Raw genomic sequence first — 280,279 nt, forward strand, 5'->3', positions numbered from 1 at the left:
GCCTCTCTGCTCTAGTCTAATCCTGGCCCTGTTCTAATAAAACTTTATTTACAAAAGTAGACAGCCTGTGCTCATAGTTTGCCAATTTCATTTCTTAAACGACTGCATTAAAATAGCATTTTCTTCCTACAGGTACAATAGTTGTAACTAACCTTGAGACCATTGATAATAGTAAAATAAAATAGGAAGTGGTGCATTTTGAGTATGGTCGCTTTTATTTAATGTATTTTACTGAATTTAATTTTTAGTACTAATTTAGTAAAACTAATTTATAGTAATGATTGTGTATAACAACCAGGTCACAAAGTTCCCTAAAATTTAGCAACCAGGGGCCAGTGCTGGCTGGTCCCAGCACTTGGCTGTGTTTCCCACCTGGTAAGAGAAGTCCTGGGTGGCAGGGCCAGGGTGAGAGGGAAAACGGGGACACAAAAGTGTACAGTTTGAGGTCTAGTACACCTCAGTTTAACTTGGGTTTATCAAGATTCGGTTCCTCTGTCTAAATGTTGGATCGGTCCAGGCCTCCGGCTTTCAGAAATTTGGACCGCCCCAGGCTCCGTCCCAGCCTCTCCTGGCCCCGCCCCTTCGCCTGCTCTGTTGTCATGACGACCGCGTCCTCAAGCCGTCACGCCCGCAAGCCCTCAAGCCCGGTGGTCGTCGGTCAGCGCTTCCACTGGCCAAAAGTTCGCAGCCGGCAGGTCTCGCTCACTCTCATTGGCCAGTTGATCGCGGCGGTGCCAACCTGCACACTCCCATTGGCCGAATGAATGAAAAGGGCGGGGACTGTGGGCAGCAGTTGAAGAGGACCCTTTGGACCTTAGCGCAGCCCCGAGCAGGGAGGGAGGGAGTGTCTCGGGTTATTTGGAAGGATAAAGGTGAGGCGGGTGTGGAAGGGGCGAGAAGTCGGGGCAGGTGCGAGGGGAAAGGGTGGGCAACGGAGACTCGATGTTTGGAGATTCCTAGGTTGTCCGGACCGCACGGCGATGACTACGCCGGCAGGCTCGGGCACGGGCTTTGGCTCTGTGTCCTGGTGGGGCCTGTCCCCGGCAGTGGACCTGCAGGCAGAGGGTGAGTTCCCCGCTCAGGATCACAAATCTTGCGACGCAGCCGCTGCCTTCACAGCCAGGCAGACAGAGCGCTAACGTTCTCGGGGGCTCCAAGGGCGCCCCCCGCCCAGTGGGCAGCCTAGATGCCTCTGTGGACTCCGAGTTCCGGAACGCTTAGAGGCACAGCTCCGGTTGAAACCGAGGCCAGGGGTGCAAGTCCTGCTGACGGTGGCTGCAGGGGACGCTCTCCAGGCCGCAAACTCCAGCCTGCTGTCATCTTCTCAGGTCCTCCTGTGGATCCAGATTCTCAGGCCGAGAACCCCGAGCTAAATGTCCTGCTGTTGGGTTCAGTGGATGGGCGGCACTTGCTACGGACCTTGGCCCGGGCAGCTCTCTGGCCTCGAAGGAGGTTCCACGTGAGCTGGGATTATGGGGTCTTGGAAGGAGGAGGATGAAGATGAGAGCCCAATTTCCTGAGTCCTTGAGGGAGGAGGGAGCTGGGGACCCAGACTCCCTCCTGGGGAAGGATGGGGCTGGAGTTGGGGGCTCCTGGGTTGAAGTGGGGGAAAGTGTCTAAAGATGGGGCCTCCTGAGTAGTGACGGAAAGGAGGGTTCTGAGTGCCCACGTTTCTGTGATCGAAAGAGCGGGACTGGTGCACAAGTCTCCGGGGTCCTGTGGAAGGAGAGGGCTGAGATTTTCGACTCCTGGGTCTGCTGGGAGCCAGGGACACAGATCTCAGAATTGTTCTTCCCTGCCCGTCCTTTTAGTTTTATGTGCTGGAGAATAATCTGGAAGCTGTAGCCAGACACATACTGATCTTCAGCCTAGCCCTGGAGGATCCTGAGAAGATGGGGCTGCAAGGTCAGCAGAGACCCAGGCCATCTGGCCCCCAGCTCCTTACCCCTCCCCGCAGGAGTTCTGGCATTCCAATGGTGAAATTAAGCACGTTGCACTTTGTTCCCTGTTCTATCACTTGCTCACTCACTTGGTAGCCCGTACAGCCTCAGCTCTTCCTACCTTTGAAATGGGGCTAAAAAGAAGGCTTCCGAGAATCATTCAGAGAATTCCAGGAGATAATCCACATAAAACTCTCAGATCTGTGCTTAACACAGTGTAAGCATTCAAAACCTCCTGATGAGGGAGAAGCCCAAAAGAGATCCAGGGAGTTCCTGAGAGGTCATGAGTCCCCCGGATGTGGGGACCATTTGGCTGAGCTGAGCTCTGTCTAACCCAAAGCCTCCCTCAGGCTTGAGTCTCCCCTAGTGAGAGGTATGAACCCCAGGGAATCTGCATGGAGGAGGCATCCTTGGAAGTGAGACTATAACAAGGAAAGGGGAGGAGGAGGATTTGAGTGGGAAATTGACTGTTTTCCAGTAATAAAAACTTCAGCTTGGTGCCTAGAGCTAATCATTCCCCCCTAGACTCAGGCAGGCTGTGTTCAAATTTGACTCTGCTTGCTGTGTGACCTTGGGCTAGTGTCTATCCCTTTCAGGGCTTCTGTTTCTACATTTATAAAATGAAGATCCTAAAAGTTCTTCCGCCATAGAATTCTTATAAGAGTTTAATGAAAAAAAATGCATGGCGCCTGGCTTATGATATAGACTCCACACATATTAGCGATTATTGTTACCATGATTAAGGATGGTAGGTGTCATTAATAGCCAAGGGCTTTCAGAAGACATTGCACAGATTTCTTAATGCATCTTGTAAAGGCTCTTAAACTAGAACTTATCTAACCTAACTAAAAGTATATCGTTCTCTCTTATAAGGTTCTTAAACAACTAAGTTCAGTTCAGTTCAGTTCAGTTGCTCAGTCATGTCTGACTCTCTGCAACCCCATGAATCGCAGCACGCGAGGCCTCCCTGTACATCACCATCTCCCAGAGTTCACTCAGACTCACGTCCATCGAGTCCGTGATGCCATCCAGCCATCTCATCCTCAGTCATACCCTTCTCCTCCTGCCCCCAATCCCTCCCAGCATCAGAGTCTTTTCCAATGAGTCAGCTCTTCGCATGAGGTGGCCAAAGTACTGGAGCTTCAGCTTTAGCATCATTCCTTCCAAAGAAATCCCAGGGTTGATCTCCCTCAGAATGGACTGATTGGATCTCCTTGCAGTCCAAGGGACTCTCAAGAGTCTTCTCCAGCACCACAGTTCAAAAGCATCAATTCTTCGGCGCTCAGCCTTCTTCACAGTCCAACTCTCACATCCATACGTGACCACAGAAAAAACCATAGCCTTGACTAGATGGACCTTAGTTGGCAAACTAATGTCTCTGCTTTTGAATATACTATCTAGGTTGGTCATAACTTTTCTTCCAAGGAGTAAGCGTCTTTTAATTTCATGGCTGCAGTAACCATCTGCAGTGATTTTGGAGCCCCCAAAAATAAAGTCTGACACTGTTTCTACTGTTTCCCCATCTATTTCCCATGAAGTGATGGGACCAGATGCCATGATCTTCGTTTTCTGAATGTTGAGCTTTAAGCCAACTTTTTTGCTTTCCTCTTTCACTTTCATCAAGAGGCTTTTTAGCTCCTCTTCACTTTCTGCCATAAGGGTGGTGTCATCTGCATATCTGAGGTTATTGATATTTCTGCCGGCAATCTTGACTCCAGCTTGTGTTTCTTCCAGTCCAGCGTTTCTCATGATGTACTCTGCATAGAAGTTAAATAAGCAGGGTGACAATATACAGCCTTGACGTACTCCTTTTCCTATTTGGCACCAGTCTGTTGTTCCATGTCCAGTTCTAACTGTTGCTTCCTGACCTGCTGCTACTAAGTCGCTTCAGTCGTGTCCGACTCTGTGCGACCCCATAGACGGCAGCCCACCAAGCTCCCCCATCCCTGGGATTCTCCAGGCAAGAACACTGGAGTGGGTTGCCATTTCCTTCTGCAATGCATGAAAGTGAAAAGTGAAAGTGAAGTCGCTCAGTCGTGTCTGACTCTTAGTGACCCCATGGACTGCAGCCCACCAGGCTCCTCTGTCCATGGGATTTTCCAGGCAAGAGGACTGGAGTGGGGTGCCATTGCCTTCTCAGGTCTTAGTCGTGTCCAACTGTTTGCAACGCTATGGACTGTAGCCTGCCAGTCTCCTGTGTCTGTGAGATTTCCCAAGCAAGAATAATGGAGGCGTTTGCCATTCCCTTCTCCAGGGGATCTTCCTGATCCAGGGATCGAACCCTGGTCTCCTGCATTAGCAGGCAGATTCTTTCCTCCTGAGCCACCGGGAAGCCCTAGTTCTGTCTTACAAGATTCTGCTAACACACACAAATCTTCATCTCCATCTCTATATAACCTTTCCTTTTTTTCTTTTTTAACGTTTCCTTTCGTAAGGCAAGAGAAACTTAAGCAGGACATTCAGGATTGGGGTTACCTGCGGGGCGGGGGCGTAGGAATAGGCGAGGAGACCCAGGTGAGGTGCGAGTTACTCTTCATGTTTTAGCTTTTGGGATGGGTGGGGAACTTGCCTGGGTTCGCCATGTTCATTACACGACTGTGGGAGAATACCATCTCTATAAACTGGTGTCGCCGTCACGGATCTCACGTGTGGACTCACCCCTCTTCTCCCTCCGTTATTTTCTCCCTACTCCCCGCAGAGAGGAGCGAGACCTTCCTGGAAGTGTGGGGGAACGCGTTGCTGCGCCCCCCGGTGGCCGCCTTCGTGCGCGCCCAGGCCTGCCGCCTGGCTCACCTGGTGCCGGAGCCCGACCGCCTGGCGGAGCAGCTGCCCTGGCTCAGCCTGGGCGCCCTCAAGGTGCCTCCGCGTGGCCTCCCACCGTCCCCGCCGGGGACCCGGGTGGCGGCCGGGCTGTCCAACAGGGTCTGCGTGGATGGAGCGGCCTGAAGGCTCCCCGGCTCCCACCGGGCCAAATGGCCCAGGGGGAGGCCTCTGCTCTCGCAGCCTCGGTCCCTTCAGCGGAGAGCTGCGAGAATCGTTCCCCACGCCCCGCTGGGGAAGGGAGGGTCGGGGGGAGACGCCACGGTCCCTGCAGCCCCCTCTCCCTCGTTCTCCCCCACACCGGCCTGGCCGCGCAGTTCCGCGAACGCGACGCCCTGGAGGCCGTGTTCCGTTTCTGGGCCGGAGGGGAGAAGGGGCCGGAGGCTTTCCCCATGAGCCGCCTGTGGGACTCGAGGCTGCGCCAGTACCTGGGCTCCCGGTACGATGCGCGACACGGCGTCAGCGACTGGGACCTGCACATGAAGCTTCACGACCGTGGGGTGAGGGCTGCGGGCGGGGCTGGGGTCCCGGCCCCGGGGGTGGAGGAGGCGGGGCCGGGGTCCCCTGTCCTGGGGGAGGAGGAGGAAGGGCTGGGATCCCCTGTCCTGCGGGTGGAGGAGGAAGGGCTGGGGTCCCGGTCCTGGGGGTGGAGGAGGCGGGGCTGGGGCCGGTAAGTTTCACAGAGGCCTCTTTCCTTGCTCCCGGCTCTTTCCAGGCCCGAGTCATCCATACCCGCGAGTTCAGGCGCTGGAGGGACACGGGCGTTGCCTTTGAACTCAGAGACTCCAGCGCCTATCACGTGCCCAACCGGACCCTGGCGTCCGGTCGCCTCCTGAGCCACGTGCGTGCGCCCTGGCTGCTGCTGATTCTCGCGGCTGGGGAGCCCCAGAATCCGAGTTCCCCAACATTATCCTCTCTCCCTGCTTTCCCAGCGCGGGGAGCGCGTGGCAGCGCGCGGGTATTGGGGGGACATCGCCACGGGGCCCTTCGTGGCCTTCGGCATCGAAGCGGACGACGAGACCCTCCTGAGGACCAGCAACGGGCAGCCGGTCAAGGTTTGAGGCTGGAGGTGCTGGGGCCCGAGAAGGTACGCGAGGCCCCCCACTGCCGCCCGGGCCCCGCCCCCGCCTCCAGCCGCCCCACCCGCCGCCCGGGCCCCGCCCCTTGCTACGTCCACGTGACAGCCCCACCCCCTCTACTTCCCAGGCCCGGTCTGGAAATCTAAGTGCGTCCGCCAGATACCTGCTCTGGGGGTGGGGGCGTGGGAAGGGGAGCGTTCTCTAGGCCCCTCCGTGCCACCGCGGCCCTGCGGTCCTAGCTCAGCTTCTGGCCACGCCCCTTCTACCCCCAAAGACCGCAGGCGAGATCACCGAGCACAACGTGGCGGAGCTCTTCCGAGAGATGGCCGCCTGGGGGCACCCGAGAGCCGCCGAGGGGGACCCGGAGCAGGTGCAGGGCGGCGCCGAGGGAAGCCCGGAGCCCGGTAAGCCGCGGACCCGGGCTGTTCCCTTGAGGTGGCAAGCGGGGCTGGGGCGCTCACATCTGGGGGAGAGCGGGACCCGGACCCTCGTCCCAGGCTTCAGGCTCCGGGTATTTGAAGTACAAGTATGGACCGGTACGGTGTCTAAAGCCTGGACAAATGACCTCCCCTTTCCGACATCCGGTCTGTTTTTCACTCTTCTCTTTGAATTTCTCTCCCTTTTCCAACTCTTGACACCATCCTTACTATTCTGAATTCCATTAGCAGAATTAGCAGAATTGTGATACCACGTGCAGATATTCAAGAGGCTGAGAACATTTTAACGAGGTTCTACGTTTCAGATTATACCGCTGGAGAATCCCCCGACCCAAATCTGGTCGTGCCTCTGTCTACCCATTACCTAGGTTGGCCCTCCCGGGTGAATGAATGACTTGTGTGGCCATGGGTCACCCGCTCTCTTTTCCTCTCGTGAATCTCAGTTGCCTAGTCTGTAAAATGGGTTTCTGCCTGCCAGACCAGTCTTCCCAGAATTTTCCAGGGATCTACCCAAGAGAAAGGAAGACAAAAGGCCTGAAGACGGACGAGGAGAGTCATCTCCAAGCTTCGAGTGTCTGCCTAACCCTGCTAGTCTTCCCTTCCCCGGCAGCCCCTGCCCTGGAGCCCTTCACTGTCCACTTCCTGCCCCTTGATTCTGCCCACACCCTCCACCACAAGAGCTGCTACAAGGGACAGTTCCAGCTCCTCTACGTGGCCTGTGGGTAAGAGGACCTGGGAGGCGCCCAGATCTTCCTCACCCAACCCCTCCTCCCTCAGACCCAGGAATCTAGGCCCCCAGACCCTCCTCAATCAGTGTCCAGGTCCCCAGCCTCCCTTCTTCTCTCAGAACCTCAAAGTCCGAGCCTCAGCCTTCCCCTTTTCTCTCCACAGGATGGTCCATCTTCTCAGCCCAGAGCTGGGGGCCTGCGTGGCCCCCGGAGGACGCCTGATTGTCGAATTAGCCCAGTGAGCCAGCAGAGGGCAGGGCGGGCAACTTCCAGGCCGGGGGCGGAAAGCGGGGGCCCCCTAACCCGCCGCTTCCTGGTTCCAGGTTCCTAGTGGACCTGCGGCAGGAGCAGCTGCAGGCGTTCTCCAGCCGGGTCGGGGAGCTAGCTCAAGCGGCTGGATTCGCCCCACAGTTGGGGGGCAAGCCCTCGGACACCTTCGCGCGCTTCTACAAGGCCGGGGACTCAGCTCCCGGCCACGAGGACCAGGCTGTGGAATCTGGGACTCCGCCCCCTGAAGTCCTGGCCCCGCCCCTTGAGGCAACCGGCTGGCCCTCTGAGAACCGGACCCAGCCCCTTGAACCGGGGACCCCACCCTCTGAACCCCTCAAACTGACCTCAGAGTCTCAGGCTTCACTCTTGGAGGCTTCAGTTCCGCCCACAGGGAGTCAGGCCCCCAAATCAGAGAATCAGAGTGTTCCTCCAGAGACCAAGTCCCCCATCCCCGACCTCTAAACTCCGGTCATAGAAGGAGAACGCGCCTCTAGAATACTCTCAGCAGTCTCACTCGGCACCAGCGGTGTCGCTAGTATTTCGGATTCCATTCCTGGGATTCTATATTTATTCCTAGAATTCTAGACTGTTCTCTTGAGTTCTGCCTTTCACTCCCAGACTCTGAAAACAGCCTGGAGATCTAGCCCTGGGGCTCTGCTCAGGCCCTCTGTGTGGTCCCCTCGTCTCCAGGCGTCCCATTCCTAACTGGGGGCTGGGGTGTCGCCTCTCACAGGCTGGTCTACCCTCAGGTGGGCCAAATAAAGAGAGCCAAGAAGTCTTCTCCAGGTGTCTGTGTCTTTCCTGCCCTCAGTCTGTCTCCAAGAATGGGAGAGGGAGGGGGTATGGGGGGGGTGAGCAAGAGGTGAATTTTTATGTGCTACCTGCTGAAGCATATTAAAAAGCAGAGACATTACTTTGCCAACAAAGGTCCGTCTAGTTAAGGCTATGGTTTTTCCAGTAGTCATGTATGGATGTGAGAGTTGGACTATAAAGAAAGCTGAGTGCTGAAGAATTGATGGTTTTGAACTGTGATATTGGAGAAGACTCTTGGGAGTCCCTTGGGTTGCAACCAGTCCATCCTAAAGGAAATCAGTCCTTAATATTCATTGAAAGGATTGATGTTGAAGCTGAAACTCCAATACTTTGGCCACCTGATGCGAAGAGCTGACTCATTTGAAAAGATCCTGATGCTGTGAAAAATTGCAGGCGGGAGGAGAAGGGGACAACAGAGGATGAGATGGCTGGATGGCATCACCAACTCAAGGGGCATGAGTTGAGTAAACTTCGGGAGCTGGTGATGGACTGGTGTGCTGTAGTCTATGGGGTTGCAGAGTCGGACACGACTGAGTGAATGAACTGCTGAAAGCCTGGGCACCCCACACCTGTATCCTCAAGTGAATCAGCAAACTGTACTGATTGGGTAACAGGTTTGGGGCACTGAGACTGAGCATAACATGGTGGGGAAGTTCCAGCCCTCAAGGAGACTGCAGTTTAGTGAAGGGGCGGGGCCTAGACTCCTGGGTCTGAGGGAGGAGTGCTGGGCGTCTGGACCCCTGGGTTTGAGGGAGGAGGGGTGGGGGGCCTGGATCCCCAGGTCTGAGGGAGGAGGGGTGGGGGGCCTGGACCCCTGGGTCTGAAGGAGGAGGGGTGGGGGGCCTGGACCCCTGGATTTGAGGGAGAAGGGGCTGGATTCCCAGGCCACCAAGGTGAAGGGGTGATCCAGCTGGAGCATGGCCCGCCCCACCCCTCACGCGCCCCGTTATCTCGAATCCTAGGCAGGGGGAGGAGGGGGCAACAGTATATTTAGCCTCCGTCCTCGCCCTTTATCTCAGAGTCCTCAGTGAGCTTTGAGCAGACCGGACGAGACAAGTCCCAGGGACCTTCAAGGTCACTCCGGACGCTCCCTCCCTGACCCTCCAAGAGCTCCTTGCCCCCGGGGTTCTGCCTCCCTCAGCTCCTGGCCTGAGACCCAGCATGGCGGACCGGTGAGTGAGGACTGGTAACCTGGGCTCTTGAGGCCGGAGGCGGGTGGGGGCTTATCTCCCGGGTCCCTGTGAGGAGTGAGAGTTGCGAGCCTGGACTCCACTCTTAGAAGGGAGGTAAGGACAGGAAACCCGGGTGTCCGAATGACATGAGAGTTTGGGACTCCAACCCCTAGGAGCCGAGAATGGGGAGCTGGTAGGGAGCTGGTACGCCGGAACTGTGGTCAGAAGGGCCTATGGGGTCCCTTGGGACACGGACTAGACAGGACCCAGGCCCACCAGTAACCCGCTTTCTTGGTTTCTCTCCCTCCAGGAGCGGCAGCAGTACGGTGAGAGCGGGCGTGGGCTGGCCCTGCGTGCCCGGGGAGGGGGCTGCGGGAAGGGCTCTGGGGAGAGAGACTGCAGCCCTGGAAGACGGCACGGAGACGGGTTGGGGAGGGGGTGTCCCCGTGGTAACTCAGCTCCATTCCCCCAACCGCAGGCGGGGGACACAGTCCCCGCGCCCCCTCCTGTCCGACGCCGCTCGTCAGCCAACTACCGCGCCTACGCCACGGAGCCGCACGCCAAGGTGGGTCGAGGGGCCAGCGAGGGCGCGGGGCCCGTCGGGGGGGGCCTCGCAGGGTTTAGATTCAGGTTATTAGGGCGCTGGCGGCCTGGGGAGGCGGGGCGGAGCCAGGGCCCCCAAGGGACTTTGGTTGTGGGCGGAGCCCAAGAGGAGTAAGGCCTTTATGGGACGGGCTTAGCAGAGAGCCGACGTCTGATTGGTGCGAGCTTGCCTATGGGCGGAGTCCCGCCGCCTCCGCACCTGAGAACGCTTAGAAACGGTGGGCGGAGCCTAGCTATAGGCCCCAGATTGGTGGATGGGGTGAGGGGCGTGGCTTCCCGCGGGCTGGAGTTGGAGGAGGGACTTGACTTGAGGGGGCGGGATTCTGATACTCCTCCCCCCGTCCTCCTTCGGATCTTCCTCCCTCATCCTTCCTTGCTGTCTTACCCCGGCAGAAAAAGTCTAAGATCTCCGCCTCGAGAAAACTGCAGCTGAAGGTACGGATGAGCCCGCGGAAAAGCTAGGTGTCTTCAGGGGGCGGGTCTTGGACGTTGGGGTGGGGCTTCGGGTGAGCGACTGGGCGGGGCCTGGAAAGTTTGGCGGCGGGATGGCCCTGCCAGGGAGGGCTGGGGCCCGGGAATGATGGACATCAACCTGGAGGAGGCAGGTCTCTGGAAGCCGGCCTGGGATTAGAGGGCGGGGCCCGGTGAGGGTGACTACCCCGCAGCGTCCTCATCCCAGTGCTGGGCCGCGGTTCCCGGCACCCCCTCCCTAGACCCTGATGCTGCAGATTGCGAAGCAGGAACTGGAGCGGGAGGCCGAGGAGCGGCGAGGAGAGAAGGGGCGCGCTCTGAGCACACGGTGCCAGCCCCTGGAGTTGGCCGGGCTGGGCTTCGCGGAGCTCCAGGTACTGGTTCTAACCAGGGACTCCGGCCTGGCCTAGGCTCCCAGATTCCTAGTGTCCGATCTTGCGTCCCTTGGGACTCAGGGGTATACTTACGATGCCCCCACTCTTCTGCTCAGGACCTTCGGGCCCAGTTTGTCAATTCTCACCCTTAGGAGTTCAGAAATGTGGCCCCCAGCTGCCTACAACCTCAAAACGCAGAGACTGGTTCCTCCAGCCCAACTCCAGTCCAGATTCTCAGAACCTCTGACTTTAGAACCTCTAAAGTTCCCCAGGGTCTGACTTCAAGCTACTCCTCCAGGTCCCCAACCCCTCCTCCTTCAGACCCAGGAGTCCAAACCCTGGGGTTTCTCCTCACTACACACACTGCATTCCTCCACCAGGACTTGTGCCGAGAGCTCCACGCCCGAGTGGACAAGGTGGATGAGGAGAGATACGACGTGGAGGCGAAAGTCACTAAGAACATCACTGAGGTGGGAGGCACTGGGCAGCCTGGGTCCCTTCGGGGTAGGGTGGGATGCCTCAGGCTCTGGTCTCAGCCTGGCCCCTTGCAGCTGCTTACAGCTGCAGACACCAGGAGACACGGGACAACTCTGTGAACCTGGCAGGGAGGGGCCAGAAGGATGAGCACAATAGGGGCAGGGATGAGCACAAAAGCCAGGAGGGGACAAAGCAGGAACTATGTTTGTGAACATTTGTGGCTGGAGCCTCAAGTGTTGGTAAGTCAGCTCAAGTGTGGGCCAGGGACCTGTGAGATGCATGTAACTGGACTGGGATGTGTCGGTGGCTTTCAGAGATGAGGCCAAGGCAAATTGGGTATCCAATTACAGGATGGGGAGCTTGGATTTCATCCTGAAGGTGGCAGAGGCCTGAACTAGGGAGAGCCTGGCTAGGGATAGGAGAGAATTGTAGGGTGGAGAAGTGAGGTAAGCAGGAAGAGGAGGGGGGTCTCCAGCTCCCTTTATGGCTTCACCCAGATCGCAGATCTGAACCAGAAGATCTTTGACCTTCGGGGCAAGTTTAAGCGGCCCACCCTGCGTAGAGTGCGGATCTCTGCAGATGCCATGATGCAGGCACTGCTGGGCGCCAGGGCTAAGGAGACCTTGGACCTGCGGGCCCACCTCAAGCAGGTGAAGAAGGAGGACACGGAGAAGGTGAGTGTGGCTCAGTCCAGGAAAGGGGGTGCTTGAGGGAGGAGGTAGTGGGCAGCAATCCTAGGGCCCAGCCTGAGGGTGGGTGATATTTGGAGTTGTGGGGAGAAGTATCTGGTAAGGGTCCTCCACAGGAAGTCTAAGAGGGGCACAGGAAATGCAAGAGTAAGATAGGATGTAGAAGAGAAAGACAGGGAGTGCGTTAGGGAGAATGGAAGTGGCGAATGAGCAGGAGGTACATGAGGGAGACAGGAAGTCCAAGAGGTAGACAGGAAGTACATGAGAGAGGAAGTGCAGGAGGGAGACAGGAAGTACATGAGTGAGAGGAAGTGCAGGTCGGTCACAGGAAGTGCAGGTCGGTCACAGGAAGTGCAGGAGGGAGACAGGAAGTGCAGGAGGGAGACAGGAAGTGCAAGAGGGAGACAGGAAGTGCAGGAGGGAGACAGGAAGTGCAGGAGGGAGACAGGAAGTGCAAGAGGGAGACAGGAAGTGCAGGAGGGAGACAGGAAGTGCAGGAGGGAGACAGGAAGTGCAAGAGGGAGACAGGAAGTACATGAGTGAGAGGAAGTGCAGGTCGGTCACAGGAAGTGCAGGAGGGAGACTGGAAGTACATGAGTGAGAGAGGAAGTACAGGAGGGAGACAGGAAGTGCAAGAGGGAGACAGGAAGTGCAAGAGGGAGACAGGAAGTACATGAGTGAGAGGACGGCAGGTCGGTCACAGGAAGTGCAGGAGGGAGACAGGAAGTCCAAGAGGGAGACAGGAAGTACATGAGTGAGAGAGGAAGTGCAGGAGGGAGACAGGAAGTGCAGGAGGGAGACAGGAAGTGCATGAGGGAGAGGAAGTGCATGAGGGAGAGGAAGTGCAGGAGGGAGACAGGAAGTGCAGGAGGGAGACAGGAAGTGGGGCATATTGGAAAGGATTGTCTGAGGGGACAAGAAGTATTCCAGAACCAGACCCTGCAATGGGCATCTGGAACAAGTGACCCAGCAGGCGGGAGGGCAAGTGGAGGCTACCAGGAAGACACGCTAACCTCTGACCCACCCCCGCAGGAAAACCGAGAGGTAGGAGACTGGCGCAAGAACATCGACGCGTTGAGTGGAATGGAAGGCCGCAAGAAGAAGTTTGAGGGCTGAGCTGACTGCCCACTGCCCTGACCCTGGCCTCGAGGATGACCCTGAGGAATAAAGCTTCTCTCTGAGCTGGGGGTGGCTGTCTGTCTACTCCTGGGGGCGGGGCGGGCGGTTAGGTGTGAGAGAGGCTGGAGAAATCGGGGCAGGAGTGGTACCAGAGCACAGCAGGGGCAGAGTTGGGTCTCCACGTGGGAGGACACAGAGGTGCTGAGACCAAGGAGACCAAGGCCCAGAGACAGATACCCGGAGGCACAGACAGATGGAGTCAGCGGCACAGCCAGAGAGAGGCAGGCAGAGCCCCAAAGGCACAGGGGAAACAGATGCGCAGGAAGAAGTGCACAGAAAGAGGGGATAGAAAGACAGACATACACGGTGAGACAGAGATGGGCTTACCTCGGAAGAGAGAAATAAGGACCCACAGAGAGAGACACAAAGAGGCCACACACATACACGCACGCACAAGAGCTGGGACGCTAAAGACAGACACAGCTGAAGACACAAGGGGCTTCCCTGCTGGTCCAGTGGCTGACACGCTGTGCCCTCAATGAAGAGGGCCCAGTTCAATCCCTGGTCAGGGGACTAGATCAGGGGACTCAGGACAGTCATACACATAAAAGAAAAGGAAGAAGACAGGAGCTGAGTCATGGACAAGTACAGGGAGACCTGTGGGACACAGACACCCCCAGACGGACACAGACACCCCCACACAGGCTGGAGTGCAGAGACACCCCCAGACGGACACAGACACCCACAGACACAGGCTGGAGTGCAGAGACACCCCCAGACGGACACAGACACCCACAGACACAGGCTGGAGTGCAGAGACACCCCCAGACGGACACAGACACCCACAGACACAGGCTGGAGTGCAGAGACACCCACAGACGGACACAGACGGACACAGACACCCACAGACACAGGCTGGAGTGCAGAGACACCCACAGACGGACACAGACGGACACAGACACCCACAGACACAGGCTGGAGTGCAGAGACACCCACAGACACAGGCTGGAGTGCAGAGACACCCACAGACGGACACAGACGGACACAGACACCCACAGACACAGGCTGGAGTGCAGAGACACCCAGAGAAACGCAGGCAGAAGAACCGGCAGACAGAGTGAAGAATTCAGAGACACAGAGGTGCGGAGAGAGGCGGAAGAGAGCCCCAGAATCGACCCCCGAGAAACAGGGAGACAGAGGCACTGCAAAGCCCAGAGGAACCCCTAGAGTTCAAGGTCGCGGCTCGCCTGGGAAAGGGGAGGGGGATACCAAAAAAGATCAGTGTCAGATGGAGGTGGGGGGGTGAGGTCCCGCAGAGTCTGGCATCACCCTCCCCCACCCCCTCACACACCTGCTGCCCCGCTTTAGTGCCTGTTGTCACCAGTGTGGAATCCCGGTGGCAGACAAAGGGATGGGGGTGGGGAGGGGGGACAGAGGTGGGGAGAAGCTGAGACGGACCCACACAGACCAACATAGATGGAGAGTCACGGAGACAGAGAGACAGACAAGAAACTGTGTATGTGAGGTGACTGCCCAGAGAGAGACAGACAGAAAGGGCCCCTTTCATGGAGGAGTAAAATCTCCCTTGGACCCCTTTCGTCAATGAACCTCCTCCAAGGACCGACTGTAGGGCTGAGCCCAGTGGCTTCAGAGCACGGGGTGCCGGGGCCCGGGGAGGTGGGGAGTCCGAGGGTGACCTGACCCAGCCCGGAGTTCCTGGACAATGCTTTTGGGATGAGGGAGAGGCCTTGGAACGGCCAGGAGGTGCCTGGAACCCTAAAGTGGAGCCAAAGTGGGGGGTGGGGGTGGGGGCGGGCAGGGCCACCTCAGAGCTGGGCTGAGACTTTGAGGAAAGGAATCCTCTCCCCCTTCCCCCTCCCTGGGGCGGGGCTCAACCTCTGGCTATAAACTGGGGTTCTTCAGCCTGCACAGCAAGATTTCTCCCCACCACTCTCTCACACCTCTGCTGACCCAGACTCAGGTAACAGCCCCCCGAGATCTCCAGGGGTGTCCTCGGGGGAGGGGGCAGAGGGATGGGAGACATGAGAGGTGAGGAGGAGAGGTATGGAGGCAAATCTGGGAATGTGAGGGGGCCAGGCTCCCGGGACTGGGGATGGATGGGGGAATGTATGAGGATTTGGGGGTTATAGAATCTAGGGGTGCCCGTGTTTGGGTATCCCAGAATAGAACACCTTAGGGCCTTGGAACTGTGAGTCCGAGGGAATCTCAGAAATTGAGAGTCCCTGAGCTTGGACGGCAGACAGTCTGAGTGTCAGGACTGGGGGTCCGTGTCTGTGGATTTAGGACTTAAAGTCACAGAATCTGAGGCCTCATGGCTGGAGGTAATATAATCTGTAGTGTCATATTGGGGGTAGCAGCAATCAGGCCTCTGAATTTGGGTGTACAGATTTTTGGGGTCTCATAATCTTGAGGTTTCAGAATTTAGGTCAAGACCTAAGGGATCAAGATTTTAGAGTGTCTGGGCTCACAACCTGCAGGATCCACAGTTGGGGGGAGGGGTCTCAGAATCGAGATAAAAGGACTTGCTGGTTTTCAGGATTCGTCAGTTAGGATCTGTGTGTATTGGGGTTTGGGGAGGTCTCACCTGGGCACCTTGGGGATTTCAGAGATGGGGCTGTTAGTATTCAGGGGTCAGGATGAGGCCTGGGGACAGAAGCTGCTCTTGTGTGTCATTGTCCCCTCCGTGGCAGTGGATGAAGGTGAAAGGAGGTGACAGGTGGGCAGATAACCCGCCAAAGGGGAGGGGGCCCTGGGAGTGGGAGAGGACAGAGCGGGTGATTAATTCTCCCAGAACCCCCACCCCCGCCCCGCCCTAGGATACTTCTCAGGAGATGTCCTCTGTGTCACCCGATGTGACATCCCCCCAAAATAGACCCTGGGGGCGGGGCAGCTATTGTCTTCAGGCCACTGTCCCTTCCCAAATACCTTCTCCTAATCCAGACCCAGATCAGGTTCCCACGGACTTGTCATAAGACAAAAGGGGACAGCTGTGGAGAGGGGCGGGGCTGCAGCCCGGGCTCGGCCCCACCTTACCCTCAGTGCCCGGATCACCAGATCAGTAGTTTGAGGAGGTGGGGGGCCAACCCCTCCTCCCTCAGACCCGGGGGTCCAGGTCCCCGGTCCCTCCTCCTCAGACCCAGGGGTCCAGGTCCCCGGTCCCTCCCCCTTCAGACCCGGGGTCCAGGCCCCCGGCCCCTCCTCCCCAGAGCCAAGGTCCAGGCCCCCGGCCCCTCCTCCCCAGAGCCAGGGTCCAGGCCCCCAGCCCCTCCTCCCCAGAGCCAAGGTCCAGGCCCCCGGCCCCTTCCCCCTCAGGCCCGGGGGTCCAGCCCCCCAGCCCCCCGCCCTTCTGGACCGCACCCCATTCGGCCTGTTCTCTGCTGTCCGTAGGTCACACCAGGACCCCAGGATGTCCGACGCCGAAGAGCAGGAATATGAAGAGTGAGTGACGCCGGCGGGAGGGCTGGGGGCCTGGAGCGGCGGAGGCCCCTCCCGCCTCCAAGGCTCCTAATTCCCTCCCTTCCTCTTTCCTTCCCCCGGGTCCTCAGGGAGCAGCCTGAAGGTGAGTGGGGCGCGGGCTAGCCTTGGCGGGGGTGGGGTTGGGGGTGCCTTGCAGCATCTTAGCCCACTCCGCCCGACGCCCGCGCTCCTGGTTCGCGCAGCCTGTGCGTGGGAAGCGCTCTCGGGTCCATTTGCCGCGGAGGCCCCGAGGGGCCCCCCTGTCGGTCTCGGATCGGACTCGACCCGATCCCGGTTCTCCCTGTGCCCCCATCTGGCGGCCCCCACCCGTCCCCGGGACCCCTAACGCCGCGCCCTCTGTGCCCTACCCCTTGCAGAAGAGGAGGCCGCCGAGGAGGAGGAGGAAGGTGAGGCGCCGCACTCCGCAGGTCGGAGCCGGACGCAGGGCCGGGGCCGGGGCCGGGGCGGGGGCGGGGATGCTCGGCCGGGGCGCGGGCGGCCGGGCGGGCTCAGCCTCAGCTCCTCTAACAGCCTCTCCCCTCTCTCCCCTCCCCGGCCCCCGCGCCCGCGCGCGGTCGCTCCTCTCCCCGGGCCCTCAACCCCTCGCTTCTCCTGCGCCCCCTCCCAGCCCCCGAGGAGCCGGAGCCGGCGGCAGAGCGAGGTAACCGCGGCTGCTTCGCTTCCGGAGAGCGATCCCGGGGCCTCGGGGCCCCTAACTCTGCGAGGACCCGCTCCGCGCCCCGCAACCCGCGCCCGGCCCGGCCCTTTAAGCCCGGAGCGCGCTCGCGCCCTCTGCTGGCCGCGAAGGGAACCAGCCTCGCGGAGGCTTTAACCCGTTCCCTTCCGTCTTAAAGGGACCGACACCCAAGCCTTCTTCCCCAGACTGGAGGGACACGCACAGAAGGGTTGGGTGTTTGCGGAGAGGCACCCCTCCCTCCCTCTCGTCTTCGCCTGTCCCTTACTTTTCTCCTTCATATACATTCAAAGCTTGGGGCCTGGGTTGCTGTAGGGGCTAGCGGTGGTGGTGGGGTCTGGATTCCTGCGGGGAGGGGGCCGAGGACACAACTCCCGGGTCACCGAGCGAAGAGAGGGCGTGGGGCCTCCCTGCACTGCTAGGTCCTGATGGAGGAGGGTAGGAGCTCTGGGTGTGTAGGACGAGGGGCGGGGGCGGCGGTTGTCTTTTCTTTTTTTTTTTTTGGTCTCCTTATGGTCTGGAGGTTTGGACACCTGGGTTCCCAGCGATGGGGGAGGGGGATTCCCCCACACGAGTTCTGAATGTATATATGATGCGTGTGACCCTCTCCCTCCTAAAGGCCACCCCGTGTCCCTTATCCTTTGTTACCCCCCCAACCCCTCCCCCGGAGCTGCAGGAGAAGGGAACTGGGCTTGTGGGAACCAGGGCTTGAGAAGGGGCGGGTCCCTCCTGTGGATATGTCATGCCCACCGACTCACGAACTCTTGCTAATTATCTCTTTGTATCCCCCTCACCAGAAGAGGAGCGCCCCAAACCAAGGTGAGATCTTAGGAAGGGTGCGGGTTCCCATCACACCCCCTTAAATATATTCCCCACCTCCAGAGACAGGGTGCAAGAGAGGCAGAGAAGGAGAGTGGGGAAACGGAAGCATAGGAAAGGACAGTGATTTCTGCAAACATTTCTGTGGAACTTTCCACTTTGGTGTTTGGCCAGAGGCAGACTCTGCCTGCCCCGTTGGTGAAATAGACCCAGATCCAGCGACTGTAGCACAGTTGTTTGATTGTTCTTTGCGACCCTGTGGACTGTAGCCCACCAGGCTACTCTGTCCATGGGATTCTCCAGGCAAGAACACTGGAGTGGGTTGCCATGCCCTCCTCCAGGGGATCTTCCAGATCCAGGGATCGAACTTGCATCTCCTATATCTCCTGCATTGGCAGGTGGATCCTTTATCCCTGAGCCACCCGGGGAAGCCCATGGTAGCACAGAGGAGGGGACTGTCTGTGCTCTAGGCAATCAAGGAAGGCTTCCTAGGAGAGGTGATGCCTGAGAGACAAGGAGTTTGCTAGCTGAAGGAGGTATAAGGGAAGTGAGGAAGCGAGTGGTGTGTGCAAGGTCCTGTGTTTCAGGGGAGAGATACAGACACAGGAGGATCCAAACTAGGAGACCAGTGGGGCCATGAGAGCTCGCGGAGGGGAGAGAGGCACCCTGGTGGGTGTCGTTCTGGGACCAAAGCTTGGCAATCCAGGACTTCCCTGGCAGTCCTGTGGTTTTAAGACTATGCTCCCAGCGCAGGGCGTATGGGTTTGATCTGCTTGGGGAATTAAGATCCCCTGTACTGTGTAGTGCAGCTAAAAACTGAAAAAAACAAAAAAAAACAAAAAAAAACAAAAAAAAAACCCCAAAACAAACCCAAAGCATAGAGATGCAAGGAGGCAGCAATCTGAGCATAAGAAGCAGAAATGCTTGGGGCCTCTGCGGACAGTGCGTGAATTTCACTGTGGCTATAGAGGGATGGGGCCATGGAGGCCAGGGCACCGGGGAGCCAACGGAGGGTTTTGAGCAGAGGAGGCAGAGGGTCAGATCTGAGTGAGAGCCAGGCGCACAGGAACGCGCAGGTGTGCTCAAGCATCAGGAAGCCTTGTTTGAGCAGGGAAGTTCCCAGGCGTGGGTGCGGGGTGGTGTCTCAAGGGAAGGGTATTGCAGGCAGGGCAGACGGCATGTGCAAATGTCCGGGGGCATTGGGCTGCATGGCATGGCCAGGGAACTGTGGCATGAGGTGAGGCCTAAGCTGGGGCAGAGGGCTTAGGGTAGAAAGGGACCACCCCTGAGAGAGCCCCAGGGCTTGGTGTTGTTTCGCCATGTGGGCTCTTAACTCTGAGAGCAGAGATGGAGCCCCCAGCTCCTGCAGGGGGAGGAGAGGGGCTTAAGCACTGGACGTCCAGGGAAGCTCCGAGAACCCCAGGGTTGGTGAGCTCAGTTAGGGCAGGGTTTGTGCAAAGACGGGAAATGTTCAGGAGGCATCTGTTCACTGGTGTCTGGGGTTTGAGAAAGAGTCTGTACTGGAGACAGAGGCCAATCCTCAGTAAATGACGGCAATTAAAGTCACGGGAATGAATGACTGACCTATGAATGAATCGAAGAGCAAAACTCTCACCAGGGGACAAGGAGACAGAGATGGGACAGGCAGAGAAAAGAAGCAAGTCAGGAGGAGGTACTGTCTTAGAAACCAAAGAAGAGGGCATTTCCCTGGTGGTCTGAGGGTTAAGATTCTGCCCTCCCAGTGCAGGGGGCATGGGTTCAAATCTTGGTCAGGGAACTGACCCACATGCTGCACCATGCAGCTTAAAAATAAATAAATTGATAAAGAAAATTCTAAGAACCGGGAGGACCTCAGGGCTGGAAATCAAGGGCAGCCCTCATAGCAGCACCACCCAATACGAATACAACGCAAGCCACGTATGTAACTAACTGAATTATTATTTTTTGGCTAGCTGCATTTGAAAAAGTAAATGGGTAAAACGAATCCCAATAGCATATTTTACTCAACGCGTTGTATCCGAAATCGCGTCGTTGGGACACTAAGCCATATAAACGTCCTTAGTGAAACATTTTACATTCTTTGGTTCCACCGAGTCTGTGGAACCAGGGCGTGCATCTCACTGCAGCCTGTCCGATTGGGACGGGGAGCACGGTAGGCGCTCAGGACCCACGTGAGGCTGATGCTGCCCCGCGGGAAGGTCAGGGCACTCAGCGTTTCTCTTCTGTCCACGCAGCCGGCCCGTGGTACCTCCTCTGATCCCGCCAAAGATCCCAGAAGGGGAGCGTGTGGACTTCGATGTAAGTAACAGACGCCCCATCCTGGGCGGGGCTGCTAGCCTGTAGGGCGCGAATTAGGAAGCGGCGCCCCTCCCTTCTTCTTCTTCTTTTTTTTTTTTTTGGATCTTTTTCCTTTTTTTTGCTTGCTTTTCTACTCTCCTGAATTGCGTCCTCACGGCCCCCTAGGGTCAGAGCAGGGTGTTCGCTGCCATCTGCTGGACATCGAGCGCACGGCAGCCGCCTGTCTCCGCCCCCCCCCCCCCCCCCGCCCCCGTCAATCCCGCCAACTCTTGCGGTCCAGGGGTCCCCCTCCTGACGCTTCTCAGAGGTGCTGCGGGGCTGGCGCCTTCTCGGGGTATCACCTGGGGATGACCAGGCTCCCACCCCTCGTCCCCCAGGACATCCACCGGAAGCGCATGGAAAAGGACCTGCTGGAGCTGCAGACGCTCATCGACGTCCACTTTGAGCAGCGGAAGAAAGAGGAAGAGGAGCTGGTGGCGCTGAAAGAGCGCATCGTGAGTGGAGGGCGGTGGGCTTCCCCCAGTTCGCCGCTTGCCTCCCAGCCTCTGGGTCCTGGGAGATACGGAGCACGGTCACCGTCCAGGGCAGACCCAAGGCTGAAACTTTCCCGATCGCACCCAAGTTGATGCTCGTCTCCACTCCTGACCTGACCTGGGAAGGGATAAGGGAGTGCGTGGTGGTCCCTGCACCCGCTCAGCCCTCTGCCTCCTCCAGGAGCGGCGCCGGGCGGAGAGAGCCGAGCAACAGCGCTTCAGAACCGAGAAGGAGCGAGAGCGTCAGGCCAAGCTGGCGGTGGGTGCCTCCTCTCCTCCTGGGAGCGGTTTTCCATTCTTGATTTTCTCTGTGACCCCAAGAAAGTCCGCATGCGTTGAAAGGGAGAGAAACCCCAACCCCAACTGAATTTAACGGAAAGAGAATTTTATTGGCTCATATAACTAAATTGCCTAAGGCAGGGGCTGCTTCAGGCATGGCTGAATCAAGGGACTTAAATACTATCACAAAGACCCAGGTTTTCTCTTTCCATCCTTTGGCCTATATTTGTGTGCACAATGTGTCCAGGAGGGTGCCTGGTATGTTCCTGGTCTGAGCCTTGAAAATCCTGACTCCCATCAGTCTTAGGCAGGAGTGGCCAAGGCCCAGTAGCAAGTTTGGCTTAAACTCCTTTCTCTCTGGCACAAATCCTAGGATGTTTTCAGGTTGTTTACCTGCCATTGTGGAATGAATCACTGGCGGGTTGGGAGAGGGTGAGTAGAATGCTCCCATTGCTTTAGGCCTTGGAAACATGACCTGACTTGAAATCAGGAAGGACTCACTCAATTCTTTTTTTTTTTTTGGCTGCACCTCGAGGCATGTGGGATCTTAGTTCCAGGGTTCGAACCTGTGCCTCCTGCAGAGGAAGCGCAGATTCTTAGCCACTGGACCACCAGGGAAGTCCCTCAAACCACTTTTAAAGAACAGGAATTGGGTGCTGTGGTAGACAAAGCACTAGTCTCCCGGAGGAAGGGGACCCAAGCCAAGGGATGCAGGCAGCCCCGAGAAGCTGGAAAAGGCAAGGGAGTGACTCTCCCCTCACTGCCCGAGAAGGAGGCTGTGTGCCCCGTGGCTTATCCCCCGAGACCCACTGCAGACTGACCTGCAGAAATACAAGGTGATAAACTGACATTGCTTTAAGCCACTGTGTTTGCAGATTACAGCAGTGAGAGGAAGCTCATTCAGGTGGGGAATTATGGGCAAGCCCCACACCTTGCCTGTCCCTCCAGTGGGGAAGGGCTTTGGTCGGGGCGAGCCTCTAATTCTGGAACGTACAACGCAGACTTTCCGGATGTGGTCACGCCTCAGTGAAGGCATTCTGGAGCCCCTTCCTCAGGCTCAAGGTCAAGAGCCTCTTGACTCTGCCCCCTCCCCGACTCCCATGACCAGTTACCCTCTTTGCCTCTCTGAGGACAGTTGTCCTCCTCTCGTGAGACTAAAGGAGAGTGAGTCTCAGAGAGGGCAGGTACCTACACGTAGGCCACACAGCAAGACCACCGCTGGCCATTGCAGGCTGGAGCATGCAGAGAAGAGCAAGCACATCCCCACCCCACCCCCACGGCCGACCCCGCCAGGTTAAGTTTTCCTGGGGGCGGGGGCAGCATATTAAGGCTCGGAGAAGATGAAGGACTGGCCGGCGGTCACACACCCAGGCCTGGAAGGGGCAGGAGGAAGTGTTTGCATCCTTGTCTGTTCTCATACTGACCTTGTCTCTCGTGAGCTTCCCTGGTGTGATGGCAAAGAATCTACCTACAATGCAGGAGGCCGTGGTTTGATCCTTGGGTTGGGAACATCCCCTGAAGAAGAGAATGGCAACCCATCCAGTGTTCTTGCCTGGAGAACAGAGGAGCCTGGAGGGCTACAGTTCACGGAGCTGCAGAGAGTCGACTAACACTCACTTTCTTGTGCTTGAGTCTGATCGACCCCTGATTCACTCAGTGCAGAATCGGCCTCCCTGACGCCCCTCAGGCGCCCTCCCCTCTCAGTCCAGCAGGGTGGGGGAGGCCCAGGGATGAACCCCATTCTTTCCACAGGAGGAGAAGATGCGGAAGGAAGAGGAAGAGGCCAAGAAGCGGGCCGAGGACGACGCCAAGAAGAAGAAGGTTCTGTCCAACATGGGTGCCCATTTTGGGGGTTACCTGGTCAAGGTGAGTTCAGCCTGCTGGGGCCTGAGGTCTGGGGTCCCGGGGGAGGCAGCTGGGGTCTGAGGAGGAGAGGCTGGGGGCCTGGACCCCCGGGTCTGAGGGAGGAGGGGCTGGGGAGCCACCCCCCACCTCATGGTGCCCCCTTCCCACCCTCAGGCAGAACAGAAGCGAGGGAAGCGCCAGACGGGGCGGGAGATGAAAGTGCGTATCCTGTCTGAGCGTAAAAAGCCTCTGAACATCGACCACATGGGAGAAGAGCAGCTCCGGTAGGCGGGAGGGGCCCGGGTGGCAGACAGGCAGATGGGCGGCCCCTGGCCCAAGCGTCTCCCCCTCTCTGGGCCGTTCCCCTGTGGAGTGTCACTGATGTAGGACCTATGTTTTTGGTGCCAAGACCTGTAGAATCTGGGAGATGATAGGAAACCAGACCACAGGGCTGACCAAAACTGAGACGATAATGTTGTTTTGATGGCGTCCCTTGGGAATTCCAAGTGGGCTCCATCTTCTGCCTGAATTAAAGCCAGACACGCTGGCAACAACTTCCCAGGCAAACCTTTTCTGGTGGGAGCTCCGTCTCTCCCTTCACAGCTCACTCGGGGCACAGCCTGCCTCTCAGGATAAGCCCTCAGAGGGAAGGCCAGGGAGGGTTTTCCCTGGGGGGCCTCCTCTGTGTCTGAAGCGCCCAGGCACGCCCCTTAAAGTCAGAAACACCTGCCACCCCAGAGGCGGCGAAGCGAGGGGACTTGGAACTCAATACCGGAGACTGCTTGCCCGGGGTCAGCGCCGGCTCCGCCACTTAAGCGATGTGATCTGAGGCAGTTGCTGACCTCCGCTGAGCCTTGCTTTCCTCGCTGGCAAAAGGAGGCTGTGATAACAGTCTACATCACAGAGCAGAGAAGTGTCAGCGAGCAGTAGCCCTGTGTGGAGGGCTTGCAGCTCCGCGAGGTAGATACCTTTATACTATTATCCCCTCAGGCTGGAGATAACAAACCAGAACATTAAAGCAACCAACAAACAAAAAAGGGCACAGAGGGGTTAAAGAACCTTTCCAGGGTTGCACAGCTTGCAGGCACAAGAGTGGGGATTGGAACCCAGGAAGTCTGGGGTGGTAGTCTGTGTTCTTCATCCCGTATTTACGAAGAGGCATGGTGGCTCAGACAGTAAAGCGTCTGTCTACAGTGCAGGAGACCTGGGTTTGATCCCTGGGTTGGGAAGATCCCCTGGAGAAGGAAATGGCAATCCACTCCAGTACTATTGCCTGGAAAATCCCATGGACAGAGGAGCCTGGTAGGCTACAGTCCATGGGGTCGCGAAGAGTCGGATATGACTGAGCGACCTCACTTTCGCTATGATGGTAAATGCTTCCCAAGTGGGTCTCCAGAGGCTAAAAGTCCACATCTCAGCGTCTGCTCATTTCCATGGTGTAAATGCTCCCAGGACGCTGATTTCAAACCCCTGCACTCAGAGTTGGAGATGGATATTCAGAGTTGACTCCAGCCCCCTCCCTCCCAGGAAACATCGCGGGGCCTGGACTAAATAGTGTGTCGAGAATGTTCCTTTTTTTTTCCCGCTCTCCACCTTACACCACACGTCTGCTCGTTGTTTGGGTCCGCTGATATTTTTGGAGGATGTCAAGTTACTTAAGTTTTATTTATTCAATAGAGAGAGTATGATGGTCTAGAAAAATTTAAAATAAAATACACCACAGAAGAGAGAGCATTTGAAAACCATTAGCTGGCAAAAGAAAACCATTAACTGGAAAAAGAAGACACAGAATACTAGTAAGAATAAAAAGAGTCGTAACAACTAGCTTATCAAGTGTTTACTATGTGCCAGGCACTTTATACCTGCTCTCTCATCCTCTAATGGCTCAAGGCAGTAGATTTTTTTTGTCAGTTCAGAATAAGCTTAGCCTTTGATAACTGAGATCTGACTATAGCAGCCTAAAACATAGAGGTTTGTTTCCTTACGTAGAAGAAATCTGTAGTCCACAGCGGGTGTGGCAATTCTACAAAACAATTAAAGACTCAGCCCCCTATTTTTCTGCTCCACTACTTTTACTCCAACATCCATCTTCCAAATCACCTCGTGGTCCAACGTGGCTGCTGGCGCTCCAGCCAGCACATCCAAGCAGCAGAAAGAAATTGCAAGGCAAGACCCACAAAGGCTCACCTGGAAGCTCCACTCAATGACCTACTTTCATCCCACTGGCTGTCCTACCTGCAAGGGAGATTGGGGAGAGTAGTAACAGAGCCTACTGCAAAAAGTTCCAAGGAAGAAAGGGAGAAGGGACACAGAGGGGACAACCCAGAACTTCTTCACCATTTTCTTTCTGCATTTTCCTGGAGAGGGAAACAGGATCCTCAGGGGAGTCACTTGGCCATAGTCACAAGCCAGAGAATTCCAGATCTGGTGTTTGAACCTATGCTTTCTGACTCCAGGACCGGGGCCCTTAGCCATGCTATCATTGTCCCTTAGAGAGACAGGGACATGGAGCAGCAGGCAGAGATTTAAAGACCCCCCTGCTGCGACCTGCTTTGCATATTAACAAAAGAGCCCCAAATTATTAACACAATGGCACCAGTAAAGCCAAACTCAAAGGGTTCCGTCAGCCCCTCTGGCCCTGGGGCCCGGCCTGGCTCTCTTCCCCAACAGCCCTTCTGCCCGGCCAGGGAGAAGGCCCAGGAACTGTCGGACTGGATCCACCAGCTGGAGTCAGAGAAGTTTGACCTGATGGCGAAGCTGAAGCAGCAGAAATATGAGGTGAGACCCGTGTTTGCTGGAGGCCAGGCAGGGCTGGGGCTGGGGCTGGGGGCTCGGCTGGGGTTGGGTCGGGGCAGGGGGCGCCTCTCCCTCCAGCTCTGCCAACACGTTCCTCTGGTCTCCGCAGATCAACGTCCTGTACAACCGCATCAGCCACGCCCAGAAGTTGTAAGTGTGAACGAGCCTGTGCCCCCCACCCCTCCCTCTGACTCTCTCTCTCCTGCTGCCCTTGACTCTGAGTTTCAGCCACGACCACCCTCTCCTGGGGGCTCTGTCTTCATCCCTCTTTCTGTGGAACGTTCTCATAACCTGTCCTTTTCTCTCCATCTCCGGTTCTCTTCTGGGGTCTTAATCCCCCTTTCTATGTCCCTCTTAATCACTGGTCCTCCGGGCGGGATGGGGGGGCGGTGATCTCCCCCTACACACACCTAGGGGACATCAGGGGATGTCTGGAACACACTTGGGGAGGGTGTCCTACTGGCCCCTGCTGGGTGGAGCTCAGGGCTGCTGTTCGGAGTCCCGCGACGCTCAGGATGGTCCCCACATGTCACTGGTCTGACGTCGAGAAGCGTGGCTTTTGCTGTTTGTTGCTCTGTCTCCCTGCCCCGCTTCCCTCCCTCTCTCCATCTTTCTGCCTCAGTTTCCACCTTTCTCTTCCCCCCCAGCCTCCCTGGCCCTCTCTCTGTCACTGTCCCCTTCCTCCCCCCAGCTCTGTATCCATAACCATTTATCAGTGCCCACGTGAACATCCTGAGCTGGCTCAGTGATATCACCTCGCGCCTGTCCATGGGCCAGTGACGGCTAATCGTGCCACCCCAGGCAGCGAACCCCCACAAGAGCAGGCAGTGGCGGGCCTCTTCCCCTGGCAGGGAGGGCGGGGCCCATCTCAGAGGTGGGTGGGGAGGCACTCCTTCCTGACACCCCTCCTTCTCCTGCAGCCGGAAGGGGGCCGGGAAGGGCCGCGTCGGAGGCCGCTGGAAGTGAGGAGCTGGGCACCGCGCCCCCCCGACCCCCTCGAGGCACCTGGGAGCCCTTGGCCTGTGTGTCCATCCGGGCTGTGCGTCCATCTGGGGCTTGAAATAAATGCTCCCCCTGCAGCACGTGCTGAGTCCTGTGTTATTATGAACGCCCAGCTGGCCGTGGCGAGGCCACCAGCTCACAGCGGCTGGAGAGTCCTCTCACCAATCCTAAGGACCATGTGTAAGGCTGACCCCTCACCCACAGCTGGTGGTCATGCAAAATGGTGCAACTGCTCTGGAAAGGAGCCTGGCAGGTCTTCGAAAAGTTAACCACGTGTTACCATTTGTCATTGTTTAGTTGCTCAGTTGTGTGTGAGTCTTTGCGACCCCGTGGACTGTAGCCCGCCAGGCTCCTCTGTCCATGGGATTCTCCAGGCGAGAACACTGGAGTGGGCTGCCATTTCCTTCTCCAGGGGCTCTTCCTGACCCAGGGATCAAACCCACATCTCCTGCATTGGTAGGTGCAATTCCGCCCCAAGAGAACGGAAAATCTATATTCGCACGAACACATGTACAGGAATCTCAGCAGCAGCATCGCTCAGGATACCCAGGAGGCAAAAACAACCCAAACGGCCATCCACCGGTGAACGGATGCTAGGGAACTCTGTTCAGCTGTAAAAAGGAATAAGGCTCTCACGCAGGCTTCAGTGCAGATGAGTCTGCAAATCAGAATGAAGGAAGCCGGACGCAAATGGCCACACGTTGCGCGATTCCGTTGATGTGAAATTTCTAGAAGGCAAATCCACAGAGGCAGGGAGCAGAGTGGTCTCCAGAGACGCAGGAGAAGGAAGGAGTCAGGGAGGGTAATGGTTAGAAGGCATGGTGCTTCTTCCGGGGGTGATGAGAGTGTTCTGGCATTACAACCTTGTAAACAGACTAAAAATGAAACAAACCCTCTGATCACATTACTATTAATACAAACATAAAATATAACCAACAAGGACCTGCTGTCGAGCACAGGGGCCTCTGCTCTGTGTATTGTCGTAGGGCGGTCCAGTAGTTAGGGCTCCCGGCTGGCACTGCCAGGGTCTTGGAGTCAATCCCTGGTTGGGGAACTATGATCCCGAAAGCCACATGATGCAGCCAAACAAACCAACCCCAAACTAATAACCTACAAGGGAAAAGAATCTGCTCGGCTTCCACCCGTGAGGTCGCGGACTGGTCCCGAGATGATTTCTGGAGCTCTGCGCCATCCCATCCGCTTCCCAGGAGGAAGGCAGGAGAAGATGAGAAGGAAGACACGGGCACCTCTTGGCCGAATCAAACCACTTTCCAAAGCCTTCCTGGACAGCCCCCACCCCGCCCTAAGCGCGCTCACTTACATCTTATCTCGACCCCTCATCGCAAAGATGACTAGCTCTCCTCTGGCTCTGGAGCCAGCTGGGTGCTTTGCTGCTCCAAACAAAAGCAGGCTTCTTGTGTTTGAGGAAGGACGCAGTAGTGATGGGCAGGCAGTTGGCGGTCTCCGACCCAGGCTCCGGCCACCCACATATAGGGTCCCCGTGCCTGGAACACACTCCCAGGCTCCCCTCGGATGAAAGCCCAGAGTCTTAGGGAGGCAGATCAGCTTTGTCTGTTGGGCTTGGGTGTGTCTCTGGGTGGTTTGACATTATATAAATACGACAACAAGCTCTCCCTCTCTAACCTTGGTGGTGGAGACGGAGCAGGGTCACTGTAATACTGGTAATTTAGAAACAAACCTCCCATGTGGGAAAGAGGAGAGAGAGAAGCACACTGAAGTCACTGGGGAGGAGCGGAGATCTTAGGTACAGGTCTGGAAAATCTGGAAACCTGGTTCTAGATTTTGGATAAAATCCATTGTTTTATAAGCACCGTGGTCCCTGACACTGCAAGGGGGAGGGCTTCTTTCCGGGCCTGTGTCCTCGGACAACCTTTGGGAAGATGCCATTCTTGAGATGATTGTCAATTTCAAAGCCCGTTGGCACGAGTTTAAGGACACGGCGGATACGTTCGTGTGTTGAAAGTCACAGCAGGTCAGCCGCGGGGTGCCTTTCTCAATATAATTCTCTCTCTTTTTAACAATTAATTAATCGGTATTTATTTTGGCTGTTCTGGCTCTTCACTGAGGCGTGGGTTTCTCTAGCTGCGGTTCGTGTTCTCAGTACTTGCTGTATGTGGGATCTTAGTTCCCCGACCAAGGGTCGAACCCATGTCCCTTTCACTGGGAGCATGGAGTCTTATCCACTGGACCACCAGGGAAATCCTAACAGTATAATTCTCTGTTAAATGTAAAAGGTTCCTTTGTGCAAAAAACTCTTTCAAGGTGGGTTAAAATAGAAATGAGAACTGACTTCTACTATGCTTACCCCTGTTTTCTCACAGAATAGAGGAGTCGACTTGATACTTTGTGAATGTCCTGTTGCATCCCTTTATCCAAACCATCTTTATGAGGTCAGTTTTTCTGCCTCTTGCAGGGAAAAAGGGAACATGTTATCTTTCCAAGGCTATTTTCACCAGCTGTGAGGTTAAGCATCAACATTCCAGTGCTAGCATTGAGAGAAAACAGCAGGCTTGAGAAGTGAAAAAAAAAAAAACCCTCACCGTGGAAAAGAGAAGGGCAGAAGAGAATTGTAATGAGTAAAATATAAAAATGCCTGTACAGAGCCAACGTCTGCCTATGAGACAGGCCAGGTACACCGTTGCAACAGCTCCTGGAGGCAGAGATGAAGAGATTAAGCCTAGGTCCTCGATCAGACCCCACAGTTAGGAAGTGTCAAGAGACAAGATCAAATCCAGGAATGCCTGTACCAGAGCTGGGATTCTTATCCATTGCAGTAGAATAGAATTTGGTAAACAGAGGTTCAAGCCTAAACGCAGCAGTCAACCTAAAGATTGCTAACGAAACTTACAGTGGGAGCATGTCCCATAGTAGGTTGTGTGGGTTGAGCAGATACTCTAAACTGTGTCTCCTGTAAATAAAAATCATAAAACTATAGACATATTTACATCACAGCTTACAGACACAATGAACACAAGCTTCCAAAAACAGTATACACCGGGCTACAGACACGACCACAAAGACACACATCACAGTTATGCACAGGTCGGGAAGACCCTCTGGAGAAGGCAATGGCAACCCACTCCAGTACTCTTGCCTGGAGAATCCCACGGACAGAGGAGCCTGGTGGGCTACAGTCCACGGGGTCGCAAAGAGTCGGACACGACTGAGCGACTTCACTTTTTACTTTAGAGATACACAGATAACCGAAGACACCCTAACAACATACACACCATTCAAACTGCCTGGAGAAGAAGGTGGGTGTATACGTTGAATGGGAAGTGTCGGATTGAAAGGGCTACATATCCCCAAAGCCACCCGAACTGCTATCCCTTTTGTATCCATCCCAGTGGTCTCCAGACTTCACGGGATCTGTCCTTTATCTCTTAGCACAGGCCCAAGAACTTTAGAGTGGGTAGAGCTGATCTGACATCCCTTGGAAAACAGAACTCTTGCCTCTGTACTTCAGAGCCATTCTTTGTGATTTTCGGAGAAGGCAATGGCACCCCACTCCAGTACTCTTGCTGGAAAATTGAATGGACCGAGGAGCCTGGTAGGCTGCAGTCCATGGGGTCGCTAGGAGTCGCACACGACTGAGCGACTTCACTTTCACTTTTCACTTTCATGCATTGGAGAAGGAAATGACAACCCATTCCAGTGTTCTTGCCTGGAGAATCCCAGGGACGGGGGAGCCTGGTGGGCTGCCACCTACGGGGTCGCACAGAGTCTGACACTGAAGCCGCAGCAGCTTTGTGATTTTTATAGGTCTTTTCTCTAGTCTCGGAGTGTTTGCTTCCTTCCCAATGAAGATTAAGGTGCAGAGTACTTAAGACGAGGCTCACATCGTGCTTTATGATGTTATGTATGAGTCAACTCCCCCTCCACGTCCATTAAAAAGTCCTCGCCTTGGACTACAAATCCCAGCATGGCTTGCGAGGACGAGCAGCCCAGACTACATTTCCCAGACTGCTCCACGTCCCAAGATGGTAGCGAGTAGAGGGGAGGGCCGGTGAAGGCTCTGAGGAGCTGTTATTGCGGATCCTGCCTCTTGGGTTCCCTTCTTGATGTAATCCAGGGGTTCCATCAGGGACTTGGGGTGCTTTGGACCAACCGTACCTTTAGGGTCGTGGCCCCGAGTACTACGTTTCCCAGCGTGCCCAGCGGCCGATTGCCGTGACCTGGGATTTTCTTGGTGTAAGGGTTGAGTACTCAATTTCCCATAGTATCTGGAGGTTCTCAGGACCTAGGGAATCCATTCATTTATTCATTCATTCAAAATCCTCTTCCCGATCGCGTTTTATTAGGTCTTGGCAATGGGAATAGGGATGCACAAGACGACAAAAATCTCTGTTCTCCTGGGGCTTATTTCTAGTTGAAGGGATAAGACAAACCCAAAATAAGTAAGTCACATGGTATGAGGAACGCGGTAAGGTGTATGGAAAAACTAGTTCTGTATTTTTTAGGACTCCTGGGTTATCAAGTCCGTTTCCCGCTTGGGTTCCTTGATACTGTGAACTACATTTCCCACATGCCCCAGGGCACATATCCGGCCTTTAGACTACATTTCCCAGCACCCCCAGGGGGCATCCTCTTAATCAGATTTCCTTTTGAAACCGCTGAGCCGCGAATTTCCCAGTGTGCCTCGGGGCAGATCGAGGCCGGAATGCGGCCGAGACCGATTTCCGCTTGCGGACTCCGCTTCCCAGAGCGCCCCGCGGCCTTCTCTGAGGCTGTTGCCACGACCGCTCCCGACTGCGGACTCCATTTCCCAGCGCGCCCCGGGGCGGCGTGGTGACGTCGCGCGCCGGGCGGGTGCCGGTAGATCCTTGGGCGGCGCGGGGCTGGCGGCAGTTCCCGGCGGCCCGGGGGCGGGCGGCGGCGGCGGCGGCGGCAGCGGCAGGAGCAGCAGCTGCTTGGGGCTCGGCGCTCGCTCGCTCGCTCGTTCGCTCACGGGCGGGCGGGCGGCGCGATGTCGGGCGAGGACGGCCCCGGGGCGGGCCCCGGGGCGGCGGCAGCAGCGGCCCGCGAGCGGCGGCGGGAGCAGCTGCGGCAGTGGGGGGCTCGGGCGGGCGCCGAGCCGGGCCCCGGGGAGCGGCGCGCCCGCACCGTGCGCTTCGAGCGCGCCGCCGAGTTCCTGGCGGCCTGCGCGGGCGGCGACCTGGACGAGGCGCGCCTGATGCTGCGCGCGGCCGACCCCGGCCCCGGCGCAGAGCTGGACCCCGCCGCCCCGCCGCCCGCCCGCGCCGTGCTCGACTCCACCAACGCCGACGGCATCAGCGCCCTGCACCAGGTCAGCTCCCGGGTCTGCGCCACCCGGAGCACCCTCCCTCCCCGGCCTGGAGGCACCCCGGCCGGCCCTGCTCTGCGCCGTCGTCCGCGGCGGACCCTCATTCCCCTCCGTCCCACCTGGGGCTCCCCTCTCCCGACCCTGAGCCGCTGGAGCTGACGCTGGCTTTTGCCAATCTGAGCCGCCCTTTCCTGGCCCCGAACCGTCGCTGCCGGCCTCAGCCCGGTGCATCCCCGTCTTGTCACTTCGCTGTGCTCTTTCCCGACCTTGGGGGCTCTCTGCGAGTCTCGCCCGTGCTATCGCCACCGGTGCCACCTCGACTCAGCCATCTAGAGTTGGGCCTCCCTCTTTCCTGAGTCTGTGCCCCTTACAGCCCCACCGGTGCCTCCTGTTCCCCCATAGGTACCACTGCCCCACCCTTCCACCCCCAGCAGCATAGCATCGCCGTCCTCCCTGCCTGTATTCTCCCTGCCGCCCGGCCTCTCTGCGTGGGGCCGCCTGTCATCCCGGCCCGTGCCATCTGTTGCTATCTAAGGGTGTTCTTTCCTGAGCCCCTGCCTTCGAGGCTCTGTACTCCTGAAGTGGGTGCTTCCCTTGCCTGGGTCAGCTCAGGCCGTCTCCCCTGCCCCCCTTTACCCTCATGCTCTCTGTCATTTATCTTTCTGGGGCTGTGCCACCTCTTGCCTCCCAAGGCAAGGCCTTCTCCCAGGGGTGTTTCTCCTCCAGGAACTTCCTCTCTCTCTCCTGTTGCTTTGGCCAGGCCTGCATCATCACCCCCCCCCCTTTTTTTCTGGGCTGACTCGAAGCACCCACCTCTTCCTGGCTTTGGGCTGCCTCTCTGTCCTCTGGTCACCTTGCATTCTCTGCCTGGATCCCCTCCTGTGAATCTGGGCAGCGCCTCCCTCCCGCAGAGTGTGTCCTCTCTCCCAGCCCCCATCTTGTCACCTTCTCAAGAGATCCAGAGCCAGGTTACTCCCCTCTGTCCACAGCCTGGGCCCTCGTGCCTTCCCCAGACGCGCCGACCACTGCCTTTGAGCTTCTTCTGTTTTAGAACCAGGCCCACCGTAGGCCCCACTACCAGGGTTCCTTCTGGTTCGGGGTGCTCCTGTCACCCCCCACCCCACCCCTCTTTCTTCAGTGGGGCCATCAGGCACAGTTCACAGAGGACCCCTGTCCCCGAGGCTGTCTCCCTCCTAGTCTCCTCGAATTGGTCCAGTCCCCAACCCTCTCTTCCCTGCCGGAACCCCTAGGGTTTGGTTACTTTGGGACCCAGAGAGGACCCAGGGAAGGAAACCTGGGCAGGGAGCAGGGGGCTGCGGAGGAGGCCGGGAGGGCCCACGTGCCAGCTTCCCAGGAGGAGCAGCAGCTCAGGAAGGTAGGCCAGTCCTGAGCTCTGATCTCGGCTCCTCAAGTGAGTGGCTTTGAATGCGGGTCTTTTCTCTGTGCCTTGGGCTTCTTGCCTGTGAATGGGTTGGCAGGGACACCCTGCAGGAAGTGCCTGATGTCCAGTTGGTGGTTGCAGCCCCTGGCTCAGGTGCCGTCTCTCCCCCACCTGCACCCCCAGGCCTGTGCCCTGCAGGAGCCCCAGTGTAGAGGAGGGTCCCCCTTCCTGAGGTCCCACAGGGTCTCAGAGCTCGACACGCCCGGGACAGGGGCCTCAGGTTTCCGAGTCCCCTTCCTGCACTGCCGTCCCTGCCCCGGCTCCCCGGGGCCTTTCTGAAGGCGTTCCTGGCCCTACCTTTCCTGCTGGGTTGCGCTCCCCAGCTTGTCCCTTGGCCCAGACCCTGCCCGGCAGAAGGCCACCCTGGGATCCCTCTCGGCCTCCTGCTATAGGCAAGAAGTCACTCGCCAGGGCTCTGCGGGAGGCCTGGAGGGGATCAGGGCATGCACCTGAGGTGCAGAGAAGGGGAGTCGCCCAGCCAGTGCGCGAGCAGGGGAGCGGGGCTTTGGGTCTGGGTGTTTGCTGGCCAGATTGTGCCAGTTTGCCCAAGACTGGCCTCGTTTTGGCTCAGAAAGTCCCAGGTCCCAGGAAACCCCCGGACAGGCCCGCGGGACAGTCGCTCATGTTGTCTGGGCGAGTCCGGCAGCCGTGGTTTCTGTTCCCCCTGGAGCAGGTCCCCTGGCGTCAGCTCCCTGCTCTGGCTGTGACCCCAGGAGGTCTCACATCCCAGCCCCTACCCCTCGACAAGGTGACAAGGCTGGTATAGGCTGCCTCATCCCCAGATTACCTGGTAATTAGCAACTGGGGTCTGGGATAGGAAGGACTGTGAGCCAGGATTCTTAGGTGTAAATAGGGAGGGGGTCGGAGAGTCTAGGTTCCCTGGGTCTGAGGGGGGAGGGGCGGGGGACTTAGACCCCCGGGTCTGAGAAGGAGGGCGGGGCCTGGACCCCCCCGGGTCTGAGGGGGGAGGGGTGGGGGCCCTGGACCCCCGGGTCTGAGGAGGAGGGGCGGGGCCTGGACCCCCCCGGGTCTGAGGGGGGAGGGGTGGGGGCCCTGGACCCCCGGGTCTGAGGAGGAGGGGCGGGGCCTGGACCCCCAGGTCTGAGGAGGAGGGTGGGGCCTGGATTCTTGGTCCCTGGCGCCCAGGACGGAGACATCTTTCGCACGGATGCCTGTGCCTGGCCAGGTCCTTGAAAGGGAAAGGCCTATCTCCCTCCTGCCCCCCCTCTCATCACCATGGCAACTGGTGGAAATAAACGGTGCCCAGAGTTCATCCCGTTCCCAGGGCATGTGTGGCCCCCCTTTCGCAGCCTGAGTTTCCATGACTTCATGCTCTTGGCCCTCGTAGCTTCCTCCCCTTGCTCCAGGCGGCCGGCTGTGGAGAGGTGAGGGAGTCGGAGGCTAATCTCCCCTGAGGACCCAGGAGGCCAGGTCCACTCCCGTCCCTCAGCCCTGCTCAGGCCCAGTGCCCACCGCGTGTTCGCACGCGTCCCGGGCGAAACCCTTTCTCTGGCTCCAGCCTGCTGCGCTAGCGCGGGCAGGGGCTTTGGTCTCCTGGGGCTGAGATCTCTTCCTCCATCAGAGGGGATCCTGACAGCCCTCAGAGTGGGGAAGGTGCCCGTGGACGCCCATGATGGGGGGCCCTGTGCCTCTCCTTGGGCCCAGGCCTGGGCACACCCTCTCTCAGCCGCCTCTCCCAGTGTCGGGGTCCTGCCCAGGGCCCTCACCACCGCCCCGCCCCCCTCCCAGGTTCGCAGGGGCCTGGCAATCCCGCATGGCCTTGGGCCCCAGGGTCCGGCTGTCTCCCTACCAGGGACACGGCAGGGCGGTGGTCAGCTCTCCTGGAGAGTCTGCTGGGTCTGAGGAGGAGGGCCTGGGTCTCTTCCCTTGGGTTCAGCTCTGGGGGCCCATCCTCCATGGTGACTGGGGTGCGTCTCCTGAACAAGCATAGTTCGGGATCCCTACAGCTCCTCTCCTCTCTGGCCAGCTTCTCCTCTCACGGTCCCCAGTGAGCCCCAGAGGCCTGCCTGGCGTGGCCACCGGGAAGCCAGGCTGTGCAGGGCTGGGGGTGCCCTGCGGACATGGTGCCTTCCAGGGACCTTGGGGTCTTCCTCTGGAGCCTTGCTCGGTCGGCCCTGGGTCCCCCTCGAGGCCCTGCCTTGCAAGGCACGTGGAGGGGTCCGGGGTGGTGAGGGTGACCCCCCGCCGTGCCCCCCAGGCCTGCATTGACGAGAACCTTGAGGTGGTGCGCTTCCTGGTGGAGCAGGGTGCCACAGTGAACCAGGCGGACAACGAGGGCTGGACGCCCCTCCACGTGGCCGCCTCCTGCGGTTACCTGGACATCGCCAGGTGAGGTGGGGAGGGTGGGCGGCCCGCTGGGCATGCGGCCCGGACGCCTTCGTCCTGACTGCAGCCCGCCCCCACCTCCCTAGGTACCTCCTGAGCCATGGGGCCAACATCGCTGCGGTCAACAGCGACGGGGACCTGCCTCTGGACCTGGCCGAGTCCGACGCCATGGAGGCGCTGCTGAAGGCGGAGATCGCCCGCCGAGGTGGGCCTGGGGCTGGGTGTGGGGCTCCTGCCATCGGGGCCTCCGTTGCCAAGGACCCGGACCCCAGGGTCTCAGTGTGGCCTGGACCGTTTAACCCGAGAAGTCATTGAGGCAGGGCTTGGCTCGCTCTTGGGGTGACTGAGGAAACTGAGTTTGGCGCTTGTCCCGGGTGATGGTGGGTCTTCTCAGGAGTTGTGCTGGGGGGCAGGGGGCAGTGGAGGAATGCCGAGTCTTCTGGGGGTCTGGTTTGCTGTACTCGGGATCACTGCGCCCCAGGGTCCTTAACGGGGCCCAGGACCCCGTAAACTGTGCCTGGCCACGCTCAGTTTTCTAGGGGGAGCCTGTGTGACTGCTGGCAGGCCCCCAGCTTCCCGCGCTCCCTGTCACAGTTGCTGATGAACAGACCGTGGGGAGGGCTCGCCCGGCTGCCCTGCGGTGGAGGGCCGGGGGCCGCGGTGGGAGACAGGGAGCAGCCTCGCCCCGTCACCAGCGTGGCTTCTGGGTGGCCGTCTGCTCCTCCAAGCGGGTCTGGTGACCGCACTGCATCTGTGAGGAGGTGTGAGCGCGGGGCCGGGGGGTCTGGAGGGCCACGGGGGAGGTGCAGGGAGGCTGCTGAAGAACGGCTGGGTGTCCGAGGCGATCCCCAGCTTGGCTGGGGTTGGGAGGGACGAGGCTCCACCCTGGGCAGGTGGTGTGCTGGTGGCTGCAGGAATCCCTCGAGGCGCCGCTGGTGGGCGAGCCGAGGTCCAGAGCCCTGGCTTGCTTCAGATGTAGGGAGTGAAGTGAAGTAGAGACAGAACCGGGCTTTTCCTGCCTTCGCGTCTCCACGTTTTCATCTGGACAACTTCGCACGCTGAGCCAGGTTTCACTGGCAGTCCGAGGAGGGCAGCCTCCACTGAGGCTCACCAGGGTTTTCGGCAGCTTCGTGTAGGTACAGTTGTCTGCGTGCGCGCTTCCTTCACTCTTTAGACACGTGTGGGCTCGTGTTTCCTGTTTTGTCTTTTTAGCGTAGTCACACTAATGTGTGTGTGAGCACACACATTATGTGTCTATGAGCACATTGAGTTTGGATGATTCTGATCAGCCCCAAAGAAACCCTGGGCTGTGACCCCCAACCTCCCCTTCCCCCTCAGCCCTGGGGGCCACCCATGGGCTTCGTGTGGGGGGTTTGCCTGTCCTGGACATTTTCCGTAAGTGGAATCCTGAAGTGTGGACTCCGAGTTTCCAGCTTCTTGGCGTGATCGCTTGTGTGCCTCCCTCTCCGCAGGGATGGGCCTGCCCAGGTTCCCTCCCCCGGCCCCGCCGCCGGCACCCCTCCCCTGTTTACACGGCCCCTCAGCCTGGACCTGACCGCTCGTCAGTTCTGCAGGTTTGGCAGGAACTTGCCAGCAAGTTCTGCGGGGAGACGAATTCCGTCCGCCCTCTCACTGGTGATGTTAACCTTGAGCCTCATTCAGAGGACGCCCAGGTGACTCTGCCATCAAGGCATCTTCTTCCCTTTGTTGTTAAAAAGCAGCCTGCAGGGCAATGCTTGGAGGCCACTGGGGCTGGGTGATCTCTCAGGCCTCTCAATTCCTGCCGGAATTGCCCAGAGCTCTCATCACCTTCTCACGAGGGCCGAAGGTCGCGGGGGTTGGCTTGTAGGACCGACCAGGCCCAAAGGCCTGTGATGCTACTGGGAAGACCGTCCACTCTCTGCTGCGGGTGGGGCACAGCTGCCTCTGAAACCCGGAGGCTTCAGTGACGTGGCTCCACTGGTGCCTGTCCTGACGTGAGGCCTCAGTGCACTGTGCTGGGCAGAATCTGTGCTTTACCACAGCTTTAAGAGGAAGGCAATTCGTGGGCCTCTGTAACTGAAGTCTAGGAGTTATGTGGACTTGAGGCGTGGCTTGGTCCAGGGCGCAGGCACGTTCGGAAGCCTCCCTCCCATCTCTCTGCTGAGCTCTGTGCTGGCTCCCCTCCTAGGCTGGTTCTCTCGGTGAGGCACTTAGCGTGGCTCCCAGCAGTGCAGGCTGGCCCCTGGTGGAACTAGAGCTAGACTTCTCAGCAGCCCCAGCCCCAGCCCTCTGCCCTTAGGGCCACCCTGGTCACAGCCTGCCCTGAGCCAGTCGTGTGGCAAGGAGGACGGTCAGCTGCCCATGGAGCCGGGCTGTGGGCCCCTCACGTTGGAGCCACGTCCGGTGAGAGCAGGGCTGAGGACAGCCAGGGAGGGGCCTGGACGCTGGTAGCTCCAAGCGACAGCTCCTCCCCAGACACGGCTCACAGCCTGGGCCTCGGGCCGGCCGGAGCCCAGGACCCCCTGGCCATTTTGCTCAGAAGGGCCACGGTCAGACCCACAGGGACTTGGAACTGGGCTGGAAGGAATCCCAAAATCAGGACAGGGATGCGGGCTGGTTACTCTCAGAGCTGGGCAGCTTTGACAGGCAGTTCCAGTCCTGGCAAGGCCCAGCCACGGCGCTCTTTTCTCTGGCTGGCAGGCACGTGGGTGATTCTAGCCTCTGTGTGAACAGCTAGACGGATGGCATGGATTGTAGCTGGAGATCCTCACTCCCGGTGCTCCAGCAGTTCCACACCCTCCCCCCTTGCGCTTCACAGTGTCGAGAGGCTGTCAGTTCAGTTACTCAGGCCTGTCCAAATCTTTGCGACCCCAGGGACTGCAGCACGCCAGGCTTCTCTGTCCATAACCAACTCCAGAGCTTGCTCAAACTCATGTCCGTCGACTCGGTGATGCCATCCAAGCACCTCATACTCTGTTGCTCCCTTCTCTTCCTGCCTTCAATCTTTCCCAGCGCCAGGGTCTTTTCAAATGAGTCAGCTCTTTTTTTTCTGTTCAGGTGGTCAGAGTACTGGAGCTTCAGCATCAGTCCATCCAATGAACATGCAGGACTGATCTCCTTTAGGATTGACTGGTTGGATCTCCTTGCAGTCCAAGGGACTCTCAAGAGTATTCTCCAACACCACAGCTCAAAAGCATCAATTCTTCGGTGCTCAGCTTTCTTTATGGTCCAACTCTCACATTCATACATGACTACTGGAAAAACCATAGCTTTGACTAGGCGGACCTTTGTTGGCAAAGTAATGTTTCTGCTTTTAATATGCTGTCTAGGTTGGTCACAGCTTTTCTTCTAAGAAGCAAGCGTCTTTCAATTTCATGGCTGCAGTCACCATCTGCAGTGATTTTGGAGCCCAGAAAAATAAAGTCAGCCACTGTTTCCCCATCTGTTTGCCACGAAGCAGTGGGACCGGATGCCATGATCTTAGTTTCTGAATGTTGAGCTTTAAGCCACCTTTTTCAGTCCTCTTTCACTTTCATCAAGAGGGTTTTAAGTTCTTTTTCACTTTCTGTGGTAAGGCTGGTGTCATCTGCATGTCTGAAGCTGTTGATATTTCTCCCGGCAATCTTGATTCCAGCTTGTGCTTCAACCAGCCCAGCATTTTGCATGATGTACTCTGCATATAAGTTAAATAATAATAAGAAGAAGTGAAATCGCTCAGTTGTGTTCGACTCTTTGCGACCCCATGGACTATAGCCTACCAGGCTCCTCCATGCATGGAATTTTCCAAGCAATAGTACTGTACTGGGTTGCCATTTCCTTCTCCAAGTTAAATAAGCAGGGTGACAATATACAGCCTTGACGTACTCTGTTTCCTATTTGGAACCAGTCTGTTCCATGTCCAGTTCTAACTGTTGCTTCCTGACCTGCACACAGATTTCTCAGGAGGCAGGTCAGGTGGTCTGGTATTCCCATCTCTTTCAGAATTTTCCATAGTTTGTTGTGATCCACATAGTCAAAGGCTTTGCATAGTCAATAAAGCAGAAGTAGATGTTTTGGGGGAGCTCTCTTGCTATTTTGATGATCCAGCGGATGTTGGCCATTTGATCTCTGGTTCCTCTGCCTTTTCTAACTCCAGCTTGAACATCAGGAAGTTCACGGTTCATGTATTGCTGAAGCCTGGCTTAGAGAATTTTGAGCATGACTTTACTAGCGTGTGAGATGAGTGCAATTTTGCGGTAGTTTGAGCATTCTTTGGCATTGTCTTTCTTTGGGACTGGAATGAAAACTGACCTTTTCTAGTCCTGTGGCCACTGCTGAGTTTTCCAAATTTGCTGGCATATTGAGTGTAGCACTTTCACAGCATCATCTTTCAGGATTTGAAATAGCTCAACTGGAATTCCATCACCTCCACTAGCTTTGTTCGTAGTGATGCTTCCTAAGGCCCACTTGACTTCACATTCCAGGATGTCTGGCTCTAGATGAGTGATCACACCATTGTGATTATCTGGGTCGTGAAGCTCTTTTTTGTACAGTTCCTCTGTGTGTTCTTGCCACCTGTTCTTAATATCTTCTGCTTCTGTTAGGTCCATACCATTTCTGTCCTTTATTGAGCCCACCTTTGCATGAAATGTTCCCTTGGTATCTCTAATTTTCTTTATTATTATTATTATTATTAATTTTTTTAATTTTATTTTTTTTACTTTATAATACTGTATTGGTTTTGCCATACATTGACATGAATCCACCACAGGTGTACATGAGTTCCCAACCCTGAACCCCCCTCCCACCACCCTCTAATTTTCTTGAAGAGATCTCTAGTCTTTCCCACTCTGTTGTTCTCTTCTCTTTGCATTGATCACTGAGGAAGGCTTTCTTATCTCTCCTTGCTATTCTTTGAAACTCTGCATTCAGATGGATGTATTCTGAGGGAGCTCCTCATTCAGCTGAGAGGGTGAAGGTGGGCCAACACCAAATCCAGAAGGGATCAATCAGTAACCTGTAGATTAGTGATCTGTGATAGGGAAAACTGCCAGGGGGATATGCAGAAGAGTGGGTGTGGTCATTAGCCATTAAAACTTTATTTACAAACATAGGCTCTGTCCAGAAGAGGCAAATCCGCAGTGTCAGGAAGCGGATTAGTGGGTGTCAGGCCCTGGGGAGGGACTGCTTGATGGGGTAAGAGGTTTCCGTCTGGGGTAATGAGAAGGTTCAGGTACAGATAGATAGGGTTGATGGCGGCACATGGTGAATGTCCTAAAAGCCGCTGAATCGCAGGTTTGGTGACGTAGATAAATCTGTGTGAACTGAACAGCTTGCTGCATGCACAGGTGCTGGCTTGCCCCCCTCCATCAGGAGTTCAGTTTATAAACACGGGCGAATCTCCGCAAAAAGCAAAACTTCAGAAGGATGCATTAGAACAGGCAGGACACTAACTGGCTGCAGAGAAAGGTCTGCAAACCCTGCCTTCCCCTGCCCGCCAAGCGCCTGTGTCTATAATAGGACTGAATGTAGGTGATTCCCTTTAAGGAGGTGGGGCGGGAGGGGGCGGGTCTCTGAGTCCCGGGCACTTTCCTGGCCTTCGGGTGAGCCTTCACCAGCCAGACCTTCCTGGAATAGTACCCCTGCGACTCCCTCAGCCAGGGCACCCTGAGGCGATCCCAGCGGAGTTGAGTCCCAGTGCCCAGTTGCCAGACCCTGAGAGGGTTTGCAACCTTGTAGTAAGGGTGTGCCAAGGTTCCTGCTCCTGAAAGCAAATTCATGAAAGCGGTTAGCTCCTGGGGCCCCCTGGTACTGCTGTGAGCTGAGCACCGAGCAGGTGCTTCTCTGCCTGCACTGTGCAGTGGGAAGCCAAAGACAGCCACACGCATAATCAAGGATTTCCAAGAAGGCACTTTTAAAAACAGAAACAGGTGAGGTTCATTTTAGGAGCATGGTTTACTTAATCCGAACGTCCAGGGCATTGTCATTTCTGCGTGCGATCAGTGTAAGGGACTATTCGTGAGCTGCTGCATGTTCTTTCTACACTTGGAAATCCAGCATGTTGGCCGTCTGCAGGCTGGCTCAGCAGCTGCTCTGTGGCTGCACGGCTGCCGACCACATGCAGGACAGCTCCGCCCTCGGCCACACGTAGGCAAGTGAGCAGTTCCGCAGTGGGAAAAACAGCAGACAGGAACAAAGCTCCCAGGAGGAGCACACGGCCCCTAGAGGAGATGCCCATTTCTGACTGCCATCTCAACCGCTCTTAATGGGCAAACCACAGATTCTCAGTGACGGTTGGAAGGGACTGTTCTCAATCCAGAATTGACTTCTGTTTCATGTAAAGCTTCCCCTTACCCTCGCATCGCTGAGTTCAGAGCACTTTTCCTGAAACCGAGGAGAGAGGAAGCATGCTGGCCCCTCCCCAGACGGTGCAGGGGGTGGCTGGTGAGAAGGTGTCGTCGCCCCAGTGGCCTGGGCATCCTCAGTGGCTTCTGCTTGCTTTGTCCTCTCGTGAGTGATCCACGTGACAAAACACAGGAAGATGCCGGGCTAAGGATCGTATCAGTAGTGAAAGGGGAGGTGAGACCCAAGAGTGCCCCCAGCCCCAGCAGGGACCCTCAGTGGAACCCACGACTGCCCGTTGGGGAAGTGGCAGTGCTGGTCCCAGCTCCCCGGAGCCCCCGAGGAGCTCACACAGGCCAGGTGCCGCCCTGGGTCTCGCGGGGGGCACCCCACCTCTTACCGCTTCTGGTCCTCCCAGGTGTGGACGTGGAGGCAGCCAAACGGGCGGAGGAGGAATTGCTGCTTCACGACACAAGGTGCTGGCTGAATGGGGGCGCCATGCCCGAGGCGCGGCACCCCCGCACGGGCGCCTCTGCCCTGCACGTGGCTGCCGCCAAGGGTTACATCGAAGTGATGAGGTGAGCCGGGCCTCCTCCCCTGCCCTCGCACCCAGCGCCCCGTCCCTCGCCTCCATCGGATGCCTTCCTGAGGGTTTTGTCTGTTCCCACCCCTTTCTCACTATGCACTAAGGACATGCAGCCTTAGCTGCACCCACGTCTTGGCGTGCAGGCTTCTCACTGCCCTTCAGTTTAAGACAATTTCCAGCGTGTAATCTTTGACCCAGAGATCATTTAGAAGCATGTCGTTAATTTATAAATACACGGGGTTTCCTAGTCATGGTTTCATTAGAGCCATGCTTCCTCTCATTGCACTTCGCCAATAATATTTTCTTTTTTAACAAATTGAAGATTTGCAGCAGCCCTGCATTGTCAGATGACGGTGAATGTTTTTTAGCAAAATAAAGTGTTTTTTAAGATACATACATTGGGTTTTATTTCAGACAGAATGCTGTTGCACACGTAATAGACTAAAGTTTTACATGCACTGGCAAACCGGAACCTGGTGACCTGCTGTATTGCAGTAAAGCCAGCTGGTTGTCTGGAGCCGAACCCCCCATATTCCCGAGTCCGCCTGTGCTCATTTCCCAGCTTAATCTCGCTGTGGTCCGAGAGCAGGTTCTCTGTGAGTCCTGATTCCTGAGATCCGTCGAGGTTTGCTTTATACCCTAGTCAGTGTCAGCCAGGAAAGAAGTGTGCTGTCAAGGACAGCGCTGTATATAGGTTATTAGGTCAGCTTTGCACTCATGCTGTTTGAATCTTCTGTATCGCTAGTGATTCTTCCTTTTCCCATCTGCCGCTGCTGTCAGTTGCTGTGAAAGAATGTGGTGGAATGTGGTGGAATGTCTCACCACGCCTGCGGGGCTTTCCTGTCTCTCCCTGTCTTTGTGTCAGATTTTGTGCTGCAGGTTTCAAGGCCGTCATTCGGTGCACATAGTTTAAATTGTTGCCGTGCGCGCTCCCTCCCTCTCATCCCCACCTCGGTCTTGTCCCATTTCTGACCGCCTCACCCTTTCCTGTCAGAGTAGCTGGTTCTGCTGCTTGTCAGGCTCCCCTGCCCTCTCTTTATTTTCTCTTTATATTGAGTATGACAATGGAGTTCGGCGAATCCCTCCATCTCTGCTCACTTCTGTGTTAATGAATTTTTAGGAAGGTTTTCCGGGGGAGCTCTCTGGTGGACTAGTGTTTAGGGTTCTGGGCTTTCACTGCTGTGGCCTGAGTTCAGTCTCTGCTCAGGGAACTGAGGTTCTGCAGGCTGCACAGAATGGCTGGAGAAGAAGGGAATGTTTTCCAGTAAGGAACTTAAGATGACCCCTGATAGCTTGGGGCTCGGCTGGCTCCTCTAATTTGGAGGTAGGGTGCCCCATCCTCTGTAGTTCCAGGCCCAGGTCCTATACTCTCTGGGCACCTGTTCATCCCAGGGCTGATCCCTGTGGCAAGGAGGATGGGACGCTGTGAATGGTCAGGCCTGGTAGCGTGGCCAGCCCCGGAGGCTGTGCCCTCTTCTGCCCGAGACTTCCCCTCCTGAGTCTCAGCTGGCTGCTTCAGCTCCTGCCATTGCATCTGCATCCCACGCAGCCAGCAGGAAGGAGGAGGAGGGCCAAAGGAGTGAATGTCCGTTTCTTTTAAGAGAACAATCCAGAAGTGATATACACACTTAGCGCTGACATCCCCATTTGCCAGACCCTACTCAGCTGGCCATTCCTAGCTGTGAGAGACAGATTCCAGATCCAGTGGTCCATGGTGGTGGTGATCTCCTGGGAAAGGACCCTCTAAGCCAGGGTTCCGTCTTGGCACTGGCGTTTGGTCCCGATTGGTCCTTGCTGGGGGGCGGTCCTCTGCGTTGTGGGAGGTTTGGGGCATCCTCAGTCTACCCACTGGTGCCCCCGGCACCGCCCCTACGTTGTGACGGCCAGAAACGTCTCCAGACGCCCCCTGGCGGCAGCGTCGTCATGGCTGAGAACCGCTGCCCCGAGCCAGTGGGCTCCTGGAACCCTGCTGCCCCCACGCCGCCTTTCTCTACCCTTGGGCACTGGGGAACCCCCTCCTCCACCTCCGCCGGGGGTATCCCAGCACAGGGGAGGTGTCAGGAGTCGAGCCCTGAAGGTTCAGGGAGCAGGGACCCGGAGGCCCCGTGATAGGCTGGGGAGGGGTCAGAGCCGGTGGCGGGAGGGTCACCTTGGGGAGGGGCGCCTCAAGGCCCAGGCCTGTTTTCGGCCCTGTCACAGCTGGTTCTGACCATGGCCCCTGGCCCCGAGCCCCTGTCTCGGCCCTTGAACCCAGCCCTCCCCGGCCCCCAGGCTGCTCCTCCAGGCTGGCTACGACCCGGAGCTGCGTGACGGCGACGGCTGGACGCCCCTGCATGCCGCGGCCCACTGGGGTGTGGAGGATGCCTGCCGCCTGCTGGCGGAGCACGGCGGGGGCATGGACTCGCTGACCCACGCGGTGAGGGCCTGGCCTGGCTCCCCGGGGCCGCAGGGCAGGAGGGCCCCCGCCTCTGCCTCCTCCTCACCTGCCTTAATCCCCGCCCACCCAGGGGCAGCGTCCCTGTGACCTGGCGGACGAGGAGGTGCTGAGCCTGCTGGAGGAACTGGCCCAGAAGCAGGAGGACGTGAGTCTCCATCCGCAGTCGGGACCCGGGGCCCCCGCGAACCTGGAAAGCCGCCCTTCCCCGGCCAGTGCCGGGGCCCAGCGGGAAGCTGTGATAAGCAGCACCTCGGGGTGCCGATGGGGCTGGTCATCCCTGGAATGTCCCCGTACCAGCGCTGGGCCAGGCCTTGTCGCTGGAAAAACTCAGAAGGAAGGGGCGGACGGCTTAGATTTGGGATCTGAGTCCCAGCTCTGCCCTTGATTTGCTGTGTGAGCTCAGACCAGTCCAGTAGCCTCTCCATTTTCTCAGGAAAATGGGCAGAATACTAAACAGCGCGTGCACTTCATGAGTTACACGTGCTGTTACATGGAACATGGTCTTGAAATGAGCGAAGTCTATGTTACTGACCAAAAGCATTCAGAACCCCGCCTGTCTCATAGCGCTCTGAGGTAGCAGGAATCATCTGAGGTCTCCCGGGTCAGATCCCTGTTTAAAGCTTGGCCGTGGCGACATTGAGGGAGAAGGTGGTGTTTCCGGCTTGGTGGGCTGGAGGTGCGGGGGCACGCACGTATTGAGGGAGCTGCGCTGTGCAGAGGCTGGGGGAGGAACCAGATGGTACCTGGAGTTGGGGGGTGGTTGGGCGGGGACAGGGGCAGACCCCAAAGGGCCTTGAGAGCCAGGCAGGAGCAGGTGAGGGGGCCAGGGGCCCCCGTGGGGTTAGTGGGTGAGGCAGGGTCTCTGGGCGCTGAGGGCACAGAGGAAGCCTGAGGGCGTCTGGGGGACCTGCCGCACTTGAGGTTTGCTGAGAGGAGAGGCGGAGCCACGGGGCCGGCTCAGGTGTGAAGACTTGGGCAGAAAGCCCGCCCAGAGCGAGCTGTGGGGGAGGCAGCTGTGTCCGGGTGTGCCGGGGGTCCCGGGAGGCGGAGGCTCCAGGAGTACTCACTGGAGACCCAGGGCGCGGTGCAGACGAGTCCACAAAGCACCCGGTCCACCCCCCAGCACAGCTCTGTGTGGGACCCAGGAGGGTCTGCCCCTCTTGCCCCCTCCCAGCAGCCCCTTCGCCCTTGCAGCTTCGGAACCAAAAGGAAGCTGCCCAGAGCCGGGGCCCGGAGTCGCAGGGGCCCTCCAGCAGCAAACATCGAAGGTAGGGGGTGGCGCCCTGCGGGAAGTGGGCTGGAGGCCCCCCAGGGCTTGGGCCCCAGCACCCACCCTCCCCTTTCCACCAGGAGCTCCGTGTGCCGTCTGAGCAGCCGCGAGAAGATCTCCCTCCAAGACCTGTCCAAGGAGCGCCGGCCCGGGGGTGCAGGGGGCACCCCCATCCGGGACGAGGACGAGGGAGAAGAAGCCCCCTCAGGTGAGGGGCCGGGGGCCTGGACCCCCCGGTCTGAGGGATGAGGAGGGGTTGATGCTTCTTCTGAGGTCTCCGTCTTCCCACCTCACAGAGCCACCCCCTGCCGAATGCAGAGCCCTCAACGGGGTCTCCTCCCCGCCGCCCTGTAGCCCTGGGAGCCCCGTGGTGAGTGGGGGCCTGGGGGTGGGGCGGGGTTGCCCCGAGCCTACCGTCAGGGCCGAGGGGTGCAGGCTGCGCACCCAGAACCCTCTGGGGCTCCTGCGGCCTTTCCCTGGCTGTTCCCGTCCCCGGCGGTAGTTTGCTGTGGTCCTTCTGGGGGCAGCATGTGAAATTCTTGAGAAGGGCCCTGTCCTAGTAACGGAGACCTTTCTCTTCTCCAGACCCCCGAGGAGGCCCCCTTCTCCAGGCGCTTTGGCCTCCAGAAGACAGGCAGCTCCGGGGCTCTGGGACCCGCGGACTGGCGCGGAGCCGAGGGCGCTCCGGGGGCCGGGCTGCAGCGCTCCGCGTCCTCCTCGCGGCTGGAGGGTGCATCCACTCAGGTGAGCACTGTGGGGAGGCCCGGGGAGCAGATCCTGCCCAGCGGGGAGAGTAGCTGCCTGTCTCCTCTCTCCGCAGGGCCGGGAGCCCCGTCTTGCCAGAGTCCCCCCCACCCCCTCCCAGAAGGTGCCGGAGCCCTCTTCCCCGTGAGTACAGCGGGACAGCCCCTCTGAGGTGGGGGGGAGGTCGGGGTTCCTGTCTTGTACCCGGGGTTCTCTGGGGTCTGCTCCCTGCCTCCCACCACTCCTGGCCTGTTTCCCTTTTGGTGCTGCAAGTAAAAGCGCCCAAGGGTGCGGTGTTCCGGCTTCCCGGGGGCCCCTGCCCCCTCTCCCGCCCTCCTCTCTGACTCAGGCCCTGCGCTGCGACCTCCTCCTTCACACCCACAGGGCTTCCTTCCTCCCGCTCAGGTCTGTTTAAATGTCAGCTTCTCTGGGAGGCCCACCACCTGCCCTGCGCTCACCCCCGCAGCGTGCGGGCACACCTCCAGGCTCCGGTCCTGCCTCGTTTTTCCCCAGACTACCTTATCCTCTTGACGTTGTGTGACCCTGTCTTCTTGTGGTTATCGTTCATGTTGCATCGTTTCTGCCCAGAGTTGACTTATGGGGCAGAGATTATTCGTTTCCTTAGCTTGCTTTGTGTGGGTGCCCACCACGTAAGGCGAGCTTGAGTAATACTTGCCGATTGAATGAATTCACACAGGTCTGAGATCTCCAGGCCTCCTCCTCCCTTGGGTAACTCCACTCCTCACCCCAGGACCCCCGAGCCCGAGTCCCCGGTGAAGCCCCATGTCCCCGTAGCCTCCGCAGCGCCCCCAGCGGACTCCCGGGACCGCCGGAGGTGAGGCGAGACCCCTGCGATACCCAGGAGTCCGGAGCTGGTGGGGGTGGACCTGGGGAAGCTTGTCTCAGGGTCCTCTGGCTGAACTCGACTCCCCCTGGGGGTGTCGGCCATGGGACAGGACAGGGTCCAGAGGAGCCCTCTCTGAAGTCGGGCCCCTCACTCAGGACCTACCAGATGCCAGTGCGGGACGAGGAGTCTGAGTCTCAGCGGAAAGCGCGCTCTCGCCTCATGCGCCAGTCCCGGAGGTCCACGCAGGTGTGGGAGGGGCCGGACCCCGGGTCTGAGGGAGGAGGGGCCGGGGGCCTGGACTCCCTCCTGAAGGGGCTGGCCCCCGCATCCCGACTGCCCGCTCCCCGTGCAGGGTGTGACCCTGACGGACCTGAAGGAAGCAGAGAAGGCCGCTGGAAAGGCCCCGGATGCAGAGAAGTCGAGCGTGCAGAGCCTGGTGAGAGGGGTCAGGTGACCGGTCAGTGGGTGGGACGAGACACCCTCATCCTCTGACCCCGGCCCCTCCCTACAGGACACTTCCCGGAGACCCCGAGTCCCTGGGGTCGAGAGCACTGACGGCCCTGCCCAGAGAGGTGAGGCTGGTCTCTGGGAGGTCGTCCTCCTGGCCCGTGTTTGGTTTTCCTGGGGGTCGGGCCCAGGGACCCCTCGCCCTGCATTGGGCTGATTCCTGCCCCTCCCCCAGCAGAGGCGCCCGACGGGCAAGGGCAGGGGCCGCAGGCGGCCAGGGAGCCCCGCAGAGTCGGCAAGGAGTGGAGGGGCCCTGCCGAGGTGAGGGGTGGTGCCCAGCGGGCCGCGGGTGGGCCTGGGGGCGGGCCCAGCTCTCCTCCCCGCTGAACCCCACCTCCGCCCGCAGGGGGAGGAGGCGGAGCCAGCGCAAGCCGACCGCAGCCCAGAATCCAGGTACGGGGCGGGCAGGCCGGGTCTGGGCTGTCATGGGGCCGTGGGCACCCCATGACGGCCTCCCCGCCCCCACCCCAGCACTCCCGAGGGCGACCCCTCATCCCGCAGGCAGCGGGATCTCAACGCAGACCCAGAGCCGGAACCGGACGAGCCGGACGAAGGCTTCAGGAAGGTTCGCGACCCCACCGTTAACGGAGTCCCCATCACTCGGCTTTGTATCCCTGCCCCGCCGTCCCCTGCCCTGGGGCCCTGCTTGACCCACCCGGGCACTCTGCGCCCTTCCGGCCTCAGCCGGGCCGCAGCCACCCACCCCCACCCCCGCAAGTCTGCCGCGTCTCCGCCGGGGAGCCTGACGCCCTGTCCCTCCTGGGCCCGCAGCTGTACGCCGAGCTGCGCAGTGAGAACGAGCGCCTTCGCGAGGCCCTGACGGAGACCACCCTGCAGCTGGCGCAGCTCAAGGTGGACCTGGAGCGCGCCACTCAGGTGAAGAGCCGGGGCCCTGGAGGCCAGGGGGTTGGCGAGGGTGCGGGTGCCGGCTCCGGGTCTCCGGGAGGGAGGACCAGCCGGAGCGCCCAGGGCTGAGGGGCCCAGAATGGCTGGTGGGATCCTTGGGGGGAGGAGTCTGGGCCACTGAAGGGGTTGGGGGCGGGGCCAATACCTCAGGGGCGGGGCCAGGGCCCGGAAGGGCGGGGCGGGGCCTGAGCAGTGCCGGGCGGTTTGAGCCTGCCGCGAGTCCCGGCTGCCTTTACCCTCCTCTGCTGGTCTCTCCTTTTGCCCGTGGCCGTGCGGCTGCTTGTGTAACTCCCGCTCTTTTTTTGTCCTCCCCAGAAGCAGGAGCGCTTTGCAGAGAGGCCTGCCCTTCTGGAGCTGGAGAGATTCGTGAGTACGGCTGGCCAGGGTGGGACTAGAGATGTCCCGGCCTTACAAGCCCTTAGGATCTGGAGGAAGAGGTCCGCATTGACCTCTGCCCTTTCCTTGCCCCTCTCCACCATACTTGACCCCCAGTTCCCCACCCCGCCCTCACCTTCCCCTGTTTATTCCAGGAGCGCAGGGCCCTGGAGCGAAAGGCAGCCGAACTGGAGGAGGAGCTGAAGGTGAATGCTAGCGGGGAGCTGAGGGCAGAGAGCCTTGGTCGGCCGTGGGTTCAGCCTGCCCAGGGCCACCTGGCTGACCCGTCTTCCCACCTCACAGGCCCTGTCCGACCTTCGGGCTGACAACCAGCGGCTCAAGGATGAGAACGCAGCCCTGATTCGTGTCATCAGCAAACTCTCCAAGTGACTCCGGAGGAGCCCCTCCCCTGCACCCATATTTATACAGCTGCTTCTGCCACACGCACCCCTTCCCCTGCGTGAGCACTAGTGACAGGGCTCCCGGGGGAGTCTCTGAGAAGCCATAACCTCCCCTCGGGACCTCCAGGCTGGGAGGGGAATACAGAGAGCCCAGGAGCCAAGGGGGGCCCATCAGAGGCCAGGATGGAGGCGGGAGGCCGAGCCAGGTAGGGGGACGTCGCTGAGCAGGGACTGGGGCTGGAGGTGGGACCAGGAAGGGACCGAGGACCAAGAAGCACCGAGACCAGGAACCAGGACCAGAGTGGCCGCCCAGAGGTCCCCCTCTCACGTGTGATGTCACCCTCACCACCCCTCCCGCTCCGTAACAGGGATCCGAGAATGTGCCAAGAGCCCCGCCGGCGTCGGCCAGGCGGGCCTGTATATAGGGTCCGCGTGCAATAGGGAGGGATGTCTTCTATTTTTTGCAGCCCCCTCCTCGCCCACCGTCCGGGGCAGGGGGAGAAGGTATTTTCGAGACAAAGCACAGGCACCACAAATAAAAGTCGTGAAGTTGCCACTCAGTGACTATGTCCTTGGCTGGAGGTGGGGCTCCGCTTCCTGCTGATGTGCTGCCCAGACCACAGGACCGAGCGGGTGCGGTGCTGAAGGGTGGGAAAGGGCTTCAAGAAAAGCGCTCAGTTGGAGCAAAGGCTCCCAACCAGGGCTGACGTCGTCAAAAGTTGGCTTGGCACGAAGCAGGCGGGGTCAGTCAGGCAAGGGATAGGGGCTGGGATTATTGGGCTGGGGAGCTTGGCTCTTGCCATCAGTTTTTGAAACAAATTTGCATCAGTTACCAGCATTTAAAGTTTGGGGATTAGGAATCTAATAGTACAAGCTGTTCCGTTCAGCGTGGCAACAGTCGGCTGGAGCCCAATAGGAGCCATCCTCTAAGGTTGGGCATTCATTCATTCATTCACTTGATCATTTGGGGTCCTGTTCTACTTGCCAGGCCCTGACCTGCCTATCGATGATGTAGTGAATGAGACAGGTAAAGATCCGATCCATTTCAGAGGAGAGTCAGGAGGCATCTAGTAACGAGTGTGTTGCACTTGGTGGTGCTGAGGGGGGAAGCAGGGGTTAGGGAGGCTGGTGTGCACGTGGGTGTGTGGAGACGGGCAGGTCCAGGATGCATGGGGGATGAGGAAGTGAGAGGTGAGGTTGGAGAGGCAGGGACCAAACCACTCAGGACTAAGACGGTGACTGGGAGCCAGAAGAGGATTTTGAGCGTGGGGCGCACTGGGACACTGGATGTTCGGTTCCTCTGGAGTGAACTCAAGGACAACCCGGAGGCTGGGTGGTCAGAAGTCTGAGTTGGGGCCCCAGGGAGGGAGAGGAGGATTCAGAGGAAGAAACCAAGGAGAGTCGGGACACCTCCTGGATTCCTTTACTGTGAGGCTGTAGCTGGTGTTGAGGGGCAGGTTGGTGGCCCCTGATACCTGGGTGGAGAGAGGACAGCCGTTGACACCGCCTGCTAAGAGGAGGCTGTTTATAGACTGGGCCACACATCACAATGCACAGGGCTCCTGAACACAAGCACGTCCCCTGAATTGTCTCTAAAGCCAGCTCTCGGCCAATCCGAGAGCACTCGCTCAGGAGACTCCAGCAAGGACGGGCCTCTACCCGGACCGGGTAAGACCACGGCTGGAATAGCTCAGCGATCCCTAGAGGGATCTAATTCCACTGGCGAGCGCAGTCTGCAGAGTCTGATCTCCCGCGGGGCTGCCTCAAAACTTTGAGCAGAGGGGAGGGAAAGGATCAAAAGACTTCCGTTTCCACCTCGTTTTCCATTCTCTTCTTTTGCTTCTTCATCACTGCTTCCAGTTCTGACACATTCTCTTTGTCCTGGAGGACGGGGTGGAAATCAGGACCGTAGCATCAGGGTCCTCAGCGCCCTCCCCGGCCCGGACCTGGGGACGAGGGTTCCGGCTCACCTCCAGCAGCGAGCGCTGCACCGTGATCTGGCTATACACGCGCGCCCCCTCCTCGGGGCTAAGCGCCCGAAACTTCTCTTTCGGCAGCGAGAATAGCTGGGCGCCGCTCAGTTTTCCCAGCGCCGCGATGGTCCTGAGCAGGAGCATTGAAGACATGGTCAGGCCTGCCGGCCAATCGCAGCTCGAATGTCAGCCCCACCAACCACGTCACGCCCGCCCCTAGGCCTTTGTCCAATCAGCTGCCGAAGGTTCCTAAATCCCTCTCTACCAACCATAGCGCCTCGTGGGGGAGGTTTCCGTGGTGACTCCAATCGGAGCCTAGGAAAACAGGCCAATCACAGCCTGACATCCGTAGTTGCGGCCCTCCTCCTGGACCAATCCCAGCCCCCCGTGGTCTGCCACTCCCACTGGGCCATTAGGAGCGCTTCGCCACTAGCGCTCGTGTAACCCGAGCCTCCTAGCCGGCAAACGCCACACTCACCCTGAACTGAAGCCCTTGGCCTGTAGCCAGACGCAGACCTCCGAGGCGCTGGAGCGCGGGTTGAGCTGCGACTCCGGGGCGCGAGGCCCAGGGGCTGCGCGGCTGGGGCCCGTGAGGCCCTGGGCCAGGCGTGCCTGCAGCTCCTCGTTGATACTGAGCATGACCATCGGGGAGAATTTCTCTACAGGCGGGAAACCAGGAGGGAGGGACGACTCAGGGCGAAGGGCCTAGAGGGTCAGGGACCTCCAGCGTTCCCGTGATGGGTCGTCGGGAACCTCCTTTTCTGAATCTCCTTCCCTCTGTCTGGAAAGCGAGGACAAGGACCGTTCCCTCGAAGGGGTGCCCCCACCACTCACCCTTCTTGCCCGAGTCCAAGTTATTGAGGTTCTCGCAGCTGTCCCTGGGAGACCGAACTGAAGCTGGAGCTGGAGCCTGGGTCTGTGCTAGTCCTGGAGGCAGGGCTGGCGCTGGTCGCGGAGGGGTAGCCGGATCCGGAGCCTGGGTCTGCGCTAGTCCTGGAGCCAGGGCTGGCGCTGGTGGCGGAGGGGGTGGGGGCGGAGGGGCCGGGGCCGAGGCTGATGTGGGAGGAGCGGGAGGTGCCGGGCCTGGGGCCGGTGCTGGTGGTGGAGGGGGAACGACCGTGCTATTCTCCTAGACAGGGGAACAAGAGGGAAGCACCTGGATCAGAGAGAGGAATGAATCACAGTCCCTTCTCCTGGAGGTAAATATCTGAATCCCCATTCACTTCCTCTTCCAGAGATTTTGACACCTTAACCCCCACGCCCTTTGTTCTCAGGGTCTGACCCCCTAGTCCCTCTTCCCTCAGGACCCAGGAGTCTGTCCCGGCTCACCAGACTGCGGCCCCCCCGCGGCCCCGGGTGGGGTGTCAGGATATTATAGGGTACGTATCCCTCCTGCCCCCTCTGGTCCTGAACCTTCCACCACTTGCGCTGGTCATCTAGGACCTGGAAGAGGTACAGTGGAGGGTTCAGAGGCTGTGTCTGTAGCGAGGGTTGGGTGGACTCCACCCTCTCGCCTCCACCGCTACTCCTCTAACCTCCAGTATGTCCCACTCCTTGACGGACAGCTCGCTGCTGTTGCGCGCCTGGAAGTCATAATTACATAGGACCCACTTTCCCGCCGGCTCCGGCCCCTGGGGCTCAGCTTCTGGTTCCTCGTCTGGGTGACTGAGGAGAAGGGGAAGAGTTGAGGGGTAAAGAGGCAGCCAGCGTCACTCTGCTGGGCCTTAGGGGTTGGTGTGAGCTGGAGTTAAAGCCAAGCAGGGGGTCAAGGCTGAGGGGAAGGGGCAGGTTAATACTGTTAACAGAGGTTTGACATTGGAATGCCAGTTTGAATATACTGTGCTCCTTTCATGCTGGGCGCCATGCAGTAAGCACACGATACGAGTACTAGCATCAGCTCCGTTTTCTAGACGGGAACATTCGGGCTCAGAGAAATAAAATCACTTTCCCCAGATCATACAGCTAGAGACAGCTGCTATTTATTAAGCATCTCCTATGTACTGGGCTCATGCATAAATGATAACTCCTAAGCATAATAACATGAGTCAACATGTACATAGCACTTACTGTATGCCAGAAACTATTCAAAGTCTGTTACATACACTAGCTGACTTGATACTGAGACAGCCCTTGGATGAACAATGAGTTTGAACCTCTTAGTAGTTCCTTCCTCCTCCCAGAGACCCAATTATTATCTCCATTTTACAGGAGAGAAACCGTGATGTAAAGGTCATAGAGAAAGAAAGAGGTATAATTACACTGGGGACTCGGGCAGGCTGGCCCGAGCTCATGTCCTGAGGAATTCCATTCTATTCGGTCGACCAAACACCGCGTTCAGGTTTTTCCATACTTTTGGGCGAACGCAGTACTTGCACTCACCTGGGTGTGAACCTGAATGCTCCCATGACCCTAAGCTCTTTAACTGCTAGCCTGTACAACATCACAGACTTCTCACTCTTTCAGGGAGGGATTATAGTTATTTCCAGGTCCCCCCACAAAGAACTTAAAGTGCAAAAAAAAAAACAAACCAAACAAAAGGTGAGTTAAAAGCTGGGGGTGTCAAGATTCAGAAGCGTAGGGAGAAGGGGATCCGCTGGACCAGGCAGCTGGCGGGAAGGTGAGCAGACCTTTAGCTCTGACCCCCCAGTTAAAGGCACCTCAGCCCCATGAAGCCTACCTGTGCAAGGGAGAAGGGGATCTTCAGGGCCGAGGCGCCCCCTGTGTGAGGCTGGCAGCTCCCAGCACGCCGTCTCTGCTGAGACTCTTGCCCCAGCCCTACCCAGACCCGCCTCTGCTCCTCCACACCTGCTGCTCCCCTCTTCACATCTCACATGGCTTCCCTCACACCTGCCCCCGACTTGCTCAGGGAATCCTGGCTCCTCTCGGCTCTTCTTCCCTGGGGACCCCAAGAGCCTGCACCCCCACTGCTTGTTGGAACTGTGGACCTGCACCCCCAGTCCTTTTCCTCCTCTGGAGACCTAGGAGCCCAGATCTCAAGCTTTAATTTCCTAAACTATTTAACGTTTAAAAGGTCTGACAGCCAGCAGGAACCAAGACCATTGCTTGAGAGCCTTGGGAAAGCGAGGGTCCAGCCTCCCAGTCTTTCTCTCTCTCAGGAGCTCGGAAGTAGTACCACTTTCCAACTTGCCCAGAAACTTGCCCCTTGGCCCCTGAAGTCGCAAGTCTGCTTCCCTGGCTCTCCAAGGTTCCAAGCACCAGACTGAGCTCTTCTTCAAAACCCAAATGTTCAACTTCCCAGCCCGTTCTCTCCAACACCTAGAACTCTGTCCTCATGTCCTTTCCAGGCCCTTGGAAACCAAGCCACCTTCTTCCAGATCTTTGGGGATTCAGGGGTCTCTCTCAGATTTACCCACTCCCAGCACCCTCCTCCCTTGGACCCAGAAAATTGGGGCCCTCTCCCTCCCTCCCTGATTCTCCCCCCTCTCCCTGCCCCGCTCCCTGCCTCATCACCACCTCACCCACCTTTGAAGAACCGGGAAGACAAAAAGAAAAAAGGGGGAGTGGAGTCAGCACTGGGAGCCCGCAGGACGCACCCTACCTGGACCCCACTGACCCGACTCACCCACTGACACTCACCCATTGACAGCGACCTGGGGAGCGCTTTGCTGCAGGACACGAGAGCAGTAAGTCAGGTGGGACCCTGCTTGCATCCCCGGAATTGCCGGTCATGCCCCCACCCCCGTGTCACCTGGGGGAGCTTAAGCTTTAGCCTCACCTGCTGGCGCCGTCGCTCATGCCGTAGCTGTTTCTCTACTGGGTCCTCCCAGGCACGGCCCTGTGGGTCCATGGCTGGGGGCTCCCAGCCGCTGTAGAACTCAGGTCTGTATGGGGGCCCCTCCTCTGGGGGTAGGTCCACCCTGCAACCAAGGGAGGGCCGAGGGCTCAGGGATCCTGAAGGTTTGACTTCAGACTGTCAGTCACTTCATGAAGTTTTTCCCCTTCCCTTTAGCCTTGTTCTAACCCAACAAATGTAACCTTACCCACCCCCCCCCATTTTTTTTAACCAAGACCTGCCCCTTACTCTAAGCTGCATCCATGATGTCAACTATATTTGTAAATATCCTGATTACACTCTCTTGAATTTCACCTCTGATTCCAAACTGGGTCTTCTACCCCTTTCCCCTAAGTCCAGCATCTAACTTTGCACCTGCTCCCATGAAGATGCCAGCTGTGCCCCCTTTCCAAATCCACAGACCAAACGTTTCCCAAGCCTACCTCCTCGCTATAGCCCTGCCCCATTCCTGGAAGTCCTGCCTATTATTCCCGTTCGAGCTCTGGTTCAGTCTTTTTTTTTTTTAAATCATGCTACAGAAAACCTAACTACCTAACTTTAAGATTTATTTTTGCAACTTTTTTAAACAGAGAAAACAATACGCTCCTTGGGGAAAGGTGGGGGATTGAGAATACAGGTCCTGGGTGCAAATTATGACCCCAGACCTGGAGTTGATAGGCCTGCCTAGGAGAGAAACCACTGGGCACTGCCACACCGCCAAAGGGGACAGCTGCTGTCTGAGGCTCAGCAGGCTATTTCACACGACACTGAAGTTTCCTCCAATCGGATCGCGGCATTTGTCCTAGTCCCACCAATACTTCAGTTTCTTTGAAGACACCCTCTAGCTAAGCCCCACAACTACCCTTCTCTGCCAAACCCATCTTTCCAACAGCCACGCCTCTTTTTCCCAGAGCCGCCCCTAAAGCACCCCGCCTAGCCTGTCCCTCCAATCACCACACTGTCTACCTCCCAGCCCCGCCCCTAAATCACCACACCTCCTGCCTCCTAGCCCTTTCCCTCCAATCACCACGCCTCTTCTTCCCAGCCCCGCCCCTAAATTACCATGCCTCCTGCCTCCTAGCCTGACCACACTGTCTACCTCCCAGCCTAGCCCCGCCTAGCCCCGCCCCTTACATGCCATGCCTCCTGCGCCCCAGCCCTGCCCCTTACCCGGGGTGGGTCCAAGAGTCCCCCAGCGAGGTCCAGAGCGTATTTTCACGTTGAGTGACATTGTCCCGCAGCAGCTTCACAGCCTCGGAAGTCAGATGCGGCCGCCTCACGCTGCTGGCCAACTGCGGGCCGCCCAAGGTGTCTACAATCTGGCAGGGGCGCAGGAGTGGGCAGGCCGTCAGACCGGCCTGAGGTGGACTCCTGTGCTGCAGGGCTGAGGCCGGGGGTGTCTCACCATCTGCAGAGGTCCGAACAGGAAGTGCAGCAGCTCCTGGGAGCTGGGGTTGGCGATGTTGCCGCGCAGCCGGGCCTGAGAGCCGAGGAGGTGCTGGTGTTAGTGCGTGGACAGGTGCGACTCGCTATTCCTCTCGCCCCCTGAGGCCCCAAGGTGGGTGCGTGCTCACCAGCAAGCTGAAGGCGTACTTGATTTTCTGAAGTATGTCAGTGTACTCGGCCCCTGAGGGTGGCTTGGCCCGCAGCGCCAGGAGGCTCTCTGCGGGTAGGAAGGCAGGCGCAGTGACGGGGGACGTGCAGACAGCATCAGGCAGGGTCAAAGAGAGAGACAGAGACCCAGTGAGGTCGCGAGGGGGAGTCAGACTGGCAGCTGGTGCAGGGGGAGACCAGGGGAGAGGGAGGATATTTGGGAGTGGCCCCGGAGGGCCAGGGAGGGGCTGTTCAGAACTGCCGCTGGATGGCGCCCCCTCACCCCCGGCCTCCTGGTGCCGGGTCCTGCGGCTGCGCTCTCGGTGCTCCAGCACACGGGTCGCCTCGGCCGACTTCTGCAGCCTGGATACGAAGCTCTCCACGTCGTCGAACACGTGGTTCAGGATGTCCTGGGGGCCAGGGCAGGGGGATGCATGGGACCCCTGAATCCTAGACCCTCATCCCGCCCCGCCCCACGTCCACAGTCCCACAGACCGAGAGCACTGGGGCACACTTAGGCCAGGCCACACCCTCCGATGCTTGACCTTGCCCCATCCTGTCACCAGTGGCCACATCCCCAGAAGTCTGACCGAGGTCCCAGGACCAAGCCCTACCCCCTGACAGAAGATTCACACCTATGGTCAGTCCTGCCCCAGGCCCTCGCCCCGCTTCGCTCACCACGTCCCGCTCCGCCTGCAGACTGGCCAGGTCCGGACCGCGGGGTCCCAGGTCCGGGAAGGCCGAGTCAGAGCTGGGGCAGACCTCCTCCTGGCTCGGCCTCCACGTCTCCTCCGCCTCTGGGATGGGCTCCGCCTGGGGTCGCCCGCGGCCCGCGGCCGGCTGTACGGTGTGGATCGCTGCGCGGAACATCGGGCAATGCGGCAGGGGCGTGGCCTCGGCGACGGGCGAGGGGTGCTGTTGCGGCTGCATTCGCGTGGCCCTGCAGAGGGACAAGGGCAGGCAGGCTGGAAACACCGAGGGGTCCAGAGAGCAGAGAATTTCGGGGCTTCAATCTTTCGAATTGCGGTGCTGGAGAAGACTCTTGAGAGTCCCTTGGACAGTAAGGAGATTAAACCAGTCCATCATAAAGGCAATCAATCCAGAATATTCTTTGGAAAGACTGATACTGAAGCTGAAGCTCCAGTCCTTTGGTCACCTGATAAGAGCCGACTCATTAGAAGAGATGTTGGGAAAGATTGAAGGCAGGAGAAGGGGACGACAGAGGATGAGATGGTTGGATGGCCTCATTGACTCAAGGGACGTGAGTTTGAGCAAACTCCGGGAGATAGTGAAGGACGGGGAAGCCTGGCATGCTGCAGTCCATGGGGTCACAAAGAGTTGGACACGACTGAGCAGCTGAACAACAGTCCGAAACACGGTAGGCCAAAGGGGTCAAACCTAGATTCACAGCGGGAGGGGGAAATCTGATATATGGATTGGGGGGATGGGGAGCGTGCCTCTCTGGGGGGAAACTGAGGCAGAGGGAGGAAAATCCGAGGGGAGGGTAGTGCACTTGTCTGGGAGGTATAGGGGACTTGGAGAGGGTTTGACTCTAAAACTGGCTCTGCTCTAGGCTAGTAGTATCAACCGATTTCTCAGATGGAGAGACTGAGGCTCAAAGAAGGGAGCCGGCCCTCCAGAGACCTCCCCGTCATCTCTTCTCCCCTGCTTTACCTGAGTGCCGCCGCCCTGCGCTCCCCGCAGCCCGAGCGGTAGTTGTGCAGAGCTCTCTGGATTTCCTCTTGGATGGACTCCACCTGCCAAGCGCGCCGTCAGGCCACGACCCCGTCCCACCCCACCCCACCCCACCCACTGCCCGCTCAGCGCCGTGCTCCGGGTCGATCCCTTGGCTCGGCCCTAGATCACGGGTAGTCAGCGCCCAAGCCCTGGGCTCACGCCCCTGCCCTAAAACTGTCCCTGCCATCGGCCACGGCCCGCCCCCACGGAGGCCCCGTCTGGGTGGTACCTCGCGCCTCGACCACACCCACACTAGTTCCGGCTGCTCCCCAGACCCCTCTCTCCGCCTTTGTGTCCGCGCTCTTAGCCTCGGTCTCCGTTCTACCCGCACCTTCCTTCAGTTCAACCTGTCCTCAACCCCCACCTCCATTACAGAATTTCTTTCCAGGCCACGCCCCCTCCTGGGCCCCGACCCCGCCTTTGCCCCAGGCCACGCCCCAAGAGTAGAGGGCCCGCCCCATTGGCGGGAGGGCTTCGGCCCCCGCCCCCGGAATCCTCCGGGTGCCCGCCGCGCCCCTGGCTTTGGCCCCCGGTCCGGCTTGCTCACCCCGACACTCCGGCCCTGGAAGAAATGCACGTCGGGCTGCGCGCGCTCCGGCTCCTGGCACACGAGCAGCAGCAGAGGGTGTTTCTGGCCCGGGGGCCTCACCGTGTCGCACCGCACGATGGCGCTCACAGGGTAGGACTCCAGCTCCTCCTGCAGGGGTGGGGCAGCGGGTAAACTGAGGCCCGGAGCCACAGAGACTCCAGAGTGACAGGACAGCGGTGCCGGCAGAAGTAGGCGCTGCTCAGGGCAAACCCCTTCTCCCCCCGGGGGTAGGGGTCACAGATGAGCTAGTGAGGCTCAAAGAGGGGGCGACGCCCCCGGACGTCCCTAGGGCAGCCGTTCCTTCCACCCGTGCGCCCCGGGGCACCTTGGAGGCCGGGTCCAGCAGCGTGACGTGGCTGGGAGACACTCTCAGCAGCATGTCCTGAGCCCAGATGCGGCCTTGGCTGTCCATGAGGGCCAGCTTCTGCGAGGCGTCCTCCACCGTGTGTATGGCGTCCTCACCCAGGCTGAAGGTCACCAGGTGCTGGCAGGGGCCACGAAGGAAGCAGTGGGTCCCAGGATGAAGCCGGGTGGGCTGAGGATCCCCCTGGGATCGGCCTTCCGCCGCACGACTAACCACACCTCCTCTGGGAGGCCTTCTCTGAGCACCTGCTCCACCTCCCGCAGTGCCCTTGCTGTGCCTCCCATCTGAATTACTAACACTCGGGTCTAGCTCTCCCGCAAGACCGCTTGAAGGCAGGGAATGGTCTGGGTTATATCCCATTCCTTCTAAGCACCTCTACCCCCATTAGAGCACGTTTTGCTGGTACTTCTGGACCTTGTCTGACTCCCTACTTATCCAGGATGGCACCTGACTTGTCCCCATGGTCCAAGTGTCCAGCACAAGAGCTGGTCCCGAGGAGAAGCTGGCAGATGAAAGTGGAATTGAGTTCTTCCACTGAAACTCCAGTACTTTGGCCACCTCATGCGAAGAGCTGACTCATTGGAAAAGACTCTGATGCTGGGAGGGATTGGGGGCAGGAGGAGAAGGGGACGAGAGAGGATGAGATGGCTGGATGGCATCACTGACTCGATGGACGTGAGTCTGAGTGAACGCCGGGAGTTGGTGATGGACAGGGAGGCCTGGTGTGTTGCGATTCATGGGGTTGCAAAGAGTCGGACACGACTGAGCAACTGAACTGACCTGAACTGAACTGTAGACCCACGTTTGAGGCAAGGTAGAAGAAGTCTACTTTGCAGAGGAGCAAACTGAGTTCCCCAAGTTAATGCTGCTTGGAGGTCAGCTGCTTTCAACACCCCCATCTCCTCAGGCCTGCCTTTCCTCCCACAAGGCTACCCGCGGCAACACAGACCCCAGACTCACATTGACTGCATTGGTGGAAAAGTCGGACATAACCTCAGTGGAGTAGCGCTTTCTCTGTTCTGTAGGGGTGAAGGGGAACGGCTGCAGGAGACCCAGCCCCCAGCCCCTCCCCCAGACCCGGGAGACCCAGCCCCCAGCCCCTCCCCCAGACCCGGGAGACCCAGCCCCTAGCCCCTCCCCCAGACCCAGGAGACCCAATCCCTAGCCCCTCCCCCAGACCCAGGAGACCCATTCCCCAGCCCCTCCCCCTAGATCCAGGCGGCCACCCCCAGCCCCTCCCCCATCAGACCCAGGGGTTTGGGTCCTCAGTTACCTCGTCCCTCAGACCTAGTTTCTCCTGGCCTAGGGTTTCTTGGCCCCTAAACTCACCATAGATAGACTTGGCACTCTGTTTGAGAGAAGCTTCTGGGCTGTGAAGGAAAAGAGGGGTGAGAGGGGCTGGGGGAACGCTCAGCAGATCGTGGGGGTTCTGATTGCCAGGCAGAGAGCCTGCGAGAGCAGTGGGGAGCCAGGGAGGATTTTGAGCAGCAAGGCCGAGCCAGCGCTGGACTTTAATAGACAAGCACAGCAGTGGTACTGGGTGGTGGGCGGGTGTGTGGTCTCTACTGTCACCCAGACCTGGGTTTGAATCCCCTATCAGCTCCTGCTTTACCGTAAGACCCTGGTTGGGGTGGGGGAGGTGGGGAGACAACCTCTCCTGCCTCAGTTTCTCAGGGGTCAGCTCCCCACAGCCTCCATCCAGTAGGGCTGCTGGGTGAGTTCAATGAGATGATGCAGTTGGAGTGTTTTGCAGACTCTCCTACAGTCGGACAGCACAGCACACACGCACTGTGTCAGTAAAGATCATGTTCTTGTCATTACTGTGATGATGCAAAAGCTGAATAAATGGACTGTTTTTTTTTTTTTTTTAAGCTGTCCTATATCACATGGCTTGCAGGATCTCAGTTCCCGGACCAGGGATTGAACCCAGGGCTCGGCAGTGAAAGCACCAAATCCTAACCACAGGCTGTGGCCACTGATGCAAAGAGCCAAGTCATTAGAAAAGATGCTGGGAAAGATTGAGGGCAGGAGGAGAAGGGGGCGACAGAGGATGAGATGGTTGGAGGGCATCACTGACTCAGTGGACATGAGTTGGAGCAAACTCCAGGAGTTGGTGATGGGACAGGGAGGCCTGGCATGCTGCAGTCCATGGGGTCATAAAAGAGTCGGACATGTCTTAGTGACTGAACAACAGGTATTGGGAGTAGCTGGGAAGTTATCTTCTTCCCCTCCTACCCCCACGGGCCCTTTCCAGCCGAAACCTGTCCTCAACCTCCTCTTCAAGGTCACTTTCTGCTAGAAGAATTCTTGAATCCCCATTTCCCTAGATATAATAGAAAGCTCAGAGCTTGATGGGAGTCAGGGATGAGAGCTGAAGGATGAGAAACCCTTTCAGTCAAACCTCTGCTCCTCATCCTGCTCTGGTCAGTCAAATCTCCCCACAATTTGATTACCTCTGGGCTGGAGAAATCATTCCCTTACATCTCCCAGACACCTGTTTCCCTGCTTCTGTTTCTCCCTGGTCACTCCAGGAGACTTGACCCTTCATTATAAACAGCCCAGGGCTTCCCAGGTTATCACTTGGTAAAGAACCAGCCTGCCAATGCAGGAGACACAGGAAACTCATGTTTGATCTTCTGGATTGGGAAGATCCCCTGGAGGAAGAAATGGCAACCCACCACAGTATTCTTGCCTGGAGAATCCCATGGACGGAGGAGCCTGGCGGGCTACAGTTCATGGGGTCACAAACAGCTGGACATGACTGAGCATGCACGAACTAGGCACTAGGTCAATATTTAATAAGATAATAATTGGGAATTCCCTGGCAGTCCAGTGGTTAGCACTCAGTGCTTTTACTGCTGGAGCAAGGGTTCAGTCCCTGGTCGGGGAACTAAGATCTCACAAGCCACGCAATGTGGCCGAATAAGTTAAAAAAAAATCAGGTTAACAAGAGCAGCCATAGTGGTTCCTATGAGCTGAGCACCCGCTGTTGGTTAGACAGCCAAGTCTTGCACGCGTGTTATCCTGTCAAGCTCTCGAAATCACCCGTTTCGCAGAGGAGGGACTGAGGCTTGAAGAGGTGATGTCTTTTGTTGGGGCCACACCATTGCTGAAGGCTGGCAACCGGCTTTGAACCCAGGTCTGTCTGACTGGCAGCGGGAGGGAGGCAGCTCAGAGGCTTCTGAGTGTCCAGCCCTGGGCTGCTGTAAATGCCACCTGTGGGTGTGGAGGGGGCTGGGGGCCTGGCGGACAGGGGTACTTACCCAGGGGTGGTGCTCATGGTGCTGAAAAAGGGGGCTCCTGACACCCGGAGCCCTGGAAGCTGGCAAAGGGATGAGGGCTGACGTGACCACAGGACCTTGGAATCCCGGCCTCAGCCCCTCCTCCCTCAGACCCAGATTCCAAGCCCCCAGGCCCTTGCCCCTCAGACCAGGAATCTGGGCCTACAGGCCCTCCTCCCTTAGACCAGGAGTCCAGACCCCCGCCCCTCCTCCCTCAGACCGGGGGGATCCAGGCCCCCGCCCCTCCTCCCTCACACCCGGGGGTCCAGGCCCCCGCCCCTCCTCCCTCACACCCGGGGGTCCAGGCCCCCGCCCCTCCTCCCTAGGACCGAGATCTCCCCCAGGCCCCCTCACCTGCCGGTCTGCCTCTGACAGGCCGAGGCGCTGAGCTCTGCTCTCCCTCCGGCCTGTCCTTCCTGTCCCTCCCAGGCCCTCCCCCCTCCGCATACCTGAGCACTCCCTCGGCACAGCCTCCTGGAGCGGCCCTGGGCGGGGCCGGGACTCCGGGGCGGCGGCGGGGAGCCGGCACTCTATCTCCATCACAACAGGAGAACAGCCCCAGCAATGTGGCGTCAGAACCCCCCCTCCGACTTCTGGTATCTCTGTGAAGCTAATCGCCACTTTGTTCATGGTCAATGCGCAGAGTGGGCTTTGAACCTGGGGCCCGCCTTTCTAATCCCAGGGCTGAGGTCCATCCGTGCTCCGTGCTCACCTCCTTCTGGGGTTTCTGTCTCCACCGGTGCCCTCAGCCCCCTTCCCTCTTCATCTGAAAACTTCCCTCGATAATTCCAATGACGATGATAGCTAAGATTCAGTGCCCAACACGACTCCAAGAGTATCACAAAATTAACAGACTCCTCTGGCATGAAATCTTTTCCCTCTATGCCACGGTCCCCACGGACTGAGTTGTACACCCACTTCTTCCCCAAACCCAGTGAGGTTCAGTGCTGGGGTGGCTCCATTTCACAGATGAGAAAACTGAGGCTCACAAAGTCTCGGAGACTTGCTCATAGTTATGCATGCAGCAAGTGTCTTCCTAGCGTCTTGCTCCCTGCTCTGGTCTCCATGAACAGATCCTGTAGACGCCTGAGTCAGCTCAAGTCACTCCCCTCTCAAAAGACTTGGGTGGCTCCCTGTTTCCCTGGATAGAAGAGAAGGCTTTCTAGTACACCGTCCTTTGCGCTTTGAGCACCCAGGTGCCATTCTGCCTCAGGGCCTTTGCACGTGCTATGCTGTTTTCCTGGAATGCTTTTCTTGTATCCTCAGGGCTTACTCTCCCACCTTCTTCAGGTCTTTGGTTGAATGAGGTCACATCAAAGAGCCCTGGCTGGCCAGCTCTGACCCCGCCCCTCCTTCAGAGTCTCTTCTTCCTAGACCAACACTTGATTTTTCTCCAGATCATTTATCACCCTCTAACACACTGTATTGTTGTTTTTCAGTTGCTAAGTCATGTCCGACTCTTTGCGACCGCATGGACTGCAGCACGCCAGCCTTTCCTGTCCTTCACTATCTCCTGGAGTTTGCTCAAACTCATGTCCATTGTGTCAGTAATGTTATCTGACCATCTCATCCTCTGCTGCCTCCTTCTCCTCCTTCCTGCAGTCTTTCCCAGCATCAGAGTCTTTTCCAAGAAGTCAGTTCTTTGCAGCAGGTGGCAAAATATTGGGGTTTCAGTTTCAGCATCAGTCCTTCCAATGAATATTCAGGACTGATTTCCTTTAGGATGGAGTAGTCTGATCTCCTTGCAGTCCAGTGGACTCTCAAGAATCTTCTCCAACACACAGTTCAAAAGCTTCAATTCTTTGGCATTCAGCTTTCTTTATGGTCCAACTCTCACATCCACACATGACTACTGGAAAAACCATAGCTTTTGTTGGCAAAGTGATGTCTCTGCTTTTTAATACTCTGTCTAAGTCGGTCATAGCTTTTCTTCCAAGGAGCAAGCATCTTTTAATTTCATAATGAAAAGATGAAATTAAACACACTGTATTACTTGTTCATTTTGTCTATTTTACGTCTCCCCCGTTAACATGTAAACTTCACGAGGACAAAGCCTATTGCATGTTCAGTCCCCTAGTCTACCCGCTGCTTATAGAATAGGGTTTTGTGTGTAGTAAGTGCTGGAGGGACATTTGCTGAATTAATGCACTTTTGCCTTTGGTACACTTCTGTGCATTATTGCTCCAGTGAATGCATGCTGACCCCACAAACTATACTAAGTGAGGCTGGAAACCAGAGACGGCACATCCTTGTCCTGGATTGATGGGGAGGAAATAACAGACAGAAAGAGAGATAATGCATATGGTATTATGGTAAAGAGCCCAGTTGGGTGTGGATTCCAGTCCTGCTCTTGCCACTTACTCATTTTGCTAATACTTACTGTGTGCTTATATCTTCTGCTGAGTATGCAGTGTGGGTTTGTATAAACCTCACAACATCTTATGAAATGGGTTTGATCATCCCCATTTTACACACGAAGAAACTGAGGGATATTCAAGTCATTTGTCTGTGATCCCACAGCTAATAAGTGCTGGAGATGGCTGAACTCAGACCACACAGTTTATTTACCTTTTATGCATTCCTTTCTTTCTGGCTGGGCTGGGTCTTTGCTGCTGGGCGGGTTTTTCTCTAGTTGTGGCGACTGAGGGCTTCTCTCAAGTTGCAGTGCCTGGACTTATGTTGCCGAGCCCCTGCTCCAGGGCTCACTGTGCTTAGCTGCCCCAGGGCGTGCGGGATCTTCCTGAAGCAGGGATCGAACCCGTGTCCCATGCGTTGGCTGGCGGGTTCTTAACTACCAGACCAGCAGTGAAGTCCAGACATACAGTTTAGACCCGGCATCCTTTGCTGTTACTCTGTGTCACAGCTCATGGTCTGGCCCCGTTTTAGCTGTGTGGCCCTGGGCGAATTACCTAACCTCTCTGCGCCTCAGCACCGCCCCCACCCCTACCAACTGTAAAATGGGGATCACAGCTGTGGGAGGATGTAGGGGAGTTATGGAGAGCTCTGAGTACTGTACCCAGGGTAAGAGAAAAGGCGAGGAAGTGTTTGCAACCACACAGGTGAGGTCTTTCTTCCGCAGGTCCTACAACAGCGACGCTGAGAGTGACTTGGGAGCCCAGGAGAGGCGGTTCAGAGGGTCAAGTCAGGCTTCCTGGAGGAACGAGGGGCGGGGCGGGCGGAGCCAAACCTGAAGGGCAAGTTTGGCAGCCCCAGGTGGTCTAGAGGGTGAGGGCGGGGTGTCCCCGGCCGGGAGCCGCGGAGGGGAGGGCTGACTCTCCTGCCCGCGAGCCGGCCGCTGATGGGCGCAGACGAGCCGGCCGAGTGCGACCCCTCGCCCCGCCGCCCCGCACGCCGGGTGCCGCCGCGCGAGGGGCCCTGCGCTCTTCAGTGCCCCCCTTCTGTCACTTTGCGTCCCTGCACGTCCATGCCACAAATGTTTTCTGAGCTTGGCCAGCTTTGGGGGGTGGAGTGGCGGCAGGCTGGGACTGGTGCCAGTCCCAGCTGGGGAAGACAAGTGTCGGAGTGGGGAGGCCACAGCCGCAGGTCTCAGTGGCTCTGGGCCAGGACCGACGCAGACCTGGCCGAGCCCAGCCCCTTTCTTCACGTGCAGCTGGAGGACAGTGTGGCTGTGTAGGCATTCGGCGGGGGCTGCAGTTCTGGGTTGGGGAGGACCGCCTAAGGGTCCGGACTCCCGGATCCGAGGGAGGAAGGGCTGGGGGTCCAGACCCCAGAGTCTGAGGGAAGAGGGGTGGGGTCCTGGACCCCCGGGTCCGAAGGAGGAGGGGCTGCGGCCCTGCACCCCCGGGTCTGAGGGAGAACGCGCTGGGGGTCCGGATTCCCGGGTTCGAGGGGCAAGGCGGGAGCTGCGCAGGCGCCCCCAGGCCACCCGCCCCCCCAACCGCAGCTCCTCGGTGCTTGGGAGCAGCAGGTGAGACAGAAACCCGAGCTTCCGCCCCCGTTCAGGGCCCGGGGCCTCTTTCCTTCTTCCCCGGCCACAAAGAAGGCGCCTCCCTCTCTCCAGACCGGGACACGTGGTTCCCAAATACCACTGGACGCTCACACCCCGTCACCGTCTGTCTGACTCCGTAAGTCCTGGGAGAGCGGGTGGGGGCCCTCACCTGGGGAATCCCAGGACCAAATCAACAGCGCAGAGCCTTTTATTGAGTGAGCTTTCGGGCTCTGTGGCTCTGAACTTGTCTCTGTCCCCGAACGGGGGTCGCTTGGTCGCGGGGAACTGGACTGTTGATTGTCTCCGTTGGGTGATCCCGGAAACCAGACAGAATGCGCGCCGCAGCTTGTTAAGCCAGCATCGTCTGTCTGTGTGTCATCTCAGAAACCACCCCTCTCTCTTCCATCACCCTCCTCTTCCAAGGCACACCCCCACTTCTGTCTACCCGACTGGAGGGTTTGCTGGTGAATTCCTAGGACTAGAAGGGAGGCAGAATTCACAGGAAGTGGGGTCCGGCAGATTGCTGGGGCAGGGCTTATGAATAAGATAGGAGCTGGGTATCAGGGAGATATATTTAACGTACATATTTATTAATTTACTCATTCAGTAAATGGCCCCTGCAACCCAATTTGTGCCTCACTCTTTGCCCTTAGGAAGACAGGCTGATTGGGGAAATAGACCCTGCTGGCACTCACAGTAGGGATTCACAGTGACATACGCTCTAACTGAGGCATCAACAGGGCACTGAGTGTCCCTGGAGGAGACCTTTTATTTGAACCTGTAGTGGGCATGTGAGGAGGTCAAAGAAGACTTCCCCGGTTAAGTGATAACTGGATGGGGTTCTGAAGGATGAATAGGAGTTCGCCGAGGACGATGTTGGCAAGGATTGCTATTCCAGGCTTGGGAAGCAGCATGTGCCAAGTCCCCAAGTCATGCAGGAGCGGGTACTCGAGCACCAGTCTGGTCCAAGCACATTCTAAGTGGGGACCAAAAAAACCCCTCCCTGCCTTTGTGTTCTTGTCACTCTAGTGGGTGTGGTGGGCAGACAGAAGATAAACAGGTAGGGACACACGTGTGAATAAGCCTTTCAGATTGTGGGAGTCTCCGTGCAGGAAGTGAAACAAAGGTGAAGAGACGGAGTGACCCGGGGTGGGCAGGTGTGGCGACTCCTGGTGAGCTGGTCCCGGGTGGCTTCTCTGAGGAGGCGGTGCCTGGACTTGAATTTCAGGACCCAGGAATGCAGAGAGGGTTTTGGGCAGAGGGAACGCCTAGGGGAGGCTGGGCAGGTGGGGGCGTGGCTGGCCGGAGGAGATGAGCCTGGAGACAGTGTGGAGGGCGGTCCTGATGTTGGTGTTGACCATGACCGTGGCAAAGGACAGCACGGCCAGACTCCAGCTCGGATGGATTTGCCCCAAGCCTGAGTTTCAAGACGCTCCCTCTCTGGTTGGGGAGGTGACATGAACATGGGCGGCCCCAAAGGTGCCATAGACGGAGGCCACTTGGGGAGGGTGGCAGCTCAGAGGAGTTCTTCCCGGGGCCTAAGAGCTAAGAGGTTAGGGAAGGTTTTCCCTGAAGCCCCTGTGAGACCAGCTAGCCCATGAGCAGGGGGCGGGGAGTGCCACCCAGAGGGCGAGTCTGAGAACTGCCCTCACTGGAGGAGGGAGGCTGCTGGTAAGCTGTTTATTCTCTGGGAGGGATCCAGGGCGACTGGTCTCCCAAAGCTGGAGGAACTTGGCTCTCAGGCTGCGGGGCTGGGGCGGGGGTCAGGGTGGTGATGGGAAAGGACTCCAGACAGACTAGAGTTGGGATCTTGGGTTGGAGCAAGTGACTCCAGATTGTTCTCATTTCTTCCTGGCTACGAAGAGCATAAGCCCTGGTTGCTGCAGTAATGGCTGCTGGGAAGATGAGGTGTGAAAAGGCTTAGAACAGGTTCAGTGCTCAGCCAATGGATGGGTGAGATAGACAAAGGAATGAATCAATAACTACATGGCCGGATCCACATACGTGACAAGGACTGGTTCTGCAGATCGAGAGCTCTGCGCCTGCTCGCAAGGAACGGGCAGACTCAGTCCTAAGCTTCTGATTCGGGACACTTATCCATTCATTTGACAAATGGTTCTGAAGCATCTGCTCTAACCAGGCGCTGTGCCAGGGGCCAGGGAACTCAACAGCCCCAAACCTGCCCTCGTGGAGTTTATATTCTGGAGGAAAATAAAGAAGTGAATGTGCAGAATGTCAGATGGTGGTCATAAAGCAGGGAAGAGGGTCCAGTGGGTGTCTTAGGGGTTTTATTGGTTGGGGAAGTCCTCACCGAGACTGTGCTGTTTCAGTGAAGACCTAAAGGGAGTCGAAATGAAAGTGTTAGTTGCTCAGTCGTGTCCTAGCCTTTGCCAGCCCACGGACTGTAGCCCACCAGGTTCTTCTGTCCGTGGGATTTCCAGGCAAGAGTACTGGAGTGAATTGCCATTTCCTCCCCCAGGGGATCTTCCCGACCAGGGACTGAACCTGCGTTCCCTGTGTCTCATGCATCGCAGGCGGATACTCTACCTGCGGAACCATCAGGGAAGGGAGTGAAGTGTGAGGATATCTGGGGGAGGATCTCCAGGCAGGCGCAAGGGCCAGTGCAAAGGTCCTGAAGCGGATGCTCACGCAGCAAAGCCAGTGTTTCTGGGGCAGAGGTGTAGGGCATGAAGTCAGAAAGTGATGGGGGTGCACTGTGGGTTCTCAGGATCACTGTGGGAGTCTGAAACTGACAGGCGCTATAGTGCGGTTTTGATCAAGTTTGTTTTTTTTTTTTAATTGACCTGAAATTAGCCATCTTAAAGTGAACAACTGAATAGCATTTCATACATTGACAGGGTTATGCAACCATCATATCCATCTATTCCTAAACACTTCTATCCTCCTCAAATAAAGTCCATACCCTTATTTTTATTTAGAAATTTTTTTTTTGGCTCCACTGCGCAGCATATGGGATGTTGGTTCCCCAACCAGGGATTGAACCCATGTCCTCTGCATTGCAAGGTGATTCTTAACCACTGGGCCAGTAGGGAAGCCCTTGCCATTTTCTGAGATCCCAGGGAAGCCCTCCATCCGAGCTGAGCTGTTTGTATGGTGCCTGTCTTGCTCCCGGCAAACTCACTAAGTCTCTCCTTTCTTGCCTTCCTTCCTTCTCATCACCATTAACTCACGTCCATGCTCCACTCCTCCTCCCTGGTTCCCTCGCTTCCTCCAGATTATGGAGCCACGAATGTGCTGTGCTGAGCACCTGTACTAAACCAATGAAACAGGACCGATTGTCCCAGTCACTATGGCCATGTAACAAATCGCTCCAAGACCTGGTGGCTTCAGACAAGGGCCACGTTCAGTCTGTGGGTGAATCTGCCTTCTGCACAGGGCTTGGTGGCGGTGGCATACGGGGAAGGAAAGTGAAGTTGCTCAATCATGTCCGATTCTTTGTGGCCCCACGGACTGCAGCCTGCCAGGGTGCCTCCATCTCCATGGGATTCTCCATGGAGCCTCCATTCTCCAAAACAGCCTCCACCATGGGATTCTCCAGGCAAGAATACTGGAGTGGGTTGGCATTTTCTTCTCCAGGGGATCTTCCCCACCCTGGGCTCGAACCTGGGTCTCTCGGATTGCAGACAGGCTCCCGTCTGAGCCACCTCTGCTCTATTTGCTGAGGGTGGGGGTGGATTTGGAAGCTGGGGCGGCATCAGGACTGGAAAGACGAGCCTGGAATCATCAGGGCTCCTCCACCATCTAACCTTTTCTCTATGTGGTCTATCCAGCATGGTAGCTTCAGGGTCGCTAAACCTGTTTCTTACATGTCAGGTAAGGGCTCCAAAAATGTGCGGATAGGAAGAGAGGAGAGAGGGAGAGAGAAGAGAGGGAGGGAGGAAGAGAGAATGAGACCGGGAATGAACTGGGAGTGACAAGCCTTCTGATGGGGGAAGCGTCCTCTCAGTACCTGGGACAGCACCCAGCGTTTGCAGGGATTTATTAGCAACATCAACAGTGATAAACGGGTGCATAGCCTACCTGGCAGCAGATATCCTGAACTCCTTGGCGCATCTGGGGATCAAATAGGAGCTCCTCAGAGGAAAGAACTTGCATGCGCTGTTCTCTTAATAATAACAACGCTACGACCAGCAGTGCTCTGGTGTTTCCTGTGTCCTTGTCATGAACTACTTTCTGTCATCCTTCCAAACCCTGTGGCAGGCCAGCAAAATGTAGCTCAGCGCTTGTTCTTATAAATAAAGTTTTATTGGAACGCAGCCCGGCTCGTTTGTTTTCATATCGTCTGTGGCTGCTTCCCTGCCATAATGGCAGAGTCGTTGCAACGGGGACTGCATGGCCCCAAAAGCTGAAATTATTTTCTCTCTGGTCCTTTGCAGAAGATGTTTGTCAACTCCTGCTCTAGAGGTGGATGATATTAGGAGACCAGTTTATAGAAGAGAAGAAACAGGGCTCACAGAGGGCGTGTTTATTTGAGGTTGAGAGAGCCAGCATCAGTACTTTTTTATTAAAAATTTTCCCCCTTATTTTTAATTGTGGTAAGCTGCGCACACCATGAAATTTGCCATTTTAACCACTTTTGAATGTACAATTCTATGGCATTAATGGTGTTCACATTGTGTGTGCCCATCAACAAACACCATCCATCTCCAAAATTTTCTTCATCTTGGAAAACGGACAAGAACTCTAGAACAAGAAAATGCAGATGAACAAAACGAAAAAGAAAAATCATCCTGCCTGGCAGAGATGCCAAAGAGAAGAGTAGTTTTTTTTTAAACTAAAAAAATATGCACTTTGATATTTAAGCTTAAGAAAGAGAATCTGATCTCCCTGCTTCCCCCACCCATTGACATTTAAGGAAGAAACTCTGGATGTTGGTAACCATTTGGACTTCCTAAAGCTGTAAACGGAGTCTATGCAGGGACACGTACAGATGAATTAACTTGTACTGATAGATGTACAGGCTGATGTTATCTCTGCCAGTGTCTTGCTATCACAGAGAGACAGGGCAATGAGGAACATTTCCCCATGTGTTTCTTTCCCAATGACCTATTATTCTCTGAGCCTAAATTCTTCCAAGGGGAGGAGCTGGGTCAAAGATCGGTGCGGATGGTTTTGCCACATATTACTGAGTGACCTTTTAGGAAGGCTGTACCAACTGACACTCCCACCAACAGGTAGGTGTACCTGTTTCACCACACCCCTGCCAACACTGGGCATTATCATTGCTTTGATCCTGCAATCTGATAAAATAGTATCTTGTCATTATCCTGATGAGTTTCTTTGATTCCCAGGAGGGCTGAGTAGTTTTATGTGTTTGTTAATTTTCTTTCTTTGCAAATTGGCCCTTATATCCTTTGCTATGCTCCCCCCTCTTTCTGTTAGAGGTCAGACTTTTTTTTTCTTATTGATTCATTAGAACTCTTTACATATGAAGGATACTAACTCTGTCATTTTGGTGGGTAAGAAGAGACAGAAGTTGACAGAGGGGAAGTACACATCTCAAGGTACACATCTAAGAAGAGGTGGAGCAGAAATCTGAAACAAGATCTTTCTAGATCCATGCCTTGGAGTGTGTACAGCCTCTGTGGAACCTTCCCCTCTCCCACATCTTGCACACTCCATGATTCAGGAACTCTGAGTTCCCACAATCTCAGGAAGGGGAGAAACCTTTTGCCAGACCCAGCTACCCTTGCAATGCCCCTAAACATTTGCACAGACTAGACACTCGGCAAACAGTGCTGTGCTGTGTGCTCCACAGCTGCTCAGTCGTGTCTGACTCTCTGCGACCCCATGGACTGTTGCCCACCAGGCTCCTCTGTCCATGGAATTCTCCAGGCAAGAAGACTAGAGTGGGCTGCCATTTCTTTCTCCAGGGGGTCCTCTCCACCCAGGGATCGAACTCATGTCTCTTGTGTCTCCTGTATTGGCAGGTGGATTCTTTACCACTGTGCCACCAGGGAAGCCCACACTTAATAAACAAAAGCTGGCATTATTGCCTTTTTTTTGTTTTGTTTTTTAATCTTCTCTTCAGCCACATCTCTTGCCAGCTGCCTACCCCTTCAAGTCAAACCTCCTACCATCCCAAGGAACTTGCCTCACAGCGTCTCATGACTCCAGTCAGTCCGCTTGAAGAACTCCTATTCATCCTTCAAAACCCTATTTAGGTTTTGCCTCCTCTAGGAAGTCTTCCCTGACTCCTAGACTGATTTGCCAATCACAGATCCTGGATGCTGGCCTTAGTGTTTTCTTTGGATGCCCTGTTGTGTTCCCTGTGTCCAGTAGGGTTTTCATGACTCACTGTTGGTGCTGCTGCCCCAGAACTGCAAGTCACGTCAGCCCTCTGTGTCATAATGGAGCCAAGAGCTGATGCTTCAGAGTTTCTAGATCTTTCTCCACTCTGGACATCCCCATCTCAGAGACCAACCTGGAGCTTGCTGTCCAGGTGCTTTCATCCTGTTCCCAAGAGTTCCTGCTGCTGTTGTTGGGGGTAGGGCCCCCCGACCTACAAGACTGCTGACCTCCGGCTCCTCCATCCTGAGTGCCCTATTGACCCCCGAGCCTCTCGTCTCCAGCCTTGTACATTTTTGCCACGTCCTACCCCCACTCACCAATTTTAGCTAAATAGGCATGTTTTGTCTTGTTAACAAAAAAAGGAAAAAAAAAAAGTTCTTGGGACATTTGGAAACAATTTATTAATCAGCTATTTGTCATTTTGAAAGTGTTCTAAAGTGTGTCTGTGGATTATTGACAAACTCAATCTAATCATAAATCAGAGTTACTTGGGTGATATACTTTTTGAAACTAAATTATGAAAATCTTTTCTGTGTGTGTTTTTTTTTTTTTACTTTTTAATCAGTTTTATTGCAGTATAATTTACATGAAATGCGTGCGTGCTAAATCGCTTCAGTTGTGTCCAACTCTTTGCAACCCAATGAACTGTAACCCACCAGGCTCCTCTGTCCATGGGATTCTCCAGGCAAGAATACTGGAGTGGGTTGCTATTTCCTCCTCCAGGGGGTCTTCCTGACCCAGGGATTGATCCAGTGCCTCTTACATCTCCTGCACTGGTAGGCGAGTTTTTTTTTTTTTTTTTTTTTTTAAATCACTAGCGCCGCTTGGGAAGTGTCTTACATGCAACAAAATTCAGTGAACATACTGATGAGACTTGACGAATGTATGTTGTCATGTTATAAATTCCTGCGTAATCAAGATACTCTTTCCAAAACTCCCCAAAGGTTCCCTTTGCAGTAATCGCTTCCCCCACCCCCTTAACCCTTGGTAACCACTGGTCTTCATTCTCTCCCCTAGACTGTCATGTAAATGGAATCATACATATTGTACAAATACCGATAGATCATTCCTTTTCATTAAGAAAGAGTCCGTTGTTTGAGGAGAAGGGAATGGCAAATCACTTCATGCCTGGAGAATCCCAAGGACGGAGGAGCCTGGTAGGCTACAGTCCACAGAGTGCAAAGAGTCGGGAAAGACCGAGCGACTTCACTTTCACTTTCTTTCCATTGTCTGAATTTGCTATAAATAACTTATTCCTTTAGCTGTTGATGGACATATCTATTACAAAATTGGATTGCTTCCCACTTTTGATTATTTTAAGTGGGATGAGTTGAACTGCCTCTCCCTTCTACCCCCACACATTTATAGATGTTGAAATCCTAATGTGCAGTAGACCTCAGAATATGATCTTATTCCGAAATAGGGTTGTTGCAGATGTATGGAATTAGGGTGACCTCAGTTTGAATTAGGGTGGGCCTCTCCTCAGACTCAGAAGTTCACGCCTCCAGCCCCTCCTGCTTCAGACCCGAAGTCCGCACCCCCGGCCCCTCTTCCCTCAGACCCGAAGTTTACGCCCGCATGACCTCCTTGCTCAGTACTCCAGGAATCTGGGAACCTCCCAGGCTTGCAGGTCTTGGATTCTGAGCATTGAATTTATTAAATTGTCCCAGAAAATCGACAAATAACTCGTGTATTTATGCCACTTATTTATTTGTTTTCATTGAGGTATACTTGATTTTCAGTACTACATTAGTTTCAGGTGTACAACAGTGATTCAAATTTTTAATGGATTACATTCGGTTTAAAGTTTTTATGGAATACTGGCTGTTGTCCCTGGGCTGTACAATATCGTCTCGCAGCTGTTTTGTTTTATACATTAGCGAGGTCGTAGGCACACATATTTTTAGATGAGGAAACAGGCTGATCCACTTGAAAGACAAACAGAGGACCCAGACCCGGAAGCGACAGCTGCCTCGCTGGGATCCTGGGGTCCCTAACATACGGCGCTGAACTTTTAAGCGGAGCGAGTGTGACGTCATCGGAACAGCGCCTAGGCCCCGCCCCCGAGGCCCCGGCCCCGAAAACTACCATTCCCAGCAGCAGCAGCGCTCGCAGTCCGTCCCCATAGGTCTCACCCCGGAGGCCCCGCCCCCGCCCCGCCCCTTCCGGAGGCGCGGGTTCCGGCGGCGTGTGCCCTTCCGCACGTGGGTCCCGGGCGGCGCGCTCTCGGTGTAGACCCCGAGACTCGCGCGTGCGGGCGGCTCCAGTGACTCCCGCTCCGGCCAGGCATGAGCCGCTACGTTCTGCCGCTGTCCGTGCTGGGCACGGCCGTGGGCGGCGCCGTGCTGCTCAAGTGAGTTCGCGCGGGTCTCAGGCGCGGTAACGGCTGGCCGGTGGGCTTGGACGGGGAGGGAGGGCCGGGTGGAGATCGTCGGCTCCTCGCCCACCCAGGAGTCCTCCAGTCCACTCATCCAGCAGTGCTCCCAGAGAATGCGGCGGCAAGCCTGGGCCCCGAGCGGGCAGGTCACGGCCCAAGGTCGGCCAGAGAGAGGGGCGGATCCGGGCCCTGGTAAACGTTTTGGTCTAGTTATTTCCGGACTTTCAGTGCATTAATTCATTCATTCAGCAGATACCTACTGGGCACCTCCCATATGTCACGTCCTGGCCCAGATGCAAGGAACGTGTGTGCCATCTAAGCTCTCCTTGTCCGGAATCAGAGAAACAAGTTAGAGTGGTCCAACTCAGTCAATGAAAAGATCGTTATTGCGTGGGATATACACGTAGGACAGTTCTTTCCCGTGGTTCCTGGGCTAATTCACTAAATAAAAACAAGACAGGGGGCTAAGGGGTGCAAACTGTTAGTTATAAAAGAAACCACAAGGAGATATTGTACAACCAGGGGAATATAGCAACTCTTTTACAGTAGATATGAATGGAATATAACCTTTAAAAGTTGTAAGGCATTATGTTGTACACCTGTACAGTATATAATATTGTATACCAACTATTCTTCAATATAAAAATCCCCCCCCCACTCCAAACCAAAATACAGCAACCAAATATTCTATAGCAGCACCATTCAGTAGAACTTTCTGTGAAGATGGAAATCTTTTACATTTGCCTTTTACATTTATTGTAAGCCATACAGTGTGACTGTTGAGCACCTAAAAATATAACCATGTTATGCTTGTAGTAACAGTATTATACTGTGCACTTAAAAATTTGTTGAGACGGTAGACCTCATGTTAAGTGTTCAGGATTAGCAATACATATTTTATTGCAGTTACACAAGAGTTGGGAGTTAGGCCAGAAAGTGATTGCAATATTGAAGTATCTTTTTTTTCCCCTCTCACAAGGGGTTGAAGGATAGACTGATTGACTGTTAATCTCTTTGCATAAATATGTTTAGGCTTGTTCATCTGCTCTGTGATGAGGGTTCATTTTGAAGTTGTTCCTCCTGATCCAATAAAGTCTTTTTTGTGTAGCCGGCTGCTATCTTGTTTTTTATAAACTCCTGCTTTGTAAATATTAACCGCCTTTTTTTTGGAAGCTCTAGGAAATGGAAATAACTTTTCCTTATCATAGAAATCATCGGGAAATTCCCTGGTGGTCCAGGGGTTAGGACTTGGCACTTTCACTGCCGGGGCCTGACTGGTCAGTCCTTGGTTGGGGAAGTAAGAACCCTCAAAGCAGAAGGCATGGCCAAAAAACAAATTCATTGGCTGCTGTTTTTATTTTTAGTCATGCTGATGTCTGTTAGTTCTGAAAAAGCTTAAAAATAATAATAATAAAAAATATCAGCATGGGAAGAATAAAAGCTGAATGCCCTGGTTGGGGACCGGGAATATGAATATTTATTTTTAATTAAAAATGACCCTCTTGTCTGGAGAGGACACTGTTTCTCTGGCCAGCTTCCTGTTGGGGACATTTAGTTGTTTCCAGTATTTAGCCTCTGGAATATGGACACAGTAGCGGAATAAGGCCCTCCTGCCCTCTCCCGCACATGCTAATGGCCAGAACCCATGACTGTGTTTCCTTACTGGTCAAAGGGGACTCTGCAGATGTCATTAAGAACCTCCGTAATGGGAGATGATCACCAGGTGGCCCCAGCGTCATCACAACGGTACTCACAAGAGGGAGGTGGAAGAATCAGAGCCAGACACTTGGTGCTGCTGTTGCTGCCTTTGAAGGCAGAGGAAGGGGCCACGAGCCCAGGGATGCAGGTGGCCCTTAGAATCTGGAAAAGCCTCGGGAACAATTCTCAATTCTCCCTTGCGCCTCCAGAAGGAACACAGCTCTGCTGACACCTCAGTTTTATCCTGTGAGAGCCGTCTGGGACTCTGACCTGCAGACTCTATTGTGTGGTTTTAACCCACTGAGCTCCTGGTGAAATGTTACAACAGCCGTAGGGATCGGACACAGGGGTCTTTATCAGCTAACGATGGTTATGACGAGGAGGCTTCCCCACACCAGGCGGTGCTGAGTAACTACAGGGCTCCCTCGGGTTGTGTGATACTGTTCCCATCTTTCCGCTGGGGGAACACAAGCTCAGAGCGGTCACTTGTCTGAGATCGTAACCGCTGGGGGCACCTGCAGTGAGAGTGGACAGACAGATGGAACTGACCTCCCGTTTCCTACTCCAGGGACTTTGTCACCGGCGGGGCTTGTCCCAGCAAGGCCACCATTCCCGGGAAGACTGTCATTGTGACTGGTGCCAACACGGGCATTGGGAAGCAGACCGCCTTGGAGCTGGCCAAAAGAGGTGGCGTCCCGTTGGGCACCTGCTTCTCGGCGCGGGGCTCAGGCCCGAGACCTGGTGGCGGACGGTGGGATTCCCCTGGGGGGGTTAAGGTCTGGTGTTAAGACCTGGTGGTGGACGGTGGGATTCCCCTGGGGGGGGTTAAGGTCTGGTGTTAAGACCTGGTGGTGGACGGTGGGATTCCCCTGGAGGGGTTAAGGTCTGGTGTTAAGACCTGGTGGTGGACGGTGGGATTCCCCTGGGGGGGTTAAGGTCTGGTGTTAAGACCTGGTGGTGGACGGTGGGATTCCCCTGGGGGGGTTAAGATCTGGTGTTAAGACCTGGTGGTGGACTGTGGGATTCACCTGGGGGTGTTAAGGCTTCTGATTCTTCCAGTTTTGAAAGTGGCAGAAACAAATGCAGGCTGGCATAAGCCCCAAAGCCTGGTGTCCTGGAAGGGGGCAGATGGGTCCAGGGGCTCAGAGGAGCCCATGGACAGTCAGCAGTTTCTGGTTGGCTTTTTCTCTGCATCGGCCTCGCCCTCTCCTATGCTGTTTGGACTCAGTCCTGGTGACTGGGTTAGGGCCTGGGTCAGAGTTGGGGAGTAAGACTTGACTTCAGGCTCTTCCAAGCTTACTGACCAGGTCTTTAATAGGAAGAATGGCCCCTTCGATTTGGGTCTGTTTGATGTTTTTCTCATTGTAAGAGCGGGCTTATGGAGAAGTGCCCTCCTCAGCACACAGATCTCTCTTTTTAAAAAAATTAATTTATTTTTGGCCCCACTGTGTGACATGCAGGATCTTAGTTCCCTGACCAGGGATCGAACCATGCCCCCTGCACAGGAAGCTCGGGTTCCTAACCACCAGACCACCAGGGAAGTCCCCATAGAGCTCTCTTTTGAATTTAGAATCAGTGGGGTTTCTGGGGGGACAGGCGTCCCGGTTTTTGTTTGAAGACCTGGAAGACCGGAGTTGGGAGGGAGAGGCCAGGGCAGTTGTGAGGGCTGGGGGAGGCCGGCCGGGACCTCTCCTTGGGGGGCTCCAGACACGGTGGCCAGTGAATGCGTCCCTGCTGGATCAGCCAGGCCTGAGCTGCATGTTCGCCCCGAAGTCAGAGTGATGGGGGCCGTGATGGGTGGTCCTCTGCCCCTGCGCCTCATCACATGGGATTTCCCCCACGTAGGGGCAGGTGTTCCTTTCCGGACCTGGAGAGACTGGAACTTGGGCCAACACACCCACCACCGTTCAAGGGCGGGCTGGCCCTGCGAGGATGGACGGAGCCCGGACTTGATGAGCTCTGTCCAGGACTGTGTGACGGGGCCGCCAGTGTGTAGGAGGCAGCTGGTCCACCCCAGGGGAGCCCCAAAGACCCACACAGCATCGTGGTTGCCCATCCTTTTCTCAGACCGTTTCTCCTCACTTCTCTAATTTGAAAAAAAAAAAAAAAAAAAGTTTTTTTTTTTTTAATGGGTGTATTAAGATTTAATTCACACATTTAAAAATACACACTTCTGTGATTTTTAGTATATTCACAGAAACGTGCAACCATGCCTGCTCTCCATTGTAGAACATGTTTCATCACACCCGAAATAAAACCTGGGTCCTCTAAGCCATCGCCCTCTTAATTTCCCATCCTCTGCAGAGCTAGGAAGCCACTGGTCTTCCTTCTGTGGATTTGCCTCTTCGGGGCATTTCAGATTAATGGAATCATACACCGTCCTTTTACATCTGCTTTCTTTGACTGAGTGAGCATCGTGTTTGTGAGGCTCATCCGTGGGGTAGATGTTTTGGGATTTCCTTCCTTTTCATGGCTGGGTAATATTCCACTGATGCATGGACCACGTTTCCCTGAATAATTTCTTAGAAACTATTGGAGTTTAGTTGATTTACAGTGTTGCATTAGTTTCAGTTGGGCAGCAGAGCGATTCTGTTTTAAACACACATGTATCTTTTTCAAAGCCTTTCCCATCCAGCTCATCACAGAATGCTGATCAGAGTCCCCTGTGTTCTCCAGCAGGTCCTTGTTGGTTATCTGTTTTATATGCAGTAGAGAGTGTATGTTAGTCCCAAACCCCCACTTTATCCCTCCCCCTCCACGTTCATTCTTCCCTCGATGGACATTTGGGGCGTTTCTACCTCAACAGTGCCTCTGTGTACGTTAGAGTACATAGTTTTGTACGGACTTATCTCTTCATTTATCTTGGGTACATACACTTAGGAGTGGATCTTTTTTATGTTTATTAAAAAAGCTTTTTTCTCGTCTGGCTCTTTCAGGAGGCAACATCATTCTGGCCTGTCGAGACATGGAGAAGTGCGAAGCGGCGGCCAAGGAGATTCGAGGGGAGACCCTTAATCACCGCGTCAACGCCCGGCACCTGGACTTGGCCTCGCTGAAGTCCATCCGAGAGTTCGCGGCGCAGGTCACTGAAGGCAAGAGAGAGTCCGCTGGCTTTGTGAGGGAGGGCTTGCGCGGCCGGGCCGTGGCCGGGGACCGCACCAGGCAGGCCCTGGAGCCGAGTGTTGCTCACTGCCCGGTTCTGTTCAGTCTTTGGGTGAAGATTTTACACCGTTTTCCTTTCTGACATTGTCACGTTTGCATATTTTCACTTTTGCGTGTGGGAAAGAAAAAAGAATAACATCTCACCACGTGTGGCTTTTATCTGGAATTCAGACTGTGCTTTGTTCTTTTGGCCACACTCTGTGGCTTTCAGGATGTTAGCTCCCGGACCAGGGACTGAACCTGCCCCCTGGGCAGTGAAAGCCCAGGGTCCACTGGATCGCCAGGGAGTTCCTGGAATTCAGATTTTAGTTTTCCTAAAGGTTTTTTTTTAGAAACTGAAGTATGATTGTTTACAGCGTTGTGTTAGTTCCTGCTGTAGAAAAATGTGAGTCCGCTATATGTATGCATGTATCTCCATAAAGGGTCTTTCCTGGTGGCTCAGTGGTAGAGAACCTGCCTGCCAATGCAGGAGATGTGGGTTCGATCCCTGGGTCGGGAGGATCTGCTGGAGAAGGAAATGGCAACCCAGTCCAGTTTTCTTGCCTCGAGAATCCCATGGACAGAGGAGCCTGGTGGGCTACAGTCCATGGGGTTGCAAAGAGTCAGACACCACTGAGCGACTCAACAGCAACAAAGTCATCTCCGTAAGGTTTTGTTGACACACAGCTGGGCCCATCGACTTCCACATTGTCTGTGGCCGTTTTAGTCCTGCGAGGGCAGGATTCGGTGGAGACAGACCAAATCGCCTGCAGAACTGAAAGTATTTGCTGCCTGGTCCTTTACAGAAGGAGGTGATCGAGTCCCACTCTCCAGGAAAACCAAGCCCTTCTGTCTGAGCTGGGCTCCTGGGAGAAGCAGAGGCCGGGAACGGGTTTGATGTGTAGGGGGGCAGAGGAAGAGTTAACCAGGAGGAGAAGGGCAGAAACACCGACTCACCCACTGTTTGCTCAGGCTCTCTGGTGCTGAGATGACTCTGGGGACACAGACGTGAGTCAAATTCAGGCTCTGTCTCTGGAGCACCTGGGGCCGTGTCAGCCGTGAGGACAAGTGACTCACAGGGGCGGCGCAGAGCACCAGGAGCGCCCACCTTCTCCGCTGGGCGTCTCCTGCAGAGCCAGGCATGAGGCTGGTGTTCCTTTGCACTTCCATCTCCCTGATGGCTGACTCGCTCTTCCTGCTGCTCGCCACACGGTCTCGGAACCGCTTACATATTTATTTACTTTTCAGACAGGAGTAACATTTGCAAGCTTAAACGTTCAGAAAGTGCAAATGGGGCTATAGGGAAGCATCTTCCTGGCGCACCCGCCCCTGGCTCCCTGGCTGCTGTCCTCAGACGGGCTCACTGCTTCCCGCTGCGCGTCCTCTGGGGGGCCGTTTATGCGTGCATAAAGCAAACGAGGGGCTACACCTCCCCTCGGGATTTTTGTACAAACTGCAGCCTGATATACAGCCGCTACTGCCCCTCGCTGCTTGTCCCCAGCTCTCTCCTGGAGGCCAGGGCGGGCAGGGCTTTTTCTTTTATTGTTGTGGCTGTCTTCTGTGTGTGTGTTTCTCTCCCTGCCACTGCCACCGTGGAATCTGCAGGGTCTAAGTTCCCCACCAGGGGTTGCGTCCATGTGCCTTGCTGTGGAAGCGTGGGGTCCTGACCACTGGACTGCCGGGGAATTCATGTGTGTGTTTTAAAATTTTTATTGAAATGTAATTGACTTACAACGTTCTGTTAGTTTCAGGTTTATAGTGTGTTTTAAAATTTTTATTGAAATGTAATTGACTTACAACGTTCTGTTGGTTTCAGGTTTATAGCAAACTTGAACTCTGATCTAGTTATATACACACGTGAATGTTCACAAAAATACATTTATTTAAGACTCTTTTCTATTATAGATTACTACAAGGTATTGAGTATGGTTCTCTGTGCTATACAGTAGGTCCTTGTTGGTCATCTATTTTATATAGAGTAACAGGCATATGTTAGCCCCAGATTCCTAATTAATCCCTCCCTCTGCACCTTGGTAACCATAAGTTTTCTATGTCTGTGAGTCTATTTCTGTTTTGTAAATAAAGTCATTAGTATCCTTTTTTTTTTAGATTCCATATATAAGTGAGAGGATGAGATGGTTGGATGACATCATTGACTCAATGGACATGAATCTGAGCAAACTCTGGGAGATAGTGAAGGACAGGGGAGCCTGGCGTGCTGCAGTCCATGTGGTCGCAAAGGCTCGGACACAAACTTAGTGCCTGAACAGTAACAACGTATAAGTGATATCATGTAATTCGGCCTTTCTCTGGCTCACTTTGCCTAGTGTGGCCATCTCTAGGCCCGTCCCTGTTGCTGCTAATGGCGTCATCCATTCTTTTTTATGGCTGAATAATATTCCACTGCACCGTGTCTATTTATCCATTCCCCTGTTGATGGACACTTGGGTTGCAGAAAGTACTTTTTGAGTGGATTGTAATGAAGCCGTCCTACCTGGCAGGTAATGTTACCCATTTTACAGAGGGGAAGACTCAGCCCCGTTTGTCCTTACCCCCGTTTTCCAGAGGAGGAGCATGTTCACATCCTGATCAACAACGCGGCCGTGATGCGGTGCCCCCACTGGACCACCGAGGACGGCTTTGAGATGCAGCTTGGCGTTAACTACCTGGGTGAGGCTGCGGGCTGAGTGGCATCTGCCTGGGATGTGGGTGGGGGCCCCCCAGGACCAGACGCAGGCTCCGGGAGGGGTCTTCCTCCGCTCTTCAAGGCGGCCGTGTGTGGGGTCACCTGGCAGCTCGGGGAGCCCCCTGTTCGTGGCTGGGCCTTCAGTCCCGGACCTTTCCTCAGCCTCTTGGCCTCTTGTCCCTCTGTCTGTCTGTCCCCCAGTGTCTGTCTGTCCTTCACTTGCTGGGTCAGTCTATCTGTTGTCACGCTGAGTCCGGCGGTAAGGCTGAGGGACGCTGGGTAGGCATCAGTCACACAGGATTAGGGGCCACCCTGATGACCTCGTTTAAAGTTTACCACCTTCCTGTAGACCCTCTCTCTAAATAAGGTCACACTCCGAGGTACTGGAGGGTAGGACTTTTTTTTTTTTCCAGGGGTGTTTGGGGTGTGACATGGCTTTCCTGGTGGCTCAGGTGGTAAAGTATCTGCCTGCAGTGCAGGAGACCCGGGTTTGATCCCTGGGTGGGGAAGATCCCTTGGAGAAGGGAATGAGCAACTTAAGCACGCCCAGTTCACCTGTAACACACATGTGCCTGTCTTCGTCCGCTGCTGGCTGGGACTCAGTCATGTGACCTGATGGAGCTTCAGGGGAGACTGGGAAATGTAGTCGTTTACTGGGCAGTCTCATGGGTAACCCAAAATTCTATCACTAGAAAAGAAACGGAGAAAGGATTTTGAGAGACAGCCCTCAGAGAGGGCTATCACAGGACTTGGTGATAATTAGTTGTGGGGACTGTTTTGTGTATTGCAGGATTTTTTTTTTTTTTTTTTTTTGGGTGCACCACAGGGCTCGTAGGATCTCAGTTTGCTGGGCAGGGATTGCACCCAGGCTGCAGCAGTGAAATCCCAGCATCCTAACCACGAGGCCCCCAGGCAACTCCTGCACTGTGGGGTTTTTAGCTGCATCCCTGGCCCCACCCACTAGGTGGCAGTAGCACTCCCATTCGGTCCTCAGCTCTGATGATGAAGATTGCCTCCAGACTTTGCCAAATGCCCTCCTGGAGGGCAGAGGGGGACCCTGCTGAGAAACACAGGTTACGGAAGGAGGCCATAAGGTGATGTTCTCAGTAGGGTCCTGTGCCCGGGACAAGAATTGAGGGAAAGTTGACTTTCTGTTTTCCTTCTTCCAGGCCACTTCCTTTTGACGAACTTGCTGCTGGACAAGCTGAAAGCCTCCGCCCCCTCGCGCATCATCAACGTCTCGTCCTTGGCCCACGTTGCTGGGCACATAGACTTCGAGGACTTGAACTGGGAGGAGAGGAAGTATGACACGAAGGCGGCCTACTGCCAGAGCAAGCTGGCCATCGTCCTCTCCACCAAGGAGCTGAGCCGGCGGCTTCAAGGTGCGTGTGGCCGAGCCTCGCTGGGCTCCCCGCTCCGGTGGCTCTGAGCCTGAAACGGTCCTGCTGTGACCCTGGGTGGATGGGAGGTCGAGCGGTGGCTCCAGGACAGAGCAGGCCAACCCATGACACACTTACCACCCGCTCCCCGCCGGTGCCCGATGCAGACAGATAGCCGATGTCCGCCCTCTCCTCTGCTCCTCCCAGCAGGCACCCCAGCCTTTGCTGTTCTAGGCCAGCGGAGCTTTGGCAGTGTCTGGAGATGTTTCTGGCTGTCTGTCTGGGGAAGAGGGGCAGTTTGGGAGATGTTCCAGGCATCTCGTGGGCAGAGGCCGGGGGTGGTGCTCCACATCCTGCAATGCACAGGATAAAGAATGATCCCAGCTCAGCGTCCGTAGTGCCAAAGCTGAAGAGCCTGCCCTTGCCCTTGCTTCTTAAAGAGGGTCTGATGACCGGCAGTGTGGGCTCACCCGAGCGCTTGTCATAACTGCAGCATCTCAGACCCCTCCCTGACCCACTGCTTCAGACGCTAGCGGTCTGAAGGCTTCTCCGGCCCTCCAGGTGATGTTTGCACACTCAGATTCAGAAGCTTTGCTCTGGGCAGCTGTGAGACAGCTGCCGTGCAAGACAAAAGCATGGATGTGAAGGTTTCAGAGCAGGAGGGTGACGGAGACTTGGGGGAGCCCCAGAGCCCAGGGCGGGCAGCACCAGCCTTCTGGGTAAGGGGTGGACCTGCTGTCTGCTTGCCTGACTCTTCCCTTCGGTCCCAGGCACGGGCGTGACTGTCAACGCCTTGCATCCCGGCGTGGCCAGGACAGAGCTGGGCAGACACTCGGGCATGCGCAGCTCCGCCTTCTCCAGCTTCACGCTTGGTGAGCCCCTCCTGGCCTGGGGTCCCTTAGCTGAGTCCCTGTCCTCCCAGCCTGGGGCCCAGGGCCCTTCCTCAGTGTACTAGGGTTCTCCAGGGACACGGAACCAAGAGGATATCCGGGGGTATTTAGAGAGATTGACTAGGAGGCTTTGGCTCATGCGTCTGTGGGGGCCTGATCTGTGTCGGAGGCCTAGGAATGCTGGCCCTGTAGTTCAGCCCAAACCCAAGGGCCTGAGGACCAGGGGAACCGCTGGTGTACGTCCCAGGCTGACTCGAAAAGCCAAGAGGGGTGGACGTCCGGGCTCAGCGTCTCACTCCCAGTTAACTTCCCAGTGCCCGCCCACCTTGGGAGGGTGGATTTCACAGACTTTACACGCACCCTCACAGACACCCCGGAAACAGTATTCTCCCTGCTCTCTGGGCATCTCGAGCTCAGTAAGTCCACACATACATTTTCACTCTCTTTTACCTCTTGGCCGCCTTGCACGTGGGATCTTAGTTCCCCAACCAGGAATCGAACCCGTGCTGCCTGCATTGGCAGCTCCGAGTCTTAACCACTGGACCATCAGGGAAGACCCCCACACATGAAATTCACACCACACTCAGAGTCTATCTCAGGGGCTTTTTCTGCTTTACCCGGCATCTTCTTTTTCCCCTGAGTCTTCCCTGACTTCCCTGAAAGTCACTTTCATGTGTCTGCCCAGCCTGCCAGCCTCAGAACACCCTGGGAAACAGGCCAGAGCCTTGTGTGGTTCAGCTTTTCAGTTGTGTCTGACTCTTTGGGACCCCATGGACTGCAGCACGCCAGGCCTCCCTGTCCATCACCATCTCCCAGAGCTTGCTCAAACTCGTCCGCTGAGTTGGTGGTGCCATCTGACCATCTCATCCTCTGTTGTCCTCTTCTCCTCCTGCCTTCAATCTTTCCCAGCATCAGGGTCTTTTCTAATGAGTTGGCTCTTCGCGTCAGGTGGTCAGAGTACTGGGGCTTCAGCTTCAGCATCAGTTCTTCCAATGACCAGTGAGAAAAGTGTTTCAGAGGAGGAGGTCATGGGGCTGACTGCTTAGAGTCCAGCCATGCTTGGGATAGCTGCAGTTTCATCCCAAAGTGCCTGGGCCACCCAGGAAAGGGACTTCTTTCCAAATCCCTATTTCCTTATCTGCCCAGTAAGGCTCATAGCAGTACCTGTCTCACAGTGGGGAGGACTAGATGAGGCCGCCCTTGAAAGGACCAGCACAGTGCCTGGCCCAGATTTAGGCTGAATAAATAGTGAGAGCTTTATAACTAGTGTTTGTTATCCTGGTAGACATTTTAGTTGGTGGCGGCTAGGTATCAAGAATCTTAAGCTGAGGCTGGCGCTGGAGATAATACACAAAAGTTAGTTTAAGGAAAGATCGGGGTGGTGGGGGTACTTCCTTGGTGGTCTAGTAGTTAAGACTGGGCCTCCACTGCGGGGGCCACAGGTTCAATCCCTGGTCGGGGAACTAAGATCCCATATGCCATGCATGGTGCAGCCAAAAACAAAGCAAAAAGAAAGATCGGGTGGGGTGAGGACTTGGACCTTCCATTTTCCTGGGAAAAGCCAGGGGGGCTTCCTGGAGGAGGCAGCTTTCAGGCTGGTTCCTGCATCTGGAGTTGATTTGTCTGGGCAATGCCAGGGAAGGGAGCTCCTGTGTAAGGAACCAGAGTGGCAAAGGCCTGGAGGTGAGCTCTGTGGGACTCCAGGGACCCTTCTGGCTTTGGTGGGCCCTGAGCAACCTGGGGTGAGGTGTACCTTCCTCTCTGAATGTCTGGACTGAACTCTCTGTGGACTGACTGCAGGGCCCATCTTCTGGCTGCTGGTCAAGAGCCCCCAGCTGGCGGCCCAGCCCAGCGTCTACCTGGCCGTGGCGGAGGAGTTGGAGGGCGTTTCTGGAAAGTACTTTGATGTACTCAAAGAGAAGCCTCCGGCCCCAGAAGCTGAGGATGAGGAAGTAGCCAAGAGGCTTTGGGCTGAAAGTGTCCGCCTGGTGGGCTTGGAGATGTCCCATGGATCCCATGGGAAGAGGGGACAGCCGCTCCCCAAATAACCGCTGGGAACAGGCGTGGAGGCCACCGGGCAGGCAGAGCCGCCAGGGTGGAGCAGCTCACCAAGCCTAGCTGTCATGCCCGCAGCATCCACCAGGTGGCAGTATTGACAAGGGCCCGGCTAGCCAGCGCTGTAGTTTTCTCAGTAGTCATGTTTGGATGTGAGAGTTGGACCATAAAGAAGGCTGAGCACTGAGTCTTTTGAACTGTGATGCTGGAGAAGACTCTTGAGAGTCAACCAGTCCATCCTAAAGGAAATCAACCCTGAATATTCAGTGGAAGGACTGATGCTGAAGCTGAAGCTCCAACACTTTGGCCACCTGATGAGAAGAACTGACTCATTTGAAAAGACCCTGATGCCAGGAAAGATCAAAGGCAGGAGGAGAAGGGGACAACAGGAGGAGATGGTTGGATGGCATCACCGACTCGATGGACATGAGTTTGTGCAGACTCTTGGAGACGGTGAAGGACAGGAAGGCTGGCGTGCTGCAGTCCCTGGGGTTGCAGGGTCAGACCCGACCGAGCGACTGAACAAGTTGCCCGAGGGGCGCTAACTGCCACGCCTGCGGCTCCCTCTGGGTGGTGGCGTTGCCTCTTCTCTGGACACGGGGATTGGCTCCAGCTGAGCCTCTGGCCCAGGGCTGGCTGGCGCAGTGTGCCCTGCTGCCAGCAGGTGGGCTGGGCCAGCGGACGCCTCCTTTGGGGATCCACACCAGGAGTTTGGGGCGGTGTCACCTGCCTCTGGTGTGGCCCATGCCTGAGACAGGATGCCCGTGGGCAGGTTTGTCCGACGCAGTTGAGTGGGCTCGTGGTCCGCCGCGTGACTGTGCACCTCTGGCCTCCTCGCTCAGCCTTGGCTTCCCCAGCTGTTCACCGGGCCGCTCATCACGTGGGCCCGACTTTCCCCTGGCTCGGAGAACGGCAGCTGCACCTTCCCTGCCAGTGGATCTTTACTGACGACCTGCCATGTGCCAGACCCCAGCGAGGTGCTGGAGACGCCCACAGGAACAGACCCTGTTGTCTCCGTGTCGTGCTGGTGGCATCACGGGGGGCGGGGGGCGGGGAGGAACCACTGAGGAGCCCGGAGGCCCGGGACCACGACCGCACAGACCCTCCAACTTGCTCTTTAATAGGAAAAAACCCCCAAAACTGTAACTGAGTCATCGGTTTCACTTTCTTCCTTTACATGTGTGTGTGGCGGGGGGAGTGCTAAGGAGCTGGCCCGAAAGAACTTGGATTTATTACATTTAGAAAATGGGCTCTTGACGTAACTATCAACAGGGCAGTGAACGGCTCAGAAGTTCAGACTTTTGGGGACTAAAGGGGCCCATTCCTCCTTTCACGTGGTGACCGTCCTTGAGGTCTGGGCGCCTTGCGAGTTAGAAGCGGGGCTGATGCTCCGCTTGGGCACAGCATGGAGGGGACCCCACAGAGCTCAATTATCGAGGTAAAAAGTCTCTTAACGTTAAAATGTCTAATACTTGGGAGAACTGTGCAGGCCACATTGTACAATGCACAGAAGGGCAGAGAAGGACCCCGTCCTGAATGCCATCAGTGCCGAGGGGGTGGGTGGGGAGGGGCCGCTGAAGACGCCCCAGTGCTCCATGGACACGGCGAGTGTTGCTCCTGTTCCCACGTCGGGCGGACAATGGCCAGAGGACTGGTGCCGGGTGACCAGGCCCCACCTCCCCGTCTGTGCCCGCTGTCTTCTCTGTGGGCCGCACCTGGACACTCCTTCTTTTTTTAAAGACAATGGGATTAAAAAGAAAAAAATTGGTTGTTTCGGCCTCTTTCACTTGGGAGTGAGGGCTCTCTACCATGGTTGCTCTGTGGCAGGTGGGATCTTAGCTCCCTGACCTGGGATCAAACCCACAGCCCCTGCTGTGGAAGCACGGACTGTTAAGCATTGGGCCACCAGGAAAGTCCCTTCTCTCGTTTTTTAAGGGCCTCTTGATATCGCTTGGCCCATCCAGACAATCCAGGATCGTCTTCCTCCTCTGACACTGGCTGTTAGGAACTTGAGCCCATCATCCCCCTTTGCCCTGTAAAGTAGAAGGTTCTGTGGATTAGAACACCTTGGGGGGCACCCACTTTTCCACCAACACTGTTCTTTTCAAAATCCTTAAGCAAAAATCCTTTCTGCTTAAATTAAGAAGAATCAGCTTCACCAGGGTTGTTGGCAAGCAAATCAACTGAAAATAACAGATTTTTAAAATCACAAACTCTCCGCTATCTGCTTTCAAAAAAAAAGAACTTGGGGTGTGTTAGCAAGAAGAGGGGTTGGAATTCAGAGTCTGATTCTACAGCCCACTCTCTTTCTGGGGGAGAGTTATAGGTCTAAATGTCCATGAGAACCTCTGACCACATGAGGATTTGTCTGTTACGTACAAGCAAGCGGCCCACAGCTGATGCTAACCACAAACCTTCACAACCAACGTCCGCTTCCTTTCTGAAACCGAGAAACCCCAAAGACCACAAGCATTGAGTCGCACATCAGCTTCACCTTTGACTGCTTCTCTGAAGGCTTTGAGGTGGTTCACAAACCCAGCTATAACCTTCAGACGGACGGAAGACGATCAAACCGATCTCCAACAAGAGGGCGCAAAACAAAACCCAAACCCACCGAAGCAGCCCAGAGAGGAGATGGTGGCAAAGTTGTGCATGGACCCAGGGCGCATCGTGGAAGGGGTGCTCGGGTGGGCTCTTCACCACGAGAGACCAGGCCGGGGTCACATCCTTCATGCTGCCCTTTGGGCTTGGGGATTCTGTCAAGTTGGTTTGGGCTGCTGATCACAGGACATGAAGGCGTTAAGCTGACCTGACGTGTGCACACGTCCATGTGTAAAATAGATGGCTACTGGGAAGCTGCTGTGTAGACAGAGCTCAGCTCAGGGCTCTGTGATGACCCAGAGGGTGGGATGGGGGTGGAGGGAGGTTCAGGAGGGAGGGGATATATGTATACACATGGCTTCCCTGGGGGCTCAGCTGGTAAAGAATCTGCCTGCAGTGCAGGAGACCTGGGCTTGATCCCTGGTTTGGGAAGATCCCCTGGAGAAGGGAAAGGCTACCCACTCCAGTATTGTGCCCTGGAGAATTCCGTTGCAGAGAGTCGGACATGACTGAGCGACTTTCATTTCACATGGCTGATTTGTGTTGTACAGCAGAAACTAACAAAACGTTGTAAAGCAATTATATTCCAATTAAAAATAAAACCAAACAGAGTTTAAGCTGAGCTGACCTTCACCCCAGGCAAAGGCAAGAGGAATTCCATTTCACAGAAGTACAAGCCCAGGGGTGTGGCAGGCTTTGGGTTCAGTAACATCCTGAGGATTCCTCCTGCAAGACGGGGTCCAACAGCTACTGACGTCATCACAAGGCAGGACTCTGTGGCAGGTTGAATGGATGTGCTTCCCCTAAAAGATATGTCCAGTCCTCCCCCCAATACCTGTGACTGGAGCCAATTTGAAAAAAGAGTTTAAGATTTTTTTGATGTGAAGCATTTTTAAAGTCAATAAGGAGTTCATGATCTGAGCCACAGTCAGCTCCTGGTCTTGTTTTTGCTGACGGTATAGAGCTTCTCCATCTTTGGCTGCAAAGAATATAATAAATCTCATTTCTGTGTTGACCATCTGGTGATGTCCATGTGTAGAGTCTTCCTTGTGTGGTTGGAAGAGGGTGTTTGCTATGACCAGTGCGTTCTCTTGGCAAAACTATTAGCCTTTGCCCTGCTTCATTCTGTACTCTAAGGCCAAATTTGCCGTTACTCCAGGTATGTCTTGACTTCCTGCTTTTGCATTCCAGTCTCCTATGATGAGAAGGACATCTCTTGGGTGTTAGTTCTATGTTGTAGCCATGTGTTCTGGGAAACAAACTCACTCAGAAGGCCAGTGCAAGTGGAGTGCAGTTCATTATGCTGGCAGGCCCAAGGCAGAGTCTCCTCTTAGCCAGGGACCCCGACCAGTTTTTGTGAAAACCTTATATACCCTAAGTGTACGTGCTCAAATCCACCTCCCCAAATTCCTTGAAACTAGTCGGGACAAGGTAAAAGATACGATCAAAGTTAACCCATGATTCATGTGTCACAAGACTTGATAAACAGTGGATATTTATCAATAGGCGTTTGGTCATATCCCGATAAACATAATGGAATTTACCCCTTTGTTCTGCTACAGAGATAACTAGCATATTCTTTTAGGCAACGGAGAGTCCAAGTACAAGTCCTGAGGCTCTTTCATCCGGTGGTCTGGTTTCCCACTGATCTGCCGCTTCTATAGACGCGGGGCACAAAGTTCAGAGTCCGCTGGGAGGGTGATCGTGCATGCAGCCCAATGTTCGCAGCCTGGCCTAGGATGGAGTCCAGCTCTGCCTGTTTCCTCCTTCATTCCCCCCTCCTGATGCTCTTAACTCATATTATGAGCATCACGCATAGGGGTATTTTGCACCCTGGCTCTCCGACCGCCAATTTGGGAGAATGACATCCACCTTCGGGTTACAGAGTTCATAATCCCTTGTAAAATTCAGGGTCTGCAAAGCAGAACTATCAAGGCAACTATGACAGTGGTGAATATAGTTACTTTCCACCCATCGCCCTTCACCCAAGATGGGACCGAAGTCCAGAAAGGAATGTTTTCATCTGACAGTGCTTTCACCTGGCTTTTCACGTCACCTAAAGCAGCTGATACATCGCCAGTGAGTCAGGAATGCATACACAACGTTCAGCCTTCGTTACAGCACAGGTCCCTCCTTGAGCAGCGGCGAGTGTGTCCAAAGCCATTCTGGTTTGAATTCCCGCTTTTCTCACTTGGAGTTGCTCTTCATTGAAGACTTGGACAGCTTTTGTTCTATCCAGGAGGGCCCGTTTTGTGAAATCATCGTGAATTTACTCACGGTATCTGTTGTCCCTATGGAGGGCACGAATAAGGCAGCAGTATACTCATACCATTGAAACACGGATCTTGTCCACCTAGCATGTAAACAGGTAGCTTTACCGGGGCTTGTAGGTTAGGCTTTTGTTCCACTGGCATTTATATCAAATGTAACCCCATGACCCAAGACTGTTGACTGTAGGTCTGGCTGACACCCAGAGAGCAGGGAGAGGTTATGATTGTGTCCCAGAAGAGAGCAGAGTGGTTTAAAATCTCCTTGGCGGAGTGGTGACAGCCACCAGGGAAGTCCATCCATCACAGACAGAGGCAGAGCCCCACACACCCAACAGTTGGAGGTGTTGTGGAAGTTGGCGTAGAAATGTGCACGTTGATGAGACCAAGCAGCAGGAGTTGATTGTGTGGCTTCATCCTCAAGGGGCTCGTCCGGGATCTTCTAAAGGATGGTCTTAGTCTCTCGAGGGTCAGCGGGGTCCCTCTGTGCAGCCCACTCAGCGTTTTCTGGGTCTGCTTGGCATGCTCTCTTCACGCTCGTAGGATGGATCCAAGGGACAATACCTGCAACTTTAACTGCGGTAGGGGTAGTTAGAATAACATAAGGGTCCTTTCACCAAGGGGCTAGCAAATCATGTTTCCAAACTTTGACCCGTACTTAATCACCAAGCGTAAACTCATGAATCTGTTCCCCAAGGGGGAACGGCACCCTTTCTTGTACAAACTTAGTTACCCGATTTATTACCTTACCCAGTTCCATCTGCTGTGAAATCCTATTCCCCCTTACCAGAGGCAAATTTGTTGACACCTGTTATATTATGGGAGGGGGCCTCCCACACACAATTTCCCACACACAGAGCCATGGGACTGTGGGGTCATCCTGAGTCTGAGCAGAGCCATCAAGTGCGCCCAGGAGCAGTCAGTCTCTGTGATCCACTTGGAGAGTCTCTTTAATGTCCGGTTGGTTCATTCCACCGTCTCAGAACTCTGTGCCTATATGCAGTGTGCAGTTTCCATTTAAAGTTTTGCTTAATTGCTGTACTAAATCCAGTGGTCATGTATGGATGTGAGAGTTGGCCTGTGAAGAAGGCTGAGCGCTGAAGAATTGATGCTTTTGAACTGTGGTGTTGGAGAAGACTCTTGAGAGTCCCTTGGACTGTAAGGAGATCCAACCAGTCCATCCTAAAGGAGATCAGTCCTGGGTGTTCTTTGGAAGGAATGATGCTGAAGCTGAAACTCCAATACTTTGGCCACCTCATGCGAAGAGTTGACTCATTGGAAAAGACTCTGATGCTGGGAGGGATTGGGAGCAGGAGGAGAAGGGGATGACAGAGGATGAGATGGCTGGATGGCATCACCAACTCGATGGATGTGATGAGTGAACTCCAGGAGTTGGTGATGGACAGGGAGGCCTGGCGAGCTGCAATTCATGGGGTCCCAGAGTCGGACACGACTGAGCGACTGAATTGAACTGAACTAAACTGAATATACATGTAATAATAGATGCACAATCACATACATACACCTTTATATATTTATGTGCAATTAATTATGTGTATATATATTTACATGTAATTATATATAATTTTATATACAATTATATATATGTATTTCCCCAGTGGCTCAGCAGTAAAGAACCCACTTGCTAATGCAGGAAGTGTGGGTTCGATCCCAGGGTTGGGGAGATCCTCTGGAGGAGGGCATGGCAACCCACTCCAGTATTCTTACCTGGAGAATCCCACAGACAGAGGAGCCTGGTGGGCTACAGTCCATGGGGTCGCAGAGAGTCGGACACGACTGAGCAGGCGCGCTGCTGCTGCTGCTGCTGCTAAGTCGCTTCAGTCGTGTCCGACTCTGTGCGACCCCATAGACAGCAGCCCACCAGGCTCCCCCGTCCCTGAGATTCTCCAGGCAAGAACACTGGAGGGGGTTGCCATTTCCTTCTCCAATGCATGAAAGTGAAAAGTGAAATTGAAGTCGCTCAGTCGTGTCTGACCCTCAGCGACCCCATGGACTGCAGCCCACCAGGCTCCTCCATCCATGGGATTTTCCAGGCAAGAGTACTGAAGTGGGCTGCCATTGCCTTCTCCGGAGCAGGCGCACACATACATACAATTACATATATTTATATGCAAGTATGTATAACTGTATATTGATTGTCCCTTGAACAACATGGGTTTGAATGGCGTGGGTCCACTTACATAAGGATTCTTTTTTTTTTTTTTTTAAAGTTGGGGACATTTTTATCTATAGGCAATTAGTGTATCAAGTGGCTAATTAATGTATCAAGTGACTGCCAGGTGCCAAATCCCATGTGAAACTCCATAGTCCTACTCAATGTCACTTATGTCTTTGTGGGAAAGAATCGATGATCAAAACTGTAGGAATGGAATGAAGATCAATGCTTCCTTTTTCTCTTTTTTTTTCAAGAATGAAGTCTCAGCCTCATTGTCTGTTTCTTTGCTTTTTCTTTGAGTTTCTTTCAGTTTGAATATGATATACCTAAAGTTTAGGACTTGTTTTGGGGGTGTTTTGGGCATTTATTTTTTATTGAGGTATAATTGACATATCACATTATATTACATTCAGGTGTTTTTCTCTAAAACTTTTTTTTTTCTTTATTTCTTTCTCTGACTTGGCCGCATCTTTTCACACTCACCGTTACTGCAGAGAGTCCATATCTACAGAAGAATCGGTCTTCCAGGCCTCTTCCCGGGCCGACCCACACTGCTCTCCATCAAATTCTCAGGTCTGATTAAGGTCGGCAACACCATCCCTCATAGTTCCGTGTATCAGAGTCAGTCTTTTCTAGTTGCGTGTGACCTCCTTTTTCTGGGGGAGGAGTAAAATTTCTCCTTAGATGTGTGTGTGTAGTTGTGTCCGACTCTCTGTGACCCCGTGGGCTGTAGCCCCACCAGGCTCCTCTGTCCATGGGATTCTCCAGGCGGGAGTACTGGAGGGGGTCGCCATGCCCTCCTCCAGGGGATCTTCCCCACGCAGGGATCGAACCCGCGTCTCCTGTGTCTCCTGCGTTGCAGGCGGGTTCTCTCCCCCCTGATCCATCGGGGACGCCCTGCGGCAGAAAAGCAGGTCATTGTGGAGGGCCAGGCTCCCACGTCTTCATGGCTGGAAGACCACGGCAGGGAACCCGCAGGTGACTCACGCCCAGCCCGGCGTCGTGGGGAGGGTGGAGGGGCACCGTCTCCGTCTTGCACAAGCAGCGCTTCCCCGTCTGCCGGGAAGGCGATGCGGTCACTCCGCGGCAGGAGGTCTCCGGCCGGCTCGGTCCGCGGTGCAGCCGTGCTGGGCGGGCTGCGCGCCGCGGGCGGTGCGGGCCGGGCATCGCCATGTCCCCGGGCGGCCCTCTTCTGCTCGGGCTTGGTGAGCGGGCCGTCCTGTGGGAGGCTGGGGAGGGAAGAAGGCGCCGAGGAGGGCTTCGTAAGCGGGTTCCTGTGCTGGGACTCCCCTCTGTGAGGCCCCGGGACGGGGAACTGCAGAGGAGTCGCCTGCGGGCCGCGTTTCCCGGGTTCTCGGTGTGGATGTCACACCCCGAGCTCGAGGCGTTTGGGTGTTATCGGCCGACCTCTCTCATCAAGTGTTTCTTTGTTTCAGTGTTTTGCTGGGACCAAGGGATTTGGGCACAGACTGGTGAGTGGTGCCTCCCTTTTCCTCTCAGAGAACTCCGAGTTGGGCTGCGTGGACGTGGGGGTGAACTTGTAGCCTTGTCAGAACCTCAGCCTCTCACCTGCACCATCCCCGCCTCCACACGCTTCGCTTTAATTTATTTTTATTTATTATTTATTTTTTGGCTGCACTGGGTCTTCGTAGCTGGGCGTGGCCTTTCTCTAGCTGCAGTGAGCGGGGGCTCCTCTCTAGCTGGGATGCTCGGCGTCTCTCCGCGGCGGCTTCCCTGGTTCCCGGAGCACAGCCTCTTGGCTGCCAGGCTTCAGCGGACGCGGTCCTGGGCTCTAGAAGCGGACTCTATTTGTGGCGCACGGGCTTAGTTGCCCCTTGGCATGCGGGATCTTGCCGGACCAGGGGTGGAACCGACGCCTACTGCATTGGCGGGCGGATTCCTTACCACTGAGCCACCAGTTGTTAAGTCGCTCGGTCGTGTCCGACTCTTTGTGACCCCGTGGACTGCAGCACACCAGGCTTCTCTGTCCTTCACTGGAACTTATTCAAACTCATGTCCATTGAGTCGCTGATGCCATCGAACCATCTCATCCTCTGTCTTCCCCTTCTCCTCCTGCCTTCAATCTTTCCCAGCATCAGGGTTTTTCAAATGAGCCAGTGCTTTGCATCAGGTGGCCAAAGTACTGGAGCATTAGCTTCAGCATCAGTCGTTCCACTGAATGTTCAGGGTTGATTTCCTTTAGGATGGACTGGTTAGATCTCCTTGCTGTCCAAGGGACTCGTAAAAGTCTTCTCCAACACCACAGGTCAAAAGAACCAATTCTTTGATGCTCAGCTTTCTTTATGGTCCTTTCTTTATTCATCACTACTGAGCCACAGGGAAGACCTTAATTAATTTTTTGTACTTTAATTCTTCAACATTTTGCCAGTCTTCGGTGGAAAACCTCTTGCCCTCTCTAGAAAGCTTCCCGATCTCCAGCTATTCCCCATCAGCACAGATGAGTCAAGGAGGAAATGCTCAGGTTTTCATTCAATGCAGAAAGAGAACACAGCTGCGGTCGACGTTCAGCGCGTAGACTCAGGGGAGCGGGGACATCTGCGCAGCCCCAGGTCCCCCTCTGGGTCCGGGAGTGTCACTTGCTGGGGGTACTGTGTGTCCTCTCCATCACCTGCCTCCAGGTGGCTCAGTGCTAAACAAACTGTCTGCAATGCAGGAGATGTGGGTTCGATCCCTGGGTCGGGAAGATCCCCCTGGAGAAGGAAAAGGCTACGCACTTCAGTGTTTTTGCCTGAGAACTCCGTGGACAGAGGAGCCTGGTGGGCTGCAGTCCACGGGGTCGCAAAAAGTCGGACATGACTTAGTAACTAAAGAACAGCAACAGTGATTGCTTCCGGCTCTCTCAGCTATGGGAGCTCTGCTCACAAGCAAGGCACTCTCGATCAGGAGACACACCTGAGGTAGAATGAAGACATCACGATTTGCTGGTTCTGTGACCTTCTGCAAGCAATTTCCTCATTTGAGCCCCAGGTTCCTTCTTGCTGTGATGAAATTACCGGAGTTCTCTGGAGGTCCAGTGGTTAGGCGCCATTGCCATGGCCAGGCTTCAATCTCTGATTGAGGAACTGAGATCCTACAAGTGGTGCAGCACAGCAAAAAAAAAAAAAAAATAATAACAGAGTGTTGCATCAGCTAAGATACGATCCTGTCAAGCTCAGACAACAAACTTTTGCTCAAAGTAGGCATTGTTGTTTAATGTTAACAGTTGCTAGGTAACATGTGTTGAGGTTTTCCCATCTGCCAAGTGCTATTCTCAACATTTGCACATATGATCTCATTTTAATCTTATGAATCTATCAAGAGGTAAGTTCGTTTTTTCATACTTCAGATATACTGAGCCCTGGCTGTGACCTCAACATAGTACTAAGTGTTTGGCATAGGTTTTTAGTAAGTCAATTGAAATATAATTGAAGTACAATATTATAGCAATTTCAGTTGTGCCTGGTGGCTCAGCTGGTGAAGAAGTAGCCTGCAATGCAGGAGACCTGGGTTCGATCCTGGGTTGGGAAGATGGGAAGATCCCCTGGAGAAGGGACCGGCCACCCACTCTAGCACTCTGGCCTAGAGAATTCCATGGACTGTATAGAAGAGCTGGACACAACTGAGTGACTTTCCCTTTCACACTGTATAATGATTGGACATTTATATGCCTTATGAAATGATTGCCAGGATGCGTCTGGTAGCCATCTAACTCGTGTAAAGCTATTACGTTATTATTGAGCACATTCCCTGTGCTGTGTATTTCATCTCTGTATCTTTTTTTTTATTCTGTAACTCCAGGTTAGTCCTTCTTAATCCCCTTCAGTCATTTTGGCAGCCGCCGGGGTATTCTCCGGTTCTGTAGGTCTGCTCTTGTTTCGTTTCATTCTTTAGATTCCACACGTGACAGCCGGTGGCATTTGTCTTTCTCTGACTTATTTCACTTAGCCAAAGGCCCTCTAGATCCACCCATGGTGTCACAAATGTGAAACATTTTATTTTATCTTTATGATTACCTTTGGAAATGTTAGCTCATTAACCTTGGCAGTGTCGGGTCTCTGCTGCTGTGTGAGGCTTTCTCTTGTCCGTGGAGCACGGGCTCTCCAGTACTGGCAGCTCGTAGGCTCAGCTGCTGTGGTGTGTGGGTTCCGCTGTTCCAAGGCACGTGGGGTCTTCCTGGAGCGTGGATGGAATCCATGTCTCCCTCATTGGCAGGTGGATTCTCAACCACTGAGCCACCAGGGAAGCCCAGGTGTTGTTGCTGTTCAGTCGCTCAGTCACGTCTGACTCTTTGCGACCCCAGTGACTACAGCACACCAGGCCTCCCTCTCCTTCACTATCTCCCGGAGCTTGCTCAAACTCATGTCCAGTGAGTTGGTGAAGCCGATCCATCTGTCTCATCCTCTGTCATCCCCTTCTCCTCCTGCCTTCAATCTTTTCCAGCATCAGGGTCTTTTCCAATGAGTCAGCTCTTTGCATCAGGTGGCCAAGGTATTGGAGTTTCAGCTTCAGCATCGGTCCTTCCAGTGAATATTTTCAGGACTGATCTCCTTTAGGATGGACTGCTTGGATCTCCTTGCAGTCCAAGGACTCTCCAGAGTCTTCTCCAACACCACAGTTCAAAAGCATCAATTCTTTGACGCTCAGCTTTCTTTATAGTCCAGCTCTCACACCCATACATGACCACTGCAGAATACAGTACCTAGTTTTGTGTGTAATTTATCTCAATATGCACAAGAGTAACAGCTTCTGTGCACTGGCTGATGCGTCTAGATTCTGTTATTGCATAGGTTCGCCAGTTTCCAAAACATCCACTAACTTGCTTGTATATGGAAGGAGCACAGTACTTATACAGTAAATGCAATACCTGTGTCCTGAAAGGGTGACTTGGTCCAGCCGGAGACCAACCACAGATCTGTACTGTCCTCCAACTCCTAGACCTACCTGAAGTCTACCAAAACCCTCCTGACGAAAGATCCCTTCCCGTCGTGGCTGGGACCTCCGCCATCGGGGTCCTCCCTCTCCTCTTCCTCCTCCTCTTTTTTCTCTGCCTGTGCTGCTGTGGAGGCCAACACGGTATATCCTAGAAGGGGAAGGGTTCCTGGAAGGGGAAGGGGTCACTGGGTGGGGGGAGTGTGGGGAGGGGCTTGGTGGGTCCCCTGCCAGGAGGGGCTCTCAGCACCGCCTCTCCGTAGGTTCCAGTGATAATGAGACCAAGAGCCAGCTGGATTTTAACAGGTAGGAAAATCTGGACTCTTCCCAGTAGAAAACGCTGTTTCTGTCCCATTCCTCAGACCCACCTTAATGCGTCTATCTCCTTTCCCTCAGCTCCAACCCTGGCATGGACTTCTCAGAAGAAAATCCGGGTAAGAGGAGTGAGAAGGCAGGGGAGCCGGGCTGGGGGAAGGATGCCTTCAGATAGAGGCATCCTGGAAGACGCCTAGAGGCTGGGGCAGGCCTTACCGCGTGTGATGTCACTGCCCTTCCCCGCTTCCAGTCATCCATCTGAAAGCAGCTGGTGTCATTCGTGGGGGCTCTGAAGAGCTCTGTGCCGCTGTCCTTCCTGTCTCAGTGCAGAGAAGAAGTCAGTGAGCGCGAAGTGGTAGATAAGAAGTGATTTACTAGAAAAGGACGCTTGCGAGGCTTACAAGCGGGCAGAGAAGGTGGTACCACCCCCGAGAATTTCCTGGGCTGCAGTTTTATAATCACAGGAAAAGTGGGGAGGGGGAGAAGACCTTCTTTGACTTTCTTGAGTAGACATCACAGTTCCATCATCAGCTCCTCCTCCAGGTTGAGCAGGTTCCCCCAGCCCCTCCCCCAGGTGTCAAGCAAGGTCGGCGGATGACTGTTCTTTTTTAATGTGTGTGGAGAGCATGTCCCATGGGTCATTAACTCTGGAGCTCCCTGGGCAGGCTGTGGGGCTCACGCCACTGCTGGTTCATTGCTGGGGGCAGCTCTCCTGCTTCTGGTGCGTGGTTCTGTTGCCACGCAAGCCTGCTTTCTGGAGCCATCTGCTCACAGGGGTCTCCCATACTGTTTCTACCTACAGTCCCCTGGGGGACTGACTATTGAATCACCTACTTGCTCCGCTCACTCTGCCCTGTCACGGCTCTGAAATACAGATGGCAGGACTGGGTGACCAGAAGGCCCTTCCTGGAAGCCTGTCCTCTCCCCTTTCCTTGCAGACGGTGTCTCGGTGCACCTCCCGCTAGAGGAGGACAGGCAGACGGACATGCAGGTGCGTCTCCCCGGCCCCTCCCCCGGCCCCTCCCCTGGGGCTCGCCCCTCACTTTGCGTCTCCCAGGTCCACCCCGAGGAATGCCCGTGGGGCTCTTCTGAGTCCTCCGCTGAGCCGCACCAGGATTCCTTCACGGAGAGTGAGGTTTCACTCCCGTCTTGCAGCCCTGAGGACTCCTCAGTATAGCCCCGCATGGACCCGCCTTCACCTCGTCCAGAGAGCGGAGCTGGAGCTGGCTGTGTGCACTCCACGGCGCAAGGGCCCCTTAAGGAGTGTGTGAGTCATCACCTTGTGTGTGAGTGTGTGTGTGTGTACACGTGCACCTGCCTAGTGCGTCTGACTCTTTGCGACCCCATGGACTGTAGCCCACCAGGCTCCTCTGTCCACGGGATTCTCCAGGCAAGGATACTGGAATGGGTAGCTATTCCCTTCTGCATTTCCTTCTCCAGGGGATCTTCCCGACCCAGGGATCGAACCCAAGTCTCTTGCTTTGCAGGCGGATTCTTTTACCACTGCGAGACGTGGGAAGCCCCAGTCCTCATTTTGGAGCTCCCCGAAGACTCAAGAATACAGAAGCCTTGTCAGTTGTCAAGAAATTCTGGGATACGAGAGATGGGACATTTCCTGCCGTATCAGTGAACAAAGGGTATCACAGTCACGAGCAATGACGGCCACCACGGCTGCTGAGCTGGTGAGCCCTGAGGGCACTCGGAAGGAAAGGACACGGCCGTCTAGCAGCCATCAGACTGCTGCCACACTGAGGGTGAGCCCAGAGCGGACTCGGTATGTGAAAACAGCAGGATCCTGGTGCCAGACAGCTGAGGCGCGCATCGAAGCAATGATTTCAGTTAGCCCAGATGCGTCCATCTTCCCATACGTAGAAAAGCGCTAAATTCCTTAACTTGGGATAGCTGGTTTTCTTTAATTGGCAGTAGCGTTCGAGGTTCAGATTATCTGCCTTTTGTTGCGAAGCTTCTTTATTACCTGCCTCCTCCCCTCTCCTCCTCTGAGCAGTTCTCTCGGGGTTACTTGGGATGCTGCTTCCCGGGCTTGAGTCCTAGGAATATCTGACGAATAAAACAAAACTCTCAACGTTTAGGTTGAGTGTGTATTTTCGGCAGACATGCATCACACAACTCAGCAGATTCCTGGTTCTCACTAGAATGGGGCTAAAGACACCTACCTCTCAGACTCCAGTGAGGGTCAAATGAGGGCGTGCTCGAGCAGCGGGAAGCAGCTGTGCGCTGTTGTTCAGTCGCTCAGTCGGCTCCGACTCCGCGACCCCTGGACTGCAGCACAGCAGGACTCCACTATCTTCCAGAGTTTGCGCAAACCCATGTCCATTGAGTTGGTGATGCCATCCAACCACCTCTGTGGCCCCCTTCTCCTCCTGCCATCAATCTTTCCCAGCATCAGGGTCTTTAAATCAGTCAGTTCTTTGCATCAGGTGGACAAAGTATCGGAGCTTCAGCTTCAGCATCAGTCCTTCCAATGAATATTCAGAGTTGATTTCCTTTAGGACTGACTGGTCTGATCTTGCTGTCCAAGGGATGCTGCTAAACTTCTAATGCACAGGAAAGTCCTCTTCTTTCCCCTCTCTTCCCCACTCCAGCAAGAACCACCTGGTCCAAAGGAACCTATTTACAAAACAGAAATGCTCACATGGAAACAAATGTATGGTTACCAAAGGGGACAGCAGGTGGAGGGGGGAGATGAGCTGGGAGTTTGGGATTAATATATACTTACTACCATCTATAAGACAGGTAAACAGGGACCTCCCTGGCGGTCCAGCAGTTAGGGCTCCACACTTCCACTGCAGGTGGCGCAGGCTGGATCAGGGAACGAAGATCTCGCATGTTGCACAGTGCAGCCAGGAAAAAGGGAGGGATTACAATAAAAAATTGGTAAATGAGAAGGAGCTGCTGTACAGCACAGGGGACTCGACTCAATGTCCTGTATTAACAACAACCTAAAGGGAAAAGAGGCTGGAGAAGAATATCTGTGTGAATATAAGAATGTGTATAGTTATGCATAGCTGAATTGCTGTGCGTACGCCTGAAACTAACAACATTGCAAATGAACTATGCAAAAAGAGAGATGAAAGTGTTAGTCACTCAGACGAGTCTGAAACTTTTCAATCCCAAGGACTGTAGCCCGCCAGGCCCCTCTGTCCATGGGATTCTCCAGGGAAGAATACTGGAATCAGGGTGGTTGGGGGGGGGGGGGATTCTCAGGAAAAGGAGCTCAACTGCAAAAAAAAAAAAAAAAGACTACTGGAGCGGGTTGCCATTCCCTTCTCCAGGAGATCTTCCTGATCCAGGGATCAAACCCTGGTCTCCTTCACTGCAGGCAGATTCTTTACCACTGAGCCACCAGGATCCTTCAGCTACACACACATATGTACTTTATATGTCTAATTATATATGTTTATAATTATAACAGAGTGGAGAGTCACCTCCCAAGGCTGGTGCGTCCTGCCCCCGCCCCTGCAGCCTGCAGTCAGGGTTCTGCTCAGCTCATTCCAGCCATGCCCATCTGTTTCTGCTCACACTTTCTGGTTCAATGCCAGGCTCTTTCCCTCTTTGGAGCTCTAGGGCTGAATGTCTGACCCACATCATTGCTCCAAAGAAAAGTTCACCGAAACAGTTTCATTACAGAGATCTTTCAGGTAATACTCCATATGAGCAGCTTGTTCAAAACGCTTCTCCAAGTTTCCATGCATTTTACCCCGCAGAGAATCTAAAATGGTAGTGACGCCCCGGCCTCCCTTGCTGAAGCCCCTGATAACTCCTGGTGTGCTCTCTGTCTCTATGAACCGCCTGCTCTGGGTGTTTCTTATAACTGGAATCGTGCTATGTATGTGTGGTCTTCTGTGTCTGCTTATGTTACTTCCCTGGGGGCTTGGACGATAAAGAATCTGCCTGCGACGTAAGAGATCCGGGTTTAACCTCTGGAGCAGGAAATGACAACCCACCCCAGTATTGCTGCCTGGAGAATCCCACGAACAGAGGAGCCTGGTGGGCTACAGTCTGTGGGGTCACAGAGAGTCGGGCATGAGTGAGCATATCTATCTCTCTATCTAGGTGATTCCTTGCTATAGTTTTGATTTGCATTTTGATAAGATTTCAGGATGTGGAGGCTTTTCTTGTGATTTTTAAAAGAACAGTGTGAGTAAAACTGACCTCTGGAGCTTGGCCTCTTGACCCTCTGCCCTGTTTTGAATTCTTTTTCCAGGACCTGCCCTCAACATCTGTTGAGGAAAGATGTTTTTTTCCTTACAGGCCCGCAGGCCTGGTGAGGACGCGCCCATCAGCACAGGTTTTCCCGTTGCTGTTACAGAAGCGAAAGGCAGTAGCATTTCTTCACGCTCCACTGGTGGGTTTTGTTTTTGGTAATTGATGTCCTTTTCATTATAGGGGATTGGAATACAAAAGTAGGAAGTCAAGAAACACCTGGAGTAACAGGTAAATTTGGCCTTGGAGCACAGAATGAAGCAGGGCAAAGACTAACAGAGTTTTGCCAAGAGAACGCACTGGTCACAGCAAACACCCTCTCCCAACAACACAAGAGAAGACTCTACACATGGACATCACCAGACGGTCAACACCAAAATGAGATGTATTATATTCTTTGCAGCCAAAGATGGAGAAGCTCTATACAGTCAGCAGAAACAAGACCGGGAGCTGACTGTGGCTCAGATCATGAACTCCTTATTGCCAACTTCAGGCTCAAATTGAAGAAAGTGGGGAAAACCACTAGACCATTCAGGTATGACCTAAATCAAATCCCTTATGATTATACAGTGGAAGTGAGAAATAGATTTAAGGGCCTAGATCTGATAGACAGAGTGCCTGATGAACTATGGGCAGAGGTTCATGACATTGTACAGGAGACAGGGATCAAGACCATCCCTGTGGAAAAGAAATGCAAAAAAGCAAAATGGCTGTCTGGGGAAGCCTTACAAATAACTGTGAAAAGAAGAGAGGCAAAAAGCAAAGGAGAAAAGGAAAGATATAAGCATCTGAATGCAGAGTTCCAAAGAATAGCAAGGAGAGAGAAGAAAGCCTTCCTCAGTGATCAGTGCAAAGAAATAGAGGAAAATAATAGAATGGGAAAGACTAGAGTTCTCTTCAAGAAAATTAGAGATACCAAAGGAATATTTCATGCAAAGATGGGCAGAATAAAAGACAGACACGGTATGGACCTAACAGAAGCAGAAGATATTAAGAACAGGTGGCAAGAATACACAGAAGACCTGTACAAAAAAGATCTTCACAACCCAGATAATCACAATGGTGTCATCATTCACCTAAAGCCAGACATCGTGGAATGTGAAGTCAAGTGGGCCTTAGGAAGCATCGCTACAAAGAAAGCTAGTGGAGGTGATGAAATCCCCAGCTGAGCTTTCAAGTCCTGAAAGATGATGCTGTGAAAGTGCTGCACTCAATATGCCAGTAAATTTGGAAAACTCAGCAATGGCCAAAGGACTGGAAAAAGTCAGTTTTCATTCTAATCCCAAAGAAAGGCAATGCCAAAGAATACCCAAACTACTGCACAACTGTGCTCATCTCACATGCTAGTAAATTAATGCTCAAAATTCTCCAAGCCAGGCTTCAGCAATATGTGAACCGTGAACTTGCAAATGTTCAAGTTGGTTTTAGAAAAGGCGCAGGAACCAGAGATCAAATTGCCAACATCCGCTGGATCATTGAAAAAGCAAGAGAGTTCCAGAAAAACATCTATTTCTGCTTTATTGACTATGCCAAAGCCTTTGACTATGTGGATCACAATAAACTGTGGAAAATTCTGAAACAGGTGGGAATACCAGACCACCTGACCTGCCTCTTGAGAAATCTGTATTCAGGTCAGGAAGCAACAGTTAGAACTGGACATGGAACAACGGACTGGTTCCAAATAGGAAAAGGAATACGTCAAGGCTGTATATTGTCACCCTGCTTATTTAACTTATATGCAGAGTACATCATGAGAAACGCTGGGCTGGAGGAAGCACAAGCTGGAATCAAGATTGCTAGGAGAAATATCAATAACCTCAGATATGCAGATGACACCATCTTTATGGCAGAAAGCGAAGAAGTAAAGAGCCTCTTGATGAAAGTGAAAGAGGAGAGTGAAAAAGTTGGCTTAAAGCTCAACATTCAGAAAACTAAGATCATGGCATCTGGTCCCATCATTTCATGGCAAATAGATGGGGAAAACAGTGGAAACAGTGGCTGACTTTATTTTCCTGGGCTCCAAAATCACTGCAGATGGTGACTGCAGCCATGAAATTAAAAGACGCTTACTCCTTGGAAGGAAAGTTATGGCCAACCTAGACAGCACATTAAAAAGCAGAGACATTACTTTGCCAACAAAGATCTGTTTAGTCAAGGCTATGGTTTTTCCAATAGTCACGTATGGATGTGAGAGTTGGACTATAAAGAAAGCTGAGTGCTGAAGAATTGATGCTTTTGAGCTGTGGTGTTGGAGAAGACTCTTGAGAGTCCCTTGGACTGCAAGGAGATCCAAGCAGTCCATCCTAAAGGAGACCAGTCCTGGGTATTCATTGGAAGGACTGATGGTGAAGCTGAAACTCCAAATACTTTGGCCACCTGATGCAAAGAGCTGACTCATTTGGAAAGACCCTGATGCTGGGAAAGAATGAAGGCAGGAGGAGAAGGGGACGACAGAGGATGAGATGGTTGGATGGCATTACTGCCTCAATGGACATGAGTTTGGGTGAACTCCGGGAGTTGGTGATGGACAGGGAGGCCTGATGTGCTGCAGTCCATGGGGTCGCAAAGAGTCGGACTCGACTCTGCAACTGAACTGAACTGAATAAGTGGAATCTCTACATTCATTCAAATGAGCTGATTTGTAAACAGAAACAGACCCACAGGCTTAGAAAACCAACTTATGATTATAAAAATAAAAGACAGGAGAAGGAAGACAGTAAAAGGTTGAGTTTAACAGATACACCCTACTTATCAGATGGATAATCCAGAAGGACCTACTGTTAGCACAGGGACGCCTACTGAACACACTGAAAGAACCTATATGGGAAAAGACCCCAAGGAAGAATAGATACACGTCTGTGCGTTACTGAATCAAGTTCCTGTTCACCTGAAACAAACCCAAGTTCAGATAGCAAATCTACTTCAACCGAAAAGTTACCAAAAAAAAAAAAAAAAAAAAAAAGCATTGGCTTGCGGGGCTATGCTGCCCCCTTGTGGCCACCTTTGGTGACAACAACCGTAAAACCTGGGCTGATGGACATTTAACATTACCCGGGCCTGAGGGGATGGATGTAAGGAAACCACGTGTCCTCAGCAGATGTCCTCCTGTAAGTCTGGGGAAAAGAAAGGAAAACAGGGCAGAAGGTCAAGAGGCCACTCTCCAGAGGTCAGTTTTACTCACACTTTTTTTTTTTTTTTTAAATCACACGGAAATCTTTCACCACGGAATAATTTTAGAGAAATGCGAATCAAAACTAGAATAGTTACCACCTGATCAGGCAAGCCCACCCCTTGCCTTACATCCGGATAAAATCAGAATTTAAAATGATACTTACTCCCTTATTTCACGGCAGCACAATTCACAAATTCCAAGACACAGCATCAACCCAACGTCCATCAATAGAGAGATGAAGAGTAACTGCTCCATTTAGATGCTGGAATACACTCAGCCATCAAAGACGGCAACAAAAAGGCCATTAACAGCAGCACGATGGACCGAGAGATTTATCCTACTGAGAGAAGTCAGAGAGAGAAAGAGAAATATTATAGCACTTACAGGTGGAACCTATAAATCGGTTCAAATGGACAAATTCATAAACAGAAAGAGACTCACAGACTAATAAAGCCCACCGATGATTATTTCAACAAAGGGAGGGGAAGGGAGACATTTAGAGGTTGGATTTACACATACACACTCTGCTGTGCTCAGCTGGGTCGACTCTTCGCGGCCTGTGACTGTAGCCCGCCAGGCTCCTCTGTCTATAGGATTCTCCAGGCAAGAATACTGGAGTGGGTTTCCATTTCCTTCTCCAGTGCATGAAAGTGAAAAGTGAAAGTGAAGTCGCTCAGTTGTGCCCGACTCTTAGCGACCCCATGGACTGCAGCCCACCAGGCTCCTCCGTCCATGGCATTTTCCAGGCAAGAGCACTGGAGTGGGGTGCCATTGCGTATACACACGTCTGCTGCTGCTGCTGCGAAGTCGCTTCAGTCGTGTCCGGCTCTGTGTGACCCCACAGACGGCAGCCCACCAGGCTCCCCTGTCCCTGGGATTCTCCAGGCAAGAACACTGGAGTGGGTTGCCATTTCCTTCTCCAATGCATGAAAGTGAAGTCGCTCAGTCGCATCTGACTCTTAGCGACCCCATGGACTGCAGCCCACCAGGCTCCTTTGTCCATGGGATTTTCCAGGCAAGAGTACTGGAGTGGGGTGCCATTAATATACACACTACTAGATATCAAAGAGACAATCCCGAAAACCCTGCTGAATAGCACAGGGCAGTCTACTGAACACACTGATGGAGCCGGCATGGGAAAGACCCCTAAAAGAACAGAACAGATACACCTCTACATAGAACTGGATCAAGTTCTTGTCAACCTAAAACAGAGCAGCAGGCATCGACTCTAATCCAAAGGAAAAGAAAAACGCAATTCCCCAAAAGCGCGGAGCATGACCTCGCCGGCCCTCTCCCCGAGCGTGCGGCGGCCGGGGTCTGGGCCCCCTCCCTCTACGTGAGCCTCGGGGTCGGGCTCGATGAGCGCCGATCTGCGGGGACGGTGTCCGGGCCCCTCCGCTGCACGCGGCGGCGCGGGGCACGCGGGCCGGGCGGCGGGGCCGGGGCGTGGGGGCTCGGGGGGTGGCCGGCGTCCCGGGAGCGCCCCCGCGTGTGGCGGTGGGGCCCGCGCTTGCTGTCCTGCCGGCCCGGCCGTGTCGCTCTCTCGGGGCCCGGCCCCGCGGCCCTCGCTGCCCGCCGTCCCCCCGCCCTGCACGGGTGCCCGCCCGCGCTCCTCCGCTGTCCGGGGCCTTGGGTGTCGTCCCTGGCCTCCCTGCAGCTGGCGTCCCCTGGCGGAGGGCCCTCGGGGAGGAGGCGGGGAGCTGGGCCCGGCGGGTGGCGCGAGGGCGGTGGGGGCGCGGGGACGCGGCGGGAGAGCGGTGGGCGCCGCGGGAGCGCCCCCACCCGGTGCTGAGACCGTGGGCGCTGAGAGCCCGGGGCGGGCCGGCGGCCGACTGCGTCCGGGCGGTTTCCAGTTGCCCCGGGCCCCACCGCCTCCGCCGTCGGTGCCCCTCTCCGTCGGTCCGTGCGTCTGCCGATCCCCGGGCCGCGCCCCGGTGCGTCTCGCTTCCCCGCCCGCCCGGCCCCGCTGCGTTGCGCGTAGCTGCCCTCTGTCCGCCGACGGCGTTGCTGGGCGAGGGGAGTCCCGGTGGCCTCGCCCGAGCGCGGGTCGGGTCCCTCGGCGGGTGGACGCCAGGGCGCGTCTGCCGTCCCCGGACCCGCGCCGGGCCCACGAGCGGGGTCGCCCCCTCGCTCCTCCACGCCGCCGCGGCGCGCTGCGCCCCTCGGGAACCCACGTGGGCGGTCGGTCGTCCTCGCCGCGGGCGGGGCGGGTGGGTCGGGCCCCCGGTGGTCGTCCTCCCCCTTCCTCACTTCGTGGGTTTCCGCTGTGGAGCATCGACCCACGCCCGGCACGCCCGGCTCCTCGTGCTCGCTTCTCTGGAGAAGGGCATGGCAACCCACTCCAGTATTCTTTCCTGGAGAAGCCCGCGGACAGAGGAGCCTGGCGGGCTACAGTCCATGGGTCACTAACACTTTCATCACTTTCACGTGGAGCCGGAAGAAATGCTGCCGCCTTGTGGCCACTTTGGGCCGCTTGTGCCCGGCAGGGCACTTACTACCTGGCAGGCCTCGGTCAGTCAGTGCAGCCAGTCAGTCGTGTCCGACTCCTTGCGACCCCATGGACCGCAGCACGCCAGGCCTCCCTGTCCATCACCAACTCCCGGGGTTTACTCAGACTCCTGTCTATTGAGTCAGTGATGCCATCCAGCCATCTCATCCTCTGTCATCCCCTTCTCCTCCTGCCCCCAATCCCTCCCAGCATCACAGGGTCTTTTCACATGAGTCAGTTCTTCACATCAGGTGGCCAAGGTATTGGAGTTTCAGCTTCAGCATCAGTCCTTCCAGTGAATATTCAGGACTGATTTCCTTTAGGATGGACTGGTTGGATCTCCTTGCAGTCCAAGGGACTCTCAAGAGCCTTCTCCAGCACCACAGTTCAAAAGAATCCATTCTTTGATGCTCAGGTTTCTTTATAGTCCAACTCTCACATCCATATGTGACTACTGGAAAAACCATAGCTTTGACTAGATGGACCTTTGTTGGCAAAGCCTGCAGGGATGTAAGGAAAAAACACCTGTCCTCAAATAATGCCCTCAGTTAGGTCCTGGAAAAAGAATTTTAAACAGCAGACAGTCCAGAGGCCAATCTCCAGAGGTCTGTTTCATTCACACTGGTTTTTTTTTTTTTTTTAAAATCTCATGAACAGTCTCTACACCATGAAATCTTAGAGAAACCCAAATCAAAACTGCAAAGAGGCATCACCTCACACGGGTTAAATGGCCTTTGTCAGAAAGTGTACAAACAATAAATGCTGGAGAGGGTGTGGAGAAAGGGGAACCCTCCTACACTGATGCTGTCAATGTCGATTGTTAACAGGCAGGATGGAGGTCAGGGAGGAGGTTCTTTAAACAATAAAAAGTGATTGAAGTCACCACACTTCTCCCATACAGAAAGAAGAAACTCCAAATCAATTAAAGAGCGAAATGGAAGAATGATGACTCTTCAACCCTTGATGAAAATATAGACATCCTATGGTTTGACATGTATTGCAGCAATTTCCTTTTGGGTGACTTCCTATTTGAGGAAAGAAAAATAAAACAAAAGTCAACAGAAGGGACCTACTGCCCTTAAAAGCCTTATGGACTGTAGGGAAAACCTCACTGGAAGAAAAAGGTAACCCTCAGAATGGGAAATAAATGTTTGCAAATGAAGATGCCCACAAGGAATTCATCTCCAAAACAGGCAAACAGCTCATGAGCTCATTATCAAAAATACAAGGAACCCAATAGAAAAATGGGTCAAAGTTCTATATGGATATTTCTCTAAAGAAGGCATATATATGGACATAAAGCACATGAAAAAGAAAAAAAAAACCCTCAGCATCACTAATTATTGGGGCTTCCCTTGTGGCTCAGCTGGTAAAGAATCCGCCTGCAATGCAGGAGACCTGGATTTGATCCCTGGGTGGGGAAGATCCCCTGGAGAAGGGAAAGGCTACCCACTCCAGTGTTCTGGCCTGGAGAATTCCGTGGACTGTATAGTCTGTGGGGTCGCAAAGAGTCGGACATGGCTTCACTAATTATTAGAGAAATGCAAATATGGAGTATTACCTGACAGATCTCTGTAATGAAATTGTTTCAGTGAACTTTTCTTTGGAGTGGTGGTGTGGGTCAGAAATATTTACACAGGAAAAGCAGCACACTCAGCCCTGAAGCCCTGATGAGGGAAAGAGCCTGGCATTGCACCCAGAAAATATGAGCAGAAAAAGATGGATACGGCTGGAATGAGCTGAGCAGAACGCTGACTGCAGACTGCAGGGGCGGGGTCAGGACACGCCAGCCTTGGGAGGCGACTCTTCACTTTCAGTTATAACCATCCAGTTCCAGTTCAGTCGCTCAGTCTGTCCAACTCTTTGCGGCCCCATGAATCGCAGCATGCCAGGCCTCCCTGTCCATCGCCAACTCCTGGAGTTTACCCAAACTCATGTCCATCGAGTCGGTGATCCCATCCAGCCATCTCTTCCTCTGTCATCCCCTTCTCCTCCTGCCCCCAATCCCTCCCAGCATCAGGGGCTTTTCCAATGAGTCAACTCTTCACATGAGGTGGCCAGAGTACTGGAGTTTTAGCTTTAGCATCATTCCTTCCAAAGAACACCCAGGACTGATCTCCTTTAGGATGGACTTGTTGGATCTCCTTGCAGTCCAAGGGACTCTCAAGAGTCTTCTCCAACACCACAGCTCAAAAGCATCAATTCTTCAGCACTCAGCTGTCTTCACAGTCTAACTTTCACATCCATACATGACCACAGGAAAAACCATAGCCTTGACTAGATGGACCTTGGCTGGCAAAGTAATGTCTCTGCTTTTCAATATGCTATCAAAGTTGGTCATAACTTTCCTTCCAAGGAGTAAGTGTCTTTTAGTTCATGGTTGCAATCACTGTCTGCAGTGATTTTGGAGCCCCGAAAAATAAAGTCTGACACTGTTTCCACTGTTTCCCCACATATTTGCCATGAAGTAATGGGACCAGATACCATGATCTTAGTTTTCTGAATGTTGAGCTTTAAGCCAACTTTTTCACTCTCCTCTTTCACTTTCATCAAGAGGCTCTTTAGTTCCTCTTCACTTTCTGCCGTAAGGGTGTGTCATCTGCATATCTGAGGTTATTGATATTTCTCCTAGCAATCTTAATTCCAGCTTGTGCTTCCTCCAGCCCAGCGTTTCTCATGATGTACTCTGCATAGAAGTCAAATAAGCAGGGTGACAATATACAGGTATCTCTTCACTGTATTCCTTTTCCTATTTGGAACCAGTCTGTTGTTCCATGTCCAGTTCTATCTGTTGCTTTGTGACCTGCATATAGGTTTCTCAAGAGGCAGGTCAGGTGGTCTGGTATTCCCATCTCTTTCATAAATTTTCCGCAGTTTATTGTGATCCACACAGTCAAAGGCTTTGGCATAGTCAATAAAGCAGAAATAGATGTTTTTCTGGAACTCTCTTGCTTTTTCAATGATCCAGTGGATGTTGGCAATTTGATCTCTGGCTCCTCTGCCTTTTCTAAAACCAACTTGAACATTTGCAAGTTCACGGTTCACATATTGTTGAAGCCTGGCTTGAAGAATTTTGAGCATTACTTTACTAGCATGTGAGATGAGCACAATTGTGCGGTAGTTTGAGCATTCTCTGGCATTGCCTTTCTTTGGGATTGGAAAGAAAACTGACCTTTTCCAGTCCTGTGGCCACTGCTGAGTTTTCCAAATTTACTGGCATATTGAGTGCAGCACTTTCACAGCATCATCTTTCAGGATTTGAAACAGCTCAACTGGAATTCCATCACCTCCACTAGCTTTGTTCCTAGTGATGCTTTCTAAGGCCCACTTGACTTCACATTCCAGGATGTCTGGCTCTAGGTGAGTGATCACACCATTGTGATTATCTGGGTCATGAAGCTCTTTTTTGTACAGGTCTTCTGTGTATTCTTGCCACCTGTTCTTAATATCTTCTGCTTCTGCTAGGTCCATGCCATTTCTGTCCCTTATCGAGTCCATCTTTGCATGAAATATTCCCTTGGTATCTCTAATTTTCTTGAAGAGATCTCTAGTCTTTCCCATTCTGTTGTTTTCTTCTATTTCTTTGCACTGATCGGTGAGGAAGGCTTTCTTCTCTCTCCTTGCTATTCTTTGGAACTCTGTATTCAGATGCTTATATCTTTCCTTTTCTCCTTTGCTTTTTACTTCTCTTCTTCTGATAGCTATTTGTCAGGCCTCCCCAGACAGCCATTTTGCTTTTTTGCATTTCTTTTTCTTCGGGATGGTCTTGATCCCTGTCTCCTGTACAATGTCACGAACCTCATTCCATAGTTCATCAGGCACTCTGTCTATCAGATCTAGTACTTTAAGTATATTTCTCACTTCCACTGTATAATCATAAGGGATTTGATTTAGGTCATACCTGAATGGTCTAGTGGTTTTCCCCATTTCTTCTGTTTAAGTCTGAATTTGGCAATAAGGAGTTCATGATCTGAGCCACAGTCAGCTCCTGGTCTTGTTTTTGCTGACTGTATAGAGCTTCTCCATCTTTGGCTGCAAATAATATAATCAATCTGATTTTGGTACCATAGATGTATGTAATTAAACATGTAAATAATATATGTGTGTGTAGCTGAAGGATCCTGGTGGCTCAGTGGTAAAGAATCTGCCTGCAGTGAAGGAGACCAGGGTTTGATTCCTGGATTAGGAAGATCTCCTGGAGAAGGGAATGGCAACCTGCTCCAGTAGTCTTTTTTTTTTTTTTTCAGTTGAGCTCCTTTTCCTGACACCCCCCCCCCCACCCCAACCACCCTGACTCCAATATTCTTCCCTGGAGAATCCCATGGACAGAGGGGCCTGGCGGGCTACAGTCCTTGGGATTGAAAAGTTTCAGATTTGACTGAGTGACAAACGCTTTCACTCTCTCTTTTTGCATAGTTCATTTGCAATGTTGTTAGTTTCAGGCGTATGCACAGCAATTCAGCTATGCATATCTATACCCATTCTTATATTCACACAGATATTCTTCTCCAGCCTCTTTTCCCTTTAGGTTGTTGTTAATACAGGACATTGAGTCAAGTCCCCTGTGCTGTACCGCAGCTCCTTCTCGTTTACCAATTTTTTATTGTAATCCCTCCCTTTTTCCTGGCTGCACTGTGTGACATGTGAGATCTTCGTTCCCTGATCCAGCCTGCGCCACCTGCAGTGGAAGCCTGGAGCCCTAACTGCTGGACCGCCAGGGAGGTCCCTGTTTACCTGTCTTATCGATGGTAGTAAGTATATGTTAATCCCAAACTCCCAGCTCATCCGCCACCCCCACCTGCTGTCCCCTTGGTAACCATATGTTTGTTTTCCATGTGAGCATTTCTGTTTTGTAAATAGGTTCCTTTGGACCAGGTGGTTCTCTGAAGTAGGGAGGAGAGAGCTGTCTTGTGTATTACCCACTAGGTGTCACTGGCACGATGCCCCATCCGATTGTGGGACAACCAGAAAATGTCTTCAGATGTTTCCAGATACCCCTGGGGAGTGGACAGAATCACCCCAGTCAAGAACTGTTGGGTTACATCATTCAGGGACTAAGAGGGCAAGACAGAGTTGGGTGCACAGATATCTCTTTAAAGTGCTGGAGAAGACTCTTGAGAGTCCCTTGGACAGCTAGATCAAACCAGTCAATCCTCAAGGAAATCAACCCTGAATATTCATTGGAAGGACCAATGCTGAAGCTGAAACTCCAAGAGTTTGGCTACCTGATGCGAAGAGCTGACTCATTGGATAAGACCCTGATGCTGGGAAAGATTGAAGGCAAAATGTGAAGGGGACGACAGAGGATGAGATGGTTGGATGGCATCACTGACTCAATGCACATGAATCTGAGCAAACTCTGGGAGTTAGTGAAGGACAGGAAGGCCTGGCGTGCTGCAGTCCATGGGGTCACAAAGAGTCTGACGGGACTGAAGCAACTTAGCATGCACGTAAAATCAGCACAGGAGTTAAGATAGCCCAATTAGATGAATGAAAAAGAAGCACTTTTCTCTCCCTCACTGGACAACACACACACACACACACACACACACACACACACACACAAGAAAGCAAGCGGCCCAAACTGGCTGTGGTAGCCACCTCCTGACCCTCCACCAAAGAGATTGTGTTAGCTTCCTCCAGCCACTGTAACAAATACCATCACCTTGATGACTTGTTCAATTGCTAAGTTGTGTTCAACTCTTTGTGACCCTATGGACTGGAGCAAGCCAGGCTTCCCTGTCCTTCACTATCTCCCATAGTCTGTCCATTGAGTTGGTGATACCATCCAACCGTCTCATCCTCTGTCGTCCCCTTCTCCCGCCTTCAGTCTTTCTCAGCATCAGGGTCTTTTCCAATGAGTCAGTTCTTCGCATCAGGTGGCCAAACTCTTGGGAGTTTCAGCTTCAGCACTGGTCCTTCCAATGAATATTCAGAGTTGATTTCCTTTAGGATTGATTGGTTTGATTGACTTGGTGACCTAGAACAACATAAATGTATTTGATCACAGTTCCAGAGGCCGGACGTCCAAACTCAAGGTGTCAGAGCCAGGGGCGGGGGTGGATGGGGACACACCCTCAGAGGCTCATGCCTTTTGCAGCTTCTGGGGCTCCAGCCACTCCTGGGTTGGGGCTGCATCATCCCTGCCTCTGCCCGCCCTCCCCTCATCTCCTCTTCGTCTGCCCTCTGTCTTCTCTTCTGAGGACGCTTGGAGCTAGGCTCCGCCTGGGTAGTCTAGGACAGTCTCATCTCAACACCCATACTTACATCTGCAAAAACCATTTTCCGGGGACTCCCCTGGTGTCCAGTGGTTACGACTTCACCTTCCAATGCAGGGGGTGGGGATTCGATCCCTGGTCAGGGAGCTAAAACCCCACATGCCTTGGGGCCAAAAAACCAGAACACAAAAAACAGAAGCAATATTGCAACAAATTCAAAAAAGACTTTAAAAATGCTCCACATTAAAAAAAAATCTTAAAAAAAACCCCTTTTTCCAAATTAGCTCCATTCACAGGTACTGGGGGGAGGCCCAGACATATCATTTGGGGGAAGCACCTTCGTTCAGCCTACCACAGTGACCTGATTTGGGGTGACATCAGTAATTGCTGGACCCGAGTCTTGCAGGTGGAATCCTCGGGATGTTACTGAACCCAAAGCCCGCCACACCCCTGGGCTTGTACTTCTGTGAAATGGAATTCCTTCTGGCTTTTGCCTGGGGTGAAGGTCAGCTCAGCTTAAACCCTTTTTAAAAAGCTGGAATATAATTGCTTTACAATGTGGTGTTAGCTTCTGCTGTACAACAACGCGGATCATATATACATATATCCCCTCCCTCCTGAACCTCCCTCCACCCTCATCCCACCCTCTGGGTCATCACAGAGCCCTAAGCTGAGCTCCCTGTCTACACAGCAGCTTCCCACTAGCCATCTATTTTACACACGGTTGTGTGCACACGTCAGGTCAGCTCAACCCCTTCATGTCCCGTGATCGGCAGCCCAAACCATCCTGACACGGTTCTCAAGCCCCAAAGGGCAGCATGAAGGATGTGACCCCGGCCTGGTCTCTCGTGGTGAAGAGCCCACCCGAGCACCCCTTCCACGATGCGCCCTGGGTCCATGCACAACTTTGCCACCATCTCCTCTCTGGGCTGCTTCGGCGGGTTTGGGTTTTGTTTTGCGCCCTCTTGTTGGAGATCGGTTTGATCGTCTTCCGTCCGTCTGAAGGTTGTAGCTGGGTTTGTGAACCACCTCAAAGCCTTCAGAGTAGCAGTCAAAGGTGAAGCTGATGTGTGACTCCACGCTTGTGGTCTTTGGGGTTTCTCAGTTTCAGAAAGGAAGCGGATGTTGGTTGTGAAGGTTTGTGGTTAGCATCAGCTGTGGGCTGCAGGTTGCTTGCATGTATGTAACAGACAAATCTCCGTGCAGTCAGAGGTTCTCATGGACATTAGGATCTATAACCCTCCCCCAGAAAGAGAGTGGGCCGTGGAATCAGACTCTGAATTCCAACCCCTCTTCTTGCTAACACACCCCAAGTTTTTTTTTTTTTTAAAGCAGATAGTGGGGAGTTTGTGATTTTAAAAATCTGTTATTTTCAGTTGATTTGCTTGCCAACAACCCTGGTGAAGCTGATTCCTCTTAAGCAGAAAGGATCTTTGCTTAAGGATTTTGTAAAGACCAGTGTGGTTGGCAGAAAAGTGGGTGCCCCTGAAGGTGTTCACATCCTAATCCACAGAACCTTCTACTTTACAGGGCAAAGGAGGAGCGAGGTGGATGATGGGTTCAAGTCCCTAACAGCCCGTGTCAAAGGAGGAAGATGATCTTGGATTGTCTGAATGGGCCAAGCAATATCAAGAGTCCTGGAGAAGACTACTGAGAGTCCCTTAGACTGCAAGGAGGCCAGACCAGTCAATCGTCAAGGAAATCAACTCTGAGTATTCATCGGAAGGACTGATGCTGAAGCTGAAGCTCCAATACTTTGGCCACCTGATGGGAACAACCAACTCATTGGAAAAAACCCTGATGCTGGGAAAGATTGAGGGCAGGAGAAGAAGGGGGCAACAGAGGATGAGATGGTTGGCATCACCGACTCCATGGACATGAGTCTCAGCAAGCTCTGGGAGATAGGGAAGGACAGGGAAGCCTGGAGTGCTGCAGTCCATGGGGTCGCAAAGAGTCAGACACTGCTGAGCGACTGAACAACAACTTCTGTGCTGGCAGGCAGATTCTTTCCCACTGAGCCAGCAGGGAAGCCCTACCGATGTACTTTCCTCTTTCTTTTTAAAAAGTTAATTTATTTGGCTATATCAGGTCTTGGTTGCAGCCTGTGGGGTCAAGTTTCCTGACCAGGGATGGAACCCGGGGGTCCCCTGCATTGGGAGCTCAGAGTCTTAGCCACTGGACCACCAGGGAAGTCCCCAGTGTACTTTCTGACTCTATGGATTTCACTGACCCATTGGGGTTTTGATTTGTGAGCCCCCTTTATGAATGTAAGGGGCTACTGGTAGTAGCAGAACACAGATGATGCCTCACGAGGCAGACGCGCTGGGACCCTGGGCTGGCAGCAGGAGATAAGCCAGGCTGCCTGGAGCTTGAGTGCAAGTCACACTATGGCTCCGGCTTGATGAGTGCCAACTAGGGAAAGCCAGGCTGACGGGGGAGGAGGAGAGGGCCCTTCACCCCCACCATCGCACCCTGTGTCCGGCTCCAGCCCCCACCCAAGGCTTCCCTCCTGGGCTGCAGAGCTCAGGACAGGCGAGGAACCATGTCCCCAGTCCTGTCTGCCCTCCTCTGTCTTGGTGAGTCATTCTGGAAAATGCTGAGGGACAGGCACTGGGCTAGGAGACAAAGAATGTTACTTTTTTTTTTTTAAATTGAACCAGGGCAAGAGGTAACTTTCAGGGCAAGAGGTGACCTACAGGCATCACCTCACTTATTTGCTGGGTGGGCAAACTGGGACCCAGGGAGATGCTGCTTGTGTGAATTATTCTAGTTTATTCGTGGCTGGGTTGATAAATGAATACGGGTCTCAGAGTGTTGGGCTGCAACCTTTTCCCACTACACCATAGTGTTTTGTTTTTAATTAACTAATTAATTAAAGTCTACTTGATTTACAATGTGTTAGTTTCAGGTGCTCAGCAAAGTGAATCACACACATATATATCATGTATGTATGTATGTATATATATTCTTTTTCAGGTTCTTTTCCCTTATAGGTTATTACAAAATATTGAATAGTGCTCTCTGTACTCTACAGTAGGTCCTTGTTGCCTTATAACTTTAAATTTTATTTGAGGTGGATTTGATATCAGTGCTAGATTATAGATTTAGCTTGCCAATATCCCTTTAGGGTCTGGTGCCAACAATTTTGCCGTTTGTGACGATGTGATTGGACCTTGAGGGTATTATGCTAAGCAATATGAGCCAGGTAAACAAATATTGCAGGATCCTACTTATACGTGGAGTCTCAAAAAGTCAAACCCACAAAAGCAGAGAGTAGCTTGGTGATTGCCCGGGTTGGGGACAAGCGGTTGAGGTTGGAGGTGTGGGTAATGGAGAAGTAGATGATATGGGTCAAAAGGTACAAAATTCCACTTATAAGATGAAATCAGTTCTGGGGGTTTAAGTCATAACATGGTGACAACAGTTAACCGTTCTATAGAACGTACCTGAAATTTAGATTTCTCACCAGAAAAATACCCCCAAAGATATTTAATTATGTGAGGTGACGGATGTGTTAACTAGCTTGATTGCGGTAATTATTTTACAGGTCATCACGCCATACACCTGGGATATGTAAGAGTTTTATTTGTCAGTCAATCTCAATAACACTGGAGTAAGAGTCTCCTGTAATAGGACTGGGGGGGAGGCTCAGATGCGTTTTTTAAGTCTCCTTCTTATCAAGCTCTATTCTGGGCACGTCTGCGCATGATTTCCTTGTTTCTTCAAAGGAATTTTATCACGGAAAGGACAGGGGCTAAGCAGGAAGGGAGAGCAGTTGTGTTATCGGAGATAAGAGTGCATACTGTGAAGACAAACTGCCCCTCAGTCACTCATGCCTTTATCCACCCTTGAAAGAACTCACAGAGCTCTTACACACGCATTATTCTGTGCTTTTATTTCAGTCTTTGCTGCTGCGCGCGGGCTTTCTCTAGCTGTGGTGAGGGGGGCTCCTCTCCGGTTGTGGCGCCCAGGCTTCTCATTGCGGTGGCTTCTCTTGCTGCGGAGCACAGGCTCCGGGGCCCGCAGGCTTCAGTAGTCGCAGCACTGGGGCTCAGCAGTTGCGGTTCCCAGGCTGCAGAGCAGCGGCTCAGTAGTTGTGGCACACGGGCTCAGTGCTCCCGGGCACGTGGGATCTTCCTGCATCAGGGATCGAACCCGTGTCTGCTGCACTGGCAGGTGGATTCTTTACCGCCGAGCCACCAGGGAGGCCCTACTCTGTGTTTCTAAATAGACACTCATTTAATCCCCATCGCAACCTGATGAAGCAGGGCCTCCTGTTATTCCCATCTCACAGGTGAGAACACAGGCCCAGAGGGATTAAGTAACTTGTTTAACTCATGCAGCGACAGGCTCAAATACAAACTAAGCAATGTTAGCACCAGAGCCACCTGATTTACTGCAAAAATGTGCTGCTAGTGTTTAAATCTACCTCCTGCCAGTTGCAGGACTATGGACCTCATGGGATATACCGTGCAAAAAAAAAAATTATTTGTTGTTTATCTGAAATTCAAATTTAACTGGGAGCCCTGTGTTTATTTTTTAATTTTATTAACTGGCCATGCCACAGGGCTTGTGGGATCTTAGTTCCCTGGGCAGGGATCGAACCTGGGCCCCTGCATTGGAAGGGCAGAGTCCTGGTCACTGGACCACCAGAGACGTCCCAGGTTGGCTGCTTTCATGTCAATCATGTGCTTGTGTATCTTTGAAAAAAAAAAGACAGACACACACAATGATGACAAAAGAAAGGGAATACTTGAAACTAACACAAGGTTGTTAATCAACTATCAGTTCAGTTCGGTTCAGTTGTTCAGGCAGTCCGACTCTTTAGGACCCTGTGGACTGCAGCACGCCAGGCCTCCCTGTCCATCACCAACTCCCGGAGTTTACCCAAACTCATGTCCATCGAGTCGGTGATGCAATCCAACCATTTCATCCCCTGTCGTCCCCTTCTCCTCCTGCCTTCAGTCTTTCCCAGCATCAGGGTCTTTTCAAATGAGTCAGCTCTTCACATCAGGTGGCCAAAATATTGGAGCTTCAGCTTCAGAATCAGTTCTTCCAATGAATATTCACGGCTGATTTCCTTTAGGATAGACTGTTTGGATCTCCTTGCTGTCCAAGGGACTCTCAACTATATCCTCAATTAAAAAAAGCAAATGCACGCAAGTTTGTCAGCTCAGTGTGCAGCACGCAGGAGATGTGGGTTCACACGACGTCCTGGTGACTGGTCGCTTGCTCTTTCCCCAGGGCTGTGTCTGGGCCAGGTGATATGCGCTCCGGAAGGTGAGTCCAGATCCGTCTTCTGGGTTCAGCCAGTGAGAGGGCAGGAGAGAGGGGACGGCCCGGGACGGGATGGCTCTGTCGGAAGCTGAGCTTCTTTAGGATTTGCTTCGCTTCCAGGTCCTCTGTCCGAGCCCTCCCTCCAGGCCCTGCCCAGCTCCCTCGTGCCCCTGGGGAGGCCAGTGACCATTCGCTGCCAGGGGCCTCCGGGTGCAGACCTGTACCGCCTGGAGAAGCTGAAATCCGGGAGGTATTTTGACCAGGCGGAGATCTTCATCTCGGAGATGAAAAGAGACCAAGCCGGCCGCTACCGCTGCTCCTATCAGATAGGGATGCGCTGGTCCCCTCCCAGCAGCCAGCTGGAGCTGGTTGCTACTGGTAACCGGGGGTGGGCGGGGCTGGACGTGGAGTCTCAGGGCTGCGAGGTCCTCTGTCTGGGCGACAAGAGGGTGAGAGTGGGGGGGTGATGAAGACCCTAAACCCAAAGTCCTGGGGCGAGGGAGGGGGGTGGGGATGTTGGGATTAGGGTGGGGCAAGCAAGACGTTGGCCTTGAGTGCCAAATTTAGGGAAGGTGCCCCAAACTCAGTAACCCACATAAATAATATGTTAATGCAATATTAAAAAAACCCAGCCCAAATCAATGCAAAAAATCTAGGATGTTCACAATAGCACAATTTTAAATAAAGACAGATTCCTAGATTGCCATTCCAAGTCACAGCCAAGCCTGACACGAGAGGAAAAAATGTGTCCCCCTCTAGCCACGTTTATGCCTTAAAAAATATTTATTTTGTGGCCACACCCTTGGGGCATGTGGGATCTTAGTTTTCCATCCAGGGGTCAAACCATCTGGCCCCTTCAATGGAAAGGTGGAGTTTTAACCACCTCTCTCTCTCTCTTTTATCCCCCCCACCCCAGTTTTAATATTTTTTAATTGAAGTATACTTGATTTACAATGCTGTTAATTTCTGCTGTACAGCAAAGTGCTCCAGTTATATATATATTTTTTGAAAAATATTTTTCCAATATGGTTTATCATAGGGTATTGAATATAGTTCTCTGTGCTGTACAGTAGTAGAACCTTGTTGTTTATCCATCCTATATGTAAAGGCTTATATCTGCTAGCCCCCACCTCCCGCTCCGTGCCTCTCCCAACCCTCTTTCCCTTGGCAACCGCCAGCCTGTGCTCTGTGTCCACGAGTCTGTTTCTATTTCATAGACAGGCTCCTTTGTGTCATATTTTAGGTCCCACACGTAATTGATATCTTGTGCTATTTGTCTTCTCTGACTTACTTCACTTAGTGTGATCGTCTCTAGTTGCACATGGCATGTTGTTGCAAATGGCGTTATTCCACTCTTTTTTGGGGCTACGTAGTGTTCCATCGTATATATGGGCCGCGTCTTCTTTATCCATTCCTCTGTCGCTGCATATTTAGGCTGTCTCCATGTCTTAGCTCTTGTCAATATTGCTGCTGTGAACACAAGGGTGCGTGTATCTTTTTGAGCTAGAGTTTCGTCTGGGTATGTGGGAGAGGGATTGCTGGATCATATGGTGGGTAATTCTATTTCTAGTTTTCTGAGGAACCTCCATACTGTTTTCCACAGTGGCCACCGTCTTTAATACTAAAGTTCTCTCCTTTCCCAGACACTTTCCCCAAGCCCTCGCTCTCAGCCCAGCCCAGCACGGCGGTGCCCGCAGGAGTGACCGTGACTCTACGCTGTCAGAGCCAATATGGTTTTGACCAATTTGCTCTCTACAAGGAGGGGGACACCAGGCCCTTCAAGACACCAGAGAGGTGGTACCGGGCAGACTTCCCCATCGTCACGGTGACTGCCGCCCACAGCGGAATCTACCGATGCTATAGCTTTTCCAGCGTGCATCCATACCTGTGGTCAGCCCCCAGCGACCCCCTGGAGCTTGTGGTCACAGGTCAGGGGTACAGACAAAACCTTTTTTCCAGCCTTGGCAGTCCCTGATGGAAGTTTCCAGGGGAGGGAGCATGGGGAGTCAGAGGCTTTGGAGGGTGTTTGAGTGTCTGGGTGCTTCTGTACAAGGTCCCTTCCTTCATCATCAAAGCCAGTTTCATAGCATTTTCTAATCTTTCTCTTTCTCTCTGACTCTTCCACCTTCCTGCTTCGCTCTTAGGCTTTTAAGGACCTTTGTAATTGGACCCACTCAGATAATCCAGGATGGTCTTCCCAGCCCAGGATTTTCTATTTTTTAAAAAATGTGTATTGGAGTATAGTTGATTTACAGGGCTTCTCAGCTAGTGTGGTGCTAGTGGTAAAGAACCTGCCTGCTAATGCAGGAGATGTAAGAGACTCACGTTCGATCCCTGGGTTGGGAAGATCCCCTGGAGGATCCCACACCAGTATTTGTGCTTGGAGAATCCCCATGGGCACATAAGCCTGGTGGGCTGCAGTCCACCAGGCTGCAAAGAGTTGGACACGACTGGAGTGACTTAGCACACACGCGTGTGGTTGATTCACAATATGGTGTTAACTTTAGGTGTACAGCAAAGCGAATGAGTTACATGTGTATATACATATACATGCATATATTCACTTTTACATTAATTAATCAGTTTTAAAAATTTTAATTTATGTATTTTTTCTTTTTTTTGGCTGCACCTTGCGGCATGCAGGATCTTGGTTCCCTGACCAGGGACTGAGCTTGCACCCTTGCAGTGGAAGCCTGGAGAAAGTGAAAGCCAGGAAAAGGAAAATTTAATTCTGTTTTAATTTGAATGCTATGAATAGTGCCTGGGTATTATTGCCTGGGAATAATGCCTGGGTGATTGGTCTGGGTAAACAAGCAGATAGCAAGGGTCATGGGAGAGGAAAGGGGCTGTTTTCTCCCTTGGCAGTCCCCATTTGTCCCCACATAGGATGCCTGTCTTTCTCTGGACATAGTCCATGGTTTTTGCCTCCTCATCTGGTTCCCAGGAGACAAAAGCCACTTTTGTTCCCAGGATCTGTAAGATGGCAGGTCACAGGGATCCAGAAGAAGGGACAGGACTGCAGTTTGGAAAGTAGGGAAGGCAGCTGCAGGGATCGTCATTCATTAGCTCCAGAATGTGCTAGGTGCGCCTTTCAAACGCTGTTTAAGACTCACCACAGTCCAGTGGTGGAAGCGTCTGTACTTTTAGTTTCCAGGTGAGGAAACGGGTTTGCTCAGGAACCACACATAACAGTGCACAGATCCCTCTCTCTTTTGTTTTTTCTGATTTCTCAGGGGCCTCTGTGACCCCCACCTGGCTGCCCACGGAGCCACCTTCCACTGCAACAGGTAGGTTTCGGAGCATTCACCCTGTGTCTGTGGTATACAGGCACAGGGACCCCGTTATCCTTTCCCTCTTAGTCTAGATTTCTCGATTTACTTGAATACTGGAGGGGGTTGCCATTTCCCCCTCCAGGGGATCTTTTTACATAATTACAGCACAACAGAAAAACCAGAAATCTGACATTGGCACAATATATACGTATAGTTCTATGTCGATTCATCACAAAGATTCACATACCTACCACTGCATTCAAAATACTGTTCCAAGGGAAGAAAACAAAAAGCGCTATTCCATCCTCACAAAGATATTCTCAAGGTCGCACCTTTGTAGACACCTCTCCCCTCCCATGATCCCTGCTACTGCTGCTGCTGCTAAGTCGCTTCAGTCGTGTCCGACTCTGTGCGACCCCATAGGTGGCAGCTCACCAGGCTTCCCCATCCTTGGGATTCTCCAGGCAAGAACACTGGAGTGGGTTGCCATTTCCTTCTCCATGCGTGAAAGTAAAAAGTGAAAGTGAAGTCGCTCAGTCGTGTCTGACCCTCAGCGACCCCATGGACTGCAGCCTACCAGGCTCCTCTGTCCATGGATTTTCCAGGCAAGAGTACTGGAGTGGGGTGCCATCACCTGATCCCTAACCCCTGGCTAATTTGTTCTTCCTAGATTTAATTTTATCATTTTGATAATGTTACATATAAATGGAATCATACAACATGGGACTTTTTTAAGATTGTCTCCACCCCCTCCCCCCTTATCATAATACTCGACGGACATGAGTTTGAGCAAGCTCCAGGAGTTGGTGATGGACAGGGAAGTCTGGTGTGCTGTAGTCTATGGCGTTGCAGAGAGTCGGACATAACTGAGCGACTGAACTGAACTGATCATAATACCCCTGAGATTTTTCCAAGTTGTTGCATGAATCAATAGTGCTACCTTTTTTCAAAGAAAATTAAAAAAAATTATTTGTCCTTGGCTGTGCTGGGTCTTTACTGCTGAATGCGCTTTTTTTCTGGATGTGGAGAGCGGTGGCTACCCTCTAGTCGCGACACACGGGCTTCTCATTGCGGTGGCTTCTCGTTTCGGAGCATGGGCTGTAGAGCACGTGGGCTTCAGTAGTTGCAGCTCCTAGGCTCTAGAGCACAGACAGGCTCAGTAGTTGTAGCACAGGGGCTTAACTGCTCCACAGTATGAGGGATCTTTCTGGACCTGGGATTGAACCCAGGTCTCCTGCATTGCAGGCAGATTCTTTACCGCAGAGCCAACAGGGAAGCCCTCACCCTCAGTATATACAGTCAAGAAAATTTAAAAAAGTGTATTCACACAGAAGCTTGTATGTGAATGTTCATATAGTAGCAGAATTCACAACAGCCCCAACGTGGAAGTAACCCAATGTCCATCAGCGGATGAATGGAGCTGTTTCTCAGGAAGCCACTCAGAAGTAGAAGACGGGTTTATCTTGGGCTTTCTGAGTTTGTCTTTCCTCCGTGTCTGTGCAGTGTGTGGTAGATGAAGGAGTTCCAGGAAGATTGGAGAGCTCAGAAGGGGCGAGGGGAGTAGGGACTCACGGAACAGACCTGGCATTACCCACTTTCTTATAATCGTCTTGCTTAGAATTCACAGAAGCCTCCAGGAAACTGAATCACTCGATTGCAAAGGAAGCCTCCACAACTGGTGAGTAACCAGGCACTCAGAGCTCGCCCTTCCGTCATCTGAGGCTGGCAGCTTTCAGGCTGCTTCTCAAAACCACCTGACTCTTCCCAGGAAAGTCCTCGACTTGAGGGCGAGGGTCGGGTGGAGATGGGCCCTGAGCTCGGGGGCAGAGGAGCATTCTGGGAAACGTGGCTGCTTCCCAGATGGCGGCACCGAGGCTGCCGTGGGGACACCATTACTCATCCCTACACTGTGCTCTTCTTTTCTAAATTTACTTTTCATTGAGGGACAACTGCTTTACAATGACGTGTTGGTTTCTGCTGTACAACAACGTGAACCAGCTATACACGTGCCCTCCCTCTTGAGCCTCCCTCCCGTCCCTAGCACTGTGGTGTTCTTTTTTCTTTTGGACTTTCTCTCAGTGTGTTGCCACAAGAACTCTTCTACATGGGTAGTAAGTTCTGAATTTTTTTTTCCTTTAATTTGTTGGCTGTGCTGCATGGGATCAAACAGGGATCAGACTCACGCCCTCTGCACTGGAAGTGCAGGGTCTGAACCACTGGACCCTCAGGGAAATCCCGTTGGTGTGCTCTTCCAACTTGGCTCTGATCGATGTGTGTAGCCTTGTTCCCACTGCTTCCAGGCACGGTCCTGTGCTTCAGCCCCGCATAGATCGTAGTTCTCTGGACACAGTACATCCTCCAGTCCAGTGCAGTTAGGTGTCCCTCCCACTGTTGTGCTCTTTGCCCTCGGCTTCTCTAGGGAGAGTCTCCTTTTCCTTCAAGACAGAAAACCTTGGCAGATTCCCTGAGGATTCCTTAGCTATCTTCATGGGGTCCACACACTTTAGGTTCCTGATTCCAGCAGGTTCTTTCCAAGACTCTGAGGAGATTCTTCTCCATCCTATGTTCAAAACCCTTCTTGGTCCCCAGTCACTCTCAGGAGGAGTAGGAAAACTGACCCATAGCTGTTAAGTCATTTGCCAGATGGTAAAGAGTCTACTTGTAATGCAGGACACCTGGGTTTGATTCCTGGGTCGGGATGATCCCCTGGAGAAGGCAATGGCAACCCACTCCAGTATTCTTGCCTGGAGAATTCCATGGACAGAGGAGCCTGATGAGCTACAGTCCATGGGGTCGCAAAGAGTCAGACATGGCTAAGTGACTAACATTGTCATTCTATCCACATCTAATAAGTGATGAGTCTGAGGTTCCAATCCAAACACTCTGACTCTGCAGTTCATGTTGTTGACTCACTCAGTCATGTCTGACTCTTTGCAACCCCGTGGACTGTAGCTTACTAGGCTCCACTGTCCATGGGATTTCTCAGCCAAGAATACTGGTATGGGTTGGCATTTCCCCCTCCAGGGGATCTTTCCAACCCAGGAATTGAACTCATGTCTCCTGCATTGGCAGGCTTTTTTTTTTTAATTTTTTTTTACCACCTAGCCATCAGAGAAGCCCTTTGTAGTTCACACTGTTCTTATAAACCTGGAATTCTGCCTCTCAGTGCAGCTGTTCAGGATTGGGGTAGAAACAGGGGTAGAAGAGATGGTTCCACCTCTTCACACTTATTGTTTTTGATTCCCAGAAGCTTCTAGGAATATCACTGTCCTTCCAAAGGAGTCAGACCCTCCAACTGGTGAGTAAGTGTCCTTCTCTGGACCAACTTCCTGCCCCCTCTAGCCCATGTCTTTACCCCAAACTGGGTGCTTTCCCTGCAAAGAAGCTGCAGCTCTCTGGTCTTGGGTTCTGGTGTGTCAGCTAAGAAGGGGAGGAGTAGTGTTAGCATATGGAGCTCAGAATTGGGCAAAGACCAGTGTGAAGGTGGAGATTATCTAAAAGGTCAGAAGAAGGGAAATTTCATCTCTGCACCACCCCTTATGATAGTCTTCTCTTCCACAATCAGCCAAACCACCAGGTAGTGTCTGTGTGTGGGGAGAAGTTGTATCAGAGGCCTGTGAGGGGGTGAGTGGAAGACATGCTACTCAAAGAATGGGGCTTATCTAGTCCTGATGCTTGATGAAGACAAGAGGAATCCTTGAGGAAGGAGGTTGGCATCCTAGCTTGTTATTCTTCAGTTGTGTCTGACTCTTTGCAGCCCCATGGACTGCAGCATGCCAGGCTTCACTGTCCTTCACCATCTCCTGGAGTTTGCTCAGACTCATGTCCATGGAGTTGGTGATGCCATCCAACCATCTCATCCTCTGTCGTCCCCTTCTCCTCCTGTCCTCAATCTTTCCCAGCATCAGGGTCTTTTCTAATGAGTCAGTTCTTTGCATCTGGTGGCCAAAATATTGGAGTTTCAGTTTCAGCATCAGTCCTCCCAAAGAATATTCACAGTTGATATCCTTTAGGGTTGACTGGTTTGATCTCCTTGCAGTCCAAGGACTCTCAAGAGTCTTCTCCAACACCACAGTTCAAAAGCATCAGTTCTTCAGCACTCAGCTTTCTCTATGGTCCAACTCTCACATCCATACATGACTACTGGAAAAACCATAGATTTGACTAGACAGACCTTTGTTTGCAAAGTAATGTCTCTGTTTGTTAATATGCTGTCTAGGTTTGTCATAGCTTTTCTAGCTAGTAGAGAGTAATAGGTTTTCAGATGAAGGATTTGGCTGTGACAAACCCAGTATGTGGCTTGGCGTGGGTTCTGGAGAGGAGCTTTGTTTGTTTGTTTGTTTACTATTTATTTATGATTTTTATGTTTGACTGGGCTGGGTCTTAGTTGCAGCTTGAGGCATCTTTGATGTGGCATGTGGTTTTCTCTCGAGTAGTGGTGCTTGGGCTCAGTAGTCAAGCCTCACAGGCTTGTGGCATGTGGGACCTTAGTCTCCTGACCAGGGATCCAGCCTGTGTCCCCCTGCATTGGAAGGCAGATTTTAAACCACTGGACCACCAGGGGAGCCCCAAGATTATTATCATTATTTTTTTGGATATGGACCACTTTTAAAGTCTTCATTGTATTGCTTCTGTTTTATGTTTTGGTTTTTTGGCTTTGAGGGATCTTAGCTCCCCAACCAGGGATTGAACCTGCATCCCTGGCATTGGAAGGTCAAGTCTTAACCCCTGGACCACCAGGGAAGTCCCCTTGGAGCTGGGCTTTTATCATCTGCTCCTGTCTCTTCTTGTTTCTCTAGGTCTTGCCCTCCAGCACTACACCAAGGGCAATCTGGCCCGGATATGCCTTGGGGCTGTGATTCTAATTTTCCTGGTGGGGCTTCTGGCAGAAGACTGGCACAGCCGAAGGAAACCTCCGATGATGCACCGGATCAGAGCTGTACACAGGCCACTCCCACCCCTCCCGCAGACCCAGAAACCAAAGGGTCGTCAGGATAGGGGTCGACCAGATGGTCACAACCGAGGCTTCCGTCACTAGAATCTCAAGCTTGGTTGCCTCTTGGTCATGCGAGTGGGGAGGGGACCTAGCGTGAGTGGACTATGAGAGCCACAGTCTACTCCCTGTTGTCTTGCTCACTGCCTTTTTTTTTTTTTTGGGGTGGACTGCGAGGCATGTGGGGATTTTAGTTTTGTAACCAGGGATTGAACTCACGCCCCCTGCATTGGAAAGAAGAGTCTTAACCACTAGACCACCAGGGAAGTCCCTCCAGATGGACTAATTTTGTTTTCATTCTATTTATTTTTAATTGGAGGATAATTGCTTTACAGTGTTGTGTTGGTCTGTGCCATACAGCAACCTGAATCAGCCATAGGTATACACATGTTCCCTCCCTCTCGAACCTCCCTCCCACCTCCCACCCCTCTAGTTGTCACAGAGCACCAGTTTGAGCTCCCTGTGTCATACAGCAAATTCCCACTGGCTATCGGTTTTACACGTGGTAGGGTATGTGTTTCAGGGCTGCTCTCTCAGTTCGTCCCACCCTCTTTTCCCCACTGAGGATTGACTTCTGACAATCACAGCTGACCCAATCCATCCTCTGCCCAAAACTCTCCCATGTGTCCCCGTTGCCCACCTGCCTTGTGCTTTTTTTAAAAAATTCTATTGACATATAGTTAATTTACAATGTTGTGTTAGTTTCTGGTATGCAGGAAAGTGAATCAGTTCCTTAATTTTTTTTTTTTTTTGGTTTGGTTATCCCCAAATGTAACCCTCATGCTAACACTGTCTTAAGCTACAGTCTGAGAAAACATCTTTTTGTTTCTTGGGTTGTACCTGACTCTTTCAGGCTTTTGGGTCTTCTATTCTTTCCCCTTTGAATATAATAATAATTATAAGCAGTATGTTAATGACTTGCCTTTATATTAGAAAAAAAGTCCAAAGTCCTAAGCTTATCCTAAAGGTTTGGATAGGTAAATCCATAGAAACAGAAGATGGGCTGGTGGTTGACAGGGGTTGAGGCAAGGAAGAAATAGGGAGTAATTACTTGTTGATAAGTCGCTAAGTCGTGTCTGACTCTTTTTGACCCCATGGACTGCAGCACACCAGGCTTCCCTGTCCTTCCCTGTCTCCCGGAGTTTGCTCAGATTCATGTCCTTTGAGTTGATGATGCCATCCAACCATCTCATCCTCTGGCACCCCCCTTCTCCTTGTGCCTTTGATCTTTCCTAGCATCAGGGTAATTACTTAATCTGTGATTTTTTTTCTTTTCTTATTTTGCAATGATGAAAACCTTTTGCAGCTAGGTAGAGGTGGTGGTTTCATAACAAAGCGTACTAAATGGCACTGAGTTGTTCACCTTAAAGTGGTAAATTTTATTTTACATGAATTTCACCTTAATAAAAAGGAAAAAAAAAAACCAAACCAACCCAACTTTACTCCCTGACATCCATCCCTGTCTGTGTGGGGTCACTTGTCCTAGGGAGGTAAGTGACATAAGTCAGAAATACTTCCCTTTTCCTGTTGCCAGACTGTGGCACCTAGCTGGGTGCCCTCCTGCTAAACAGAAGCCTCTCTGTTGCTGACACAGTCTTCAGATGAAGTCCAGGCTGGCTCTCCCATGAATATGATTCTGGTACACATCTGGGGTTCCAGTTCCTACCAGAGTGAACCTCAGACCCTGACTTTGTTAGGGAACTTCCCCCAGGAGCTGTGATGAAGATTGGCACGATCTGGCCTCTCCCCCAACACTGCCAGCCTGGCGACTCTGAGCTCAGAGCCCGCCCCTAGTGTGCCCTCTGTGCCACTTGGGCTAGAGGAACTATCTAGAAGGAAGTAAGGTTTGGAAGAAAATAGTGCTTAATAAGAAAGTAATTCTTATAGAAAATAACATTAAAAGGAATATATAGATGCATATATCACTGAGTCCCTTTGCTGTACAGCAGAAATTAACACACCAATGTAAATCAACTAGACGTCAATGAAAAGCAAAGCAAAAAATAAAGGTTCTAATAAAAAAGTAATTCTTGTACTGTTGCTTTAAGGAATTTGGGGTTTCTGTATGTCACAAGGGAATTCTGGGGGCTGTAAGAAGAGCTATGCATACCATGAAGTTCTGTTTTCTGTGGAATCATTAAATTAACATGGAATCATTAAAAGTTAATCAGAGCAATGGCGGCATCATGCACGTACTTCATGTATGTGTGTGTTAGCCGCTCAGTCGTGTCTGACTCTTTGCGACCCCATGGACTGTAGCCCACCAGGCTCCGCTGTCCATGCAAGAAAACTAGAGTGGGCTGCCATTTCCTCCTCCAGGGGATCTTCCTGACCCAGGGACTGAACTCTGGTTTCCTGCCTTGCAGGCAGATCCTTTACCTTCTGAGCCACCAGGGAAGGCCACTGAAGCACCTAAGAGGCCTGCAAAATATTGCGGGGTTAGTAGGAGAAATACTCCAATGAGGAAGACTTGTCAGGTATCTAGCCACACAGATAAGAAATACCAGATCTGGGCAATGACTTCGCAGACAAATCAATGTGATCACCAACATTTCTTTCCCATTCCCTTACCCCTGGGCTAAGTTCTCCCTGAATAAAGTAGCTTTTCTCTAAGTTCAGTTGGAATCCATTCATAAATAAGGCTTCACTCATGAATGCTTTCACCTTTATTTTTCTTGATATACTCAAGACACAGACATTTCATCCACCCCAGGGTTAAGTGATGAGTGTATGTTTTATGTAAACCAGAGGCTCAACCACGGCTAAACTAACATCTGGCTAAGCAACTAACAACATTGAGAAGGATCTTGGGGAGTTCACCATCACCTTGATGATCTAGGAATTTACTGGGGAATGAATGGCTCCAGGGGGATTCAGAAAATGAAGTCATGAGAAGAAGGTCTGTTATCTTTTGGGTCTCGATGATCACTCTCAATAGTCAGCTGTGGGTTGCTTTCCTTCATTTCTCTCAGCAGCTTCTGGATTCGAGCATCAGATTCATCTATCTTCAACCTAGGAGGTAGAATGTGGGAGAGAGAACATTTTCTTATTGCTTTGAGGAACTTCACTCCAAATGCCCAGGTGCCTGGCAAAGCTCATGATTTAGGGATTTACAGAGCAAGGGCCATCTCCATTGGTTATTCTATGCTGCAAAGTAGAGTTCCAGATTGATTTGGTCAGGAAAAAAGATGCTACTGGGTTAGCATTGGTGGTGGTGGTGGTGTAGTCACTAAGTCATGTCTGACTTTACAGTCATGGACTGTAGCCCACCAGTCTCTTCTGTCCATGGGATTTCCCAGGTGAGAATACTGGAGTGGGTTGCCATTTCCTTCTCCAGGGCATCTTCCTGAGCCAGGATCAAACCCAGGTCTCCTGCATTGGCAGGTGGATTCTTTACCCCTGAGCCACCAGGGAAGCCCTGGGTTAACATTGTGATGATATAAAGACACTGCATAGCTTTGGGTGCTTGAATGATCTTGGGTGATTATCACATCATGCTTGGCGCTAGAGATGGAGTCGATGAATACCTCTGTGATGTCCGTCTAAAACCTACCTATTCCATAACATTGATAACTTCTACCTAGTGAATCCAGGATCAGGCAGACACACTTGAATTAAGTCAGTGGGATTAGCTTTTTATGCTCCTTGGCTACGAGCTTCTAGATAACTGCCACCCCGTATGTGACCTGTGATAAGACCAGTCTCATTTCTTCGATTTGCCTTTTAGTAACCATATTCACTCATGTGTATGTGGAAATGGGGACTGGGGAAGCAGAGGGAATAATTAAATTAAAATTATAATTTAATTATAAAACCAGGAGACCAAGGATATTGGCTGCTGTGTTTCTGATTGGCATTATAGTCCCGATTTTGCTGGCATATTAATCAAAATCTGTTTTGTTGTTTGAGTTTCACAATATATCCATGCAACAAGCCTTCAGTTATAAGATGAAAAAGTTTTGGGGGTCTTATGTACAGCTTGGTGACTATAGTTAATAATACTGTATTGTATATCTGATATCTGCTAAGAGAGTAGATCTTATGTGTTCACACCACACACACAAATGTAACTATATGAGGCAATGGATGTGTTAATTACATTGATTGTGATGCTCATTCCACAATATATACATACATCAAAATATCACATTGCATACCTTAAATATATACAATTTTGTTAATTATATCTCAGTAAAGCTGACAGACCACCCCTGTCCCCAAACTCCATGTATCCCATTAACCTTAAGCTAGCTTGAGCAGAAACCTTGTCAGCAATCAATATAATTTTTGCCAAAATATAGGCAAACTAGCTTCAAAATATTTAAAACATGACCCTTCAAGGTCAGACATAGTTGTGTCTGTTCATGATTGTCAGAGGTTGGTCATAGTCTTTGGTAGAAAAACAAAAAAATAGTCCCACAGATGATCTGTGTGTGGTTGAAAGTGTTGAAGGAATCAGAAATGGGGTGCAAAGGACAGATCAGAAGATACAAATGTGTTGGACAGCAACATCTCCCTTGGACAGCAAGGAGATCAAATAGTCAATACTGAAAATATCAACACTGAGTATTCATTGTAAAGACTGATGCTGAAGCCAAAGCTGCAATACTTTGGCCACCTGATACGAAGAGTCAACTCACTGGAAAAGACCCTGATGGTGGGAAAGACCGAAGGCAAAAGAAGAAGGGGGTAGCAGAGGATGAGGTGGTTAGAGAGCATCACTAACTCCATGGATATGAATTTGAGCAAACTCTGGAGATCACGGAGGACAGAGGAGCCTGGTGTGCTGCAGTCCATGGGGTTGCAGAGTCGGACCTGACTTAGTGGATGAACAACAACAAAAGCCGTTAATTGTCTAGGTTGCATTTGAGGATTTAAAAAAGTTCCCACACTCTTGGGAAGAGTTTTATGGTTCTCTGTTGCTGCAGCAGCAAATCAGCAATAGAGCAAGAACAATAGGACAGTGAGCAAGTAGAAGACAAGCAGTTGCTGATAGCTTCTATGATCACAGATTACTTCGATTAGACAGCAAACTCACTCCAAAGAACATGCTTCTAAGTCTGGCATTGACCCACTGGACCTCTGTAACTAATACAGTCCACAAACAAACTTTCCCAAAACACCATATAAGAGCTGTGATTCCATTTCCCTAATGAGACAATCGCTGGCCGCCACAACTCCCCCCTCAGGTAGACAAACCCTAAGTCCAGCCTCTTGGTTTCCAGGTTGAGTTTTTGTCTCCTTCGACTCATCTTCTCTGTCAAAACAACGGAAGGAACCTATGGGAAAATTATCTCATAACCAGACATCAATAAATGAAAGCTGAATGTGAGCATTAAATGCCTACAAGTTCCTGTAGTTTGTGTTCCCCCATAACCTAGGATCATGGAGCAAACACTCAGGGGAGTAGGAGGATCATACCTGAGTGTCTGGAGGGGACAACTTTGAAGTTTCAAGGCATCACACAGCATGTTTACTCCACTGGACCCCAAGGAATTTTGGCCCAGGTCCAGCGTGATCAGGTTCTGATTGCTTCTAAGGGCAGATGAGAGTTCTGCACAACAGAAGGGAGTGATGGCACATCCCCACAACCTGTAGGTGAAACACACACATTCACTGATTTACTCAACCAATGCTTGTTGATACCACCCCATATGCCAGGCACACACTTGGGTGGTAGTGGTCTTTGTGGTCAGGGTTGATTTGGGGTCTTCTGTGGTTCACTATGAATTTGGGGATTAAATTTTGCGTGTGGGTATGAAAAATGGCATCCTGGTCGAATTTTTAATTTTTATTTATTCTTTATTTTTATTTTATTTTTTTTTAATTTTTATTTATTCTTTAAAGACTTGCCTACTTTTGGCTGCACTGGGTTTTCGCTGATGCGTGTGGGCCTTCTCCAGTTGCGGCATGTGGGGGCTACTCTCTAGTTATGACGTTCAGGCTTCTCACTGCAGTGGTTTCTCTTGTTGGGAAGCATGGGCTCAGGGTGTGCAAACGTCAGCACTTGCAGCTCACAGGCTCCAGAGCACAGGCTTTAGAGTTGTCCTATGCCATGTGGGATCTTTCCAGATCAGGGATCGAACCCGTGTCCCCTGTATTGGCAGGTGGATTCTTTACCACTCAGCCACCAGGAAAGCCCCATCCTGGTGGAATTTTTAAAATGCTCAATGAAAATTGCGGGGGAGGTCTGCTATATTGATAGTACCTTTTAGATATAGACTAAAGTTCACAAAACCGTAACTCACCATAGACATCTTAGTTTACACAGTGGTTTTTTCAAAGCCTCACACAGAAACTTCAATCCAATAATTCCTATGTGATTCAGCCCCAGATCCAAGTGTGTGAGGCTTGAATTTTGCTGGAGGAGTGTCGAGAGATGAATGCAGCCATCGCTGGTTATGTTGCAACACCATAGCCTAGAAATCAGATCACATGAAGAAAAAAATTTCTTTTTCCTCACCAGTGAGACACACCAAAACCATGACCATCTATCTCAAGCCATGGCTTTTTAGATGAGTTTGAAGACGCTGGAGACGGTAACTAGAAACTGCCCTACTTGAATGCAGTATGCATGTATACATACGACACACACACACACACAGACACACACACACACAGACACACACACACACAGACACACACACACACAGACACACACAGCCAGCACAGACTTACACCAGGGTTTGCAGTTGACATTCAGGGTAAGTCAGGCCCTCACACAGCAGTTTCACCCCACGATCTCCAAGAGCATTCTTGGCCAAACACAGGTGGGTCAGCCTCTGGTTGACAATCAAAGCAGAAGACAGATCTTTGCAATAGGCTTCTGTAAGGTGACAGTTCTCCAACCTGCAAAAGCACCACACAGATAGCCAGATGGTGAAAGCATTTCCAGGACCCAACTTTCTTGGCTGTCTTCAATGACTAGAGTCCTCGGTCACACCCCTTTTTGTTAATCCTCTGCCCTCTGTCAGTGGTGTGCTAGTGATCGTGGTCATAAAGGGACAGGAATGAGAGAAGGGTGAGTCACATGAGCCATTTGTCTGGGGCCAAAAGTGGGAGCAAGGCATCTATATCAGTGGGGCGCTCCATCCTGCTCACCCAGCAATTCCAGGTGTCACCTCTTCTCTTCTCTGTGTGACCCTACATCTACCACAAAGACGCTCAATGGAAAGAGAGGAGAGACTTACGACAACCTCTGTAGGAAGCACGTCGGATATCTCAGGGTCATGTATAGCAACTTGGCTCCCTCATCCAGGAGCTCATTTGCTGTGAGGTTCAAGCATGTGAGGGACTGGTTGGTTCTGAGGCAGCAGGAGAGATCAGCCCACTGCTGAGCGGAGGCAGAACAAGACACCAACCTGCAGGAGAAATGGCAACAAGGCATTCATGAGGACCAGACACTGGACACACAGTTGTCTGCAGTTTCGTCTCACTCTGTTATGTTAGTGCTTCCCAGGTGGCTCTAGTGGTAAAGAACCCACCTGCCAGTGCAGGAGACTAAGAGACGTGGGTTTGATGCCTGGGTTGGGGAGATCCCCTGGAGGTGGGCATGGCAACCCACTCCAGTATTCTCACCTGGAGAATCCCATGGACAGAAGAGCCTGGTGGGATACAGTCCATGGGGTCATAAAGAGTTGGACCCAGCTGAAATGACTTAGCATGCCATTATGTTAACCCTGGACTAAATTATCTGGAGCAGAGGTTGTCCAAGTGTGATTCCTGGACCAGTTGCATCAGCACCACCTGGTAACTGTGTAGAAATGCAAATCGTCTAGAGACTCTAGATGTAGAGGCCAGCGATCTATGTTTTAAGGTATCCTGCAGTCACTTGGAAGATGTCTTTTAACAAATTCCTGGACCATATACCCAGAATTTGATTCTGAAGAATCCAGGTGAGACCCAAGAATTTGGATCTTTTTATCAAGTTCCCCGGTGATGGTGCTGCTGCTGGTGGTCTGGAGATGATGCACCAAGAACTACTTATTTAGAAACCCAGCCAGCCGAGCATATTGTGCAACTATATTCTATCTGCAGATGCGTATTCTATTCCTGGAGGTATACATTCTTCATCATGAGCAAATAAAACTTTATTGGAACATAATATATAGTATCGTGATAAAGAATATGCATTTCCAGGAGTAGAATACAGGTAACATGTTTTTCTTTCTTTTGGGGGGGGGGTGGGCCACGCTGCCTGGCATGTGGGATCTTTGTTCCCTGACTAGGGATCGAACCCACACCCCATGCAAGGGAAGCATGGAGTCTTAGCCACTGGACCTCCAGGGGAGTCCCCTCCAGCTCATTTTCTATTCTGGGGCATGTGCCGTAAGTGGTGGTGGTTGTTGCTTAGTTGTTAAGTCATTCTGACTCTGCTACTGCTAAGTCACTTCAATCATGTCCGACTCTGTGTGACCCCATAGACGGCAGCCCACCAGACTTCCCCATCCCTGGGATTCTCCAGGCAAGAACACTGGAGTGGGTTGCCATTGCCTTCTCCAATGCATGAAAGTGAAAAGTGAAAGTGAAGTCGCTCAGTCGTGTCTGACTCTTAGCAACCCCATGGACTGTAGCCCACCAGGCTCCTCCATCCATGGGATTTTCCAGGCAAGAGTACTGGCGTGGGGTATCCAGTCAGAATAAGGGATTCCTGCCCCCTCTGATTTGCACAGCATTGCCATCTAGGTTTGTGCTAGCTCTGTTCACAGGCTGAGGGTTTTCAGCAGTGGTGAGGCTGATATACCTGAGATATTTCAGATTACATTTGGGGTTCCTCAAGACCTCACACAATGGGGGAAGCATGTCATTCTGGTCATTTCCTTGAAGGGTCAGATGTGTTAAAGTCTTGTGACCACCAAAAGCCATGCAGAAGTTCCGATAAGTGTCAGCTGGGGAAATATTTTTGAGGCTGGGAAAAGAAACAGGTGTTAGCTGGAGTTTGTATACCTATACTGCACACACATAGAATAAAGAGCTGCCATGGGCTTAAATGTTAGAGTTGATTTTTTTTCACATTTTTGCCTTTATTGACATACCATTGACAGATAAAACTGTATATTTAAAGCGTATGACTCCATGTTTTGATATACAAGTGCCTTGTGAAGTCACCCCTACTATCAAGCCACCACTGCACACAGATCCCCTTCCTTCTTTTCTTCTGCGGTGAGGACACTTATGATGAACTGTCTTGGCAAATTTCAAGTATTCAGAGCAGTAATGTTAGCAGTCATCACACTGCTGTCCATCAGGTCACCAGAGCTTACCATCTTGCATACCTGACACTTTGTGCTGTTTAATGAACAGCTCATTACAATTAGAAGCTCAAGTTTCATTTTTTTTAAAGCAGGAAATAACTTTAATTATCCAGTTCTTCTCATAGAAGAAAAAGATCTGAGCTGTTAGCAGCTGTCATGTCATAGATGGATAGATGGATAGACAGACAGATAGACGATAGACAGATCTTATGAAAGCAGAAGCTCCAAGTCATAAGCAGTCATTTTAGACAAAAGCTGTTCTCCTATGGCTTCTTGAGAAAGATAAGGCAGCATCTCTTTTCCTTGAAGTGTTACCAATGGATGCATTTCAACAATGTTATGTTCTTGATGACAAAATTATAATGGAGGAATCACAGTTCAGGTATTCAAAATTGGAGTCAGGTGGCTACTGAGAATCTGGTCTCAAACACCTCTCTGCATCACTGAGAACTTGCACTTTCTTAAAAAGCCCAAGGACACCACCCTCCAACCCCACTCTTATAGTCCCTCCAATCTCCCCTTGTAACTATGCAACCATTTCAAACCCCAAGCAATCCTTGCTCAAGGAGCACTCTTACTTCTTGCCAGCTCCAATTATAATTCTTGATAAACAACTCAGGTAACTGACTGTAACACTGCATTTTCTGCTTTATAAACCTCCTCAATTTTGTAGTCAGGGGGAACACAGTTCAAGCATTTCCTGAATCTGTGTCTCTTGGGCTGTGGTCCTAAATGACCCCAAATCAGCACGTTTTAATCTCAATCAAGTCTCCATTTCTGAAATGTTGGTTAACAGCCTGCTGAATACTTTGACTCCAAGGAATGCTCTTGGGCTTAGAATCAGGACTGCAGAGCCAATGAAACCCAAAGTGGGAAGAGCTCTTATTTCTCTGTGTTGAGAAAAAAATACCGAAAGAGGACTAGCTACACAAACGAACCTCAGGTCCAGGAAAACTCTAACTAAAATGCTGTCTTAGGGGGACGAAAATGTAAGAAGCTTGGAGATGCCCTGGAAGTTTTAATCCAGGGACTAGCTGCTACTTACACCACTTTCTGGAGACTAGAGGCAGCAGAGGCTATTTTTTCGCAAAGAATTCTCACTGAAGAGGTACTGAGGAAGCTCTGACTGATGTCCAGAAAGAGCAGATTCCTGTTTGATTCAAACACAGAACAAAGATCCATCCAGAGAGGGAGCATGTGTTGCTCATTCTGGGACCTACGGGAAAGAGACGAAGGAGGGACTTAACAAATACTGCTGGAGAGAAAAGTGACATTTGTCCATCTCCATGTGTTTCGGGTTGCTCTGTGCATTATCGTTGTTTAGTTGCTCGGCTGTCTTTTACTCTTTGTGATCCTCTGGACTGTAGCCTGCCCGGCTCCTCTGTCCACGGGATCTCCCAGGCAAGAATATTGGAGGGGGTTGGCATCCCCTTCTCCAGGGGATCTTCCTGACCCAGGGATCGAACCTGCATCTCCTGAACTGGCAGGTGGATTCTTTACTACTGAGCCACCTGGGAGGCCCTAATAAGAAATTATAACTCTAAAAGCTGGGTGATTTAATTATTTAGCACAAGTATCAGACAACCCAATACCTAAGACATATTACTGGAGAAAGAATTGAACTTCTCACATGTCAACCTAACAGAGCCTTAAAATAAAGCAAAATTCTAACCATATCATTGATCAAAGATTGAAAGCAATATACATCACTGATAAACACTTAAGAGTAGGTGTACACATCAATGGAAGTTATTTGGATATTTGATGGTAAATCCATGTATGTAATATTCAAGCTAATTTATAACCATATTTGCTGACCTAAGATGATGTCCATAAAATTTTGAGAAAATACAATCTTTAAGTGGTTGCATATTCATGTACAAAGATTTCTCAAAGAATGGTTATTTTGTTCTGGTGATTGCTTTTGAGTGGAAGGATTTTAGCAGAGGAAAGAGGAGACCTGGGTTCAATCCCTGGGTCAGGAAGATCCTGTGGAGTAGGAAATGGCAACCCACTTCAGTATTCTTGCCTGGGAAATCCCATGGACAGAGGAGCCTGGCGGGCTATAGTCCATGGGATTGCAAAAGAGTCAGACACAACTCAATGACTAAACAAAGATTTAGATAAATTAGTATGCAAGCCTGTCAAAATATTTGAGTGAAAGAAGGGGAAAAATTAGAATATGAATATAGATGGATCCATAAGGTAGAGAAATGCTGATGTTATCATGGTCCTAACACTTCCTGGAAGTAAATCAAGCTTATGACTTCACCAAGTGGTGAAGGAAAATGAGAGAACGTTAAGGGAATATGTAAAACAGACACCTCCACCAGGGGGCTAATGAGGGCATTTTATTCTAGTTCAACAAATATACATGAAGATTTTAGACACAGACTTCAGATAACAACCTAGGAGGGAGGAAGAGGTGGGTTGATAAGATGAATATCAGTATGTCGACAGGTATTACACATCACCGTGAGGTAGAGATTTTAGATTGTGACCACAGGACTTTATAAGCCAACAGACTTGAGCTCTAATCCCAGCCACACACTCTTTTCTGAAGCCAGTATCTTCATCTTAACATGGAAGGTGACCTGTTTCTAGTAGGTGCCAAGTTAGACGTATTTGGAAACTGCACATGATCTCAGTTGATGTTATTTGTGCCGAAATTGAAAATAACAAAGATTCATAACTGGCCATCTCATTATCTGTAAGGTGAAGTTCCTGGGAGAGAGTCTCCGTCATCGTGGGTGAGGTGTAGGGTTCAGAAACTCGGCAGATTCAACTCCTGACTCCATCTTTAACGCTTTTCTAGAAGTCATGCCGCAAATGGGACCACCATGTCATACGTCTCCCCAGATCTACACAGCCAACCTGCAGACTGAAACAGGTGGAGACATTTGCAAAAAATGGTTTGGCTAAAGGAAAATGGAGGTGGGTCTCCAAAGAAGGTCTGGTTCCAAAGCTCCCACTTCTAATACCATCATACCTCCTGCCTTGAATGTTAGGCTGGCAGGACACAGGCCACAAAAGGCCACTTACTGACCTTAAGCAAGAGGGAAAAAGACACACTGACTTTTTGTTAATGAACCATGGAATAAGGCAAAAGATAGGAGAACTAGCCAGGTAAAAAAATGAGTTCTCACCTTTCAACCTGAGTGCCTGATTCCAGTGCGCTATCACTATCCAGGAATATCCCCTCTTCTACCTGCAGTGAAAGTTTCTGCAAGTTTCCACAGTGCTTGAGGCAGAATGATGAGTGCACGACATCCGTTTTATTTTTCAAACGCAGGGACATTTCCTTAACGTGGGCCATGGCATCCTTCACGAGCTGCTCCTCCTGAGACTCGTACAGACAGCTCAGAACCTCCTTCGTGTCCATCACGGAAAAGGATTTCTTCCCATGGGGCATCAGCGTGTATTTCAGGAGCTCCCGCTTGATCTCTGTTGATACCAGACAGCCGAAAGTCGCCTCCAGCTCCATGGCCCTTCTTTCGTTGCAGAGGCCAAACAGGAAGTACCCGACGTGGGTCAGGCTGGGGTTCTTCAGCCTTTCTGCCTTGGACAGCAGTTTCCCCACATCCTTGACGTGCCACCAGCAGCCGCCCAGCCCTTCCTCCTCCTGCTCTTTCGGCTCCAAGACATAGAACATGGCGGCCAGAAAGTGCTGGACGCTGAGATGGATGAAAGAGTAGCAGGCCTCGCCGTCTTCGCTCTTCTGGAGAATATTCCCGTTCAGGAAAGGAGAGAGGGCAGACGGGTGCACCCCAAGTCGCCTGAGGTCTTCCCCATCGAACACGGAGCTCCGCGTCCACACGCCCTCAGCAGCCAAGAGGCACAGGGGCTTGAGCGGAGCCTGGAGGCCCCGCCTGGGGCCGCCGCCGCGCGGTGGGGGGAAGCGGCTGCAGAGGAAGCGCAGGAACAGGGCCGTGGTGGTCCGGCAGGTGGCGGCGGGGTCCTCCCCCCTCTCCATCTGCTGTCTCAGACAGGTGCAGACCAGCCAGCACACGGAGGGCGCCGAGCCCAGCTGGAACAGAGCCGCGTTGCTCTTCATCAAGTCGAAAGCTCGCAGGGCCTGACTCTCCTCCTCGAAGTGTTTCAGGAAATACGCCTTCCGGTCTTCCTCCAAGAACCCCTCGATCTCTATGAAGAGCGGCTGTTCTGTTAAGAGCCGCAGCTCCTGCAGGGCGCCTGGTCGGGTGGTGATGAGTAAGGTGGCCTTGGGCAGCATCTTTCTCTTCAGTAAACTTCCCAGGAGGACGGGCACCGGCTTCTGCTTCTTCCAGTCGCCACATAGGTCGTGGATGAGCGCCCCCGAGGGGACCTTCAGCTCATCAAAACCGTCGAGGATGAACAGGACTTTCTGTGCCCGGGCCAGGATCGCGGGTATGTCGTCCTGCACATGTGGCCAGTTGGCAGATATCAGCTCTGCAAAGGTGCACGTCCCCATGTGGTTGAGCTCCTTGCAGCTGAGGTAGAAGGCGGAGTTGGAGGTCTCTGCCAGGTTGTCCTGTGTCCAGTCCAGCATCAGTTTCTTTGCCAGGGTGGTTTTCCCAACGCCGGCAGGACCGTGCAGCACCACAGTGTATGGAAATGGCCCAGCCAGCATTTTAGGATTACAGAATGGGATCAGGGTCTCATATCTTTGGGTGACGATACGAACATCTTCACTGATTTTGGGCCAGAAGTTCTTCCAGCGTTGACAGAACTTCTTCTTCAATATATTTCTGTATTTATCTTGTTTACCTTCAGTGATAAGAGTCAGGGGATAGACAGAATATAGTTTGTTATTCATTAGGGAGATGATGCTTTGTTTTAAGCAGGAAAGGGAAAAAGAAGAAATGAGGTTTATAAAGAACCACCCGACACAAAACTCACTCCAGGTAGAGAGGACAGACCTGGCTTTTCTCCTTCCAAATCTTCTGTTTCTTGTAGGTTTGTGACATCTTCTTCCTGTACTTGGGCCAGCTCTGCAAAAATACAAATTAAAGTGAGCTTGACGCAAGACTGGTGTACTTCTTCTTCTTTTTTAAAACCAGAAATAGGGTGTGAAAGTAGACTCCAAGGAGTCCAGAATCTAAGTTTTTTGTCCATGGTGTGTGCTGGGATGTGTAAAGTTGGGTTTATAGTGATGAAGATAGCAACTGAGTCCTCTAAACCAAGTTGCATGCAGGCAGCGGCGGCGGCCAGTGCATTAAGTGCGGCCGAGAGCTACCCCACATCCGAGATCAGGGGCAGAGGCCTAGAGTGCCAGGCTGCGACGGTGCAGGAACAGCCGAGAGGAGCTACCCCACGTCCGAGGTCAGGGATGGCGGCCGGGAGGAGCCACCCCGCCTCCGAGGCCAGGGGCAGCAGCCAGGAGGAGCAACCCCATGCCTGAGGCCAGGGTGGCGACCAGGAGGAGCAACCCCTCGTCCAAGGCCAGGGGCTGTGGCATGGAGGAGCAACCCCACGTCCAAGGAGTGGTGGCTGTGCGGGCGCAGGAGGGCCTAGAGGAGCCATCCCATGTTGAAGGTCAGGAAGGGCGGCGGGAGGAGATACCCCTTGTCCAAGGTAAGGAGCAGTGGCTGTGCTTTGCTGGAGCAGCTGTGAAGAGATACCCCACACCCAAGGTAAGAGAAATCCAAGTAAGATGGTAGATGTTGCAAGAGGGCATCAGAGGGCAGACACACTGAAACCATACTCACAGAAAACTAGTCAATCTAATCACACTAGGACCACAGCCTTGTCTAAACTAAACCATGCCTGTGGGGCAACCCAAGACAGGCAGGTCATGGTGGAGAGGTCTGACAGAATGTGGTCCACTGGAGAAGGGAATGGCAAACCACTTCAGTATTCTTGCCTTGAGAACCCCATGAACAGTAGGAAAAGGCAAAATGATAGGATACTGAAAGAGGCACTCCCCAGGTCATTAGGTGCCCAATATACTACTGGAGGTCAGCAGAGAAATAACTCCAGAAAGAATGAAGGGATGGAGCCAAAGCAAAAAACAATACCCAGCTGTGGATGTGACTGGTGATAGAAGCAAGATCCGATGCTGTAAAGAGCAGTATTGCATAGGAACCTGGAATGTCAGGTCCATGAATCAAGGCAAATTGGAAGTGGTCAAACAGGAGATGGCAAGAGTGAACATCAACATTCTAGGAATCAGCAAACTAAAATGGACTGGAATGGGTGAATTTAACTCAGATGACCATTGTATCTACTACTGCAGGCAGGAATCCCTTAGAAGAAATGGAGTAGCCATCATGGTCAACAAAAGAGTCTGAAATGCAGTACTTGGATGCAATCTCAAAAACGACAGAATGATCTCTGTTCGTTTCCAAGGCAAACCATTTCATATTACAGTAATCCAAGTCTATGCCCCAACCAGTAACGCTGAAGAAGGTGAAGTTGAATGGGTCTATGAAGACCTACAAGACCTTTTAGAACTAACGCCAAAAAAAGATGTCCTTTTCATTATAGGGGACTGGAATGCAAAAGTAGGAAGTCAAGAAACACTCAGAGTAACAGGCAAATTTGGCCTTGGAATGCAGAATGAAGCACGGCAAAGACTAATAGAGTTTTGCCAAGAAAATGCACTTGTCATAGCAAACACCCTCTTCCAACAACACAAGAGAAGACTCTACACATGGACATCACCAGATGGTCAACACCAAAATCAGATTGATTATATTCTCTGCAGCAAAAGATGGAGAAGCTCTATGCAGTCAACAAAAACAAGACCAGGAGCTGACTGTGGCTCAGATCATGAACTCGTTATTGCCAAATTCAGACTTAAATTGAAGAAAGTGGGGAAAACCACTAGACCATTCAGGTATGACCTAAATCAAATCCCTTATGATTATACAGTGGAAGTGAGAAATAGATTTAAGGGCCTAGATCTGATAGATAGAGTGCCTGATGAACTATGGAATGAGGTTCGTGACATTGTACAGGAGACAGGGGTCAAGACCATCCCCATGGAAAAGAAATGCAAAAAAGCAAAATGGCTGTCTGGGGAGGCCTTACAAATAGCTGTGAAGAGAAGAGAGGTGAAAAGCAAAGGAGAAAAGGAAAGATATAAGCATCTGAATGCAGAGTTCCAAAGAATAGCAAGAAGAGATAAGAAAGCCTTCTTCAGCGATCAATGCAAAGAAATAGAGGAAAACAACAGAATGGAAAAGACTAGAGATCTCTTCAAGAAAATTAGAGATACGAAGGGAACATTTCATGCAAAGATGGGCTTGATAAAGGACAGAAATGGTCTGGACCTAACAGAAGCAGAAGATATTAAGAAGAGATGACAAGAATACACAGAAGAACTGTACAAAAAAGATCTTCACAACCCAGATAATCACAATGGTGTGATCACTCATCTAGAGCCAGACATCCTGGAACGTGAAGTCAAGTGGGCCTTAGGAAGCATCACTATGAACAAAGCTAGTGGAGGTGATGGAATTCCAGTAGAGCGATTTCAAATCCTGAAAGATGATGCTGTGAAAGTGCTACACTCAATATGCCAGCAAGTTTGGAAAACTCAGCAGTGGCCACAGGACTGGAAAAGGTCAGTTTTCATTCCAATCCCAAAGAAAGGCAATGCCAAAGAATGCTCAAACTACCGCACAATTGCACTCATCTCACATGTTAGTAAAGTAATGCTCAAAATTCTCCAAGCCAGGCTTCAGCAATATGTGAACCGTGAACTTCCTGATGTTCAAGCTGGTTTTAGAAAAGGCAAAGGAACCAGGGATCAAATTGCCAACATCCACTGGATCATAGAAAAAGCAAGAGAGTTCCAGAAAAACATCCATATCTGCTTTATTGACTATGCCAAAGCCTTTGACTGTGTGGATCACAATAAACTGTGGAAAATTCTCCAAGAGACAGGAATACCAGACCACCTAACCTGCCTCTTGAGAAATCTGTATGCAGGCCAGGAAGCAACAGTTAGAACTGGACATGGAACAACAGACTGGTTCCAGATAGGAAAAGGAGTACATCAAGGCTGTATATTGTCACCCTGCTTATTTAATTTCTATGCAGAGTACATCATGAGAAACGCTGGACTGGAAGAAACACAAGCTGGAATCAAGATTGCCGGGAGAAATATCAATAACCTCAGATATGCAGATGACACCACCCTTATGGCAGAAAGTGAAGAGGAACTAAAAAGCCTCTTGATGAAAGTGAAAGAGGAGAGTGAAAAAGTTGGCTTAAAGCTCAACATTCAGAAAACGAAGATCATGGCATCCAGTCCCATCACTCCATGGGAAATAGATTGGGAAACAGTGGAAACAGTGTCAGAGTTTATTGTTTTGGGCTCCAAAATCACTGCAGATGGTGATTGCAGCCATGAAATTAAGATGCTTACTCCTTGGAAGAAAAGTTATGACCAACCTAGATAGCATATTCAAAAGCAGAGACATTACTTTGCCGACTAAGGTCCGTCTAGTCAAGGCTATGGTTTTTCCAGTAGTCATGTATGGATGTGAGAGTTGGACTGTGAAGAAGGCTGAGCACCGAATAATTGATGCTTTTGAACTGTGATGTGGAGAAGACTCTTGAGAGTCCCTTGGACTGCAAGGAGATCCAACCAGTCCATTCTGAAGGAGAATAGCCCTGGGATTTCTTTGGAAGGAATGATGCTAAAGCTGAAGCTCCAGTACTTTGGCCACCTCATGTGAAGAGTTGACTCATTGGAAAAGATTCTGATGCTGGGAGGGATTGGGGGCAGGAGGAGAAGGGGACAATAGAGGATGAGATGGCTGGATGGCATCATGGACTCGATGGAAGCGAGTCTGAGTGAACTCCGGGAGTTGGTGATGGACAGGGAGGCCTGGAGTGCTGCGATTCATGGGGTCGCAAAGAGTCGGACAGGACTGAGTGACTGAACTGAACTGAACTGAACTCTGGGGAACCATAACAGGAAATGCTGCCTCTATCACAACTCAATGTGGTTGATTGAAATTATTTGTCTCTCTTTTCCAAGGGACTGGAAGAAGTGCCCAGAAAACAGGTAATGGATCTTCCCCATAATAGTCTCAAGTCATTATAGGAGCTCAAGTATTAAAGTACAGGCAACTCGTAAGTAAGCACCCAAGATAAATGGGCATGTGTCTATACAAAGACTTGCACCCTCTATACAAAGAGTGCGCATGGTAACGTTATCCAAGACAATCAATAAATAGATATGACTCAAACTTCCCTTCCCTGATGAATGAGCAACCCAAACATTTTATATCCACTCAATAGAATATTACTCAGCAACAAAAAGGAATGGATCAGTGACACAGGTAACAACATGGATGAACATCAAAAGCGTTTTTTTCTGAAAGTTGCTCAGTTGTATCCAACTCTTTGTGACTCCATGGACTATACAGTCCATAGAATTCTCCAGGCCAGAATCCTGGAGTGGGTTGCCATGCCCTCATCCAGGGGATCTTCCCAACCTAGAGACTGAACCTAGGTCTCCCACATTGCAGGGAGATTCTTTACCAGCTGAGCTGCAAGGGAAGCCTAAGAATACTGGAGTGGGTAGCCTATCCCTTCTTCAGCAGATCTTTCCAACCTAGGAATTGAACTGGGGTCTCCTGCATTGCAGGTGGATTCTTTACCAACTGAGCCATCAGGGAAGCCCCCAAACCTCAAAAATGTTATTGTAAGTAAAAAAAAAGACACAAAAGACCACACATATTCAGAAATGGAGAATCTAGAGAGACAAAAAAATTAATGGCTGCTTGGACTTGGGGGATAGAGACCAGGTAACAGTTACATATGGACAAGAAAGATCTTTCTGGAGGTGATGGGCAGATTGTAAAATTGAATAGCGGTGATTTTTGTACAACTCAGTAAATTGACTATAAGTTATTAACAGGTACACTTAAAGCGAATGAAATTTATGATACATAAATTATACTTCAACAGAGCTGCTGAAGCAGACTTGAGAGTGAGGCTAACGTTAAACTGACCTGCACATCGGTTGAGGCAAATCAGCCACCTACAATAGGTCTCAATTTTCTAATCTGTGAGTTGGCACTATCAAAGTTGTCTGAACAATTGGCAAAATCTAAGAAAATTCTATACCACGTACTCCTGATTTTCCATGAACTGAATTCTGGCTTTCCCAAACGTTTATTTCCCTCTTTATTCTTACATAATAGGAATAAGACAGGGAGGAAGGCATTCTCCATAAGACAACTGGGGATGATGAATCAGTTCAGTCCAGTCACTCAGTCATGTCTGACTCTTTGCGACCCCATGGACTGCAGCATACCAGGCTTCCCTGTCCATCACCAACTCCCAGAACCTATTAAAACTCCTGTCCATCAAGTCGGTGATGCCATCCAGCCATCTCATTCTGTCGTCCTCTTCTCCTGCCTTCAATCTGCCTTCAGCATCAGGGTCTTTTCAAATGAGTCAGCTCTTCGCATCAGGTGGCCAAAGGATGGAAGTTTCAGCTTTAGCATCATTCCTTCCAAAGAAATCCCAGGGCTGATCTCCTTCAGAATGGTCTGGTTGGATCTCCTTGCAGTCCAAGGGACTCTCAAGAGTCTTCTCCAACACCACAGTTCAAAAGCATCAATTCTTTGGTGCTCAGCTTTCTTTATAGTCCAACTCTCACATCCATACGTGACTACTGGAAAAACCATATCTTTGACTAGATGGACTTTTGTTGGCAAAGTAATGTCTCTGCTTTTTAATATGCTGTCTAGGTTGACAATGAACATGTCTAGGGGACTATGAATAGTGGTAAAATAAAGTTAGAGAGAGATGAGGTTCCCCCGAAGAGTGGGAGAGGACAGTCAGGAAGGGTCCTCTTCATTTAGTTTCCTCCAACATTGGACGTCCTAAGATCAACCTGGCTCTTTGTCTTCCTCTTCTCCTAAATGCTGCTGTGTTTGTTCCGGGTTTTCACATTTTGTTATCCCTGAAGAAAAGGGAGGGTGTTATGGTCTTGCCACTATGCCAGTATTGAAGCTTCTGTTTATAAGAGAGTGGGATTTCAAGAAGTCTCAAGTTCAACAATTGGTCTCAATGTCTAAGCCCAGATTACATGAAAAGAGTGTTATTGAGGTTCTGGAGATAAAATTAAAGTGTCAGACCATGATCTCAGTGCCATTTCTGACAACTGAATTCCTGTGCAGTTAAGAAATGGGCACATACAGACAATGGCTCTTTCCGAGGGGCATCAAAAAGCCTTCAAGACAAACTCCCTAGTTTCTGACAAGGTATGTAAAGTTACATAGTCCTAGGATGCAACCTTGGAACAGGGAGAAGTCATACAGGAGAAGAAATACTTCAAGTGCAACATGGATAATGAAGAGGTGAGGGAGTTCCCTGGTGGTCCAGTGGTTGGGATTCTGAGCTTTAGTGCGGAGGACCTGAGTTCAATCCCTGGTCAGGAAGCTAGGACCTCAAAGGCAAAACAAAAGAAGAGGTGAGTGTGTGGAACTTCTGAAAAGGTATCCAGGAGGCAACAGGATATGAGTATCTGAAGTTAAGGGAAATGCTGAAGATGTCACCTGGAGAGTCCTTGGCATACAAATAGCCAGTAAGACTCCAGGTGAGCCTTCCAGGATAAGTATACAGAGTGAAAAATGGCCAACCTACCATTCATTTTGAAGATTAAACAGGAGAGCAGGGGCTCTGGGGAAAAATGTTTGTATACAGGTGATGTCATGTTGCCAAGAGTTAAGTATTTTTTTTTTTTTAATGTGGACCACATTATGAAGTCTTTAATGAATTTATTACAATATTGCTTCTGTGTTATGTTTTGGTTTTTTGGCCATTAAGGTATGTGGGGATCGAACCTGCATCTCCTGCCTTAAGGTGACGTCTTAACCACTGAACCATCAGGGAAGTCCCTAACAGAAAGAATTTTAGACAGCGAACTCTCTGACGCTAGTTTAGTTACAACATTAAATTAAATATCAACTTTGAGGCTGGTACTATTCCTTAAAGCATTGCCAAATGTCACCTCTAATAGATCATTAGCTTACGTTTGAATTTAGATCCTGACAGTAGGACATTTAACATATTTGTGTATCAATAGAAGCAGTTAGATTTTTGGTAGGGGGATTATGTATGAATGGCTGTCTTCACTTTTCAAACCAGCCCCCTAGTCTACAATTGCCTTGAACCCGAGTTATTTTTAAAGATACTGGGGATGTCAAGAGAAGATAATGTTGAAAATCACAAATTCAAAAATCCTTTTTGGCCAAGATTAGCAAACTTTTGAAAAAATCCCCTCTGCAAAGGAGCAGATAGTGAAGATTTTCTGTTTTATGCACAATATAGTTTGTTGCAATTACTCATCTCTGCCCTTGTGGGGCAGAAGCAGTCATAGGTAATATAATATATAAGCAAATGACTATGTACAAATAAGTTTATTTATATTTTTTATTTATTTTTGTTTTTTTTGTTTTTTTTTATTTATATTAATATGCAGTTAAATTTGAATTTCACATGATTTTCATAGGCCATAAAATATTTCTTTTTTAAAAAATTATTTACTGGCTGTATTGGATCTTGAGGTTTCCCTGATAGCTCAGTTGGTAAAGAATCCACTTGCAATGCAGGAGGACCCAGGTTCGATTCCTGGGTCAGAAAGATCCCCTGGAGAAGGGATCAGCTACCCACTCCAGTATTCTGGCCTGGAGAATTCCATGGACTGTATAGTCCAAGGGGTCGCAAAGAGCTGGACATGACTGAGTGACTTTCAGTTGGGTCTTAGTTGTGACATGTGGGATCCAATTCCCAGCCCAGGGATTGAACCCTAGCCCCCTACATTGAGAGCATGGAGTCTTAGCTACTCGAAAACCAAGGAAGTCCCTGTAAAGTATTCTTTTGATCTTCCCAGCCATTTAAAAATGCACATACCATTCTTAGCTTGTGAAGAAGTGAAGTTGCTCAGTCATGTCCGACTTTGCGACCCCATGGACTATAGTCTACAAGGCTCCTCTGTCCACAGAACTTTCCAGGCATGAGTACTGGAGTGGGTTGCCATTTCCTTCTCCAGGGGATCTTCCCGACCCAGGGATCGAAGGATCTACAGAAGCACACGGTGGGCTGGATTTGCTTTGGAAGCCATGGTTTGCCAACCCTGGCTTTAGGGCCATCTAAAATTCAGCCTATTCAGATTCCAAGAGGAAGCTCACTCTCTCTCTCTCATGTTTGTGCGTATTTACTGATTTCTGGCATAAACACTGCCTCATTGTAGCTTTTGATGTCTTACTGTTGCCCACCTGGATGACAGCAGAGGCGAGGTCTTTTGTTTCTTTGCGTTCCTACTGCTCAATATGCCGTGTTTTCTAATTAAAACAGTCCTGAATTCTAAAATCTCACTTTTAGATAAAGTGAGATTGTGAATGAGGTGACTTACCAAACGACGGAGGCTTATTTTCCTGAACTGACTTCAAAGCTGTTTCTGAAAAAAAAAAAAAAAAAAAAAAAAGGAAGAAATGAGCACGTTTCAGAGCCCAGACCTTTGTAGTTGTACAGCCCTCTGAGTTTCTTCAAGTGATTTAAAAATTTGCACCCTCCAGATGGTTTTAGGGCCTAAAACCAACACCGGTCCATTGAAGAGGTAACAGTAGGCTAAAAACTGAAGCTGGGACTTCCCTGGTGGTTCAGTGGTTAAGAGTCCATGTTTCTAGTGCACGGGGTGAGGGCTTGATTCCTGGTGGGGGAACTAAGATCCTACATGCTATGTTGTGTGGCCAAAAAATAAAGATAAAATAAAATTCACAAAAAGCTAAAAACTGAATTTAAATTGGCAACTAAATAAAATGCACTTTCTCCCCCACAAATTCATCAAAAGAGCATTTGAATGCTGAGCAACTTCCACAAAGCAACTTCTGAATGCTGACGGAGGACACCAGATACCCAGAAAGGCAGCCTATTCTCTTTGAAAGGAGGTAGGACAAAATAGAAAAGACAAAAAGAGACAAAAGGGTTAGGGATGGAGACTCGTTCTGGGGAGGGAGTCGTGAAGGAGGAGAAGTTTACAAACAGCAGGAAACCCTCTCATCAGCGGCTCTGTGGGGAGTTTTGGAGTCTCAGAGGGAAACATAACCAGAAGAAGAAGAAAAAAACCCCACAGAATCCGTGCCTAACTGCAACTCCCAGTGGAGAAGTAGTCCAGACACTCCTGTCTGCCACCAGCGAGCAGGGGCTGGACAGGGAGGCGTGGGCTGCATGCTTAGGGTAAGGACCAGGCCTGAATGCCCTGAGGACAATCTGAGGGAGCTGATGCTTTTGAACTGTAGTATTGGAGAAGACTCTTGAGAGTCTCTTGGACTGCAAAGAGATCCAACCAGTCCATCCTAAAGGAAATCAGTCCTGGGTGTTCATTGGAAGGACTGATGTTGAAGGTGAACTCCAGTACTTTGGCCACCTGATATGAAAAGCTGACTCATTGGAAAAGACCCTGATGCTGGGAAAGAATGAAGGCAGGAGGAGAAGGGGACAACAGAGGATGAGATGGCTGGATGGCATCACTTACTCAATGGACATGAGTTTGAGTCAACTCTGGAAGTTGGCGATGGACAGGGAGGCCTGGCATGCTGCAGTCCATGGGGTTGCAAAGAGTCAGACATGACTGAGCGACTGAAGTGAACTGAACTGACTGAACCTCTACTCTAGATTTTTAATCTTTGCTCTTTGGTATTTGCTGTCAATTTTGTACCTTTAAGAATCTTCAATATCCATTTTCACTTAGGGCTGTGATTACTAGCTTGACTGCTCTCTCCTCTTTTGACTCTCTCTTTTCTCTCTCAGGTCACATCTATCTCCTCTCTCCCCCTTCTCTTCTCTACTTAACTCTGTGAATCTCTCTGGGTGCTCTGGGCTGCAGAGAGCACATAGGGAGTTGATTACTGGCTAGACTGCTCTCTCCCCTTTTGACTCCCCCTCTTCTTCTCCTGGTCACCTCTATCTCCCTGCTCCCTCTTCTTTTCTCCATGTAACTCTGTGAACCTCTCTGGGTCTCCCTCACTGTGGAGAATTTTTTCACCATTAGTTCAGATCAGTTCAGTCGCTCAGTCATGTCTGACTCTTTGCGACCCGATGAATCACAGCATGTGTCCATCATCAGCTCCTGGAGTTCACTCAGACTCATGTCCATTGAGTCAGTGATGCCATCCAGCCATCTCATCCTCTGTCGTCCCCTTCTCCTCCTGCCCCCAATCCCTCCCAGGATCAGAGTCTTTTCTAATGAGGCAACTCTTCTCATGAAGTGGCCAAAGTTTTGGAGTTTCAGCTTTAGCATCATTCCTTCCAAAGAAATCCCAGGGCTGATCGCCTTCAGAATGGACTGGTTGGATCTCCTTGCAGTCCAAGGGACTCTCAAGAGTCTTCTCCAGCACCACAGTTCAAAAGCATCAATTCTTCAGTGCTCAGCTGTCTTCACAGTCCAACTTTCACATCGATACATGACCAGTGGAAAAACCATAGCCTTGACTAGATGGACCTTTGTTGGCAAAGTAATGTCTCTGCTTTTCAACACGCTATCTAGGTTGGTCATAACTTTTCTTCCAAGGAGTAAGCGTCTTTTAATTTCATGGCTGCAGTCACCATCTGCAGTGATTTTGGAGCCCCCCAAAATAAAGTCTGACACTGTTTCCACTGTTTCCCCATCTATTTCCTATGAAGCGACGGGACCAGATGCCATGATCTTCGTTTTCTGAATGTTGAGCTTTAAGCCAACTTTTTCACTCTCCACTTTCACCATTAACCTAGATGTTTTATCATCTGTGCTGTATGGATGGAGAAGTCTAGAGGTTACTGTAAGAATAAGACTGAAAGCCAGAGGCTTAAATCCGAAATCTGAGAAAACCACAGAACTCCTGATTCCAGGGAGCATTAATAGACAAGAGCTCATCCAAAAGCCTCCATACCTACACTGAAACCAAGCTCCGCCCAAGAGCCAACAAGTTCCAGAGCAAGACATACCATACTAATTCTCCAGCAATGCAGGAACACAGCCCTGAGCATTAAAATACAGGCTGCCCAAAGCCATGCCAAGCCCATAGACACCCCAAAACTCACTACTGGACACTTCATTGCACTCCAGAGAGAAGAGATCCAGCTCCAACTAACAGAACACAGATGCAAGCTCCCCTAACCAGGAAACCTTGACAAGCCACTAGTTCAACCCCACCAACAGGGAGCAAGTTCCATAATAAAGAGGAACCACAAACTTCCAGCCTAAAGAGAGGCCATCCCAAACACAGCAATCTAAACAAAATGAAAAGGCAGAAAAATATTCAGCAGGTAAAGTAACATGATAAATGCCCACCAAACCAAACAAAAGAGGAGGAGATAGGGAGTCTACCTGAAAAAGAATTCAGAATAAAGATAGTAAAAATGATCCAAAAGCTTGAAAACAAAATGGAGTTACAGATAAATAGATTAGAGACAAGGACTGAGAAGATGCAAGAAATGTTTAACAAGGACCTAGAAGAAATAAAAAAGAGCCAATCAATAATGAACAATGCAAGAACTGAGATAAAAACACTCTGGAGGGAACCAACAGTAGAATGACTGAGGCAGAAGATAGGCTAAGTGAGGTGGAAGAGAGAATTGTGGAAATAAGTGAAGCAGAGAGGAAAATAGAAAAAAGAATTAAAAGGAATGAGGACAACCTCAGAGACCTTCTGGACAATGTTAAATGCCCCAACATTTGAATCATAGGAGTCCCAGAAGAAGAAGACAAAAAGAAAGGCCATGAGAAAATACCCGAGGAGATAATAGTTGAAAAGTTTCATAAAACGGGGAAGGAAATAGCCACCAAAGTCCAAGAAACCCAGAGAGTCCTAAATAGGATAAACCCAAGGTGAAACACCACAAGACACATATTAATCAAATTAACAAAGATCACACACTAAGAGCAAATATTAAAAGCAGCAAGGGAAAAGCAACAAATAGCACACAAGGGGATCCCCATAAGGATAACTGCTTATCTTTCAATAGAAAGTCTTCAGGCCAGGAGGGAATGGCAGGACATACTTAAAGTGATGAAAGAAAAACCTACAACCCAGATTACTGTACCCAGCAAGGATCTCATTCAAATATGAAGGAGAAATCAAAAGCTTTACATACAAGCAAAAGCTGAGAGAATTCAGCACCACCAAACCAGCTCTTCAACAAATGCTAAAGGATCTTCTCTAGACAGGAAACACAGAAAAGGTGTATAAACTTGAACCCAAAAGAACAAAGTAAATGACAATGGGATCATAATTATCAATAATTACCTTACATGTAAATGGGGGTTGAATGCCCCAACCAAAAGACAAAGACTGGCTGAATGGATACAAAAACAAGGCCGCTATATATGCTGTCTGCAAGAAACCCATCTCAAACCAAGGGACACATAAAGACTTAAAGTGAAGGGCTGGAAAAAGATACTTCATGCAAATGGAGACCAAAAGAAAGCAGGAATAGCAATACTCATATCAGATAAAATGGACTTTGCAATAAAGGCCATGAAAACAGACAAAGAAGGACACTACATATTGATCAAAGGATCAATCCAAGAAGAAGATATAAAAATTATAAATATATATGCACCCAACATAGAGGCACCACAGTATGTAAGGCAAATGTTGATAAGTGTGAAAGGGGAAATTAAAAGTAACACAACAAAAGTGGGAGCCTTTAATACCCCACTCACAACTATGGGTAGATCTACCAAACAGAAAATTAGCAAGGAAATGCAAACTTTAAATGATACAATGGACCAGTTAGATCTAATTGATATCTATAAGACATTTCACCCTAAAACAATGAATTTCACCTTTTTCTCAAGTGCACATGGAACACTCTCCAGGATAGATCACATCCTGGGCCATAAATCTAGCCTTGGTAAATTTAAAAAAATTGAAATCATTTTAAGCATCTCTTCTGATCACAGTGTGGTAAGATTAGATTTCAACTACAGGGAAAAAAAACTATTAAAAATGCAAACATATGGAGGCTAAACAACACACTGATGAATAACCAACAAATCACAGAAGAAATAAAAAATGAAATCAAAATATGCATAGAAATAAATGAAAATGAAAACACAACAACCCCAAACCTATGGGTTTCAGTAAAAGCAGTGCTAAGGGGACGGTTCATAGCAATACAAGCTTACCTCAAGAAACAAAAGAAAAATCAAATAAATTACCTAACTTTACACCCACAGCAACTAGAAAAAGAAGAAATGAAGAGCCCTAGCGTTAGTAGAAGGAAATAAATCATAAAAATTAGGGCAGAAATAAATGAAAAAGAAACAAAGGAGACTATAGCAAAACCCAGCAAAACTAAAAGCTGATTCTTTGAGTAAATAAAATAGACAAACCATTAGCCAGACTCATCAAGAAAAAAGGGAGAAGAATCAAATCAACAAAGTTAGAAATGGAAATGGAAAAATCACAACAGACAACAAAGAAATACAAAGGATCATAAGAGACTACTATTAGCAACTATATGACAATAAAATGGGACAACTTGGAAGAAATGGACCAATTCTTAGAAAAGCATAACCTTCCAAAACTGAACCAGGAAGAAATAGAAAATCTTAACAGACCCATCACAAGTGCAGAAATTGAAACTGTAATAAAAAATCTTCCAACAAACAAAATCCCAGGACCAGATGGCTTCACAGCTGAATTCAACCAAAAATTTAGAGAAGAGCTAACACCTATCCTACTAAAACTTCCAGAAAATTGCAGAGGAATAAACTGCCAAACTCATTCTATGAGGCCATCATCACCCTAATACCAAAACCAGACAAAGATGCCACCAAAAAGGAAAACTACAGGCCATTATCACTGATGAACATAGATGTAAAAATCCTCAACAAAATCCTAGCAAACAGAATCCAACAACATATTAAATAGATCATACATCATGACCAAGTGGGCCTTATCCCAGGGATGCAAAGATTCTTCAATATTTGCAAATCAATCAATGTGATACACCACATTAACAAATTGAAAGATAAAACTGTTTGACTATCTCAATAGATGCAGAGAAAGCCTTTGACAAAATTCAACATCCATTTATGACAAAAACCCTCCAGAAAGCAGGCACAGAAGGAGCATACTTCAACATAATAAAAGCCATATATGATAAACCGACAGCAAATATTATCCTCAGTGGTGAAAATTGAAAACATTTCCCCTAAAGTCAAGAAGAAGACAAGGGTGCCCACTCTCACCACCTCTATTCAACATAGTTTTGGAAATTTTAGCCACAGCAATCAGAGAAGATAAAGAAATAAAAGGAATCCAGATTGGAAAAGAAGTAAAACTCACTGTTTGCAGATGACATGATCCTCTACACAGAAAATCCTAAAGACACTAGCAGAAAATTACTATAGCTAATCAATGAATATAGTGAAGTTGCAGGATATAAAATTAACACACAGAAATCCTTTGTATTCCTTAACACTAACAATGAGAAAACAGAAGAAAAATTAAGGAAACAATTCCATTCACCTTTGAGATGAAAAGAATAAAATACTTAGGAATAAATCTACCTAAAAAACTAAAGACCTATATATAGAAAAGTATAAAACATCGATGAAAGAAATCAATGACACAAATAGATGGAGAAATATATTATGTTCATGGATTGGAAGAATCAATATAGTAAAAATAAGTATACTACCCAAAGCAATCTATAGATTCAATGCAATGCCTATCAAGCTACCAATGGTAGTTTTCAGAGAGCTAGAACAAATAATTTCACAATTTGTATGGAAATACAAAAAACCTCAAATAGCCAAAGCAATCTTGAGAAAGAAGAATGGAACTGGAGGAATCAACCTGCCTGACTTCAGACTATACTACAAAGTTACAGTCATCAAGACAGTATGGTCCTGGCACAAAGACAGAAATATAGATCAATGGAAAAAAATTGAAAGCCCAGAGATAAATCCACGCACCTATGGACACATTATCTTTGACAAAGGAGGCAAGGATATACAATGGAGAAAAGACAATCTCTTTAATAAGTGGTGCTGGGAAAACTGGTCAACCGCCTGTAAAAGAATGAAACTAGAACACTTTCCAACACCACACACAAAAATAAACTCAAAATGGATTAAAGGTCAGTCTAAATGTAAGAACAGAAACTATAAAACTCCTAGAGGAAAACATAGGCAAAACACTCTCTGACATAAATCACAGTGGGATCCTCCGACCCACCTCCCAGAGTAATGGAAATAAAAGCAAAAATAAACAAATGGGACCTAATTAAACTTAAAAGCTTTTATACAACAGAGGAAACTATAAGCATGGTGAAAAGACAGCTTTCAGGATGGGAGAAAATAACAGCAAATGAAGCAACTGACAAAGAATTAATCTCAAAAATATACAAGCAGCTCCTGCAGCTCAATTCCAATAAATTACCCAATCAAAAAATGGGCCAAAGATGTAAACAGACATTTCTCCAAAGAAGACATACAAATGGCTAACAAACACATGAAAAGATGCTCAACACCACTCATTATCAGAGAAATGCAAATCAAAACCACAATGAGGTGCCATCTCGTGCTGGTCAGAAAGGCTGCTATCAAAAAGTCTACAAACAATAAATGCTGGAGAGGGTGTGGACAGAGGGAACCGACCCTCTTAAATAGTTGGTGGGAATGCAAACTAGTTCAGCCACTATGGAGAACAGTGTGGAGATTCCTTAAAAAACTGCAACTAGAACTGCCATATGACCCAGCAATCCCACTGCTGGGCATACACACCGAGGAAACCAGAATTGAAAGAGACACATGTACCCCAGTGTTCATCGCAGCACTGTTTACAATAGCCAGGACATGGAAGCAACCTAGATGTCCATCAGCAGATGAATGGATAAGAAAGCTCTGGTACATATACACAATGGAATATTACTCAACTATTGAAAAGAACACCTGTGAATCAATTCTAATGAGGTGGATGAAACTGGAGCCTATTATACAGAGTGAAGTAAGTCAGAAAGTAAAGCACCAATACAGTATATTAACACATATATATGGAGTTTAGAAAGATAGTACTGATGACCCTACATGCGAGACAGCAAAAGAGACACAGATATAAAGAACAGACTTTTGGACTCTGTGGGAGAAGGCCAGGGTGGGATGATTTGAGAGAATAGCATTGAAATGTGTATATTACCATATGTGAAACAGATCACCAGTCCAAGTTCGAAGCATGAAACAGAGCACTCCAAGCTGGTGCACTGGGACAGGCCTGAGGGGAGGGGTGTTCAGGATGGGGGACACCTGTACACCCATGGCTGATTCATGTCAAAGTATGACAAAAACCACCACAATATTGTAAGGTAATTACCTTCCAATTAAAATAAATTAATTTTAAAAATGACAGGATAAGAAGAAGAGATTTGTTAAATGCTCTTGCTGAGGGTGGGGCAGAGAGAGAGAATGTTTATAGTCATATTATATGGGGGAGGGAAACATAGTGGGACTTGAACACAAAATAGAGGGTTTATAACCCTGAGCTTCACATTTTTCTCCTATATTTTTTACATAGAGGCAACTGTTTTATGAGTAATTGGAGTAGGAAATGGCAACTCAGTCCATGGAAAATCCCATGGACAGAGGAGCCTGGTAGACTACAGTCCATAGGGTCACAAAGAGTTGGACACAACCGAGAGACTGAGCCTGCATGCACATAGTATTTTTACTTTTTCTTTGAATTCTTTGAATTTCACTTCTCATGTTTTTATTTTACTTTTAAATATACATAATACTGTATGCATTTTTAAATATACATAATATTATGAATGTTTTATGGAGAGGGAAATGGCAACCCACCTCAGTATACTTTCCTGGAGAATCCCAGGGACAGAGGAGCCTGGTGGGCTGCCATCTATGGGGTTACACAGAGTAGGACATGACTGAAGCGACTTAGCAGCAGCAGCATGAATGTTGTAAACAGAGGGTTGATAAGATCTTGGAGGACGTGTGAAAGAGTGAAAAAATGAATCTACTCCAGGAACAGTCTTGAACAGGAGAAGAGCTGTTTAGTGAAGTGGCCAGGGTAGGTATACAACACTTGGAGTAAAAATAGCTAGAATACAAGAACCTCGGAAGACACCACCAGACTTGACCAAGGTCTAGCACTTGTGTTCAGGTCAGCTGGCCTCTCCATGGAGCAATATCATTTCTGTGTTTCTAAAACCACAGAGACTATTCCTCCTCCCTCCCAGGATGCAGTGTGGGCTTGTTTCTGCTTACCCCGGAGTTCATCCTTTGCTCTCTCAGACAGGTCCATTTGATTCATCGCATCAGAGACCTGGATGCGTAATGGGGGAAGGAGAGGGTGGAATGAATTGAGACAGCAGCATGGACATATATACACCACTACATATGTAAAGTGGATAGCCAGTGGGAGTTTGCTATGTGATGCAGGCAGCTCAACGTGGTGCTGTGATGACCTAGAGGGGTGGGATGGAGTCGGGGGTGGGAGGGAGGTTCAAGAGGAAGGGACATATGTATACCTATGGCTGATTTATGTTGATGTATGGAAGAAACCATCACAGTAGGTCAAGTTATTATCCTCTAATTAAAAATAAATAAATAAAAAAAAAAAAGACCTGGATGCTCACCATCTCTACCCAGAAGCTGGGGCAGCGGTCAGTGAGGAGGTCGGCCGGCTGCTTCCTGCTGGCCTCCTCCACCTCCGTCTGCAGGAGGTGCTGTAACTCCTCTTTCAGGGAATGGTCCCTCAGAAGAGATTTGAATTTGCTCAGCTCATCCTGGCCGAGCTCCTCTACTAGAGGCTGCAGATGGAAACCCAGCTTGGCAGAAGGCGCCATCTTGACCAACAAGCAAGAGCTCAACTTTTGGCATTAACCACGTTTTAAGGGGAGGAAGGGAAAGGCACAGGGGATTGGTACTCCCCTCGCAAATGCTGGTTGCTTCTGCGTCAGGAAATAGGCTGTTTATTCTCCCTGCCTAACCTGCTGTGTTAAGAACAAACTCCCCAGTAGAGGTAAAACCCAACTCTTTCTTGGCTTTAGAGCTTAGGACCCCTCTGAGAACAGGAGATGGCTAAGCTAGGAAGGAAGTCCACAGTGCTGGATCTCCTGTATGCAGCGGCTCATCTGGTATTTTTCAGTAAATTGATGTACAAATAAATTAATGACAACTATTGACTTTAGCCCTTAGTAGTAACTTGATGTGTAGTTATCTTAGGATGTTTATGGAGCTTGACTACTAAATGAGGATCTTGAGTTGAGACTTTCTTAACAGATATTCACTCTGCATTGAGTGGAATGCCTTTTCAATTTGCTGTTCTTAAAGAGTCACTTCCTGAACCCAACAGTCCTGGATTTGAAATCCTTTTAACAGTTGAGGGTTTGAGCCAAGGGTTCTGAGATTGAATTTCTAATTGCTAATCAACTACACCATCACCCGCCTTATTAAATGGCTAGGGGCATTCACCTATGCCAATAAAAGTTTCCTTTGGATGTCAGGAATTATTTTATTTTAAATAAAAAATTTTATTGAGGTATAATTGATTTATGTTGTATTAATTTCTGCTGTACAGCAGAGTGATTCAGTTCTACATATATACATTTTTGTATTCTTTTCCATTATATTTGTCATAGGATATTGAACATAGTTCTCTGTGCTATGCAGTAGGACTCTGTTGTTTATGCATCCTGTATATAGCAGCTTAAGGTGAGGTGAAGTCACTCAGTCGTGTCCGACTCTTTGTGACCCGGTGGACTGTAACCTACTAGGGCTTCTCCGTCCATGGGATTCTCCGGGCAAGAATACTGGAGTGGATTGCCATTTCCTTCTCCAGGGGATCTTCCCAACCCAGGGATCGAACCCAGGTCTCCTGCATTGGAGGCAGACGCTTTAACCTCTGAGCCACCAGGGAAGCCATATAGTAGCTTACGTCTGCTAGTCCCAAATTCCCAATACATCTATCCCCCGACCCTCCCCCCAGGAACAATTTTAGAACTTAAGCGACAGCTGTAAAGATGGGTAAGAACTCTGCCTACTTGGGGTTTACACACATGGAGTGTAGGGGGGAGCAGTAGACATTTCACAGATGAATTCAAACAGAAGCAGTGACAAAGCTTGAAGGCAAGAGGACACAGAGCAACAGAGTAAGGGTCATGTAACCATGGAATTTTCTCAGAGGAAGTATCATTTCAACTGAGGACCTGATGAGTAGGAGCTGCCGGTTAGGGAAACTGGTGGGGGTTAGAAATTCTAAGCAGTGTGAACGGCTAGTATCATTTCAGGGCTGAAATTAATACGGCAGGTCTGAGGCAAAGAGTTTAGGTGTGTATTGGCTGGAGCAGACAGACAAAGGCTGTGACTCCTAGGATCAGACATCCTGTCCTGAAGGGGTTCCAGGTTAGTGAGGATTTACAATTTGATTCCAAGTGCAGTGGCAAGCTGCTGCAAAATTTCCAGTGGGGAGACCTCACAGACTGCTGTGTTTTTAGCAGCACTTTCTCTTACTTCTTGGGGAGCGAGGGGAGTCACACCAAGGAGCTGGTTAAAATTTTTCATGATGCTTGAAGCTGGTAAGGAAGACTTTGAGAGAGGTTACTGAATCAGGGGTTTTGAAGTGAGGGAGAGAGAGAGAACTTAACTCCAACTACAATAAAGACAAGTGGGAATTGAGAGCCAAAAAACAGGATTTACAGGGTGGGGAGGGGTTCTGTAGGAACCCAGTTACTAAGAGGAAACGACAAGGCTAGGAGTATTCTTGCTGAGGGCAGGTCGGGATGATCAGACGTCACTGAGGGTGATGATATTGAAGGTGGGGATTTTTGCTCAACGAACTGAGCAGTGGTGTACTGGGCTTAGTTGCTCAGTCATGTATGACTCTTCGCGACCCAATGGTTTGTAGCCTGCCAGGCTCTCTTGCTCAGACTAGACTGAAACAGGCCAGAGAGAGCGCCCAAGGATGAAGTCTAGTGAAAAGCGACTCAGAGAATCCCGACTCGAGTTGGGTCAAGGAGAGTCTTTGTTGCTTCCTGCTGAGAATTCTGAACTCATCCAGGTGAGGGTGGGGTCAGGGAACACCTGGATAGTACCAGGCACTGCAATCAACCCTGTAGACTTGGATCATTAATCCTATGATATTCCCGAGTACTATATCCTCCCTATTCCAGATATTGATACTGGGTTAGCAGAGATGTTAGATAGATCATCCACGTTTACATGGTCATAAAGTGTCAGAACTGGGCTCTGAACCAGGTATACCCAATAGCTCTAGGGTCCATGTTTTAATTAATTACTCTGCCATGATGGTTCTTTGTTCTTAGATGTAGTTGTAAAGGGGCTTCCCAGGTGGCCCTAGTGGTAAAGAACCCAACTGCCAATGCAGGGGATGTGGGTTCCATCCTTGGGTTGGGAAGATCCTCTGGAGGAGGACATGGCAACACACTCTAGTATTCTTGCCTGGGGAATCCATGGACAGAGGAGCCTGGCTACAGTCCATTGGGTCGCAGAGAGTCAGACATGACTGAATCGACTTAGCACTCACACCTAGTTGTAGAGAACTAATTGAATCCAGGTTATATCTTTTGAGAGAAATCAATAGTTTTTGACTGGATATGGAAAGAGGGAAAAGAAGAATTTGTAAGAACATAAACACCTGGGTTATGGGCCCTCATTTGAGCTGGGTTTCTTCCACCTCTAACTGCTTGGGATTCCCATACAGCCTTCCCACTAAGGAAAGGGTTAGGTTTAAGGTTTGAGCCAAGAACAGTCACCTCTGCTGTGCTCCTGAGGTGCATGGAAAGTTAATCCAATTTACATTATGTTCCTGTGACTTGAGGAGGCTGAGCTTCAGCAAGAGAAAAAACCTGTTTAAAGTTATGGAAGCAGCCCCAGGAAGGGGCTCCCCTCCAGGAGTGCTCCATCTTTGCACAACCAGGAGTTTGACCTGAAACTTCAAGTCCTTCAACAGTTTGACGTCCAAATAGTCAAAGAAAAGGAGGAGGAATTTTTATTGTAGAGACTTAGCAGTTGAATGAAGATAGACAGAAATGAAGTCAAGAAGCAGGATTGTTACTCACCTCTCCTACGCCTAACCCCTGCTCCATGACCTACTCTCTGCCTCTGAGTGCTTAAGCCACAGGAAATCTCCAGTAAAAGGCTTCCTCTTTCTGCCCAAGCTCTATGATTGGCCACTGGGGGCCAATCCCATTGCCAGGAGCTTCCTGCAGCCACACAATGACTGACAGGTGGAGACCATTGCCTCAATTTGAGCATCAAGTTCTCCCAGACCAGCGGTTCCCAACCTTGACTGCCTTAAAACTCACCTCCCTGGGGGATCGTTTCAAAGTATTAATGCCCAGAGATTCTGATTTCTAGGTTAGATTAGAGATGCCCAGAGGTTCTTTAAAGGTGCCTGTTGTTGAGTTGCTCAGTTGTGTCCGACTCTTTGTGACCCCATGGAGTGCAGCATGCCAAGCCTCCCTGTCCCTCACCATCTCCCAGAGCTTGCTCAAACTCATGTCCATTGAGTCCGTGATGCCATCCAACCATCTCATCCTCTGATGCTTTCTTTTCCTTCTGCCCTCAATCTGTCCCAGCATCAGGGACTTTTCCAAAGAGTCATCTATTCACATCAAATGACCAAAATACTGTAGCTTCAGCTTCAGCATCAGTCCTTACAGTGAATGTTCAGGACCAATTTCCCTTAAGATTGACTGCTTTGATCTCCTTGTTGTCCAAGGGACTTTCAGGAGTCTTCTCCAGCACCACAGTTTGAAGTCATCAATTCTTTGGCATTCTGCCTTCTTTATGGTCCAGCTTTCACAACTGTACATGACTGCTGGGAATATCATAGCCTTTACTATGTGAACCTTTGTCAACAAGGTCTCTGCTTTTCAACACACTGCCTAGGTTTGTCATCACTTTCCTGCCAAGAAGCAATTGTTTTCTGATTTCATGGCTGCAGTCACCGTCCACAGTGATTTGGGAGCCCAAGAAGAGGAAATCTGTCACTACTCCTGCCTTTCCCCCTTCTATTTGCCATGTAGTAACAGGGTCAGATGCCATGATCTTGGTTTTTTTAATATTTAGTCTTAAGCCAGAGCTTTCACTCTCCTCCTTCACCCTTATCAAGAAGCTCTTTAGTTCCTCTTTGCCTTCTGCCATTAGAGTAGTATCATCCGCATATCTGAGGTTGTTGATGTTTCTCTGGCCCATCTTGATTCCAGCTTGTAACTAATCCAGCCCGGCACTTCTCATGATGTGCTCAGTGCACAGGTTAAAGCACAGGGTGACACAGACCACCCTGTCATACTCCCTTCCCGATCTTGAACCAGCCAGTTGTTTCATACAGGGTTCTGACTGATGCTTCTTGACCTGCATGCAGGTTTCTCAGGAGACAAGGCCCCCTAGATGACTGTAATTGCAGTCAAGCTTGAGAACCACTGCTTAGAACCTTCAGCTGTTGATCAGCTGCCTCCTCCCATTGAACCAGATACATTAAAATCCATACACATTTCACGTTCAATGTAAGTAACACAAGAAGTGCATCCAGAAACAGGTTCATCAGTTTTACACTATTTCATAAAATATTAATATTTACAATATTAATTTCTGTAGATTTATATTAAGACTTCAAAATTTGGGGTTTTGAAGTCTTCATCTTTTAGAACCAATATATTTATATCTCTGTCTCTCTCTCTCCCCATCTCCGCCTATCTGCTCAAAATTGAAGTCTTACAGTGAAAACAATATACTATACAATAAATTGAATACAATAAAATAGCTTAACATACTAAATATAGTAAACATGTAATATTGACCATGCTTGTAATTTAAAATTTTCTAATAGGCATAACAAACAAGTAAAAAAACTAAATAAAATTGATTTTTATAATATATTGACCCCAATATATCCAAAGTATTATTTCAACTTGTAGTCAACATAAAAACAACTGAGATATTTTCCCTTCAACATTTGGTACTGAGGCTTCAAAATCTGGTATTTCACACTGGGAGGACATTTAAGCTTACATTAGCCACAGTCCTTGCTTTCAATAGCCACATGTGTCTACTGGCCACCATATGGGTTAGGTCTGGACTAGAGAACAGGAAGGGGACCTCTGGCTTTAATCGTTTTATTATTATTATTTTTGGGTGTGCTGGGTCCTCATTGCTGTGCCTGGGCTTTTTTTGGGTGTGCTGGGTCCTCGTTGCTGTGCCAGGGCTTTTTCTGGGTGTCCTGTGTCCTCGTTGCTGTGCCTGGCTTTCTCTAGTTGGAGTGAGCAGGGACTGCTCTCTGTTGCAGTGTGTGGGCTTTGCATTGCAATGGCTTCTCTAGTTGCAGCTCATGGGCTCTAGAATGTGGGCTCAGTAGTTGTGGCACATGGGCTTAGTTGCTCTGTGGCATGTGGGATCTTCCCGGACCAGGGATTGAACCCATGTCCCCTGCATTGGCAGGTGGATTCCTAACCACTGGATCAATAGTGAAGTTTGGGACCTCTGGCCTTAAAAGAAAGGAGGGCCAAGGGATTCAAAGGTTTGGATATCCTCTGTTTGAGCCTCAGTTTTGTGAAGTGGGCTCTCCATTTACCTTAAATCCAGAAAAGGAGAAATTGTACTTTATGTAGACCCTGAAACACTGTAGTCAGAGGCCCTTCCACACAGGTCAGGTAAGCCATATTAGTTAATAATGTGATGCATAATAAACCTTTTAATGGCTAAATATTTCAGCTCTTTTAGATACTGTGAACTAGCCGTCTTGCAAAAATATATTTTTTATGTAAGATTTTATAGACATGAAAAAATGAGGCAATGAATATTTTAAACCAGATTTATTTTTATAGAAAGGTTACATCCTCCTGATTCTGTATCCTGCTGTTTCTCCTTAGAAGTGTATTCCTAACATTTCCACCTCTGTCTCTATTCATATCTGTATCCATAGATGTGTGCACTCAGTAGCTTCAGTTGTGTCCGACTCTTTGTGACCCATGGACTGTAGCCCACCAGGCTCTTCTGTCCGTGGAATTCTCCGGGAAAGTATACTGGAGTGGGTTTCCATTTCCTCTTCCAGGGGATCTTCCAGACCCAGGGGTCGAACCTCTGTCTTTTGTGTCTCCTGCATTGACAGGAGGATTCTTTTACCACTGGCACCACCTGGGAATGCCCTCAGACATCTATAGATATCTAAATAAAATGTATGGACGTGAGTTATATGTAGAATCATGTGAATGACAAAATGGAAAACTACTCAATCATTTAAATTATGCACATGAACATAAAAAATGCATTCTGAACAATAGATTATCATGATATATTACATGTATAATATACTATACACAATATAAATGTATAAACATGCATATTCAAATATATGCATATATAATTCTATGTTAGTATATATGTGTATAACATATTAGATATTATATAAATACATAAATCTATGCATGATTTAAATAACTGAAGAGTTTTCCATATGGTCATGTACATAATTGTCTTTATTATTCCCAAGATCTACCTTTATGTGATTTTTGTGTTTGTGTACATGTTCGTGTGTGCATACATGTGCTTCTAATTGTGTGTGAGTGCAAACAGAAACCTCAATTAACTGGAGTTGGGAGAGACCAGAAGGGGGCGCTCCCACACCCTGAGAGGATAGCTCAGCATGACAGGAAGAAGGAAGACCCCTCTTCTCCGTAGCAGCTGAACCAATGAAAAGCCATGGCCTGTTTAGTACAGACCTCCAGCTTCCTGCTGCTGCTAAGTCACTTCAGTCGTGTCCGACTCTGTGTGACCCCGTAGACCGCAGCCCACCAGGCTCCTCCGTCTCTGGGATTCTCCAGTCAAGAACACTGGAGTGGGTTGCCATTTCCTTCTTCAATGCGTGAAAAGTGAAAGGGAAGTCGCTCAGTCGTGTGTGACTCTTAGCGACCCCATGGACTGCAGCCCACCAGGCTCCCCTGTCCATGGGATTTTCCAGGCAGGAGTACTGGAGTGGGTTGCCATTTCCTTCTCTGTCCAGCTTCCTAGTCCCCTCTATAAAAGTGGTCTTCTCCTGCCCTTTGGGAACATGGGTCTCTGTGGTCATAGACCCTAAACTGTAATTCTCTAATTCTGAATAAACACATTTTTGCCATTGAAATAACTGGCAGTCTATTTGTTCAGGTTAACATGTATGGTTTTCCTTTTTTTTTTTTTTCCTGTTTTTTTTTTTTTAATTTATTTTTAATTGGAGGGTAATTGCTTATTTAAAGGTCACTGAACCGAGAATTTCCTGAGGAAACAGTTCCATGTGCTGTAATGACCTCTTGAAGTCAAGTTTCTAAAATGGATTTGTTGAGTCAAAAGTGACCCACATCTTCAGTTCTGAGACACATTGCAAACTGCTCTCCAGAAATTCTGCATCAGTTGACGCTTCCCCCAACTTCTTCCTCTGACTCAACCACAGGAACCAGTCAGGTGGTGCAGCTTCTGTTTGCTACCTTCTGGGAAGCTCTGGAATCTACTCCCTCCTTTCTGCGTGGGCTCAGATCTGACCTCTGACATGGATTCCCTCCATCTTTAAAGACGCTTCTCTCAGCCCCTCCCCTCCTGTCCAGTCTCCATGGTGACCTCTAGGGAGCGCTTTCTCACATGCAGTTCTGATCTTGTCACTTCTCTATTCAAACCGCACCTCGATTCCCAATCCCCCTTTCTGTAAAATCCAGACTGAATGTGATTTTCAAGATTTGTTTGAATCTGGTTTCAGCTAATTCTTTTCTCTTTTCACATTTCTACCCACTTGGTGCTCAACCCAAGCAGAGTTTTGTGGTTCCTAACATGTGGGGCAATGTTGCAATAACGTTTTATCTAAAGTTACAATAACTTTTTATCAAAGGGATGATGGGTTTTTAAATTTTCATTTTAAAAATAGAAGTTGTATATATAATATATAAGGTGTACATAATGATGGGGGTTCCTTTGGCAGCTCAGTGGTAGAGAATCCACCTGCCAATGCAGGTGACTCGGGTTCCATCCCTTTACGTAGTTTTTGTGTTTGTGTACATGTTCGTGTGTTCATACATATGCTTCTAATTGTGGCTCAGGAAGATAATCTGGAGGAGGAAATGGCAACCCACTCCAGTATTCTTGCCTGGGAAATCCCATGGACAGAGAGGCCAGGTAGGCTACAATCCATGGGGTCACAAAAGAGTCAAACATGACTTAGGGACTAAACAAGAACAACCACCACCACGTGATGATGACTGAATTCAGGGATTATATCTTCTGTCTGCATTTTATGCCCACAGGTCCTTTGTTATGGTCCCTGTGACTGATTTCTGTTCATCCTAATTCCCATGACCCCATTAAAAAAAATCACTTCTCCTGTTTCTGTAAATAAAGATTTACTGGAACACAGTCATGCCATTCATTTACATATCAACAGTCCACTAACTGCATTACAGCACTAGCTGCATTACATCATGGGTTTGGAGCCTTGGCTGCATATGGGAATAACCTGGGAGACTTCAGGAATTTTACTGCTGGGGTCCCATTCCAAGAGATTTTTCCAGAGGGTGGGAGAGTGGGGAATCTGGTTCCCAGGATTTAAAATAATTCTTTAATTGATTTGAATATGTAACCAAATTTGAAAATCACAGTACCAGAGTCACATCTCTTTAAGTGGGTGCCTCTTAATTATCTGCATTAGAAATGAGTGGGAATTTTTATAAATGATAAGTTTCCTGAGTACTGTCCTTGGTTGGCTGAACAAGCCATAGAACCAACTTTAAATCCTCCTCCCTCCATGCCCTCTTCCCATCCCAATAACTCTTATTGAAACTGAAGTTTTGGAACATTTGCAGTAAACCAGCAGCTGGCAGATGTTTTCGTCAAGGGCCAAAGAGCAAATATGTTAGGTTTTGAGAGCCATCTGGTCTCTGCTGCTATTCCTTAATGCTACAGGAATTACAGTGAGGGGATAGCCACAGGCAATACGTAAATCAACGTTCATGGCTGTGTTCCAATAAACCTTTATTTATGGAGGTTGAAGTCGGAATTTCAAATAGTTTTTACATGTCATAAAATATTACTTTTTTCATCCTATTTGGGGTCCTTTGGGCTTCATGGATATGGTTACATCTAGTTAGGCTTCCCCTGTGGCTCAGCTGGTAAAGAATCTGCCTGCAATGTGGGAGATCTGGTTTGATCCCTGGGCTGGGAAGATCCCCTGGAGAAGGGAAAGGCTACCCACTCCAGTCCTCTGGCCTGGAGAATTCCATGGACTAGTCCATGGGGTCGCAAAGAATCGGACACAACTGAGTGATTTTAACTTCACTTCAGTGCCTTGATTTTGGTGATGATATCATGTCATCTACATTTATCCAAACTCAGCAAATAGTACCCACTAAATATGTGCAGTTCAGTTCTCTTCAGTCTCTCAGTCCTGTCCGACTCTGCGACCCCATGAATTGCAGCACGCAAGGCCTCCCTGTTCATCACCATCTCCTGGAGTTCACTCAGACTGATGTCCATCGAGTCCATGATGCCATCCACCCATCTCATCCTCGGTCGTCCCCTTCTCCTCCTGCCCCCGATACCTCCCAGCATCAGAATCTTTTCCAATGAGTCAACTCTTCGCATCAGGTGGCCAAAGTACTAGAGTTTCAACTTTAGCATCATTCCTTCCAAAGAAATCCCAGGGCTGATCTCCTTCAGAATGGACTGGTTGGAGCTCCTTGCAGTCCAAGGGACTCTCAAGAGTCTTGTCCAACACCACAGCTCAAAAGCATCAATACTTCGGCCCTCTGCCTTCTTCACAGTCCAACTCTCACATCCATACATGACCACAGGAAAAACCATAGCCTTGACTAGACAAACCTTAGTCGGCAAAGTAATGTCTCTGCTTTTGAATATGTTATCTAGGTTGGTCATAACTTTTCTTCCAAGGAGTAAGCGTCTTTTAATTTCATGCCTAAGTCACCATCTGCAGTGATTTTGGAGCCCCCAAAATAAAGTCTGACACTGTTTCCACTGTTTCCCCATCTATTTGCCATGAAGTGATGGGACCGGATGCCATGATCTTCGTTTTCTGAATGTTGAGCTTTAAGCCAACTTTTTGCTCTCTTCTTTCACTTTCATCAAGAGGCTTTTTAGCTCCTCTTCACTTTCTGCCATAAGGGTGGTGTCATCTGCATATCTGAGGTTATTGATATTTCTCCTGGCAATCTTGATTCCAGCTTGTGTTTCTTCCAGTCCAGCGTTTCTCATGATGTACTCTGCGTATAAGTTAAATAAGCAGGGTGACAATATACAGCCTTGATGCACTCCTTTTCCTATTTGGAACCAGTCTGTTGTTCCATGTCCAGTTCTAACTGTTGCTTCCTGACCTGCATACAGATTTCTCAAGAGGCAGGTTAGGTGGTCTGGTATTCCCATCTCTCTCAGAATGTTCCACAGTTTATTGTGATCCACACAGTCAAAGGCTTTGGCATAGTCAATAAAGCAGAAAGAGATGTTTTTTCTGGAACTCTCTTGCTTTTTCCATGATCCAGCGGATGTTGGCAATTTGATCTCTGGTTCCTCTGCCTTTTCTAAAACCAGCTTGAACATCAGGGAGTTCACGGTTCACATACTGCTGAAGCCTGGCTTGGAGAATTTTGAGCATTACTTTACTAGGGTGTGAGATGAGTGCAATTGTAGAGTAGTTTGAGGATTCTTTGGCATTGCCTTTCTTTGGAATTGGAATGAAAACTGACCTTTTCCAGTCCTGTGGCCACTGCTGAGTTTTCCAAATTTGCTGGCATATTGAGTGCAGCACTTTGACAGCATCATCTTTCAGGATTTGAAACAGCTCAACTGGAATTCCATCACCTCCACTAGCTTTGTTCATAGTGATGCTTTCCAAGGCCCACCTGACTTCACTTTCCAAGATGTCTGGCTGTAGATTAATGATCACAATATCATCTGGGTCGTGAAGATCTTTTTTGTACAGTTCGTCTGTATATTCTTGCCACCTGTTCTTAATATCTTCTGCTTCTGTTAGGTCCATACAATTTCTGTCCTTTATCGAGCCCATCTTTGCATGAAATGTTCCCTTGGTATCTCTAATTTTCTTGAAGAGATCTCTAGTCTTTCCCATTCTGTTGGTTTCCTCTATTTCCTTGCATCGATCACTGAAGAAGGCTTTCTTATCTCTTCTTGCTATTCTTTGGAACTCTGCATTCTATGCTTATATCTTTCCTTTTCTCCTTGGCTTTTCCCTCTCTCTTCTTTTCAGAGCTATTTGTAAGGCCTCCCCAGACAGCCATTTTGCTTTTTTGCATTTCTTTTCCATGGGGATGGCCTTGATCCCCGCCTCCTGTACAATGTCACGAACCTCATTCCATAGTTCATCAGGCACGCTATCTATCAGATCTAGGCCCTTAAATCTATTTCTCACTTCCACTGTATAATCATAACCTATGATTTAGGTCATACCTGAATGGTCTAGCGGTTTTCCCTACTTTCTTCAATTTGATTCTGAATTTGGCAATAAGGAGTTCATGATCTGAGCCACAGTCAGCTCCTGGTCTTGTTTTTGTTGACTGTATAGAGCTTCTCCATCTTTTGCTGCAGAGAATATAATCAAGCTGATTTCGGTGTTGACCATCTGGTGATGTCCATGTGTAGAGTCTTCTCTTGTGTTGTTGGAAGAGGGTGTTTGCTATGACCAGTGCATTTTCTTGGCAAAACTCTATTAGTCTTTGCCCTGCTTCATTCTGCATTCCTAGGCCACATTTGCCTGTTACTCCAGGTGTTTCTTGACTTCCTACTTTTGCATTCCAGTCCCCTATAATGAAAAGGACATCTTTTTTGGGTGTTAGTTCTAAAAGGTCTTGTAGGTCTTCATAGAGCTGTTAAACTTCAGCTTCTTCAGCGTTGCTGGTTGGGGCATAGACTTGGATAACTGTGACATTTAATGGTTTGCCTTGGAGATGAACAGAGATCATTCTGTCGTTTTTGAGATTGCATCCAAGTACTGCATTTTGGACTCTTTTGTTGACCATGATGGCTACTCCATTTCTTCTGAGGGATTCCTGCCCGCAGCAGTAGATATAATGGTCATTTGAGTTAAATTCACCCATTTCAGTCCATTTTAGTTTGCTGATTCCTATAATGTCGACATTCACCCTTGCCATCTCTTGTTTGACCACTTCCAATTTGCCTTGATTCATGGACCTGAGATTCCAGGTTCCTATGCAATACTGCTCTTTACAGCATCGAATCTTGCTTCTATTACCAGTCACATCCACAGCTGGTTATTGGTTTTGCTTTGGCTCCATCCCTTCATTCTTTCTGGAGTTATTTCTCCACTGATCTCCAGTAGCATATTGGGCACCTACTGACCTGGGGAGTTCCTCTTTTGGTATCCTATCATTTTGCCCTTTCATACTGTTCATGGGGTTCTCAAGGCAAGAATACTGAAGTGGCTTGCCATTCCCTTCTCCAGTTGACCACACTCTGTCAGAGCTCTCCACCATGACCTGCCCGTCTTGGGTTGCCCTGCAGGCATGGCTTGGTTTCATTGATCTAGACAAGGCTGTGGTCCTAGTGTGATTAGATTGACTAGTTTTCTGTGAGTATGGTTTCAGTGCGTCTGCCCTCTGATACCCTCTTGCAACATCTACCATCTTACTTGTGTTTCTCTTACCTTGGGCGTGGGGTGTCTCTCCATGGCTGCTCCAGCAAAGCACAGCCGCTGCTCCTTACCTTGGACGAGGGGTATCTCCTTATCGCTGCTGTTCCTGACCTTCAAAGTGGGATAGCTCCTCTAGGCCCTCCTGCGCCTGCCCAGCCACCCTCGCAGCCACCCTGTGCTTAGTGAGCCAGCTCTCGCCGTCAGGCTCCTCTGTCCATGGGATTCTCCAGGCAAGAATACTGGATACTGGAGTGGGTTGCCTTGCCCTCCTCCAGGGGATCTTTCCAACCCAGGGGTCAAACCCAGGTCTTCAGCATTGCAGGTGGATTCTTTACCTTCTGAGCAACCAGGGAAAAGCAAAAAAAAAGTATTGAAAAGTGTAAAAATGTAACATGTATGGTACAAAACTGGTAACTTGCCAGAGTTGACCTGTGGGTTCTAATTTATTGACCCCTGCCCTAGACAACAAACTCTTCAACAAGAGGGATGGTTTTAGGCTCTTTCCTGTGCCCCTACAAATAGTCAATTTGCAAAATAAAACACCAATCATAGAGATACAATGAGAGTGAGGGTATTTATATCTGAGGACTTATCTGAACTGGAAACCCGGTTTCAAAGTTATTTTCGTGGACCTTCAGTTAATTGGCACCCAGTAGCCTCTAAGTGGAGACTGTTAGAGAAAAGGTAAAAAAAACTATCAGAATTTCCTATCACTCACTCAAGACTCTGGATAGATTCCTTAAAAGCCAATGTTCAGTCCTTTCTCATTCCTTTATATAGATTTAAAATTTCATCTGGTATTTTTTTTTCTTTGCTTAAAAAACTTCCTTTAGTATTTCTTACAGTAGGTTATGAACATTCTCAGCTTTTGTTTTCAGAAAGCTGTAACATAAAACCTGGTACCCAAGAGGATTTAAGTACACTTAATTAATTAATCCCCTTCATGGATCACAGCCTTGTCATGGCAAAAGAAAATCAACCCTGAAGATTCACTGGCAGGACTGATGCTGAAGCTGAAGTTCCAATACTTTGGCCACCTGATGGGAGGAGCCGACTCAATGGAAAAGACTGTGATGCTGGGAATGATTGAGGGCAGGAGGAGAAGGGGACGACAGAGGATGAGATGGTTGGACGGCATCACCGACTCAATGGACATGAATCTGAGAAAACTTCGGGAGACAGTGAAGGACAGGGGAGTCTGGCGTGCTGCAGTCCATGGGGTTGCCAAGAGTCAGACATGATAGAAACTAAACAACATTTAATTAATGAATAATGAAAACTTACAAAATATCACCCTGTCACTCTTCTGATGGCTTCAGCGGGTCTCAGGGACTCCTGGGCAGTTAGAGACTCTGGAACTGACTGGCGCATGTTGCTGAGTCTCTAGATTTCTGGGTGTGTGTGTGGGGGCAGCAGGACTTCCGAGGAATGCGGGCTCCCTCAACCAGGCTGTCAGGCTTGGAGCCTCAGTTCTAGAGGAGGGAGCTACCAGCGGTAGCTGTGAGTTCTGCCGCCCAGATGAAGTGCTGGCCCTGGTGCCTGGCTTATCTGAAGGCTAGCGTCACATACTCGCTGCTCTGGGTCTGTCTGGGCACCCTGGAGGGGGCCCCAGCTGTCCCCTGGTGGGGGACATGGCAGGTCACCTGGGAATAGGTGACCTCCTGAGGGTCTGCAGCTTCAGAAACCTGAGGAAGGAAGGGAGAATATGAGACAGGGGTGCCACACGGGGGTCCAAGGGACAGTCTAGAGGAGGAAGCCCTTACCTGTCCATTTGCCCGGCCAGCTGCCTCTGGCTGTCTCTCTTTCCTTGCAGCATCTAGAGGGAAAGGGGAGGTTGTTGTGGACTGTGTATCTGTGTCCCCACTCCCCTTCCCCCCAGATTCATCTGCTGCAGTGGGGACCTGCACGTGATGCTGTTTGGAGAAGGTGCCCCTGGGAGAAACTGAGGTTTTGATGGGGTCCTGAAGGTGGGATTCTCATGTTCAGCCAGAGCTCTAGCTCACTCTCTCTGCCAGGAGAGGTGACCATCTGCAAGAGAACCCTCACCGGGAGCTGAATCCTAGCACCTACATCTCAGACCTCCCAGCCTCCAGAATTGTCAGAAATGAATGCTGGATGTTTGAAGCACCCGGTCTATGGTGTTCTGTTACAGCAGCTCGAACAGACAAAGAGAGGGTCATTTCTTAAAAAACTGAAATACTGTTGAATATACAATATAAGTTACAGGTTTACAGTATAATGATTTACAGTTTCAAAAGGTTAAACTCCATTTATAGTTATTATAAAATATTGCTACATTCCCCATTTTGTTGTTGGGGCATTTGGGATCTTTTTTTTTTTCCCCCTAGTTGTGGCATGTGGGATCTAGTTCCTTGACCAGGGATCAAACCTGTGCCCCCTGCATTGGGAATGTGGCGTCTTAGCCACTGGTCCACCAGGGAAGTCCCATCCTTGTAGATTATTTTATACCTACTAGTTTGTACCTCTTAATCCCCTACCCCTTAACTGCCCCTCCCCTCCCCGTTAGTCACTGCTAGTTTTCTCTCTGTATCTGTAATTTTAACAGACAACATTATAGCCTCAATATTTCTCTTTGTCACTAGAGGTGTTTCCTAAACAATATTTTAAATGGCTACGTTAGTTGTAGCATCGTGTATGGTTTATATCCTCTGTTTTATGACACTGTTTTGGTATATGGGTTATTGTTTTATGTTTTATATATTGTTTTATGACATTGTTTTGTAATATTGTAAATAATGCCTTGGTGACTAGGTTTGTGAATCCGTGTATCCTTCCACTAGCAGCTTAAGCGAGTGTTTACATCTCATCTTTCCCGATTGAATTTTCTCATTTTTTCATCTTTGATAATGAAAAATGACACTGCAAAAACAACAACAACAATCTCGTGAACAAAACAAAGAGAGGGTCATGTCTTCGGGAGGGTGGCTGTAGATTCCCCCCAGCCCTGGCTTCTGGAAGGCAGTTACCACAATCACAGCGTGAACCAGCAAAACAGCCCTCCCCTCATTGCTTCTGGACCCCTCAGCCCCTCATCCTCCCCCAGCAAATGCCCCGCCGCGTTTCCCCAGTGGGATTTGCGTCCCAGGGATCTCTACACAGGCTTCCCCTCCTGCTCTCAAGGACCTACTGCTTTTGGCTTTGCGCAGACAGTAGAGGATAAGGAAGATGAGGAAGACTAGGAGCAGGAGACCCACGGCCACCGGGACACCGATCCAGATACCTAGGAGTCTGCCTCGGGAGGCTAAGTCACCAGACGGGGCTGCAAAAGAGAACACAGTGCCAGAGCAGGCGCCCCGTGTAAAGAACCTTCACATGCAGCGCGGCTGCTGAGTATTTCCTCAAACCCCGCCACAATCCCCAAGCTCAGAATTGCTGACCCTGATTCTTAGAAAAGAGGAATGAGCTTTGACCGCCTCGTTTGCTTGCTCCATGAAGTCATAGATAACAAAGCTCTTGGAGGGACGTCTTTGGAGGCCCAGTGGTGAAGACTTTGCCTTCAATGCACGGGGTGCTGGTCCCATCCCTGATGGAGGAGCTAGGATCCCACATGCCTCGTGGCCACCCCCCAAAAAAAACATAAAACAGAAGCAGCATTGTAACAAATCCAATAAAGATTTAAAAGAGAAGCCACTGGGAAATGGAAATTTGTATTCTTATAGAGACCAGCACGGGACGACACACGGATCAGACCTCTGCCCACCTGTGTTTCCCTGTGGCCCTCGAACTCAGAACAGACTTACATTTTTAAACTGTAATCCAAAAAAAAAAAAAAAATAAAGAAAGAATAAAATCTGTGACAATGCAAACGAACTGAAGTTCAAGCTTCAGCGCCTGTATCTATCGTTTCCTCAGAGCTCGACCTCGGCTCACTTGCTTCTGCCTCTCGTCTGTGGCTGCTTTTGTGCACAGGGTCAGAGCTGAGCAGTTGAGAAAGAGACCAGCTATCTGCCCACTGAGTAACTGGCCTATTACAGGAAATATTTACTGACCGCTGGCGAAGAGGAAGCACAGCTCAGAAAAGAGCCAGCGGTGGTGAGTCAAGAATATGGCGTTAGCCAAGCTCAGGGGAGGGCTCATTCCAAGAACTGACTTGAGCCATCATATGGAAATGTATAGGAAAAGTATGCATTTCACTACAAAAAAGCAACCACAGACAACAAAAAGAATTCTTTCTGTGTTGGCGAGATTCCAATACAGAAAAAAAAAATTTAAAAAAACAAATAGGCTGTGAGGTGGATAGAGCACACGTTTCACACCCCCATCCCACCCGCCCCGCCCCGTTTTCCAATCAAGGTTCTATCCATCTCATAGGTGATAGGGCCCACATGGGGTCTCATTGATAAAGTAGCTCATTATGTCAACCTCACAAACAAAGAATAAAATTTCACAGTGATCCGTGAGACTGACCAAATTGCATATACGGCACCCTGTTATCTCACTGGCTCCCATCTTCTCAAGGCTGTGAGACCACCAGATTCCAGACCTCTGGCTACGTGACCATCCCTTCAGAGAATTTTTCATTGGTGGGGTATAAGAAGGACTCCTTCAGAAAGGGAGGAGGCTGGTTCTCCTTAAGAGCCAGTCACCCCTCTTTTCCCTCTAATAAATTTCCTTTTTTTGCCTGACTGCCAGCTTACCCTCTTTTTCTCTGCACTCGCCTTAATTCTGGTGCTGAAACCTGGGAGGGAAGACCCACCGCATCTGGGTGGGCTCCTCTCCCAAGCCCACCTCTGGTGGTCCCCTCTCTTTGCCAAGAAACTGAGACGAGCTCCGGGACGGGAATCTCCACTTGCCTTGCTGGACTGACATCCACACACTGGCCCACTTTTCATCCATCGGTTACAGTGTTGAGTGAAACCCCATTCCCTCGGATCCTCTCTCTCTCTCTCTCTCTCCCCATGGCCCTCGAGCCCACAGCCCTCGAGCCCTCGGCCTTGTGCCCCGTCTGACTTTGAAATAGGGGGCGCCCATTTCATAGCAGACTATTACTACTCTCTGAGAAAGTCCTGAGAACGGGGGCACCTTTTCTCTTGGACTTTTCTTTCTCCTCGCTTTCTCTTGCCCTTGTCTACCCTCTAGGAGGGCATGGTCAACTCTGGAGCAAGGAGTCCAAGAGCAAACTCCTCCTCTTGAGGACCCCTCCAGCTTTGGAAGCTCCTTATAGGCATCTGTCTGTGAATGCCCCCCCCCCCCACCCCCAATACACACTCGCATGCGCGTGCGCACACACACGGTACAGACTCTGAGACATGTCTTGGGACAGGAAGCAAGTTCATGCTGCTGCTGCTAAGTGGCTTCAGTCATGTCTGACTCAGTGGCTGCTTTTGTGCACAGGGTCAGAGCTGAGCAGTTGAGAAAGAGACCAGCTATCTGCCCACTAAGTAACTGGCCTATTACAGGAAATATTTACTGACCGCTGGCGAAGAGGAAGCACAGCTCAGAAAAGAGCCAGCGTCAGCAGCTCCCCCGTCCCTGGGATTTTGCAGGCAAGAACACTGGAGTGGGTTGCCATTTCCTTCTCCAGTGCATGAAAGTGAAAAGTGAAAGTGAAGTCACTCAGTCATGTCCGACTCTTAGCGACCCCATGGACTGCAGCCCACCAGGCTCCTCCATCCATGGGATTTTCCAAGCAAGAGTACTGGAGTGGGGTGCCATTGCCTTCACCTAAGCTCATACTAAATTCTTCTCAAGACGTAAGAAAGAAGTGGCAGTGGTCACAACCACAGAAGGCCTTTACCCAACAGGCCTTAATCCTGTACAGAGTTTGCGTCCACATCCCTGAAGGAAATGAGGCTCAGAGGAGGGGAGAGATTGACAGGGAACTTGTTGTAGGAACAGCTCTCATAATCTGTGTGTTCTCAGTGCAGTTTAGGGATGAAGTCCCCAGATAACAAGGTTATCTGATCATCTAGATTATTCTGAGCTAATATTGAGAGCTAACCCTTCTGGGAGCAGAGCTCTGTGGAAGGTGAAAGTGAAAGTGAAGTCCCTCCATAGTGTCCGACTCTTAGCGACCCCATGGACTGTAGCCCACCAGGCTCCTCCGTCCATGGGATGTTTGAGGCAAGAGTACTGGACTGGGTTGCCATTTCTTTCTCCAGGGGATCTCCTCCACCCAGGGAATTAAACCAGGTGTCCCACATTGTAGGCAGATGCTTTACTGGCTGAGCAGGGGACTTCCTTGTCCCCTGGGAAGTCCAGAATATTGTCAATTATGGATCACTGATAAATTTTAGAATACCGTCAATTATGGATCACTGATAAATGGTATCTGTGGATGCTATTGGCTTTATCTGCAATGGGTAGACTGTCTAATTGTCTTCTTTCCTTTAGGGAGAGCAGCGCTACCTGCTATATCTGTGTTCTCCATGCCCCAAGACATCAGCAGCCTTCTTAAAAAGCTGGCCCTGTCTGTAGTAAGCCCTGTTCCACTCCAGGTCAGAGGGAAGGGAATATAGAATCTCTTTTCAGTTTTCCACATAAACTCAGTCACTCACCAGTTGAACATATGGGCTGTGTGCTGCTGGGAGACTCAGTAGTTCCTGAAAACAGTGGTGAAGCGGGAGAGGTCTTCCTTATTTCTGCCCGGCCGGGGTCTCGCCTCCCAGAGTCCCAGGGACCCACATGGCCCATCCCCGCCCATCCCTCAGAGATGCGTGTCTAAGCCGATGGCGCACACACACCCCGCCTCTTGCAGTCCCCTTCCCCAGCCAGTGCTTTAACCGCACAGAGTCAGCCCCCAGGGCAGGAGTCAGGTGGGTGGACTGGGCTTCTTCCTCACCTTCGACCTGAAGCTGCAGTGGGTCACTGGGCTGAGACCACAGGTAGGGGTTCTCGCGGAAGGCACCGTAGCATCTGTAAGTCCCTGCCTGTGTGGAGGAGACTGGATTCAAGAGGAAGATGGTCTGGCGCCCTCTGTCCTGCGGCATGGAGCTTTGATTCTGGGTGATGTGATCTTCACCTTCTTTGGTGAGGATAAATACATCATAGTTGATTTTGGAGAAACACTGCAACTTCACATTCTCCCCTGGAGCCACCACTGTGCCAGCCAGGCTGGAGAGGGAGGGCTTCTCATAAGCTCCTGAGAAAGAAGGAAGTTCAGCAATGAAGGAAGGGTCACGTAGGCACTGTCCCTTTTTGTCCCCTGGGAGCAGATGTGGCTCTGGTCTCTCTCCCCTCCTTGCCCCCCTCCCCCTTGAGGAAGTCTCTCGGCATCATCCCTGAGACCTCACCAAGGACAAGGCTTTGTGCTCCTGCTTCCTGTCCCCAAAGCCTGGTCCTTCCCTCGGCAGAGGGGTCAGTCCCGGCTCCGCTGCCTCTGTGGCCCCCTCACCGGTCATCACCAGCTGCAGGGGGTCACTGAACTGGGACCAGCGGCCTCCTCTCTGATAGGAGCAGTGGTACAGCCCCGTCTTGTCCGTTGTTATCTCTGCAACACTCAGAGTGTTGGTCTTCCTGGGCATGATCTGTTCCTCTTTGTCCGTGGGCTCAGGACTTCCCACTTTTGCGATCTTGTACCCCTCAGCTTGTCCAGGTCCTTGACACAGGAGGGTCACATGACCCTTCCATGGAACTGTGGATCCAGGCAGAGCTGTGATACGAGGGGGGCGGAGATTTCCTAGAACACAGGGAACAGGTAATAGACACACAAGCATTTCTGTTTCTCCCTCCACCCATCTATTTCTCCCCCTCTTACAGCCCCCGCTCTAAAGTCTGAGTCCTCTCTTTCCAGCAGCCCAGAGACCTGATACCTGGCTTAGACCCTGCTGAGTCCTCAGGAGTATCACACACAACACTCACCCGTCTGTGCCCAAGTGCTCTGGCTCAGATACAACCCTGGAAAAAAACACCCAGTGAGAAGAGCTCAGCCTTAAAGAACCACCAGCCCTGCCCTCCTTAGCCATCTATTTTCACCCAACCCTCTCTCCCCGACTGACCAAGACAGAGCAGCAAGGGAGGAACCACAGACATGCTCCCGCATTCAGGCTGCCCAGCAGGCTCAGCCCCGCTCCTCTGTTGAAGGACACACTGCTCTGTTGAGTGACCCACACTTACAGGAAGCTGTGCAGTTGCTTTCAGTTCTCAGCCCTGTAGTGAAGGCAGTTCACACCCTCTTCCTCCTGGGTTGGGAGTGGGGCATATTGACATAGCTGACACCACAAACACATTGATCTGAATTCTCTGTGGGCTTACTGGGTCATGGCTGGGTGGAGAGAACCATGGTGTCGGGGTTGAAACTCCAGGGGCCCGTGGCTCAGCAGGGCTTTCCTCAGGACTGAGGTGAGGACCGAAGGTTCCAACTCAGAGCAAGAGGTTGTTGTTCAGTTACCCAGTGGTGTCCGACTCTGTGAGACCCCATGGGCTGAGCACGCCAGGCTTCCTGTCCATCACTGTCTCCTAGAGTTTGCTCCCACTCGTGTCCATAGAGGTTAGACAGGCCTTTCCCTCCTCTGACACTGTGGAGGCCACACATATCCACGTCTAGCTATCATCAGCTGTCATTTTATTGTCTACTTGTTTATCAACTATCATCCATCAATCATGAATTTATTATCTATCCATCATTCACTATCATCTACCTAGCTACCATTTATTCATCTAATTTTATCATCTATCTATGGCCTTCCGTGGTGGCTCAGTGGTTAAGTATTACCTGCAATGTAGAGGATGTGGGTTCTATCCGTGGGCCGGGAAGATCTGCAGCAGGAAATGGCAACCCACTCCAGTGTTCTTGCCTGGAGAATCCCATGGACAGAGGAGCCTGGTGGGCTACAGTCTGTGGACTCGAAAAGAGTCAGACACGGCTTAGCGACTAAACAACAGCAACAGCAATCACTTATTTGTATCTACATCTAGATGTCATTCATGTATTAATAATCTCTTTGCTATCTATCTACCATGTATTCATTCTCTACTGTCTATCAAGCAATCATCTATTATTTTTATTTTAAATATCCAGTTATTTCTGTGTTTATCTGGCCGCACCAGGTCTTAGCTGTGGTCCACGGGGTCTTCAGTTGCAGCAGGTGAACTCTCAGCTGCCGCAGGTGGGATCGAGTTCCCTGACCAGAGATGAAGCCCAGGCCCCCTGAACTGGGAGCACGGAGTCTCAGCTACTGGACCACAAAGGAATGCCCCATTTTTATTTGTAAGACAGCGGTAAGTAGACTATTTTACTTATTTAATTTTGACCATGCCCTGTGGCATGTGGGATCTTACCCTCGGCGAGGGATTGAACCCATGCCCCCTGCATTGGAAGCACGGAGTCTTAGCCACTGGACCACCAGGGAAGTCCCTATCTATCCTTTATATATATCATTTTTCACTTACTTATCTATCTATCTGTCAATGTCTAATGTCCTCTATCTTTGTATCATTTCTCTCCTTCCCCCCACCTCTTTCCCTCCATCCAGGGCACCGAAAGGGAATCCTGAGGACACCTCCATCACTGCTTTCTAGGAGAACCATCTCCAGACGCTTTGTTTAGCTTGTCTTTGCTCTCCAGTTACTTGGACTCAGCTGTTTGGAGGAAAGATTCTAAGAGAGGATCATTGAATTCTAAAACCCACTGTCTGCTTTTGCATGGCCTCAGGATTTTTAAATGACTGAAAAAAAAACACAAAGAAAATTAGCATTTTGTAACCCATAAAAATGATTTAAAATCCACACTTTTGCTTTTCCAAACCAAGTTTCAAAGGACTGTGGCCTCGCTCACATGGTCACACATCATCGCTCCTGCTTTTGCGCTGTATCTGTGCTCAGCCAGGTCTGATCTTTGACCCGTGGACTGCACCCCACCAGGCTCCTCTCTGTCCACAGGAATTCCCGGGCAAGAATACTGGAGTGGGCTGGCAGTTCTTTCTCCAGGGAGTCTTCTTGACCTAGGGAGTGAATCTGGGTCTTTTCCGTCTCCTGCACGGGCAGGGGGGTTCTTCAGGCCTAGTGCTCCCTGGGAAGCCCTATGAGAGCAGAACCGACTGCCTGCAAAGACAGCAAATGGCTCACCATATACTTAACCGCTTTACAGAACTCAGCTGTCATTTAGAACATGACAGGGACACCTAGCTGACTCTGAGAAGGCATTCAGAGAAAACACCCAAGGAAAGTTACGCCTGTGCTGACATAGAGAAAAAGTAAGGAGCAGGCAGAAGGAGGGGACTTGGGTGAGGGAGCAGCAGCCAGCGGCAGAGAGCTCTGAGTTGAGTCTTGGGGCGGAGGTGAGACTGAAGGGCACATGACCACTTAGTGTCTCTGTTTTTCTGTGCGGTTTCCATGCAGGTTTAAGTCCAAGGGTATTTATTATTTACTTAAACAGCTTGGAGCTAAGAAGTCCCCAAACTATTTCATCAGCTCAACTGTAACAGGGAGTGGTTAGCCTTTCTGTGATTCTGTTGTTTTAGTCTCATGATTTGAAAGCTGTTTCTTCTCAGAAACAAAAAGACAAAACCCCAAACCCAAAGAGGAACAATTGCTAACATCAGAAGCATCTGTGTAACTTAAATCCCCAAACCAACCAACCAGTATGAGTGTTCATGCTTTTATACTTGCTTTCTATAATTTTTAAATTCCGCAAAGAGTCAGACACACCTGAGCGACTTTCACTTTCACAAGGGCTATATTGAAGAAAAAAAGAAAAAAATTAAGCATTTCTACCCTAGACCCATTTCCCACCCTGTAAGAACAACCACACTAAGGAATTTATACATTACACATAAGCAAAATTTATTAAGCATCATCTCTGTTTGAATCATGTCCTCTTCTAAATTGAAAAGAGTGTTAAAACATTTATTCCCAGGTACTTCCCAGGCAGTCCAGTGGTTAAGACTTTGCCTCTCAATGCGAGGGGTGTGAGTTCAACCCCTGGTCTGGGACCTACAATCCAACATGCCTCGTGGCCCAAAAAACCAAAACTTAAAACAGAAGCAAAATTGTAACAAATTCAATAAAGACTTACATATTAGAGCAAAACAAAAACCCGTCCTTATTTCCGAGTCTCTTCTGTGAGACAGTGCATAAAAACAAGGATTTCTGGCTCAAAGATCAGACTCAGTGATCTCCAGGAGGCAGGGTGAGGAATAGCCCCTAATTACAGTGTTGCAACGCTACCCAGAACCTCCATGTCAAAAAGGACACTGTAGATGTAGTAAAATTAAGGGTCTTGGGTGGGGGCTTATTGCAGGTTGTCATGGGGGGGGGGCAATGTAGTCACGTGTTCTTTTTTTAAGCACGATTTTATTTTTATTTATTTATTCATTTGGTTGCTGCTCAGAGGCTTAGCTGCTCTGCAGCCTGTGGGATCTTAGTTCCCTGACTGAGCATCAAACACACATCCCCTGCATTGCTGGGTGGATTCTTAGCCACTGGACCACCGGCAGGTCCCCACAAGTGTTTGTTAAGAGGGAAGCAGGAGGGTGAGGGTGTGTGAGGCAAGAAGGGAGGAAGGAAGCAGAGGTTAGAGAGGAGAAGAGGCGCTCCGCTTCTGGGTCTGGAGGACGGAGATACAGGACAGGGAACACAGGCAGAGTCTAGAAGCTCGAAAAGGCACCAGCACCCACGGGAAAGTAGCACGTGGTGCAGGCTTGGGGGCAGGGTTTAGACCCTGCTCTCTGGACTGAAAGAGAATCCACACTGGGCTGCTCTCGTCCACGCTGCCTCTGGTGCGCTGTTTCAGGTTTGACAGGAAGCGAGTACCCTGCTGTGTCGGGTGGGTGACCCAGCCAGGGCCCTGTCTCCTCCGCCCCCACAGGTGAGCACAGTGCTTTGATGCCAGCGGAGGGTCATCGGCGCTTGTCAGTCCACTGGGGCGGGGGCTCATCTGACTTCACTGAGGGACCCCCTCCCCGGCTGTACCAGGCTTCAGCCAGCAGGACGACCATGGCCAGGAGAAGCACGGCAGCCAGGCTCAGGCGGACTTGAGTCTCCAGAGAAGGGTGCCAAGCGGCAGGTGCTGGGAGGGAAGAGGTAGAAGGGCCGATTGTTGACTAGTCACTCAGCTGTGTCCTTGGGAGCCCATGGACTGTGGTCCACCGGGCTCCTCCGTCCCTGGGATTTCCCAGGCAAGGGTATTGAGTGAGTTGCCATGCCCTTCTCCAGGGCATCTTTCTGACCCGTGGATTGAACCTGGGTCTCCTGCTTGGCAGGTAGATTCTTTACCACTGAGCCACCAAGGAAGCTGTCCTCGCCCCTAAAGGACCCTAAAACTGAAGCTGATTTCTGCAGACCTCTGGACCTAGTGGGAAGCCCCCCGAGCCCACCCCCTCGGGGAAGCAGTTAAGCACCTTTCTTTCCTCCTGTCATTATAGGCGCTGTGCTGATACCGGCGGGGGCTTCTGGGGTCCAGAAAGACAGGACTGGGGCGCTGGAGGCTGCCAGTCCCCACCCTGAGCCCGGCCTGCTCCTCGCTCGGTATCCCCTGTGATTCGACCGTTCCGGCAGCAGACACGCTGGCCTCTGTTACCCGCGGGCTCCTGAGCGTGTCTCTACCTCTGGGTCTTGGCCCAGGGCTGGTTCCTCTGCCTGTCCTGCGCTCTCTACAACGATCACCCCTCTGATTTCATCCCAGTGTTTGTTAAAAATACACCCATGAGGGATTTGCTTGTTGAGCCATCTTCTAAAACAATAGCCCCTTCGGTCAGTCTTATCCTGTTACACTGTGTGACCTTGTTTTTCCCAGCCAGTCCTTGTGTGACACATTTTTATTCTGACGAAAACGAAACAGATATAACACATGTATTAATATAGTCTATATAAATATTTTTCTGCAAAGCATATATGATATTTAACAATAGTTACATATATATATATATAAAATACATATATATCCATGGAGTTCCCTGTGGCTCAAACAGTAAAGAATCTGGCTGCAATGTAGGAGACCAGGGTTCAGTCCCTGGGTCAGGAAGATCGTCTGGAGAAGGGAATGGCAACCCCCTCCAGTGTTCTTGCCTGGGAAATCCCATGGACGGAGGAGCCTGGTGGGCTACAGTCCATGGGGTGGCAGAGCTGGACACGACTGAGAGACTAACAGACAGGTACATCCATGTGATATATAACAGATACATCTGCATCCATGCAGTTAACACTCCAGGCCAGAGATAAGGGAGCACAGAAGCTCTTTTCAGTTTTCCACCTAAACTCAGTCACTCACCAGTTGAACATCTATGCTGTGTGCTGCTTCCTGAGAACAGCGGTGAAGTGGGAGAGGTCTTCCCTATTTCTACCTAGTCGGGGTCTCACCTCCCAGAGTCCCAGGGACCCACATGGCCTGTCCCCCGCCTGTCCCTCAGAGATGCGTGTCTAAGCCGATGGCGCTCACACACCCCGCCTCTGCTGTCCCCTTCCCCAGCCAGTGCTTTAACAGCACACAGTCAGCCCGCAGGGCGGGGGTCAGGCGGGTGGACTGGGCTTCTTCCTCACCTTCGACCTGAAGCTGCAGTGGGTCACTGGGCTGAGACCACAGGTAGGGGTTGTCGCGGAAGGCACCGTAGCATCTGTAGGTCCCCGCCTGTGTGGAGGAGACTGGACTCAAGAGGAAGATGGTCTGGCGCCCTCTGTCCTGGGGGGCAGAGCTTTGGTTCTGGGTGATGTGATCTCCATCTTTGGTGAGGATAAATACATCATAGTTGATTTTGGAGAAACACTGCAACTTCACATTCTCCCCTAGAGCCGCCACTGTGCCAGCCAGGCTGGAGAGGGAGGGCTTGGCAAAAGCTCCTGAGAAAGAAGGAAATTCAGCGATGAAGGGAAGGGTCACGTAGGCACTGTCCCTTTTTGTCCCCTGGGAGCAGACATGGCTCTGGTGTCTCTCCCCTCCTTGCCCCCGTCCCCCTTGAGGAAGACTCTCGGCATCATCCCTGAGACCTCCCCAAGGACAAGGCTTGGTCCTCCTGCTTCCTGTCCCCAAAGCCTGGTCCTTCCCTTGGCAGAGGGGTCAGTCCCGGCTCCGCTGCCTCTGTGTCCCCCTCACCGGTCATCACCAGCTGCAGGGGGTCACTGAACTGGGACCAGCGGCCTCCTCTCTGATAGGAGCAGTGGTACAGCCCCGTCTTGTCCGTTGTTATCTCTGCAATACTCAGAGTGTTGGTCTTCCTGGGCATGATCTGTTCCTCTTTGTCCGTGGGCTCAGGACTTCCCACTTTTGCGATCTTGTACCCCTCAGCTTGTCCAGGTCCTTGACACAGGAGGGTCACATGACCCTTCCATGGAACTGTGGATCCAGGCAGAGCTGTGATATGAGGGGGGCGGAGATTTCCTAGAACACAGGGAACAGGTAATAGACACACAAGTGTTTCTGTTTCTCCCTTCACCCGTCTATTTCTCCCCCTCTTTCAGCCCCCGCTCTAAAATCTGAGTCCCCTCTTTCCAGCGGCCAAGAGACCTGATACCTGGCTTAAACCCTACTGGTCCTCAGGAGTATCACACAGAACACTCACCCTTCTGTGCCCAAGTGCTCTGGCTCAGACACAACCCTGGAAAGAAACACCCGGTGAGAAGAGCCCAGCCTTAAAGAACCACCAGCCCTGCCCTCCTTAGCCATCCATTTGTACCCAACCCTCTCTCCCTGACTGACCAAGACAGAGCAACGAGGGAGGAACCATGGACATTCTCCCGCATTCAGGCTTCCCACCGGCCTCAGCCCCGCTCCTCTGATGAAGGACACTGTTCCGCCGAGTGACCCACACTTACAGGAAGCTGTGCAGTTGCTTTTTGTTCTCAGCCCTGTAGTGAAGGCAGTTCACATCCTCTTCTTCCTGGGTTGGGTGTGGGGCATATAGACGTGCTGACACCATGAAGATTGTGATCTGAATTCTCCTCTGTGGGCTTACTGGGTCATGGCTGGGTGGAGAGAACCATGGTGTTGGGGTTGAAACTTCAGGGGCCCGTGGCTCAGGAGGGCTTTCCTCAGAACTGAGGTGACGACCAAAGGTTCCAACTCAGAGCAAGAGGTTGTTGTTCAGTCACTCAGTCGTGTCCGACTCTGTGAGACCCCATGGGCTGAGCACGCCAGGCTTCCCTGTCCATCACTGTCTCCCAGAGTTTGCTCCCACTCGTGTCCATAGAGGTTAGACAGGCCTTTCCCTCTTCTGACACTGTGGAGGCCACACATATCCACATCTAGCTATCATCAGCTGTCATTTTATTGTCTACTTGTTTATCAACTATCATCCATCAATCATGCCTTTATTATCTATCCATCATTCACTATCATCTACCTAGCTACCATTTATTCATCTAATTTTATCATCTATCTATGGCCTTCCGTGGTGGCTTGTGATGAAGCATTGCCTGCAATGCAGAGGACGTGGTTTCTATCCGTGGGCCGGGAAGATCTCCTGCAGCAGGAAATGGCAACCCACTCCTATGTTCTTGCCTGGAGAATCCCATGGACAGAGGAGCCTGGTGGGCTACAGTCTGTGGACTCGAAAACAGACATGGCTTAGCGACTAAACAACAGCAACAGCAACCACTTATTTGTATCTACATCTAGATGTCATTTATGTATTAATAATCTCTTTGCTATTTATCTGCCATCTATTCATTCTCTACTGTTTATCAAGCAATTATCTATTATTTGTATTTTAAATATCCAGTTATGTGTGTCTCTCTGGCTGCACCAGGTCTTAGCTGTGGCTCACGGGGTCTTCAGCTGCAGCAGGTGAACTCTTAGCTGCCACAGGTGGGATCTAGTTCCCTGACCAGAGATGAAGCCCAGGCCCCCTGAACTGGGAGCACAGAGTCTCAGCTACTGGACCACAAAGGGATGCCCCATGTTTATTTGTAGGACAGCCTGGAAATAGACTATTTTATTTATTTAATTTTGGCCATGCCCTGTGGCATGTGGGATCTTAGTCCCCTGGCCAGAGATTCACCCATGCCCCCTGCATTGGAAGCATGGAGTCTTGGCCACTGGACCACCAGGGAAGTCCCTATCTATCCTTTATATATATCATTTTTCGCCTACCTATCTACTGTCTGTCAATGTCTAATGTCCTCTATCTTTGTATCATTTCTCTCCCTCCTCCCACCTCTTTCTCTCCATCCAGGGCATTGAAAGGGAATCCTGAGGACACCCCCATCACTGCTTTCTAGGAGAACCATCTCCGGATGCTTTGTTTAGCTTGTCTTTGCTCTCAAGTTACTTGGACTCAGCTGTTTGGAGGAAAGATTGTAAGAGAGGATTGAAAAGTGAGAGTGAAGTCGCTCAGTCGTGTCCGACTCTTTGAGACCCCACGGACTGCAGCCCACCAGGCTCCTCTGTCTGTGGGGTTCTCCAGGCAAGAATATTGGAGTGGGCTGCCATTTCCTTCTCCAGGGGATCTTCTCAACCCAGGGATCAAACCCAGGTCTCCCGCATTGCAGGCAGACGCTTTACCTTCTGAGCCACCAGGGAAGCATTCTAAAACCCATTGTCTGTTTTTGCATGGCCTCAGGATTTTTAAATGACTGAAAAAAACACAAAGAAAATTAGCATTTTGTAACCCATGAAATGAGTTAAAATTCACACTTTTGCTTTTTCAAACCAAGTTTCAAAGGACTGTGGCCTCGCTCACATGGTCATACATCATCGCTCATATGGTCATACACCATCGCTCCTGCTTTTGTCCTGTATCTGTGCTCATATACATGTATGACCCTTTGACCCGTGGACTGCACTCCACCAGGCTCCTCTCTGTCCACGGGAATTCCTGGGCAAGAATACTGGAGTGGGTGGGCAGTTCTTTCTCCAGGGAGTCATCTTGACCTAGAGAGGGAATCTGGGTCTTTTGATTGAATCTGGTCTCCTGCACGGGCAGGGGGGTTCTTCAGCCCTAGTGCTCCCTGGGAAGCCCTGTGAGAGCAGAACCGAGTGCCTGCAAAGACAGCAAATGGCTCACCATGTACTTACCGCTTTATAGAACTCAGCTGTCATTTAGAACATGACAGGGACACCTAGCCAACTCTGAGAAGGCATTCAGAGAAAACACCCAAGGAAAGTTAGGTCTGTGCCAACACAGAGAAAAAGTAAGGAGCAGGCAGAAGGAGGGGACTTGGATGAGGGAACAGCAGCCAGTGGCAGCCAGCCGAGTCGAGTCTTGGGGTGGAGGTGAGACTGAAGGGCACGTGACCACTTAGTGTCTCTGTTTTTCTGTGCAGTTTTCATGCAGTTTTAAGTCCAAGGGTATTTATTATTTACTTAAACAGCTTGGAGCTAAGAAGTCCCCAAACTATTTCATCAGCTCAACTGTAACAGGGGGTGAGTTAGCCTTTCTGTGATTCTGTTGTTTTAGTCTCATGCTTTGAAAGCTGTTTCTTCTCAGAAACAAAAAAACCAAACCCCAAACCCAAAGAGGAACAATTGCTAACATCACAAGCATCTGTGTAACTTAAATCCCCAAACCAACCAACCAGTATGAATGTTCATGCTTTTATACTTGCTTTCTATGATTTTTAAATTCCGCAAAGAGTCGGACACACCTTAGCGACTTTCACTTTCACAAGGGCTATATTGAAGAAAAAAATCAGCATTTCTACCCTAGACCCATTTCCCACCCTGCAAAAACAACCACTCTAAGGAATTTACACATTACACATAAGCAAAGTTTATTAAGCATCATCTCAGTTTGAATCATGTCCTGTTCTAAATTGAAAATAGTTTTAAAACATTCATTCCCAGGTACTTCCCTGGCAGTCCAGTGGTTAAGACTTTGTCTCCCAATGCAGAGGCTGTGGGTTCAATCCCTGGTCAGGGACCTACAATCCAACATGCCTTGTGGCCCAAAAATCAAAACATAAAACAGAAGCAAAATTGTAACAAATTCAATAAAGACTTAAATATTAAAGCAAAACAAAAAACCTGCTTTTTAAAGTTCTCCTGTGAGACAGTGCATACTACTGCTAAGTCACTTCAGTCATGTCCGACTCTGTGCGACCCCATAGATGGCAGCCCACCGGGCTCCCCCGTCCCTGGGATTCTCCAGGCAAGAACACTGGAGTGGGTTGCCACATCCTTCTCCAATGCATGAAAGTGAAAAGTTAAAGTGAAGTCGCTCAGTCGTGTCCAACCCTCAGCGATCCCATGGACTACAGCCTACCAGGCTCCTCCATCCATGGGCTTTTCCAGGCAGGAGTATTGGAGTGGGGTGCCATTGCCTTCTCCTGAGACAGCACATAAAAGCAAGGATTTCTGCCTCTCCAGGAGGCAGGGTGAGGCATAGCTCCCTAATTATAGTTTTGCGAAGCTACCCAGAACCTCCATGTCAAAAGGGACACTGCAGATGTGGTGAAATTAAGGATCTTGGGTGGGGCGCTTATCGGAGGTTTTCATGGGGGGCCCAACGTACTCACATGTTCTTTTTTTTTAATATAATTTTATTTTTATTTATTTATTCATTTGGTTGCTGCTCAGAGGCTTAGCTGCTCTGCAGCCTGTGGGATCTTAGTTCCCTGACCAGGCACCAAACACACATCCCCTGCATTGCTGGGTGGATTCTTAGCCACTGGACCACCGGCAGGTCCCCACAAGTGTTCGTTAAGAGGGAAGCAGGAGGGTGGGGGTATGTGAGGCAAGAAGGGAGGAAGGAAGCAGAGGTCAGAGAGGAGAAGAGGCGCTCCGCTTCTGGGTCTGGAGGACGGAGATACAGGACAGGGATCACAGGCAGAGTCTAGAAGCTCGAAAAGGCACCAGCACCCACGGGAAAGTAGCACGTGGTGCAGGCTTGGGGGCAGGGTTTAGACCCTGCTCTCTGGACTGAAAGAGAATCCACACTGGGCTGCTCTCGTCCACGCTGCCTCTGGTGCGCTGTTTCAGGTTTGACAGGAAGCGAGTACCCTGCTGTGTCGGGTGGGTGACCCAGCCAGAGCCCTTTCTCCTCCGCCCCACAGGTGAGCACAGTGCTTTGATGCCAGCGGAGGGTCATCGGCGCTTGTCAGTCCACTGGGGCGGGGGCTCATCTGACTTCACTGAGGGACCCCCTCCCCGGCTGTACCAGGCTTCAGCCAGCAGGACGACCATGGCCAGGAGAAGCACGGCAGCCAGGCTCAGGCGGACTTGAGTCTCCAGAGAAGGGTGCCAAGCGGCAGGTGCTGGGAGGGAAGAGGTAGAAGGGCCGATTGTTGACTAGTCACTCAGCTGTGTCCTTGGGAGCCCATGGACTGTGGTCCACCGGGCTCCTCCATCCCTGGGATTTCCCAGGCAAGGGTATTGAGTGAGTTGCCATGCCCTTCTCCAGGGCATCTTTCTGACCCATGGATTGAACCTGGGTCTCCTACTTGGCAGGCAGATTCTTTACCACTGAGCCACCAAGGAAGCTGTCCTCGCCCCTAAAGGACCCTAAAACTGAAGCTGATTTCTGCAGACCTCTGGACCTGGTGGGAAGCCCGCCCAGCCCACCCCCTCGGGGTAAGCAGTGAAGCACCTTTCTCTCCCTCCTGTCATTACAGGCGCTGTGCTGATACCGGCGGGGGCTTCTGGGGTCCAGAAAGACAGGACTGGGGCGCTGGAGGCTGCCAGTCCCCACCCTGAGCCCGGCCTGCTCCTCGCTCGGTATCCCCTGTGATTCGACCGTTCTGGCAGCAGACACGCTGGCCTCTGTTACCCGCGGGCTCGTGAGCGCGTCTCTACCTCTGGGTCTTGGCCCAGGGCTGGTTCCTCTGCCTGTCCTGCGCTCTCTACAACGATCACCCCTCTGATTTCATCCCAGTGTTTGTTAAAAATACACCCATGAGGGATTTGCTTGTTGAGCCATCTTCTAAAACACTAGCCCCTTCGGTCAGTCTTATCCTGTTACACTGTGTGACCTTGTTTTCCCCAACCAGTCATTATGTGACACATTCTTATTCTGACAAAAACGAAATAGATATAACACATGTATTAATATAGTCTATATAAATATTTTCTGCAAAGCATACATGATATTTAACAATAGTTACATATATATATATAAAATACATATATATCCATGGAGTTCCCTGTGGCTCAAACAGTAGAGAATCTGGCTGCGATGCAGGAGACCAGGGTTCAGTCCTTGGGTCAGGAAGATCCTCTGGAGAAGGGAATGGCAACCCCTTCCCATGTTCTTGCCTGGAAAATCGCATGGACGGAGGAGCCTGGTGGCTACAGTCCATGGGGTGGCAGAGTTGGACACGACTGAGAGACTAACAGACAGGTACATCCATGTGATATATAACAGATACATCTGCATCCATGCGGTTACACTCCAGGCCAGAGAGAAGGGAGCACAGAAGCTCTTTTCAGTTTTCCACCTAAACTCAGTCACTCACCAGTTGAGCGTCTGTGCTGTGTGCTGCTGGGAGAGTCAGTAGTTCCTGAAACCAGAGGTGAAGTGGGAGAGGTCTTCCCTATTTCCGCCAAGTCGGGGTCTCACCTCCCAGAGTCCCAGGGACCCACATGGCCTGTCCTCCGCCCGTCCCTCAGAGATGCGTGTCTAGGCCGATGGCACTCACACACCCCGCCTCTGCTGTCCCCTTCCCCAGCCAGTGCTTTAACCGCACAGAGTCAGCCCCCAGGGCGGGGGTCAGGCGGGTGGACTGGGCTTCTTCCTCACCTTCGACCTGAAGCTGCAGTGGGTCACTGGGCTGGGACCACAGGTAGGGGTTCTCGCGGAAGGCACCGTAGCATCTGTAGGTCCCCGCCTGTGTGGAGGAGACTGGACTCAAGAGGAAGATGGTCTGGCGTCCCCTGTCCTGGGGGGCAGAGCTTTGATTCTGGGTGATGTGATCTTCACCTTCTTTGGTGAGGATAAATACATCATAGTTGATTTTGGAGAAACACTGCAACTTCACATTCTCCCCTGGAGCCACCACTGTGCCAGCCAGGCTGGAGAGGGAGGGCTTCTCATAAGCTCCTGAGAAAGAAGGAAGTTCAGCAATGAAGGAAGGGTCACGTAGGCACTGTCCCTTTTTGTCCCCTGGGAGCAGATGTGGCTCTGGTCTCTCTCCCCTCCTTGCCCCCCTCCCCCTTGAGGAAGTCTCTCGGCATCATCCCTGAGACCTCACCAAGGACAAGGCTTTGTGCTCCTGCTTCCTGTCCCCAAAGCCTGGTCCTTCCCTCAGCAGAGGGGTCAGTCCTGGCTTCGCTGCCTCTGTGTCCGCATTACCTGTCATCACCAGCTGCAGGGGGTCACTGAACTGGGACCAGCGGCCTCCTCTCTGATAGGAGCAGTGGTACAGCCCTGTCTGGTCCGTTGTCATCTCTGCGATACTCAAAGTATTGGTCTTCCTGGGTGTGATCTGTTCCTCTTTGTCCATGGGCTCAGGACTTCCCACTTTTGATATCTTGTACCCCTCAGCTTGTCCAGGTCCTTGACACAGGAGGGTCACATGACTCTTAGGTGGAACTGTGGATCCAGGCAGAGCTGTGATACGAGGCGGGCGGAGATTTCCTAGAACACAGGGAACAGGTAATAGACACACAAGCGTTTCTCCCTCCATACTTCTATTTCTCCCCCTCTTTCAGCCCCCGCTCTAAAGTCTGAGTCCCCTCTTTCCAGCGGCCAAGAGACCTGATACCTGGCTTAAACCCTTCTGTGTCCTCAGGAGTATTACACAGAACACTCACCCTTCTGTGCCCAAGTGCTCTGGCTCAGACACAACCCTGAAAAGAAACACCCAGTGAGAAGAGCCCAGCCTTAAAGAACCACCAGCCCTGCCCTGCTTATCCATCCATTTGTACCCAACCCTCTCTCCCCGACTGACCAAGACAGAGCAGCGAGGGAAATACCATGGACATGATCCCACGTTCAGGCTGAGCGGTGGTCTCGCTAATGCTGAATGGACTTGTTGTAAGAGACAAGCCCTCCAGGAAGGGAGGCTGTGGCCCCGCTCTTGAGTACAAAGGCAGTCAGCATCCTCTTTCCCCCTACTTCCTCTGGGTGAGGTATTCGCCCTTAAGAAGACATTCACCATCTGTGCTTCAGCCTGAGGGATCTTTCTTGTGTCACGTGGCGTGTGGGATCCGAGTTCCTGAACCCACAACCCCTTCGTTGCAAGGCGGGTTCTTAACTGCCACACCCCCAGGCAAGTCCAATCACCCTTGCGTCAGATTATCACTGGTCTAATCTGATTCCTCTCTTTCTTCCCCAACCCCCCGTGTCAGCATTTTAATCTTCACACAATGCAAGGGGTAAGAGACTCTCAGTGTAAAAACAGGAGGGAAAAAACTCCGCTGTGGGGATTGCTCTGAAATCTCGTGTGTATTACGGGCCTTGGCCTCTTAACGCTGCATTCCAGTTGTTTATATGCAAATCTGGGGGCGTATTGAATATTTCCCAAAGCTACAATCGCATGGTATATGGAAACTGTCCAAAACAGACCTTGCCGGAGCGATCGTTGCCGAGTCCATAGGAAAGCAGCTCTTCTGCCCTTTCCTCTTTGCCCATTCTGGTTTTCCCTAACCCTAGAAGGACCTATGAGTGATGACAGAAATGAGACCACTAGCCAACTTAACCTAACTGCTGACTTACGCTCTACTGAATGCCCACCGTGTCTTGCCAACCCTGTATATTCTTTCCCTAGATTAAAAGTGTTAGGTAAAAGACCATGACACCAAAAGAGTGTCTAACAGGCTTTTTAATGGCGAAACGCTCCCGGGCGGGGTTCCCCGACCCGAACGAGCCAGGTCGAGGAAGTCCGTGCCTGGACCATGTTGGGGGTGGTTTTTATACGTTCCTTGCGAGGGATGGTCAGGCTAGATGGACAGGGGTTCAGTTAGGTCGCCAGGCTGAGGCGTCGTGGGCTGACGGGTCCTTCTACGTGGCTGGGGTGGGGTGGCTTTAGCTGGTGAAGTATGCTGTCATTGGTCCTTGGGATCTGAGAGGCTCCTTCCATTAGGGACTTCCCCTGCCGGCGGGAGGGAGAGGAGGGGCGGCCCATCATGGCCCCCGGGGTCTGGCCTTACAAAACGAAGAATGAAGAATTAAGTCCTTAAAGAGCGACTAGCTCTCTACTCCCTTTGGGATCCCTCAGGCTGATCACACGGGCAAGATAACTTCTGAAGAAAGATTGCATGGGAGTCCCTGGTGGTGTAGTGGTTGGGACCTCACCATCCAATGCAGGGGCTGTGGGTTTGACCTCTGAAGGGGGTAGCTAAGATCTCATTTGCCTTACAAAGCAATTTTCCCTTTCTACCAACACTTGCCTCTTCAGTACTTTTTTTTTTTAAACATATTGCTTGATGTGGACCATTTAAAATGGTCTTTATGAATTTGTTACAGTATTGATTGTATGTTTTGGTGGTTGTTTGTTTTTGGCCATGAGGCATGTGGGATCTCAGCTCCCTAACCAGGGATTGAAGCTGCACCCTCTGTGTTGGAAGAAGTCTTAACCACTGGACCACTGGGGAAATCCCTCCAGTACTGGTTTTAGAGTGGCGAGCAGTTGAATCCGAGCTTGAGAACAATTATTCCACCATCTCCACCCACTTCTGCAATATTCCCAACATTATGTCAGCATTGATTATCTACTGGTGTCAATTTTGAATCTAAATGAGATACCCACACACTAGGTGGCTCAGTGGTAAAGATTCTGCCTGCCAATGCAGGAGACACAGGAGACGTAGGATCGACCCCTGGGCTGGGAACAGCTCCTGGAGGAGCAAATGGCAACTCACTCCAGTATTCTTGGCTGGAGAAGCCCAGGGACAGAGGAGCCTGGCTGGCTGTATAGTCCATGAAGTGGCAAAGAGTCAGACGGGACTGAGCGACTGAACACACACATGCACATAAGGTTAAGTCACGACTTTGTTCTTAAACTTTCATTCTGGCTGAACCTTAATGAACAGTTATGGCATCTATTCTGGATATACACGTACCATTGATTTAAAGTATTCCCTATTATATTGTCATAATGCTATCTTTGCCAAAAATCTAAGATAACTTAAGACACCCTGGGCTTCCCAGGTAGCTCAAACAGTAAGGAGTCTGTCTGCAATGCAGGAGATCTGGGTTCAACCCCTGGATCAGGAAGATCCCCTGGAGGTGGGAATGACAATCCACTCCAGGATTCTTGCCTGCAGAAGCCCATGGACAGAGGAGCCTGGCGGGCTACAGTCCATGGGGTCACACAGAGTCAGACCAGAATTAGCACGCATGAACAGACCCACGTAGTCACACTGTAGATCTAAAAACTTTTCCAGTTTTCCAGCTACAATTCCCTCAGGACTGAAGGACTACCATGGCATGGAATACAGGCTTTATTACAGGGATTGGACTTGATGGGACTGTGACTACGGAGGAAGAAATCTGTGGAAGGCCACTGTGGTATCATCTGTGGGCCTCCTGATGTTATGAAAAGTCAGGCAGACTGGGTGTTGAGAGGAGAACCTGGGCGTGTGTGGCAGGAGATGGCGGGGTAGATCGGGGCAGAACTGGAGTGCTCGAGAAAACCAGTGGCAACCTGTCCATCTCTGGCTCCTGTCTCAATGAAGCCTAGGGCCCTTTATCACAGGTCTTCAAAAAGGCGGTGCAGGTGCTGGCCTCGTTGGAGGAGCTGGGGGATTTGGAGGCACTGGGCTTGGCTGTGGGCTCGCACCAGTGGGTCGGCCGGCAAGTCCCATATAAGGTGTGTGGGCTGAACACAGGCCCCCTGAGCGTGATCACATTCAGCATCTGCGTGTCAGCAGGCCCGCAGCTTCACTTCCACCTTTGGTGCCTTGCGTCAGTTCCTGTTGTGGTCACTCCTAACCCAGAGCTGGAGGGGGAAGAAAATTCTAGGAAACGTAGTACAAATTTAGCTAAACTGACAGAGGGGAAAGCCACAGCCACTGCTTCTCATCAACCTGGCTTCCAAAACACTTCCTTTAACGATATTCCGGGCTTCCCCGATGCCTCAGTGTGTAAAGAATCCGCCTGCCGTGTGGGAGACATGGAGACGCAGGTTCAATCCCTGGGCCGGGAAGATCTCCTGGAGGAGGAAAATAGCAACCCACTCCATTACTCTCACAGGAAACATCCCAAGGACAGAGGAGCCTGGTGGGCTTCAGTCCATGGAGGGCGCAAAGGAATTGGACACAACTGAACATCTAAGCACAAAAGCACACAGCCACACTTGCCTTTTGGATACAGACATGGGAAACCAGGGTTTCACTTGACGTGATAATGCCAGTGATCTTCATACGACTGGAAGCATGCCAGTCGTCTCCCGGTAGAGGGTACGACGGCTTTTATCCATCGTGGGGTGAGGCTCAGTCCTTTCCTAGTCAAGTCATGCTCTCAGTTTGGTAACTGGTCAGGCATCAGAATCGCTGACGTTTGCGGCTTTGGCCAGTGTCTCCCTTCTCCTCACCTCCCCAGCCCCTGGGAACCACTCTTCCACTCTCTCGTCTCCACAAGTTCAGCTTCTTAAGATTCCACATATAGTGATGCCTTTCACCATGTGACTTTCTCTGTCAGGCTTAATTTCACTTAGCCAAATGCCCTCCAGGTTCATCTACCTGGTCACCAATGGCAGCATTTGGAGACCCAAATTAGAATAAATTTATGTTTCAACTTTTTATTTTGTATTGAGGGTTACAGCCGACGAACACTGTTGTGAGCATGTCAGGTGGACCGTGAAGGGGCTCAGCCCTACCTTTACGTGTATCCGTCCTCCCCCGAGCCCCCCTCCCGGCCAGGCTGCCGCAGAACAGGGAGCAGAGTCCCCTGTGCTCTACAGCAGGTCCTTGTTGGTCTCTGTTTTAAATACGGCAGTCTGTATATGTTGATCCCAAACTCCCTAACTATCCTTCCCCCAATCCCTCCTCCTGGCCTCCATAATTTCATTCTCCAAGCCTGTGAGTTAGAAGCAGGCAATTTAGATGGTGGGTTTCACTTCTCCTTCTCAGGCTAACAGTCCTGCCTTGTCTGTGACCTTCACCCTGTTTACAGAGACCCACAGCCTGGCTTAAGTCAGCTGTAACAGCACTGGACAGGTTGTTGACGTATTTTGCAATTGTGGCTTCTTATCAACTTAACCAGTGCTATGTTCTGGCCACGGAGTTCCTCTTTTGAATATCCGACCACCTTTGCGGGCTTGGTCTACCCTCCCCAAACTCACTTATTCCAACAGAAGGCTGTTTAATTGCACCCCTCTCCCCTGCCACCCATGAGTTATCTGAACTTCGGGATGTTAGCTGACATTTCAGTCTTAATTTCTTCACTCGTAAATGAGAATGTTAAGAGCACATGTAGGGTTATGGGATGATTGAATAAAATCATGTAAAGACTGGCTCACAACACGTATGATTCCAGGGATACATATGGGATTGTATTTTTTCCAGCTGTTCTTCTGAATTCCGAAATATATGTGTGCATGTGTGAGTAACCGGAAAAAACCCTGATGCTGGGAAAGATTGAAGGCGGGAGGAGAAGGGGATGACAGAGGACCAGATGGCTGGATGGCATCACTGACTCAGTGGACATGAGTTTGAGCAAGCTCCAGGAGATGGTGAAGGACAGGGAGGCCTGGCGTGCTGCAGCCCATGGGGTTGCAAAGAGTCGGACATGACTGAGCAACTGAACAACAACAGCAACAAATGTGTGAGTAAACAACTATACACTTGGTGATTTAGTTGGTTAGTTAGCTATTGGGCTTAGCTAATAGTTCAAGGCACTGACTGGCAAGCCTTATTGTCTTGATTTGAATCCTGGATCAGCCAATTATAATCCTACAGCTAATTGAGCGTTACTGAAAAAAAATTTTTTTTTGGCTGTAATGGGTGGCATGTGGGATCTTTGTTCCCTGACCAGGGATCAAACCAGTGTCCCCTGCATCATTGGAAGCCCAGAGCTTTAACCACTGAACCACCAGGGAACTCCTCTGAACATTACTGTTTAGCATTCAAAAGATTGAAATAATCATAGTACCTACTTCATAAATTTTATGAGATTTAAAGGGTGTAATATGTGCAATGTTGTTACAATGGTTCTAAGCAATAGTTTGTTCCACAATTTTATTGTTATTAACAAAATAATAGTTTTATTATTAATAAAAATTAACATTATTATTAATTCTCATTTAAAAACCAATCATTGATACTTCCCTTTAATTATACAGGCTGTTAAACCATCCTTTAAAATGCTGAATGGCACTGCAGGCCATGGCTAACATAATCTGTTTTGGTAGCTATTAGTTTTCTCGGGCATTTGTTTAATTTGCACAACTGCCATCTCTCTCAGGAGTATATGAATGTGTCCCCATTCTTTATGAGATGGGCTTCCAACAAACACCATTTTTGGTTTAATTTGTACCCACTGTTTATTGGTGAAGTTAATCATCAATACACTGACTGGATTTGTATTTCAATATTTATGGATCATAAGTGTGAGTGTTGAAAAGAGGATGAGAGACGCAACTTTTTACAGAGTGAAAGAGAAATACATTCTCAGGGTTTGTATTGTACGTGTGTGCATAGAAGTATTGAATTGCCAGATACTGTTTATAAATAGTAGGTTGATGCATGGCAAGATAGGATTTCAATTCCAATTTGCTTACGCTTATTGATTGATAAGACTAAACAAAATACTATGTAGTTTATTTTGTGGGGAAACAGAAAAGCTGACAACAGTAATCAAGGTTTTTCTCCTATGTTTTGAGTGAAAATATCCAGAAAGTCTCTGGCCAAAGATCTTCCAATTTCAGCAAATCAGGGAAAAATAGAAAACACTTCACACACACACACACACACACACAGTGTGTGTGAGGTGATGGATGTGCTAGCTTGATGGTGGTGATTATCTCACAGCGTAAACATATATCAAAATATCACATAGTACATCTTAAATATATAAAAAGTCTATTTGTTAATTATATGTTTTCAAAAGCTGGTAAAAAACAAACAAACAAACCTGACTCTTGAAAAAAAAATCAACAACAACAAAAAACCCCCCAGAAACTTGCGTGTGTGCTCCGTCGCTAGGTCAAGTCTGACTTTCTGCAGCCCCATGGACTGCATCAGGCTCCTCCATCCGTGGGATTTCCCGCAAGAATACTGGAGGGGGTTGCCATTTCCTTCTCCAGGGGATCTTCCTGACCCAGGGATTGAACCCGGGTCTCCTGCGGCTCCTCCATTGGCAGGGGGATTCTTTACCACTGAGCCATCTGAAGAAGCCACAAATAAACTATATAGGACTAAAAATAACTGTGTACATGTGCAGTTGGGGCAAATTCTGGACAAAAGATACAAAGAGACTCAAAAGCCCAACTGCCAGTTTTGAAGAGCCTGGAGCTAAAGCAGAGTCCTGTGTCGTATCCCCTACACTCAACATCTCCTTCAGTTCTCCTTCAGCTCAGTTCATTTGCTCAGTCGTGTCTGACTCTCTTCAACCCCATGAATCACAGCACACCAGGCCTCCCTGTTCATCACCAACTCCCGGAGTTCACTCAGACTCACATCCATCAAGTCGGTGATACCATCCAGCCATCTCATCCTCTGTCATCCCCTTCTCTTCCTGCCCCCAATCCTTCCCAGCATCAGGGTCTTTTCCAATGAGTCAACTCTTCGCATGAGGTGGCCAAAGTATTGGAGTTTCAGCTTCAGCATCAGTCCTTCCAATGAACACCCAAGACTGATCTTCAGAATGGACTGGTTGGATCTCCTTGCAGTCCAAGGGACTCTCAAGAGTCTTCTCCAACACCACAGCTCAAAAGCATCAATTCTTCAGCGCTCAGCTTTCTTCACAGCTCAACTCTCACATCACACATGACTATTGGAAAAACCATAGCCTTGACTAGATGGACTTTTGTTGGCAAAGTAATGTCTCTGCTTTTCAATATACTATCTAGGTTGGTCATAGCTTTCCTTCCAAGGAGTAAGCGTCTTTTAATTTCATGCAATCATCATCTGCAGTGATCCTGGAGCCCCTCAAAGTAAAGTCTGACACTGTTTCCACTGTTTCCCCATCTATCTCCCATGAAGTGATGGGACCAGATGCCATGATCTTCGTTTTCTGAATGTTGAGCTTTAAGCCAACTTTTTCACTCTCCTCTTTCACTTTCATCAAGAGGCTTTTTAGTTCCGGCAAACCACGCAAGCCACCCCTCCAGTCCGACCCCCGGACATGCCTATCCTCTCCCCACATAAGGAACCAGCACACCCTCCCCTCCTCAGGAATAGGCAAGCTGTCCAGGGAAACTGTTTCTTGTTCTCACTTCCCCCTGCTGCAGCAGGTAGCCCAGTCAAGCCATGCTTGAATTTCCTGTCTGGCCTCTGATCAGTTTCAGTTAATTGGGGAAAGTCAAGGACTTTGATGGATGTAAGAATCACCTGAGGAGCTTTTGATTAGAATCACCAAGGGTAGGACCTGGGTGATTGCAATGTGAGTTGCATTTTCAAGACTGAGAACCAGCCACTGTTAGTAGGAGGGCCATTTCACCCTGGGCAGGAAGTCCAGCCCTCACCCCGGGGCCTAGGGGCCAATCCTAGAGCATGGGCTGGCGGGGGACTTTTCTTATTGGAGATTTCATTTGTGTGAAATACCCACAGGCTGCAACTGAGTCCTAGCTGGAACGAGGTGAGTACTGACTCTCCAGCCTGTTTCTCTGTCTTGTTTTTTAAGTCAGTGGCAATTATTGGTGGAGTCTGTAGCACTGAACATTGCAAGCTTTAATGGCTGGCCTGAGGCTTTTATTATTTTTTTGGCCAAGCAGCAGCCTGTGGGATCTTGGAACCCATGCCCCCTGCAGTGGAAGCACCGAGTCCTAACCAGTGCCAGGGAAGTCCCTTAGAAGGATTTTTGCAGTCCTCAAGCTGAACTCTGTCTTTATTAAGTGGAGAAAAGACTTGGACGGGGGTAGCTGCCAATGACTTCCTATGGAATTTCCCCCCTTCTGATTGTCTTGCTTTAATTAGCACATTTCAGGTGTGGTGATGTTTTTCAATTATTGTGCTCTTCTGATTTAGCATTTTAACATGAACATTTTAATTTTTTAAAAGTTTTTTTTTGATGTGGACTATTTTTAAGTCTTTATTGAGTTTGTTACAATATTGCTTCTACTACTTTTTTATGTTTTGGTTTTTTTTGGCCGTGAGGCATGTGGGATTTTAGCTCCCCAACTAGGAATCGAATCTGCAACTCCTGCATCGGAAGGCAAGGTCCCAGTCACTGGCCCACCAGGGAAGTCCCTGCATGAGTGTTTTTATGTTAAATATCTTCTAACGATCATGAGCCCGTATCATACATTGTGTTTTGAAATATTCTGCATAATAAATCTTCTGATTGGGTGTACCTCCGCCCCACCCCACCATGTACTTACTAAACCGTGTTTTTCATCTTGTGACTCATCCCTGAGTGTTGCCCATTTAATGCACGAGGAGGTAAGGATTTTTGTTTACTTCCTTCTTGTTTCACTGAAGCTTCCCTGATAGCTCGGTTGGTAAAGAATCTACCTGCAATGCAGGAGACCCTGGTTTGATTTCTGAGTCAGGAAGATCTGCTGGAGAAGGGAAAGGCTACCCACTCCAATATCCTTGGGCTTCCCTGGTGGCTCAGCTGGTAAAGAATCCTCTGCAATGTGGGAGACCTGGATTTGATCCCTGGGTTGGGATGATCCCCTGGAGAAGGGAAAGGCTACCCACTCCAGTATTGTGGCCTGGAGAATTCCATGGACTGTATAGTCTATGGGGTCACATGACTGAGTGACTTTCACTTCAATGAGAATATGTCAGTGATTGAGAGCACAGATTTTTGAGTTAAACTCCTGGATATAATCTTGGCTTCAACTTGAGCAACTGTGAGAACCTGAGTCTTTGTTTCCCTATGCCCATGATCCTATAACTAACATTTATCATAATCAGCTGGAAGGTTTGTTAAAAACACAGTTTCCTGAACCTGTCTCCAGGGATACTGATTTTATAGCCTGGGATAGGGCTTGAGAGGAGAAGGGCATGGCAACCCACTCCAGTATTCTTGCCTGGAGAATTCCATGGACAGAGGAGCCTGCTAGGCTATGTTCCATGGGGTTGCAAAGAGTCAGACACGACTGAGCGACTAAAACAACCACCACCATGATTCTGGGAAGAGGGTCTCTATCACTAGTGATGTCTGCAAAGAACATGGGTGGAGGACAGTAGGGGAAACCAGCAGGATGTGGCGCTCAGAGTCTTCCCTGGGTCCCAGCATCTCTGCTGGCCCCACAAACAATGCTTTACCAAACATTTGCTTTTCCATCTTCATCTGTATTTCCTTCCTTCCCTTTGAGTCCCAAGCTATTACCTTCAGCAGCCTCTTTTTGTTTAAGCTGAAGATAATTTTTAAGAGGAGGGTTTCAGCCATTTTGGTGAGTTAATTCAGTTTTCCTGGGTTCTCGTTCTTGTATGTGTTATCAAAATGTTTTTTAAAATTCTTTTGTTAATCCATCTCATGTCAATTTAATTCTTAGACCAGTCAGAAGAACCCAGGAGGGGGGAAGCCCATTTCTTCCTCCCTAAAGCTGGTCCTTTACAGTATGAATGTTCCAGTTGGGTATAATCGCTTTCACCTCAATGCTCTCCCCTTGCACATCAATACAGGTGAAGAGGAGATACAGAAACACGATGGAGAAATTCTCCGTCTGGAAGGATATACTGTGGTCAGGAGATGATGGTGGCTTCCACTACAACACCACCCAGAGAAGCCCCAAGCTGATAACATACCTGAACCCGCAGGCACCCACACAGTCCACCCCACTCACGATGGTGCTGCACGGTCCTGCCGGCGTTGGGAAAACGACGCTGGCCAAGGAGCTGATGCTGGACTGGACGCAGGACGACCTGGCAGAGACCTCCACCTCCGCCTTCTACCTCAGCTGCAAGGGGCTCAACCACAGGGGGACGTGCACCTTTGCAGAGCTGATATCTGCCAACTGGCCACATGTGCAGGACGACATACCCGCAATCCTGGCCCGGGCACAGAAAGTCCTGTTCATCCTTGACGGTTTTGATGAGCTGAAGGTCCCCTCGGGGGCGCTCATCCACGACCTATGTGGTGACTGGAAGAAGCAGAAGCCGGTGCCCGTCCTCCTGGGAAGTTTACTGAAGAGAAAGATGCTACCCAAGGCCACTTTACTCATCACCACCCGACCAGGCGCCCTGCAGGAGCTGCGGCTCTTAACAGAACAGCCGCTCTTCATAGAGATCGAGGGGTTCTTGGAGGAGGACCGGAAGGCGTATTTCCTGAAACACTTCGAGGAGGAGAGTCAGGCCCTGCGAGCTTTCGACTTGATGAAGAGCAACGCGGCTCTGTTCCAGCTGGGCTCGGCGCCCTCCGTGTGCTGGCTGGTCTGCACCTGTCTGAGACAGCAGATGGAGAGGGGGGAGGACCCCGCCGCCACCTGCCGGACCACCACGGCCCTGTTCCTGCGCTTCCTCTGCAGCCGCTTCCCCCCGCCGCGCGGCGGCGGCCCCAGGCGGGGCCTCCAGGCTCCGCTCAAGCCCCTGTGCCTCTTGGCTGCTGAGGGCGTGTGGACGCGGAGCTCCGTGTTCGATGGGGAAGACCTCAGGCGACTTGGGGTGCACCCGTCTGCCCTCTCTCCTTTCCTGGACGGGAATATTCTCCAGAAGAGCGAAGACGGCGAGGCCTGCTACTCTTTCATCCATCTCAGCGTCCAGCACTTTCTGGCCGCCATGTTCTATGTCTTGGAGCCGGAAGAGCAGGAGGAGGAAGGGCTGGGCGGCTGCTGGTGGCACGTCGAGGATGTGGGGAAACTGCTGTCCAAGGCAGAAAGGCTGAAGAACCCCAGCCTGACCCACGTCGGGTACTTCCTGTTTGGCCTCTGCAACGAAAGAAGGGCCATGGAGCTGGAGGCGACTTTCGGCTGTCTGGTATCAACAGAGATCAAGCGGGAGCTCCTGAAATACACGCTGATGCCCCATGGGAAGAAATCCTTTTCCGTGATGGACACGAAGGAGGTTCTGAGCTGTCTGTACGAGTCTCAGGAGGAGCAGCTCGTGAAGGATGCCATGGCCCACCTCAAGGAGATGTCCATTCACTTGACGAATACATCTGAAATAATGCAGTCTTCCTTCTGTCTTAAACATTGTGCCAACTTACAGAAGATCTCACTGCAGGTAGGAAAGAAGATATTCCTGGAGAATGATCCCGCATTGAAATCAGATCCTCAGAATGAGATGTAAGAACTCAGTTTTTTTTTTTTTTTAACTTTGCTAGTTCTCCCATCTTCAGCGTCACACTGTTTTAGGAAGAGGACAGAGTCTCCTATGACTCCTTCTGGTTTAGGGTCTGAGTTCTCACTGAAATTTCTTCCTGCCGCGTCACCATTAAAGCTGAGAAACATGATATTCAGATGAGGAATGGGGGCTTTGGAACCTTATTTTTAGTGTCATTGTTGACATGTGGGCTCAGCACGCTCTAGACATCTCATATAATTCCCTCCCACCCCACCCCCGCCAGTTCTTTCCAAAAATTTTGTTTTCATATATAGTCACTGTGCCATCCATTACATCCCAGGACTTTGTTATGTTACAACTGGATGTTTGTACCTTTTGAAGAGCACACCAGTTTTTCCCCCACCCCTGCCCTTTTGTTGATGGTCCTCTTTCATAGACGTTCCTGTCTGTGCATTTCTCCTAGATCACAGCACGACCATCGTTCTCTCCAACTCTGGGCGGATCTCTGCTCTGTGCTCAGTTCAAATGAGAACCTGAACTTTCTGGATGTGAAGGAAAGCTTCCTGAGTCACTCCTCGGTGAGGATTCTTTGTGAGCAGATAACCCACGTCACCTGTCATCTCCAGAAAGTCGTGTAAGTGGCAGCTGATCCTGCAATTCAGTTCAGTTCAGTCGTGTCTGACTCTTTGCAACCCCATGGACTGCAGCACGCCAGGCCTCCCTGTCCATCACCAACTCCCAGAGTTTACTCAAACTCATGTCCACTGAGTCAGTGATGCCATCCAACCATCTCAGCCTCTGTCGTCCCTTCTCCTCCCACCTTCAGTCTTTCCCAGCACCAGGATCTTTTCCAATGAGTCGGCTCTTTGCATCAGGTGGCCAAAGTATGGAAGTTTCAGCTTCATCATCAGTCCTTCCAATGAATATTCAGGACTGATTTCCTTTAGGATGGACTGCAATGGGGATTTAAAATGTGAGAGCAGTATTGGAATGTCAAATCAGGCTCCATCCAGCCAGGTGGTCAGAATATGAAGAACTGGAATGGTTATTTAAAAAAAAGACTTACTTAGTTATGGCTATGATGGGTCTTTGTTGCTGCACAGGCTTTCTCTAGTTGTGCAGATCGGGGGCTTCTCATTGTGGTAGCTTCTCTTGTTGCAGAGCATGGGCTTTAGAGTGCAGGCTCAGTAGTTGCGGTATGTGGGCTTAGTTGTCCCATGGCATGTGGAGTGTTCCTGGACCAGGGATCAAACCTGTGTCCCCTGCATTGGCAGGTGGATTCTTAACCACTGGACCACTGGAGAAGTCCTCCACGCAGCCCTTAATGGCCCATACGTTCAAGGAGTCTGTAACTTATTTGCTGACTTATAGTCCATAACTTACTGTAGCTTGAATGAAAACTCTGTTTGGAAATGCAAATGACTACATGGGGATATGGTAGGAAGTGATTTATTTTTTACCAGAAAAAGTCAGGCATTGAGGAGGAGGAAAAGTTGTGTGTGGACTGAATGCTGAAAGAAATAAAGGACATAATACTGCCTGAGAGGAAGAAAATTTTCTCTACACTTCTGGCTGGTTGGAAAATGAGATTGATATGAGACAGGTTAGGAAAAGAAAATCAAACATTTAATAGCATCTATACATGGGAATGACCTAGAAAAACTGAGCAACTACCCCAGTGACTGAAATCTTCATGTTAACTACAACCTTCCATTAAAGAGAATAAAGGATGATGAGGGTTGTGGTTTGGGACTTCAAGGGGAGGAAGGCAATTCACTTGGAGATGGAAATCAAATGTTTGGTAGACAAAGAATCAGCTCTGATCTCTTGCATTGGCAGGTGGATTCTTTACTACTGAGCCACTAAGGGAAGCCTGGTTAAAGGAACAGAACTACCTAAATTCTTCAGGAAGTTAGGGGAAGGATTGAAATGTCTTCCCGAGTGTTTTCAGTCCTTGTTTATTCTCAACTTGAAATAATCTTCACATCAAAGAGACATTTTGGGGTGACAAATTTTGTTCGCCTACGGTAAAAAAAAAGGTAGAGAGAGTTTCTCAGAAGATCAGCAGAAGCAAAGAAAAGAGCATCAAACCCTTTACCATCCAATTCCATCTTCCTTCTCATCATCATATACTGCTTCCACTAGTGGTCTGTCCTTCTCTTCTTTCCAGATATCATTCCATTGATTAATTATATAAGTCAGTTCAGTTCAGTCACTCAGCTGTGTCTGACTCTCTGTGACCCCGTGGACTGCAGCACTCCAGGCCTCCCTGTCCATCACCAACTCCTGGAGCTTGCTCAAACTCATGTCCATTGAGTCAGTGATGCCATCCAACCATCTTATCCTCTGTCATCCCCTTCTCTTTCTGTCTTTAATCTTTCCCAGCATCAGGGTCTTTTCCAAGGAGTCAGTGCTTCACATCAGGTGGCCAAAGTACAGGAGTTTCAGCTTTAGCATCAGTCCTTCCAATAAATATTCAGGGTTGATTTCCTTTAGGATTGACTGGTTTGATCTCCTTGCAGTCCAAGGGACTCAAGAGTTGTCTCCAATACCACAGTTCAAAAGCATCAATTCTTCAACATTCAGCTTTCTTTATAGTCCAACTCTCACATCCATACCTGACTATTGGAAAAACCATAGCTTTGACTAGATGGACCTTTGGTTGGCAATGTCATGTCTCTGCTTTTTAATATGCTGTCTAGGTTGGTCATGTTGGTCATGGTTTTCTTCCAAGAAGCAAGTGTCTTTTAATTTCATGGCTGCCTTCACCATCTGCAGTGATTTTGAAGCCCAAGAAAATCAAGTCTGTCACTGTTTTCATTGTTTCCCCATATATTTGCCATAAAGTGATGGGACCAGATGCCATGATTTTCATTTTCTGAATGTTGAGTTTTAAGCCAACTCTTTCACTCTCCTCTTTCACTTTCATCAAGAGGTTCTTTAGTTCTTTGCTTTCTGCCATAAGGGTGGTGTCATCTGCATATCTGAGGTGATTGATATTTCTACTGGCAATCTTTATTGCAGCTTGTTCTTCATCCAGCCTGGCATTTTGTGTGATGTACTCTGCATATAATTTAAATAAGCAGGGTGACCATATACAGCCTTGATGTACTCCTTTCCCAGTTTGGAACCAGTTTGTTGTTTCATGTCCAGTTTTAACTGTTGCTTCTTGACCTGCATACAGATTTCTCAGGAGGCAGGTCAGGTGGTCTGGTATTCCCATCTCTTTCAGAGTTTTCTAGTTTGTTGTGATCTACACAGTCAAAGGCTTTGGCATAATCAGTAAGGCAGAAGTAGATTTTTTTTTTTCTGGTATTCTCTTTGCTTTTTTGACGATCCAATGGATGTTGGTAATTTGATCTCTGATTCCTCTGCCTTTTCTAAATCCAGCTTGAACATCTGGAAGTTCATGGTTCATGTACTGTTGAAGCCTGGCTTGGAGAATTTTGAGCATTATTTTGCTAGCATGTGAGATGAGTGCAATTATGCAGTAGTTTGAACATTCTTGGCATTGCCTTTCTTTGGGTTTGGAATGAAAACTGACCTTTTCCAGTCCTGTGGCCACTGCTGAGTTTTCCAAATTTGCTGGCATATTGAGTGCAGCACTTTCACAGCATAATCTTTCAGGATTTGAAATAGCTCAACTGTAATTCCATCACCTCCACTAGCTTTGTTCATAGTGATGCTCCCTAAGGCCTACTTGACTTCGCATTCTAGGATGTCTGACTGTAGATGAATGATCACACCATCATGGTTATCTGGGTCATAAAGATCTTTTTTTGTACAGTTCTTCTGTGTATTATTGCCACATCTTCTTAATATCTTCTGCTTCTCTTAGGTCCATACCATTTCTGTCCTTTACTGAGCCCATCTTTGCATGAAATGTCTCCCTGTTCCCATCTTGACTTGTGACTTCTCCCGTACTCTGTGTTCTCAGCACCATCCATCTACAACACGCAAAACAGAACCCCTTCTTTTTATATTCCCTATTCCTGGGTCAGGAAGATTCCATTAGGGGAGGGAATGGCTACCTACTCCAGTATTCTTGCCTGGAGAACCCCATAGACAAAGGAGTCTGGCAAGGTAGAGTCCATGGGATTGCAGGAGTCAGACACAACTGAGTGACTAATACTTTCACTTTCAGGATTAAAAATGTCTCTCCTGCCAGTGCTTACCGGGACTTCTGTCTGGCTTTCATTGGCAAGAAGACTCTGACACACCTGGCTCTGGAAGGCAGTGTCCATGGTGATAAGATGCTGCTGCTGCTGTTGTGTGAGATCCTGAAGCATCCGAGATGTAATCTTCAGTATCTGCGGTAGGTCTCATGTTATTGCTCAGCATAAGGATACTGTGAGTTCCAAACAAAACAGCAGATTGCCATGCTGATTGGGCACCATGCTAAACAGGGGAGCATATTCCCAGATATTAATAGAATATTGATGGTATGTCAGCCAATAATCTTCCCCCAGCCAGCTAGTCTTCTGGACTGAATAGTGAGCCCTGAATGCAAAGAAACACTCAGAATTTCATTAAATTAGAAAAAAATCTATTACTCTGTTCAGTTCAGTTCAGTTGCTCAGTTGTGTCCAACTCTTTGTGACTCCAGGGACTGTAGCACGCCAGGCTTCCTTGTCCATCACCAACTCTAGGAGCTTATTCAAACTCATGTCCATTGAGTTGGTGATGCCATCCAACCGTCTAATCCTCTGTTGTCCCCTTCTCCTCCTGCCCTCAATAAATGATGTTTCTAAGTGGATTACCAGATCTTCAAAATGACAAATGGCCGGTGCACAGTCTCCTAGTTTTTTTCATTGACTTGAGACACTTTACATTTGCCTTGTATTCAAATTATTTAAGTTAACTTATAGTGTCCTTTTAATAGGTTAAACTTTGAGGGAGGAAAGGTACTGGTTTTTAAGAACTCAAGGTTTACTTATGACATATATTCTAGTAGGCAGACTATGGATTGATTATAGTCTTTATTTGATTGACCTAAAAGGTATCCTCTCTCCCCAAAGTAGAGATGAAGGAAAAAAAGAATATTAAAAAGTTCAACTAACTTGTGAAATTGAACAAACTCTGGGAGATAGTGAAGGACAGGGAAACCTGGTGTGCTGCAGTTCCTGGAGTCTCAAAGAGTCAGACATGACTTAGCAACTGAGCAATAACAACAATAACTTGTAGATATTGTGAGTGTAGTAAGGGGCAGAGCCATGATTCAAACAAGCTTGTCCTAAAGTCCTGTATTCTGATCTGTATCTGCAAGAGCAGCTGAGCGTCAGACCCCATGTGATGGATTAATGGATTGCCCTGGTGTTCTCTAAAATAGCTGTATCACGTTCATTTTGATCCACAGAAGTTTCCAATTATTCTGGCAACACACACTTCAAACTTTGGACCCAGCTGCCTAAGTATCCAATTGTTGCTCCTTGTTTTAGTTAGCATATTTCCTAATAACTTCTGAAGTTGAAGTTTGAGTATCGGGCATCAACTTATTTCCCATTAGAATCACGTTTAAATTTAAGTGGAAGGTGGGGATATATGGATATGTATCATTGATTCATTTTGTCATACAATAGACTAATATAACATCATAAAGGCAACTATACTCCAATAAAGATTGATTAAAAAATATAAGTGGGATTAGGACAGACTTAGTTCATGAAAAATGATGATATAAAATGTGGGGTTTGAGAAAATAGCAGACCACGTTGGTGAAACTTCACAGAGAAGTGTATCATGGAGTTTCCCTCTTAGTGACGAGGCTGGGTGCTGACCCAACGGGCATGGAGATACTTGAGGAAACAAAGGAGCTGCATTTTCTAATAGTTCAGGCCAGGGTTTGACACGTGTTGGAGTAGAACGAGATGAGAGTCAGAGATAGTCTTCAGGGAAGGATAAAAGCTGACAGGGTCTCTGCCCTCCCAGAAGAATGACTTGCCCCCGTTTATCCCACAGATTGGGGTCTTGTTCTGACACCACTTGGCAGTGGGCTGACTTCTCCTCGGCACTCAAAGTCAACCAGTCCCTGAAATGCCTAGATCTCACAGCCAGTGAGTTCCTGGATGCGGGTGTCAAATTGCTGTGTTTGACTCTGAGACACCCGAAGTGTGTCCTGCAGAAATTGTCGTAAGTCCCTCTTTTCCTGGGGAGCATCTTCATCTTAGGTCTGGAGTCACATAGAGAAGAGCAGTGGTAAGACCAGACTTACAGGGCAAATCTTATGGGACTTCTTACTGGGGGAGAGTCCTGATTCCCTTTTTTGGTTCCAGGTGGGTGATGCATGCTTAAAAAAAAAGTGTGTGTGTGCGTGCTCAGTTGTGTCTGATTCTTTGCAACCAATGGACTGTAGCCCACCAGACTCCTCTGTCCATGGGGGTTTCCTGGCAAAAATACTGGGGTGGGTTGCCATGCCCTCCTCCAGGGGATCTTCCCAGGGATCAAACCCACATCTCCTGCCTTGGCAGGTGGATTCTTTACCACTGAGCCACCAGGGAAGCCCACATTTAAAAAATATCATTAATTAACTAGGCTGTGCTGGGTCTTAGTTGCTTACAGCATGTGGAATCTTAGTTTCCTGACCAGGGATCGAACCCAGGCCCCTTGCATTGGGAGTGCAGAGTCTTAACCACTGGACCACCAGGGAAGTTTGCCTGCCTTTCTCTCACTCCTGGTCCTTCAGGCTTTGATCACTGGCATAGGATTGAGTAGATGGGGACTCTCAAGAAGGGCTGTCAGCTGAGCATCTTGAACTTTGGAAATGTCTTACCACGTATGTGGTGCTTTTCACAGGTTGGAGAACTGTCAGCTTACAGAAGCCTGTTGTAAGGAGCTGTCTTCTGCTTTGATTGTCAACCAGAGGTTGACCCACCTGTGCTTGGCCAAGAACGACCTTGGGGATGGCGGGGTGAAGACTCTGTGTGAGGGCTTGAGTTACCCCGAATGTCAGCTACAGACCTTGGTGTAAGTCCCTGCTGGCTTCTGTGTGTGTTTGTCTGTCTGTGTTGTATGTATACACCTGGATTCAAGTAGGATAGACCCTGGAGCACTTGATAATTCCTCTTGAATGATCAAGAGCAAGATCCTGGTGGAAATTAGGAAAAGAACAGGTAGAAACAGATGCTAATGCCTGCATGTCTTTAAAGAATAAGGTTGACCTGCCAGCTTCCTTCTCTTCTGAGAATTCAAGATAAGCAGTTAATTCTCAGGTCTGATGTTCTGTGTATATTCTGAAAATTCACATGAAATCTGCCAGTAATTAGGAGTGGATTGAGTTACACAGTAGGGTTTAAGACTTGAAGGCAGAATCAGGAATTCAGTTTATAGTGGCAGAGAGAGAAAAGGAAAAGGTCATTTCTGCCTCAGTAGTGTTCGTTCAGTTCAGTTCAGTTGCTCAGTTGTGTCCGACTCTTTGCGACCCCATGAATCGCAGAAGGCCAGGCCTCCCTGTCCATCACCAACTCCCAGAGTTCACTCAGACTCACGTCCATTGAGTCAGTGATGCCATCCAGCCATCTCATCCTCTGTTATCCCCTTTTCCTCCTGCCCCCAATCCCTCCCAGCATCAGAGTCTTTTCCAGTGAGTCAACTCTTCGCATGAGGTGGCCAAAGTACTGGAGTTTCAACTTTAGCATCATTCCTTCCAAAGAACACCCAGGGCTGATCTCCTTTAGTATGGACTGGTTGGATCTCCTTGCAGTCCAAGGGACTCTCAAGAGTCTTCTCCAACACCACAGTTCAAAAGCATCAATTCTTCGGTGTTCAGCTTTCTTCACAGTCCAACTCTCATATCCATACATGACTACTGTAAAAACCATAGCCTGGACTAGACGGACCTTTGTTGGCAAAGTAATGTCTCTGCTTTTCAATATGCTATCTAGGTTGGTCATAACTTTTCTTCCAAGGAGTAAGCATCTTTTTAAAATAATTTTTTGAATTATTTTTTACTTTACCATACTGTATTGGTTTAATTTCATGGCTGCAATCACCATCTGCAGTGATTTTGGAGCCCCCCAAAATAAAGCCTGACACTGTTTCCACTGTTTCCCCATCTATTTTCCATGAAGTGATGGGACCAGATAACATGATCTTCATTTTCTGAATGTTGAGTTTTAAGCCAACTTTGTCACTCTCCTCTTTCACTTTCATCAAGAGGCTTTTTAGTTCCTCTTCACTTTCTGTCATAAGGGTGGTGTCATCTGCATATTGAAGGTTATTGATTAGTGTTCATTAGAAGAGTGTTCATTGGAAGAATATAAAACTTCCTGTGTGATGTCACACAGATTGCCCCTTTTTTTGAATATTTACGCATTCATCATTTTCATTTTTTTGAATTTTTAAAAATGTAGTATCATTTTCATTGTGATTACTAATTTCATTGTAAGAATGCTTAACATGAGATCTAGCCTCCTAGATTTTTACTTTTAAACTTTATTCTATATTGGAATATAGCCAACTAACAGTGTTGTGATAGTTTTTTTTCAAAACGTTTTATTTCATATTGGGGGTTATAGCCAATTAACAATGCTGTGATAGTTTCAGGTGGACAGTGAAGGGACTCAGCCATACATGCACAAGTACCCACTCTCCCAAACTCCTCTCCCATCCAGGCTGCCGCATGACAGTGAGCAGAGTTCCCTGTGCCGTACAGTAGGCCCTTGCTGGTTGTCTGTCTTAAATATTGCAGCACGTACATTAGACTTTCCTGTTCCAAAGGCAGAGTTGATTTAGGCGTCTAATCAACAAAAAGTGTCTGATACTTGGTACCTACTGTGCATCAGGTATTCTACTAAATTTTACAAGAATTAAAAAAAAAATCCTTACAAGCACATGCCATAGTTACCTTTATTTCAGTTGTGCTAATTAGCTAATTAGAAAACCAAAGTTTAGTCACTGAGTTTGCCCATGGTCACGTCTTTGTAGTAGGTGTGAAGCCCCCTGTGTACATTGGGTTATCAACGATCATTATCTTAAAAACATAAAGGCATTGTTTGACCAAACCTTCATTTTGTAGGCTGTCAAAACTTCAAATTTTAGATTTTGCTTCAGCTCCTCTCCCCAAGCTCCCCAGGTTCAAGTGTGAGTTTTTTAGGGTCTCACACAGTACAGAGCATGGCATCTTTTGGTCCAGTTACCACCCGCCTGCTCATTGTCTTGTCAGTTCAGACTCTGTTGCTATTATGCCATGCCTGGGGCATAAGGTATTCAGGGGAGACCTGTCTAATTGTATCATGGGAGCATCCTTCTCTGTGGTCAGGAGGATCTGTAGGCATCTAAGCTTGTTGGAGAGTCTACAGTGTTTTAATGAGAAACACAGCCTCTCAAAGTCAGGAACATGAAGGTTTTGGTGTACCGAGTTATGCTGGGACAAATACAGGGCTTGAAATAAAACACGAGACAGGGAGCATGGAATCCCAAGGACCTGATTGTGCAGGACAGAAAGGAGGCTTTACATTCTGTCTCAGATCTGTCTGAATCCAGACCCCTTCACCTGCATGACATGCTGTCATGGAAGGAAAACCTGGATCTCAGGTATGTCTTTTTCTCCAAAATGAAAGGGGGCAGGTGATGGCCAGCTGAACACTCTACCACCTAGGCAGGGTGGAAACACTCATCATTCCATGTGCACGTGTTTTTTTTTTTTCAAATGTATTAATTTAATTTGGCTGCCTCATGGAGCACAGGCTCAGCAGTTGCAGTGCGGGCTGGGGGGGCTAGTTGTTCCACAACATGTGGAATCTTAGTTCCCCTGACCAGGGATCGAGCCTGCGTCCCCTGCATTGCAAGACAGATTCTTAACCACTGGGCCATCGGGGAAGTCCTTCCATTTGCATGTCTTTATGTACAAGTCTCCCTGAAAGCGTACGACTAGAGATAGAAAGTAAGTATTAATAGCTGGACCTAACCGCCACATCACAGGGTATATGTCACAGAGGGATAATCAAATTTCTTCCTACAACTGTCTTGGCAGGCTGAGTCATTGCAACATAAACAGACATGGCTGCAAGTACATCTCAAAGCTTCTCCAAGGAGACTGCAGCCTCACCAGCCTGGACCTGGGTTTCAACCCCATAGCCACCGGACTGTGTTTTCTCTATGAAGCTTTGAAGAAACCAAATTGTAACCTGAAATGTCTAGGGTAAGTTGTTTTCTTCATTTTAAAGATGTTTGAAAATATTTTTGGTTTTTCTTTTTTGCCAGCGTTGAACAACTAAAATTTTGTCTTTTTATGGCAATATAGCTCATTTTCTTTCTTTTTTTAAAAATTATTGTAGTATAGTTGATTTACAGTGTTTTGCTAATGTCTACTATACAGCAAAGTGAATCAGTTACACATATATCCCCTCTTTTTTAGTTACCTTTTCCCATATAGGTTATTACAGAGTATTGAGTCGAGTTCCCTGTGCTATACAGTAGGCCCTTATTATCTATTTTATATACAGTAGTGTGTCTGTATCAATGCCAAGCTCCCAATTTAAACCTCTGCAGCCTGTTCCCCCTCTGGTAACCATAATTTATTTTCTATATCTGTGGCTCAACTTCTGTTTTGCATAGGCCCTTTTGTACTATTTCTTTGGATTCCACATATAAGCAGTATCATATGAGACGTCTTTCTCTGGCTTGCCTCAGTCAGTGCGTCATAGAGATTATGCCATTGTCTCTGAACTAGTCTGTGTGTTTTGATTCTTGATTTCCTGATATTGGGTCTCAATCCATCACCCTGAGATGTCTTTCAGCTTGCAAGCCAGGCCACAGCATGTGTCTTTCAAGACACAAAAGTTCCTTGGGTCACTGTGGATAAAAATCTGAAGGTTTTTTTGTGTTGGCTTTTTTTTTTTTCACTTGGGTTTTTTTCATAACAGCTTTCAGAAAAACCAAATAAACTTTTTTGGCCAACCCAACATAGCCTACAAGAGTCTGTGTGCTCAGTTGCTAAGTTGTGCCTGAATCTTTGCGACCTCATGGACTATAGCCCACCAGGCTCAGACTCTGTCCATGGGACTTCCTAGGCAAGAATGCTGGAGTGGGTTGCCATTGCCTTCTCCAACAAGAGTCTATGGGATCCTATAATTAGTTATGAGCCACTCTTTCTTTTTTTTAATTGTTTATTGAATACTTTAAAACTTTTATCTTTAATTGGAGGATAATTGCTTTACAATATCATGTTTGTTTCTGCTATATATGAACATGATTGGCTTTAGGTATATGTATGTTCCCTCTCTCTTGAACCTCCCTCCCACCTGCCAGCCTATCCCACCCCTCTAGCTTATCACAGGGCACTGGATTTGAGCTCCCTGTGTTATATCATATATTCTCACCAGCTGTCTAATTTTACATAAGTAACGTGTGTTTCAATGCTACACTCTCCATTCGTCCCACCGTCTCCTTCCTCCACTGTGTCCACCGGTCTGTTCTTTGTCTGCGTCTCCATTGCTGCCCTGGAAACAGGTTCATGAGTACCACCTTTCTAGATTCCGTACATATCGATGTGTTAATATACGATATTTGTCTTTCTCTTTCTGACTGACTTCACTCTATGTAATAGTGGGCCACTCTGTCTGCTGCCCTGCGAGCCTGGCATCTCAGCTACTGGCTTCCACCCCCTCAGTTATCATCATGGTTCACTGTGTATTCTACTTCTTTTTTCTCGTATCATCTTTCCAACGTGGAATTCATGGGCTACCAATCTACCTAACCCGCCTCTGTTTTATTAATCCTATTTATTTTATTCTAATACCGTTATCCCGTCTTCAAGGCAGCATGACCTGATGTGGCTAAAATAAGCTCCATAAAGAAAATAACTTTCACGTCTTCCCTACTAAGTCCCCCGGGAGTAGGGGTGCGCCTGGCCACCGGCAGGTTCTCCGTTAAGAACATGCTGGCACAAGGGCTTCCTCTACTTCCTCCACAGGCTCTGGGGCTGCCCCATCACCCCGTTCAGTTGCCAGCATCTCGCCTCCGCTCTAGTCAGCAGCCGGAGCCTGGAAACACTGGACTTGGGCCAGGACGCCTGGGGACAGAGTGGCATCGTGGTGCTCCTTAAGGCTTTAAAACAGAACCACGGCTCCTTAAAGATGCTCAGGTTGAAGATGGACAAATCTACCGTGGAAATCCAGAGGCTGTTGAAGGATGTGAAGGAGAACAATCCCAGACTGACCATCGAATGCAATGATGCCAGAACAACCAGATCCTCATGTTGTGACTTCTTTTGCTGAACGCACTGAGATATTTCTCTTTCGTGTCCCCAAAGGGGGTGATCCGATATCTCTAAGACATCTCGCTCTTGAAGGCCAGAATGTCAAATGTCAATCACTGGATCAGACTGTACAACTGAACACTGGTTTTTCACTGTCTGGTTTCTGGGAATATCCACACAAGTCACATACCCACTTGATGTTAAAATATTCTCTCTTACAAGGATAAAAAAAGGCAAAGCACTTTGTTTGATGCTGTATTTATTCACGCATCCAACAGCTTACTTAGAGTAAACTTCCTTTCTGGCATACTTAGTCTAGGGAAAAATATTACAAAGTTCATAGGTGATCATGTGAGTTCCTTCTGTTTTTCTTCCCTATGTATGTGTCCGCTCTTTGTGACCCCAGGGACCTTAGCCCACCAGGCTCCTTTGTCCATGGGATGTCCCAGGCAAGAATTCTGGAGTGGATTGCCATTTCCTCCTCCGGGAACTCTTCCCCACCCAGGGATCAAACCTGCGTCTCCTGGATTGGCAGGTGGATTCTTTACCACTGAGCCACCAGGAAAGCCCTCACAGTAACTTAAATGAGACTTTTGGATACCAGTGTTTAGTGGGACATGGCTAGGTAAGGATCTCAAGGGAATAGATGATGGAAGAATTGAGTATGGGTCAGGAGTGCTCAGGTTATTTGAGGCAAGGCTGAGTGAGTCAAAATTCAGCCTTCTGCTTGAGTGCAAAGCTCACGGGTAGGATTTACATTTTAAAAAAATGATACAAACATAATCAAGGGAGGTTATGTTGGACAGTGTCTGGGTCACACCCTCTGCTGGGTATTTTAAATACATTCTGATGGACACTGTGCAGCAGTTTATCCCCCTCCCTGCTGTCTTATTATTTTTATCTATTTATAAATAAGTAAACAGTAAGAAGACTCAATGACTGTATACAGCATGGCCTCTGAGAAGCAGGCTGAGTTTTGAAAACAAAGTTCATACAAATTGGAAAGCCTGTGGCTTGTCTTATAGCTCACTTTGTGCAGAAAATTTTTAAAAAGTCTTATGGAGTTTAGGTCACTGAAGATCAGTGGTTCTCACTAGGGGACCCAGGGACACCATCAGGTGCCGGGGTCCAGCCCCAGTGGGTCCAGGGTGATTTGAAGGTGGGGATGGAGTCAGCGTCCTTGGAAAAATACATATTTAATTACAGATATATATAGAGATTAGAAATGGATAGTGTAGTAGGAAAATTAGTGGAGAAAAAGATGCTGAATAACTTGGTTTACGTGGAATAGCATCCATGCTCCAGATGGGAATTCAGCCAGAAAAATGGGGAGCAAGAAAGAAGCGACATGGGGGAATCAGTCTTTCCGGAAACTGATCCCATTTTCTTTATTTTTAGGTTTGCTTATATACCTTTTGTTACACATAGGGATGAATACAGAGTCACGTGGGGGTCAGCAGTCCTGACCTTCATCAAAATCAGGTGCTTCACATAAAAAAAGGTCTTAGGGATTTTACATCATCTGGCTATGAGACCTGCTGACATTTTATGATTCTTTCCTTCTGATAACCAAAAAACTTATTTCTTCCAAGGGTGTTTTTTCTTAAGCCAGGCACCACCCTCCAAATAGAGTTGCATTCCTATAGGGTGAGGGTGTAGTGAGTTACAATCAAGAAAGGAATTTATTTAACCCAAGGTTACCATGATTAATCTTAAAGGTTAATACTTATTTCTCCTATATGTTAGTTATATTCATTATAAGGACAGGGAATATGGAGATTTAGTAGCAAACATCAGCCCAACAAATGAAAATCCTTTCACCAATGTTCCCCTTAAGATCTATTTAGTCTTAAAATAGTGATAGTTACATTTTTACATAGCAAGGACACAGTGATTTATAACAAAGTACAGTGATCTATTACAAAAGAGAAAATTCATTAACTCAAAAAGTCTAGTATTGCTAACCTTAAAAACTACTATATTTCCTTTTCTATATTCCAAATACATTGATTAATATATTCCCAGGTGCCTAAGGATATGGAGGCCTGGCGGCAATCATTGACTCAACAATGAGAAAAGCCCTATGCTAATTGAGACTTTCAAAATACTCCAAACTCTCTGTGCTGTTTATGATTAAGAGGTAGTAAACAATCATGTGCCTAGTGGCAGGAGTATGGATAATCCTGTCGCACAAGCTAGTTTGCCAGCAGAGAGGTTTGACCTGAGATACCCTTGCCCCACCCAGGGGAGGGAATTAGCAGCAATTATTGGCACAACAGATGAAAAACCCTTCACCAATATAATTCCTAACCAACCCACTATACTAATAATTTCCAACTCCCCAAAAGAATTTGCCTTTAGTAAGTCTAAAACATCTTGTGCCTCTCAGGTTGGGAGGCTGTAAACAATCACATGTGGCCTGACGAACCTATACGGGTGGGCTAGATAACCTTCAGAGGAGTCTGTAAGCTGAAACACTCTTGTCACGCCCAGGAATTTTTATTGACTTGGAGATGCAAGTTAACTCCTCTGAGAGAAATGGTTATGGGGGTGAGCCCCTCATAAAGTCAGAGGTGTAGGTGAGAGCATAAAACAGACTCTAGTTTTGGGGTTAGATGTTCGGGAACAGGGGGTTTCCTGAGGCTTGATCACGCGTTTGCGTATGCCAAGCCTCCTTCCTCATGACCTTTGCCATGGGCGGAGTTCCTCACGCTGGCCCCCGGCAATCAGGGACACTTGCCACCTAGGGACACTGGGTAATGTTTGTAGGTATTTTTATTTTTATTTTTATTTTTGTTACAACGAGGGGGCGCTCCTGACATTCAGTGGGTAGACATCTCACCATGCATGGAACAGCCCCACCACAACAAAAAAACTACCCCCTCCCCCGAGAATTTCAATAGTGCTGAGGTTGAGAGAGCCTACAGTCTAGCCATTCATTGCTATAGAATAAGACAGTGGTCCTCAACTAAGCCTGATTTTGCAGCGCCACCCCCACCCCCCACCAATCTGGCAAAGTCTGGAGACTTAAAAAATCGTGGGGCAATACACATCACATCAACGTTACCGTTTTCATCTTAAAGTACACAGTTGAGTGGCATTCAGGGTGTTCACACCATTGTGACCATCACCACCATCTAGTTCCAGAATGTCTCAGTTCAGTTCAGTTGCTCAGTTGTGTCTGACTCTTTGCAACCCCATGGACTGCAACACACCAGGCCTTCCTGTCCGTCACCAACTCCTGGAGTTTACTCAAACTCACGTCCATTGAGTCGGTGATGCCTTCTAACCATCTCATCCTCTGTCATCTCCTTCTTCCGCCTTCAATCTTTCCCAACCTCAGGGTCTTTTCAAATAAGTCAGTTCTTTGCATCAGGTGGCGAAAGGATTGGAGTTTCAGCTTCAGCATCAATCCTTCCAATGAACACTCAGGACTGATTTCCTTTAGGATGGACTGGTTGGATCTCCTTGCAGTCCAAGGGACTCTCAAGAGTCTTCTCCAACACCACAGTTCAAAAGCATCAAATCTTCAGCACTCAGCTTCCTTTATAGTCCGACTCTGACATCCATACATGACCACTGGAAAAACCATAGCCTTGACGTCTACATCTCCCCAAAAGGAAACCCCATGCCCATTCGTCTACTTTGTCTCTACAGATTTGACTACTCCGGATTTTGGGGGGAGGTCACAACTGGCTCTGCTATGAGTTTTTCGTGGGCACAGACCAAGGGTGCTGTGAAACCTCCTACAGCGCACACCACAGCCCCACAACAGTCGTCACCCAGAGGTTGAAAGCCCCACAGCAGATGGAGAGCGAGCATTGTCTTCAGGATGTCACACCTCCCACGGGTCCCTGGTTGGGTAGAGATCTAGGTGGGGGCGTGACTCTTCCTTTGGCAGGTGTTAAAAACCTCAGCCTTGTGGTATTAGGTGGGCTTCCCCCTCTCCATCTGGTTCTTCTCCTGGACCCTCCCTCTCAGCGTCAGTCCCATTAGCTCAGCTCTGCTGGGACCAGAGGACCGGAATGCTTCCAGAATCATGTCTCCTCCTCTCACCCTCCTGCTGAGCCTTGGCGAGTCCCAGAGAGAAGGTGGGGGCCCCTTGATGCCTCGAAGTGGAGGCAAACTCTTGACTTTGGGGTTCACCTCACCAGGGCTCTGTGTATGAGCCAGGAGATCCAGGTTTGGGAAGGTGAATCCCTCCCCCAAAGTTATAATTACTTAACTCTCGTTTTGCACAAGGTGATGGCAAAAGGCAGATCTGGGGTTCAAAAGTTGCTTCTGGGGCCTTCTCTGGTGGTGTTAAGCATGTTAAGAAACTGCCCTCCAATGCAGGGGATGTGGGTTTGACCCTTGGTTGGGGGCTGAGATCCCCATGCCACAGGGCAACTAAGCCTGCACACCCTAGAGCCCGTGCTCCACACCTGGAGATGCCTGTGAGCCACAACAAAGAGCCGCTGTGCCAGAGTGAAGACCAAGTGCAACCAAAATAAAAAATAAAGACCCCTGGGCTCACCGTACAGTTGGGTTTCCCCTGGCTCACTCTGTCCCAGTCGTGCAGGGTGTCCTGCCACTCCTCTGCCTTGAGCCCTGCACCTGTGGTGGTTTCTGCCTGGGGGGGTGAGGGTCCGGGAGGCATTTCAGCGTTTCAAAATGGCAGTCCTTCTCAGCGCAGTCAACATGTTCTCACCTAGCTGACCACCGGATCTCATGGAGGTCCCTCCCCCATCACAGCACCTTCTTCCATCACCTCTATTTATATCCTTCCAAGCCAGGGGTTCTTAATTGGGTAGTTCCTCAGTTTGTCCTCAGGGGGACATTTGGCAATGTCCATGGAGACTTCTCCCATGTGGCATGGTGATAAAGAACCTGCCTGCCAATGCAGGAGACGCAGGAGATACAGGTTCGATACCCGGGTCGGGAAGATCCCCTGGGGAGAAGGAAATGGCAACTAACTACAGTATTCTTGCCTGGAAAATCCCATGGAAGGAGCCTGGTGCACTACAGTCGATGGGGTCACAAAGAGTCGTCCACGACTGAGCACAGAAGCACGCTCGACTCAGCTCATGGAGGTTTTCTGGTTGTAATAGGTTAGGTGGGTGGTGGTCCGGGCAGACAGTGGATAGAGGCCGGGGTGCTGCTCAACATCAAGCTCAGGACCGTCCCTGCTAGGGCTGAATTGTGCCCCCTCGAATGCACATATTGAGGCCCTAACTCCCTCCCCCTTCCCCATCCCCACTGCCCACCACCAATGTGACTATAATCAGAAGAGAAACAGATTTGGGCATCTGATTGTAGAGAGATTGAAACCGTGGCGTTAAATGAAGTCAACCCAGACTTGTGTCCAGAGAAACACTAAGTCCACCAGAGAATCTCAAAACTCTGGCCATGGAGAGCCCCCCAAACCCAGTGGTGTAGGGAGAGTCAGAGTGAGTAGGAGGAGGGGTCAGAGAAAGCCAGTGAGGTGACTTTTTCAAGGAGGAAGTGGTCATATATAATTAACAGAAGAGCAAAAGGGGTGAGGGTTAGGGTTGAGAGGTGTCCACTGAGAGTTCCAGGAAATTTATTAGGTTACAAAAACAGCTTCAGAGGAAGTGAGGGGTGAGAACCAGTTTCTAGTGGTTGAGAACTGAGCCTGAAGGGGTAGAGTATAGCCTTGCCCAGGTGGGTGATGTCTCAGGGCGATTAGTCACCCCATCTATAGACCAGGAATAGTGGAAGGGGGTGGACCTTCTCCGAAAGATATATCCATGCTCTGAAGATTTTGTTCCTGTTCCTGACTCAGGGTGAGAGAACTCTGGTACTGGTGGTGATGTAATAACTGTGGAGCGCTGATAAATTCCTAGAATGACGACTTCCCTGGTGGTCCAGTGGTTAAGGCATCGCCTTCTAAAGCTGGGGGTGTAGGTTTGGTCCTGGGTCAGGGAGCTAACATCCCACGTGCCTTGGGGCCAAAAAATCCAAAACATAAGACAGAAGCATTATGGTAACAAATTCAATAAAGACTAAAAAATGGTCCACATTAAAAAAAAATCTGTAGAATGATGTGTTACTGAGAAGGAGTTATCAACCCCTCCTTTTGGCCAACGGAAGGTGAAAACAGAAAGGACATAGTTTGCCTCAGGAACACAGATGTTCATGGAGCTCAAATTCCGTCCTTTCTCCCTGCCTCTTGATTCTGCAGTGCACCTGTCGTATGAAATGGGATGAAGAAAGCAGACAGGAAAGGTGGACTGGAGATCCTGTCTTATCATTGTAATTGGGAAAATGGAAGAAACTGGGGGTAAACAAGGAAGGAAGATGCTGAGCTGAGGGAGGAGAATGAGATGCCCTCTCAGTCTTCAAAGCTCACCTTTCCTGATCTCCATGAGACCAGCACCAACCAGCAGAAACGGATCTCCAAGCACATGGGCGCCTTGAGAAGTGAAGATGGTTAGACTGGTCCTGGGCTGGAGTGATGAATGTGCCTCCTTAAAAATATAGATTTCACTGGGATTGTTCAGTCGCTCCGTCGTGTGTGAATCTTGCACCCCATGGACTGTAGCATGCCAGGCTCCTCTGTCCTCCACTATCTCCTGGAGTTTGCTCAAATTCATGTCCACTGAGTCAGTGATGCCATCCAACCGTCTCATTCTCTGCTGCCCCCTTATCCTTTTGCCTTCAATCTTTCCCAACATCAGGGTTTTTTCCAATGAGTCGGCTTTTGGCATCAGGTTGCCAAAGTATTGGAGCTTCAGCTTCAGCCTCAGTCCTTCCAATGAATAGTTGGGATTAATTTCCTTTAGGATTGATTGGTTTGATCCTAAAGTCCTTGCTGTTCAAGGGATTCTCAAGGGTCTTCTCCAAAACCACAATTAGAAAGTGTCAGTTCTTCAGTGCTCAGCCTTCTTTATGGTCCAACATAAAGATATCTATTATATATATAGTAAAAATGAGAAAGAAGGGAATCTTCCTATTTTTTTTACAATGAGGATGGACCTTGACAGCATTGTGCTAAGTGAAATAAGTCAGAGAAAGACAAGTACTGTGTGATATCACTTAAAGGTGGAATCTAAAAACAAAACCAAGCTTGTAGAAACAGAGAGCAGAATGGTGGTTACTAAAGACCAGTGGGTGGAGGAAATGGAGAGATGAGATTTTAGGGAACAAACTAGTAGATGAATAAGTCCTGGAGCCCTAATGATCAGTGTGGTAATGATACCCTACAGCATCACAAGATAATCATCAAGCTTGCTAACAAACCAGATCTTCATTATTCTAAGCACAAAAAAGAAATGTTGATAATGTGATGTGAGAGAGGCATTGGCTAACACTATAATGGCAATCGTTTCACAATAGATTAATGTATCAGATCAACAGACTGCACGCCTTAAACCTACAGAGGGTTCTATGTCAAAAATATTTCAATCAAAAATTTAAAAACACTTTTCAGTTTGGGATGAAAAAGGTTCTCTGAAGTCTGTGGATGTTGCCCCAAATGTATCCTTTTCATATCACACCTGTCATGGTTCATCTACAATTGCAGTGGGTGGGACTTTGCTACTGGGTTGTTGCCTCTTTAGCTCTTAATCCTATTGACAAGTATGCCTTTTCTGTACTGGTGGTTAAATATTTTGAATGATATCTGCAGAGACAGTAAAGAAGAAAGAGGGATAAATAGCCAGGATGTGGAAGCAACCTAGATGTCTGTTGACAGATAAATGGATAAAGAAGTTGTGGTACATATATACAAAGGAATACTACTCAGCCATAAAAAGGAATGAATTTGAGTCAGTTCTAGTGAGATGGAGAGCCTGTTTTACAGAGAAATAAGGCAGAAAAAGACAAATTTCATATAGTAAAGCATATATATGGAATCTAGAAAAAATGGTACTGATGAACCTACTTGCAGGGCAGGAATAGATATGCAGACACAGACGACGGACATGTGAACACAGCAGAGGAAGGAGAGGGTGGGACAAATTGAGAGAGCAGCACTGAAACGTGACTACCATGTGTATAAGAGATCCCCAGTCATAATTTGCTGTATGATGCAAGGAGCTCAATGCGGTGCTCTGTGACTACCTAGAGAAGTGGGAGGTGGGAGTGAGCTTCCAAAAGGAGGGGACTTATGTATACCTATGGCTGATTCATGTTGATGTATGGCAGAAACTATCACAACATTGTAAAGCAATTATCTTCCAGTTAAAATTAAATAAATTTATAAAAAGAAGTAAGGAGAAAGACAAAAGCAAGAAGGAAATATTCCCGTGGCTGTGATGTTAAAGCTGTTTTCGGGAAAAATGGGGGTGGTTGAAAATTTGGCTTGCAGGAAGGAAGCACAAGAGTCCTTTGAACCTGGAAGAGACAACAGGCTTGGTCTGCAGGAGAAACGTGCTGTCTTCATCTTCCTCTTGCCCAACTGCACGAAGTCCCTTAGTTCTCTGCAGCAACTCTTTTCCTCCATGGGTTCCACTTGGAGCTCCCACAGCCCAGAGTTGGGGCCACTTTCAGCTCCACCTGTGGCCGCTGGGTCTCTTGGTCATGTCTCCAGGGCTCTCTGTGCTCGGAGCCTTCTCCCGCACCTCCGACGTGAAACCCAGTGGGCTCTCTTTCCAGACTTCCTTCTGTGAAGCCAGTCTTCAAGCAGGAGCCCCATGAGGGCCACCAGGACCAGGACAGCCAGGCCAAGCCGGATGAGATTCTGGACCGTGTGATTCCAGAGGAAATGGTCTGGGTCAGAAGAACAGAGCGATTGCTCACGGGGAGCTACTAAGGCTACCTCACCCCATCTCTTTCCCCTTTCCTAAGGGCCCACAGACCCCGCTGTCGGCTTACCTTTCTGAGATTGGGTCCCTGTGGTTAACTCGTAGGAATCCCAGTAGTCTGCAGAGAGTAAGGAAAGTGAAGAAGTGAGGAAAAGAGATGACGTGAGGGACTTCCCTGGTGGTCCAGTGACTCAGACTCCATGCCCCCAGTGCAGGGGGCCTAGGATTGATCCCTGGTAGAGGAACCAGATCCCGCTTGCCCCAACCAAGAGCTCCCTGATGCTGGGGAAGGTTGAAGGCAGAAAGAGAAGGGGACACCAGAGGATGAGATGGCTGGATGGCTTCACCGACTCCATGGACGCGAATCTGAGCAAACTCCGGGAGATGGTGAAGGACAGGGGAGCCTGGCATGTTGCAGTCCATGGGGTTGCAGTCAGGTTGGACCTGACTGAGGGACTGAACAACGACGACTTTGACTCTAGGTTATGGGCACCATACAAGCAAGGGTCTTCGTCTGGTTGGCTGACAGAACTGCAGTTCATGGCTTGCTTTGTGCTCTCAAGGGATATTGTGAAAGAACGCCAGCTTTTTAGTGTGCTTGGGAGGCTTTGAGTCCTTCCCCCGAGTTTAGAAGTATCTGTTACTCACCAGAAGAAGTGTGCTCGGTGGGCGCGAAGGTGGTGTCCCCGGCATCTCCTGGCAGTGGAGACAAGGAGAAGATCAAGGGTTCTGGTCTTCCCACCTATTCGCTCCCCCATCCCCGCTCCTCCATCTGCCATCTCTCTGGCGATGGTCCTCATGCTCTCACTAACTCCTGGACCTCTGGGAATTGATGTGGATGAGAACACTGGTGCAAAGCACCCTCTCTGCATCTCCCCACCTGCCTTTTGGCTGCCATCCTCATTGCTGTTTGGTGGTCACTTAGAGATCCGGAAAGGACATGGGGCAAAACTGAGGGGGAGGTCCTCACCTTTGACCAGGAGCTTCACAGGCTTGCTGGGGAAAGACCATGCGTGGTTGTTGTAGGAGCCAAAGCACCTGTATGTCCCTCTGTGTGCTGGGGTCACAGGGCCCAGGTGGAACTCTGCCCACAGGTTCCCGTATCTGAGCTGGGGGCGGCTGGATTGTCCCCCCTTGAGCAGGAAGAACGTGCTTGTAGCTGTCGCCAGCTGGCAACGGAAGGTCACGTTCTCTCCTGAGGTCACCTCAGACCTGGGTTCAACTGAGAGCGTGGGTGTGTCATACAGTCCTGTGAGAGAAGGTGGCTAGTAGGTTAAGAGCATTTTTTTTTCTTTTGGCCACATGCTACATGGGATCAGAGTTCTCCCACCAGGGATTGAACCCAAAACCTTTCCACTTGAAGGGTGGAGTCTTCACCAATGGATCACCAGGCAATTCCCGGTACAGAGCATCTGCTTGCTGCATCTCCAAGCGTCCCTCTAGTCCTTAGGGCCAGGATATCACTGCTCGGAATCTTGCTCTCTTCTTCTATTTCCTAGATTTGTCTTGGTTATGGACACACCCTCCCTGAATTCTCCCTTCAAGACTGAGACAGTCCCTCCACCAGCTGCCAAGAGAGTTAAGAGGAATCTCTGGGAATTTCCCTACATCACTGGTCCTCAGCATTTGGCCCTTGGGACCAGCAATGCCAGCATCCTGGGGATGCTTGTTAGAAATGGAAATTTCCAGGCTCTACCCTCTAACTATTGCATCAGAAACTTGGGGGAGGGGAAGCCACCTGCGTTTTAAAATCTTTTTGGTGGGACTTCCCTGGTGGTCCAGTGGTTGAGACTCCGCCTTCCAGTGCAGGGAGGGGTGCAGGTTCCATCCCTGGCTGGGGAGCTAAATCCCACATGCCTCGTGCCAAAAATCCAAAACATAAAACCCAAAGCAGTATTTTAACACATTCAGAGAAGACTTTAAAAATGGTCCACATCAAAACAAACAAACAAACAAAACTTTAAAACCTCATTGCTACTTTTAGTTGTAGTAAAATATACATAAATTTACCACCTTAACTATTTTTAATTGTATAGTCCCATGATATTAAGTACATCCACATGGTTGTACGATTGTCATCCCTGTTAATCCCCAGAACGCTTTTCATCTTGTAAAACTGAAACTCTATACGTTAAACAGTAACTTTTCATTTCCCCTTCCCCCAGACCCTGGCAACCACCATTCTACTTTATGCCTTTGAATGTGACTATTTTAAGTCCCCCATATAAGTGGAATGTACACTTATTGATCCTTTGACGGTGGGCTTATTTCATTCAGTATAACATCCTCAAGTTACCGAGTGTCAGGGTTTCCTTCCTTTTTAAGGCTGAATAGTATTCAGTTGTATGAATAGACCACATTTTCTTCATCCAGTCATTCACTGGTAGGCAAAGTTGTTTCTACCTTTTGTCTGTTGTGAATACTGCTTCCATGCATGTGGGTTCACTAAAGTCATCTGTGCTGCTGCAAGTACACAGGTGACTCTGATATTAACTTAAACTTGAGACCCACATCCCTCAATGGAAGGGACCCACCTGACCCAAGATTACCTGGCCACCTCAACCCCTTGCTTTTTCCATACTTCCATTTCACCCTCACGTGCTGTGTAACTGATTTGAATTTCCTGACTTTGACTCATAGTATGTCTTCTGCTAGAACCCAAGAACCACAAAAGCAAGACTCTTTGTCTGGAATCTCCCTAGGAGTGGTTCTCATCCCATCCCTGCCTGATAGGAGTACAGAGCTTCTAGCCTCATTTCAAGCCTACGCTGAAAGGCCAGCCCGGTCCAGAGTTCCACATTTGCTCAGTTGAAGTCTCTGTCCTTAAATTTTTTATTAAAAAAAATTTTTTTGGCCACACTGCATGGCATGCGAGATCTTAGTCCCCTGGCCAGGGATTGAACTCTCATCGCATGCATTGGTAACATGGAGTCTTAACCCCTGGACTGACCACCAGGGAAGTCCCTGAGGTCTCCCTTGGAGCTGCACTGCTGTCCGACTGCCCTTTCTGTGAGTAGTGAGGGCCTGTGCCCCTCACTTATCACAGGTGCTGTTTTTAAGGACACTCCACGGTGATTCCTTCTGGGCACAAACATCCATCTTAGAGTCTCTTTTCCAAAGAAGCTAAGACCAATCTGCTTCTAGGGCATAGAGACAATTCTCTAAAGATAACCCCATAGGCATTAACCAACCCCTTGCATTGCCCCCAAGACAAACTAATATCTGAGCAAGGCTTGGGAGAGATGGAGGGAGACAAGCAAGTGAGGACTTTCTGGAGGACTCAGGTTGACAAGATGACCTATAGCTGAACCACGGGATAGTTACCTGTTACCACCAGCTCCAGAGGGTCGCTGAGCTCGGACCAGAGCTCCCCACTTCGGTAGGAGCACCTGTATTGCCCTGCGGTGTGAGAGGTCATGGCCGGGATGGGGAACTTCACCCAGTTCATCACTGGGCGCGACTTCGGTCTCTCCAAGGCAGAAAGTCCCCCCTCAAAGTGCAGCTGGTACTCCATGGCCCCACCAGCTCCCCGACACCCGATGGTAGCCGGTCTTCCCTTTGGGATCATGAAACTGGGTCTGACCCAGATGGCAGGTTTCGAGAGCATCTCTGGAAAGGAATCAGAGGCGGGAGTTCCCAAGAAAGCCCCCCTTCCAGCCTACTGTCCACCCAACTGCTGGCCGTGAGCCTTCCTAGCCAGGCAGAGTCCCTGGCCGTTCCTCCAGCTGTCTCAAGCAGACATGGTGGCTGAACCTGACTCGGGGGCTTTGAAGGAAGGACTTACGCTTCTGGGTGCTGCTCCTCTGGCTCAGACCCAGCCCTGGAAGACAGGGATGATGAGATATGTTGCCCCATCCATGCTAGACCCCTCAATTCCAGCTCTCTCCCACACAAGAACTCACCAAGGACGAGAAGGACAGCAAGTGTGGAAGGCATCACTCAGATTCTGCCTGGTGAATGTAGACAGCTGGGTGGAGATGGAGCCCCGCGGGCCAGGAGGATGTGCAGGATGTGGTGAGTGAAGCCCGGGAGCTGTCGCCCAGGGGCTTTCACACCAACTTGTTTACTGATGATTCGAAGGCCTTCCTCCACCTCTGGCCATTGGCAGCAAGGAAAAGACGCAGTTCCCATGATGCATCTGAGTGTATCTGTGGTTTCTAACCAGAGCTTCTGACCATGTTCTGGTTCCCGGCAGAAACTCATTTCTAGGTCAACTGGTAAATTTTGAAATGGGGACGTTATGTCCAGGGAAGGCATAGGGCAGTGTACAGAGCAAAACCCTTAAAGTCATTTATACAGCATGCTTGGGGCTGGTGCATGGGGATGACCCACAGAGATGTTATGGGGAGGGAGGTGGGAGAGGGGTTCATGTTTTGGGAACACATGTAAGAATTAAAGATTTTAAAATTAAAAAAAAATTCCTAGATAAAAAAAATAATAAAAACCTGTGTTTGACTTTGGCGCCTCTGTGTCCAGCATTCATGTGCTGGGATGTTAATTGGTTTCATCAGATTGATAGAGGGACTTCTCTGGCAGCTCAGTGGTTGGGACATCACCTTTTGACATGGAGGGTGTGGATTCCATCCCTGGTCAGGGAGCTAAGATCCAAGCCACATGCCACATGGCCAAAAAATTGAAATATGGAACAGAAACAATATTGTAACAAGTTCAATAAAGACTAAAAAAAAGAAGAGTAGAATGATAAAACTGTCTTCTTCAGATTTATTACAATGTTTTAATAAAATACTATTTTTAAGCAAAATATATTTCTTACATAATGACTTTCCTTTAGTTCAGTTCAGTAGCTCAGTCGTGTCTGACTCTTTGCGACCCCATGAATCGCAGCACGCCAGGCCTCCCTGTCCATCACCAACTCCCGGAGTTCACTCAAACTCACGTCCATCGAGTCCATGATGCCATCCAGCCATCTCATCCTCTGTTGTCCCCTTCTCCTCCTGCCCCCAATCCCTCCCAGCATCACAGTCTTTTCCAATGAGTCAACTCTTCGCATGAGGTGGCCAAAGTACTGGAGTATCAGCTTTAGCATCATTCCTTCCAAAGAAATCCTAGGGTTCATCTCCTTCAGAATGGACTGGTTGGATCTCCTTGCAGTCCAAGGGACTCTCAAGAGTCTTCTCCAACACCACAGTTCAAAAGCATCAATTCTTCAGCCCTCAACCTTCTTCACAGTCCAACTCTCACATCCATACATGGCCACAGGAAAAACCATAGCCTTGACTAGGCGGACCTTAGTTGGCAAAGTAATGTCTCTGCTTTTGAATATGTTATCTAGGTTGGTAATAACTTTTCTTCCAAGGAGTAAAGTGAAAGTGAAGTGAAGTCTCTCAGTCGTGTCTGACTCTTTGTGACCCGTGGACTGTAGCCCACCAAGCTCCCCCATCCATGGGATTCTCCAGGCAAGAATGCTGGAGTGGGTTGCCATTTCCTTCTCCAGGGGATCTTCCCGACCCAGGGATTGGACCCAGGTCTCCCACATTGCAGGCAGACGCTTTAACCTCTGCACCACCAGGGAAGCCCAAGGAGTAAGCGTCTTTTAATTTCATGGCTGCAGTCACCATCTGCAGTGATTTTGGAGCCCCCCAAAATAAAGTCTGACACTGTTTCCACTGGTCTGCTATAAAGCAGAATATTAAAATATTAAGTACATTAATATATTTTAAATGCAAAGTGTGCCCATTGTTCTTTTTTAAAGGGTAAAAATAATTTTTAAATAAATAAGTTATTTAATTGGAGTATAGTGGATTTGCAATATTCTATTCGTTTCAGGTATATAGCAGTGATTATAGTCCATAATAATTTATTACAAGATAATGACCATAATTCCCTGTGCTATATAGTCTCTTCTTCTTGCGTATCTATTTTACCCATGTTAGTTTGTATCCCTTACTCCCATATCCCTAATTTGTGCCTACCCACTTTCCTCTCCCGTTTGGAAACCACAAGTTTATTCTCTGTTATCTGTGAGCCCACTTCTGTTTTGCTTATACATTCATTTATATAATTTTTAGTGTACATGTAAGTGATGTCATACAGTGTTTATCTTTCTCTGTCTGACTGATCTTACTAAGCATAATGCCCTTGAGGTCCATCTGTGCTGCTGCACAAGGCAGAATTTCATTCCTTTTTATGGTTGAGTAGAGATGTGCAAGCTGGTTTTAGAAAAGGCAGAGGAACCAGAGATCAAATTGCCAACATCTGCTGGATCATTGAAAAAGCAAGAGAGTTCCAGAAAATCATCGATTTCTGCTTTATTGACTATGTCAAAGCCTTTAACTGTGTGGATCACAATAAACTATGTGCCAGGAGCCAGCGACAGGAACTCCGCCCATGGCAAAGGTCATGAGGAAGGAGGCTTGGCATACGCAAAGGAGTGATCATGCCTCGGGAAACCCCCTGTTCCGGAGCATCTACCCCAAAACCAGAGTCTGTTTTATGCTCTCACCTACACCTCTGACTTTACGGGGGGCTCTCCCCCATAACCATTTCTCTCAGAGAAGGAGTAAATGTGCAGCTCCAAGGCAATAACAATTCCTGTGCGTGACAAGAGTGTTTCAGCTTAGGGACTCCTCTGAAGGTTATCTAGCCCACCTGTATAGGTTCGTCCGGCCACATGTGATTCTTTACAGCCTCCCAATCTGAGAGGCAGGAGATGTTTTAGACTTATTGAAGGCAAATTCTCTTGGTGAGTTGGAAATTATTAGTATAGTGGGTTCGTTAGGAATTATATTGGTGAAGGGCTTTTCATTTATTGTGTCAATAATTGCTGCTAATTCCCTCCCCTGGGTGGGACAAGGATGTCTCAGGTCAAACCTCTCTGCTAACAGACTAGCTTGTGTGACAGGATTATCCAGACTCCTGCCACATGATTGTTTACTACCTCTCAACCATAAACAGCACAGAGAGTTTTGGAGTATTTTGAGAGTCTTAATTAGCATAGGGCTTTTTCTTTTTGTTGAGTCAATGATTGCCGCCAGGCCTCCACATCCTTAGGCACTTGGGAATATATTAATCAATGTATTTGGAATATAGAAAAGGAAATATAGTAGTTTTTAAGGTTAGCAATACTAGACTTTTTGAGTTAATGAATTTTCTCTTTTGTAATAGATCATTGTGCTTTGTTATAAATCACTGTGTCCTTGTTATGTAAAAATGTAACTTTATCACTATTTTAAGACTAAATAGATCTTAAGGGAAACATTGGTGAAAGGATTTTTATTTGTTGGGCTGATGTTTGCTGTTAAATCTCCATGTTCCCTGCCCTTATAATGAATATAACTAACATATAGGAGAAATAAGTATTAACCTTTAAGCATATAGGAGAAATAAATATTAACCTTTAAGATTAATCATGTTAACCTTGGGTTAAATAAATTCCTTTCTTGATTGTAACTCACTACACCCTCACCCTATAGGAATGCAACTCTATTTGGAGGGTGGTGCCTGGTTTAAGAAAAAACACCCTTGGAAGAAATAAGTTTTTTGGTTACCAGAAAGAAAGGATCATAAAATCCCTAAGACCTTTTTATGTGAAGCACCTGATTTTGATAAAGGTCAGGACTGCTGACCCCCACGTGACTCTATTCATCCCTATGTGTAACAAAAGGTATATAAGCAAACCCCAAAATAAAGAAATTGGATCAGTTTTCAGAAAGACTGATTCCCCCATGTCGCTTCTTTCTTGCTCCTCGTTTTTCTGGCTGAATTCTCATCTGGAGCATGGATGCTATTCCACGTAAACCAAGTTATTCAGCCTCTTTTTCTCCACTAATCCTCCTACTACACTATCCGTTTCTAATCTCTATATATATCTGTAATTAAATATGTATTTTTCCAAAGATGCCGACTCCGTCCCCTCACCTTTGAATCACCCTGGATCCACTGGGGCTGGACCCTGGCAACTGTGGAAAATTCTGAAAGAGATGGGAATATTAGACCACCTGACTGGCCTCTTGAGACACCTATATGCAGGTCAGGAAACAACAGTTAGAACTGGACATGGAACAACAGACTGGTTCCAAATAGGAAAAGGAATACGTCAAGGCTGTATATTGTCACCCTGCTTATTTAACTTATATTCAGAGTACATAATGAGAAACACTGGGTTGGAAGAAGCACAAGATGGAATCAGGATTGCCGGGAGAAATATCAATAATCTCAGATATGCACATGACACCACCCTTATGGCAGAAAGTGAAGAAGAACTAAACAGCCTCTTGATGAAAGTGAAAGAAGAGAGTGAAAAAGTTGTCTTAAAGCTCAATATTCAGAAAACTAAAATCATGGCATCTGGTCCCATCACTTCATGGGAAATAGATGGGGAAACAGTGGTAACAGTGTCAGACTTTATTTTTTTGGGCTCCAAAATCACTGCAGATTATAGCCATGAAATTAAGAGATGCTTACTCCTTGGAAGGAAAGTTATGACCAACCTAGATAGTATATTCAAAAGCAGACATTATTTTGCTGACTAAGGTCCATCTAGTCAAGGCTATGGTTTTTCCTGTGGTCATGTATGGAGGTGAGAGTTGGACTGTGGAGAAAGCTGAGTGCCAAAGAACTGATGCTTTTGAACTGTGGTGTTGGAGAAGACTCTTGAGAGTCCCTTGGACTGCATGGAGATCCAACCAGTCCATGCTAAAAGAGATCAGTCCTGGGTGTTCTTTGGAAGGAATGATGCTAAAGCTGAAACTCCAGTACTTTGGCCACCTCATGCAAAGAGTTGACTCATTGTCAAAGACTGTGATGCTGGGAGGGATTGGGGGCAGGAGGAGAAGGGGACGACTGAGGATGAGATGGCTGGATTGCATCACCGACTTGATGGACATTAGTTTGAGTGAACTCCGGGAGATGGTGATGGACAGGGAGGCCTGGCGTGCTGCAATTCATGGGATCACAAAGAGTCGGACACGACGGAGTGACTGAACTGAACTGAAAATAAATAAATTAAAAACAAAACAAAACAAAAGGACAACACCACAATTCAAAAGCATCAATTTTTTGGTGCTCAGCTCTCTTTATAGCCAGACTCTCACATCTATACATGACTACTGGAAAAACCATAGCTTTGACTAGAGTTGGACAGTATATATATTCATACTTGTGAGAGGAATACATACATGGAAACATACACATACACAGATATCATATATAAAATATTTATCTTAAGATATATATATATCTTAAGCCATATTTCCCTTTATTCTTTGGTATAAATATCAAAATTTACCAAGAAAAGCATCCTTAACTTGATTTTCAGGAACCCATGCTGGCCTTAACCCCAGGTGAAGAGTACTCTCTAGCACACAACCAGCTTCAGACATATACTCTAATCAGGGATAAATTACCTTAAAAAAAATGCAACGGAGGGGACTTCCCTGATGGTCCAATGGTTAAGAGTGCCTTCCAATGCTGCTGGGCCCCACACACCACAACTACTGAGCTGGAGCTTTGGAGCCTGTGAGCCACAAGAAAAGATTCCATGTGCGGCAACTAAGAACCGGCATAGCCAAAAAATAAAAATAATTTTTTAAAAAAAATGCAAGAGAGGAAAGACCCCAACTGGTCATTCTCTGTCTGTATCTCTGAGGTCAGTGCATGGCTCAGTGATAAAGAATCCACCTGCCAAGCAGGAGATGCATATTCGATCTCTAAGTTGGGAAGATCCCCTGGAGAAGGAAATGGCAACCCACTCCAGTATTTTTGCCTGCAGAATCCCCATGGACAGAGGAGTCTGGCTGGCTACAGTCCATGGGGTTGCAAAAGAGTCAGACATGGCTGAGTAGGTAAACAGCAACAATGTTGAGCATGGTGAGAGTAATGAACGATATTGTATTCTATATTTAAAAGTTGCTGAGAGGAACTTCCCTGATGGTCCAGTGGCTAAGACTCTGAGCTCCCAATGCAGGGGGCCCAGGTGTGATCCCTGGCCAGACAACTAGACCCCACATGCTGTGACTAGGAGTTCACAGGCCACAACTAGAAAGATTCCCCACACCACAACAAAAATTAAAGGTCCCACGTGCCACAACTAAGACCTGGCGCAGCTCTTCAATAAATAAATAAATCTTTTTAGAGTTGCTGAGAGAGTAAATCTTAATGTTCTCACCACACAAGGAAATAATATTTTAAAAGACAGAAAAAAGGAAATGGTAATTATGCAAGCTGGTGGATGTATTAGCTAATGCCACAATGAACATCACTGTGCAACAAGGAGGTGTATCAAGTCAACCTGTTGTGCACCTTAAACTCACATGATGTTATGTTATGCCAATGACATCTCAATAAAGTTGAAAACAAAGGGTGATGCAATGAAAATGAGATAGCCAGTAGAAAGTTTGATGTGAAATATTTGACTTCTTATACTTGAAGAACTAATGATAGCCACGTAGGTGTCTGTAGCCAAATTTGTCTGTCCATCCATCTATCTGTTTATCTGTCTGTCTACCCACCTACCTATCTATCTATCTAATCTATGCTCTCTATCAATCCATCATCTATTCATAGATTACAGGTTTAGATATAAATATAAGAGGCTCATTCTTTAGACATGAATGAAAAAAACATTCCTCTACATGCCACCATTGAGATAATTCCCAACATGAGAGTACACTGCCTGCCTGATCAAGACCAAACGGATATATTTTGTCCATGAATTCCGTGGAGGTTATGTGGATCCATAGCCATCAAGGCCACATGGCTTTGGACTGATGGATCAATGAAGGAAAATCTCTGTCTGTATGGCACCCATCTAATAATTTTCTGTCCCCAGCCCTTCCCCTGGGATGTGGAATCTTGTCTGAAGGAGGATTTGAGCCCCGTTCAACACTGGTGGAAGAAAATGTCCACTTCTCATCTGAAACATAAACAGGAAGGTTGATCTCCTCTTAGACTCTATCTCAGGGCCCCCCAGAATGAAATTCTTTGGGAAGGAACCATTCCTCTGGGGCAATACATGTAGAAATTCTCTGACGAGGACCTCTGAGTTCATACTTCCTGTGGGTCTCACTGTCTCGTGAGACTCTGTCATCTGTCGATGTTCACTGTCAAGAGGCTAAGTGGGCTCAGGCTGGCAGTGCAGAACCATGGCCTCCAGGGACGTTACCCTCTTCTGCCTCGGTGAGTCCCCAAAAGCAGGTGGATTAGAGGGGAAGATGAGGGGAATCCAAAATAGTCAAGGTCTCTCTTAACTGCTGACTCAGAAAGTAAACAATCTGCCTTCAGTGCAGGAGACGTGGGTTCAATCCTTGGGTTGGGGAGATCCCCTGGAGAAGGGAATGGCAACCCACTCCAGTATTCTTGCCTGGAGAATTGCATAGACAGGGGAGCCTGGTGGGCTACTGTCCATAGGGTGGCAAAGAGTCGGATGCTACTGAGCGACTAACATTTTCACTTTCTCTTAACATAAGAACTCAGTGATTTCAGTGACTGCCAATAAGACTCTGCTCTCCTGAGTGGAGAGATGGTCTTTGCCCAGATATGTGTCTGCCCAAGCCCATGCTGGCTTGTAAGGCTCAGTGGTCCAGTTGTCAAGTTGGCCTTGCAGGGTTTGTTCAGCCAATGCCATGCTGTCTGGCAGGCCACAATGGTTCCAGAGCTCCTGCAGATGAGAGCCTTAGGGGCTGGAATCTAGAAGATAAAACTAAAAGATGAGCCTTGTTTGCTGTTGAAGAGAACAAATGGCACCTGTATGTCTTTTTGTTATTGTTGTTGTTCAGTCACTCAGTCGTGTCTGACTCTTTGCAACCCCATGGACTGCAGCATGCCAGGCTTCACTGTCCTTCATTATTTCCCAGAGCTTGCTCAAACTCACGTCCATTGAGTCAGTGATGTCATCCAACCATCTCATCCTCTGTTTCCCCCTTCTCCTCTTGCCCTCAATCTTTCCCAACATCAGGGTGTCTTTCAGTAAGAGTCTTTCTGTTGAGTAATTTATAATAAAGGTTGGAAATTGGTGGGTGGAGTTTTCATGAATGTCTTTCTTCCAGTGCTCTGTCTTGGCCAGAAGATTCAGGCACAGGATGGTAAGTGTTTCTCTAAGTCTCCTCCAATCCCCTTGCATCCTCACGGCAACTCTAGGATAGAAAATTCTGGGATAGAAGCTCAAAGGGATTCCAATTTACTTCCTGTTCTGTTGATTGCTGTTTCTGCTGTGTTCCTTTTGCACAACTTCTACCTCACTTTGGAATCTTTGGATCCCTCAAATTCACGCTCAGACCAGGATTTAGTCTTTGCCTCCGGTAGGCTGACTGTCCATCCAAGATATGTGTTTTACTGAATGTTCACAACAGCAGGGATGAGGAAGTCAGGAACCACCTTCCATTGCCCAATATTCTTCCTACATCAAATGTTCTCACAATCTTAACTCTCCGCAGTCCATCTACTTTTTTTCACTTAAAGGGACACTGCCTTAGAGAACTTTATGTAAGTGGCTTCAATTCTCAGAACCAATTTCTTTGTCTATAAAGGTGACTTAGATGGTAAAGAATCTGCCTGCAATACAGGAGACCTGGGTTGGACCCTTGGGAAGATCCCCTGGAGAAGGGAATGGCTACACCACTCCAGTATTCTTGACTGGACAATCCCATGGATAGAGGAGACTGGTGGGCTACAGTCCATGGGGTTGCAAAGAATCCAATGTGACTGAGAGGCTAACACTTTCACTTTCAAAAGAGAAATAAAGATAACAGTGAAAGCAGATTGGATCTTGGGAGGATGGGATCACTGTGATACAATTTTGGGGATTAACTGAGATAAGGCATGTGAATCATGTACATGGTAAGTGTATTACCTGTGACAGGGTTCTCAGGTGGTTCAGCAGTAGAGATACCTCTGATGATGATGGTGGTGATCATGAGGAAAAAAGTTTCTCAACTCTGTGTAGGACCCAGTCTCCACTTTCCTTGATTCATTCAGTTCAGTTCAGTTCAGTCACTCAGTTGTGTCCGATTCTTGTGCCCTATGAATGGCAGCATGCCAGGCCTCCCTGTCCATCACCAACTCCCGGAGTCCACCCAAACCCACGTCCACTGAGTTGGTGATGCCATCCAGCCATCTCATCCTCTGTCATCCCCTTCTCCTCCTGCCCTCAATCTTTCCCAGCATCAGGGTCTTTTCAAATGAGTCAGCTCTTCGCATGAGGTGGCCAAAGTATTGGAGTTTCAGCTTCAACATCAGTCCTACCAATGAACACCCAGGACTGATCTCTTTTAGGATGGACTGGTTGGATCTCCTTACAGTCCAAGCGACTCCCAAGAGTCTTCTCCAACACCACAGTTCAAAAGCATCAATTTTTCAGTGCTCAGGTTTCTTTATAGTCCAATACTCACATCTATACATGACCACGGGAAAAACCATAGCCTTGACTAGACAGACGTTGGTTGGCAAAGTAATGTCTCTGCTTTTCAATATGCTATCCAGGTTGGTCATAACCTTCCTTCCAAGGAGTAAGCGTCTTTTAATTTCAGGTTGCAGTCACCATCAGAAGTGATTTTGGCTCTCAAAAAAATAGAGTCAGCCACTGTTTCCACTGTTTGCTCATCTATTTGCCATGAAGTGATGGGACCAAATGCCATGATCTTCATTTTCTGAATGTTGAGCTTTAAGCCAACTTTTTCACTGTCCTCTTTCAGTTTCATCAAGAGGCTTTTTAGTTCTTCTTCACTTTCTGCCATAAGGGTGGTGTCATCTGTATATCTGACATTATTGATATTTCTCCCGGCAATCCTGATTCCAGCTTGTGCTTCTTCCAGCCCAGCGTTTCTCATGATGTACTCTGCATATAAGTTAAATAAGCAGGGTGACAATATACAGCCTTGATGTACTCCTTTTCCTTTTTGGAACCAGTCTGTTGTTCATGTCCAGTTCTAACTGTTGCTTCCTGACCTGCATATAGGTTTCTCAGGAGGCAGGTCTGGTGGTCTGGTATTCCTGTCTCTTTCAGAATTTTCCGCAGTTGATTGTGATCCACACAGTCAAAGGCTTTGGCATAGTCAATAAAGCAGAAATAGATGTTTTTCTGGAACTCTCTTGCTTTTTCGATGATCCAGCAGATGTTGGCAATTTGATCCCTTGACTCATTACTTTCTTCTTTTTTTTAAATTTTATTTTTACTTTATTTTACTTTACAATACTGTGTTGGTTTTGCCATATATTTATTTGTTTGGCTTCTCTAACTGGTTTAGGAGACAGCTCTCCCCGTATAGTGAGGAAGAGCAGAGAATCTGGGCTGAGATTGTCTTAGTTTCCAAACCAGGCTGGAGCACTCTTCAGTTTGTGGTCTTGAGCAACTGGCATGGTTATTCCAAGCTTCAGCACCCTCGCATTAGGGTGGAGAGCAGAATTGCGTATGGATAAGGGTTACCATGGGAACAAAACACCAAGCAAGCCGCCTGGCAGACTAGGGAGCACTCTCCAGCGCTTTTAGTTGCTCGGTCGTGTCTGACTATTTGTGACCCCATGGACTGTGTAGCCCACCAGGCTCCTCTGCCCATGGGATTTCTCAGGCAAGAATACTGGAGTGGGTTGCCATTTCCTTCTCCAGGGGATCTTCCTGACCCAGGGACTGAACCCGGGCCTCCCATATTGCAGGCAGATTCTTTACTCTCTGAGCCATCAGGGAAGAGGGTAGAGTTAATGTGTATGGGGTCTGCTTTGACGGCAATGAAAATGTAATAGACAGAGATGAAGATTGCACAAGATTATGAATGTACTAAATTCCACTGAATTGTATACTTTCAACATGGTTAAGTTTATGTTATATAAATTTCACCTTGATAAATAAATATATATATATGTAAAGGATGGAATTTTGTTCCTCAAAAAATCTTTCAGTTCCTCAATAATCTAAATGCCCAATCCAGCAATTCCACTTCTATACATGTAACAAGAGAAACTGAAAGAAGAGATTCTAACAAGATATTTGCACCTCTATGTTCATAGCAACTTTATTCACAATAGCCAGAAGGTGGAAAAAACTCACATGTCCACTGGCATGAAAGTATAAGCAAAATGTAGTCTATACGTACAGTGGAATATTATTCAGCCATAAAAAGGAAACGTATTCTGATACATGCTACAACGTGGATGAATCTTGATGATATTGCACTAAGTAAAAAAAAACACCAGACACAGAAAGGCAAATACTATGTTATTCCACTGATACAAGGTATCTAGAAAAGGAAAATTCACTGAGATGGAAAGTCAATTAGAAATGACAAGGGCCTAAGAAAAGAGAGAGTGAAGAGTTATTGCTTAGTGGCTATAGGGGTTTTGTTTGGAATCCTGAGAAAGTCCTGGAAATAGATGCACAATATGGTGAGTATAGGGCCTTCCCCCATGGCCCAGTGGTTAAGACTTCACGTTCCAGTGCAGGGGATACAAGTGGGATCCCTGGTCTGGGAGTTAAGATCTCACATGCCTTGTGACCAAAAAACCAAAACATAAAACAGAAGCAATGTTGTAAAAAATTCAGTAAAGACTTTAAAAATACTCCACATCTATCTATCTATCCATATCTATACCTATACCTATATTTATATCTATCTATAGATAGATATACACACACATATAGTGAGTGTAATTAAGGCCACTTAGCTGTGCACTTAGAAATGGTTTAAATGATAACTTTAATCTTTATATAACACATTTCATTTTTGCCACAATTAGAAATTACCCCAAAAAAATTTTAAGGAAAGAGCTATAAGTCTATCACACCCTTCATTTAATTCTTCCCCCCACAGAAAAAGAAAGAAGTATGGTTTCTCCATGGCAGGCCACCTGACTCTGGGCCCTGTTTTCTTTTAGGGAACTTTCCCATCCCTATCATATCTGCTACACCCAGTTCTGTGATTCCCTGGAATGGGTCGGTGAAGATCTTGTGCCGGGGAACCCTTGAATCTTACCTGTACCAACTGGAGATCCTGGAAAACCTCACCTACAAACAAGTGGAGAAGCAGCTGGGATTTCAGGAGGTGGCGGAGTTCGTCATTAACCCCGTGGATACAAACACCGCAGGGTGCTATCAGTGCCGATACAGGAGAGAACATCACTGGTCAGCGCCTAGTGAAGCCCTGGAGCTGGTGGTGACAGGTGCGGCTGTGGGCAGGTCTCTGACCCGCCAGTCTCTTTCCTTTCTTAGTTTTTCAGAAATGTTTTGTTTAGAACAGTCTCAAATTTCCAGGGAAATTAAGGTGGTGCAACAGACCGTGCCTGTATACCTTGCACTCAGTTTCCCCATTCTTAACATGGTTGATCAAAGGATTATTAATAGGTCTTTTGTTACCCAAACGTATTGACTGCAGACGTATCAACACATTTTTAGAGAGTGATACAATTAACATCACTGGTGCAAAGTTGTTAGAGGTTAGAATTTATCGAGGATTCACTCCACAACTTAGGATTGACATTATCATTCACATTTTGCTCCATTAGGTTTTTGTTCTAACCTTGTGTATATTGTAAATGCAAGTTTATTACTGTAAAATTTCCAAAAATGATGCATCGAGAAATTTTGAGTGAAGAATTTATCGGTGCATTTTACACAGTTACTTTCTCTGTCTGAGCAACACATATACTAGTATCTCAGAAGATGATAGTTCTTCAGTATAAAGTTCTGATTCAGACAAGGTGAATATTAGATCAGCAAAAAGACCAAAAATAAAAAAAATAAAAAAATAAAACACCAAACCTTAGTGATTGATTCTGACACAGAAAGTGAAAATGAGACTCACAGTGCTGGAGAAATTTACAGGTGTGTCAGGTGTAACTATTGAACGTAATAACCTGCAAAGTCTTATGAAATAACAGAATTAATTTCTGACCTGCCAAAATAAAAATCACTGGGTTCCTTTGTCCGTAGGTTTTCCCAACCAAGAATACTGGAGTGGGTTGCCATTTCCTCCTCCAGGGGATCTTCCCAACCCAGGGATTGAACCCTGGTCTCCTTCATTGGCAGGTGGATTCCTTACTATCAGAGATACCAGAGAAGGCTTCTGGGATTCCCTAAGCAGTGAACAATTAAAATATCTTTCTTTTAATAAGAAATCCCTTTCAACCACACCCGATTTTATGTAAATAAGGTGCCTTTCGGAAAGCACCTAAGGATATGAGCTGGTTGCCAGGGGAACCAACCAAGTAATTTGTGGGTTAGAATACTCAGCCCTGCCCCACCCCTACCTGACCTCTGGGGTAGGCAGAGAGGTGGGAGGTTGAATCCATCACCAATGGCCAATGATGAAATAATCAGTGTCGCCTAGGAAATGAAGTCCTGTACTCTTCCAGTTCTCCCCTCTGGCTGTTCCTGACACATGCGTTCATAAGCCAGTAATCAGTAAGCAAGCTGGCTCCCTGAGTTCCGTCTGCCACTCTAACAAATGAATTGAACACAGGAACTGCAACCCAACAACTTCCGATTTATTGCTGCTCAGTCAGAAGCACAGGTGACCACCTGGACTTCTGATGGGCTCTGAAGTGGGAGGGACTTGTAGGACTGAGCTGTTAACCCAGAGCCCCAAACCGCAGGATCTGACGTTGCTGCCAGGTAGAGAGTGTCAGAATTGAGGTGGCTTGTGGGATGCCCAGCTAATGTCTCAGAATCGCTCAGTGGTCTAAGGAGGAAACCCACAGGTTGGAACTGGGAACAGAACCATGTGGCCCTTCTGGCTTTAGAGACTAGATCGCTGTCTCTGGAAGACAGCTGCTCATCTGCTTGTTCACCTAGCTCCATCTACAAGAATTTGGGACAGAGGACGGGTCCTGCAGGGGGCTCCCCAGGTGGCTCAGTGGTAAAGAATCCGCCTGCAATGCAGGAGACCCAGGAGATGTCGGTTCAATCCCTGGGTCGGGGAAAACCCCTGGAGGAAGGCATGGCAATCCACTCTCGTGTTGTTGCCTGGATAGTCCCATGGACAGAGGAGCCTGGGGGGCTGCAGTCCTTAGGGTCACAAAGAGCTGGACATGACCGAGAACACGCACATGGGTCCTGCAGTGGTGAAGTGGAATGCTACCACCTCCTGTTCCTTTGCATCAGGAAAACATGAGCTTCTGCCCTTCTCTTAGCAGGGACCCAAAATGAGTGGCGGGGAAACAGGGAAAGACAGAAACCTTGCCAACAACTCACTCTTCTCTTTCAGGCTTGTACGACAAACCCTTTCTCTCCACCAATGGGGGCCACGTGGCAATGCCAGGGGAGAATATTTCCTTCCAGTGCAGTTCAGCACACATGTCGTTCGACAGATTTTCACTGAGCAGGCCAGGAGGGCCCACCCTGTCACGGCACCGAGATGCGAGACTCCAGGTGGACTTCACTCTGGGTCCTGTGAACCTCAGCTTCTCAGGAGTCTACACGTGCTACAGCTGGCACAGCGGCCGCCCCTACGTATGGTCAGCCCCCAGCGATGCCCTGGAGCTGGTGGTCACAGGTAAGGGCACCCCCCCCCAACCCCGCCGCTGCCAGAGACTTCCGTCCTCCTCCTTGGGGCTCTAGTGGGCTGTCCAGGGCCTTGGCATCAGGCAGGAGAACAGAGAGGCACCAAGAAAGAATGGGGCAGGAGAGATCTGTGGCTCAGAGGACCACGGAGAGAAAGGCCTTCTCACCCACGTGACATGTGACTTTCACAGCATGTCCCCGAGCTCTCCAGTGTCCTTAAAGACACATGACCTGTTAAGAAAGGAGAGGTCTGCGTTCAGAATCATCTTTAGGGGTGTCGTTGAGTCAGCAGATACCAGACATAACCTTTGATGAACTCACTTTCTTTCATCACATGCTTAGTCGTAATGGGGAATCCTGACATTAACCTCTAATATAGGAGCCACTCAGAGAGGTTGACTGGTAACTTACCACTCAAGAAGACTCTAAAAAACTCTATCAAGAGCTTCATTTAGGGAAACTCACTGGTGCTCCAGGGATTAAGACTCGGGGCTTCGGGACCTCCCTGGTAGTCTGGTGGCTAAGACTCTGAGATCCCAATGCAGGGGACCTGGGTTTGATTCCTGATCAGGGAACTAGATCCCACATGCTGCAACTGAAGATCTCACATGCTACAACTACAGACCCAGTACAGCCAAATAAATAAGCAAATATTTAAGAAAAAGGGGGGACACTCCCTTGCTGGCTCAGTGGTAAAGAATCTGCCTGACAATGTAGGAGACATGGGTTTCATCCCTGATGTGGGAAGATCCCACATGCCTCAAAGCAACAAACAGCCTGTGCCAGGATTACTGAGCCTGTACTCCACAATGAGAGAAGCCACCGTAATGAGAAGCCTGAGAACCATAGCTAGAGAGTAGCCCCCACTCACCCCAATGAGAAAAAGCCTAAGCAGCAAGGAAGACCCAACACAGCCAAAAATCAATCAATCAATAAAATTGCATATGTATATAAAGACTCAAGGCTTTCGTTACTGTGGACCTGGGTTTCATCCCAGGTTGGGGAATTAAGATCCCATAAGCCACAATAAGGTGTAACAAAAAAATTCAAAAAGAGCTTCATTTTTATACTGTTTGCATGCATCACTCTGCCCAGAGGGAGCAAACATGAGTTACAGCAGAGGAAAGCAACTGCTAGTGACTGAGTGGGATGACCACTTGTGTCTCTCACGTTTGTCTTGTCCAGTCATTCTACAAGCTAAGTGAATGTAGCAGTCATGGCCTTATAAGCTCCTGTGGCCAAATGGTCTTTTCAATTCATGATACAGGGTCAACTGGGCACCTGTGGAGGAGGGCTGAATTTATTAGTATTTTCCTTTAATGTAGACAGTCACTCTATCTTGTTTTATTTTATTTTATTTTTCCTGGAGAAATGCTAAATGCTTTATTTTTCTTTTTTTAAAAATATAAATTTGTTTATTTAAATTGGAGGCTAATTACTTTACAATATTGTATTGGTTTTGCCACACATCAACATGAACCCACCACGGGTGTACACTTCTTTTAGAAATCACCTCCTATCCCAATGTCAGGATGATCTTTTCTAACATTCTCTTCCCAGACTTGAAACATTTTGCACTTTGCAATTAGAAATTCATGTTGAATTCCAGGAATTCCCTGGTAGCTCAGTTGGTAAAGAATCCACCTGCATATGTTGGTGTATGGCAAAACCAATACAATATTGTAAAGTAATTAGCCTCCAATTTAAATAAATAAATTTATATTAAAAAAAGAAAAAGAATCCACCTGCAATGCAGGAGACTCCAGTTCGATTCCTGGGTCAAGAAGATTCCCTGGAGAAGGGATAGGCTACCCGCTCCAGTATTCTTGGGCTTCCCTGGTGGCTCAAATGGTAAAGAATCCACTTGCCCAAATCCACTTGGAACTGATTTCTATGTTTTAACAGAAGAGAGTTACTAGGATTTCTGGGCATTGTAATTTCACAATATTCTATTACATTCTTGAGCCCGTGAGGTCCATAAAACAAATGGATAAATTTTTTAAAGGTACAATGAATAGAAATAACTAATGAAAGGTCACACACCAATGAACCAAGGTCACTTAGCTTCCCTAAGTTTTTTGTGTTTTGATAACACCACATGGCATTCAGAGATCCTAGCTCCCTGACCAGGATTGAACCCATGTCTGCCACAGTGGAAGTGCTCAGTCATAATTTCTGGACTGCTGGGAAAGTCCCAAATTTTCCCTAGGTTTGTCTAAACTTTTTTTCCTACTTGCTTCCCAGATACCAATCATTGTATGAGATTGGAACATACACTGTTCCGTGGGGTGAGATGATGTAGAGGAGAGAGTTTGGGGCTCTGGATCTATGAAGGTGTTTCGAGGATATGGTTAGATATTCAGTGAAACTGCCGTGTGGGGAGGGGATGACCAGCAAACAGAACAGCCTCATAACTACCCCCTCCCCCGTTTACAAGATGCCTCTGGGGACCGCAGCTTTGGACTCAGGTTTAAGGTGAAGTATAGAGACTCACACACAGTGGTAACCAGCTTAGCAGTGCCGTGTGGTGCCTGCATGCTTAGTCGTGTCTGACTCTTGTCGGACAACCCCATGAACTATAGCCCACAAGGCTCCTCTGTTCATGGGGTTTTCCAGGCAAGAATACTAGAGTGGGTCACCATTTCCTTCTCCAGGGATCTTCCTGACCCACGGATCAAACCCGTATCTCCTGTGTCTCCTGCACTGCAGGTGGATTCTTTACCCACTGAGCCATTGGGAAGCCCGAGATGAAATATGGTGCTCACAAATGCACACATTGCCTGAGGAGGGGGTCCCAGCGAACCCACAAACTAGGGAAATGGGCTCCCTTCCCAGGGCTCTTGGTTGGGAGGGAATGAAACGTGACCAGTGATCATTCATTTTCTTCTAATGACATCTCTAGATACTGCTAGGCAAGATCACACAACAGAGAACTGGGTTCGGATGGGCGTGGCAGGGCTGGTCCTCCTAGCCCTTTTGGCCATCCTGGCTGAAAATCGGCTGGGCCCTCAGCTTCCACACCAGGAAGACCAGCAAGATCTGCCTGACCTGAGCTGGAGTTGGCAGAAAAGTCAGACAGAATGGACTTTTGGACTAACTCCTAAGGACCACCAGGGAGACTCCTGGAGCTGATGCTTCTTAGAAGAGCCAGCATCTGTGGAGTCCTATGCAGCTGCTTGGAGAGCACAAGGGAGATGAAGATGCTTGGATCCCCTTTCAAACCAATCAAATGGTACTTTCTTGTATGCATCTGATATATTAGCATTCCACCTTTCTAGACATAGTTGAGAACATTCTCAGTATTATCTTGGCTGAACTCATTTCCTGTGATAAAAAATAATGAAAAGCATTCTCAGTTCTCCTTGCTGTTTTTCAACCTCCCTCTATAGACTTTTGACTTTCCCAAGTGGCTCAGTGGGTAAAGAATCCACCTGCCAATTCAGGAGACGCAGGTTCCACCCCTGGGCCAGGAAGATCTCCTGGAGGAAGGCATGGAAACCCACTCCAGGATTTTTGCCTGGGAAGTCCCAAGGACAGAGGAAACTGGAGAGCTGCAGTCTGCGGGGTCGCAAAAACTCAGACATGACTTGGCACACACACACACACACACACACACTGTAACCGTATGAGTTTGAATTTAATCAATTCTAATTCAGTCAATCATATGATAACCAATTATATCACATGAGCAAACAAAGGCTCAGAAATCATATAATTTGAATAATGATAAAATGTGTGGATACAGAGTTTCTGCTTGGGAAGATGAAAAAGTCCTGGAGATAGATGGTCATGTTGGTTGCATGATGATATGAATGTCCAGAATGCCACTGAAATGTACACTTAAAAATGGTTAAAATGAAACTCTATGCTCAATAAATAGCAACTCTCCATTGGAGGTATAGAGTTTCAGTTTTAGAAGATGAGAAAGTTCTATAAATTTGCTTCACAACAATGGAAATGTGCTTCACACAACTGAACTGTACACCTAAAAATGGTTAAGACATTATGTTTCATGTATGTGGGGGGGGCAGTTACCATAATAATGAAAAAACTTTTAAAAAATGGTTAAAATGGTACATTTTGGGTCATGTATGTCTTACCACAATTTTTTAAAAGTTCTTTGTGGTCTATAGAAACTGAAAGTAGGCTAGTGGTTTCCCAATGCTGGGAGAGAGACAGGGTATTGTACAGTGAGTGATAATGGGTAATAGGGTTTTTTTTTGGGGGGGGTTGGGGGTTTAAAAAGTTCTGAAATTAGATTGTGGTGATAGTCGAGTGACTGTGGAGATAAAATAAAAAACATAGAATTATACACTTTAGATGGTAAATTGTAGAGTATGTCAATTATATCTCAATATAGTTGGGATTTTTCAAGGATTGAGAAGGATTAGAGGGGTCCTAAGTTGGCAGAGGGATAGGACCGGGAGACCACTTTCTCCTCCAAAAATTCATTGAGAGAACATTTGCACATTGAGCAAATTCCACAAAACAACTTCTGAACACTGGCAGAGGATATAAGGCACGCAGAAAGGCAGCCCATTGTCTTCGAAAGGAGGTAGGACTAAATATAAAAGACAAAGAGAGAGACAAAAGGGTTAGGGACAGAGACCCATCCTGGGAAGGGAGTCTTAAAAGAGGAGAAGTTTCGAAACACCAGGAAGCCCTCTCACTGGCAGGTCTGTGGGGAGTTTTGGAATCTCAGAGGGCAACATAACCAGTAGGAAAAAATAAATAAATAAACAAATAAAACCCACAGATTATGTGCCTAATGGCAACTCCCAGCAGAGAAGTAGCCTAGACACTGGAGTTTGCCACCAGCAATCGGGGCCTGGACAGGGAGGCGCAGGCTGCATTGCTTAGGGTAAGGACCGGGCCTCAGTGCCCAGAGGGCAATCTGAGGGAGCTAATGTGAGATAGCAACCCAAACTGTGGGATAGCCAGAGGGAGAGAAAGAGAGAGAGAGAAATATCCTGTGAAAAGCCCTAACCTAGGGCACTGTCGGCCTGCTCTCAGAACAAAGGACTGAGCGAATACCAGAGGAGAGCTAGCCGGCTGTGGGCAGGCCCATCCCCTGCTGGAGGCAGGGAGGCAGGTGAGGGGCAGCCAGAGCTGGAAAGGGGCAATCTCAGCCCCAGAGATGGCATCCTCTACCAAACTGTGAGCAAGCTCCCAGTTGCTAACCGAAACCTGGGATTCTGGATGGTTGACATCTGCCGGCAGGGTCGCAGCCAGAGATCAGCTCCCCAGAGGAGACACACGCACACCTGAGAAGGCGCGCCCACTGTGCACCTGGAAAACTGAGTGGCTGGGACGGGGGAGGCGATAAAACGCTCCCCCTACCTGAGGAGACTGCACTCTTCGAGCACCTGGTCGCCTGAGCTGCTCGGTCCTGGGAAGAGCACAAAACGCAGGCCCAATGAAGTCTGCACCTTTGTGGAGTACCCAAGAACCTGAACCTGAGCAGCTTAGACCTGGAAGTGCACGCAACCCAAGATCCACCTCAGAAAGTTCCCCTGCAGAGCAACCTGGAGACTGAGCAGTGTAGACTGGGAAAGCATACATGCCGTGAGCGGGGTAAACCCAGTGTGGCCCAGACACTGCGAGCACTCCCCACACATGCCAGTGATATTTGTTTGCAGTGTTCCTCCCTCCCCACAGCACACCTGAACAAGTGAGCCTAAATAAGTGACCTCCTTCGCCCCTTTGTGTCAGGGCAGAAATTAGACACTGAAGAGACCTGAAAACAGAAGCCAAGATAAACAGAGGGAACCGCTTTGGAAGTGACAGGTGCAACAGATTAAAACCCTGTAGTTAGCACCAAATACATTGGAAGGGGCCTGTAGATCTTGAGAAGTATAAGATGGAACAAGGAACTATCTGAAACTGAACTGATTCCACACTGCCCACAGCAGCTCCAGAGAAATTCTTAGATATATTTTTACTATTATCATTTTTTAAATTAAAAAATTTTTTATTTTTCAGTCCTCAATTAATCCTTTAATTTTCATTTTTATAACCTACTATTATCTTGCAACCCCCCCCCATTTTTAAAGCAAACTTTATATTTTTTTTGGTAATTTTGTGATTTTGTTTTGTTTTTTAATACTGTATTTTTGAGAGTCTAACCTCTACTCTAGATTTTTAATCTTTGCTTTTTGGTATTTGTTATCAATTTTGTACCTTTAAGAATCCAATCTTCAGTACCCATTTTAACTTAGGAGTGTGATTACTGGCTTGATTGCTCTCTTCCCCTTTTGACTTTCATTTTTCTCCCCCAGGTCACCTCTTCTCTACCCCTTCTCTACCCAACTCTGTGAATCTCTTTCTGTGTTCCAGGCTGTGGAGAACACTTAGAGAACTGATTACTGGCTACATCTGTCTCTCTCCTTTTGATTCCCCCTTTTCTCCTCTTGGTCACCTCTATCTCCTTCCTCCCTCTTTTCTTCTCTGTGTAACTCCATGAACCTCTCTGAGGGTTCCACACTGTGAAGAGCACATAAGGAATTGATTACTGGCTAGACTGCTCTCCCCTCTTTTGATTCCCCCTCTTCTCCTCCTGGTCACCTCTATCTCCCTCCTCCCTCTTCTCTTCTCCATGTAACTCTGTGAACCTCTCTGGGTGTCCCTTACTGTGGAGAATCTTTTCACCATTAACCTAAATGTTTTCTCATCAGTGCTGTATGGATGAAGAAGTCTTGAGGCTACTGTAAGAATAAGGCTGAAAACCAGAGGCAGAAGGCTTAAGTCCCAAACCTGAGAACACCAGAGAACTCCTGACTCCAGGGAACACTAACCAATAAGAGCTCATCCCAAAGCCTCCATACCTACACTGAAACCAAGCACCACCCAAGAGACAACAAGTTCCAGAGAAAGATATACCATGCAAATTCTCCACCAATGCAGAAACGTAGCCCTGAGTTTCAATATACAGGCTGCCCAAAGTTACATCAAACCCATAGACATCTCAAAACTCACTACTGAACACTTCATTGAACTCCAGAGAGAAGAAATCCAGTTCCACCCACCAGAACACCGACGCAAGCTTCCCTAACCAGGAAACCTTGACAAGCCACTCGTCCAACCCCACCAACAGGGAGCAAGTTCCACAATAAAGAGGAACCACAAACTGCCAGAATACAGCAAGGTCACCCCAAATACAGCAATCTAAATAAGATGAAAAGGCAGAGAAATACTCAGCAGGTAAAGGAACATGATAAATGCCCACCAAACCAAACAAAAGAGGAGGAGATAGGGAGTCTACCTGAAAAAGAATTCTGAATAATGATAGTAAAAATGATCCAAACTCTTGAAAACAAAATAGAGTCACAGATAAATAGCCTGGAGACAAGGACTGAAAAGATGCAAGAAATGTTTAACAAGGACCTAGAAGAAATAAAAAAGAGTCAATATATAATGAATAATGCAATAAATGAGATCAAAAACACTCTGGAGGGAACCAACAGTAGAATAAAGGAGGCAGAAGATAGGATAAGTGAGGTGGAAGATAGAAATAAATGAAGCAGAGAGGAAAAAGGAAAAAAGAATGAAAAGAAATGAAGACAACCTCAGAGACCTCCTGGACAATGTTAAATGCCCCAACATTTGAATCATAGGAGTCCCAGAAGAAGAAGACAAAAAGAAAGGCCATGAGAAAATGCTTGAGGAGATAATAGTTGAAAACTTCCCTAAAATGGAGAAGGAAATAGTCACCCAAGTCCAAGAAACCCAGAGAGTCCCAAACAGGATAAACCCAAGGCAAAACACCCCAAGACACATATTAATAAAATTAACAGAGATCAAACACAAAGAACAAATATTAAAAGCAGCCAGGGAAAAACAACAAATAACACACAAGGGCATTCCCATAAGGATAACAGCTGATCTTTCGATAGAAACTCTTCAGGCCAGAAGGGAATGGCAGGACGTACTTAAAGTGATGAAAGAGAAAAAAATACAACCCAGACGACTGTACCCGCAAGGAGCTCATTCAAATATGAAGGAGAAATCAAAAGCTTTACAGACAAGCAAAGGCTGAGAGAATTCAGCACCACCAAACCAGCTCTTCAACAAATGCTAAAGGATCTTCTCTAGACAGGAAACACAGAAAGGGTGTATAAACTTGAACCCAAAACAACAAAGTAAATGGCAACAGGATCACACTCATCAATAATTACCTTAAATGTAAATGGGTTGTATGCCCCAACCAAAAGACAAAGACTGGCTGAATGGATAAAAAAACAAGGCCCCTATATATGTTGTCTACAAGAGACCCACCTCAAAACAAGGGACACATACAGACTGAAAGTGAAGGGCTGTGAAAAGATATTTCATGCAAATGGAGACCAAAAGAAAGCAGGAGTAGCAATACTCATATCAGATAAAATAGACTTTAAAATAAAGGCTGTGAAAAGAGACAAAGAAGAACACTACATAATGATCAAAGGATCAGTCCAAGAAGAAGATATAACAATTATAAATATATATGCACCCAATATAGGAGCAACACAATATGTAAGACAAATGCTAACAAGTATGCAAGGGGAAATTCACGATAACTCAATAATAGTGGGAGACTTTAATACCTCACTCACACCTATGGATAGAGCAACTAAACAGAAAATTAACAAGGAAACACAAACTTTAAATGATACAATGGACCAGTTAGACCTAATTGATATCTATAGGACATTTCACCCCCCAAAAATGAATTTCACCTTTTTCTCAAGTGCACATGGAAGCTTCTCCAGGATAGATCACATCCTGGGCCATAAATCTAGCCTTGGTAAATTCAAAAAAATTTGAAATCATCCCAAACATCTTTTCTGACTACAATGCTGTGGTCAGATTACATGTCAAGATTAGATTAGATGTCAATTACAGGAAAAAAAAACTATTAAAAATTCCAGCATATGGAGGCTATACAACATGCTTCTGAGTAACCAACAAATCACAGAAGAAATCTAAATATGCATAGAAATGAATGAAAACACAATAACCCAAAACCTATGGGACACTGTAAAAGCAAAGCAAGGTTCATAGCAATACATGCTTACCCCAAGAAACAAGAAAAAAGTCAAATAAATAACCTAACTCTCCACCTAAAGCAACTAGAAAAGGAAGAAATGATGAACCCCAGGGTTAGTAGAAGGAAAGAAATCTTAAAAATTAGGGCAGAAATAAATGCAAAAGAAACAAAATGATACATGCCTCCCAATGTTCATAGCTGCACTACTTACAACAACCAGGACATAGAAGCAACCCCAGTGCCCATCAACTGATGATTGGATTAAGAAGATGGGCTATATACATATACAATGGAATACTTCAGGTCAATTCCAGTATTTTTTTTTGTTAATTAATATTAAATATTTTAATGAGTAAAGTAAGTTACTTTGTTTATTTAAAAAAAATTTATTTTTACTTTATTTTGCTTTACAATACTGTAATGGTTTTGCCATACATTGACAATCCTATGCACACAGGAGCCTAGGCAGCTATAGTCCATGAGTCGCAAAAATGACTGAATTGACTTAGCATGCATGTATTCAGCCTAATATGGTTAGTGGCACCATACTGGCTCTCTCAGTGTATACTTCATCTTTTTATTTTGCCAACTAGCATTATTATTTTTTTTCACAGAAAGCATTTTATTTTAAATATAGCAGTGTGCACATGTCAATCCCAAACTCCCCTCTATCTGTCCACCCACTCCTCCCCTCTGGTAACTCTAAGTTTGTTTCTCTAAGTCTACAAGTCTGTTTCAGTCTTGTAAATAAGTCTACCCTTGTAAAATATTACTGAATAGAAGGGTTTACTTTTATTCATTTTGTTTTATTTTAAACTGAATAATTTGAAGAATCAACTGGCAAGTTTTTTATGCTTTATTGGAATTTTAGAAAAAGTAGGGTGATCATGATAAGCTACCTAGTATGAGCAATTGATTATAGCATCTCCCCAAGCAGTGACATAGTTACAATAGAGTCCTGGAATAGCTAGGAGATTATTAAGAAGTGGTGGGATTTTTTAAGATGATACTATAATTCTTGGACTCCACTCCTCACCTCAGAGCTGCTGGGCTGCTTTGGAGGAGAAGGAGTGTCCACGAGGAACCCCTTTAACAAGAGATCTAGGTCCTTGATTTCTAACACTCTGTGTGCTCAGAGGATGGGGCCAAGTCAGGGCTCAGCATGGTCTTGGTTTATGTTGAATTCCTCATAGATAATGGGCTCGGTGAAGGGGTGCATGGGCCTCAGGGAAGTGGGAGTGGACTGTCTCTTGGAGAGGGTCCCGAGGTCCAAGTGAGCATATATCACGTCTTCTACTGCAGAGTCCTGAGAGGAGAGAGGTGAGAATGATGGACTGAGACATGATCTTCGAAGGCTGGGCCACTGGGCATTGGAGGGGCTCAGACTATGGCAAAGGTTTGGGGTGGAGGACTCACCTCGCCATTCACTGTTCTGTCTTCCATGGGCTCTCCTTCCATGATGGCAACATCTGAGAATGGAAGAGAGTCAAGGCTCTTCAGGGTGGAGGCAGTTATTCCAGACCTCCGTAACATTGATAGTTACATCAAAGTTAGAAAAAGGCAGGGGTGTGCCCCAGGTTGCTGAGCCTGTCTACTCCACTAAATGAAAACAAAACAAAACAAAGCAAAACATTCCATATGCAAGCCCAGCCATTCACCGACTGTCTCAGGAACCTGTGCAAACCCACAGACCCATTTTACATCTTCTGTTGTGGACCACGCTCTTCTATATATCAGCAGAGTCCCAAGATCATGCAGGGGAGAAAAATGGATGGTTGTAGTTGAAGGGAAGAACAGGGCTTGAAATGTCCCTGGTGGCCCAGGGATTAGGAGTCAACCTTCCAGTTCAGGGAGCGTGGGTTCTATCCCTGGTGGGAGAATTGAGATCCCAAATGCCTTCACGCAACTATCCTCAATGATGCAACTGCTGAGCCTGCGAGCTCTGGAGCCTTGAACTGCACCCCAGCTCCACAATGAGGATCCCCCATGCTGCAGCCAAGACCTGATGCAGCCAAGAATAAATCAACACATATTTTCATAAAAAGAACAGGGTTCCATGGGTCTCTGAAGATGTCCCATCAGGGATTACAACAATGGAAAGTTTTTAACCTACAAGAAGTGAAAACGCCATTCTTTGCTATAAGCCCACTTCCCCCTGTGTCAGATTACGCTGAGCTCACCGCCTTCAGACTTACGATTTTGGGTAGAACACCAGTGACAGACAAGAGCAGAGAGGATGATGCTGATAGAGGTAAAAGCTATGGAGAGCCCAAGGACAATGTGCCACATGCTGGAGTGTTCTTGAGGAAGGGGTGCTTCTGCCAACAAGCAAACGGTAGAAGGTTTGGTTATTCATTGCACAGGCTGTGCCCCTACACACTGGATTTATTGTATACTTGAGTCAAAATGTCAGCATCTCTCAACCTGATCAGTTATGGTCTCCACTTCCCAGGAGGTACCAAAGCATCCAGGAGAGATGCTAGCAGTGGATGAAGTAAATGGGCCATGCAAAACTAGCAGACATCTGAACCAAGGTCCCCCGGGAACTGATGCAGTTTTTCTCTGCTGCCCCGTATGACAAGGCATGGTGATTTTGGTTGAATGTGACCCTTTAATCCACAATACATTTCCCCTCCATCCACATAGACCTGGAATGGAATCCTCAAGAAGATATGACACTTCTATTTCTGCCCTGTGGAATGCTTAGTTCACAAAACACTAACAGAGGAATAACACATATTGAAGGTGCTTCCTAAAATTCTCCGCCTGCCCCACCATCCTTCCCCAAAGATCCTGGGGGAGCGAGGGTGAGCATCTCCCTTAAGCATGGGGTTAGGTCACTCTGACCCGCTTTGTTCAATTTAGAAATTCCCAGTCACAGAGCATGAGAAGCTCAATGCCCAGTCTGGTTCTAGGCAGACCACAGTCTCAAATGCTGACATGACAGGGATGTTGAGGAGCCCAGGGTCACAGAGCTGGGAGGTGGTAGAACCAACACTCACACAGCAGGCCTCTGTTTTGTCAGAAGTTTGCTGAGACAGGAGACCGTCTGACTTACCTTCTGTGGTGTGTGGATCCATGGTTGACGGGCAAGTACTTGTAGTGGATCCTAGGGGAGAAAAGCCAGAAGGGGTGAACAGTAACCTTCCTCATACCCACTGAATGAGGACTATTCTTTCTGGAAGGTTGACCTCCTGCTTGTCCTTGACTCTGTCATCCCTCAGAGCATTGATGGGGGAGGGGAGAGCTTCTGGTCCCTCCCCATGAATGCACTGAGTAGACCCTCCATCCTGGAGACATGATGGTGGAAGGAGGCGGGAAGGATATGCCTGGTGGTGAAAGACAGCTGTAAGCTAGAGACATCCTCTCTGCTCTGGGAATGTCTGTGCTCCTTAATTGGAAAATCACCTGTATGTCAGAGGTGCTACTGGGAAAGCATTAAGAGCAAGGGGCTGATGCATCTCGGATCCTCCCGAATGAGCCCAGCCTCTCCTCCTCCTGGGTCTACCCTGACCCTTTTCTGTATTTGTCTGGATAGACAGGACTCTGCTGTGGAGCATCCATACAGGAGGTGGAAGAGGGCTGAGATGCCATCTACCATCTCTCTTCCTCTCTGGTTCTCATTGCCTCCATTTCTCCAGAAGCCCTAGGTTTCCTCTGACGCCAGCATGGAGTCCTTGATATAGAGCTTATGATACAGTAAGATATTATGCAAAAACCCAAATGGACTTTTGGCCCAGTGCAATCTCATTTTCTATATTGTAAAGCATGGGACTCTTCATGGGTTCTCCAGGCAAGAATACTGGAATGGGTTGCCATTTCCTCCTCCAGGGGACCACCTTTTGTCAGCACCCTTCACTATGACCCGTCAGGCTTGGGTGGCCCTGCACGACTGGCTCGTAGCTTCCCTGAGCCCCTTCACCACTACAAGGCTGTGATCCATGAGGAGGAGATAGTGAAGGACAGAGGAGTCTGTCGTGCCACAGTCCACAGGGTGGCAAAGAGTTGGATACAGCATAGTGACTGAACAGGAACAACAAGGCATGGGCCAGGGAGAGGTTCCTCACCTGTGACAGACAGGAACAGGGGGTCGCTGGAGTCTGACCACGAGTAGGGAGAGCGAGTGAAGGAGCCGTAGCACCTGTAAACCCTGCTGTGGGCTGGGGTCCCAGGACCCAGAGGGAACTCTGCCTGGAGTGCTCCGCGGGGGACCCGCCTGGCAGCGAGCAGGTGCCCAAGGTCCCCCCCCCTCCCTGAGCAGATGGAACTGGTCAAAGGTGCTCTCGGAGCTGCAGACCAAGGTCACATTCTCTCCTGACCTCACCACGGGCCCCCCCTGGGCTGAGAGAGAGGGTTTCTTGGACCGACCTGGAAAGAGGAGACCTTGATCTCAGAGCACAAAGTAACTCTAGTCCTAAGTACAGGACTAAAGCCGGAAGTGTGCAACAAGAGAGGCACTGCAGTGAGAAGGCCGCCCACCGCCAGGAGAGAAAGCCCCACAGCAAGGGATACCCGGCACAGGGAAAACTTCAGAAATAACTTTAAATATGAGGTGCCATTTAAAATCTTCTTGAACAAATTAACAATTTTTAAAATGGATTGTCATTTAATATCCTTTTTTAAAGAAAGAATATATGTATATGAATAACTGAATCACTCTGTTATCCAACAGGAATTAACAACATCTGAATTCAACTAGACTTCAACAAACGTAATAAGATAAAATAAATTTTAAAAATCAACCGGAAGTGCCATTCTCTTGAAATAAACAGACTACTAACTAAGTAAACAGACTACTAACTACTGCTGGGACCATCAGAAAACGTGGCATTGAGCCAGAAGCAGAGATTATGGAGTGCAAATTGCCAGAATCTCACAGGATCTTTGACCATCTCTTTCTTGAGGGAGTGTTCAGCGCTGCCCTGCCCACCCCCAGGGGCTGGAAGGGACTCTTTTGCAGTGATGGTTAGAGGGACCACTCCCCTCCTCTTTGTGCAGAAGGACGCATTTACTGAGAGACTGAGCAACGTCAGGGTGTCGACCTCCATCTCGATCACCCAGGGGCGGGACTGCAGGGCGTCTGGTACCACAGTGTGCTGCTGACAGAGGAAGGGAGCTCTGAAAGTGGGAAACCAACCCCTTAACCACCCATCATTGGCTGCCTGAACAGGGAACTGCCCGTGTCCCTGCTCTGGTACATTTTTCTCCGTTGGTCGTTCTTTCACGTTCTCGCTGCTTCGCTCTGTCACCGGCTGTGTCTTCCCCTTAGCACACGGCAGGGACTCTGTTCTCTTTTCCCTTCTGCTTTCACAACTCCTCTCTCTGCTTTGTTCCCTCTCCCGAGTTCGTGAGTGTCTCTGCACGCCTGTCATTCTCTCCCGGTACAGATGCTGGACTGGACACCAGGCCTTCTGTGACACAGAGAGCAGAAGGGACTGGCTGGCCACACTCACCTGTGATGATGATGTCCACAGGGTCGCTGGGGGCTGACCACTCATAGGGGGAGCGTCTGAGAGAGCCATAGCATCTGTAGGTGCCCGCACTCGCCAGAGTCATGGGGCCAATGAAGAAGTCAGCTGCGGCATACTCGCCAGTGAGCATCTGTCCAGGTCTCTGAGATAGCTCTGTGCTGTTTTCTTGGTGCAGGGTAAAGTTGTCAAACCACACCAGTGAGTGACAGCGGAGGGTCACATTCTGTCCCACCTGCACGAGGGGCCCTGGGTGGGCTGAGATGGTGGGTTTTGTGGACACACCTAGGAGCAAAGAGGTTGTGAGCTTCAGTGAGTCACCTCAGTGCTTCCCCTGACGTCTGAAGGTGCAAATCTCCTCCCCATTTACCAGCAGAGTCAATCACCCTTCCCGTGTGTCCTGTTGGGTTCTCTTTAGCCTGTTCTCGGGCTCTGGCTCATGCTTTTCTTTCTGGCTCATGCTTCTCTTTCTGGCTCATCCTTCTCTTCCTCCAGACCTCAGCCCCCTCTGTTTATTCTAAGCTCTTCAGCTGCTGGGTCTGTTCTCAGCCTCATGCATGCACACTCCGTCCCTTCAGTTGAGTCCGACTCTGTGCAGCTCCATGGACTGTAGCCAGCCCGGCTCCTCCGCCCACGGGATTCTCCAGTTGAGAATACTGGAGCTGGTTGCCATGCTCTCAGCTTCATCCCATCCCGAATATGCGTGGTGGGGGCTGGGGTGGGCCTGAGGATGCATACCCTGGCTCTCTTCACACTCATCTAGAATGTGGGTGGTGACTGCAGGACGCTGGGATGGAGATGGAGAAAAAAGGGAACATTTCCCCACCTGTGACTGCATCTCATGCCTCTGGAGGCATTCCTGGGACTCCTCCCTGGGGCTCCAGCTCCTTCATATGGGATTACAGCTCCCTACTGGGTGGCAGGTGCTTGATCAGGGTCTTTCCCCATGCTCCCTGCTGGCAGGCAGTGGCAGCATCCTGTCTAACTAATGCCTAGGGAGGCTCCTCCTTCCTGCACTGGGTCACCCCATCCCTCTATTCAACACCCTGAGTTTAAACTCTCAGAGTGGGTTCTCTGTCCCTGGTCCGGTCCTGGCTGGGGATCCTGAGGAAGTCTTGGGCTGCACGGGCACGTGTACCTAGTGTAGCATTGCCTGCAGGCATGGGTGTCTCGGGCTGGGCTGGACCCCTCTTACCTGTGACAACAATCTGCAGGGGGTCACTGAGTGTGGACCAGTTGGCTACAGAACACATGTAGGACCCGGCATGTTCTTTGGTCACTGGGCCAAGGGTGAAGTTGTTGAAATAATATCCCTGGAGCTCAGGCAAACGCCGTTTCCCATCTGTTTTGAACAGTCTGAACCTGTTAAGTGGAGAACGGGAGTGACACCGAAGAGTCACATTCTGTTCTAAGGGAACCATGGGGCTTGGCCAGGCGGACAAAGACAGCTTCTCATATTTACCTAGGAGAGAAGAGGCACAGGCTTTGAGAAGAAAATAGGAACGGTCAGCTCTCCCCACTGCCCTCGTGGGTGGGCTTCCTCTTTAATTCTATGAACTCTCCTCCCCTAAAGTGTATCACCCTAATGCTCAAGGACACCTGGACCTGGGGACAGACAGAGACTCAGTTAACCCAGGATGGGCATCATGGAAATTCTCAGAACGTGAGTAACTCTTGGGTTGACAAAATGTTGAATAACTTTCCCTCAAAACACAAAAAACCTGGGGATCACTGGGCAGTGGTTATGGATTCCAGTGGTTAGGAACTGGCACTTTCTCTGCCAAGGGTCCAAGTTGAAACCCTGATCAGGGAACTGAGATCCCGCAAGTTGCACAATGAAGGCAAAATAAAACACCACAGAAAAACTGATGCATGGACAAGAAGCGAAAGGATTTCCCCGTTGCATTTGTTGTAGCTCAAAACGGTAAAGAATCTCCCTGCAAGGCAGGAGAGCAGGGTTCAGTCCCTAAGTAGGCAAGATCCCCTGGACAAGGAAATGGCAACCCCCTCCATATTCCTGGTGAGCTACAGTCCATGGGGTCGAAAGGAGTCGGACATGAGCAACTAACACTAACACAACTAAGCAGTGAAAAAGCCACTTGCCTGCAAAGAAGGAAGTAAACCTTGACCCTGGCTCCTTTGTTAGCTAAACTACATCAAATGTGTGAGAAGGTCCAGGTGGCCCTGCCTGATGGCCAGACCCTTCCCTGGGGTCAGGTCCAGCGGGCTTCCTGCAGTTCCTGTTGTTAAAGGCTGGTTGGACATGCCATGAGCCACCTTGTAGGGGAGGGTCTGTGGGCTGCAGCCTCTTGCTCCCCTCTCATGATAGAAATGGCACTCAGTGTGCTCAGCTCCCAGCTCCCAGACTTCACACTGTTCCTTCAGGTCCAGAGTCCAGAGCTGGGCTAACCTCTGGAGAGAGTGAAGATGAGTATCAAGGCCAATAGGAGGACCTGGGATCCACAGGACACACGGCTCTCACTGTACTCACAGGGGTCTCACCCCAACCCCAAGTGTCATCTGCATCAGCCACAACTGCTTTGCTCAACAGAGAAATAAGGGATGGGGAGGACTCACCCACAGCTGCCCAGATCCTCAGACTCACACACAATCCTAGAAGGAAAAGCATGTCAGAGATGGCTTGTCCTGATGGACCCCATGCTCCTTGCACCCTCATCCAGGGAACCTGGTCAGTGGTGTGAAGACCTCCTAATTTCCACCATAAATTCTATGACCATGTCTTCTGGACTCACCGAGACCCAGGAGGCTGAGGAGACTGGGGCACATTGCTCTGCTTCTGTGAGACAGAAGGCAGAACTGAGCAAAGCTGACTGAGTCACAGGATGCGGAAGGCGGGCGGTGCTGTTGGTACAGTCAGTCTGGCTCATGTCACATGGGAAGATGGCCAGCCTCTTCTCACGCCAGGGATGAAAGTCTGACCTGAGCCATAGCACTGGGCACGCCTCATGACTCGATCGTCACTTTTTGTTTCTCTAAACGCTATCAACGTAAGAGTATTCAAACAGATCTTGCTGCCTTTAGGAAGTAGTAACTGTGCTTCAGTGTATAGCATGCAGGAAGCTTTTCCCAAGCTCACGATAAATCTCATTAACCTTAACGCTTCACAGAAGAGAAATCACATGTTCCCACCTGGTATGTCAGGCTCAGTGCAGATTGCCAATTAAAGACTTTTATTAATAGAGACTTTTATTCTGCATTCTTATGAGAGGACCAGACATGCATATTACGGCTCTTTGAAAATATGAAAAAATTCTATATAGTAATATATGTGATTAAGGAACTAACTGTGTTAGTTTCAGGTGTACAGCAGTGTGATTCAGTTATACAGATACATGCATCTCTTGCTTTTCAAATTCTTTTCCCACTTAGGTAGTTACAGAATATTAAGTAGAATTCTCTGTTTTATCCAGTAGGTCCTTCTTGGTCATTCATTTTTAATATAACTGTGTGTATACGTCAATCCCAAACTTATAATATAACCTCACCCTGACACTATCACACCTGGTAACTGTAAGTTCATTCTCTGTGAGTTTGTTTTGTAAATAAGTTCATTTTCTCAGATGTCACCAATAAGCGATATCATGTGATATTTGTCTTTCTCTGACTCTTCTTCATCTGAAATTATTTTGTGACTGTGAGTGGAGACTTTGCACACACAACACTCTCTCTGTCTCTCTCTGTTCCTCCCTTTCCAATCCAAGGACCACACATGTACACAAAGATAACATGTGTAAAGGTGACTGTGGTGTTTTTTGGGAGGGGGATTTGTTCTGCCTAAACAGGTGGACAACCTTGCTTCCTAGACACTCAGATGAACGCAAAATATGTGGAGTAGAGACTTCCAAGCTCCAGAATGCTTGAATGAAGGGCGTGTCCACAAATAATCAACTCCAAACTGGGACAAAATGGCCTAGCTCTTTCAGAAGGCCAAGGGCAGACATACACCCAGTTCAGCTGTTGTTCATAGACAGGAAAGAACCTCAGTAAGGGCCGTAATTCCACACCATTTTGCTGCAGGTGTGGATTGTTAACATTAGTGATGCTCCGGAAATAATAAATCTGGTCTCCTCTTGATTATTATGTATGTAATGGAGTAACAGTACAGTCACTCTTCTTAAAATGTCCTTTTATTTACTTACTATCATGTTTCAGAATTGATCTGTATTCTTTGTCATTTCAGTTTGTGCATTTCTACTGCCATGTAGTGTTGCATTGCAGATATTAAAACCAAAAATTTTTAAAAATTAAGAAAAATTATTGAAGTATAGTTCATTTCTGCCATACAACAAATTGATTCAGCTCAACATATATATTCTTTTCCATTATGATTTATGGCAAGATACTGAATAGAATTCCCTGTGCCATACTGTAGGACCTCATTCCTTACCCATCCTATGTATAAATAGTTGCATCTGCTCATCCCAAGCTCCCAGTCCTTCCTTCCTTGGCAACTACAAGCCTGTTCTCTATGTCTGTGAGTCTGTTCCTGTTTCATTGATATGTTCCTTTTAGATCCACATATGGGTGATATCACATGAAAATTGTCTTTCTCTTTCTGTCTGCTTCCATTAATATGTTAAACTCCAGGTCCATCCATGCTGCTGCAAATGGCATGATTTCATTTTTTAAACGTCTGGGTGATATTCCATTCTCGGTGTGTATAAACATATACATCTTCTTTATCCATTCATCTCTCGATGGACAATTAGGCTGTTCCCATGTCTTGGCTATTGTAAGTTTTGCTGCTATGAACATAGGGGTGCATGAATCTTTTCAAGGTATAGTTTTTTTCCAGATATATGCTCAGGACTGGAATTGTTGGATCATATGGAAACTCTGTTATTACTCTTTTGGAGGAACTGCCATACTGTTTTCCACAGTGGCTGCACTGGTTTCCATTCCCCCAACAGTGTAAGAGGGTTTCCCTCTTCTCCACACCCTCTCCAGAATCTATTATTCATCTACTGTCTAATGATGGCCATTCTGATCGGTATGAGGTGGTACCTCCTTGCAGTGTCAATTTACCTTTCTCTACTAATTAGGAATGCTGAGCAGATTCATATGCCTGCTGGCCATCTGCGTATCTTCTTTTAAACCACAGATATCAATTGTGAGGGTAACGTTATGGATTTCATCTAAAATCAACAAGACCTCTGCTAATGTCTCATGAATGTGCTCTGAGTCCAACCTCACTTTGCTTTTCAAGGGACAGAGTGATGAGGTCTTCAGGAAAGGAATAGTGACTTTATTTGGAAAGCCAGCAGACCAACGAGATGGCGAACTTGTGCCCCACAGAATCATCTTACCTGAGTTAGATGGGCTTTTTGGGGAGTGAGAGGGATGGTCCAACAGTGTTTACTGAACATAAAATAACCCTAGCCCTTGGGGAAGAAAATTCCAAGAAGAAGGGAGAACAATATTGATTAAATACCCACATGTGAACTCACACTTTCACACTTACACACACACACACACACACACTAAAAGGAGAGGAAGTGTGGCTGGTTGTTGCAGTATTTTAATTAAGAAATTAATGGCTGTGTTGGCTCTTTGTCTCTGTGCACAGCCTTTCTCTAGTTGTGGGAAGGGGGCTGCTCTTTGCTGTGGTGCAGGGTCTCTCATTGCCGTGGCTTCTCTTGTTGTGGAGCACCCGCTCTAGGCACATGGGCTTGTGGCTGACGGGTTTAACTGCACTGAGGCACGTGGAATCTTCCCGGTCTCGGGATCAGGCCTGTGTCCCCCACATGGGCAGGCAGATTCCCAACCACTGGACCACCCTTTTTTCCCCCTTAATTTATTTATCTTTAATTAAAGGACAATTGCAGTACTGAGATGGCTTCCACCATACATCAGCATGGATCAGCCATCGCTGTACTTACGTCCCCTCCACTGCGGAATCTTTTAATCCTGGAATCCTTTGTTCTTGAAGCTGTTCATGCAGGTCTGGTCATAATGTCCCTCTAAGTGCCTGACAAGACAAAAGCTTCTGTCTGTTCTGCCACTTTTTAATCTCTTTACGAATGGCAAGTACTATACCTTTCAGGTCCAGAGCCTTGATAATAGTTTTAGTCCCACAGTCTTGTCTGAGTCTTTGTGATCCCATGGGCTGCAGCCCGCCAGACTCCTCTGTTCATGGGGATTCTCCAGGCAAGAATGCTGGTGTGGGTTGCCATTTCCTTCTCCAGGAGATCTTCCCAACCAAGGGTTCATCTCAGGTCTCCTGCATTGCAGGCAGATTCTTTATCATCTGAATCACCAGGAAAGCCCACCAGTAACATAATGCGATTCAATATTTCCTCCCACAATTAACATTGCCATTGTTTTCCATTTACTTTTAACCTGGACATGATGGGATTTTGGCATCATGCTTTCACTCTCAGTGCAGCATAACACTGATGTGGAATATACCATAAATTTAAAAATAGAAGTATGAATACAATGCTAGATTTCTAATTAAAAAAACAGATATGCAACAAGCAACAAAGATTTACTGTATAGCACGGGGAGCTATAGTCAATATCTTGTAATAACCTAAAATGGAGAATTATCTGAAAAATAATGTACCCGTGTTTGTATAACTGAAAATCACCTTCCTGTGCACCTGAAACATTGTAAGTCAACTACACTCAATGAAATATGTATATTATGAGATTAAAAATGGAACCAGTAAAATAAATGCACTTTAAAATGAAATGAAAGAAAATGAAGTCACTCATACATCTCTGACTCTTTGCAACCCTATGCACTGTAGGCTGGCAGGCTCCAGTGTTCATGGGGTTTTTCAGGCAAGAATGCTGGAATGCATCACCATTTCCTTCTCCAAAGAGTGCAGGCCAACTGCAGTATACTCCCTGATGGTCTGTGTGCTCACTCTCACATTCCAAGTCTGCATACAGTGTATGCACATGGGCACCCTGAGCTGCCCAGAAGAGTCTCAGCCCAGATGGTGAGTTTGTGGAAGGTCCCTGGAAGGAAGTCAGAGGCTGAGTCCCAGGACCTCTCCACCACTCACTGCATGGCTCAGCTCAGGAACCCTTCCAGGTTTCACCAGCAGCACTCTAGAATCCCAGTGCCCCCACCTCACCCCTCAACAAGTTCCCAGGGCTCAAGTGAGACATGGGTCCCTGGAGCCCTGTGAGAATTCACCTGCAGGGTTCCAGGTCCTCTGGCCCAGACTCAGCCCTGGAAGTGAGAGATTTGCCACTGAAAGCATGGGCTGTTTGTCTCCCCGTCAGGATCCCTGGCCCCTACAGCTGCCCAAGCCCTGAGGTTCCCGTGAACTGGGGGCGGGGTGGGCATCCTGTGCCCTCTTGCGGTCCCCTCCCTGCCCTGCACATCTGGCCAAGGCAGAGAAGCTCAGAGGGGATGGAAGGCATGTCTGCAGCTCTGAACACCCAGCTGCCCCTACCCCCACCCTGAACAGATGAAGAGACCACAGGGCCCTAGAGGTCAAACAGGATGTCCCTGGAGGGTGTCGCAGCCTCTCGGGGTTCCCACGGCCGTGGGCCCACTGCAAGGGGGTGGCCCCTCTGTGGACCTGGCTCTGATGTCTCCAGGCAGGGCTCAGGAGGCATCTAGCCCCAACCTGAGGTCTCACCTCTTTCTCTTTCTGCCTGGTCTTACCGCCTGCTCTAGAGGGTGGGACCTGGGTTCTCGTCCTGAGTCAGCCCTGGACAGTCTGGCTCCAAATAAGACTCAGAATTTTATTTTCCCAGTCTCATCCAGAAATGGGATTTACTTCTCGTCTTGGGTCAGTTCATAAATTATTGCAGAGCACCTACTCTGTACCAGACATTGATGCTATACAGAAGAAATACACCCATGACCCAGGTAAACCCATCCTCTGTAGGTGCTTGAAGAACTAAGATTCTGCAGAATGCGAGCATCAAGTGCTGATAATCAATTATTTTTTTTAAAAGAAAAATATGAGAATAACAGGGCTCCATGTCTACACTGTACACATTAAAAAAAAAAAAATGAAGCTCCTGAACTCTGGTCCAAGCACTTAATAGCAAAAAAAAAAAAAAAAAAAAAAATGGGAAAAGTGAAAACAGTGACAGTGACAGATTTTCTTTTCTTGGGCTCCAAAATTACTGCAGATAGTAACTGCAGCCATAAAATTAAAAGACCTTTCTCCTTGGATGAAAAGCTGTGACAAACCTAGACAGTGTATTAGAAAGCACTGTGCCAACAGAGGTCCGTATAGTCAAAGCTGTGGTTTTCTAGTAGGCATATACAGATGTGAGAGTTGGACATAAAGAAGGCTGAGCACTGAAGAACACACTTTTAGACTGTGGTGCTGGGCAAGACTCTCGAGAGTCCTTTGGACAGCAAGGAGATCAACCCGATCAATCCTAAAGGAAATCAACCCTGAGAATATTCATTGGTAGGACTGATGCTGAAGCTGAAGCTGCAATAATTTGACCACATGATGCAAAGAACTGACTATTGGAAAAGACCCTGATGCTGGGAAAGATTGAGGGCAAGAGAAGAGGGTGACAGAGGATGAGACGGTTGGATGACATCATGGACTCAATGGACTTGACTTTGGGCAAACTCTGGGAGATAGTGAAGGACAGAGAAGCCTGGCATGCTGCCGTCCATGGGGTTGCAAAAGTCATACATGACTTAGTGACTGAACAACAACAACGTCTACACTGTACTTGAGGGAACAGCTGCTTGAGGAAGTGGAGTGCCATGGGGGAGGAGTGAGTACATTCTAGAGAGAAAAGAACAACCACAGAACCCTGGGGACATAGGCACTTACTGAGGGGGGAGTTGGTGGTGGTCATGTCAGTTGCTGTCCACTGTTCAAGGATGATGAGTTTATTTTTTAGAAAAATGGAATATACAAGCAAGAGACTCTATGATAAAAACATTTATGATGGTCATATTTTATTAGCAGCTATAGAGAAAAAGGAAATTAGGGTTTAAATTTAATTTTTTTAATTAAAAAGATAATTCTTGATCTTCAATTATTCTAATATGAGTGTGTCAACTAGCATTCTAAATGATTTATGTGGATTTTCCATATTAAAATTGCCCCTTAATAAGGCAAAAACCCATTAACAAGTGATGGAAATGATAGTCTTCCTTTGTGTCTACTTTTGATTGGGAGTAGGAAAGTAACTTGTTGAGCCTGAGTGTTCTCAGAAGACCTGGAACGAGAGAGCACACAAATGTTAAATGGCCCATTTTCCGTGTGTGTGTGGTAAAGCATCACTACGAACAAAGCTAGTGGAGGTGATGGAATTCCAGTTAAGCTATTTCAAATCCTGAAAGATGATGCTGTGAAAGTGCTGCACTCGATATGCCAGCAACTTTGGAAAACTCAGCAGTAGCCACAAGACTGGAAAAAGTCAGTTTTCATACCAATCCCAAAGAAAGGCAATGCCAAAGAATGCTCAAACTACCACACAATTGCACTCATGTCACATGCTAGTAAAGTAATACTTAAAATTCTCCAAGACAGGCTTCAGCAATACGTGAACTGTGAACTTTCAGATGTTCAAGCTGGTTTTAGAAAAGGCAGAGGAACCAGAGATCAAATTGCCAATATCCGCTGGATAATCAAAAAAGCAAGTCAGTTCCAGAAAAATATCTATATTTGCTTTATTGACTATGCCAAAGCCTTTGACTGTGTGGAGCACAATAAACTGTGGAAAATTCTGAGAGAGATGGGAATACCAGACCACCTGACCTGCCTCTTGAGAAACCTGTATGCAGGTCAGGAAGCGATAGTTAGGACTAGAAATGGAAAAACAGAGTGGTTCCAAATAGGAAAAGGAGTACGTCAAGGCTGTATATTGTCACCCTGCTTATTGAACTTATATGCAGAGTACATCATGAGAAACACTGGGCTGGAGGAAGCACAAGCTGGAATCAAGATGGCTGGGAGAAATATCAATAACCTCACTAATGCAGATGACACCACCCTTTTGGGGGAAAGTGAAGAAGAACTAAAGAGCCTCTTGATGAAAGTGAAAGAGGAGAACGAAAATGTTGGGTTAAAGCTCAACATTCAGAAAACGAAGATCATGGCATCTGGTCCCATCAGTTCAGTTCAGTTCAGTTCATTCGCTCAGTCATGTCCGACTCTTTGTAACCCCGTGAATCGCAGCACGCCAGGCCTCCCTGTCCATCACCAATTCCTGGAGTTCACTCAGACTCACGTCCATCGAGTCAGTGATGCCATCCAGCCATCTCATCCTCTGTCGTCCCCTTCTCCTCCTGCCCCCAATCCTTCCCAGCATCAGAGTCTTTTCCAATGAGTCGACTCTTCACATGAGGTGGCCAAAGTACTGGAGCTTCAGCTTTAGCATCATTCCTTCCAAAGAAATCCCAGGGCTGATCTCCTTCAGAATGGACTGGTTGGATCTCCTTGCAGTCCAAGGGACTATCAAGAGTCTTCTCCAACACCACAGTTCAAACACATCAATTCTTTGGTGCTCAGCCTTCTTCATAGTCCAACTCTCACATCCGTACATGACTACTGGAAAAACCATAGCCTTGACTAGACGGACCTTAGTTGGCAAAGTAATGTCTCTGCTTTTGAGTATGCTATCTAGGTTGATCGTAACTTTTCTTCCAAGGAGTAAGCGTCTTTTAATTTCATGGCTGCCTTCACCATCTGCAGTGATTTTGGAGCCCCCCAAAATAAAAGTCTGACACTGTTTCCACTGTTTCCCCATCTATTTCCCATAAAGTGATGGGACCAGATGCCATGATCTTCGTTTTCTGAATGTTTAGCTTTAAGCCAACTTTTTCACTCTCCTCTTTCACTTTCACCAAGAGGCTTTTTAGTTCCTCTTCACTTTCTGCCATAAAGGTTGGTGTCATCTGCATATCTGAAGTTATTGATATTTCTCCCAGCAATCTTGATTCCAGCTTGTGTTTCATCCAGTCCAGCGTTTCTCATGATGTACTCTGCATAGAAGTTAAATAAGCAGGATGACAATACACAGTCTTGACATACTCCTTTTCCTATTTGGAACCAGTCTGTTGTTCCATGTCCAGTTCTAACTGTTGCTTCCTGACCTGCATAGAGATTTCTCAAGAGGCAGCATAGGTGGTCTGGTATTCCCATCTCTCTCAGGATTTTCCACAGTTTTTTGTGATCCACACAGTCAAAGGCTTTGGCATAGTCAATAAACCAGAAATAGATGTTTTTCTGGAACTCTCTTGCTTTTTCCATGATCCAGAGGATGTTGGCAATTTGATTTCTGGTTCCTCTGCCTTTTGTAAAACCAGCTTGAACATCTGGAAGTTCACAGTTCACGTATTGCTGAAGCCTGGCTTGGAGAATTTTGAGCATTACTTTACTACTGTGTGAGATGAGTGCAATTGTGTGGTAGTTTGAGCATTCTTTGGCATTGCCTTTCTTTGGGATTGGTATGAAAACTGACCTTTTCCAGTCCTGTGGCTACTGCTGAGTCTTCCAAAGTTGCTGGCATATAGAGTGCAGGACTTTCACAGCATCATCTTTCAGGATTTGAAACAGCTCAACTGGAATTCCATCACCTCCACTAGCTTTGTTCGTAGTGATGCTTCCTAAGGCCCACTTGACTTCACATTCCAGGATGTCTGGCTCTAGGTGAGTGATGACATCATCGTGAATATCTGGGTTGTGAAGATCTTTTTTGTACAGTTCTTCTGGGTATACTTGCCACCTCTTCTTAATATCTTCTGCTTCTGTTAGGTCCATACCATTTCTGTCCTTTATTGAGCCCATCTTTGCATGAAATTCTCCCTTGGTATCTCTAATTTTCTTGAAGAGATCTCTAGTCTTTCCCATTCTGTTCTTTTCCTCTATTTCTTTGCATTGATTGCTGAAGAAGGCTTTCTTATCTCTTCTTGCTATTCTTCGGAACTCTGCATTTAGATGCTTATATCTTTCCTTTTTTCCTTGGCTTTTCACCTCTCTTCTTTTCACAGCTATTTGTAAGGCCTCCCAAAACAGCCATTTTGCTTTTCTGCATTTCTATTCCATGGGGATGGTCTTGATCCCTGTCTCCTGTACAATGTCACGAACCCATTCCATAGTTCATCAGGCACTCTATCTATCAGATCTAGGCCCTTAAATCTATTTCTCACTTCCACTGTATAATCATAAGGGATTTGATTTAGGTCCTACCTGAATGGTCTAGCGGTTTTCCCTACTTTCTTTAATTTGAGTCTGAATTTGGTAATAAAGAGTTCATGATCTGAGCCACAGTCAGCTCCTGGTCTTGTTTTTGTTGACTGTATAGAGCTTCTCCATCTTTGGCTGCAAAGAAAAAATAATCAATCTGATTTCGGTGTTGACCATCTGGTGATGTCCATGTGTAGAGTCTTCTCTTGTGTTGTTGGAAGAGGATGTTTGCTATGACCAGTGCATTTTCTTGGCAAAACTCTATTAGTCTTTGCCCTGCTTCATTCCACATTTCAAGGCCACATTTGCCTGTTACTCCAGGTGTTTCTTGACTTCCTACTTTTGCATTCCAGTCCCCTATAATGAAAAGGACACCTTTTTTGGGTGTTAGTTCTGAAAGGTCTTGTAGGTCTTCATGGAACCATTCAACTTCAGCTTCTTCAGTGTTACTGGTTGGGGCATAGACTTGAATTACTGTGATATTGAATGGTTTGCCTTGGAGACGAACAGAGATCATTCTGTCGTTTTTGAGATTGCATCCAAGTACTGCATTTCAGACTCTTTTGTTGACCATGATGGCTACTCCATTTCTTCTGAGGGATTCCTGCCCGCAGTAGTAGATATAATGGTCATCTGATTTAAATTCACCCATTCCAGTCGATTTTAGTTCGCAGAATTCCCAGAATGTCAACGTTCACCCTTGCCATCTCCTGTTTGACCACTTCCAATTTGCCTTCATGGACCTGACATTCCAGGTTCCTATGCAATATTGCTTTTTACAGCATTGGACCTTGCTTCTATCACCAGTCACATCCACAGCTGGGTATTGGTTTTGCTTTGGCTCCATCCCTTCATTCTTTCTGGAGTTATTTCTCCACTGATCTCCAGTAGCATATTGGGCACCTACTGACCTGGGGAGTGCCTCTTTCAGTATCCTGTCATGTTGCCTTTTCATACTGTTCATGGCGTTCTCAAGGCAAGAATACTGAAGTGGTTTGCCATTCCCTTCTCCAGTGTACCACATTCTGTCCGACCTCTCCACTATGACCTGCCTGACTTGGGTTGCCCTGCGGGCATGGCTTAGTTTCATTGAGTTAGACAAGGCTGTGGTCCTACTGTGATTACATTGACTAGTTTTCTGTGAGTATGGTTTCAGTGTGTCTGCCCTCTGATGCCTCTCGCAACACCTACCATCATACTTGGGTTTCTCTTACCTTGGGTGTGGGGTATCTCTTCATGGCTCCTCCACAAAGCACAGCCACTGCTCCTTACCTTTCAGATCAGTTCACTTCAGTCACTCAGTCTTGTCCGACTCTTTGCGACCCCATGAATCGCAGCATGCCAGGCCCCCCCGTCCATCACCAACTCCCGGAGTTCACTCAGACTCGCTTCCATTGAGTCAGTGATGCCATCCAGCCATCTCATCCTCGGTCGTCCCCTTCTCCTCCTGCCCCCAATCCCTCCCAGCATCAGAGTCTTTTCCAATGAGTCAACTCTTCTCATGAGGTGGCCAAAGTACTGGAGCTTCAGCTTGAGCATCATTCCTTCCAAAGAAATCCCAGGGCTGATCTCCTTCAGAATGGACTGGTTGGATCTCCTTGAAGTCCAAGGGACTCTCAAGAATCTTCTCCAACACCACAGTTCAAGAGCATCAATTCTTCGGTGCTCAGCCTTCTTCACAGTCCAACTCTCACATCCATACATGACCACAGGAAAAACCATAGCCTTGACTAGATGGACCTTAGTCGGCAAAGTAATCTCTGATTTTGAATATGCTATCTAGGTTGGTCATAACTTTTCTATCAAGGAGTAAGCGTCTTTTGATTTCATGGCTGCAATCACCATCTGTAGTGATTTTGGAGCCCCGCAAAATAAAGTCTGACACTGTTTCCACTGTTTCTCCATCTATTTCCCATGGAGTGATGGGACCAGAAGCTATGATCTTCGTTTTCTGAATGTTGAACTTTGAGCCCACTTTTTCACTCTCTTCTTTCACTTTCACCAAGAGGCTTTTTAGTTCCTCTTCACTTTCTGCTATTAGGGTGGTGTCATCTGCATATCTTAGGTTATTGATATTTCCCCCAGCAATTTTGCCCCTGCCCTTCCGGCCCTTCAACGTGGGATAGCTTCTCTAGGCCCTCCTGTGCCCACACAGCCACCGCTTCTGGGGTTGCTCCTCCCGGCTGCCGCCCCTGGCCTCGGACGTGGGGTAGCTCATCTCGGCCGCTGCCCCTGACCTCGGACGCGGGGTGTCTCCTCCCGGCTGCCACTGACCTCGGACGCGGAGTAGCTCCTCCCAGCTGCCGCCCCGACCTCGAATTGTATAGCTCCTCTCAGCTGTTCCTGCGCCATCGCAGCCTGGCACTCTTGGCCACTGCCCCTGACCTCGGACGTGGGGTAATTCCTCTCGGCCTCGCTTAGTGCACCGGCTCGCAGCCACCCGTGCTTAGTGTGCTGACTCACAGCTGCCTGCTTAGTGGTCCCATCACTTCATGGCAAATAGATGGAGAAACAGTGGAAATGGTGGCTGACTTTAGGTTTCTGGGCTCCAAAATCACTGCAGAGAGTGACTGCATCCTTGAAATTAAAAGACTTACTCCTTTGAGGGAAACTTATGACCAACCTAGATAGCATATTGAAAAGCAGAGACATTACTTTGCTAACAAAGGTCCGTCTAGTCAAGGATATGGTTTTTCCAGTGGTCATGTATGGATGTGAGAGTTGGACTATAAAGAAAGCTGAGCACCAAAGAATTGATGCTTTTGAACTGTGGTGTTGGAGAGGACTCTTGATAGTCCCTTGGACTGCAAGGAGATCCAACCAGTCCATCCTAAAGGAGATCAGTCCTGGCTGTTCATTGGTAGGACTGGTGTTGAAGCTGAAACTCCTATACTCAGGCTACCTGATGTGAAGAGCTGACTCATTTGAAAAGACCCTGATGCAGGAGGAGAAGGGGATGATAGAGGATGAGATGGTGGGATGGCATCACTGACTCAATGGACATGGGTTTGGGTGGACTCCAGGAGTTGGTGATGGATAGGGAGGCCAGGCATGCTGAGGTTCATGGTGTTGCAAAGAGTCAGACAAGACTGAATGACTGAACTGAACTGAACTGAACATATGTTATGAAATGATTGCATGTGCAGATATATCACACAGCAGTGTGGTATATGCTCACTCACAATAGCAACAAGAATTGGAGCTGCAGCATGTCTTCATTTCTAGTGATCCTGACATTTCTCTTCCTAAAACCGTTCTTGGGCGATTTAGTCCTAAGGCAGGAGAGTACGCACACACACAGAGCTCAATGAGCAGCTGAGGCTCCATATAGCTTGACCTCCATCCATTTGCCAGCTTAGTTCACACTGGGGTCCTCATGGTGTTATCCTCTTCAGCCCTCTGCTTGGTTGTGCCAAGCCACATTGTGCCACCATTTGATAGTTTAAAAGGCACGAGATTCTCAAACTCTGCTTTGGTGAAAAGAAGTGAAAAAGACAAAATGCTCAATTATTGATGGATTAACACAACACATGCAAAGCCTCCCCAGGGCAAGTGTTCCCTCTGCAGCCCTTCAGTGATCCAGAGTGAAATGTCCAGTAGAATTTTCTGTGATGATGGGACTTTTCAAACATTGGCTCTGTCTAGCACCATGGCACCTGGCCACATGATGCTACTGAGCACGTGAAATGTGGTGGGTGTGACTGAAGAACTGAATGCTTTACTTCATATACGTGTAGAGTCATTGTCTGTATCACGTGGCTGGGTGAGTACTTTATTGGCCAGTGCGGATCCAGACTAGGGGGATCTTGTTGTCCTGTGTCTACCCCTGGAACCCAAGCACCCTCACACACATGGCTGGGAAAAGGCTGAGGGGGCTTCCCCGGTGGCTCAGTGGTAAAGGATCCACCTGCCAATGCAAGAGACATGAGAGACGTGGGTTCGATCCCTGGGTCAAGAAGATCCCCTCGAGAAGGGAATGGCAACCCACTCCAGGATTCTTACCTGGAGAATCCCATGCACAGAGGAGCCTAGCAATTTACACAGTGTCCAAGGGGTCACAAAGAGTCAGACGTGACTGCATCAATGTAGCACGAGCACACGCAGCCTCGTATGGCTAGTGGCACCATATTGGCTATCTCAAACAGGATATACTTCATCTTTTTATTTTGCCAACTAGCATTGGCTTTATTATGTTTCATGCAAAGCGTTTTATTTTAAATATAGCAGTGTGCATGTGGCAATCTTAAGCTTCCAATCTATCTCTCCTGCCACCCTTCCCCTCTGTAACTCTAAGATTGTTCTCTAAGTCTACAAGTCTGTTCCTGTCTTGTAAATAACCTCATCCTTGTAAAATGTTACTGAATAGACATTTTATTTTTTATTTTTATTTTTTAAAACTGAATAATTTGATGAATCAACTGGCAAATTTTTTATGCTTTATTGGAATTTTAGAAAAAGTAGGATGATCATAGTCACCTACACAGTATTTGTGATTGATTATAACTTCTCCCCAAATCATGAGATAGATAAAATAGAGTCCTAGAATAGCCAGGAGATTACTAAGAGGTGGTAGGATTTTTGAAGACGATCCTATAATTCTTGGACTCCACTGTTTGTCTCAGAGCTGCTGGGCTGCTTTGGAGGAGGAGAAGGAGTTTCCATGCAGGAACTCCTTTAGAAAGAAATCAAGGTCCTCGATTTGTAACACTCTGTGTGTTCAGAGCATGGGGCCAGGTCAGGGCTCAGCACAGTCTTGGTTCACGTTGAAGTCCTCGTAGATACGGGGCTTGGTGAAGGCGTGCATGGGGCTCATAGGAGTGGGAGTGATTCGTCTCTTGGAGAGGGTCCCATGGTTCAAGTGGGCATATATCACGTCTTCTGCTGCAGAGTCCTGAGAGGAGAGAGGTGAGAATGATGGACTGAGATGTGACCTTCCAAGGCTCGGCCACTGGGCATTGGAGGGGCTCAGACTATGCCAAGTGGTTGGGCTGGGAGGGCTCATCAGCTTGGTCTTCACTGCTTGGTCTTCCTGGGGTTCTCCTTCCATGATGGCAACATCTGTGAATGGAAGAGAGTCAAGGCTTTTTGGGGTGGAGGCAATTATTCCAGACCTCTGTATCTTTGATAGTTACATCAAAGCCAGAATAAGGCAGGGGTGTGCCCCAAGTTGCTGAGCCTGTCTACACCACAAATCATAAAACAAAGCAAAACAACAGCCAAAAGGAAAAAAAAGATCCGTATACAAGCCCAGCCATTCAGGACTGTCCCAGGAACCTATGCAAACCCATGGACCCATCCTACATCTGTTACGGCCCATCCTTTTCTGCGTATCAGCAGATTCCTAAGATCAAGTAGGGGAGAAGAACAGATGGTTGCAGTTGAAGGGAAGAACAGGGCTTGTCATGTCCCTGGTGGCCCAGGGATTACAAGCCCACCTTCCAGTGCAGGGGGCACAGGTTCTATCCCCAGTGGGAGATCTATGATCCCATATGCCTTGAAGCAACTAAGCCTCACAAGCTGAAACTGTTGAGCTTCAGGCTCTGGAGCCTTGAACCATACCCCAGCACTGCAAAGAGGATCCCCCATGGTGCAGCCAAGAGCTGATTCAGCCAAGAATGAATGAACAGATATTTTCAAAAAAGAACAGGGTTCCATGGATCTCTGGAAGATGTTCCCTCAGGGATTACAACACTGGACATCAGTTTTTAACCTACAGGAAGTGAAAACGCCATTCTCTGCTATGAGCCCACCTTCCCTTGGGTCAGATGATGCTGAGCTCACCACCTTCAGACTTACGAGTTTGGGTGGAACACCAGTGACAGACAAGAGCAGCGAGGATGATGCTGGTAGAGGTGAAGGCTATGGAGAGCCCAAGGACAATGTACCACGTGCTGGAGTGGCCTTGAGGAAGCCTTGTTTCTGCCAACAAGCAAACGGTGAAGGTCTGGATATTCACTGCGCATGCTGTGCCCCAACAGACTGGATTTATTGTATCCTTGTGTCAAACTGTGTTAGCATCTCTCAACCTGATCAGTTATGGTCTCCACTTCCTAGGAGGTACCAAAGCATCCAGGAGAGATACTAGCAGTGGATAAAGCAAGGAGGCAGTGCAAGACCAGCTGAGGTCTGAAACAAGGTCCCCTGGGCACTGATGGCGTTTTTCTCTGCTGCCCCATATGACAAGGCATGGTACTTTTGCATGAATGCAGACCGCATTAATCCACAATACATTTCCCCTCCATCCACATAGACCTGGAGTGGAATCCTCAAGAAGACACGACACTTGTATATCTGAACTCTGGAATGTTTTCTTCATAAAACACTAACAGAGG

The 280,279-nt window shown here is 49.5% G+C and overlaps 15 protein-coding genes and 1 pseudogene across 30 annotated transcripts; 9 read left to right on the forward strand and 7 right to left on the reverse strand.

Moving 5' to 3' along the window:
• DNAAF3 (dynein axonemal assembly factor 3) lies at positions 952-8,054 on the forward strand. Of its 7 annotated transcripts, XM_018063097.1 has the most exons (11): positions 952-1,065; positions 1,329-1,459; positions 1,812-1,905; positions 4,639-4,796; positions 5,078-5,260; positions 5,476-5,601; positions 5,693-5,815; positions 6,114-6,243; positions 6,887-6,998; positions 7,168-7,242; positions 7,328-8,054. In XM_018063097.1, exons 1-11 carry the CDS (start codon positions 981-983, stop codon positions 7,734-7,736), a joined length of 1,626 nt encoding a protein of 541 aa, XP_017918586.1. In that variant the 5' UTR covers positions 952-980; the 3' UTR covers positions 7,737-8,054. The 7 variants fall into 7 exon arrangements, with proteins under 7 accessions (XP_017918586.1, XP_017918582.1, XP_017918581.1 ...); XM_018063093.1 differs by lacking the exons at positions 952-1,065; positions 1,329-1,459; positions 1,812-1,905 and having other exon boundaries at positions 4,219-5,260; XM_018063092.1 differs by lacking the exons at positions 952-1,065; positions 1,329-1,459; positions 1,812-1,905 and having other exon boundaries at positions 4,219-5,260; positions 5,476-5,847.
• On the forward strand, positions 9,170-13,044 carry TNNI3 (troponin I3, cardiac type). Its single transcript, NM_001314239.1, is given in 8 exon segments — positions 9,170-9,259; positions 9,570-9,585; positions 9,738-9,824; positions 10,256-10,297; positions 10,576-10,707; positions 11,088-11,177; positions 11,682-11,858; positions 12,906-13,044. Coding segments are annotated over 8 exon segments (639 nt in total). The 5' UTR covers positions 9,170-9,248; the 3' UTR covers positions 12,990-13,044.
• On the forward strand, positions 14,910-26,815 carry TNNT1 (troponin T1, slow skeletal type). Of its 3 annotated transcripts, XM_018063109.1 has the most exons (14): positions 14,910-14,973; positions 16,401-16,451; positions 16,559-16,572; positions 16,847-16,876; positions 17,098-17,130; positions 17,961-17,982; positions 20,217-20,280; positions 20,658-20,774; positions 20,995-21,072; positions 22,845-22,958; positions 23,112-23,221; positions 25,625-25,715; positions 25,843-25,883; positions 26,654-26,815. In XM_018063109.1, exons 2-14 carry the CDS (start codon positions 16,420-16,422, stop codon positions 26,697-26,699), a joined length of 792 nt encoding a protein of 263 aa, XP_017918598.1. In that variant the 5' UTR covers positions 14,910-14,973; positions 16,401-16,419; the 3' UTR covers positions 26,700-26,815. The 3 variants fall into 3 exon arrangements, with proteins under 3 accessions (XP_017918598.1, XP_017918600.1, XP_017918599.1); XM_018063111.1 differs by lacking the exon at positions 17,098-17,130; XM_018063110.1 differs by lacking the exon at positions 16,847-16,876.
• Positions 31,721-50,763, forward strand: PPP1R12C (protein phosphatase 1 regulatory subunit 12C). Of its 3 annotated transcripts, none has more exons than XM_018063102.1 (22): positions 31,721-32,043; positions 35,700-35,830; positions 35,914-36,032; positions 42,549-42,708; positions 44,988-45,132; positions 45,224-45,298; positions 46,348-46,421; positions 46,504-46,631; positions 46,720-46,793; positions 47,009-47,167; positions 47,244-47,311; positions 47,865-48,002; positions 48,170-48,260; positions 48,367-48,450; positions 48,526-48,586; positions 48,697-48,782; positions 48,868-48,914; positions 48,993-49,086; positions 49,293-49,397; positions 49,743-49,793; positions 49,958-50,008; positions 50,106-50,763. In XM_018063102.1, the coding sequence occupies exons 1-22, from the start codon at positions 31,723-31,725 to the stop codon at positions 50,190-50,192; spliced, it is 2,349 nt and encodes a 782-aa protein (XP_017918591.1). In that variant the 5' UTR covers positions 31,721-31,722; the 3' UTR covers positions 50,193-50,763. The 3 variants fall into 3 exon arrangements, with proteins under 3 accessions (XP_017918591.1, XP_017918593.1, XP_017918594.1); XM_018063104.1 differs by having other exon boundaries at positions 48,700-48,782; XM_018063105.1 differs by having other exon boundaries at positions 47,919-48,002.
• On the reverse strand, positions 51,605-64,112 carry EPS8L1 (EPS8 like 1). The gene is made up of 20 exons (XM_018063101.1): positions 63,888-64,112; positions 63,516-63,574; positions 61,582-61,622; positions 61,213-61,271; positions 60,214-60,372; positions 59,847-59,996; positions 59,237-59,319; positions 58,241-58,502; positions 57,846-57,972; positions 57,544-57,632; positions 57,375-57,449; positions 57,140-57,288; positions 55,913-56,054; positions 55,774-55,802; positions 53,712-53,841; positions 53,506-53,619; positions 53,011-53,305; positions 52,655-52,835; positions 52,174-52,306; positions 51,605-52,084 (listed from the first exon to the last, which is right to left on the reverse strand). The coding sequence occupies exons 1-20, from the start codon at positions 64,071-64,073 to the stop codon at positions 51,998-52,000; spliced, it is 2,550 nt and encodes an 849-aa protein (XP_017918590.1). The 5' UTR covers positions 64,074-64,112; the 3' UTR covers positions 51,605-51,997.
• On the forward strand, positions 75,963-95,810 carry RDH13 (retinol dehydrogenase 13). 3 transcript variants are annotated; one of them, XM_018063107.1, is made up of 7 exons: positions 75,963-76,147; positions 78,438-78,556; positions 80,806-80,961; positions 83,576-83,680; positions 84,866-85,078; positions 85,846-85,947; positions 95,559-95,810. In XM_018063107.1, exons 1-7 carry the CDS (start codon positions 76,083-76,085, stop codon positions 95,645-95,647), a joined length of 849 nt encoding a protein of 282 aa, XP_017918596.1. In that variant the 5' UTR covers positions 75,963-76,082; the 3' UTR covers positions 95,648-95,810. The 3 variants fall into 3 exon arrangements, with proteins under 3 accessions (XP_017918596.1, XP_017918595.1, XP_017918597.1); XM_018063106.1 differs by lacking the exon at positions 95,559-95,810 and adding an exon at positions 87,766-90,915; XM_018063108.1 differs by lacking the exons at positions 78,438-78,556; positions 95,559-95,810 and adding an exon at positions 87,766-90,915 and having other exon boundaries at positions 76,073-76,147.
• Positions 95,882-102,301, forward strand: LOC108638051. Of its 4 annotated transcripts, XR_001919574.1 has the most exons (7): positions 95,882-96,536; positions 100,000-100,137; positions 100,257-100,299; positions 100,390-100,427; positions 101,247-101,299; positions 101,366-101,575; positions 101,796-102,301. XR_001919574.1 is itself a non-coding variant. In XM_018063114.1 (6 exons), the coding sequence occupies exons 1-6, from the start codon at positions 96,236-96,238 to the stop codon at positions 101,483-101,485; spliced, it is 693 nt and encodes a 230-aa protein (XP_017918603.1). In that variant the 5' UTR covers positions 95,882-96,235; the 3' UTR covers positions 101,486-101,667. The 4 variants fall into 4 exon arrangements, 2 of the variants coding, with proteins under 2 accessions (XP_017918603.1, XP_017918602.1); XR_001919573.1 differs by having other exon boundaries at positions 101,247-101,575; XM_018063114.1 differs by lacking the exon at positions 101,796-102,301 and having other exon boundaries at positions 101,366-101,667.
• Positions 108,933-109,979, reverse strand: LOC108638095 (translation initiation factor IF-2-like). The gene has a single exon (XM_018063238.1). It carries the CDS (start codon positions 109,977-109,979, stop codon positions 108,933-108,935), a length of 1,047 nt encoding a protein of 348 aa, XP_017918727.1.
• Positions 118,953-129,997, forward strand: GP6 (glycoprotein VI platelet). The gene is made up of 8 exons (XM_005692977.2): positions 118,953-118,986; positions 121,655-121,690; positions 121,808-122,065; positions 123,331-123,615; positions 124,921-124,974; positions 126,578-126,637; positions 128,207-128,257; positions 129,759-129,997. Exons 1-8 carry the CDS (start codon positions 118,953-118,955, stop codon positions 129,995-129,997), a joined length of 1,017 nt encoding a protein of 338 aa, XP_005693034.2.
• NLRP2 (NLR family pyrin domain containing 2) lies at positions 132,762-162,006 on the reverse strand. The gene is made up of 11 exons (XM_005692978.2): positions 161,785-162,006; positions 161,426-161,483; positions 144,105-144,176; positions 142,353-143,952; positions 140,252-140,422; positions 138,696-138,860; positions 137,143-137,313; positions 136,631-136,801; positions 136,201-136,371; positions 135,374-135,544; positions 132,762-132,964 (listed from the first exon to the last, which is right to left on the reverse strand). Exons 1-11 carry the CDS (start codon positions 162,004-162,006, stop codon positions 132,826-132,828), a joined length of 3,111 nt encoding a protein of 1,036 aa, XP_005693035.2. The 3' UTR covers positions 132,762-132,825.
• Positions 176,057-196,762, reverse strand: LOC102174023 (leukocyte immunoglobulin-like receptor subfamily A member 6). Its single transcript, XM_018063240.1, has 18 exons — positions 196,533-196,762; positions 196,396-196,431; positions 195,935-196,219; positions 195,383-195,682; positions 195,099-195,143; positions 193,734-193,901; positions 189,409-189,519; positions 189,272-189,307; positions 188,806-189,090; positions 188,256-188,552; positions 186,619-186,786; positions 182,640-182,675; positions 182,173-182,457; positions 181,621-181,920; positions 181,337-181,381; positions 177,967-178,098; positions 176,582-176,634; positions 176,057-176,503 (listed from the first exon to the last, which is right to left on the reverse strand). Exons 1-18 carry the CDS (start codon positions 196,564-196,566, stop codon positions 176,363-176,365), a joined length of 2,757 nt encoding a protein of 918 aa, XP_017918729.1. The 5' UTR covers positions 196,567-196,762; the 3' UTR covers positions 176,057-176,362.
• On the forward strand, positions 206,342-220,338 carry LOC102188793 (NACHT, LRR and PYD domains-containing protein 7). The gene is made up of 7 exons (XM_018063100.1): positions 206,342-207,917; positions 208,379-208,549; positions 212,060-212,230; positions 213,874-214,044; positions 214,708-214,878; positions 217,886-218,053; positions 219,827-220,338. Exons 1-7 carry the CDS (start codon positions 206,344-206,346, stop codon positions 220,128-220,130), a joined length of 2,730 nt encoding a protein of 909 aa, XP_017918589.1. The 5' UTR covers positions 206,342-206,343; the 3' UTR covers positions 220,131-220,338.
• Positions 228,633-232,794, reverse strand: NCR1 (natural cytotoxicity triggering receptor 1). Its single transcript, NM_001285742.1, is given in 7 exon segments — positions 228,633-228,823; positions 228,929-228,976; positions 229,507-229,554; positions 229,829-230,107; positions 232,183-232,467; positions 232,643-232,678; positions 232,761-232,794. Coding segments are annotated over 7 exon segments (921 nt in total).
• LOC102182340 (immunoglobulin alpha Fc receptor) lies at positions 239,961-250,568 on the forward strand. Its single transcript, XM_005692956.3, has 5 exons — positions 239,961-239,994; positions 240,864-240,899; positions 244,681-244,965; positions 247,008-247,295; positions 250,206-250,568. Exons 1-5 carry the CDS (start codon positions 239,961-239,963, stop codon positions 250,433-250,435), a joined length of 873 nt encoding a protein of 290 aa, XP_005693013.2. The 3' UTR covers positions 250,436-250,568.
• LOC102189064 (putative killer cell immunoglobulin-like receptor like protein KIR3DP1) lies at positions 257,024-264,583 on the reverse strand. The gene is given in 10 exon segments (XM_018063115.1): positions 257,024-257,634; positions 257,745-257,797; positions 258,524-258,646; positions 259,387-259,437; positions 260,396-260,555; positions 260,557-260,696; positions 261,782-262,081; positions 262,992-263,258; positions 264,374-264,409; positions 264,550-264,583. Coding segments are annotated over 10 exon segments (1,320 nt in total). The 3' UTR covers positions 257,024-257,478.
• Positions 278,439-280,279, reverse strand: part of LOC102183537 — a 15,821-nt pseudogene continuing 13,980 nt past the window's right edge.

This window comes from Capra hircus, chromosome 18 (assembly GCF_001704415.2).
Source record: "Capra hircus breed San Clemente chromosome 18, ASM170441v1, whole genome shotgun sequence".
In the NCBI taxonomy this organism is placed as follows: domain Eukaryota; kingdom Metazoa; phylum Chordata; class Mammalia; order Artiodactyla; family Bovidae; genus Capra; species Capra hircus.

Excerpts from the sequence above, each read along its gene's own strand:
- GP6 (XM_005692977.2), top strand. The coding sequence starts at position 118,953 with ATGTCCCCAGTCCTGTCTGCCCTCCTCTGTCTTG. Across the intron at positions 118,987-121,654 it reads GTCTGCCCTCCTCTGTCTTG|GGCTGTGTCTGGGCCAGGTG; the intron begins GTGAGTCATTCT and ends CTCTTTCCCCAG. Across the intron at positions 122,066-123,330 it reads GCTGGAGCTGGTTGCTACTG|ACACTTTCCCCAAGCCCTCG; the intron begins GTAACCGGGGGT and ends CTCCTTTCCCAG.
- NLRP2 (XM_005692978.2), bottom strand. The coding sequence starts at position 162,006 with ATGGCGCCTTCTGCCAAGCTGGGTTTCCATCTGCAGCCTCTAGTAGAG. Across the intron at positions 144,177-161,425 it reads AGCAAAGGATGAACTCCGGG|AGCTGGCCCAAGTACAGGAA; the intron begins GTAAGCAGAAAC and ends GTATTTTTGCAG. Across the intron at positions 140,423-142,352 it reads TCAGGCACTCAGGTTGAAAG|GTCCCAGAATGAGCAACACA; the intron begins GTGAGAACTCAT and ends TCTTTCCCGTAG.
- TNNT1 (XM_018063109.1), top strand. The coding sequence starts at position 16,420 with ATGTCCGACGCCGAAGAGCAGGAATATGAAGA. Across the intron at positions 16,877-17,097 it reads CGCCGAGGAGGAGGAGGAAG|CCCCCGAGGAGCCGGAGCCG; the intron begins GTGAGGCGCCGC and ends GCCCCCTCCCAG. Across the intron at positions 25,884-26,653 it reads ATCAGCCACGCCCAGAAGTT|CCGGAAGGGGGCCGGGAAGG; the intron begins GTAAGTGTGAAC and ends CTTCTCCTGCAG.
- LOC102174023 (XM_018063240.1), bottom strand. The coding sequence starts at position 196,566 with ATGTCCATGGTATTTCCCTCGCTGCTCTGTCTTG. Across the intron at positions 189,091-189,271 it reads GAGCACTTGGGCACAGAAGG|GAAATCTCCGCCCCCCTCAT; the intron begins GTGAGTGTTCTG and ends CCTGTGTTCTAG. Across the intron at positions 178,099-181,336 it reads ACAGCCCATATGTTCAACTG|CCCCGTCTGGTGACTTAGCC; the intron begins GTGAGTGACTGA and ends TCTCTTTTGCAG.
- LOC108638051 (XM_018063113.1), top strand. The coding sequence starts at position 96,236 with ATGTCCCCGGGCGGCCCTCTTCTGCTCGGGCTTGGTGAGCGGGCCGTC. Across the intron at positions 96,537-99,999 it reads AGGGATTTGGGCACAGACTG|ACCTACCTGAAGTCTACCAA; the intron begins GTGAGTGGTGCC and ends TCCAACTCCTAG. Across the intron at positions 100,428-101,246 it reads CTTCTCAGAAGAAAATCCGG|ACGGTGTCTCGGTGCACCTC; the intron begins GTAAGAGGAGTG and ends CTTTCCTTGCAG.
- DNAAF3 (XM_018063092.1), top strand. The coding sequence starts at position 4,493 with ATGGGTGGGGAACTTGCCTGGGTTCGCCATGTTCATTACACGACTGTG. Across the intron at positions 5,261-5,475 it reads TGAAGCTTCACGACCGTGGG|GCCCGAGTCATCCATACCCG; the intron begins GTGAGGGCTGCG and ends GGCTCTTTCCAG. Across the intron at positions 6,999-7,167 it reads CTCCTCTACGTGGCCTGTGG|GATGGTCCATCTTCTCAGCC; the intron begins GTAAGAGGACCT and ends TTCTCTCCACAG.
- PPP1R12C (XM_018063102.1), top strand. The coding sequence starts at position 31,723 with ATGTCGGGCGAGGACGGCCCCGGGGCGGGCCCCGGGGCGGCGGCAGCA. Across the intron at positions 36,033-42,548 it reads GGCGGAGATCGCCCGCCGAG|GTGTGGACGTGGAGGCAGCC; the intron begins GTGGGCCTGGGG and ends TGGTCCTCCCAG. Across the intron at positions 46,632-46,719 it reads GGGAGAAGAAGCCCCCTCAG|AGCCACCCCCTGCCGAATGC; the intron begins GTGAGGGGCCGG and ends CCCACCTCACAG.
- RDH13 (XM_018063106.1), top strand. The coding sequence starts at position 76,083 with ATGAGCCGCTACGTTCTGCCGCTGTCCGTGCTGGGCACGGCCGTGGGC. Across the intron at positions 83,681-84,865 it reads GCTTGGCGTTAACTACCTGG|GCCACTTCCTTTTGACGAAC; the intron begins GTGAGGCTGCGG and ends TCCTTCTTCCAG. Across the intron at positions 85,948-87,765 it reads CTTCTCCAGCTTCACGCTTG|GGCCCATCTTCTGGCTGCTG; the intron begins GTGAGCCCCTCC and ends GACTGACTGCAG.
- LOC102182340 (XM_005692956.3), top strand. The coding sequence starts at position 239,961 with ATGGCCTCCAGGGACGTTACCCTCTTCTGCCTCG. Across the intron at positions 239,995-240,863 it reads CGTTACCCTCTTCTGCCTCG|TGCTCTGTCTTGGCCAGAAG; the intron begins GTGAGTCCCCAA and ends TCTTTCTTCCAG. Across the intron at positions 247,296-250,205 it reads CCTGGAGCTGGTGGTCACAG|ATACTGCTAGGCAAGATCAC; the intron begins GTAAGGGCACCC and ends TGACATCTCTAG.
- LOC102188793 (XM_018063100.1), top strand. The coding sequence starts at position 206,344 with ATGGAGAAATTCTCCGTCTGGAAGGATATACTGTGGTCAGGAGATGAT. Across the intron at positions 207,918-208,378 it reads TCAGATCCTCAGAATGAGAT|ATCACAGCACGACCATCGTT; the intron begins GTAAGAACTCAG and ends CATTTCTCCTAG. Across the intron at positions 212,231-213,873 it reads TGTAATCTTCAGTATCTGCG|ATTGGGGTCTTGTTCTGACA; the intron begins GTAGGTCTCATG and ends TTTATCCCACAG.
- EPS8L1 (XM_018063101.1), bottom strand. The coding sequence starts at position 64,073 with ATGGAGATAGAGTGCCGGCTCCCCGCCGCCGCCCCGGAGTCCCGGCCC. Across the intron at positions 59,320-59,846 it reads TCCAGGGCCGGAGTGTCGGG|GTGGAGTCCATCCAAGAGGA; the intron begins GTGAGCAAGCCG and ends CGCGCTTGGCAG. Across the intron at positions 57,633-57,845 it reads CCGGCACCAGGAGGCCGGGG|AGAGCCTCCTGGCGCTGCGG; the intron begins GTGAGGGGGCGC and ends TCCTACCCGCAG.
- LOC108638095 (XM_018063238.1), bottom strand. The coding sequence starts at position 109,979 with ATGCTCCACAGCGGAAACCCACGAAGTGAGGAAGGGGGAGGACGACCA.